General features: G+C 35.5%; 1 protein-coding gene and 1 long non-coding RNA gene across 2 annotated transcripts; one reads left to right on the top strand and one right to left on the bottom strand.

The window, feature by feature from the left end:
* Positions 1-55,668: 55,668 nt before the first annotated feature.
* GPC5 (glypican 5) lies at positions 55,669-287,183 on the bottom strand. Its single transcript, XM_085588453.1, is given in 6 exon segments — positions 55,669-105,007; positions 182,289-182,414; positions 186,564-186,697; positions 201,434-202,128; positions 278,748-278,909; positions 286,751-287,183. Coding segments are annotated over 6 exon segments (1,758 nt in total). The 3' UTR covers positions 55,669-104,799.
* On the top strand, positions 264,556-268,188 carry LOC116183400 (uncharacterized). Its single transcript, XR_014949330.1, has 3 exons — positions 264,556-266,723; positions 267,307-267,379; positions 267,951-268,188. It is a non-coding gene; the product is annotated as an uncharacterized LOC116183400 (long non-coding RNA).
* Positions 287,184-288,358: the final 1,175 nt, after the last annotated feature.

Raw genomic sequence — 288,358 nt, 5'->3', positions numbered from 1 at the left:
CAGTGGACCCAAGTGAGTGAGGAAAAGTAACAGCTGCTGTGTAAAATTCATGAAGACTAAGCTGACAGCAAAGCCAATATTGTGTAACTTCATGAAACTAGTATGCTCCTAGCAACATTTGAAAGCAAGTTAAATACAATAAAATAATTTTTAAAAATAAAATAGAAGGAAGCCTTTACTTTTGCATTAGGCATTGCTCTGTAGATAATGCAAGAGAAAAATGGTCCCATACATTCAAAAAATTGAAACATTAAAAATACATTTCTCTCTTCAGCAGCTGCATATGTACTTCTTCCTTAAATCAGAGCATTCTAAATTGATCTAGAATATGATATGACAGTAGACACCTATAAAATTTAATGCAGAACTCAGTATGAAACAAAATCCTTCAGTATTCATTTATCTCATAATGGACCATAGCGATGTTGTCTATAGAACAGTTTTTGTGGGGAGGGATTCTCTGGGGAAAAATCTTGTCATGTCCCATCTCCCCTTCCCTCTCCCCTCACAATACAAAAGATATGCAGAACCTTAATATAACTAATATAACTTATAGTCAGGAATCTCCTTACATTAGTGAGACCAAATATCAATCACAAAAGCATACCTCCAGTCCTTATCTGTGAGTTTCTTTGGCCCTATCCTATAATAAGAGATTGCCACAAAGCATACCACAGAAAAAGCATAGAAAAAACACAGAAAAAACATAGATCCAGAATCTTCTGCATTACTTACCAAGTTTTCCTTAAGGTCCGATATATACTCTTTTAGTTTTCAAAATATATCCTTCACACAAAATGCCAGTATAAACTCTAGTACATAATTTATGCCATACTTAAGTCTTACACCGAAAGTTTTCTAGCTGCTGAGATTGTGTGCCAGCACTCTCTAAAAGACAAGTGAATTCATAATGAAATTAAAACAAGGCCTTCCTGCCACACAATTTGCCCCTTGTTCTTGAGTTGTCATTTATTTTTGTGATTTCTGCATAACTATATTTCTCTGGTTATATTCATGTAGTAAGGCTGCTTTGCATAAATTGAGACTTATATATGGAGGACTGTGTTTTTAAATCCTCTTTGCCTCCAAATTATTCTTAAAATAGTTCCCATTGCCTAGTCTTGTCAAAATGCATCATGCCTGTTTTTTTCAAAAATCTTCAAGAGAATTAAGGCATCCTTGAAATATGAAAGTTGTGGAGGAGCGGACGTGTACATTACTTGAGAACAAGTTTCTTGGTGCAGAAAGAAATGGACCATTTACAATCAGAGTCTTCTCAGAAAGATTTGCTAGAACAATTCTTTAGATCCCATTGGCTCTCTGTATGTGTGGTAAGATTACAACTTTTCTCAGAAAAGCTAGATTCAAGTTCAAGTAGCTGCCTATGCTATTTCCCTGCAGCATTACTTATTCAGATGCAATCAAGTACCATGGAGAATATCATAAAATAGAAGAAGCCTTTTTTGAAATTCCTGAGAAAGCTTGGCTCATACATTTTGCAGCTGTAATATGTGCGCAAAAGTCTAATTATAGTAATCCTAATCTATTCAGCTATGTTATTAAATGTGACATATATTTTAATTGTTGACAGATGGCTTTGAACCACGTATAAATATTTATAAAGTCACACATATTCCTATAGCTAGCACACACAGAAGTTCCAGGTATATTAGTCTGTCTTTTCTGAATCCTTTTATATGCACATGCAAAACTCAGGATTTCCATTTTAATAACTATTTTATTGTTGAGGCTATCTGAAGACATAAAAGGACGATTTTCTTTTTAAAGTGAAATGAATATTGCATAATTACCAACAGTTTTGATTACTGTGTAAATCAGAGTACTTTTTCATCAGTCTATTGTATTGTGTTAGGACATGTGCTCACAGTTATTAAATATTGCCATTGTGCTGCTTATTCATAATCACCCATCTTCTCTCATCACTACAGGAAAGATATCAATAGAAACCTTAAAATCTCCACAAACAGTGCACGAAAACAGGCTCAATCCAGCACAACTGTTCATTAACGCACTAATCTAATGCATGTTCTTCTATTTAGAACTCAGAAATCCTTGTTTAAATCACATGTATTGAAAAAACGTATTAACAAAACACCCAAAACAAGTAGAAAATGGGCAACATTTAGAAGAACTAGCATCTAGCAAATACATTATCTCAGCTCTTCAGAGATGTCCAAGGGTCGGCTCAAACTAATGTATAAGGTGCAAACTGAGGGATCCCACAAGTCAGAAAAACTGCTGATGCATCTTTTCAGCTGTTAGGGTGGGACTCATTTCATGTATCTTTAGAAATCTAAGCTTAGCCATCTGTCTCTGAAGAAAGACAGGCAAGTCCACTGGATAATTCATCTCAGCCTAAAGTTATCTAAAAGATGTTCATTGAAGTAAAAAGTTAGATTCTTTGCTGATATGCGGTTTTGCAAAAAATCCCAACCCACTAATCAACTGACCTACCAAACCTCAACCAAACTAACAGCAAAAAAACTTGTGAAGGTTTACTTCCCCCCCACCCCCCCTGTAGGACATTTCTATTCAACTTAAACACCTCCAGGCTGTTTAAGTGGCACTAGTTTCCTTTTAGAGTCACTAAAGCATTTAGAGTCAATGGAAAGAAAAAAGTACCTTCAAAAGCCTGACCTCATCCCAAAATAAATCACGAAGGGATGTATGCATTACTGATTTTGGAAGGGCATTATATGGTGCTACATATTCCAAAGAAGGTTTATTTTTTGTCTGCCTGGATTCTTGCACTAAAAGCTCATCGTGGCACAAACTACTGTCCTGCATAAAATGGAGATAGGAGGAAGCCATTTAAAACAACAAAGTGAAAAATAGAAACCTTAGCAATTAACTTCAAAAGCTGTAGCCATGAAATGGTAAGATCCTAAGTCCTTTCAAGAGGGTGTGGTAATTTCTTCCTTGAAAGTCTGGTGAAGGGATAAATCAACAAGGAAGGAAAGAAAATAAACAACAGACATTTGATGTAAGTCTTCCAACTGTCTCAAAGGTACAGAAAAAAAAAAATTAAAAATTTTTGAGAGTAAATTATAAAGCTATTTGTTAAATTCATTTTCCTTACACTTAATAGAAATTTTTATGGCAAGTTTTTGTGCATTTTTAACACAGTAACAGTAAGCTTTCAGTTATTTTCTTTATATCAAAAATATTTCACACAAAATGTGCCAACAACCAAACATCAGAAATAGATGAATCAGCATTCTAAGAAAATGCAAAAATATTTTGAATTCCTTTGAAATGACCCATATTTATTGTATTTTATCTCCTCTCATACGGAGCATCTAATTGAGGAAATACTGCAAACTCCTTTTCAATGCAGATATACATTTTTCATTTTATTACAAGTATGAATTTCTACCACTAAAACTTTCATACAAAATTAAAAAAAAAAAATCATTGTTCAAGCCAAGCATAAATATCATATACTCTTTGTAAGGCACTTTGGGTGTCCTTCAATTTCTCATAATACAATTACATATGTGCATGTCCTAACTTCTCTGGAGATAATATATGACAGATGGAGTCTGAATTTTGTTTCAAATGCTAGTAAATGTTATATATTATACTTAATCTGACACAGATTTCATTATTGCAATGTGTCAATTTCTGCATAGTTTTGTAATGTAAATTAATGTAAAAACAGGAATCACTAAGAGATCAAGTATTAATGCCAAAAAAATACAGAATGCCATTGATAAAATATGAGACACAATATATAAAAAATGTTAAGTCTGAGGTTAATTTTGTAGAGTTCAGTGTTCCCATGTCTCTTTATATCTTTCAAAAATTAAATGTTAAATGTTTGTAAAAAGTTACAATCCTGGAAGTTGTTCAAGTCAAGACTTTTACATACAATCAATTGGATATGCATAGTATAAATGTTAGTAAAATACAGTTGTTTTTATCATAACAGCGCTTCAATCTACCACATGTAATGATTTTTTTTTGTTTTTTTTTTTTACTGTAGTGTTCTTTTACAGGCAAGGTCAGGATATACTGCTATATAAATTGCAAAGAAGGCAAAGCAGTTCTAATGTGAGATGGTGCACTACAGTGGAATACTGGGAGCTGCCAGATCTCATGCTCCAAGCTGGGAAAAAAATTACTCCCCTAATCATGGAATTATTTGGGCTAGGAGGGACCTTATATAGATCAGTTAGTTCCAATCCTCCTGCCATGGGCAATAACACCTTTCAACAGAGCAAGTTGCTCAGAACCCTATCCAACTTGGACTTGAACACTTCCAGGGACGGGACATCCACCCCAAGAGGCAAATGTCCCCAAGAGGACAAGATTATTTGTACAAGCACAGCCTTAGGGGAGAAGATATGGCTCAGAAATCAATCATTTACATGCCTCACTATGTGTTAAAACTCTGCCAACAGAAAAACAGATATCACTTATTTTCTTTCATATAATACCTTATTTATTAAGGTTTTCATGCAAAAAATGAGAGACTCAGGTTGAAGCCCACCACCCTGTTCACAGTGAATCCTATCCATATTTTCTTCTATTACCCTAACTTTTGTACTATAGTCTAGTTCCATTAAGAAAGACTTTCTCAGGATATTCTTACAAAAAAAGTATCAGTGAAGAATGAATTCTTAATGTTTTATGGACTCAAAGAGCTAAAGAGAAATCAGAGATTTGTAACCTCTTAGTTAAAGAACTGAAAGTTATATTAACTGAAGAATAAAGTTCTTCCTCTTTAAAGATCATGTAGCTTTGATGTAGAGACCCTCTCTCTGGAATAAGCTGAACTAGGATTCTTCAACTTGTACATCAATCATCAAACTATTATTTCAAAGGAAATAATAGATCACTGTTTAAAGATTGTACTGTTTGGAATAATTGATTAAATTATCATCTCTGCCAATATGAGGAGCACACAGTGGTTGGAGTGGAACCAAAATAAGCCTGATAGAGATGAGCCCCTGTCCCAGCCATCCCATAAAAGCCTTAACCAATGGCCCAGGGTTTATTCTCTTCCAGAGAAGGATCCCTATGGAGAAGGATCTCTATGGATCATTTCATATACTGGAGTTATTTACTAGGAAATGCAAGACACTTCTAGAATGCAGGGGAAGAGAATTTTGAGATTGTATAAAGCTTAATATGAGCATCTTAGAGACAGAACCAAAGATGGGGAAACATGAAGATCAAGGAGTTCTGAGGAGGAGCAAACATGGGAAAATAAAGGGGCAAAGAGATTAAAAGGGCCAGGCAGTTTTAAAGAGTCTCATCTGTACACTTAACTGGCTATGCTCTGTATATGACCTGCACATTCAGCTCCATCTCTAAGCGTTATTTGGGGTGAGATACTGGATAGGTCAGAGAGTCTATGAGTTGGCTACTGGAAGAGCCAGGAGGCCATTCCTGTCAATGTGTGAGGCCACCAGAGTCCAGAGGATCCCAGACTGATGGGTAGATGTTGAGTGCCTAGGGGTAGTTACAGAAAGGATCTCTAGTCTGTGTGTCTGCAGATATGGGGGGGCAAAGAGCATCTGTCCCAGAAGGAGTCAGGCTGTAAGCCTGGAGGTGGGATAGCATGCTCAAGTGACAGCAACTGGGGATATCAGATTTCACTTAGTGGACAAGATAGGTGTCCAGAGGCTAGTTATTGAAGGAATATTGTGTATGTGTGTATGTATATATACTTCATATTTATATAATGCATATATATATGTGTCTGTGTATATATATGTGTGTGTGTGTGTGTGTGTGTGTGTGTATATACACAGTATATAGATATATAGTACATACCTGTATTTTTCATTAACAGGTTTTTGTCCTCACCAGTCAGACAATTGAAGAGAATGAGGCAGTTGGTGCAATTTGTGTGTACGTGAACACTGTGCTTTCCATCTATGCTGACATATAGCCCTGTTGTGTGTTTATACACATTTGTTTATTGGGAATACATGCTCAGCCTTGGTACTAACTGAACCTGGGAACAAAATGTTGCAGTAGATTAGAAAAGCCCTAACATTAAGCATTTACATCAATGAGAGTTTTTTAATGATACCTCACTCTTGGTCCATGTGTTCAGCAATCTTTGAGAATGATTGCAAAAATGGGCTTTCCAGGACTGCTGCACAGGGAGACATCTTATTTTTGTATCTGCAATAGCAAAACTTTGTGGTTGTCACAAGTTCTTTTGAGTAAGACAATTTCACACATGCATAAAATTTCCATTTGGAAATTTTTATTTAGATTCTCATCTGCTGGGTTTTGGGTTTTTAGAGTTGTTGTTTTTCTTTTTTTTTCCAGGGTTAGAGAAGGTCTATCTACCCTTTAAGGAAGATGGACAGAATACTGAAAAATAGTAGTAATCACAGCAGATACCCCTATCTGGTCAGTAAGCTGTGCAAGTTCCACATTCTGTTAGAGCCCAGTGTATATTTTTGAAAAAAGATAGCAGTACAATGTCAACATAATTAAAGAATTACTATTCCCTGTGAGCCACATGGCCTTCCTCCTGGCTTGACCTTCATTCCACAGAGCAATACTTTCAAAGCTTGATGTTGAAATCCAGACTCAGACATATTTTTTCCTTTTTTTTTTTCCCACAAATAAGCAAAGGCTCCAGACCAGAACCTCAATAAAAACATCCATATACAAAAACTGTATTTATGAAAAGTTCATGCAAATTGTTAAAAATTGCATCATATGTCAAAGGCAGTATATTGGCTAGCTTCTGATATTCTTCATTATACTTCTATTGTTTTAAACCAGTTTTGAGATAAACCATCATTCCTGCTCTGCTATAGTATAGATGAATGCTACAGTTCCAATAGCTTATTTTTATTCCTTTAGAACACACTTTCACAGTTGCCTTCCTACTTCACAAGCCAAATCTTGACTATGCACTATTTGGTTCATATCACTAAAGCAACATAAATTAGGGTTACTATCTGGCCAAATAAGATATAGAATTAATAATGTATTTGATGTATCATTTTAAGAAGACCCATTACCTAACTAATTAAAATGTAAATGTTATCAGAGTAGATTACATATACTACACAGGTCCCAGAGACATGTTTGTGTTCTTGCCTACATTTCAGCTCTACTTATCTGAAATTAACCTTTTCATAGTTCTTTTTAATCTGAAAAATCATAGATTGAATTTTTTGTTAATGCAAATTTCCTTTTTTCCCTTGACTTGCAAAAACAGGCACAATTTGAAAGTAATATTTGTTTTGCCATATTTTACTGCATTTAAACATAAAGCCTTTACTTTCCAATATATACTCACAGAACACTGAGGATACACACTGTAAAATACACAAAAAAACCTATTCAAATACTCAGCTCCAAGAGGACAATTATGTATGTGGCAAAAAATGCAGGCTGCACTATCTCACCATATTTTGAGATAAAACATATTCTCAGTAATAATACCCATCTGCTTGCACTCTCTTGCTATTTCTATTATTTCATTGAGTCACTGTCTCTTTTACCAGATCACTTTTCTCTGATTTACAGCTTGCAAGAAGCATTAAGTCAGGACTGTTGAAATGAGGGCCAGCTATTACAGCAGATATATTTTCTATGAAGAGAATTCAGAGCAATATATGATACAAGAGAACATAATTTCATCTATATAGTTTGGACACTGAGGCCTAATTTTCAATTATTCAATTATTCTGTTTAGGGTTTTAAGTGTTTTAAGTGTTTTGTGATAATCAGCAAAAACTAATTAGACATAAAACTATAAGACATTCATTTTCAAACACTTAACTACATTGTAAATGCTAATATTAGCAGATTACATGGCATTTTGTTTGGTTGCTTCATTAAATGATTGCTAGAGAATGCTCTAAAAACAGTAACATTTGCCCACCAATACCTTCAGAATCCATAGCAGATGCTTCCTTATTGAAGGAAAGGCACAAATTATGTACATTTACTGTCAAGCACACTAGATAGACAAACAACCACTACTTACATTCAGAAAGTTGCAGAATGATGTCAGAACTGCTTTGTGTCACTAGGAAGTACAAAATATTCCTGGATATAAATGAATTAAGAGAAATGGTTCTAGAATATTAGGTCAGAATTGTAAACTATCATCACCAAAAAAAAAAAAAAAAAAGAAACCCAAAACCAAAAAAAACCCCACCAAAAATCCAAACAAACAAATAAACAAACAAACAAACAAACCCAAAGAGAACATTAAGCGAGCAAAAAAAAAAAATCCTAATAGCAGCCAAATGCATCAGTGGAATAATTCTTTCAATGGAAATAGTACTTCTTCAAGGCGAAATGCTCCAATATCTGCAAGAGTATATATTTTAATTTTATTCTGTTATTTCTATGCAGTTATCTAGCTTTAAAGTACCACAAATTTGCTTTGATAATATCTATGTGGCAAATTACTACCCTGCTATTTAGATTTTTCTTCCTGTAACATGAAGATTATAAAAATTAAGCCAAACATATTAGTGTGACACTCTACTGGAACAAAACATATAGAGAATCTTTTCTTAACCCTTGCAAACACTCTGTTGAGATACTGTTTATTCCAGGAGTCTGATTTAATAGCAGAAAAAGCTATTGAAAAGCAAAACAGAATAAAAAACAGCTGGCTGCATTCCTGCCAGACACTTTCACAGTTCATAAACCCCCAAAACACAAATGAAATACATTAACATCAAGCAATTCTTAGATTTCAATAAAAATCTTTAACTTCACAGCTGAAAAATATAGCATAATCTAATTTTTCCTGAAACTGCCTCACACTGTATTGAAAGTCTTTCTGCAAAATAATCAGCATGCTGAGAGATTCAACAACAACAAAAAAAAGTAAGTACAGGAATAATTTGCTTCTTCCAGGAAATCATGGGACAATATTAAAGACTGCAGCTTAATTCAGAGCTACTGTATTTTCTGTGCTTTGAAGACAGGCCATGTAAAGGAATTATTATATTTTTATATGAGACAGAAAGAGAAAGTATAGACAATGACAACATGTATAGAGTGTTATGGAAAGTTAATATCTCAACACTGATACTAAGCACTTGCATTATTTCCCTTTCTAAATTTAAAAGAAAACTCACCACATATTGACAAAGCTGAATTTTATCTGTAACAATGGTATATTAAGTAGTCTACACACTGAGGACTCATTTTAATGCTGGCACAAATAATAATCAGAACACTTTCAAAGACAACCAGGGAAATTAAATGCATTTTGCCGAAACAAATAAAACATGAAAATTTTGTATGACCTAGCAAAAAATGCTTGGAATAGGTATTGTCTTGATGTTTAATTCACTTTTGAGTCTAGGAATTTTCTCTCGAGTCAGGGTCTTGCAAAGTTTTACTAGTACAATTTTATTGCATTCTGAAGACTACACAAAGGCAGTGTCCATATCATTTAATAAACGAGTTGTGGCCATTGCTCAGTTCTCAGCCATAATCATCCCTACTTTCCTAAGAATGTTGCAGAATATCATCTAGAATATCCTCTAGCCTGTATCAGCTGGCAAGGGCCAGATAGTATTATTTAAATATTAATATAATAATATTTAAATCATAGTTGGTCTAAAGTGAGCACGTAGTGGTCTCCATGCAACTTCCTAGCGTGGATACAGCCATGCAATCTAGCAGATTGAATAATTTGTCTATGAATCCTTTACCATAAAAGTATTACTGACAAACAGATGACTGCGACATTCAATAGTTATCACATAGCTGTTGCAACCCAGAATTAGACTACCCAGTTTACAATCTCAAATTCATAGAAAAGGGGACATGTTAAATTTGAACAGCAACTCTACTCAAATGTTGAAACTATTTACTGCAATAATCAGTCTCATAAAGTTCTATTCCTAAAAAAAAAAAAAATTAAAAGCAAAGAACTTAATAAAAAACTTTTTTTAATCAATCAGATGACTTTATCTGGCTACTGAGGCTTGTGAATCAAACTCCAAAAGCATTAAATAGAAGTAGTCCAAAAAAGTGAAAGTTTTAAGTAGAAGAGTATAATTGTTTTAAATCTATCCTCTGTAAAAGCACATGAACGATTTCCTATGCAGAACTCAGACTAGAAGCAATTGTCAGAAATAAAAATCAATATTACAAGAATCACAGAAAGACATACATTACATTAAAAACGTTTAGAAACCTCCTCAGATAAAATTTGAATATTGAGTTATGTGAAAATTTTCATGCAAAACCTAAGGAAATACTAGAGAGTTCACTTTCACATAAGTGTTTTCTCTTTTGAATTCATTGTTTGGCTCCAGGTAGGCCACATCATAACTCAGCTTGGAATTCATGATTTATATTGTTCTCAGTGAAATATTTCCCAATCAGCTATTATTGCCTACAGGCATGAAGAAAGAGAAATCAGCAGAGTACAATGTATGTTTTGATTATTTTTTAACACTGAAGCTAAAGGCAGGACCTTTAAACCATCTGCTATATCTAAGGAAAAAGTATGGACAACTGGTGATTTTGCTACTGAAAAGATTTAGAGGAGGAACATATGTTCCAATGGCAATTTTCCCCCTGAGTGCAGAGGGAAAGAGGTAAACAACATGTAAGCTCCATAGTTACAGTTCCAGAGCTCTGCATATTCTGAAACTCATTCCAAGACATTAAGAGATTTTTTTTCTACATCTGCTGATGCTCAAGGGAGCACAGCGGACAGAGCAAGCAACCAAATTGTCTTATGATCTATGCACAGTTCAAAGTGAGCACCCAAGGATTCATACTTGTGCTGTGCTGATGACTGAACCAACTATCTGATTACTCAGACACATTCTGAATAAACACCCTGGAAACTAACCTGACCAAAAAAAAATTGCTTTAGTGTAGATACAAATTTTAAACTTAATCTCCATCTCTGCTACTTTTACTATTTCCTGGTTCATCTGCACTTTAGGAGTATCCAGTTAGAAGGCCCAGGGCACATAAAAAGCAAACAGAAAGAATCTCCCAAATGATTAAAAAATTATCTGAGAGATATGTCTATGACCTTGGCAATCCTTATTATCTGATGACAAAGAACCAAACCTTTCTGTAAGCTTTATATTGCTTTCAGCAGTCTCTGACTCTAAGGCATAGCAATTCTTTCACGAGAGTTTTTTAACTTCTGTGTCCTGAATAGTATGAGGAAGCTGTGCCAGCCCATCAGATGTGTGTGGTTTATGCATTAAAAAGCAAATACATGGGGCAACTTTTCTGGCTGTGGCATGTGACTATATGGTGGTGCCTGGTGGTGTAAAGCCTGCCTGAGGCACTGCTGAAGGTCTGCAGAGAACCAAGGAGCCAAAAGTAGCTGAATTACAGAACTACATAAACAAAGCTCTCCCTAGAGTGAATCAATCTTGAATGATGCATTGGAGAAAGATTAGGTTTTACATATGTAAAAATACATTAGTGAAAATAGCATTTACACATATATTTGCTGTGTTTTACAGTCCTCACAGAAAGAATTGATTATAAATCAGGACAATGCAGTACACATCTGAGTACAAGTCATTTAGAGGCCATCCATGTGAAAAGAAGACATCGTGAATAGCTTGTATAGACAACACAGCTGTTACTTCTTATTTAGCAAAACTGACCTGAGATGACTGTACACCCTTGTTAGGGTTTACATATGACATCAGAATTCCCTTACAGTTTCTTGCACTCAACAGGCATCATATGCAGTGCCTAAGGAAAAACATTTTTAGAAAGGATTTCTGAAAGAAAATGTAATCAGAATCCTCATTGCAAAAATTCTTGTGAAAACTTCTAAGGAATATGATACTTCCAAAATTAAGTCTTTCAGTACAATGAAAATTAATTTGGGTTATAGATTCTTGCCTGAAATACAAAGCGAGAGACACATATCTGTAGAAGTGATAGGTGGGAGGTTCTAATGGGCAACATGCCCATAATCAAAAGGGAGAGACAGGAATGTCTTCTAAGAATATTAATGCAACTATTGTGAGTGCAGGCAGAATACAAGAGAAGTAGAGCACAGATTATTACCGGGATCACATTTTCCCTAAACAGTATCTCCTAGTGCTACTGGAAGAACTCAATGGACGACTAATCTAAATGGAAAGGACTTTTCTGGTGGTCTTAATCATTTGACACTGAAGGAATAGCCATTTGAGAGGAGTCAACATAACAGAATACCATTTATGTAAAACAAACTAATATTGTATTACTTTATGGTGAAGGAAAAAAAAAAAGAAACTTTAAAAGGTAGAGGATCTGCTCTGATATAGGCTAGAATAAATGTGATGCTATATTTTAATATATTTTAATATTTTTCATTTGTCAGTAAAGATAGCCTGTTTCTGACTAACATTCTGATTTTTAACCTAGGGATATAAACGGTCTTACATTTTTCCAAATTTTACATATTGCATTTTTCCAAATACATACAGCATCTGACAACATAGATATCATTGAGTATAAACACCTTAGTAAGCTTTAGACATATGAATTATAAGCTCATGGGGACACAAATACAAGGCAAATATTTTCACAGAAGTGGCTCAGTAGGAAAATTCGTATTTGAATAGCTTTTGAGCATTTGAATTAAGAACCAAAGCTGAGTGGGAGGGATGAAGACAGATTATACCAGACACAGATGTCTTCCAGTAGTATGCCTTGAGATGCATAACCACAAAATTTGTGAGTTTACACTGAAGACTTTACCTGGTGAGAAAACTGAAAGACCAGGGAATTCCCAGAAAATTTTGGGAATTACTTCATTTGAATACTCACAATTGTCCTCATATTAATTTGTCCACCTTCAGCTTTTAAACTGAAGTTTTAAAAAAACAATAAATCTTATTGTACAATAGTCACAACTGCATTAATTAGGAGAAATGTTTTCAAGAATGTATTATTCATTTATCTCTTCAGTCACCTACATTACACAAAAAGTCTGAATTAAATGCTAGAAGAAACTAGATAAGGCTTAAATTGCTTACAATTTTTAAACAGTTAGATCCACTGGTGTTACTCTAACAAATTTCTGATTAGTCATACTAAAAAATAGTCATCTCTGATTTTCTACATGCATGTCATTATTTAACATAATGCAAAAATGAAGGAAAAAAGAATTCCTGCAGTCCCCTGAACCGGGAGACTCATGATGTTTCATGCACTCCTTTCTGCACACTTCTTCTGGATGATTCAGCTTTTTGGCTGCATGACCAAGCACACTACAAACAATTCAGAAATGTATATTCTAAGATTTATTATTCCTAAGTGTAATGCAATGCTTGAACCAGACTAAAATCTAGCACAATGGGTCAAAATATTAAAATCCTGATTTTTTGCATTCTTTGTTTTGCTGTTAGTTAGTCACTATCTTGACATACATAAGTTAAATACAGTAATTGAAAAAACAAAACCTCATTTGGGTATAAAACTTCTGCAGCTGTGTATCAACTATGGTAATATCTGTAAGGGATGACCAAAAATTCTGTACAGGATAATCTCTGATATTGGTTGTCATATTAAAAATGCAGGCAGAACATTCTGCTATCATTCAGGCTGAAGGGCTGTTTTAAGCTCAAGTCAATCTTCCAAACAAGTCTACTCCTGGATGGTGGTGCCTGACATGCAAGAAAGGAAATACAGTTATGCTTTTATTAAAATATGTCCAGCATTTAAAAATGAAAATATTTTCACTAACAAATATCTTGTCAGTAACGTTAGAGTGGTTGTTGTCAGAGGGACTAGAAATATGACTGACAGAAAGAGAGTAAACAAGAGAGTGAAAGAAAGAAGGAATGAAGGAAAGAAAGAGAAAAAAGGAAGGAAAGAAATGAGAAAGAGAGTAAAAAGCCCCACCTGCCTTTTCCCAAAACAACATGAATGTTAATTCAGATTCCACAACTAAACTTCCATTGCCTTTAATGACATAATGGGGTGCTCAGTCACAGAAAGACAGCCACATTTCTGTGTAGCACCAAGAACCCATTTACACTGAGGAAAGAAATAGCCACCTAAAACTAAAATTTTTCGTGCATTTTTTATGAAAAAGACATATGACCCAATTTCATTTTGACAGAAACCATGCAGTGAAATGGGCATCTGAGGTAAAATGCTGCCATTAAAATTCATTTGTTCTGTGAGTTTTAATTCTTAATAGAACTTGGGCCATACAGAATTTAGGTAAAAATGAAGTTGTTAATTCATGCAGAACTTAGCACAAAAGTTCTTCTTACAGTTTGAGCCCTTCACTTAAAGGAAGAAATTGCCTACCATGACGTTTGTTGTAGTTACAACATGACTGAAAGGCAAAAACCTTCCAGGCAGAAAAGGGAATAAGTCCAGAAGAAAACAGTAACTCCACAGTGTTTTTCAAAGGTTTTGATTTTAAGCAGGCTGACTACATGCCCTAATATAGAAAAACACCTTTCTACACGCTTAGTTTCTTGAATATTTCCATCAAAGTCCATGAGATAATTGATATACTTGCAGCATGATACAACCATTTGAACCTTTATACCACTGAAAAATCAGCTTGAGCAAAGAATAGCCTAAACATTATGAACCCTATTCTCAGTAACTGCAAATTCCTATTATCCCCTGAGTTTGTTTTAACTCCATAGACTTACAACCATTGATGATGTAGGGGAATATAAATTTTTTAAATGCAACTTCTTCAAAGAGGTGCAACCATTTAATCATTGTTTTATCTCTAACAAAGTGGAAAGATAATTTAGAAATTTATAAATAAGGCCTTTTTTACACAGTTATTTGTAATAATATTCTATTCATTTATAGCATATAGCGTAAATAACCTATTAAAAGTGGGATAATAAATTCTGTAAGTTTTATAATACAGTAAGATCAAGAAAAACAGTTAAGTTATTCACTTATTCACTAATAGTCATCTTACAGTTTTTCTCAAAGACCCAAAGCATTAAAGATATGAATGATGCGAAAATACAAAAATCAAATAAAAGGGATTTGAAAATTACATTATTTAAGCATTGAAATAAATTGTGTACAAAACCACCCTAGAGAATACAATCTATTCTGAATTTATTTCATTCTTATTTTGTGCTTAAATATATGATCTGGCCTCTACTGACATTTTTAAATGCTACTTTTAGAGTCATGTCATGCTTTAAATAATTCCAGTTTGAAATAATTGATTCATGAGCAGTTTATCTGATTTACTTCCCTACCAGATGGCACAGAAATGTTCTGTGTCATGAACTGTGCTACTGGATCTGGTTAAAAGACTGGATTACTTAATGCATTGCACCTGTAGTGCCTTTTAGAAATGAGAACCCTGTAAATTAGCTCAATAAATGAATTTGACATTTATCTTTCAACAATCACTGATTTTTAGACTACAAGAAAAGAAAAATAGTTCTGGATTTATGTTAGCAGCTATGGTATAATAAGTCCCCTCCTAGGTATCATGAACATATACCTTGAACAGTCTCATTTAGTGTGACCAAATACAGAAATGCAAGCAAAACCCTCATTAATGGTTTCCCCTATGGGATATGTAAACCCTGAAAAGTGAAAAATATTATGATATAATAAAAAACACATAAATAAAAAAGGGATATGTCTCAAATTCTGTATTTCAGTATTCAAATTGAAAGGAAAATTATTCTGTCATCAGTTTTTGAACCGGACCATCACAAAGTGCCATATACAACTTTCTATCAAAATCTACTTCCATTTAACACAGTAATGCTTTAAAACATTAATTACATCCAAAACTGTGAACATTTAAACTTCATATGTTTAAGCATAGAGTTAAATTCTTTCTCTTTCATTGCCTAATGCTACATAACAATTTATGAGATGAATATAGGAAACACAGAATCAGGAACTACAACTTAGAGAAAACACACCCCTTTTTCCATTCAAACCATTAAAGAACCACATATGATGATCATTTTGCTGGCATCAAGGTAAGCACACTAGAATTATGTGACTCAAGCAGGAAAAGGATGTTGCAGCCACGGAAGTGCCTTCCTGGAAAGTTGAAGAATAAACATGTGTGCAGAGTTGATTTATTATAAAACCCCTGTTGGCATCTGCCAAAAGAGAATGGCAGCAGCTTTTAAATCCAAACTGTCTCACACAGATAGTGAAAGGAAAAAAACTGACAAAGTATTTATGCCCAGAGCTGAAACTATAGTTAGGAGAGTATTCTGTCCTTTAGAAATATAATGCTATGAAAAGTGGTAAATGAGCTGATAGGAGGTATGCAAAAAATTTTCATATGAAAATTGAGTTCCATAATCATGACAAATATTATCTAGGTCAGGTGTGGTTTGCATTCTGAGCTAACTGCTATGGGCTTGAGTTTGTGGGTTTGGGGTTTTTTAAATTTTTAATCTGAGAAAAAAAAAAAGATAGCAGCAACTGCAAAGAAAAAATATTTTTTGTTGGCTCCTCACCTAGAAGTTAAGAGTGGTGAAGTAAGTAAAAAGCTGAGACAAAGGATGAACATAAAAGATGTTACCTAATATGGCAACCCATCACCTGATGCTTCCCAAAAAGGGAACCAAGTAGCAAACAGAAGCTGGAGGCAAAGAAAGCAACAGATGGAATTTATTCAGAGAGGAATTACCTTGTGAAAACCATATCAGGCATGAAGAATTGATACTTCACCTTTGAGGTTTGAAAATATCAGTCACTCTGTCTCAAATCGAGCAGGTGATTTTCCACTAAGGGAATTTACCCAGTGGTGGAGCAGCTAGAGGGCAATGTAAGGAACAGAGAGACAAGGACACAACATCTTGTAACACTGGTGACCAGACAATGAAGAAGTGACACAAGGGAAGTGAGGCCTGAGCCATCTTGTCAGATTCCCTGCTTGGCCATTTGCTGAGGAGGAGCACTGGCTGGCTCCAGGGACCAGTGACAGATTGCTGAGGAGCTTTTCGGGGAGGGGGGGGTGGAGAAAAGCTGGACTGTCACTCATCCCTTCACTACTGATGGAATGCACACAGTTTTGACAGAACAGAGAAGTAAAGAACTGAGAAGTAAAACTCTGTGAAATGGAAGTGTTAAGCATTGGAGAATGCTCTGAGGCATGTCCTCCTCTTGAAACTGCTGGAGCAACAAGAATGAGCAGTGACAGAAAGCACTGACAAAGTTATGATTATTGAATGACAGCTGCTTAACAAGGCATCCCAGCAAGGTGTTTCAGATGCTTGTTTATATGCAAAGAGGGTAGACTTTCTCCATGTCATATATATGTTTGTCTGTAAGAAATGGCTTGATGTGCTCTCTCAGCAGTTGAACATTGTAGATCTTTATTTTTTCATCACTTAGAGAATTTTGACCTATATTTTATCAGATAAGCAAGCTGAAGGGAAAAAAACTGTTTTATTTATGTTATCTTATCTCCTCAACACAGTCTGCAGACTTTTAAGGTATATTAAGACTATGTAAGACGGGAACACTTCTGATTTCCTGGACTCAAGCCATACTGCCTCTCCATCCTTGGGAATGAAAAGGGATGACATGCAATATTGACGTCATGCTACAGATGAAGGAAAACCTTTTTACAGCACATAAACACAGTCATTGCCTTAATTTTATTCTGCTTTTAGACATAGGATTCTGAATCAACGCAGGTGATGGTGCTGCTGTTTGTACACAGTAATACACTCAGACTTGTGTGGAGTTGCGTTATGTATATGTTTTATTATCCCTGTATTATGTATTGGTTTATTCCTTTGTACCCCCGTGTGCAACTTGGTTTATCCCCAGTTTTCCCGCCTTGTCCGCCCTTCCCGCCTTCCCAGTATCTATCCATCACCCTGAAAGAGGCATTTTACCCCCCCCGGGTGCCTTGTCTATCACTCGGTGCCCCTTCCCATCCATCCAGAAGCTTCTACTCAGGGCACCGGGTGATTGGGCGAGGACCTGGGGCTCCCCCCATATCTTTCCCCCATTGGACCCCACCATATCCCCCCATCCCGGAGCCACCCCCTATCCCTATCCCCATTGGTCGTTGGATACCCCTCCCTTACAGTTTATAAGCCAGTGCAAGCACCTTGTGCTCGTTCCTGTTGGCTGGCATCGTTCTAGGACATTTGGCCCCATTGGGCTACAATAAACTCGGACTTAGCCCCCAGCAGGATCCGCTCTTCATTTACCACCGCGAGGCTTGCTAGCGCTGCCCGGAACCCACGAAGGCACTCTCCAAAGCCCAGCTGGGAGCGGCGGAGGGTGCCTCCATCGCCCGCCCTCGCCCCACAAGAGCTAGCCGGGGCTGAGACAAAGGGAACCGGGGCGGGAGCGCGGCAGACTTGGTTTCAGTGGGACACACTTGTGCTTACAGCCTTCCATGTGCCATTGAACATGTATTTACTTTAACAACATACATACTTCTTCCTGCTTGAAACGGCATATATAGTCAATTTCAGTAAATAATAGTTTCCATATTTGGATTTAGTTTAGAGATCTGCCAAGCAACCATATATCAGGATTTTATTTCCAGATATTAAATCTTATTTTAAGCCTCAAATAATCCCTAAATGACTAAAAAAATGAACTGACAATATGTCTCTGATTATGCTTGATCCTTGGGGTTATTCAATGTTGTGAAGTATAGGTCAATAGAAATATAATCATGTTGATCACCATTTAAAAGATAACTAAGTCTAATTCTTAGGAAATCTAAAATGATCCATCATCCAGTTTCATAACTTTTCCTGTATCAAACTAACTAGTTTTTATTTTCTAAAATATTATTTTACTACCAGTACCTTCAAAGACATAGAGGACCAGATCTGGTCTGTTAATTCACTTTAACTATAAAACTGTCTTGTGCAACAGATAGCACTCCTGTGAATTTTAATTGATTTAGTCTGCTGTACTACCAGAAGAGTAACACCATTATACAGATAGTTTGAGCAATCAATCAGCAGTGCTCCGAGGGAGCAGAAGCTGAGCTTTGGAACCTTTCCCCAGCAGGAACACAGATTCTGAGCTCCTGAATGAAAAAAAGTTTCTTACTGCTCCCTCAAACAAAACTTACAAATAAAAATAAAATATAGAATAAAAAATGAAAATCAAACTCCATTCCAGCTGGAGGAAGCGGAGGAGAAAAAAACAGCAAATTATTCAGCGAGATTCTCTCACCTATTTTTGCTCTGAACAATATAATCAATCTCTGCATTACCATATTCACTTTACATTTTCCCATTTGACTGATTTTCAGATTGAATCACTGTCACATAAGAGCACTAGACGGAATTACTGTGTCTTTTCAGCCAGCTACTGCATTACATTTATAGTTCAATATCTGCTATTCATTTTCTTTTTCCTTTTTACATCCTTATTTTACCTTTTCTCTGACCAGTGTCATCCCTTTTCCTAATTATATTCAAGACTTTGCACATATTTGAGGATGGATTTTCATTATTTATCAGTAGTTTATCTCCTAAGTGCTCATAATGTACAAGGCAGCCTTACAGTACACTGTATATGGGAATATGTATGTAGGAGCAATAACACTCTTTGAAGTGTTTCCTTCATGCTGTGTTCCAAGTCTAACTCCCTATGTCATGTTTGCTGCATTAGTTTGTATTCAGGACATGAGCTAGATAGGGCTATTATTACCACAGTTTTTGAGAAATTCCTCTTATTTCATGAATAAAAGTTGAAACAGTTGGGCTCAGAATGGCATTTATAAAGTAACCAGCAGTTTTTTCAATCATCTGGCTTATCCTGCTTTGTTAGCAAAACTGAAAAATACAAGGATTAAATATCAGCATATCAAAAATTTCAGATGCCAAACCATGAAGCAACCAGAAAAGCTATAAAAATAAGGCTCGCTAGATTAAATAATTCTAATGCATGTTTCCAAGTTTTTTCTGTAAATTATGAGCTGACAGGAAACACTACAGTCTTCCCATGTAACACTGGTGCTCACAGCTCATGGTACTCAGAAGTTCAGAACAGTTCCTTTTCCCACACATACCGTAGACTTCATGCCCTTCACTCTCTTACTGCACTACGACCCTAAACAAGCCTCCATTTTACAGTCCCCAACTAGGAGTGTAACACCATGTCACCACCTTTTCCTACCACTCCTTCAAACTGATACCCTATCCATCCATTTAACTTCCTGACACATCCTTGTTACTGATAGCTGTAATCATGTCTGGGAATGTATGTAATCCCACGGCCAGAAGCCAGCACCTCCAGACAGTCAGTTATTACTCTGAGATTGGAGTGTCAGAGATTTAGGTTCAAGAATTCCACAGAGGCAATTGTTAATCACTGATATCTCTATTATCTAAGGGATATAGCCTGCAACTAAGGTGAGCTTCTCCACACAGGCAGTGGAATCCTATGGAACTGTTTCACATAAGAACATTTCAAGGTTTATATGCACTAGGAAGTTTGCAGGGTGGCTGAAGCATTAGCTTTTATGAAAGATTTATAAATCAGTGGTACTGTCATGGTTTTGTAATTTCCTAGAATTTCATAATCTAATCAGGATACTGTTCCTGAGAATCAAGACCTGTCCAATCCAGAATACTGAAACTAATATTTTTTAGGGAAATATATTTGTATATACGTTAGGGGAAGGAAGTGAAACTGTTCAGAGATCATGTGTGCACTACACACTAGTAACATGCCTGTGATGGTAGCGGTTTACAACTGTGACTATATTATTGATTATAATTTCATCTGGACTAAATAAGAAATAATCAAAATGTCTAGCCAATCTAATGAACTAGTGTAGTTTATTACAAGGTTTTCTCAAATAAGTTTGTTATTCAAAAAACTGCTGGAATGTAGAAGGAAGAGAAACAAAAATTATTTTGAGAAGCCACGATGCAAGCAAAATGTTTTAATTTTTTTTTAAGTTAGTTATATGGGTTGGTACTGAAATAACATTTTGTCTTGAATAAAATACAAAACCACTCCGACTAGAAAAGGTTCACAGAGCTTTGTTAGGCATTGATGCCACCTACTGGAAACCAAAAAAGGCAAAAACACCAAGTCTGAACAGTGCTCAAATACCCAAAGGAAAATCAGTGAATTGCTGCCACATATAATCACTAAACACATAAGCCTGGTGTCAAACATGTGGGCAAGCTCACTCAAAAAAAGTAAAATTATGATACTGTGTAGGTGAGAAACTAAAGAGACTGCTTGCAATTGTGCATACCAAAACAAAATCTGTCCATTCGGAACTTGGAACTCCAAGCTAAAACCCAGAAGTGCTTATAGAATTCTGAAGTTTTAAGAGGGCTTTTTGTAAAAGGGACAGTCATACAAAATATGAGACAATATGAGATATTTCCCTATAGCTTTAAGTCAAAGACAATTTCCTTGTTGAGAGTTGAAATAGACCTTCCAATTGCATTTGAATACATAACAAATTCTTTCTGTTATAACTTGAAGAATCGTGAATCTGCCAACTGTAGAATGAAATCACCATATTATATCACAACCAGAATAAGGAGGGTCTCTAGACTATCCCTAAGCAGAAATTAGATCAAAATACAATTGCCTTGAATATGATTTACTGTTTTGAAAGGGAGCTAGTATAGCCACCTAATAATATATGTTCTAAAGCAAAGAGTTTAACATTTCCACTCAGGCAATTAAAACCTTCTGTTCTTTTTTCCTCTTACAAACACAGAGCATTCTGGACATATTTACTTTGTGTCAATTCAAGGTTTCTGAGACTCCAAGACATTCCAGGCATCCTCACACTATATATTATATTATAATCCTAATATTATAGCCCAGTAATCAGTGCCATTCACAATCCACCTACAAGCATGAGAACATTTTTTAATGACAACAAAAAGGGTAAAAGTACAAATTATAATGGAAAAAAAATTATGATAGAATCACAGAGTCATAGAATCTTAAAATAAGCTGATTTGGAAGGGATCCATCAGGTTCATCAAGGCTAATCCTGGCCCTGCACAGGACACCCCAAGTCACACCATGTGCCTGAGAGCATTGTCCAAACACTTCTTGAACTCTGCCAGGCTGGTGCTAAGACCACTTTCCTGGGGAGCCTGTTCCAGTACCCAACAACACTCTTGGTGGAAGAACCATTTCCTGACATCCAACCTAAACCTCCTTTGACTCAGATTGATGCCATTTCCTTGAATCCTTTCACTGGTCACAAATTGGTATGAATCCCTCACGAGAAAACTGGGAGACTGCAATTAGGTCTCCCTTCAGTCTTCTTCAGGCTGAACAGATCAAATTATCTCTGCCATTCCTCACAGGACTTCCCCTCAAGGCCTTCACTGTCCTCATAGCCCTCCTTTGGACACTCTCTAGTAACTTAATAGTAGTAATTTTTAAATTGTGGCACCTGAAACTGCCCCCGGCACTCAAGGCAGGGCCACCCCAGTGCAGAGCAGAGCAGGACAATCCCCTCCCTTGCCTGGCTGTTGATGCTGTCCCTGATGCCCCCCAGGACACATTTGTCCCTCCTGACTGCCTCACATTTGTCTTGCCATCAACCAGGAGCCTGGGACCCTTCCCACAGTGCTGCTCTGCTGTCCCTGGTCTGTCCCTGGTCTATATACACAACCTGGGTTGGCCAAGACCAGGTGCAGAATCCAGCACTTGTCCTTTGTTAAATTCATGTGGTTGGTGATTGCTCAGCTCTCTTATTTGTTGAGGTCTCTCTGCAGGGATTCTCTGCCCTCAAGACAGTAGACAGCTCCTCCTAGTTTAGTGTTACTGGCAAAATTATTTAGTACCTCTTTAAGTCCCTCTAATCTCTTCAAGTCATTTATGAAGACGTTGAAGAGAACTGGGCTGAGGACGGAGCCCTGTGGAGCCCCACCTGTGACAGCATGCCAGCCTGATGTTACTCCATTCCCTAGAACCTTTGTGCCCAACCTGTGAGCCAGTTGCTCACCCATTGTGTAACACCCTGATTCAGCTGAGTGCTGGATATTTTGTCCATAAGGATACTGTGAGAGTATCCTTTACTGAACTCCAAAAGCATAGCTGAAGTCCAAACTATTAGGTCTACTGGGTTTCCTAAATCGAGTAACCCTGTCTTAGGATGAAATTATGTTGGACAAGCAGGACTCTCCTCCTGTGAAGCCATTTGGATCTTGGATATTCTCAAAAGAAATAACTTTGAAGTCACTGCTCTTTCTAAAATAATGTTTTCTGGTTTTGTGTATTGCACTCTTTTCAACAAAAATAAAACTTGAAAGGTCATGTTGGTTCTTAGTGCCTAGACTGCTCTAACTTACAGATGTACAAATGCAATACTCTAGATAGAAATAGAAATGGCAGAAACAAGAAAGGGCTTAGATAGTGTAACCTTGCTATATTAAGCCAACAGAAATATAGAATTATAAAGACAAAATATAGTAAAACATGACAAGAAGAAATCCTGTATCAGATACTAAGTTAATTAATACTTGAAATTGTTGTAATATTGCTCTAGAACTCAAAATTAAATAGAAGATTATATTCACTCTGTGCCAATTCCTTGCCAACATATATTCCAACCTCATGCAGAGAATTCTTGTCAGACAAGACCTTGTTTATTTGGTACATTATATATTTCAAGAAATAAAAACTTACCCCAAAGAGAACTCTTTTTCCCTTAGTCTTATAAAATTTCATCACTTTTGCAGTGCCATTGGCAAAGGTAGCAGTAAAATGCGGGTGAAGATTTTAAAATTGATAATATCCTGCTAAGCTGTAAGCACATTTAGTGGTTATGGCACAGGAAAAAAGCCTTTTGAAAGGCTGCACAAGGCAGATATATGCTGAACCCAAAGTAAAAATGTGTAAATCTGGTCCTAAAACTATGCAGGATATACTTTACAATTACTAACTGATCTCATATATGCAGTGACAGCATTCTTTTCAACATAAGAGATCATGTATCCAATTTCCATAATCTCAGCATAGTTATGGCAACTTTGAAAGGGCTTTAAAGCAAGAGCAGAGCTGAAGTCCTTTTCTCTCCAATGCTGCTTATTCCACATCAATTCTCACTGATCTCAGAAAGAATTTTAGAAATTACTACAGCAAAGCCTAGACCTATGTCTCCTGATATTTTTTCAAGTAATACAGATGAGTAGAATAGGTCTGACAAAGTACAGGTTGTACCTGAATGTAGAGGACTCTGAGGCAATAAGATCCCTGCAGTTAGGAAATCCAAGCAGACAAATACATTTGCAAAAGGAAAAGGGACAGAAAAATCTAAACAACTAAAAATATGCAACTTTTGCAGTGGAAGAAAAGTTGACCATTCTTTGCTTTCAAGCTGCAGCCACTATGCTCAAACTTGGGGCTCCTCTCCACAAGTGCTTTCATATCCTTGAATTTGTAACCAACCATATGTAAGAGTTAATGCCAAAATCATAAAAAATCTGCTACTGGGACAAAATCACTACTAAAATAATTTTAAAAATTAAGTTATTAAGATTTCACTGTGGAACTTCAAAATTAACCCCTGTGATAATTAATGAGCTGGTAATTACAGTGTTTAGGTAGAATGTGGACTTCTCTGAGATGAGCAGAACACAAACAGGAAGGTGAACAGGGGAATCCCATTAAAGGATTTGTTTTTATTGCAGTGCAAAATGAGAAATTTTAATGTTAAAAATTAACCTTGGTTATTTTTCACTGAAGTGTGGGTTACATTGATAACAACTTTGATTTTCATCTTGGAATTTTATTTTTAAATATTTCAGCCCCACTAGGTCAATATTTGCCATAGGACCACAGCATTTTGTCTGACTTCCTTTTCAGTTCCCAACAACATCCACAAAGGCTTTTTTTACTCAACCCTGCCTTGGTGTTACTTGTATATTGTTTTCACTGAGCTATGCTATTCTGACACCATGCAATTTCTAAGTCTAGCCTGCTGTCACTCTTTAATGCTTCTGCTCTGAAGAACTAGACATATGTTCAGTTATATTTAGAGCATAATTCAACAAAATATTTAAATGTATGTTTAAATCTATTGCTATGAGTTATGAACTTAGAAGATATGGGGTTTAAAGCATGTCTCAAGTTTTATACAGGCAGTATTCTTCATCTTGTATATGAAATTCTTTTTCTTTTAAATATGTATTTATCTGATCTTGTCATTCCAGTTAGCACTGTTGAAAAGAAAGTGTGTGAAGGGGAAACACTAGCTGACACTAGCTCACAGCAAAAACCTGGATTTTTTTAATCTCTAAGAAGTCAAAACACAAACACTGAATCACATTTAGTCATAAAAAGAAGGGATATATGAAGTAATTAAGTTTAAGTCTTGGTAACTATTAATTGTATTTTACTCACATCTATAGGCACCATGATTCATCTTTCATTTTGATACATATAACAAAGAAGTTGTGTCTGGTCTCATAATCTGAACAGTTTAAACCAGTTCCTATAAAAAATAATTGGAAGCATTTGTGAATTTATAGAAAACAAAGTTCTTCTCAGTGGGTTCATCTGATTTTAATAGGAATGGAGCTCTGGAAAAGACATACAGAGCCAAATTCAGAAAAGGTCTCTATGCTTCCAGAAGAATCAATGCCAGCTTGGGTAACAGGGCTGTCTACAATGCTCACAATAATAAAAATGTGTCATTGATACTAAACATGGAGATATTAATTATCAAGGTGCAGCTCATAGAGAAGATGTGCAGAGAAAAACAGGAGTGTGAAATACCACCTTTTTTTCCAGAGTTTAAGGATTCCACCACCAGGAATCAGAACCATTATTTTGGATAAGTAACCAAAGAACCCACCCACTCTTAGGCTGTGACTGATACCACATCCTATGTGTATGGTGCTCCTCAGTCTCTTGTTGGAACTGCTTTTATTGCTCAGCAAAGAATTTAATAAACAAGGTGAGTAAACACATGAAAAGCCCACTTTGCTAGCCTAGTAATTATGGCATGTGCTCTTGTTCTGAGCTCCTGCTCTGTGTACCTGCTACAAAGGCTGCGTTTTTATGCAGAGGTGTTTAAAATGAGGTTTAATCATTCCTGAAATAAAATGACAAGTTGAGTTTATGTTATGGTCCTAATGAAATACCTGCATGTTAGATTTGACACCTATAATTACAGCCCAATTCATGAATGTAGAAGAGAAATTCACCTTTATTTTGTTTACTGCTTTCAGTATTGAGCAACCTAGTCTAATGGGAGATGTCCCTGCCCATGGCAGTGGGGTTGAATGATGATCTTTAATGTGCCTTCCAACCTAAGTCACTCTGTGATTCCATGATATTACCCTATCGTTATATCTTATGAATTAAAGATTATTGAATTCTGCCACTAATCATAAAATGATAGCTAAACCTGGTTTGTCACAGACATATGTCCACCTTCACACGTTTCCTCTGCATATTTGCATTGAAATAAAACAAGATCTCACCTCCATCCTATCCTTTAAACAACCCCACAACAATTCTTCAGTTCTTCTCCAGCAGTTCCCAATTCAACAGTAATGGCAGATACTCCTGACATCTTTATCTCCTACTTGTCACAATTTAGCAGACTATCATCACAAAATCCTCCCTGAAATCCTCTCAGTTTCCCCTAGTAGCGTATTCCTCTAGTAGTACTAGCTTCCTTTCTTCATTTTTGGTACATGAGTAAATTACGTCAAAATCACTGTGATGTCCTGCTGCTGAGTGACAGCTACTCTTTTGTTAAATGTTGATGAAGAAGGCTAAAAGATTTTGGCATTGGTTATCAAGAGCATTGGCAAACATACCACCACTGCACCGGCTTTAGTTTCTCAGGAAAGGTAATTGGAATCATGGGACAAACTTGTTTATTTAAAATATTTTGTTGCATGCTGATGGGAAAGGGTTTATTATGTTATATTAAACTAAGTAAATAATGGGCAAGTATCTTTACAGTAGTAAGAAGTACCTTCCTTTTTTTTAGTTCCAGCAACAATATTTACATATCTTACATACCATAGTAAAGCATGTTGGTAATGCATACTCAGTTTCCACACTGTATGGGATGTGTACTACAGGTAATTCAATTTTAAAAGCAAAATAAAATTAACAGATTGCCTCCCTCTTGAATCCAAAGTGGTACTCAGACATGTTAGTCAAGTTAGTAATGATGCCTGCTGTTCATCTTGCAATGTGGTTTTGTGGAATTTTGAACCACATCTTTCTCTCATTTGAATAGCCAATTTCTTTAGCTGGAAATAAATTACTTTTGGAGGTATTTTAGTGAGAGAAAAAAGTTTCCAAGCATTTATCATATATAACATATATCAAGTCCATGTGAAATGCTTCAAACAGAACATTCAAGCTTGTAGCAGAGGCTTTCAATTTTACCTTTTATTCTCTGTAATAGTTACAAGCCATTTCCCCCTTCTTTTCAGCATCTGAATGGCATATTTCATTCACACATCCATTGCTTTCTGCCCAGCACAGTAATTCAGCTAAAGGAAAAAGCTTAGTATTTGAAAATGTCAGCTGCCCAAAAGATATTTAGAAGTCTGTGAATGTTAACCTTTCTAGCATTTGCTTAAAGCCATCTGAAATTAATTTTCCTTTCTGCCTTCCCATATCTGAATAAGGAAAAAAGAACTACTCTAAGATGCCTATTTAAGCAGAAACTGATACAAGGTATATGATCTCTGGGGAAAACAGGCCTCCTAATATATGTAAATAACTCCCATTCACATTACCATAACTGCAGAGGAACAGATTTTCTCCCAAGATTTTTATTCAGTAAATTAAATTCATGTTCACCTCTCTCAGTTCTTCTTACTTATTCTCATAAAAATTTATTTTTCTGATGATCTGTGCACACCTTTCTCATCAGTTCACTGTACATAAAATTAAATTAATAGAGATATAAGAGTAGCTTTCAAGAATCTTAGTGCCCAGGATATTTGTTTTAACCATTGATTGTCAATTCATCAAGTCAAGATTACTGGCAAAAACATAAATCCTGAAGAAAGCTTTGAAAATATTATCAATTCAAATAAGACTTCACTCTGTAACCACAAAACACAACAGAACTACAAAGTAAAATGCCTCAATTTGCTGGATCATCATTAATGTGAATGTGACACTGTCTATTATATGTTTGCATCCTCTCAACACAAAGTAAAATGAAACTGCAGATCTGATTAAAAAGAACACACCATGTAATCATTTCAAAGCAATACAACAGAGCTAAAATTGTTTGTAAAGAAAAAATAACGATCTTAAAATAATTTATGCTTGAAGCAAGTAACTTTCTGCTATTGATACAGTTTGTTCTCTATATCACAACAAGGTTTTTAAAAATATATTCCCAAAAATAAATAGGATATTCTTGACATTAATAGGTCCCATTTGGATAAAACAGTATGAGTGTACAGAGGCAAATCTGAGTTTTGCACTTTTTTTTCTTCCCTCTGTATTCTTGAGAAAAGTTACACTCTGTCCTGCTGATGTGTAATCAGAGCCTCCTGCAGAAAAACTACTCTGAGCCACATAAATGGAAAGTGACCATGGCAACCAGAACAAATATTAGACAACATGAGGCCACAACCAAGACTTATATAAAGCCCTACTTTTTACTTTTGAAAAACTTAGCTTCTCCTTTTTTCTTTTAAAATCACATCTGAGCACTATCTAGAATCCACACCATTCATTATTCATCCACAGTATTATCTTCCCTAACATGCTAGAGTTTGATGTCTAGCATCCCACATCCAGTGTCCTACCACACATCCATCTCCTTAACACATGACAGATATATCCCAAGCCTACAAGAGTCAGAGAGCTTCCCTTTTGCACAGCAGAGAACTTCCCTCCCTGTCAGGAATTCCCTCTATTTTTGACAGGAGGTTTGGCACAAGAGACATCTGTACCTACATGTAGGATCTTATTGTGTGCTGCTATTCTGAGAAGACCATCAATTTCAAGGCTTTAAATTAGGAATAGCAGCATTCAAGGCTCTTCCCTAGGATCCAGTACATATTTTTCAGCTTTCCAAGAACACCTGACTGGCGAGAAAATGCTCCCCACTATTGAAAACTGTCAGATGTAAGTTCCTAATTCAATATGAACCTGGTAGTAATCAAAGTATAAAAAAATGGTTCTTTATGACTCCAGACTTCTATGATTTGCATGAAACATTTCTACAGCATCAGACAGCTTTGTCTAAGCTGAACTCTTTAACTCTCATTAGGGTACTTGCACACACAATCCACAGCCAGATTCAAGAGATCTGGTTTCCTTCAGCATTTAGGTCTTCCAAAAGAGATTTATCTGCTTCCATTTTCATCAAAACCACCATTCTCTGTGTTACTAGACTGGCAGGGTGTGCTGTGAATTTTACCCTCCTGCTATTTTGAGCCATATATCCTTGTCTGGATACTTGCAATTTTCAGCCACTACTGAACCCTGTGAGGATAAAGATGGATATATACCTTCAGGCAAATTACTCGATACTGAAAGACTTCTAGGGACAGTTTAGAAACCTGCATGCCTGAAACCATGAGGGTTATCATGGTTTATTGCACCTTGCTTTATTTCTGAGAGAAGTGTGGAGAACCACACCATGCACATGAGCTCAAAATACCTCGTTCAGCTTAATAAAGACTGGGGCAACTTCTGCCATCTCCCTAGTACTCAGTAAGGGAAACAAATTAATATCCTATGAAATATATGCATGTTGAGCCCTAAGGGCTCACACCTTTCCAGAAGAGTGCCCATCCATGCAGAGAAGTGTAACTGTAGGGAGAGAAAGAGATGAACGACACTATTTTCCTGAGAAGAAAAAGACAGCACAGCACATAGTATCTAAATGCAAACTGATTTGCAGTAAACCATTCTAAAAGGATAATGTATCTTAAAATGAAGGCACTAATTAATCTGTTGTTGACTTGCAGGATCAGCCAGTCTGACTGGGAGAAAATGAAGGCAAGGGAAGGGGGAAGAAGGCACAGTCTGCCTACCTGCTCCAGACATTATACATCAGTCTGACTGCCAAAATAAGGTGATATTATCTGCCTGTCTGTCCTACCTCTGGATGCCCTGTGAAACTTCATTTATATCCAGTTGTCTACAGGCTTTGGCAGGGCTTTGGCAATGATTTTACAGTCAAAAGCCTGCCAAAAGTTGATACAGTGTATCTACTTAGATATAGCAGATAGCAATTTTCAGAGGGTTTTTTTCCCCTACACTACTAAATTTCTATAGATTTGAATTGGAATAACTTGTTCCTTGGACAGTGGCCACCAGGGCTGAGCTTTCCAGATGCTAGGAAATAGTCATGAAGCCTGGAGAAGCATTAGAATTCATCCTATAGAAATCAGTGCCTTGGTCCTTCCTGGACCTCAGTACTTGCTCCTTGCCAAGGCACTGTTGAGTAAAATTCTCCCCTGTGCCCACAATGTAGAAATTAAAGAACTAGTCCAGACTGAAGCAACGGAAGAAAACTAAATTAATTTTAGGGTGAATGACTTGAGCCCCACATCAAAAGGTAAAGCAGAAAATGATCCAACTTAGGTAATTATCTTCAAACCTTTGGACATTTAACCTGAAAATCTACAGAAAAGGTTGGTGGATAAGTCTCAACTTCAGCTAAGTCTGGCCTCACAAAGTCCCTGAGATGTAGGACTTATCAGAAAAAAAAAAAAAAAAAAAAAACATCATCAAAGCATCATCTTATGCAGCATTACGTTTCCTTCTCTGCCACATTTTGTTCTCTCCCAGTATACCAATATAGCTAGCTCTCCTGGGCACATTGCTAGCTTTATTTATTTATTTTTTTTTTTAAGTAGAGTTTCAAATGATGCTGTCAAGGAAAAATATTGTAATTCTGGTTTTGGTTATTTGCAAAGCAAATGGTATTTAATCATTGCCAGAGATTATTTGACATGACATTTTCAAAACTGAATTGTTTTATTTTTTACACTAAAACCTGACCAGTTTTAATTTCAAATATGCAAAAGCCCATGATTGAGATGGTAATTATGATCACAGAGCCTACATATTACAGTCTATTCTGCTTTATGTAATGAGAATTTATCACCCATTTCTCAGAGAAATTACATCCTCAAAGAAAAATTTTTATCTTCACCAAGATCCTCCGTATAACCTGTAAATATGAATTCAGTAAAAGTCTTACACAGACACAATATGTAAAAATTCATCCTGTCAAAATGGCTGAAGCTGTATATAGCAATGAAATGATAAATCACTTCCTTTATTCTTTACAAAGTTAACCAAACATTTACACTGAAACCTAAAAACCATTAAGAGATAGATGTATTTTTTGCTTGTTTGCATCTAGTGTCTGTAAATATACATAGTCAAAAGTAATATAGAAAGACAATATTTCAATATAATACTTACAGGTCCAAAATCATCAGTCACCTTTGCTTGAGTAAAGACATTAGCCTTTCTATGAACTGAAAACACTGAAGTTTTAAGATAGCTCTTTAAGTGCTTGCTATCTGCTCTTTACAGATAGTTGTACTAATTATATCTGTTATGATCAGCAAACTTTTAAAACTTAGTTTAGATGGGACAGTTTTGTTCTCTATTGAATAGCTTCAGGGTTTATGGCTGTTTTAATACAGCACTGGATGAAGTCTACAGGTTCAATTGTATGTGTGATACCAAGTTTATTTTCATTTTGTAACTAGTACCAGTTTTACCTTTTCCTCCAAGACTCAAAATAAGAAAGATGCAAGACACATCTGAGCTCTTGGTTTGCTCTGATGAAAAAAGGAATATCTAAAAAGCTGTGGTCCCACACTGACTCTTCCTCTCTGCTTTCAGCTGTGCATTCTACCTTTTTGTTGATTTTGCAGCTCACTGTGTGCCAACACAAATTAATTTGTCTATTCAGTAAAATGCAAGAGGAAAAAAAGTGATACTAATAGAGACCCTGTAAATCTTTGTGCTGATATGAGTATCACAAGCGCTTCAATCATCATCATCTTGCACTACTACTAAAAATTGCCATCTTGCCTCTGACATGTCTGTGACTTTCCCATTTTTTTTTTTCACACAGAGCTTGTGCAGCCAGACAGGGAGCTGAATCTGAAAATTAACTACTGCTGAAAAAAATCCTCCAAATCCTGACCCTGTTCACCACGTGGTTATTTTAACATGCCTGCGGGTGAAAAGCATCCAGCTGTGCAGGACAGGGAAGTGGGAAAACTGTCTCTTTTAGAAGCCATTTCAGTTGATAACAACTTAAAATGTGACAGCCCAATGAAAGGTGGGATAAGAGGTGTACTAGTCATAAATCTTTAACTAGTAATTAGTTAGGCTACGTATCCAGGAGGTGTAGGAAAATGTGGTTAGGATTCAGCACCTCATTGCAAGCCTAAGGAAGAGCCAAATATAAGTTTCAAGTGTGAAAATCTGTTCAGTCCATCGAAAATTATACAGTATTTAATCATTCTAAATTCACTATGATACTAATAAGCTCAAATGCAATTATTATTTTGATTACTAAATAGCAGAGATTCTTATGGGCACTGAAAAACCTCTAAGATCTACTAAAAAGATATCTGAAAGGACGGTGGCAGCCAAATGACCTTTTATCAGTTGACAGCCTTTCCTTTGAACACTGGACTGATAACAGCAGCATCAAAATGTTTAGAATACTATTATCCTTCCTGCATTTTAATGATAAAAATAGGTAACTCCAGGAATTTTTTTGGTTGTAAAATGTAACCCAAAAGCTCTGAAATCCCTCACTAAACTGATTTGTTCCAGAAATTCTCTCAAATATTTTTTCATCTGAAATACTACAAAAAATATGATTTTACATCCTTCCAAGTATACCCATTGTATGGTGAAATGTCAATCACCAGGCCTTGCTTTCAAACACTTCACACCCAGCTTCCATCTGAATTCAGTGAATGTTTTGCTGAGCAGACCAGTCCAAGAAGACAAGTCCTTAGTTAGAAACTTCTTTGAATAAGAGCTGTGTACTTGTGAAACAAACTTTAATGGAAATACAAAAACTGAATAACAGATTTAATGTGATGGGTTATGTGTGATTTGAAGATAAAGTCAGTTTACAGTGAAAATGATTTAAAAGCTGCTGAATAAAAGAACCTTGAAGAGTGTGTAGAGCTCTTTGAAAAAAATTGTTAAAATTTATGAGATTTTGTTAAAATTAATAAAATTAAGTAGTGAAAGTTTTCATCAGAACTTGCAGTACAACATAAAGCTGTATGATTTCTATCATTTAGTGACCAAAAAGGAAGACAAGCATCAGAACATGTAAGAAGTGTGTTTCCTGAATTAACAGAGACTTTCAGTCAATTATAGGATGCCTACTCCACTTCCAGAGGTTAGGGATTACGTTTTTTTGTTTTTAATGATTTAATAGTGCTACATTCATCAGAGATTTTACTTCTAATATGGGATTATGGTCCCATGTAGAGTAGAATGAATGGTCTGTGAGATCTCCTAACTTGAACATCTGTTGCAGAGTTGTGGACTAAGGGCATTAGAACTCTGTGATCCACATGACACCTTCCTAGCCTATATTTTCAAACAGAAATAATGATCACAGTTGATGGCAAAAAGATTCAATTTTTGTAATTTTAGCTATCAACAGAGAATGTAATAGAGTTCACATATTAAAGACCTCTAATGCTTTAAATGAGTACATATAGAAGAGATTTACTTGCAAATCATCATAGTTTAGGCATGATTCTCCACAATTCAATGCCCCCATGAGACTCTAAAACCATAGGAACTTTCTCTCCGTCACCTAATTTACCCTCCCCCTTCCCACTGCAGCAGGATGGAGTTGAGAACTGAAGGCACAAAAGGCAAAGATCATGGCTTGAGATAAGATCAATTTACTGGAAACCAGAAAGATAAGAAAGAAAACAGTAGCACGAAAAATACTAATGACAGAAGGTTAAAAAAAAAAACAAAAACAACAACAACAAAAAAAAAAAAAACACCCCAAAAAAACCCCAAAGAAACACACACCAAAATACCCAAAAACCCAAAACCAAAACTAAATTATTCAGATGGAAAAAACCTCCTGGTGATAGACAGTACAAGACAGCTTCCTCCACTGTTTTTCTTGGACTAGGAGGAACCACTCCTCCATAGAAGAGTTCCTTTTCCCTACCTCTGTCAATGATGTAGATAGTATAGTATAACCTCTGTGTCCTAACCATGTTCCCTCGGGCTACTGTAAAAATTGACCCTGTCCTGGGACAGGACAAAACATCTGTTCTGACTTTCAGTTTTTGTATAATATAATTGGGACACAGAAATTTGTCAAAAGAAATTAAACCAAACTTCTCCCAAGGGATTACTTTCTTCCACTTCTCACTTTTTAATTCACCTTTTACCACCACAAAGTCTTAGTGTAAAAGTTTATGAAAACACTGAACCACATATTTTGCATTATCACCTCCGGAACAGTGAAAATGAGACTGTAAGAGAGTGATGTTGAATTATTTAAATTGTAACCAAGTTTCAATCTATGTTAGTATGCAACAATTATTTTTACCATAGACTTTTTCATAATGAAAAAAATACTGCACATATTTCAGTGTTAATAAGCACAGCAATTAAAATATTATAACAGAATCATTGGGGAATCACAGTCTATTGAAGTAATTGCAGGTATTCATATCAGCTAAGCTTTATTTGGAAAACACTTTAATTTGATTGTGATATATGAAAGTGCATTACAGAAGTTAACTGATACATTTACTTATAATTAAGGTTTTTAGTTGAACCCTGATAATTTAATAGGCAGATCCTCTAGACTTCATTGAGTCTGTAGAAAAGGAAATAAAGGGATATAATCAGCATTTACAGGTGTGACTGCACATCAACACTTAACAACAGGAAAATTAGGCTAAATTGCTAAATAGTATATAGCATTTATTTGATTACTAACTATTAGTAATGAATTTTTTATTATTATTGTTTTAAATAAATTCTATTTTTGTTGTGCCAAACTTCAGACCAATATTACAACTTTTTGTTCAACAAGTAGGAAAAAAAAAAAAGAAAACCTAGCAATTGAGGATGTGACTGTTCAGGATGAAACCAGTTGCTTATAGCATAATTTGAACTGACCTCCTATAACCCATAGCCTTCAAATCTGTTCTACAATATCAGCCTATAAATATGAAAAATGTAAAATTCCTTAATCACAAAGAAGCTAAATGCAGCATGACATTATAGAGCAGCAATTGGTGTGCTGGGGGCCAGAAAGAAATGTCACAGCTAAGCTTCTGAATTCTTACTCTTGTCTCCTAACTAGCTATTTTATAACTTTACTACAGTTATGTGCTGGACTCTTGCAGGCTTCTTAGCGGTTTAAAGTTCAGTTTAGATTACCACATGCTGGTACTTGTAATTGCCACAGGCTTCACATCTGTTTTAAGAGGGAAAATAGTCAGAGACCATCATGTAGAAGGCAGTGTAGGTAAAAGCCAGCCTGTAGGATATTTCATAGGCCAGGTAAGCCTCACATTCCAGGTGTGAGTTGGAAGAAAATTTTCAGGTATTTCTATTGCAGAATTCTCCTGCCTGGTGTCTTGATTAAATTCTCTGTTTGGAAAATCAAAGCAACAACAAAAAAAAAAAATCCATGAAAAATCTGTTTGCTTGTTAGGTTACAAAACATTTTTTTGCTTTCTTTAAAAGACAGCTAACAACAAATAAGTCCTAACAAAACATTTCCCTTAAAAACAATTTGTGCAGTGAAGCAGCCATCTACAACAACCCTTTAGCTAAAGACAGCTGGGACTCAGCAGTTTTAATTAATCAATTAGCAAATATTGTATAAAAGATATTAAAGAGATATCTCAAAATTAAAAGGATTGCACTTATTTTGAGGCACAAGCTTCATATATATCCTTGACTGTTAGAGAGATTTTTCCAAGTTAGTACACTAAAGACTTAAAAACTCTTACAATGTTAAAAAATGCAAAAAATACTGCCCCATTCACTATAGAAGCTTTTTGCACAAATGAAGTCTATTTATAAGGAAGCAATCAACATAGTATATAGGAGCTTTCAGAATGAGTACAAGAAGAGAACACCAAATATCCCTGGCAAATCTTCAAATACAGAAGTCCCTCTAGAATAAATAGACTTTTAAGATATTTAATTCTGTAAACACTGAAGAAATAATTAGTCCTCATGAAGGCCATGTGCCTTTTGACTAGATAAAAAAAATACAAAGTACTGATGTAGTGCACAAAAGAGAACATCAAAATGTTGACAGCCACTAACTGGTTTTGCCATTTTACTCCAAAATAAATACTTTTGACAAACTTACAAAAACTCAATATTACATGGATTTTTAAAAATCAGACTGTGGGAATTTCAGTCCCAGTGAAAGTCAGTGGTGTCAGTGGTGTTCTTTTCAGACATTTAGATTACTTTATGGAAAACCTTCCCTTAGTGTACATATGTATCTCCTCCTATAGCTATACTTTTATGCAATTACAGATGAATGGTTTTGGCCATCATTCCATTCAACATGCTGCAGCTGTGGATCACCAGCAAAACTGTGCTTATATCCATTGTTTTAAAGAAAAAGTAAACCTCAGTTTATGAGTAAAGGGTAGAATTATAGTTTTATTTAAGATTTTCATGTTTTCAATTTACTGAAATCACCTGAAATGGAACTGAGAGTGATAAATATGCAGTCTTAATAAAAATAAAATAAATATTTTCAGGATTTGAGCTCAGTATTTTCTGCAAATGAATTAAAGCATGTTGCTGTGAACAGACCTGAAATCACCATTACCTGAAGGTAAACAATTCTGGGAAAAAAAGTGCTTCCTTCTACCCCTCTTCAACACCAGAAATAACAGTCTTTTATTTCTTTTTAATGACATTTATACAATGTGCAAGGTCCCTTTCCTGCTCTCAAAATTCGCAATTGTATTTCTTTTGGTGTAGAGTTTTATGAATTGTTGTCGTCTCTGTAAACTCAAAGACAGAATGATAGCTCTACATATCTATCTCATTGAAATGGCAATGAATCATACCAAATCTTCTAACAATGATAGTTTTGACCTCAGGCTATTCAAGTTTTCTGCAGAGACCTCTTTAACACAGCATGTTTCTTCTAGAGGCTTTGGCATATAAGTAGAACTTATAGGAAAAGCCTTTTTTTTCCTCTTAAACACTTTTTCTTAAAAGACAAAGATGTAGTAAGTAAAAAGACACACTGAAGATTTGTACATAACTGAGTGCTGTGCTTTTTTTTAAGTTCCAGCCTAGCAAAAAAAAACCCAACCAAAAAATAATAATTTTAAAAAATCAAAACAAATGAGCAAACAACCCACACACATGCACACTTATAATTACATCTGTGCCCCTTTCAAGCAGGGGCATTAAAAAGGCTTATTCTACAAAATCACATTGTGTATAATAACTATTTTTAAGAATGATAACTTACAGTCTGTGTAGTAAGTTTGATGATATTTTCAGGCTCCTTTAATCACAAACACAAGTATAATGCTTCTACAAGTATAATGTCAAAGCTTCAAGCTACCACTTTGCACTCAGTCATTGCAATAAATACCAAAGGTACAATGAGATGAAACAATGTAAGTCATATTTTTAAATTCAAATGTTTTTTCAAAGGTAGACTTTACATATCAGAACTGGAACTCTCTTATGTTACAGACATAAAAATGAAATCCATACGCTGCAAAAGTCTTGCCTCAAAGAGCATAAAATATGTGCAAGAAAAAAAATATAGGGAAAAAACCTCTACTGTCCAGATTTCAGAAATCCATTCTCAGTAACCAGCTAAACATTTACGAGAACAGGATGTGATGCAGTACTCCTGTAAGTATAGTAAAAGATCAATCATCCTCTCCTAAAGGACTGTTCCATAAAGAGCCTGAAGCATTGGTGTACTGAATTCCATGACCTATTCCTCATCAGGCATTAGACTCTCAGGATACTGTAGAGGCTGAAAATCACCAAAAACTTTCTGTGCCACAAAGAAACATTGAAGATCTATCTAAAGTGACATCTTTTTGTGGGGTCTAGGTTCTTAAGACATGACTGAATTTATGCATTTAGACTGATATACATTACATTTAGGGTCTTCAGGTCTTTGCCAATGTGAATTTCAGCATTGGTAATTCATGTTTCCTGAATTCCAAATAAGTAATCCAACCATTAAACCTTAACTTCTTACTATAAAGCCTCAGCTCTGCAAATAATAGATGCACTGATGTTGAACCTTTGATGGTCATGATTTGTTAAATAGTTGTATAATTTTGTTCTCTAACTCAATAAGCATATCTTATTAAGCAATTACCTCCCTAGAAGAGGGATTAGTTTAGGTTTTTTTAGGCAAATCCGTGGTGGAAAGTTTTAAGGAAAAAAGGCCATCTTTGTATCTTGCTGAGACATCTCATCACTTCATTAATCGAATTGGGTGAGGGAAGGCAGAGAACAAAAGGTTCATCATTAATGGTTAGATTGGTATTTTTATAATAATATTTTCCTCCCACCAGATGTATTCAAAATGAACCAGTGAGAACCACACCACAGGTGTGTAGGATCACTAAGTGAATTCAACGTGATAGACAAGCCAACTATAGAAAATTTGCAGTAGACCGCAGAGCAGGCACAAAACCCCACAACATCCCAAAACCAAGCACACAATGGAGGTGGCAATACCAGGTGATGGCTTCTATTTTGTAAAAAAATTACTATAAAATTAAAATGTTAACAACTGCATTGGGCTGAAAATACCTTCATTAGCAATCTTTCACTAGCAGCTGTATATTTTCTTGCTGTACAAGGAAAAATTGAATGAATTTTTTTCAATTTGTGTAAAAATACTACTTCATAAAATAAAGCAATGTTTAGGGATTACTCAAATTACTCTTTGTGCTGTTTACCTAATTAGTTTATCTCTTCCTCTCATAATATGTGCAAATAATTACTATATCTGAACAAACAAACAAACAAGGAAACATCAACATCCCCCTCCCCCAATTTATTATTCCATAGAATTTCTCTTAAATGCAATTTCTGGGAATAAATTTCCTATACGCTTGGAAGAAAAATCAAAATCAGTATGAATAAATTATTGAACTGTGTTGCTTTTAATTAGATAGTGATAGATCTCATTAGCAATTTTGAACTATTATTCAACTATGAAAGGAAAATAAACTCCAACAACAAACAGAAAACCAGCAGAGATTAATTCTTAACATTCAAAAGCAGAGCAAGTGTGCATTGCCAAGACCACAAAAATTTAGTTGATTCTCTCTTTCTACCTGGAAGATAAACTGATTTTTCTTCTTTCAGGTACAAGGATGTCTGGGCTTTTTAAAATTCAATGTTTACTTTTAAGACAAATCTTTCTTCAATTTTTTTTTTTTTTAATTATGGTTAAATTATGCAACTGTTCTTTGACTGAACATGTATAGGGACATAAGGCCATTTAGTATTTCTTAGTGTTATTATTAATGATTAAAATTTGTTTTTCTATGTGCAAGGAAATTTTCTTTTCAACAATACATACTAAACTGATAAAAATAATTGATAGCAAACAGTCAGAAGGGCAATTAGTTTTTATAAAATTTAATATAGGATTAGATGCACGTGGAACCTTTAAAATTCAAAAATACATCAAATTTTCCTTTAAAAACACAAAGAACCTTATCATAGTTTGAAAAATGTATTGAAAATTGGAGTAGATTAATTTGATTACCATAGAAAGGATATAGAACTTTTAAAGTATTGTGCATTTAAGTATATTATGCTAAGAAATGGCAAAATATCAAGTATTAAAATATATAGTAGTCACATATTTCTTCAGCTCTTTATCAACTAGTCAAGGCCAAACCGCTTACCATGCTGAATTCCAGATGTGTTGAAGATGGTGACTAAGCAGGTAAATTAAATGTCTAAAGTGTTGAAAAATACCAAGCAAAAAACCCAAAAAAAACCCCAAAAAACTAAGCTGCTCCTAAGTTAGTTGTGATCTATACTAGCTTGTAACACACAGAGAAGTGATGGTAGAGTAATTATGGATTACTGATTCTTGAACTCAAGCAGACAAACTGGATGATGGAATTATTAGGAAACTACTAGAAAAAAATATTGCTGAAGAATCACAGAATCATGGAAAGGTTGTGGTTAAAAGGGAGCACTGGCGTTCAGCTGGTCCATCTCTCTGCCCAAGCAGGTGATCTGGAATAGGTTTGCCAGGACCATGTGGAGACAAATCTTTAATATCTCTAAGGTTGGGAACTCTATCACCTCCTGGGTAAGCTGTGCCAGAACTTAATCATACTCACAGTACAAAAGTGTCTCCTGATTTTAAGAGAGAAACTCCTATGTCTCCCAGATGGCAGGGATTGAAACTAGAGACAACTGAGAAGTTATATTCACATTATAACAGAATTTATAATTACATGGAAATTTTGGGGTAAAATACAGTTGTTGCTCCCTGGATGGAATGCAGTTGGTATGTTCCATTAAGATCCCACACACAACCATAAGCACCTGCTAAGGGAAATGGAATGGAGGGCAGAGAAAAGTAGAAACACTGTGGCCAAGGATCTGTTGAAATCCTGGCAGAGATGGAAACTCAAAGGTAATTTGCAGCAGAGAAACTGCAAAGCACCTGTCAGCCAGTGAAGATAAGAGATGTCTTCTGTCAAATCAAAAACTGGTGAAATCGCTCTTCTCAGGTAAACTTGGTACATTTTAGCCTAGTTTTAATATTTATGCACACCTTCATCCCAAAGTTACCCACCTCCAAGGTGTGACCATACTTCAGTGGGCATGCCCCCTGTATTGATTTTGACTTTAAAAGCGAAGCAAGAGAATTTTACACCAATCAGTAACAAAGGTATGCATGACTAGAGTAAGTCAAGCTCCACCAAAAATCCAAGATATAATATAAAAGTAAGTCAAGAATAGAGGAAAAGTTATGGGAGACTTTATAGTAACTGCTGGGATCAGTCAATGCTGCTCAACCTGTCCTCTCCCCCATAGGGATTTCTACTGGATAAGAACCATATTCTGTGCATGCTGAGTACTTTTATTGGGGATTAGAGCTTGCCTGCATCTTGCTTTGAATATGTCTTTGCAGTCAGATGCTTTGACCGACAATCCTCAAACCTTAACCTGTCACACTTTTATAACAAAGAGTGTTATTCTGTACATTTTTAGTGTGAGTCCTTCAAAGGCACTGGCAGTCACCATCAATGAGTGGTATACTCGAATAAAGTGGGAAGACCTTCTGAGGGGTCATGAAGTGTGTCCCTAAGTCAAACTGCCCTCTCTTCCAAAAGGACTGTTCAGTGAAGGACCTCTGACAGACAGGTTGTACACAAGGCTCTTGGCTTTTCTGGAGAGCTGACAGACAAATTGAATATTAAGGGTCAAAGAAATCTCCCCACATAAATAGTTGAGAAGATCTCCCCTTTTTTAACATGAGAACCCTGAGTTCTTTTCACAGCTATCTGGTGTTCATGTGGCCTTCCCCCAGCATGCACTAATGTACAGGTTTTTCTCTGCCAGGTAAAGAACTATGTCTTTCCCCTTGTTAGGGCTCTGTCAGTCCATTTCTGCAGACAGTTTGGGTCCTCCAGATTGGCAGCACAAACACAGTGTGTAGAACTTGCAGTCATCATATAACTGGATAGAAAGAATGATCTTCAAGTCAGAAGGCAAATATACCATTGGCTTAAACAGTATTCACTGTATGTGGATTACACTACTCAAATGAAATCAAACTGAGTTTTGGTATCATCTCTTACACTTTGTGTTTGATTTTATACTATGGTTTTCCAGTGCTAATAATTTTGGCAAATGTTAATTCTTCGCACCAAACTCTGCAGATTGCAACAAATTTGGCAATGTAAACAATAAAAATTGCCCAATATCAACCACAGATTATCACACTAAGTCTTACAAATCATCAGGTATTTTCAAATTTAAATCATGAATACTTAGCTGCCTTCTAAATTTCAATTTTTCTGCCAAATAATTTTTCAGGTTCTTCACTGATAAAGAAAATGCTACACCGTGTACAACATTAGACCTTCTCCTGGCCTTTCTTTAGGCTTCATCTCTTTCCACAGCTGGGGATCTTCTCATTTCCCATTATATAGAAGACAGCTCGGTGTGTAAGGACAGAAAAAAGGAAGCTGGCAATGAAAGAGCATCACATGTCTGGATCATTTCTCCTAAGATGGAAAAATGGAAAATGAAAATGAACCATATTGCTCCATTTCAGCATTTTTACCTCATATTTTTTTTGTCAAAAAAATTGCATGGTTCCTAAAAGATTAGTTTCACTCTATAGGTTATCTGCTTTTTTTCCTATGAAGTGAGGTTAAAAAAAAAAATAAAGGATTATTAGGTTTCTAAGATCTGCTGTGTTTGATGACTAAAGTCATTTGAGGCCCCGATAACTTCTAGGGACAGACTGCCCAGAGTTAAAAGGGAGTGACAGCATCTGTGGCTTTTGTTTCACCTGATACAATGCATTTGTCCTCAGTCCTGCAATGTGCTTACAGCCACTCAGATTTCTGCACAGATTCATTTTCTTACACTACTGTTCCAGAGACCTGCTTCCCCTCCATAAATTTCAACCCAAACCAGGATTACTTTCTATAACTATTCCTCTGCCTCATAGTTTGCTCATTAACTTTGAAATAATTTAGCAAAACTTAAGTCTTACAAGCATGTGGAGAGGGCCTGCAATCTATTTCTGTCACATATGTAGCTCGTTGCATGAGAGGCTAAAAGTAGACATAGAGAATCTAACATTGTTAATCTGAGGTGGCTTCAAGAAAATGACAAATGGAGCTAGTTTTGTTTTCTTTTTCAGAAATAACTGTTTTGCAAAGCAACTTTATCAAGAACTGGAAAGGCAAGATAATTCAGGCTTAAGATTGACACCTTAATTGTGAATAGCAGCCTGCCAAAATGCCATAAAGACAAGTGGTGTCTGCAAATATGGGATTTAACATGTCAATTTGTTTGGATGGAGATTTGTCAGAATTAGCGATACAAGTTACAGATAATTTCTCCTTGGAAACATGTAGGAGGCAACCTAGATGAAAACATGTCTTCTTCCTATCTCCTCTGTTATCAGTGGGTTGTGCACATTCCAGATAACTCCTCATGATGCTGATTCTGTGACTAGGTAGATCTCCATCTACATTCTAGATTAATGTTTCCCTACTTCCCAATGCATCTCTAGTATATATTACACAGTACAAGATGTAATTTTTGACAATAACTTTTTCCCTGTTAAGCAGCACTTCAAAATGTCCACAGTAGCATTCAAAACTGATTAGTTGTTGCTCATGTGGTTTTTGTTTTGTTGGGGTTTTTTTTAGAAGTAAGAAAAATAAGCAGGTGAATTTGTGCTACTTTCTTATACATTTATTGAGGACATACATAATTTGTCTGAAAGTCTCATTCCATTCCTTGAAATACACAGAATGTGCTTTGGAGATGTATCAAATGCTGATAGCCACCATCTACCTCAGCCACCAAGGACAATTATAATATATAAAATCCAGGAAGTTGTCACAGACATAGTCAATGAGGAAAGAACACAGTAATGAAAAGTGCTCACATAGAGAGCAGAGGGAGAGTTTATGCTATAGGTGGTTACATAAGGCTCTGAACTGTGCCGTAGAAAAGATAACAAAACAAGCAGCAAAAGGCTCTACATGAGATCCTTTAATCCATTAGACCTGAGGTGAAGAAAGAGCTCAAGCACCCCTTACTCAAGAATGGTTAGTAAACACACTGATAAATCTCCATCAGACCCACAGATGTCAAGGAAAACTGTTAGGGAAACCAAATTACTGGGCTATTTGTCTGTGCAGTAATATAACTAAAAACCCACTGGAAAGTAATGGAATATTTTCCTTATCTTTAAACCAAATAAGAGTTTTATATCATAATAATTTGTTATTATAATCTGAAGATTATTATATTAAAAAAAAAAAAAACAAAACAAAACAGTTATGTCCAAGGAAGGTTTGGGGACTGTAAGATTCCACACTGTAAAGCATCCATTGAACAATGTGCAGTGATCAATGAGCAGAACAAAAATTTGCTCCTAGCCTTTGGCTCCTGGTATTTTGCCTCAACATACTTCAGATACCATGTAATCTCTGAGAATCTGGGAAACAGGCATCATTCAAGCCACATCTCTGACTGGTGTTTTTGAAAGAAAATATCACCAATGTACCTCAGCACCTAAATCCAGTATTGGGCATATGTAACATAATAACCTTTTCCAGCAGGGTGACTAATCTTCTAAAATATACCAAGATTCTTTTGAAGACCTTTTTTAAAGTCAAACCAAACTAATTTTTAAAAATTCAAACCAGATTTTTTTTTTTCCATTTCCTATATCTGATTTCAGTATTTTAAGTCTCAGTATCTGGACAGTTCCCTAAGGCACCTAATTTATGTTTTTGAAAAATATTGGTGCAATGCTATAAATTTACCCTCTTCTTCCAGTAGAAAAATGTGTTTGTAATATAATTCTCTTTTTTCTCCTCATAGCATGTGTTCCCATCCTTATTATATTCACACTAATTTTATGAAGGTTATCTTTAAATTCACTAACATTTTATAAACCATGATTTACATTAATTTCTTCTTTTTGTTCTTTTTATATATTTACACACAAAATTCTGCACTTGTACATACATACAGAGCATTTGAACTCAAACTTCAACATGCTGCATAGTAGCATAAAATGATCATGCCACCACAGGACAAAACAAAATAATAAGTAATCATCTATCTCATTGTGGCTAAGGTGATTGCCAGTGCTACATGGTGTTCACACATGTTCATATACTTCAAACAGCGTTAAGTCTGATCATGCTAAAATTTTTATTTCTTATTGGCTGAATCAGATTATTTTTTTAGGTGGATAAGCTTTCTTAACTGAAAAAAATGTAATTTCTTGCCACATAATACAGTTTTCTTAAATTAAAACAAATATATCTTTTCTTGATCAATTTTCATTTCACAACTTTGACTTGTGTTTCAGCATCTGAAGATAAAAGAGGGTAATCTGTGCAAGTGCTGTACTTCCATGATGAAAATATATTTCATGTATTTCTGTTGATTAAAAAAGCATATGACAAATACAAAAGAAAAAAAATTTCCACAACCTTCCAGCACTCAAAGAAGATGTAACTGCTTTAATCAACAGAAAAAGTGCTTTTCTCGGTGATTCAATGAGTGAAATAAACAGAAGAGATTTCTTTTCACTGGAGGCAAGGGTGAGGAATGACACCTTGGCTACACACTTGCATATATATCCACCTAACCAAAATGCCCCCATTTCAGATGCTGGTAGCCTTTCTCTTGGTATATTTGCTTTGCTTTTGCAGGTGAAGGAAATCATGGGGGAGATGTTTAATTGAACTCTGGTGTAGAGAACACACACAGAGAAAGCAGAATGGCTCCAGCTTTCACTTACAAATTACACAAAATCCTCAGGGATCTTTAACTAGTAGACATTTGGAGGAAATTAAATGCTAATGTGTGCAGTTGTACTTTTTACACGCACAGGCATCAAATGTATAAAGACACTAACTTCTGTTGCAGCAAATTCATAATAAATGCACAAGGTATAAGGTTAAATCTCATGAAATAAGGTAAGAGTTCAGTACCAAATCATGCACTTGCAATATAACATGAGCCTAGACATTTTCAGCCTTAAACTGTTTAAATAAATGCCAAACACTTTTTTTATGTGCAAAAATATGGCTCTACTGTAGAATTAGAGAAGGTCCTTGTTGAATACTGCAATGTGAATTATGCCCAAGAGAATACAGCAAATGATGTTCTGAGATGGCTTCAAAGCTCTTAGGCATAAGCTTTCAATACCTCTATCCAGAGAAGAAAAATGCTTTAATTTTTTTTCCATTTAGGACTTCAGCAACCCAGGAGAAAGAATATGTGCATGTAAAGGCACAAGGTAAGTGCTGGTAATAGTGGACTCATGAAAGCTCATGATCATACTCGTCTTTTCTGATTATGACAAATATGTGCATGTGCATAAAAGACAAATAGGGATATTACTATTTTTGTTTTGTTACTGCCCTAAACAGTCAGAAAGATGGTGTCTTTAGGAGAGAGCAGTGTGCAGTCAACTAAAGAAGTAATTATTTGGAAAAATAGTCTGAGAAATTATTGAAAGATTGCATAAATGGACTTTTAGAAATCAGTCAGCAGCTAATTTATGAAGAGTTGATGAATTCTATCAAATGTATGCTTTAAAAATATAAGGACAAACAATAGAATTTATAAGGGAAAGGTTGATTTTGTGGGTTTAGAGGATGCCAAAGAACAAAAAAAACAGCTGTTTCCTTAGAAACCTAAATATTGGGTTCTAGAACACCTTGCTGAGTTGCTCCTTAAGAATAAAGGGTACCTGGAAATGGGATCTGTGAGACCTAAATGTTATCTATACGTCAAAAAGGCTCATTTTGTAATTAGTGAAGAGAAATAGTTACTGTAAAGACAACTTGGATTACTAATGTTTTAGTTTATAATGCTAACAGGATGAATTGTGCCTCAAGTTCATACCAGTGCTAAGAATGGGCATTACTATATTGCTTGTCACAGTTAACATAAATTAGACCTAATTGAAAGGGTTTCTGGATGATCTTTAATTGACTCTATATGTAAGATAGAGACAATATAGAATACAGAGAGACTGTGTTTGATCCTTGTAGAAACAGTGGGATTTTTTTGGAGCTCCAAATATAAATATTACACAAAATTTATTACAATTTAAACTAGCTAGTCTTACCCAGATTCTCATACAGCTAGCTTTAAGTCAGTATACACAGATCTATGGTTTCACCTACAGAGCTGATTCAACAGCTCCCATTCAAGGTGAATATCATTCCTACTTATATTTCTTACCTATTCATCCTCTACTTTGTAGACCTGACATCACCAACCCAGAATTTCCAGAAGCAATATGGAAAAAGGTTAAGTGTCTGAAGTTCTTTTTGAATCAAGTACTTTGTAAGTATTAAAAATATTAATATAGAAACTTAGCAGCAGCCTTGTCAGAATATTGAAACAGTCTGATAAATTAGTACTTCTGGGGAAAAAAAAGTTCCAATAAATGGAACTGTAAAAGAGCATTATCTGAAAAAAAACCAACTCTCAAACCCAAAACAAACCCCTTCAATTACGAATATAAATCTCCTGCACTTGCAATGTGTTTCCATACTGGTATACAAAAACCCAAACTTCGGATAACTTTGTGTTTTTCTTCTGATTTACAAAAGTATGATTTCACTCTACTAAAGCAAAAAGGTATTCAGATTCTAATACTTTTTGTATATTTTGTCTGTAATGGAGTAGAGAGAATGTAGTAATTGAGTCTTTTTATGTTCTATGTTTAGAATTCTTAAAACTGTAATGAAGAGGAGTAATTCACTTCAGAAAAAAGAATTTAAAACTTCAAAAATAAGGAGTAGTTTTAATTTTAAAAAATCTTACTGTGTTTAATATTAAAATATTATAAAAAATTTAATTTTAACTTGTATCATCTGTATTACTTGAATTATTTTTTCATGAGATTTTGATAAAGTGATCAAATATATTGCCCAGATGAGCTTATAAAATTGCTTTTACCTCAGCAATGCCTATGGCCTAGGAAATACAGAAAAATTCTTATTGTGTTTAAAACATATTTTTCCCAGCCTCAATAGTAACTTATCAAAGTATGCAAATACTTAATAGGGATGAGTGAAAAAGATGTTGTGAGATATATATATATATATATATTATACCTACACACACACACACACATATATATTTATATATATTTTTCTATTGTTATATATTTATATTTATATTTATATTTATATTTATATTTATATTTATTTTATATTCATATTTATATTTATATTTCTTGGTACCACCCAGTAACAGATGAGGGGCAATAAGCACAAAGTGAAATTCAGTAACTTCCATCTAAGTATAAGAAGAAAACTTTTAATTGTGACAGTGATCACTGGAGTAATTTTCATTGAATCAGAGTAGAAATAAATACAGTTCAAATTTTTTATTTCTATACCTATGCATCGGAAAAATGAGGACTGTACTGACTGTGGTACAGAGAGGGAATTACAACACTTTTGACTGGCCAAAAATTGTCTTTGCCTTAGTGATGGCACATCTTTTATTCCAGCCTCCCACTCCTGCTGTTGCCAGGCTCAGTTTCTTGCAGTGCCTAGGAACAGAACCCTCAAGGCAGTCATTGTTCTTTTTGATCTTGTTTACGAATAAAACATTCAACTTCTATAAGTGTTTTGTTTTATTTTTTTTTTTAAGATAGGTTCAGCATTTGGGAATAAAATGCACTAGGAAAAGATTTCTTAGGGTTTATACTAGGTATGCTAGTAAAAATTAAGCTTTTTTCTTAACACAGATGACATGGTATGCAAAAATCAAAGCACACCAGTGAAGAAAACAAACTGCAAAGCACACCTTTTCTTTAGCTTGTATTAACATAAAGGGCCATTTTCCTTAGCAACTGCAATACTGAGGGGCAATGCTCTTTCACTGTCCACAAATCTGATAATGGTTTCACCAAACCAAATTATTAACAAGACTGAATGCATTTTAATGTTTTTTTTAAAGAATACTCTTGATGCTATCTGCAAATTACATCTCCCACTGCATTAGGCTAAGCTTCAACCCTCTCCCACCCCTAGTTTAAAAATAAAAGACCACTTTAATAAAATTAGAAGACTCACATTACTTTAATATTTAACCCTAGTACATAGTGGGAATATTGCATCTTTAATGCTCTTTATGTAATTAGCTCTTCCACAATTATGACCTTGGAAAAAGGTATCCATTTGAAGAACATCTGTGGGATTCCAAAAATCCAAAGGAAAACAGAAAAGCTTGGTACTTTTCTTTGATACCAAAGTGTCTTTTTGTTCAAAGAAAGGTATTTGTTTTCTTTAAAAGTTCCCAAATATCCCTTCTTCAGCAATATCCAAAATATTTAATTCAATACTTTTAATATTTAATATTATTACTTTAATTCTTGAGTAGTTATTCTCACACAATCATGCTGAATTGTGCCTTCATGGGAGCTAAGATCCCAGCCAGATGGCTGGGAGTTATCCAATGGCTACTTAGCAGAACAGAGACAGGATTTATGAAAAACTATTGCTCATAGTACAATGTTTATTCTTGTGAAATGTCAGTGACTTAACTGGTTTGTATCAGAAAAGTGAAATTCTTATTGCCAGTCATAGCATATATCAGTTATAGTTACAGCCATGTACTGACACCCATCATTCATTTTCTGGTCAGGCATATATGCATTTACTTTTGTTTAGGGATCTTACTTCCCCTCACTGCTTGTCAGTTACTGTAGAAAAGTCTAAAAAAATGCTGAGGCACCATGAATTTTTGGTAGTTCACATACAGTCTAATTACTTTTCAGTAACTTATGATACCAACTTGTTGCAAATGTAGCTGTACAGGGTATAAAGAGTATTTTCAAGACCTCCCATTTCAGGATTGTCTCTTTCATGAAGTCCTCAAAAAAAAAAATAAATCTAGGACTGAAGACATAGAAAAGCTTTGTGAATTATTTTTTAACTGCTAGCTCTGAAAAAAATACACATTTCTCTGGACAAAAGAATTAATATTTGACTGTAGAAGCATAGTAACTTTCTTGAGTTTGCATGCCAGAGTATGCAAAGATGAGTAATTCTATTGAAATCCATATGATTAAAATTCAGATAGGCTAAATGTACCTTTTCATCTTTGCAGGTTGCAATGTGTTTTGTAAACCAGAAGATTAAATAATAATTTTGCCTATATCTCCCCACAGAAGACCTCCACAGAGGCTGAATTGTCTTTTAGAAGAAAGAAAGGATCATTTCACTTTCTTGACTTGAAAGACAGGATAAGCATTATCTCCAGGGCAGACTTAAAACCCATAAATATGGTTCCCTAGGCTCTGAGAAAGACTAGACTGAAACCACAGTACTGTCAGTGTACATATTCTGCTCTAGGTAGTTTGAGGCACTTTAGTGTCTCTGCTGCAAATAATAGATCTTATTCTGAGCTGCCTAAGTATTCACAGAATATATATTTTGCTTTAGGTACTATGACATAAAATTTAGGAGTTGCAGCATCAGCTCAGAATTCTCCTTCCAAACCACAAGGAAATTAATCTTTGCTTTCTAAATCCTTGGTTTGATATGGCCTGTTTCATCTGAATCAAGCTCAGCATTTTCTATCTTCAGGAAATATCCCAGTCACAAAGTCATTGAGCTCTCTTTCCTTTCTGTTTGGTGTTCCCCTCCTCATCTGGAAGGGAGATTTTGATTTTCATGTTGGCTAGCTAAATTATTTAACTTCTGGGCAGCACAACTTTCTCTACTTTTCTGATCCAATGCATGTGTTTGGGGTAGATACACATACATTTACTGACATAATTTCTCATCATTCCTTGCCCCCAAAATTTATATTGAAACAAGCTCCAAAAATACATCTAAATAAATTTCTAGACAAAATTAATTTACATATCTAAAAAATTTTATAGCCTGAAAAATGTCACCCTGGATCTATCTGTGGCTATTTTTTTTTTTTTTAATGTGTAATCATTGCTGACTGGAGTTACTTTGCATGCTGTTAACTGTCAGTATAAGGAAGAAAACTATTACCGACCCTGATCTGGGGACCTAGACTGTTACTGCTTACAGGACTTTCTTTGCACAGTGCTTTGCTAACAGCTTTATCATCTAACTCAGAGATCTTGGAAAAAAACTGCTGAAGTTACACTGTTCGCTTCAGGAAAAAAAAGAGATGCTCCTCTCAGTCTTTAGAACTGCAAGAACTGGCTTTAGAACTTTAGAACTGGCCCTGACAAAAGCAGATGAACTATGGCTGAGGAAGGGCTAAGGGAAAACACAGTGAGCAGATTCTGCTTGTAGTACTGACTGAGCAGAAGGCTTTATGTATAGAGTGGTGGTGCACAGTAGATGTGCTTTTATGACTGGGGCTAACAGTTAGAATTTATGGATACAGTTGAAGTAACTTGTGGATTCAGCAAAGTATACTGACATAGAAAAAATCCTGTGCTAGTTTGTTATATATATATATATATATATATTAATTGCTTTGAATTAAAATACTGTTTTACATTTATCTAAACTACACTAGGAAAAGTGTAAAGAATAAAATGCATACTTCAAGGAAATAGTATTTTTTGGCATCTTGGCTAAGCTAGCCCTCAGCTATTATAAATACATATCTCTATTGTACTGGGGAGCCCAGAACTGGACACAGAACTCTAGGAGTGGCCTCACTTCTGGAGTAGAGGGAAAGAATCACATCCAGCATCCTGCTGATAAAATACTAATATGACCCAGGATACCACTGGGTACCAAGATACCATCTTGGAAACCAGGACACATTGCTGGCTTATGTACAATTTGTTGTCCACCAGGACCCACAGGTCCTTTTCTACCAGGCTTTCTATATGATTTCTATATTCTTTCTATGTATTCTTTCCATCTTTCATGCTGGTCCATGTTCTTGATAACTTTTTTCTTGGTGTTGTTAGAATAACTTATTTTATAAAATCTACCTAAAAAGGCATACAGCAGTAGTATTCTGAGTCCAGTGGTTTGGGCTCAACTACCTAAATTAAGTGCCCTGTACTATTTAAGAAGTCCCGGAATGTCCAAGACACACGAACTGAGATGAAAGTTATGACACAAGAGGAAAATGAAACTTGAAAGCTATTGTAGGACAAGATGGAAGCCAGAAGAAAATCTCAGTTGACACTGGATGTTTTATGCTACGTTAACCAGATCAATTCCAATGAACGACATCACTGTGAAGAACTTAAGACTTCATTTACAAGAAAATACATTAAAACCTATTTCCTCTGTTTTATACCCATTGCTATTTCTGGCCTTTCTCTTTTCCTCCCTCTGTTAATGTGCTTCATGTTGTCTAAAATGCAGTTGGTAATATTAAGAAAAAATACATTTAAAGTTTCTTACTTGTCTCATCCATTTCCCATTTTGTTTGCTATCCTGCTTTAAACTGCTTTGTTCTTCACTATTAATGGCACAATTATTATTTCAGCTAGAAACAACAATAAAAGTCGAATTCTTGCACAATATAATGTTCTCTGGTTATTGTAGTAATAATATAACCAATATGCCAATATGTATATTTCTTGTTAAAAATAATACAGCTAACCAAACTGCAGGAATGCATCACTAATCAATGGGATAAACACTCAAACAAAGTAGTAGTGATTGTCTGCTATTTGTAACTCATAGAACTTCTGCTGATATCTCAAACCCTCATGCTAGACTTCCCTTTATTTCACATGATGCACAAAGTGTTAACATGACTAGACCCTGATTTTTTTTTGCTTTGTCTTTTTCCTAATCAGCAATATTGAACAATCAATTAAATTAAATTAAAACATAACTTTATGATGCATGTCTACTTACCATTTTCTTTAAATTTTCTAATCTATAAAATAAATGTTTGCGTATGTATATGGAATGACTTGTGTTATGCAACAGTTAAATCCCAAAAAATTATTTTCATATTTTCAGAAATTTTATGTAAGAGTTTTTTAACAGCATTTTTTAGAAAAATGTGTAAATCAAAAACAGAAAGCAAGATTATGGCATGTCTTATCATTACTGAGTAGAAACCTTCTGTGTACATTTGTCCTTCTTTTTCTTATGAAGTCAAGTACTATCTGGAATAAGTAATTTTATCAACTCTCATTAAAACTGTTTGCAGACTGTTACTTGGAAATATATACATTTATCTATATTGGAAATACAATTTATCATTGGTTATGAGATCATGATTAAGTTTTTGTTCATAGTTTACTATTGATTGCCTACACTTTCCACAGCCACAACAATTTAAAATTTAATAAGTAATAATAGCAATGTCTGATTTTATCTTAGCTGTTTCTACAAAAATTATCAGGGTATTACAACTGAAAAGTACAAAAAATGTGGAATAGCAATAGCTGACTAGAATGGGGAAGATTAATTGCTACTGTGCTCTTTAAAAACCCCCTTTTTAATACTGATTCTAAATCCAACTATTCTGTAGGGCCCTTTGGCATATCAATTACCCATGCATTCCAGTACTCTGCCTTTGTGGACATCTGGTAAGAGATTTCAAGCTATCAATAGAAACAAATATTTGTTCTCCAGGATTTCTGGTGGGAAAACATGACCAGAGAAATGTGCAATGAACACTTTTACAGAGGTTGCATTCTGTTTAATCTTAATGACAAGGAGCCACCAACAACATATATCACTGATGGAAAAAATGAAGAAGCTGACAGCCATGTGGTATACATTGTCAACTGGGAAATACAAGAAATTGCTAAAGGAAACCAAATATATTCATGAAAGCTCTAAGGCCATTATTAAAGGTAGTAAGTAAGTACATGACACTGGAAACAAAATATTCTAACACAGATATGTGACTTGAATTTGACACTGATGGCCAATTCATCAATCAGTCATAATACGGCATGTCAAAACAGTATATGAATATTCCTGTATTTGGAGCAAAGCCAGGTAAAATATCTCACTGTAAGTGAAAAGAAAACCCTTCCTAGCGTATCAGTTTTCAAATGACACCTGATAAATATTTAAATGCAATTTAGATCCTGTTTTCAAAATAATAAAATTTGGGGTTTGAATTTCACTATGTTGCAAATTGAAAGTCTGTAGTAGGCAAGTCAGAATATATATGTAAGTTAATTCTGATAACTTGCACAGAAGAACATTGAAATTAAGCATCAAGGAGCAGTCTGGATGACCGGTGTTGATACTTCAATAAATGGTAGCCTACAATGCAAGGCCTGGGGAATTTGGACCAGCTAATGCTCTCCCCAGCATTTTGAAATTGGAATTGGTGGACCAAGGTAAGTATAGGTCTGTTAGTTCCACATCAATTTGATTAAAAAAAAAAAAACCAAACCAAAAAACAATGTACATCACATAAAAAAACCCCATCCAACACCAAACAAACCCAAGAAAAAAGTACATGTGATATGATCTACAAATACATAACCGATGGCAGTGAAATCATTGCAAATTTAACACAGCTCTTATATACATATGTCTTCTCAGACAAGAATGATACATATATGTATGTATTCTAATATCCACTCATGTTTATGTGTGCATGTATGATCATTTATAAGAGTGCATAATTATCACTCCAGGCAAAGAAAATTACTCATAAAATTAGATTTCCCTGGAATAAAGCACTCCAGTTTCAGAGGTATTTATTAACCAACCTACCTTCTATTTCAGCCTTGCATGGCATAATATTAAAAAGCTTACATTAAATCTTTTGTCATATTAAAATATCTGAATCATCTATTCAAACAAAAGAGTAGAATATTAAAATTTCTTATGCTGATATCTCAGTGAGGAAACTGGTTTAGCTGTCTATTGAGAGTCAGGCAAAAATTCTTATATGATAGTAAAATTGAGCTTTTTTTCTTCTTTGGGAGAGAAAGGTGTTTTGGACCTCTGTTTCCTTCCTTTGCCTATTTTCTTTCATTAAAAAAATAAGGTGCAAACATGACAAATCTACAGTTTCACCATTTGCTGCTAGAAAAACAAAACTTTAAGAGCTTTCTAGAAGCCAGACATTATTTACTTGCTAAAGAGTTAATACTGCAGCGGTTTTGGGAATTCCTTGCCCAGGACTAAGTGAAGTAGGAAGAGGAAATAAAGGATGTGCATTCAAGTGAAAACCTTCTTGATTATAATGAAGCACCTAGATAGTCTAGAGTTTGGCTAGAACTATGGGGAGTGTAGACAAAAAAGTGTGCTGAAATCATCACAAAATAAGGAGAAGGAGTATCAACTCTAGAGAAATAAATATATGCTGACTATCCAGCAGTGGCTCTCTGCGGCAAAGACTGTGCAGGAGGAAGACTCTCATTTCCCTCTCCTTAGGATTCCTCTAAATCCTAAATTAGATCTATATCCTCTTTCAGATAAATGCTGAGCTTGCTTGCTTCTCACCTTCAATATATGCCTTCCTGTAGTTTCATTCAAGTGCATACCAAATTTCTCTTTCATTTAGAACAAGTTTGACAAAAAAAGCTTCAGGGGGAAAAGTGCAGTCTAAGTAATTTATGTAGAGAACAACTGAGTGATCTTTGCCATCATATGTTTTCTCTCAGAGTAAGTTTTGGGTTCAGTTCATTTTTCTTTTTATAAAGTGAATATTTAGAAATCATAAAGCGTTGTTTCATATCTAGAATATGTGAATTAACTGAAGACAAATGTACTAATATGACATAGACCTGCAAATATGCAAATATGACAAAGACCTGCAAAAACCTGTACATTACAGAAGCTTCTTTTTTTTCCTGAAGAGCTCATGTAGAATATGGAATTTTTTTTCACAATGAACAAGTGATGAAACATCTTGTATAATGGATCAGCTTGCCTCAAAAGGAAATTGAAACATTTTTTAATAGAATTGAGAAACTGATCTGTGAAGGTCCTTTAAGAGAATACACTTACTTATAACAGCAGGACAGATAATATTTTCCATTTTCCCTTTACCACAAACAGCTATTTATAAAAGCAGAAAGGCTTGTTCATATTGTGTACATGCAGTTAGTTTTCTTTTTTTTTCTTTATTTTTAGAAAAAATGTAGATACAACTTTTACAATCTTTCATTAAATAATTGGCAAAACAATATATGACAAAGCAATATATCACATGGCACATTTTTCACAACTTCAAATTACTCTTAAATATCAATGAACTAATGTTTACTAATTACTTTGTATTCTGTGCAATTAATAATATATTCTGTGGGCAAAGAGATTTAATTATATAGTTAATTTTGAGATTTAACATGTAGTACGGAATTATTTTAGCATTCAAACATTTTGTTCATATTTGCAATTTAAAGCAGCATTCCCAGCATTATTTGACAAGATATTTGTTTTACAAACAAAAAAACCCAAACAATTATTTATTGCAACAACTGAGCTAAAAACGAGACAACTTCTATGCAAAATCTATATCTCTGGTTGCCATTTTATATGGTGTCATTGACAGACAGTGTGGGTTTTCTATTAATTAGCATCATTACAAAAGTGAAATTTGAAATAGCATTTGAAGGACTGATCTGTTTGGTGTTGTGTTCATCAGTACTCTGGGTCAAAGTAGAGACCCAAGTCTCTTAAGAATACCATATTTTGAAGAAACAGACAGGAGGTTCATTGAAGTGTTCTTCAATTTCAGATTTATAAAGAGGATAATTTAAATACTATTGACTGTATCAGTGTATTCTAATTTTTCTCCTCATAGCCTTATATGCAGAGCAATTTGGAAGATTTTCTTTGACAGACATTACTGTCAAAAGGTGATTTACAGCCAGTTTTGGCAATGTCAGTTCAGCTTTTGCATATTGTGAATGTTACCAAAAACAAAATAAAATTATACAGTTTGCTGCAGATTTCTGTATCTAAAATATTGCAATTATACAAAATCAACATAGTAGTTTCTCAAAAATTATATCAATAAAAAAGAGAGCTAAAATTATACATTCAGAAAAATTCATATTACAGTATTTTGTCACCATCAAACCATCAGATAAGAACTCAAACCCGCAAGTCTTGCTGAAAATATTTTTTCCTTTTTAAAGGCACCAAAACTTTTGTCTATGTATTTAAAACAAAATTAAAGGCATTAAAAATGAATGTACAATTTTTCATTCTTTACACATAAAGAAACCCAAAACATTATTTTCTTCCTCCCCTTTATTTTTTGTTTGTGTTTTTGTTTGTTTGTGGTGGTTTTGATTTGTTTTGTTCTGTTCTGTTCTTTTGTAAAGGGGTGGTAGAAAGCTCAGTAAAACGATGAGGAGAAAAAACATCACAGATCCATAAAAATGAGACATTTAGTAAATTATCCATACTTGTGGACAATTTCTTTATTATACTGGGTGTGGACAAAGACTAAGAGGTGGTCATGCAATAACAAATATAAATTCTCAAAGGAAGTATCATTAAGTAAATGGTCAAGATCACTGTGCTACAAGGACATACAAATCTTCATTGGCAGCTTAGGAACATTTTCCAGTACTGTTTATTGGAAAAGGGAATATGCACTTTCAATACACAGAATGTGAAAGAATTTTCAAAACCTCTACATTTTTTAAGGAAGCTTTTAATTTTTCTTGAAAAGAATATAAGCAAATGCTCAAAAATTAATAGTGGTATTGCAGACTATTAATTTGCCAGTTCCTTTATTGGTAAAAGTGAAAAATCAGCCCAATTAAGCACTGCAATATTTATGTTAAGTAATGTAATATTTTATTCACTGCACATTGTGCTCTACCCTTTTATCCACTAATTATTCCCTTTTTACATTTCAATAAGTATAGGATTTTTTAATAATGCAAATTTAACCTCAATTATTTCCCTATAAGGCAAACAGTTACACCTTTCAACTAGGCACTACTTAACCATGTCATTGCCATTTGATTTTAGGTTTACCTGACTGAGGACTCTCAGATACCCTGGGGTTTACAGTGAGTGTTGCTGGAACTGTCTCAGTTTAGAGAAACCAAGATTGATAATTTAAAAGTATCACCCTCTTCATATAGCTTTTGTGATTTTTACCAGATTCTTAAAAACTTCCAGAAAGTCCATAAATCTGATGGATTTGAAACCATTCAAGTCCACAGGAAAAAACTAACATCACTGACCTCAAATCAAACTCTGAATAAGAACAGCATGACCTTTTCCCAAAGTGCTGCTTCTAAAGTCAGCAATGTAAAAAATTCTTTTAAAAAATTAATTTAAACTATTATGCAAGCATATAACTATTATAATTACATTATTTTCTTTAAAAAATCTTACAGGAAAATAAAGAGAGTTTTTTTATAGCATCTCTTTAACCAATGCTTTCACCTTACTGAGTTTCAGTATGCTACACTTTGTTAACAGGCAGCTAGATCTTTTCCCTGTCATAGAAAATCAATAGAAAATGTGTCATCGATTTCAGGTAGAAGTGAGAAATAGCAGGGAGTCAAGTAATAAAAGGGCAGAAAAGAGATTTAAACACATTTGTTTTATTGATTATTTTTGCCTATATCTTCAAACCCATAAACAACTTGATTATAAAAGAAGGGGCCCTCAATTTCTCCTTGTGTTGGACAGAAAAACAAAGACTGCATGGAAAAAACTGCATGAGGCAATTACGAAAGGGAAAGTGAGGTGAAATTTTGAGAGAACTCTCAGGTGCATTTGAGAAATGACTATCAGTAAGTTAGTGAAAGCAACTCATGAGAAGATATATTTTCTTTATCAGCATTGCCTAACATAAATCTCTTCTGCATGAAGAATTACTGATAATATCATAGTATTTCAGTATTTCAGTATATTTAGTAATCTTAATATTAAGGAACATAACCAACTTCTTTACATAAGCTTGGATCAGTCAAAATAAATGGTTGAAGAGACACATTTTTCCAGAGTAATGTATACCTAATTTCAAGGCTTTGCCATAAAATAAAGGATTCTGTATCACAAAATGAGCTGCTAAATTTAGTGGACAAGAAAATTGCTCTGGTTTTGCTTAGAAAGGTAAGCAAAGAAATCAAACATGTCCTTAATGGCAAAAGTTGGGGTTGAAAACCTTATAATTCATACACACTTGCTGTTGTGGTGCCCAGTCACCAGTCCTGAGCTCAGCCACAATTGTACAGCTGTGTCTGCTTATGTCTGAACTAAGTCTATCCTGAACAAATGACACTAGGAAGTGTGAGAATGCAGGAGAGATTTTAAATCCACAATGTGCCATAGGAATATCTAGTCTTTCCCTGTGCTCCACAAATGGCACATAGCAAAACCTTAAGCAATAAAGACCAGAACTTCCAAAATATATGCACAGGAAGATACTCTGAATAATCCCCCTCTGGACGGTTCTCCTCAATAACGGAGACAACAGGCACTATTGCTCCACTTGTTTGCTACATTCTCACCTGCTACACCCCATGTAACCTTGCTTCCATTGTGCCATGATGTTGATACATGGTAGGGACCAGAAAAGCAAAAGTGACGTATTCCACTTGGCATGGCTGAGGGAATAAATAAGGTAGGTTTATGTTCCCATAGATTCTGAGGCTACCTGAAGGCAGCTCACTCCAGTGCTAACTTGAGCAGTGACTTCAGATTTACAGCACCCAGTGATAATTCTCCACTGTTGTAGCTGCTAGAAATTCCCTAAGCACAGCCAGATATTGCCTATATACATTCCTTTTCTGAGAAAATCAGAGGGACAAGCTGATATGAAACAGCATCACAAAATCACTAACCTGGCCCTAAGCCAAAACACAACTATTATAATTTCAGCAGTGCTTCCAGTCATTGTGTGCTCTTGTGTTACTTCACATGACTTTTGCAAAAAATTTCATCAGCCTGCCTTCATGCAACACATTTCTAGTCCCCTATCTGAACAGCTCTAAGAGTGCCAGCACAGAAATACACTCAATGTCACATGTCAGAGGAAAGAATGAAGCCTGGTGTTGTGCACACATGATGCGCACCTGTGGTGCATGATGAGCATAATTTTGTGACATAGGCTGAACAATGAGGCAATTACAACAGCCATCCTCCATTCCACAATCACCACTTCAGAAAACATTTTGTATACACAGTCATGCTGTTTGGGAAAGAACTTGCTCTCAGAAGAGATAAGAGCTGATTGATTGAATTCTCTACTGAGACTATTTTAACCAAGCATGCTTTATTACAGCTTACTGCACTTCAGTTCGTGTTTATGAGCATGCAGTGCTGAACACGCCTTGATAGACAATGATGATGTCTCTGCTTGACATGACTGTTATGATACTGTGACTTTATTTGCACATAAAAATTATTCCATTAAATTTTTTGGAGCATATTCAATTCTGAAGCAACTCAAATGGTTTCAGTAAGCAGAGACAAAATAGAGAGTTTTGCAGTCTAGTGTGATGTTAGTACAAAATTAAGTAAAAAACCTTGAAAATGGGTTGTTTTCAAGTGCTAAAATAATCTACTTGTAAAATGTAACTTGAATTTAAACTTATCTTAATTAGCAACTTCACTTTCAGTTAATTATATTTAAATCCACTTAATAGTCTGTAATAAATGTTATATTTGTAATGGATAGACTCAGCACATTAAAACAATAATTTTTTTATTAGTGCGATGAGGCCAATTTAAAAGAAAATTAATCTATGGATGGAATAAGGATTGAATTTCAATAGTCTAATATCTCAGACAAAATACACTCTTACCAAGGGCACCTCTATCAGTATGCAGCATATTATTCTACAGTACAAAGTACACTGACTTGGAGAGTCTTGTATTCTATTACTCTGGTCCCCAAACACTTGATTTGGCTTTCTATAGAATAATAACTGTCTACATTAATTGATATAAAATATAAATTAATGTAGACAGTTATTATAAGACAATACTGAAATCGCCAACCTGAGGAGTTCTTTTTGGAAACAATGGTTTTTCATTTCAAAAAGTTCCACTAGAATATGACAGCCATCTCTGGGCCTCCACATAATTCATGCCTACACTTTCAAGTAAAGCTTGTGTTTTCTATTATATCTGCAGTACAATGAACCCGAAGTTGCAATTTTGTAAGCAAAGACATTTTTAGTCTGATTTTTATGAAGGAATTAATACATTCCTTTTTTTTGGCAGATTTCCAGTCTGGAAAAATGCAAAAAATAATTCAATTCATCATTCTTGCTAATTCATGAATTCTCTCAGTAACGAGAGATTGCAAAGTTAAATAAACATTCCACATAGAAGAATCTGAATTTTTGCTACCTAGCTCTTCTCTGGAGCTAGCAGTCAGGTATTCCACCTGCTCTTAGAGTTTGTAAATAAAATTATGTTGTACTATAAATAAAATTATATATTATAAACCTTACTTAAATGTTACTGTTGCACAATCAAACAGAATTAAGGCTGCCATACTTTTCTTACTGATGAATTCTAGCCCACATTTGGTTAAGTATTTTATTTTCAAAATAAATATTACATTCATTCAGAACAAATTGGGAGCACATTGCTTGTATGAAAGAGATTATATGGGCTATTTTTATCCTAAATCACAATTTAAGTGAAGAATTCCTCCAGAACAGTGAAAATGTTGAGACTTTTTTTTTTTTCATCTTATGGCTTCAAACGCACATTTTTTCTAAGAATGCTTAAGCCTAATGCTCATGTTTAAGTATTTGGGGTGGAAGGGAAGGTACCTATATATTTTACATGTGAATCTCATCCTCCATACATTAGCATACAAACACAAATATGTATTAAGTTAGAAAAAGCATGATTCTTGTTTCTTATTGATTAACATATTCCAGGGAGGAGCTGTACAGCAATCATTTCTGATTCTGTCATTTAAATTAGTTAAAACTAACCAAGACTTTCTTGTTTCAAATGCTAATTTATTTAATGGTAAAGACTATATTATTGCTTGTTATATGCATACAAAATACTAACTAATTCCACCCTAGTCATTCTCTTTTCCATTCTTTTCTTTTAATCTTACTCATAGGTAAAGCCACCACATAGCCCACGTAATGCAATTTATCTATTCACAATAAATAGAAGTTTTACATAATTCATCTTAATTCCCATACAAATAGAGGAATAGAGGAAATTGGGACTCATTTTGAGTTCTCTCCTCTTATATTTAGCCACCTTAGTAAATAAAACATGACTACTGTTAGGGCATTGGACAACTACAAATTATCCCAAACTGATTTTATTTTTAAATTAAATTTTAATTTAATTTAATTTGTAGAGTCACATAATCACAGTTCTCCAAGAACTATCCAAATATTGTTTTGACATGCTTCCTTAGTAGTACTTACTTGGTCATTTAAAATGGGGTTGCTATAAATATTTCCATTACAGCCAATACATAAGTGTTAGGAAGAGATCAAATTACAGAGTAAAATGTTCTACCAGTTCATCACTGGGGTTTCTGCCATTTTTCTGACTTTTTTTTTCTTTGTACTTACAGTCTTTAAAGTATCAACAAGAGACACATTTCTTTCTATGCAGAACACCTACTCTATATTATAGAGAGAATATATTACTTGGATAGCAGAAAGAGAGCTAGAACATGTTCCTCCAGAATTCACTTTAAACCAGATCTTTTATGGTAGATTATCACCAGTTCTTTTCCTTATTTGATGTGTTTATGCTGTGTTCAATTAGTAACTGTTGCAGTTTGTAGGTGCTGATAAATTACAGATCACTTTTATTACTGAAGAACATAACTGAAAAAATCAATTACAAATAATCACAAGCTTTAGTTACATGTCAGACACCTTCTTATAGAAGGCAAAGTCCTTTTTTTTTCACCACTTTTACTCACATACAATTCATGTGGGTATTTTGAGGTCTCTTTCTGAATTGTGGTATTTTTGCTATAGGAAAAGGCATTGTAATTTCTGCAAAATCAAAGACCATCTCTACATGAAAAAGAAAAGATGAGCAGTAGTTACTGTGGCTCTCTCCTGAAGAGGAGATGGAGGCACCAATATTCTAACCAGATCCCATGACTTGGGAGATTTTTTGGTTAGGGCCAAGTTTAGTGCAGCTCCTTGCAGTCCCTCTGCAAGGTTTCTCAGCCTATGGAAACACACCTTTTCCTTACCACAGGCACCAATTATACTGCCAGCAGTAACCTGGATCTTATCGAGACCATCTACAGAGCTCTGGAGTGGAAAGATGTGGGCCAAGGTGTTGCTCTCCTTAAACTTCTCATTGAGGCAGGAAAGGCTTAAACAGAGATGGACTAAAGCCCCTGGTCAGCACCCAACTATGCAGTCATGTGGCAAGCAGAGCTCTGGCTTTTGTGACTATGGCACCATTTTTGAAGAAGTGTAACTGAGCAGGTATGGGTGGGATCAAAAGGAATGAAAAAGCGAAGAAGGGTGTTTTAACCTCATCTCAAGGTGCATCAAATACAGCTCAACCAGACAGTCAGAAGAGGTGGTTATGTCTCTCTATTCAACTTCGGTGCAGCATCTGGAGTTCTGGGCCCCACAACTTAAGGCCAGGTCCTTGGATGTGTCCAGAGCAGAGCAGCAAAGCTGCTGAAAGGGCTCGAAGACATGTCTCATGAAGACCAGCTCCAGACTTGCCTAGTTTGGAGAAAAAAAAAGGCTGAGAGATGATCTCATTGCTTCTTGAGGACAGAAAGTAGAGAGGGAGGTGCTCATCTCTTCTCGCTGGGATCCAGTGATAGTCATAGGCAACAAGAGGATGTGTGGGAATAGTCAAAGTTGCCTGGTTCAGATAGCTGAAGAAAGTCTCACAGTCACAATCCTTGATACTCAGGGATCACTTTTAACAACCAAGATATCTGCTAGAAGGACAATATGACGGAGTGGAAGAATCCAGGAAGCTTTTGGAATGCATGTAAGACAAATTATTGATGCAGGAAACCAATTAACTGAATGAGGGATATGTTTTGCTGGGTCTGATAATCATAAACAAGGAAAACTTTATTCAAGTGGTCAAGATAAAAGGGCAAGTTTGTCCGTGCCAACCATGAGGCCATGGAATTTAGGTTCCTGAGATCAATAAGCAAAGCAAAACAGCAGAATTTAAAATCTGGATATCAAAAGAGAAGCTTGTAGCCCCTTCAGGGGACTGTTTGATAGAATCATTGGAGAAACTGTCCCAGAAAGAAAGAAGGGAAGAGATTGCTAATCTTCAAGGACACCTTATTAGAGTACAAATCCCGTTCATTTTAATGTGTAGAGTAGTAGAATAATACTTCACATTTATTTGGTACTTGTAAGACTACACCTAGACTGCTGCACCCAGTCTTCTACTCCCCAGAACTGGCAGGACATGAATGTACTGGCTCAGCAGTCAGTTGTCCCTGGCCACCAGCATGGACAGGGAATTGGATTACATGACACTCCAGGGGAGACCAGCTCAGAGAAAGGAAGGCCCAGGAAAGGAAACCTTACTGTTTACAGCTACCTGATCAGAGGATTCAGAAGCAATGCAACCAGCCTCTTCTACAAGGTGCCTGCAGAGGCTATGGACAAAAGTTGAAACACACCAAGTTTTTATTAGATATAAAGTATTAAAATTGCTGCAAAGATGTTTAAGTACTGGCTTAGATTGCATGGAGAACTTGTGGTATCTCTGTCCTTGCAAGTACTCAAGACTCTACTAGATATTTACTCTGAGCTATGAGGTCTAACGAAACCTGCTGTGAGAAGGCAGCTGAATAAATTGACCCCTCGAGAACCCTGCCAACCCAAGTTATGGTTATGTTTTTCAATGTCTTTATGAATACATGCCTTGAAGACAGCATGGGAGTAAAAGATGAAGGATTGTTCATGTTATAAAGTTACTCAGAGTAATAAAGTCAAGGCTCAGGTGCGACAACCTGTGGAAGAACCTTATGAGTGGTTTGCCAATAAAATAACTCATGGAATTTAATACAAACAAATATAAATTCTTTCATAATGTGGAAGAAATGAATTCTAACAATATCTAGGACAAAAGAATTTGATATGATCATTACTAGTTAAGGACACTGGGCTCATGGCAGATATTTCCACCAAAACACCAAACCAAAAAATAGAATATCTCAGAAATAAAAATTGCTAGAAATTATTAAGAATATTTATAAAAAAGAAAAATCACTAAGAATTTTAGAGAACATTGTTCACTGCATCAAAATTCACAAGTTACACTCACATTTAGACCTGTGTGCAGTTTATCTCATTCTTATCTGAAAAAAAAGAGAACCACTGAAACAACAAAAGATATTTGATGACAAGTAAGAAAACAATTCTGTACTATGAGCAATTGATTAAAAGGGCATTTTTTATAAAAAAAACCTATAATGTCAGGGGAGATGATACTATAGAGATTCCAAATGTGACTGGTTTAGATATGATGGATTGGAACAGACTATTCTTCATCTTTTCAAAAGGAAGAAACAAAAACATCAAATAAGGTCAAATGAAGCCAGTTATGTAACAAGGAAAAGGGGAACTTTGTGGAATGAGGCACAGAATTGTAAACCTAATTGATATACAGTGCTGTCAATGCTACGTGGATTTTGCAGGAAAAATACAACCAGTTAGCAGAATCTAATGGTTATTGAATATGTAAAAATTACCCTGCCACTGAATGTATTAAGGAAATGCTCTTCATTAGGCATTTGTTTTAGGTAATATTGGAGATGGGGATATGGGATTTCACAAATCTTCTAGTCTGACCTGGGATAGTCATATTGAGTTTTGTGGGACAGTTCATCTGCATGTCATAATTATAGAACCACAGAACAGTTTGAATTGGAAAGGACCTCAAAGATCATCTTGTTCCAACTCCCCTGCCATGGTCAGGGACACCTTACACCACACCACGTTGCTCAGGGCCTCATTAAGCTTGGCCTTGAAAACCTCCAGAGATGGGGCATCCACAGGTTCTTTGAGAAGCATTTCAATGCCTCACCACCCTTACAGTAAAGAATTTCTTCAATTCACAATTACAACCTAAACCTACCCTCTTTCAGTTTAAGTTGATCCCAGCTTGTAAAAAGAGTCCTTTTCCAGATTTTCTGTAGCTCCCCTATAGGTACTGGAAAGCTTAAACCTCCTCTAAGGTGCATTTGACCCATATGCCACAAGACAATCAAATAATATATAAAAAAGGAAAGCACACCAGTCAAAAGCAATTACTGTATTTATTTTTCTTTTTTTTATTGCTACATAGTGAATAAGAAGGGAAAATTTCAGATATGTGCTTTGTGCTGGATCACCAAGGGATGTTTATGACATCACTGTAATTTAAAATAAAGCACTGTGGTACTCTGGTTTGATTTACTTTTAAAAACCCTACTTATTTTACAACTAAAAATTCCCCATAGTTTTAACATGGCAAGGAATAATTTTCCTGTAATACATGCAAGGATAAATAAGAGCTGACAGATGGTATAATATACAATAGAAGTTTCTATTAGGTTTATAACACGTATAACACAAACATGGTCCTTATGCTCATATATTCCCAAAGGCCTTGGTCTAGGTCTTAGTGAAATCAACAATACTATTTCCATTAAATCTGCTGCATAGCATAAGAAATTCAACTGTTTTCAAGTAATTTTATATTTTTAATTAAAAAATCAACAAAAAATTTATCACTTGTCTAGAGTATTGAGATGCATTGATTTCAATAATTTATGATCCCTCTGTGTTTATGTACTGCAGGCTGACACCACACAATTAAGCTAACTATATACATAGTTAAGAAAGCAAGAATATAGAAAAGAAATGTAGTGATATCAAAAGAAAATGGTGTTCTTCTTTTAGTTTGACTCTTTGGGCATGCATTCACTCCATGATGCTCAGAGGAAACTCAAAGCTGTGGATCAATAAAAGAACAAAGAAATTAGGTAAAGTCAACCATGGCAAAAATAATAAAGAAGACAAAAAGAAGATATAGTTTTAGTTTTTGATAAATGCTCTAGCTCTAACAATATCAATTGCCTAGAGAATTTAATCTATTAGTACCACAGATTCTATTCTTTTGAGGTTCTGTTCTAGCTAGTTAACAGTAAACGAAATTCGATTAAGCAATGAAAACTTGAAAGATTTTATGCATGACAAAATAGAGAGATGAAACTGTCTTTTCTCCTTCTATGCCAAAAGTAACCTAAGCACCACTAGGACTTAGTCTGGCTATAGCCCTAAAAGACAATAAAAAAATGTTTCTATAAATAGATTAGTAACAAAAGGGAGCGCTAAAGATAATCCCCAGCCTTCGCTGAATGTGGGGGAAAGCAGTAACAAAGGAGGAAAAGGCTGAGGTACTTAATGCCTTCTTTTGCCTCAGTCTTTAATACAAAGACCAGCTTCCCTCTGGATACCCAGCCCTCTGACCTGGAAGACAGGAATAAGAGCAGAATGAAGACCCCATAATCCAAAATAAATTATCAGTGACCTGCTGCACAATTTAGGCACACACAATTCTAGAGTCTGAATGGGATTATAGAAATATAGAATCTTTATGGTTTGAAGATATTATGTCCAACCATTGAACCTTTCATAATCTCAGACAGCGTGGGTTTACTAAAGGCAGGTCTTACTTGAATAACTTGGTCTCTATCCACTCAGTGAGGAAAGGCTGTGGATATTGTCTTTCTGTACTTTAATAAAACATGTGACACCATTTCCCACACAATTCTCCTGAAGAAACTGGAGTCATAGTGAATAGAGGTACAATCAGTTGACAGTTATAAATGGTGTTCCCCAGGGCTCAGTACTGGGGACAGCCCTGTTATTTAGCTTTGACAAGCAGATTGGAAGCACCTTCAGTAAGTTTGCAGACACTACGAAGTTGATCTCCTAGAGGACAGAAAGGCTCTGTAGAAGGTTCTGGATAGGCAGGGCAGGGTGTATGGGACAAGGGCAATGGTATGAAGTTCAACAAGGTGAAGTGTTGGGTCTTGCAGCTGGGTCACAAAAACCTCATGCAGTGCTACAGGCTGGCAGAAGAATGGTGGAAAAGCTTCATGGCAGAAGAGGACCTGGGAATACTGGTTAAGAGATGCTGAACAAGAAACAGTGTGGGCCAGGTGGTCAAGGAGGGTTAGGTCTATATCAGCAACAAAGTGGCCAGCAGGACCAAGGCAGTAATCATCCCCCTGTACTCAGCCCTGGTGATGCTGTGGCTGAGGAAACTGGAGTTGTTTAGCCTGGAGAAATTAAGGTTCAGGTGGGACTTCTACGTGTCCAGAGGTTGTACTGAGGTGGGGGTTGGTCCTTTCTCTCAGGTAAGAAAGAATAGAACAAGAAGAAATCACCTCAAGTTCAGTCAGGGGAGGTTTAGATTTGATATTAAAAATAATTTCTTCATGGAAAGGGAGATCAAGCACTGGAACAGCCTGCTCAGGGATGTAGCTGAGTTACTGTCTCTGAATGTTTTTAAAAGATATGTAGATGAGGCACTTAAGGACATCGTTTAGTGGTGGACTTGGCAGTGCAGGTTAACAGTTGAACTCTGTGATCTTAAAGGTCTTTTCTAACCTAAAGAAATCTATGATTCTATAACTGCTAGTTATGACAGAAAAAGAAAGGCTTCTTTACGATTTTTTTTTTCAAGAAAATTGCTTCCTTTTGAAAAATGAACACAGAAACAAAAAAGTAGCATATCCCAGAAAAAAAAAAAGAATAATTTATTGTTGCAAACACCTTTACAGTTTGATTATAATAAAGTCATTCTGTTGATATGCTGAATAAATAAGAAACTACAAAGAGCTGTCTTCACAAAGTGTTTGAATGGGTGACAGACACCATAAATACAGATTTTCCCTTTTATTTACCTCTTTCCTTAGTTCTTTTTCAAAAAGCAGGAGAACCATTAGGAAAATGAAATGGTTTGATCTGAGAAGTTTAACAACATGAAACTTCTAACTCTAGAATACAGCTATTGTTTTTGTTCTATTGTGCAGTTATCTGTGGATATGACAAAACTTAATGAAAAACCATTCCCTTGTAGTCAAACAGAATGAACTCCCAAGGGCATCCCTTATGTGCCATCCACATTGTGCTTTTTGATCTGATCAAATTTAATCTTTCATGCTTGCTGAATACACAGGTGGTGTCTTATAATGTTGCCTGCTCCTTGGATTTTCCATAGCTGTTTCTGAAATTTGTTTTCATGTTCTCAGTGCCCCCTGGGGCAAACACAGCTACACCTACTTTAAATTCTTTTTGAAACTTAAAGTATTTTTATAAGTATCTAAATCTTTTTATGTTTTCTCAACTTTTTTTTTTCCACACATTTTTCAAACCACCATTTTTGTGCATTTTATAGACTAACAAGAAGAACTTGGGAGACCAGTAGTTTTGAATGACACTCAATTCTAGCCCACTTATCTGAGCATTAAGTACAAGCTCATGTACTACACAGGAGAGAAACTGAATGTATGATAAAACCATGATGCCAGAGAGAAGGGAATGTTAGAAAGGTGGAATTAGTCAAAAGTGGTGGTTGAGAGTACATTTTTCTTTTTCTCACCACTAAACAAAAATAGGTCAGTGATTACAAATACAATAGCTATGAAGTAAGGGAGGGAGGAATACTAGTTTGTTTTACAAATAATACTTGAAAGTACAAAAAGTAAAACAGGAAAAACTAAAGTTTACATATTATGGTAACTATAGACAAAGGAATACTGGACTTTGAAATTGACAGAAAGAGAATTGCTAAAATTTTTTCAGAGATTCTGCCAATGTTTTGGAAAATACTGTGATAGGCTTCCAGAGGGTGGAGGGTGAAGGAACATAGGGAGGAGTGGTTTATATTTTACATTAAGCATAAAAAACAATTATAAAATATTTGGGGAAGAAAGTAACACTGAAAAATTTCAGACAGCTCTCTTTCTGATTCCCACTGCTTAGGCTTTTAGAATAACCTTTCAGGAGACCATGCCTTTTTAGTTACTGCACTTTTTAGAAAGCCCCAACTCAACAACTACAGACCTCAAAATACCTCTTGAAAACTGAGAAATCAGAAGGATTTAGCGATAGGATAATGATGGTTCTTGGATAATGAGCCAACACTGCTAAGAGACCTTGTCACATTGTGACACTAAATAACTCAGAAAAGCAGGCTAGATGTAAAAGGAAAGAAAAAAAACTTTAAAAGGCCAACTTTATTTTCTGACTCTACTATATATACAATTGCAAAAATGACAGTGGATTGAGGGTGAAACTGCCACCTCTTCAACCACAATATTTAAACCAACAGTCTATCAATTCTTTCTACTCACAAAGAAGAATGCAAAACAATCATTATTTACATGAACAGTGTGTGAGAAAACTCAGTTGAAAATGTAAATATCAGTAGGCACAGGAACTTTTAGAAGAACTTTAAAAATCTCAAAAGAAGAGGGCTACAAGAACTGAAGTGCAAGGAAAGGAAACTCCAGTAAAACAAAGATGGAGAATATCTCTTTGGATGAGTTATTTCACAGTGCATTTCTACAGTTTTAACAACCAATAGTTTTAGCATCTAAATAGCTTTGCAGTTAAAAAAAAAAAATGACCAGGCCTTTAAAAATTATCCAATTGAGCATGGAATAAATGCACCATTGTGCAACTGAAGCATACAATGCAAAAAGTAATTTAGTCATGACTTCCTGATCTCACAGTATGAAGAGTTAATCTTCATAGTAGTGCACTGCTGAACCACTTTACTAGTAAAAATTATTTTCTCCTCTAATTATCTAACTGCTTTCTCTCAGCATTATTTTTCATAAATTTCAGATTAAAGCTGAATTTCCAGATTTTCCTTCTAAAAATCATTATAAATCAGGAAAATAATTCCCAAACCATCGTCCATCTTTCTTTGCTTTAAATAGCAGGCTAAAGATGCTTAAATAGCAGGCTCTGACTGAGAGTTATCTTTTCTAAACATAACAGCTTTCTTTGTATTTCTGCATGTTTCCACACTCCTTTAAAATATTGAGCTCAGGTCTGCTTTGTAGTACTGGTCTCCTCGAGGACATATTTAAATGAAAAATAGTGTTTCCTTTCTGTACTGTACACACTTTTGTTTAACCTTTCAAGGATGGCAATAAATGTGCCTGCACTTATTGTAATCTCAAGACTACTAAATGTTTTCCAGGAGTACTGTTTGCAAAGGAATGGCCATGCTTTCTGGGGGCATGGCCCACCCACAAAACATAATTATATGCACATCTTTTTTTTTTTTTTTCTTTTTTTTGCAACAAAAAAGTGAGACACTGACCTGAATTTTTAGTTTCTTTAGTAGTACTGAAACCAGTTCATGTCAGTGCATGGTTTAGGAGTTTTCTACTACTAGCAATGAACAAAACAACCTTAGCTAGTGAAAACACTGCAATTCATTTTCACTCACAGATTATTTGTAGCAGTAATATATAAAGACATAGGTTTTAAGGTTAATGGCCTAATAATTCACCTTTTTGCAGGTTCTTAAGATTAATTTAACTCAGTACTCTTTGGAAGTGGTAGTCAGATATATTATTGCTTAGGCCACAACATCATTTTAAAAACAAAGAAACAAAAAAGAAAAAACTTAGCTGCAAATTAAAATGCAAAAAATTTCTTTGTGTTTCCTAGGGAAAGTAAAAGGAAGGAGGAGATTGAAGCAAATATTTAACCCACATCTTCCAGCTTCTTGCCACAGAACCATTCACATTCCCAGATAACAAATGAGGTTTTTTTCAAGATGCTTAATTTAAACAAAAAGATTTTGTGTGCCAGAAGCCCTGCTTGTGCTACAGCATTGAGCAAAAGATGAAAACTGACATGAGAAACCAATGTGTTCCATGGCTAAAACAATATTCTTTCTCACTCCATGAGGAAAATTCACTTATGCAAAGATTCTGATGTAGCTAAAAACGCTCGTACCACAGGCACGTATTTAAGACAGTAATCTAAACTATCATCACAGTCAGTGAAGATCCACTAAATACAGTCAATAGAGTCTACAGAGCTATTTGTGTCACTCTAAACCCAGGCACTGACATTTGATCTGCTGGCTCTCTAGCCACTATCGGTGTGCTGACAAGAGGCTCAATTCACTTGACCACAGACATTGATTTAGTGTTGTCTGAGACAGTGAAGTCTATCCTGCAGGGCCTCCAGCTGCTGCTCCTCTGACACCTGTGGGTCCCATGCCATATTTGCCAGCCACAAGCAGGTGCCTGAGATAGGCTAAGACATTTCAAGAAGTCTTTGAGCAGCAGAGCTTCCCTGTCTCCATGTGGGAACTGCGGAGGAGGTGAATTCCATGGCTGTCAGGACTTAAAGGATGTGGTTAAAATGTCTCAGCTCACTGTCAAAGAAAGTTCCCGTAAGACAAAACCACAACGGGCACAGATGTAAAAGAGGGAGGCATTCATTTCAGGCCTACACAAAGGTGAAAGGTTTGGAATTAGCACAACAGACAAAATACCACTGTGCAGACTGTGAGGAAAGCACAGATGGCAACAAGAGGAAGATGCCAGGCCTGATGAAGCATATCCAGGTAACTTATCCAGACAAAAATTCCAACCATGGCAAACTGTGAGAAAAGGAAGCAACTGCTTACACACATGCCATCCCAAGTTATGGGAATAACATACACCTCATGGGTACCTGGGATTGGACTGTATAAGAACAGTATCTCAATTAGAACACTTGTGGACCCCCACCACTGAGCAGATCAGGGTAAAGAAGAGCCAGCAGGAAGCTGCAGGAACCCATGCAGTGATGGTATCTTTTGCTCAATATCTCTCCCTTACTCATCTTTTTCTCTTCTTCCCTGCTGTCTTCCTATCTGTCTCTACCTCTTATTTATTTTTAAATAAAATCCATACTAATGGTCTCATTTGCACCTTAATTTGGGCAGAAGCATCCTTTAGAAGTTGGATCCTAACATTATTTCAGTGTATCGCATCACTTTGGCGTCACTTCCCCCCACACTTCTCCCCATTATTTAGAGCAAAAGAACAGGGGACAAAATGAAGCTCTTTCATTATCAAGTACCATCATCAAATCAGAGTTTGGGAGGTAAGGAAAAAAAACATTTATTCAGATTATAGTCACAAACAGTAGTCTATAGTATAAACTGTTTAACTAACACTATTTGATACAGCCTTAGATATCAAGGTCAGGGATACTACTCACAATATTCACACTTAGTCTGAGCATTCTTTTAGCACATTAATATTGCAATTGTGGTGCAGAAATATCAAATACAGGTGGGTGAATAAGAAGTCACAGCCATAGCCAAGACTGACACAAAGTCAATGCAAAAATTATGCATTTTTATTCCATCAAGCAAATCAGTTATTTCTACTAAATATTTGCAGTGTGATTTGGGACAGAAGTGGGATTTGAGCTATTTATATTTGGGAATTATATTATACACACTTCATGAGGCAACCATTAATCTTTTACAGCTGGGAAGCCTTGGTAAGTTAAGAACTATGTGATGGGTATAAATTAGTATGATAGCAAATTATTATTTAGAGATTTAAAAAAGGAAATTTTCAACTGCAAATTTCATAACTTTGAATGTCTAAGCTTTAAATGTATTTTGAGTATTGATTTAAAAACAGAAAAACAGGATTCAATTAGTTTACCCGAAGTTTTTGCAAAACTAGTTTTTGCAAAAAATTTGTTTTCCCAATCAATTCTGCTTTCCATACACCATTAAAATCTATTCATTATTATATTTAGCAATATCTAATATTAAACAAGTTACAATAGGCACTTAGATTATTAGAACTTAATTTCAGGAGCCTTAATATTTTTTTCAGTATTAGTATAATTTTTCTTTCACTTATTTATGAGAATGAAACCAAATGAAGTAGCCAATTTATTTTTTGTATGTTTGAGTCTTTTAATTGCTGGCTTTCTGTCTCACTTGAGGCTGCAAAATGTAATTAGAATGAATAATCAAAGTATTTGGATTTGGGGGTCCAAAATTATACTTTTTTGCAAGGGCTATATTTATCTATAAATTTTTTAAAAATGGAGCTTAGTATGTTTTTTAAAATTATTTTCTTGTTTCATCATAGAAAAGCAGGAGCAGATTTTACAAAGGATTCAGAAATTCCTTTTTTTTAAAAAATCTTAAATAGATGTCTTTCTACTCACACTAAAAAAGTTGCTATTATACTGTAGCATTAATTCTAAAAGGTTTCTGAGTGTTTATTCAGGCAAGATTGTGGTGCTCAATATTACCAAGATAAAAGAATTATGAATATGTTAAGAATGTGTTGGAGAAACTAGAAGTTTAGCATAAAGACCCTATTTACAAGCAACACATACATAAATGACATAAACATAGACACATAAATTAATAATCACATATTTTATTTTATTTATGTCATTATTTATTTTTTTACTGTTCATTTGTGCACTGTGCACTGTTACAATGGAATTTACTGGAAAAGCATCCAAGGTTTTTAGACACCTTAAGGTATGTGCAAAACTTCATCAATCATTCTTTATGCTGACTAAAAATGGATTATACAGTTTGTGATCCCTTAATCACTTCTTTCTGCACTACACATATTTGAATCAGTTTCAGCAACATTTTATGTCTTCAAAAAAAACCTGCTTTTATTTCTTATTAGCCTTTATGAACAAAAGAGGAGTAATTCTGTAGGCACCAAGGTTCCCCCTTTTGCTTCCCTTCTCCAATTTTTTTTTTTTTTTTTTTTGAGGGATGGGGGATTAGAGTGTGAAACTGTCATTAAGCTCTGCTAACTGAGCAGAACTTGTACTTGGAATGATCCTGTCTCTTGTGAAATTCTCTTTAAAATATCAGCCGAATTACTGAATTTTCAGTTCAGTGAACTGCTTATCTTAGTATTTGGACTAATGCCTACTTCCTCTACTCTACAAATTAAATGCATTACTTTCCCTTATCACAATATAAGTGGCTTCTGAATTGCCCTCTTGCATATTGACATCAGAGCTGTATCTGTAAAATTCTCAGGCATTAGTTTCCATCTTCTTCACTCATCGCTGCATTCCTTGCCAAATCACTCTGCCATAAAAAGTTTACCACACTCTTAATGTTGTTGTTTTGGGGTTTTTAATTTTTTTTTTTCCTAATTGTCATCATTTGGCTAGGCAACTTAAAACTTATGGTTAGATCCGTATCATATATTCTGAAGATGTATGTGGACAAGATATCTTGGTCTGTTTCCTCAGGGTGAGTTCCAAACCTAAAAACTTGCTTCATGGAACACAAAATTATCATTTTATCAGTTTTAATTTTTATCGGTACAACTCCAAACATTCTATGTTCTCTTTCTCAAGAGATGTGGGGTTTGGCCAAGTCCTTCTCTTTGCAACTGTGAAGAAAACAAATTGATTCAAAGAGTATGTCTTACCTATGTATTTGGTCTGACTCAATTTTTCATCCTAAAATGAACTTCCTTGTTGACCTTCACCTCAAGGATCTGCTCTCCTGTTCTCCCAGCAATTTCTCAGTTCTGTAAATTCCTGACACAGAATAGATATACCAGAAAATATCCTGGTTTCCTGGGGACATTGGCGAAGCAATGAGTGCCCTGAAGTAACGAGAATATTATAACCAATGCTTCAATGAAGATTTCATCTCTGACTGTAAGTTACCTACTACAAAGCTCCCAGCCAAGTTTTGATTGGACTTATTGGAATAATTTCTCCCTCAGGCTTCATCTATCCTTGCGCAATAGATTACCATTCCTGAATTACTGGCAATTAAAGACTGTGTGCTGGTTGCTCAGGCATTTGAATTCACAGCCTGACACTTTCATTTCCTATGCAACTGGTTTTACTTTGCCACTGGTCTACTCAAATGAAAATAGCAATCCACCATCTGGGAGTAGCTGACATGTACTTGTTTCTGACAACCTTGGCTTCATTTGGAGAGTGACTGTTGATACGAGCGTGCAGTGAGAGGACAAGAGGAAATGGTTTTAAGCTGAAAGACAGTAGGTTTAGATTAGATATTAGGAAGAAATTCTTTACTGTGAGAGGGATTGAGGCACTGGAACAGGTTGCCCAGTAATTTGTGGGTGCCCCATCCCTGCAAGTGTTTAAGGCAAGGTTGGATGGACTCTAGCAACCTAGTGTAGTGGAAGGTGTCCTTGGCCTCTTGGCCTCAGAAGCAGAGCTGAAGATAAATGATCTTTAAAGTCCAAATCAAACCATTCTCTTATTCCAGGACTTTATGATTTGGACAACTTCTGAAGAAAAACACAGCAGAAGAGATTGAGGGAATGAGTTTTTTAATTGCATGAAGAATGAGTTTGTCTGGAGTTATTTGCCACCTTCTAGAAAAATATATAGACCTTGCTTTAATTCCTTTTGTGAGGCTTTCAGCTAACTTTGCCTTATTTTACATTTTCATGGACATATTTGATTTTTCATCCTCCATTTTCTATTTTAATTTCATTTTTCATCCTTAATTTTTGTTTATCAAGGCACAAGCATATGCATTGTCTCCATGGAAATTGAATCTTATGGTTGCCACCAGTACTGTCTTTTTTGGCTACTTGGTTACCCAAACACTGTGGCTGTGTGGGGTTAAACAGTCCCTATGCAAACTAGCTCACTTACAAAGAAAACCAAGAAAATCTCTTTCAGGACATTTTCCCTCTCTAGCTTTTTCTGTCTTCTGTCTTTCAGTCTTGTTGATTTTCTCTCCTTTTTTTTTTTTTTGTGCCTTACAAATAAATGCTTAAAGCCAATTTTCTTCCCTAAGTGCCTGCCTATGTGTTTATTCTGGGAAGTGATACCAAGCTGGGGTTGAGGGCAAGGCTTCTATTGTTTCAGTTAACTAGCTCTACAGAAGGTTTTACAGCTTCTATCAAATCAGGAAAGAGGTTCATATCCAGCTTCAGTGAAGCTGGATAATATTTTCAGTAGTCATGGAATCTTTCTGATTTCTAAGCCAGTTTCCATGATGACATTGCAAATGTTAAACAAAGTAAGTTTGCTTTTATCTGCCATAAAATTTATCTTTCCCCTGACACATTTACTATAAGAAAAGCTCCTGAGTTTATGCCAGAGTAATAAAATCTTCAGTGAATGGAAACTTAAAAATAATCTTATTCTGGTACAGCTAATCAACTTACTTGCTTTGCTAGAATGTACTTAAATTAGGGGACAAAAATTGTGAGAAATCTCCACAGCTTTTCTCTAGACACAGCTAGATGATCACTCTGTCAGATTCCATTCTTTTGGTGCTTGGTTTTCTGTTACCAAAGTTTGTAATATCTTATTAAAATTTTCTTAGGGTGTAGAGATGTCTCAAGGAGCTTATTTCTTTCCACTAATGTCTAGCTTCCTGATTATCAGTTCATTTATGCTTTCCAAGGAATCATTTATATTTTTTGAGACAGTGTAATTTTTGTGCAAGCCTGACTGCTATCTCATTTGCTTGCAAAATGACAATTAATTCCTGATATGTAGCCTCTAGTGTACAGCTCATGTCAGCTGAACAATGAAATACTCATTCACTGATCTTGAAATCCGTAGGAAAATATACTAAAACTTGTATAAGGTTTAGGTAGGGGATGGTTGGTTAAGTTTTTTCTATAGAAACTAAATTAATGCTGACATATATGCACCCATATTATCTACTCCAAGGCAGTTTTTATTAATTGCATTTAAAACTATACTACTCGGTATCTGATCCTCTTGTCATTTCATTTTCTTTTGAAATTTTCCAGAAGACTGACATTTTAGACATAAAGTCCCTCTGTGCATTTCCTTTAGATGCTTGCTATAAAAAACTAGCTAGTGTCTAGAGAGATCATGTATTGGAGTTAAAAATTACTTTCAATCAAAAAATTAGACTGAGAATCTGTAAAAATGCATAGGAAACTTTCCCCAACCACTTAATCACTGATTAACAAAACTACTTAGAACAGACATTTCTATGAGAGGTTAACAAGACTTTTGCTTTGACATCAGCTGAAAGCTTGTTCAGAGAAATCTGGGATCTAAGAGAAAATCAGCTAACACATCAGATGTCTTTAAATGGATGGTGCGACTGATAAACTTTTAAGGGCTGAAGTGATGTGAAGGGTAAAAAATAATTTTTAACTGAGGAATGATATTGAGGCAGCAGATGGAGACAGCTTGAAGAAATTTTAGCATAGTACATAGGGTAAAAATATGTGAAGTAGAACACAAGTCTCAATTAAATTTACACATTTGGATCACTGGGAATAATCAAGACTTGAAAAGACAAAGGACATGACATCATTCTGCAAGCCTGAACAGAACTGTATTCCCATCCTCATACCTGCCTTAGCTTTTCTTCTAATGTATACACAGGAATTAATTTCTTTTGCCTCTAAGTTAGAACAAAGCAACCTGTTAAGTATACATATTTGTAAAAATATTTTTTCATTAAGGTAAATAAAGTCTTCATAGCACTAGTATAAGGGGTATATATAACTAGTATATATACAAGCAGTAGTATAAACACTAGTATAATTCCATTCCTGCTGAAGTAGCAGTAAATTTCAAAGGGTTTTTAATTAATGCTGTCTACATTAATGAATGTTTAACCGATGTAATACATCTATCCCTTTATCTGCAATAATGGACTCCAGTAGCAAAAAGACAAGGAAGAAAAACTATACAGTGTTAAAAGATAAGACAAGAATAACTCCAGAGCTAACATATATTATTTACCAGTCACAGGCTGCAATGCAAAGCTTAGAGGAAGAAAAATTTTGATTTGGTATTGCTGAGCTTAACATGGCTACCACAACACTCTCACTAGATTACAACTGCAGAGATTTACTTGATTCTTTGTCCAAGATTTTTACTTTAAATCTCCTAACCAGTTCAATTTTTTAGAAAGTTGAGCTCTTATGGAAACTACTTGGAAGTATACATGAAATTCACAAATATAAAATGTCAGAACATGCAAATACCCTGATCTGTCAAAACATTTGGCAGAACAAGTTTATCTATAAGATCTATCAAGCAATTGCATGAGGACAGTCTTCAAAAATGGTAAGGATGACCCAGGTAACTACGTGCCAGTCAGCTTCATCTCTATCCACATGCATGAAAGGAGGAAAACTGGAATAGTCAGTGTGGATTCACTACAGGTAAATTGTGCTTGACCAACCTAATTGCCTCTATGATGAGAAAACTACCTGTATGGATGTGGGAAGAGCAGTGGGTATTATCTGTCTTGACTTTAGCAAGGCTTTCAGCACTGTCTCTCACAATATCGTCACTTATGAACTGAGGAAGTGTGGACAGAATGGGCAGTGGACAGTGAGGTGGACTGGCTGAGTGGCAGATCCCAGAGGGTCATAATCAGTGGCACAGGATCTAGTTGGAGGCCTGTTAAAAATGGTGTCCCTCAAGATTCCATACTGGGTCCAGTATTGCTTAACTTATTGATCACTTGGATGAAAGGACAGAGGCCTCTTCAGCAAATTCTAGGATAACGTGCTGAAGATAAATGAGAGAAATGCCTGATAACCCCAGAGGACTGTTCAGAAGGACATGACAGACAGCAAACTTGGGTGGAGAAAATCCATCTGAAATTCAACAAAGACAAATGCAGAGTCCTACACCTGGGGAAGATTAACCCCATGCAACAGCACAGGCTGGAGGCTGACCTGCTGGACAGCAGCTCTGCAGAGAAGTACCTGGATGTCCTGGTGGACAACAAGCTGTTCATGAACCAGCAGTGTCCTTGTGACCAAGAAGGACAATAATGTCCTGAGGTTCATTAGGAGAAGTTTTGACAGTAGATCAAGGGACCACTCAGCCCTACTAAGGCCACATTCTGGGTTCCGTAGTACAAAAGAAACACAGAGATCCTGGAAGGGGTCCAATGATGGTTGTAATGAGCAATGGACTGGAGCATCTCTTTTACAAGGAAAGGCTGAGGGAGCTGGGCCTGTTTAGCCTTGAGAAGAGAAGTCTGAGAGGGGATCTCATCAATGTCTCAAAGTATCGGAAAGGAGGGTGTCAAGGTGGTATTTCCAGGCTCTGCTTGGTGATGCTGAGCAATACAAGAAGCAATGGGCAGAAACTGATGCACAGAAAGTTCCACCTGAATATGAGGAAGATCTTCTTTACTGTGTGGGTGACCACACATTGGAACAGAATGTCCATAGGTATTGTGGAGTCTCCTTCACTGAAGACATTCAAGAACAGTCTGGACACAATTTTGTGACATGCTCTAGGATGACCCTGCTTGAGAAGTGATGTTGGACAAGATGACCCACTGTGGTGCTTCCAACCTTACCAATTCTGTGATTCTGTGACATTAAAAGTAATAGCTGATACCATTAAATTACATATATATGTATATTTATAGGTATAGGTATATGTATATATGCATTGTCTGCATGTAAGAAATTTCTCATCTCTAGATACATGCACACAGAGTAACATCATTCCTTTCTTGCTTTCCTTGCCTCTCTTTTCAGCCAAATTGCCTCCTTTGTTTGCTTCTTTTCTTCTTTTCTTTCTTTTTTTTTATTTCTGAGGCATGTATTGTCTTCCATTTTTCCAATGATTTTTTTCTTGCTTGTCTTTCTCCCTTAAATATTTACTAGTATATATCTCATATTTAGTTTTTTCCCCCTAGACCTATTGTTGCATTTTGCCATACTTTTCATCTTCCTGTCAGTGAATATTCTGCACTTCTACTTATCTTTACTCTTTTCCAGTTCCTTTGGGGTTTTGGGGGGGTTTTTGTTTGGTTTTTTTTGTTTGTTGGTTGGTTAGTTTTTTGTTTGGGTTTTTTTGTTTCTCCTCCATTCAGCTATTTAGTTATTACTAGTCAGCTTTCCATTTGTAATATTTGTCTTTAGGTCATAGTCTACCTGTGTAGCTGTAAACTGCATGCAGCACACACGTAAGTATCACATTATAGTTTTAGGATGTGTTTCTATGCAATGCTTAAGTTACATTTCAATTTAAATATGACAGCAGTATATGTGAGTAGGCAGAAAAAAAAGTGCTTCAGCATAGCTGGGAGATGCAGTGACAAGATCTATTACTTTAATAAATGTATTTCATTCAGTTTTAAGCTTGTTTTGAAACAGGCCCCATTGTCATTCTGTTCATACTCTGCCCAATGTAGCACTTCTTGTTGATCTTAAAGACAGTCAATAAGAACTACTGCAGCATTACACAGACCTTCTCTATCTTTTGTTTTCTGCATAGATATCAATTTGTTAAACAATCTGAATCTTTGATGACTTACAAAACAGTTCAGCTAATGGTCCATGCTTTAATGCATCTTATCAGCAGCAAACATCTGCCTAAAAATGGCTATGCTTTCATGACTGTCAGGCTCTAGGGGAAATGTGAAGATAGATGTCATTTTGCTGATCAGGTTTAAAATAAGGACTGAAAGATAAAAGATTCCTGGTTCTAAGCAGCAACTCCATGTAAATAATTTACAGTCCAAAAATAATGCGCTTTTCAACACTTACAGGAAGGAATCTTCTTTCTATGTCTCTGTTATAATCATTCCTTTAGAATTCTTCCAATTAATATTCAAAGATAACCAACTTTCTATCTATAAATGAGTTGCTTATTAATAATACATAAGCTGTTCTCCTTTCTTCTGATAAGGCAGAGCACAACATGCTGCAAAGAGTATTGACAGGAAAATACATGCCTTGGAACTGTTGTGAAGCCATTTACCATCCATGAAGTAACTTACTAATAATAGTTGCCTGCTTATGAAAACTCAAATGTCAAGGTTTTAACAGGGCACTGAGATCACTGAGATCAAAAAGGATTAGTAACAAATGACCTAGAACTGGATTCTTTTTAAATATAGCTGCATAGAACAAAGTGTTCAATTTGATTTGTTCGTGCATGTGCAACACATGCAAGACTTTTCGTTTGCTGGAAAATGCAGCGGAGAAATATGACAAGCAAAAAAAACTATGTAAATACCTTATTTACTGCCTATAGATGCCAATAATAACAACAGAATAAAAAGGATGTTAACATCAGCAGACCTCTGATGAAACAGGGGAACTATGCATAAAATCAACAAAACAAAGAATATGCTGAGTTAGAAGGGACCCTTCAGGGATTGTTAAATCCAGTTCCTGGCCCTACATAGGACACCCCAAGAGTCACACCATGAAAATGTTGTCCAAGGAATGTCTTAAGTCAGGGGACAAAAGCTAAGGTTGCCCTCCAAACCCAACATCAATTTATCCAAAATATGTACAAATCAAATACAGTAACAATAACTGTAGAGCAGTGATGTACTGAATGCTGAACTACATGCTGATCATTTTGACATGTTCAGCTGTTTAATATCATGCCTGACTGCTCCTTTATGGCTTATGATTTTCTTTTGTTAAATATGACAAGTCTAAATAAATTTGAACACAAGTGAATTAAAACACTCATTTATTTACTTTGGCTAAAATCCCATATGTACAAACTGAATTCCTGGTTTTGCTATTTCTAATTCAATTATAGAAATTTATGACTATCTAAGAATTCATCTAATTGTTGCATATTTTATAATTCTACTGCACAAGCATGTGTACAGATCCTTCAGGCTCCCAAGACAGTCAGACACTATTCCACAAAGGAGGGACAAAAGTCATTATATGACTAAGACTATTTTTTTTCTTTAATTAAAAAAAAATTAAATTAAAATTTTTAATTTTTTTTTTTATAAATAGAGAAGCCATGACTTTGCTGGATAAAATAAATTTGAAATAAATTAAAATAATTTTGAAACTGGTTTATAGTAAATGTGGCATCGTATTGATCAAAGAAACTAGTATATCATAAACATTACAAAATATTTACTAGAGAATAAAAAATGATTGCACACAAATGAACAGTCTGCTTAGGCAGCATCACTAAGCCATACCAAGATCTAGTTAGTATTGTAAAAACTAAAGTTAATCAGCACAGCATTGGGATGGGAAGGAAGATATACATTACAGCATTTTCTCTATTTTATAAAATAAATCTCAGTGATTAGTTTATTTTTCTTAGGTGGTAACTGATTTCTTTTTCTTAGGAGAATCTCATAAGGAGATTCCAGGACTTCGTATTCTCCAGGACTATGGTCTTTCCTTTAAAAAGAACTAGAATTTAAATATAAATTTAATACAGTCCATCTCTATTTTTCCTTAGATTAAAAGTTTTCTACAGAAATAGGCAGGTGCAGAAATAGGAAAAAATAATTGTTCTCAAACACAGTCCTGGTTTGGCACAATTTTTCTTATATATGTTACATACATACTTATCTCTTTATAATTTCATCATAAGCCTTTCCTGTATTTCCTTTACATGTTGGAGAATGTTGACTGAAAAAATGTAGCAGTCATAATGAACAAGAAACTGTGAAAGACAAAAGAACTAGAGATACAAAAAATATAGGAGGTAGAATTTGTGTGGAAAAAAAATAAGAAAAATAATTCTTTTTTGAGAGGTAATTATTACTAAATTTTCAATCTTACATCAATATTTCTGCTAAGTCAGTACACAAAACAAAAAAAAACCCACAACCCCCCCACCAAACCGCTACTCTCCCCCCAAAAATAGATGCAAAAAGGAAAACAACAACAAAAGTATAAATCATTCATGTTTCAATTTACCAAAAAAGCACTAAGTTGCAATTTATATGGAAAATCATCTTCTTGTTTTTTTCTCAGAATTTGTCGTGTAAAAGAAAAGGATAGGAATAATGTTACTGAAGTCTCTAGATCCTGTTAATTAGTGCCTCTTAGAACCCAATAGGCCAATTGGAGGCTGGCGAGAGTAGAACGAGAGTTTCTGTAATGAAATTCAATATCTGATAGGAATTCTTCCAGGAAGTTTGGAAGGATCTTATTGTTTGACTTTGAAAGAGAGTCTTCCAAAATAAGCATGATTAACTACACTAAATTCTATGCTTTCTTTTTAAAAATATGAATTAAAAGATCTTCAAAATGTGAGTCAAGTGCTGCCTGACTTTCTTCTGCCTTGAATATGAATGTGAATGTGAACATAGTAACATACAGCTTCCTTTCAGTGGAATAAATTTCAGTGAAATACAGTAACATCTCAATATAATATTATATAATAAATATAACATAATATAATATAACATAACCATACTAAATATATTATAGGCAAGGATGTTCTATGTATTTATTTGAAAACAAAACCTTGGGTTTAGCATGCTGGAAGGAACTTCACTATAATAAGAAGCCCCAAAGTCTGTACAACTGCACAAAGTGATTTCTGAAGTTTTGATAAGGTCATTTTATCACAGTAGGGTGGTCAAACATGATTTACTTCAGGTAAGACAACTGCAAAATCTTCCCAGGGAATGAGGTATGAGGTAAAGATGAGCTAGGAATTCCTTGGGTTGACCTTCAGGCTTTTATTTTTTTCCAGTCACGATGCACCATCTCCATGATGTTCCAAAAGTGACAAAGCAACCTTGCAAGGACATCAGCCAACTTTCTTAATTCCCTTGGTTGCTGCCCCAAAGTCTGTATGCTGCTTCTGTCTTTCCTTACTTCATTCAGGATACTAATCTCCCTGATTTTACGGTGATTGCAGCCAAAGCTACTGCCAACTGACATATCCCTAGGAAGTTCCAGTTACTGAATATCTGCTCTGTCTCAGAGCCTTCATGTACAGAAGCAATAAAAATACTTTCACAAAATTAAAAGCAACTCAGCTATTGAAGTAAATGAAACTGGAAAATGTGGACAAAGTTGAAAATTAAAAAAAAACCACAAAAAATATACAGGGTCAAACCCTAAGATTTTACTAACTGTAACAATTTTTGATAAATCTCTAGCTTAAATAAATGAGAACTTTTATTTTGGTAATATATTGCATATTAAAAATAAATTCAGTTTTCATTGATTTTGAAAGTAACACTTGCAAGTATGAAGGTAATAGCTTTTTGATTGATTCAGTCAGAATGATTTAGGCTTTGTGAATAAAGGGGAAATTAATCAGTAAGGGTTGATTTAGGGCCTCTTTCATAATATGGATTTCCATTTTTGTGTGTCATTGTTCTGTTGTTAAAAACCAGATGGACTATTTGCACTGAGGTGAATGATTAAATGTCTGTAACTAGGAGTGACTGAGAAGTAAGGCCATCTTTAAAGAATTAAAGCCTTCCTGAAATTAAATGTTACAATCAAAACTAATGTAAGAAAGTCTGCAGGAAGCTATAAAGTAAACAAGCAGAAAAGAAAACATTTTCCATTTCAGACAGAGAAGCTCGGAAAAGAGAACTATTGTAGAAATTAACTTTCAGGAAGTGAAAAAATTGTTTAGGAGCAATAAAGAAATGAATTGAGGTATTTGTGATAGGCATTCAGCAAGTGAAACACTTAACTGTACACAGGACTAGTTTGACAAGAATCACCACATAAAGTTGTTCCCTATGGGTCTTCAAGTTTCTTTTTTTTTTTTTCCTATGTAGATAAATGCTATCTCAGCAAGGGCCAAAACATTATTAGACTTGCTAAGTAAAGCTGTGATTGAAATTGAGGTTATTAGATAGTGAACTGAACAAGTAGTTTTTCAGCTTTTTCTCTTAGTAAAAATAATTATTCAGGAAACGCTGAACAACAGGAGTAAATATCAGTTTTGCACCAAAATTTCTGTAAACTAATCTACTTTCATGCCATTGGACTGGCATGGACAGAACCACAAATAAAATTCCAAACAATGCTCATTTCCCATATAGAAAAAAGAAGCCCCTGTTATCTGCTACCTTCAACCAGAGGACAATTCCACCATAGCTATATTTCTCTAGCCACAAAACCAGACAGGTGATATAGGATATTTCAGTGATTATGCATAAAGATGCTTCTGTATGCATGTGTGTAAGTGTATACACTTATATAACTTGCTAAAAGGAAGAAATTGATAACCTATGCAGAAACCTATGCATAAACAGACATTAACTAGATTTTTTTTTAATGCTTGTATATATTATAATGTATTTTTGCCCATAATTATCTATGAGACAACTAGCTTAAATGAAAGAGAATATAACAGTTATGGAATAGGTTTGTATCATAAGACCTTGTAATGACTCATGAACTTATAGCTTACAAATTCATATTTCACCTGTTTCCTGGAACTGACTTAACTGATTATGATCAGCTAGTCCCTTTTAGAAATGGTTTTTTTTAAAGACAACATAGTTTAAAGAACATAGTTTTAAAAACCTAGTAAAATATTATGTCAAAATCTTGAGTAGTGATACTGTGACATCAGAGCACTTGAAAAGACAACTTGATCCTGGCAAACATCCTACACCACACTCAGAAAACATTCAGTGTATGTGTATTTTAATAAGTTCAGACACAGAGTAAAATAAGAAAGATGAATTAATATAATTACTCAGTTTGTGATGAGTGCAACAAGTATGTTCTTTGCTTTTACAGACTGCTTTATGGTTACTACAAGTTTTCCTTACTACATTCTGTTAGTAAGGTCATGATTAGGCATGGGAGGAAGCCAGTTGTTTATGTTGATTGCCGTGTTCCAGGTAGATCCATAGATAATGGTACACTCTAGTGAAACAAGATCAATATGCAGTCAGATTCTCAAGTAAGCACGAACAATGGCATGAAACTTTCTAGACAACTCTTCCCTGCTTCCTGTGTTTCAAAGAGGTAAAATTCATAAATACCAACTGTAAGAAAACTATAAGAAAAAGAAAACTTACCATAAGAAAACAACAGAAAAAGGCAAAGAGAGCCCTGTGTAGTTCTTCACACCCTGGAAGTACATATTGCTGCAGGAAATCACAAATGCAAAAAAGAAAATGGTTCCTTTTTTTCTTGAACATGGCAGGTAAATACCAAATTTATCATTATTTATATCTGGGGTCATGGATGGCCTGTTTAGAGTAGTTTTGGGTTAAAACAAGAGAATATATTCCAGATGCTTACAAAAGAAAAGGAAGAGATAGAAGTGTAAAGAGTTTACTTTTAAAAAACTTCACTATAACTGAGTTTTACGAGGCAGCACTAAAGACATTACTGTTAGAAAACACTGACTAATGGTAGAACATTCTTTTTTCTAAATGTACTGGAATACAGACGTATCACTAGCAATAAAATATATCTGATATCTTGTTAGTTTGGATACCTCCTCAGTATTCACCACCACTCGGTTTCCCATTAACAACTTCTGTAAAATGAGACATACATTTTGAGTCCTCTCAGAAAAATTATCCAAAAAACCATTAAAAATAGTGCTAAAAATAATAGAAAAATTGTGTGACAGGAATCAAATTTTCTTCTTTTTTTGAAATAGATGTACATTTTATGAAAACTTGGGAGTATAAAGTACTGAATTAATGATTTTTTCTGAATTAATACTTTAAAACAGCTTTTGATAATAGCTGTATTTTCTTACTTATTTTCTGCTGTTCATTTTACTCTACTTTTTTCTTGCTAATACAGCAACAGACTGCTTGCTGTGGTCACTGTAATAAAGGATTTTTTAAGATAGCAATTTAATTTCATTTGGCTATTTCTAGGCAAGAACTGTGCTATAAACACTTACTAATGCATTTTTTTGCCACTTCATGTCAGATAGCATATTGCAGAGACAACTGTTATACTAAACACTTCTGGAGGACACTTCTCAGTACTTTCTATTACTAGTGCATTGGATATTGGATATTTCCATTTTCTTCTGCTTGGGAGAGACAGGAGTGTGATAGACTGGAGAGCTGGAATTGCAATTTTCAGAAACAGTTTTGGAGCTTAAAAGTTGAAGATTGATCTAAATACATTTCTCTTTGAAGGCACAGTATCTATATTCACTCTTTCCCAAATATTTTTATATACATTTTGAATGAGTTACATTTTGTGTTTGAGTAGGTGTTATTTATTGTCCCAGTGTACAGATTCATTTCCAATAATACAGTACAATTAAACATGCTGCCAAGACATGCCTGTATGAAACCTATGAATTCACAGCAATACACTTCTCCAAAGTATGTATTGAAGTTACAGTCATAAAAAAAAAAAATCAAAAAAACAACAAAAAAAATTTAAAAAAAAAAATCTGCATCTGGGGAGGAATAACTCCAGGCACAAGTATAGGCTGGGGACTACATAATTGCAAAGCAGCTTGGCAGAAAAGGACCTGAGGGTACTGGTAGACACCAAGCTGAACATGAGCCAGTGATGTCCCTCTGTGGCAAAGACCACCAGTTTTCTGGGCTACTTTACAAGTGTAGCCAGCAGGTCAGGGTAGGTGATCCTGGAGAGAATCCAGGGAAGGGTCACTAAGGTAATTAAGTGACTGGACTATATTTTGTGTAACAAGAGGCTATGAGAGCTGAGGCTGTTCTGCCTAAAGATTTCATAAATGTGCATGAACACCTGAAGGGCATGAAGAACAGGGATCCTGGCTCTTTTGGATGGTGCCCAGTGGCAGCCCATGGGCACACTCTGAAACACATGAGGTTCCCCCTCAACATCAGGAAGCACTTTGTCCCTGGAAGGGTGATCACACACTGGCACAGGTTGCCTGAATTGGTTGTGGAGTCTCCATCTCAGAGGTATTCCCAAACTGTTTGGACACAGTGGCCTGGGCAACTCACTCTGGGTGGCCCTGCTTGAGCGAGGGGTTGGGCTGCTCTGCAACTCCGTGATAATTTGTCTTCAGGCTCCAATGCAGCCAGCCAGAGCTGCTCTTGGATTGTGTGTATTGCTGTGCAGTTGTAGCACTGCTTGCAGGATGGCTGTGCTATGTAAGAGCTGTTGGCTTGTAGTTTTAATTTCTCATAACTCTTCTGGAGTCTGATCTAACACTGTCTCACTAGCATCTATATGCTTACCTTAAATATGTAGTAGGGGAGAAAAATAAAGGCTTATCTTTTTTTTCTAATCAACATTGTCATCACTTCATTTACTTTATGTTAATTGAGTAATTGCTTTCCAAATTTTAATACCATCCATACCAAAATCCCCAACAAAAATTCAAATTTCAGAAAGAGAGAATTCACAACACAAGGAGATTTAGTATTCTGGAGAGTACCTCAGAATAACAAACAAACCAAAGGAAGTAGAATGAGGTGTTAGTGTAAAGCATTCTTCAGTAAACACCATATACATTTAAGCTAATTTATGACACCTAAAGAACAAAGCTTAAATTAAAATTTATGGCAAAAGAAAGCAAAACTTAACAGACAATAAATAAATAAATTTCACAAAAAAATAGGAACTTATCATTTCCCATCTTCCAGTTTTCTTGTTAAGAAAACTGTCCTTTATTGATTCCTCCTAACATGTATTATGTTGTCTCACTGAATACACTTTAAATCAAACTCCCAATAAAATCAGAAATTAAAAAGAAATGCTGAATTTGTTCTTATCAATAGACAATTAATTGCAAGAACCAGGAGATACTGTGCCTTTTCACAAATAGGTTCATAGTGAAAAACTTTAAAGAAAATACATTAATTATAATAAATTTATTATCTAATAATGACTTGTATTAAAGTTAAATTAAAAATATTATTTCTTAAGAAAAAATAGGATAAAAGAGGTGTGATTATACAGATGCATCTGAGTAATTCTTATTCCAACAGAGGTAATAATATGTGCAATCTAGTCAGCACTTAGCAAAAAAAAAAAAAAAAAAAACTAAAGAAGAAAAGGGTTTTAATTTTTTTTTTTAATTTTAGATTCAGATGTCTTCTTGAGAATGGTCTGCAAAACCAGTCATTTTATGATAATTCTATGTTAATTTTCCAAACCATTTCTTGGCAGTTGTCAGTGGCAATGGGATTTCTGAATGAAGTTTCAGCATGTTTTTTAAACAAAAATTTCATCAGCAGTTTGAATTAAAACCATAAAAAATACAAACTCTAAAAAATATTTTTTGCAAGAATAATTAACACTTATAAATGTTAAAATAATTGTGTAAATCTATGCCTAAGGAAAAAATGACACTAAATCAAAACAAAGAATACTACTAAATATTTTTTATTATAGTATTCATAATAATAATTGATTTAATTTCCAAAAGTTGAGTAACTCATAATTCATTGTCATTATATATTTTTTTCTGTAAAAGTAAATTCATTAGTAGCATTATACAAGCTTTTTTTGTTTTTAAAAAAATCCAGGTTTACATTAATCATAATACATAGAAAAATAAAATATCTGAACACCATATGTCATATGTCAATAATAGAAGTAGACACTGTAGTCAACACTTGTAATTATTATTAAACTTTCTAAAATAGGGGAGAGGAAGATATTTGATCAATTCTGATATGAATGAAAAACACACAAATAATAAATATTTAAACATATTTTTCAAAGCCTGTTTCTACTTTATTTTATCTCAAAAAAGCTTAACCAAACAATTAAGTGTTGCAAAGTATCTTAAGACCTCCAAAGGTTGTTTTTTTTTTTTCTAAGAGAGTATATCTACAAATGAAAAAAAAAAAAAAAAAAGGGGATTTTTAAGAAGTCTTTTTGCCATATCCAGATAGGAAAAATAATTGGCTTACCTGGAAATGGCATAAAAGCAAGATTAATTTTTTTCATTTTGTTTTGAAAAGAATCATGTCACTTAAAGAGTTTTATAAAAAAACATGTCTCCAATTTCACCACTTCTACAGAATAAAATGTTCACAGTCATCAGGATAGAAAATCAAAGAAATGTTCTCAAAAGACTTCCATGAAATATTTTTGATTTCGATTATTTCATATGGAAAGTTCAATGTACAGAGAAGTTCCTTATGTTTCACTTCTACATTTTTAAATTATGTAATTATGAAATTAGAGTTAGAAATATCAGTAGAGTAGAAAATTATTACAATAGATCTACAACTATTAAAGAGTCAAGCAGATATTCAATGTCAATAAAAAATTTAATATATTTTAGTAAAGTGTGTGGAGTTTGGGAATACTCTGAGCCTTTTAGTTCTACTGAGTTTACTAATAGTAGGATTATTGATCCTGTCAAGGCAATAAACTCTGAAATAAAATCACTTCATCAACTGATGCACTGATGATTAGTGCATTTCAGAAGCATTCAATAGAAAGCAAAAGATACTACTAAAGTAATTTTTGAAGTAAGTTTGCTTTTTCTCTAAGTCCCAGGAGTATCTACTTGGTTTCATTAAAAGCTCATAAAAACAACAATCCTCATTTTCTAAAAAATACTCAACATTTTTTTACATTGTTAATACTGAAAAAGCAGGTAAGAGATTTTTAATCTCTTATTTTCAAGAATTGGGCAATCATATATAGCTTTAGAACAGAACAGTTTAATATTTATAGATGGTTTGGAAATACTTAGGTATTTAAGCAACACAGAAAGAACTGAAAATATAAATTCTCACCACCATCTTTTCTTTTGGCAATATGATCCACTAAAATCAAATACAGAGTCCGAAAAGAAATTAGGAAATGTTGAATACAATACCATAGTGCAACTGGATTAATGAAATAAACAGTTCATATATTTTTCCAAAGGTTAATCAATCACACTGAAATATACTACTATACTAATACCATTATTCATTTTTTATAAAATAAGGCTTAAAAATAAAAACCTACAGAACTCGCATATAGAATTTGTAGAAAAAAAATCAAATTTCAATTTTATTTAGTTTGTTATTCAAGAAGAATATATAAACTTGAAATAGCTTTTTAAAAACCAAAACAATAAAACCAGGTACATTCCACCCTTCCCTGAGTGCATATGTCACCATATTTAAATACTGTATAGAAAATAATTGAAAATAAGATGAATGTGTGATAAAAATCTGTTTCTGGACCCACAGCTATGAAAAAAATAGTAAAACTTCTATGATTCCAAATTACTGGGAAATGTAGGTGACTCAAATTCATCTTTTGATCAGTTACCAGACTTGGGTGTTCTCATTTGCCTCCAGCTGATGTGTTTTAACTTCATAGAATTTCTGGATTGTAATGGCAAGCCTGTCCAGCAAAAGCTCTCATTTCAAATTTTGATATGTAATTCTATTTCTCTTGTGGCCCTCAATAATTTCTATATTATCAGACTTTTCTTCAGATTGCCACATCTTGTCATTTCCAAATTTGTAAAACACCACCTTTTTAAGCCAAGATCATTTAATACTGGCTTCAATGCCAACTTCAGAGGAACTATTCTAGTAAGCTTTCTGTAATCTAATAACTGCTCTTTAAACATAGATGGTGACACTTTGTTTCTTCCTATTTTTTTTTCTTTTTTAACTTAATTTCTTTACTGCGAACTCTAATCCTTATTCTTCCAACTAAGTCAAACTTAATTCATATAATATTTTAGCAACCATCTTACTGAAATACAGAAATTTTTCTATGGTATTCCTTCGAGCAAAAATTCTACAATATGATGCTTGAATGGTATCTTGAGAAGATATATACTGCTGACAAGCTATTCTATTGCTTTGTCACAGGCTCTCTGTAAACATATGTTGTCTCTTACCACATTTTTTGCTTTCTTCTTTCCTCCTCATTTTCTCCTAAATTGATTCATGGTTTTGTGGTCCATCTTTTGGTATTTGGAAGCACAAATTGAGACTTAAAATGTTTTACTTGGACTCTATCATCTAAATTTTATTTCCAGAACCTCATTCCTATTCACCCTCCTTTAGATTCCATAATAATTATCATCTTTGTTAGCTAAATAGATGAACAGAAACTCAGTTCTCTCAAAGAGGCTTTTTAGTTTTCTTGCTGAAGATTTTTGTTACTATTTATTTCTCTCTTGCCCATGAGTTTAAATCAGCATGGCTTCTCAAAATTCAGTGTAATTGAATTCACTTTCTAACACCTTTCCGTGGAGTTTCTTATTTTCTCTAAGACTATTTTTTTGCTTATCAAATCTGATTTGGATCCTCGCTTTGTTATATTATTTTTCCTTTGCTTCTTTTATACTTAAGTTTCTACAATTCAGGTATATCTTGTACTCAAAATCATTACTTTTGAAGAGTTGTTCTCATATCCCTAATATAATTATACTTCATACAGATCAGAGCTGGGTAAAAGGAATCCTCCAAACCACCCCAAACCAACTACAGAAAACTCTGAAAACAATAATAAGAAGAGCACTGAGATTTTTCTCAGTTGAGCATTCTGAAGATGGCATTTTTGCTAACATTTTGCATAATGAAAATAGATCCTGACTTAATTATGGTCATTCAAATGACTCTCAAGAAATTAGCTTACCAGGAGGTTTTAATGACATTTACGTGTCTGGGGAGCTTCTAATAGGTTTTAGAAACATACAGGATTTTTGTGGTGCAGAAAAGCAGTCAATCTTGAAAAACAGCTGCCTTAAGTCCACATAAAGAAATGCAAACAGAATTCAGTGTTGCCCACACAAACAAATTCCATATTCTTGGCCAAATATATCTAAGAAAGGTACCTCAGTTTGCACTTGGTTATACTAAAATGCCAAAATACAAAAAAATGGGACATTCTAGAGTATGATCACACCTTCTCAAGCCTGAAGTGCCTCTAGAGGTGTCTTTTTCCCTTTCCGGCAGAGAAAGCAATCTGTTTAGAGTATTTAAGATTTAAATTACTCAAGATTTGAGCCCAGGCTACAAATTTGTTTTCAGTACCAAAGTAGTGATAGATATTCATGTTACTCTGTATTTAAAAAAAAAAATACAAAAAATATCAATATACCATATTCCCATCCTTGAAGGAATATGAAGGAACTTGCATATTTCACAACCTGGATAATGAAACAGTCATATAACTTAGAAAGCAATAAACGCAAGACTTAAAAATTATCATTGTAGTGCTTGAAACTTATTGCTATTTTACATGTATTGGCAAACAAGAGAGAGATTGAGAAGAAGGGAAAAAGAGAAAGAAGTTGAGCAGAATCAAAAATAAAATAATTCTATAAAATTAAATCTTCATCTAAGCCACCTATTCCTGTAAAATATAGAAGAACAAAGGAAAAGAGTACAATCTCAGGATGCACAGATTACATTCCTTGTTGATCTATAATATCAAAATGTCTAATGCATGATTGCTTTGAAATAATCAAATGAGGGTATAGTTCTCCATGTTATGCAATTTTTAAACATTTAAAATCTTCAATTAAGTTTTTCAAAGCTGAATACGGAATCAAAAATCAAAGTAATTATGTAGGGGAAGATTTTTTAATATAAACTATTATACAAATATAACAAAAATATATAATTTAAATATTCATAGCAGATTATTTGTTCCCATATTTCAATTATAGATACTTTTTTTTTTTTTCTATTAATAATTTATTTTTAGGGGTTTTTCCTTCATGTTGAAAAACAGTTTTAGGAACAATTAGAAATTGAATTTAATAGGAAACATAAGAATGAATGAAAAGTATATGATGTTAAAACAATTTTTTTCAGTTAGAAGTTTCATTTAAAACCAGTACTTTTTCTCTTTTAGAACTTCAAATAAAGCAAATAATTGCTTTCTCAAAATTCACCCAAACTGTCTATTTTATTACTTGCTATGTTTTCATACACCATTATTTCTTGATAAAACTTGTTACACAAAATTTTCTAACTGAAGGGATTTCCTCCCAGATAGGAAGATACACATCTTTTTACTGATGTGTATGAAAACAATTTTCTTAAAACTGATGCTTTATGAGGTGACCTCTTAACATATAAGCCTCCAAGATATATCAAGTTGACTATTTTATGAGATTTTATTTTACTTACAACAAAAATACAAATGTCGCTTTGCAACACCTGCAGACTTTATATACAGTTTTCCAGCAGAAAAATACACTTAAATCTGACCAACCCAGTGGTCTGAGATTGCAAAAGGAGAAAAGTCTGTTCCTTGATTATTATGGTATTTTCTAAAAAGTATCTAAATGGATATGTCTCACACTTCACCAGCTAAATCCTAAATTTACACTCTGGTCTTAGCAGATTCCTCATACAAAACTTCCTTAAAAGGGCTGAAAGAAAATCAAACAAGTGGTTTTTGGAAGCATCTGCACAGACTGCCAGCATAAGCAATAAAAGCAGTAACAACGGCACTCTTATTACATGTAGTAACTAAAGAAATCACATTACCTTACCTGGCTGTGGTGAGACCTGTGAGTTGTGTAGATAAGATATGTAATAATTTTTGGATATGAAAGAAATATTAAGGGTACATGTAGATCTATAAAAAAAAAATCAAAAAACTCTGGAGACAACACTTAAGGTGCTGGGAGGAAAATTGAAGAAATTGAAGAGCAAACCCTCCATAGCAGCATTTACTGACATACTTTCAGAATCCCACATTCCTCCAAAAACAGAAGCAGAGGAACAGTATTAATCTAAAATTGAAGAAGAAGTTCAAGGAAAAAAATCTGATTAATTAAGAACAGTAGACACTAGAATTTAACATAATTGTTACAGAAGGAACTAATTGCAGCTGAACTGTAAAGGAACCAGATGGCTGGCACTTCAAACAAGGCTTCAAATAGGTTGTAAATAGTTCTTAAACAGAAGAATGGGGAAAAACTGACAGCTATGATAAAATATGTACTAGGTGTATAACATTGAAATGTGGCATGGAGGTACAGAGGTTTAGAGGAGGACTTCTAACGAATGAAATGATAGAGGAGAACAACAGTTGAACAGAAGGTGGAAAAGAACAGACAAAATACATTAAATTATTACAATAAATAAAAACACTTCCCAAAGTGCTTCCATGCAACTATTGAATACCATGCTCCATGATTTTGATGCTACTTGATTCTTCAAAATCTGTATGAGACTTACTTGGAAAGCAGATTGCTACATTTCTGTAAATGACAAGGGTGCAAAATTAGGAGATGAAGAAATAAAGGAATTAATGGATAGTTTTATAAACAGTAGCTTTACTGTGGTGCAGGTCTGGTAGAGAAGTTTGTATATTTTCACTAAAAAGTAATATTACTATATTTATTGACATATTATGGTGCATTTTTTTGTTTGCCCAGATCTGTGTGCTTCGATAAATTGAGCATAGACTTGAGTAAATAGTTCTGTTTCAAGGCAGAGTTAGGGCAAGGCAGCTGCATTAAGAAGCAAATTACAGTTCAAGGTAACAGAATTGGAATTTTGCAGCCTCTTTCAATCTTATCACTGTGTTTTTATCATAGTCATTCATTATTTGTAGTTTAAAATGCCTCCCTTTCATCACAATCAAGACAAAAGTTTTCACAGAGGCTATAATACACTCCTTTCCTCCATGACTAGTTAGCAGCTAACAGTAAGATGTTAACTCAGATATTTAAAACTAATTTTTTAGTTATAGTCCTGACTGAATGGGAAACAATATTCTTGCTTTTGAGCTGGGCTGTCATTGTACTAGACCGACATACCAATTGTAAACATAGAAGGTCAGATACCTGTTAAAAGAAATGTTGAATATGACAAGGAAGTATTTTATGGAACAAGATGAAAACCATGTGATCATTTGAAAGAGGAAAAGGAACTGGGGAGGGTTAGGAAGCAGAAATAAGAAGCTGACAAGGGGAAACTGGACCTGGCAAAAGAATACTTAAAGGATTATAGAAGAAAGATAGGACAGTTCTGTATTCACTGCAAATATACATCCCATTAACAGGCAGAAAATAAAGGAAAACACTTTTATCTAATATTAGCTTACATTACTTCTATCAGCAAATGCCTTTAGTCCTCACAAAATTTCATCATTTGCACAGCCTGTACTATGGGCCAGTGTACCTATGAGGAGATTTATACAGTAATCACATGTCAAGAAAACTAGATGAGGATAGTGATTACTTTTAATGATTTTGCACAACTGAAGTGACAAGCAAGTTAGAAGTTTCTAATCAAAACATTATCATACATGAAAAACTGGACTCTGCGTATTTTGTTTAGGAATTTACAGATACAGAATTGGTTTAGGGTTCTCTTTAGAGATCCAATTAATTTTTTATTGCTTGGAGGTTTTTTATCCTACAGTTTATATCAGTGCAGTGAGGCAGTCCACAGATCAAGCTGAATGATTCACTAAGAGGGGTCTCCATTTTCTCTACAAATTATGACCTACAAGGATGGAGCTTTGCAAACAAGTTAGCAAGGGTATTTGGCAGCAGAATGTTTAGATCCTCTTCAAAGCTTTCTTTGGTCTGCTCTTAAGGATGAAGTTTATCAGACACAGACAAGTGTTAAAAAGGTCAAAACACAACATTAAGGAACTGGTAAGTATGTTGGTTTTAAGTCAACAAATAAGATAATATTACTTTTAAGATGGAAGTTTTTGAAAAGTAATTTAAAGAAATTAACACATTAAAGAATTTAAATTAGACTCCACAATCTGTTTAATAAAGTATATTAAGATTGGTTTGGTTTTTAAAGACTAAATTTGAATTTTTTTTTCAAAGTAATAGCTAACTTGTCTTGTAAAGAAATAGATGAATATCTGTTAAATCAGGTTACTATCAAAGTTATTTTTTCTATCTTGACAAGTTTTCTTCTATGAATGTATTTTTTTATTATATGTTTGTTTTAGAAGGAATTTAGAATCAGCATACTTATTAGGCTTCTTTTTTTTTTTTTATGCATCAGTCAGTTAAATACAGGGCACCATATTTCTGTACTGGAAAGAAGCTAAGAAACCTACCCACAAACCTAGCACATAACCACAGCCTGCCAGGATATGTTTGTATTTCTTCTGTATTCTCTCTTGAAACAAAAACTGCTCTAAAAAATGCACAGCACAGCTTGTTTCTGACATTTCCTTTTACTTCATAGTCTTGAACAGCTTTGCTGAGACTTCATGCAAATTAAACACTTCACCTTTAGTACTGATTTTTCAACTGCTCACTGACTTACCCTCTCAAGACAAAACCAGGGTTTTGCTGAGCACAATTTGTGACCTTAAACTGTATGGTACTGTTTCAAATGCAGTTTGTGTTATCCACATGGATTTCAGACCCACAGAGTTCAAAAGCAGTTGAATGCTCTATACTGCGCTGCTGCTTTCCACAATTCCAGTACTTCCAAAGAGCAGATGAGTTCTTTAGGCAACACACACAGCCCTCACAGATAACATGAGATTTCTGTTTATAAGATTTCAGTGCAACAGATTGCTTTCCAGACGGATTTTTCTTGTGCCTACAGAACACATTGCTTATTATACAAACTGGCAAGGAGAACAAATTATGATGATGCTTGCAGCAAATGACTTGCTCTGTATTGCTCTCCACAGGTCACTGCCTCCGAGGATTTCCCAGGACTGAGACCAAAAGGAAATAGTCTGTCTCAAATAGGAAACATTCAACATGCTCAAAAAGGATGCATTACTTTTCAGGCCAGCAACAGCAAGTCTGTAACCAGCAACATTTTTCCCTTAACAGTTAACCATTGAAATGCTTCTGAAATGCATGGGAGTTTTTTAGGCGTTTTGTGTTGTTGTGGTTTTGTTTTAGATGTTGCAATTATGTATAATGACTGTTACACATATTCTAAGAAATGGTCTTATGATCACTGATGATAAAGAATCCTGTTTCCTTTATGCTGTTTTATAATTGTTGACAACATCTTTTTATGTCCACAGTATTTATGGCAGGTCTTCTCATGTGTATTACCTGGTGTTAATAGCATATGAGTTCACACAGTATAGCCATAGAGTCAATATAATCATAGAATAGTTTGGTTTGAGAGGAACCTTTAAAGGTCTTCTATTCCAACCCTCAACCCCCCAGTAGCATTCTCCTCAGCTGTGACACTTGGACTGACAAAAAGCAATGCATTCCCATCAATATATTCAGAACTGATGCTGCATTTGAACACTCTCTGTTCCTGTACACATTCCACAGCTGGCAAACCAAGGTGGGACACAGTGCTCAGCCAGCACCAGTGCACAAATGGACACCCAGCACAGCCAGCCTGCTTATTCCCTTGATATGTCAGCCTAGAGGAGCCCCTCACATGGGAATTTCCATGGCACTGAGGAGACCACTGCAAGACCATGTAAATGGCACTTACACTTTAATGGTACCTACTGTCCCATTCTTCTTTCTAGTTTTTTTTAAAGTATTTGATTGCATACAAAGTATTTTCTTTATGTTACTGAGATGTTGACAGATTATATCTGTCATTAATTAGTACTAACAGGAACAGTAAGTGGCTTCTCAATTTTTTGTTGATACTTTCCTTCCTGATGTGCTATTATTCTATCTAGTTGGTAAGCCTCTGCTCTTAAGAAGCTATCAATTAAAGTAACTATGGGAAGGCTTTATGATGTGTGTCAGTGTTCACACAGAGCCACTATTTGATTTTCACTTCTGAAAAGATTGTTGATATCCTGCTTAACTTTTGAATTTTGAAGTCCTATTTGAAAATATTTTTCCAAGTCCTATAAAAAAAATCTTTTAAAGTCCTATTTGATACTGCTCTGCATTTCTCCTCCCTTTTTACTGAACATGTTGTTCCAAGCATGTCAGTTTGAGAATATTCCTCTATCTATTACTAATGAAATAACAATATTGATTTCAGAAGTACATATTATAACAGTGTACAGTGTGGTGCTCTCTATGAGGAGCAGGTAGAGCTACCTCAGGCTCTTCCAAAATCTCAAAACTCTCCTTTCCTTATCATTGTACTTAAAAATGAGAAGGTAGAACAATAGTCCTGTTTTGCTAAAGAAAACCTAACACAAGCAATATTTACCAGCTATAACAGCAAACACTTTAGGTGCAAAATAGACTTTTGTAGATAGGATCTGCAACATAATGAATACGTCATGAGTATACTCACGTGAGTTAGTGTCACTTTCCACCTAAGTAGCTAGAGAAAGCTGTTTTATTTTCTTAGCCACTGTTCTCTTCAAAAAATGGATAAGAATTGACAGTGTCTCCATGCTGTATCAACAAATACATTTTCTCACTGTGCACTGTGCAAGGCTTTATAAGAAATGCAAGGAGAAAAATAACATAAAATCAAATATTAAGGTTTTTTTCTTTTTAAATTAGCCCATTATTAAGAGTTTTATACAAATTTGAACAGCAAACAATTTCAGAAAGCTCTGTGCAATGTATACTCTTTTCAATTCAGCATAAATCCTATTTAAAAAAGATACTTCACAAAAACAATAATTTGTTCCAAATGAACAGGACTTTGATTAGTCCTTAATAACTCTGGTAATCTAGTTAGTGAAAAACAGAGTAATCTAGGGAAAGTATTACTGGTGTTTTAATTAAATTACTGACCAGAAAGACTATGTGGCTGGTGACTGTTTCTCTCAGTTTACCCCCTAAGCATCCCATCAGTGGGAGATGCATCAGCTAAACTGCACACCCTCCTAATCACTTTTTTTTTCTGCCTTCTACCTGTAAACAATATGTAGGTTTGAGTCTTCACATAACTTTCCAAGACATAAAGTCGTCTCAGAATGTTCATGTAACTTTTAGTGTTTGACTTACAAATACCACCTTTGTGAGCAATAAAAAGGGTTTATACCTTCACTGCCATCACAGAACTGTGAAGAAAACATTTTCATTCCCAAGAGAAAAAAAAGCATCAGCAATCCTGAACTCCTTTGTGTACTTTTGAGGCTGGAAGTTGAAGTACATTTTAAACGGAGAAGCATGAACCTCAGAAAATAATTTCCCACCTAATTTCTAACTGCTTAATGTTTTTACAGGAATTCTGCCAATATTTTACATACAGTGGTAATAGTCAAGCACTTAACATATTGTTGGCACGAGCCAGCAGTCAGAGGCAGCTCTCCATAGAGGGGATAAACACAACAAATATGAAATAGACTTCTCTGTCAAGTAGGAATATCTCGATATCCCTCCATCACTAGTACTCTACTATCATGCCTTGACAAAACAAGAATTTGTTCAAGTGTTTGCTTTCAAAAAGATAGTAGCATTGCATTACTTCCAGAAATAAATAATAATAATAAAAAAGAAGCACTGCCAACAAATCACTGGGGAAAAAACTACAATCAACATATTGAGCAATTTTTACCTACAGATTTGTTCTAAATTTGGATGAAACCAATAAGTGTAAAAAAAAAAAAAAAGTAAAAACAGAATCTAAGGCAAAATAAACATTTAGATATGCATTTGTAATATGAAATATAAAAAAAAAAAATACTTCATGAGAAAGTCTTTCCTCATGCAACAAAAAATAATTAGGCAGTTTAGGACAAAACACAGCTGAAAACAGTTCTAAAACCAGTGAATGTTGAATGGCTGCTGCATAAATTGCACTGAAATTTTTCTTCTCACTTACCCGTTATTGAGAGGTACAAACTGCAGGTTACACTGTATCAACAGAAAGCATTTAAGAGGAGAAAGGGAAAGAAAAATTTAGAAAGCGAGTCTCCAAGAGCATATTACCAAAGAGTATGTCAAACTATGTATGTGTCTAACGCTGTGCTCTTGAGAATTCCCTCATTCCATGAGAAAGAATTGCATTTCAGTCACTAAAAATGTAATCAAAATGTCTAATTTCTGACATAGATACAGCTGTTGCTGTACACAAAATTGCAAGTGCCACACCTTGTTTATGAATAATTTCAAAACATGGTTCTTTTTATGAGCAGGTGAGGATTTAGGTAATATATTCCATCCCAATTTCCAATCCATACTTGAACAGCTCTTACAAAAACACATATTAACTTGACTGTGCTGTGGTACATTGATAAAAGCTTTAAAAAATGCAGATGGAAAATTTAGTTGTTAGCATGCCAAATCAGTGTCAAAACAAAGACTCATCTCACTATTTTTGCAGCCTTTTTGAGACAGGTAAATGGGCAAGTGGCAGCATGGTGAAACAGAGCACTCACCATGCAATAATAATCACAAAGAGTAAAGGAAAAATTAGACTGTCACCAGCATTTAATGTCATATTAAGTAATGGCATTTACTTCTTTAAGGAATATAAGTATCAATTCCATTAGGGACAGTTTGCAGACCTTTGCGGAGAAGATAAATATTATTTTATGCATATCAGCTAGCACTCTAGTGGTATAACAGTGCAAGATGGGATCCTCTCCAAATAAGTTCAGACATGCCTTTTACTGCACCTAGAAATTGGAAATAATTTATCCTGAGAGAAGCATTTAAATTTCCAGTATAGTCACTAATGGTAGGTGCCTCTGCAGATCTCCACAGGGAGACTTGGTCTTCCTAATTTTGACAGGCAGACATAGGAGTATCTTCTGCTATGGCAAGGTTTCCTAAAATGAGGAAGACTTTATTTAACCTGTAAATACAAGCTCCAAGCAATGTCTATTATTCAAATGTAGTATCTTTTTGAGACTATCTTCTGAAAGAAGAAACACACTAAAATGTCCAAGGTCCAATTTCCTGTAATCACAGCTCCAAAATATCATAATTACTTCATAACCTTAGTATTTGTACTTGCAGGAATGATGAATTAATCATGGTTTTAAATTATTGGGGAAGAAAGGAAAATAATTCCCATTACTATTTATGCCACATGAAACTAACTTTGCTTACCTTGATTACCTATTAGAGTGATAGTTGCAGACTGCAGTACATAAAATGATATGCACTGAACCCATAATTTTCCTACCATGAAGATAAATGAATGAAGAGTCCATAATTTAAAACTCTGGAAAGTACAAGTACAGTCTGTACAAATAAGGAGCTCTACAGAGGAAGGTGACTTTTTCAAGCCATATTCAGCACTGAATTTCTGTTCCCCTAATTGCACTTTGTTGTTGTGAATATGAACCTGTGGAGTCCAGGGCACAGATTACAGGCATTGAGGTCCAACAGAAGCAAAAACTTCTATTGATTTTTTGGTAAATCCACTATTTACAGAAAAAGGAGGATTATTGTGAGCCTCTCACAAAGGAGAACTGCCCAGAAACCACAGCCTGCTGAAAAGAGATATTGTCACTCATGCAACCAGGGGTTCATTTCAGGGGTTTAAAGTTTTTAACAGGAGACAACCTGGAAAATACAGTTTAAACATTGGGTATTTACATATTTTAAAGCTAATTCTTTGCTTGGAATTTTTATGCCTTTGTATAACCAACAGGAAAAAACGGAAGAGATACTAAGAAATCTGTCAATTTCTGTGTGCAGGGCAGAATGGTCTTGATCTGTTTTCCTAAGTTAATATTAAATGTGAGCAGAAAAGGATCTCAATAATACCTGCCCTTTTGCTATTTTCACCCTAAAGATGAATTAAAGTATATAGTTTGTAAATTATTAATTTTTAAAAACTTCATCAATATGTTTTACTTGTATTAAATTAGCTATTTAAAATTTTGAAGTTCAGTAATACAGCTTGCATAGTGTGTTAGGTTTAAGTATGACTCTGTATCTGAGGCATCGCCACTATTAAATTCCCCTTATTTTCTGCCCATTGTAAGCTTAATATGTGATATATATTTTTTCACATGACACAAGACAAAAAGGCAATCTTTTGTGTTTGAATCTCTAATTTACACTCCTCATCTTCTTTTCCCAAGCAGTAAATGGTGAAGAAGAAAGCTTTCTTGCAGCTTTTTCAGCTGAGGAAAAGCAGTTATATGTCAGGTCTCTTAAGGATTTTGATGCTCTCTTTATCCCTTGACCCTATTTTCATACACAGAGCTACAAGGAAAGAAACTATCCCACAGAAAGAAAATATACTTGGAGGTTGGTAAGCACTTTGGTATGTAAACTTTATGTCCTTTTCCCCAAGATCCACTCCAGTCTTTAGGGACAAGGGCAAGTAAGCTCTCAAAATGAAATACTTTATAATGGAAACATTCTATTCCAGTCTTTTAGGTACTCACTCAAGGAGAAAACAACACAACTTCGAGTCTCTAGAGGAAACCACACAATAAACTATATAGAGCAGTTTTAATATAAAAGGAGGAAAGCATTCCTGATAGATGGAATTTACCAAGTAGTATTTACAAAGTTTATCTTTGTATAGTATTTTGTAGTTATTAATTAAATCATGCCATCTCTTGTAGGGGAAATTGCATTGATTTTTCCCACCACTGTAGATGGCATTTTAATAAAGAAGAGAGACAAAAGCAAGATGCTGAAGCTGGAGGGATAAAAAAGATATTTCTTTTAAGAAGGAAAGAATAATGATTGCCTTTGAACTTCAGATCTAATGCCACTTCTCCTAGAAAACAACACTACTGATGGAAAAGAAATTTTTCTAGTTTTTCTTTTTTTCTTTTTTTTTATTTCAGCACTCTTTGTTTTGTTGTCAGAGGAGAGTTATTGCTCACAATTAGAGATATAAGAACCAAGAGGCTTTACCATGAAGCTATCAGTAACATTTCAACTCCAAAAACCATGTGGGAATCTGTACTTAAAAGCTGTCAAGAAGATGTAAAAACAAAATTAAAGCAAGTCCTTAGATGGATTTAAATGCACTAAGCAAGGAGAAGACATTTAATATCTCTAATTCTCTTGTTTTGGGAATGGGGTAGAGAAGGGAAGGGGTGGCAATAACAGTGAGAAGCTTCATGGCCTCCCTAAGTAGTTTCTCCTTTTACCAGTGCAGAGGAGAGGATACTAGGTTAAATGGGTCACTGACAAAAAATGCCTGTAGAACCCTGGTAGGTCACTGAGCCTTCAGATCAGAGTGAAAACTTGTATTTTTAAACTGAAATACAGAGCTGTTGGAAAAATAAATGTTGCCTTCAACAGAATTATTTTTTTGTCCTCTAGTTCTCGCTATCTGTGCATATAAATGTGGCACGTAACCAGAAGTACCTACAATCCTGTAAACTTATTACAATATGATTTTACAGAACCATATTGGAATTAACTTTCTTGTAAGCCTTAAATGTAGTAAATCACATCAGGCAGCAAACACCAACTTCTTTAGCAGGTGTGTAATTTTCATTCAAACTTCCTAGTTTTTCTATCTGCCATCTAAACAAAAAACCTCGCAGCAGTACACATTAAGAAAGAGCCCAGATTTAGTAAAGAGGGAAGAGGTAAATTATGTCTTATTGTTATGTAAGCATATGCACCCACTTGATATCCCTAAATCATCCTGTTGGTGCTTCTGTACGGTCACTGCAATGCCAAACTGTGGAACTCGCAGGTACAGATGGCCCAGCTACCAGAGCCTCACTTCCCACAATTATCTACCATACACAAACCTTTTAACTAAATCTTTTTTAATAACTAAAGCGAGACAGAGAGCAACTTGCGTTTTGCTGTGGATGTGCACTCAGCAGAAACTCGAATTAACCTTTATGGTGCACTAAATTAACACTTTCATTACTGCAGTGGTAGTTAGAACTATAATGCATCCATAGGAAAAAGCACCTTACCTGAATAACGTGCTTTAGCTTGTCAATCATTTGACTTATTACAGGATCTGTTCCCTTCACTTTTACTTCTGGATTTGCAGACTGAGCTTTGATTCCACTGCCAACCGCACGGTGCGTATAGCTAGTTTAATACAGAAACACACATAAAAATGGTGTCGTAACTTTCTCTACTCTCAGAGACTCATCTTCTAGTTTGTATTATCTCTCAAGACACCATCATACCTCTTTAATGAGATTATTTTTTTGCACATATTTTTCACAAAAAACAAATACGACAAAATATAGTTACTACATTCCTCAAAGTTTTGTTATTTATTAGCACTTTAAGTTTATTGCAAACTTTCATAAAGAAAATTATCTATATTTTGTAGCATGAAACATTCAGCCTTGTGCATGACTTTTTGTGTGTGTACAAAAAGACTGTGCTTCATTTTGATTTTGCTAAATACAACAACATGATTGCCTTAATGTGTGACATTTCAGGTTTTTAAAACAAACTCCTGATTCCGTACACACTGTATGTTCAGAAATACACCTTAAATATTTTTGTGCTTTTGTGAGTGTATGCACAAACAGAATATTTATTGAAAGATAACAGTCACATTGTGCATTAATAACTTAGCATTATATACATAAGAGTAGGCTAAAATATACTTGATATATAGATATATAAAAAGAAGTAAAAAAACAGATATAAACTGATTCAAAAAAGAAGTGCTTGAGTAAGTAGAACATTGTTTATAATACATTGAAATTCAAAATACAGTAAATAAACTAACCACCAAACAGGATTCTGTACCTTATTAAGAAGCAATTCTTCATTCAACTTACTATATTATATATAAGGCTCAAGTTATGCAAGAAAAGCTGAATATCTACCTTCTCATCACAAATACTGTACATTATGCAAATACTCTCCATATGCTATATTTTTTCAGTGTACTTTATAAGAGGATAGCTCTATATCTCTCTGTCTCAAAAGTATTTTGCCAGCTGTTATGCCATAAGGAAAAGAAAGAAACAACCTTATAAGATTTAAGAAATATCTAATTCCTGCCTGTTATATCCACATATAAGCACAGAAAACACAGCACATTCCAATTTTGCCAAATTTCTTTTATGAAAGACATTACAGGTCCTCTTAACTCTGCAGAAAAGCTTGCATATATGCTAAACAAAGAATGTAGTTCAGTAAAACAAGGTTGCCACATAACAATATTTTGTCCTTGATCTTTACTTAAATATCACTCTAAATGAGATTTAGGATATTCCTAAGGAAGTGTACACACTGACTAAATGAATGGCTCATATTCTTGAAAAGGTGTTACTCTGATTTACAGCAGACAGCTTTTTTTGCTGCCTTGTAGCAGTGGAGCCATTTGCCAGCCTGACGTGATGGGGAAAAGCTTTGTATATAGCGGTGTGCACAAAATCCACAGTCTGCCTGCTAGTCTTGGGCCATTGTTTAATGCAGCAATTTGGGCTGGGTCAACAAAACTTCTGGTAATTCTAAGTGTGAAAAAATTAGTCAAACATGAAAGCCTTCAAAAAATTTCTTTGGCAGTAATTTGTATAAAACAAAATATATAAATAAATAAGGAGTTCATTCTAGCTGAACAATGCTGCAGTGACCAGAAAAAACAACTGGTTTAACTCAACACACTAGTTTAATGCAACAGCAAAATTTCTCTTCACACCATAACACCATAAAAAATCTTGAAGGTTATGTCTATTCTTTTAATCCAGTGGTCTTGTTTTGTTTCACAGCATGAAAAATCTGTGTTCTCACTTTCTGTCACTCAGAATTCTTCAATTAACACCTTTTTTTCAAATGCTGCAAACCCGACTATTGCACATTCGTCTGTGAACAGCATAACTGTGAAAAAGAATACCCTTTCTCTTTTTTTAATTCAATGGTACTCATTTCACTAACCATGCAAGAAGAAATAAATCATGCAGAAGCTGAAAGTTCCCTAGACTACAATTTTATTAGCTTCACTCACCTGAGAATTATTTGGCAATGACTCATGACTCATTTGGCAATGACTCATTCAAGGCTATCATTTCTTTTTCAGCTATTTCTACAATGAAATCAGAAGTCTTGCACAGCTGGTATTTGCTGTAGGTCTGACTCCCTTCTTTCACATGAGAGAAAGTAGCTGGGAAAGTAATGCTGTCTTGAGAATGGACCTGATATTAGGAGTTTCAATCATGTTCTCCAACCTCTTCAGAGTCAACATTCTCTAAATTCCTCTTCAACTCTTTTCAGCTCAGAGTGGGGAAGGGTAAGAAGCTGAAGCAGAGGTGACGTGCATTGAAACAGTGACAAGGGCACACTAGTGCTCGATAATACCACATCTTTAAGTCCATTTGCATTGAACAAATATTTGGATCAAAAGGTACTGGTAGTAACAACCTTGGTATTACTTTTTCTTATTTCTTCTGAGCTGTTTAGCACCTTTCCACCATCTTTCTACTGACCTTTCTCTCACCAACAGCTCCCATGATCCTTTTCTGGGCCTACAGAAGGAATTTATTTTCCCTGCTTTCTCCTGCCTGTAGGCTTCCTTATTCTTCACAACATTTCCAAACAGAACAGTATACCCTTCCACCTAGAACCTCCACAAATATACTGACTGCCCCCAAACTCTTCAAACCCTTGTTTGTGAAAATGACACATTTTCATGTGAATGCGGAAACTGACATATTTCATCCTATTCTTCTGACATTTTTGTCCCTTACAGGCTCCAGAAGATCCCAATTAACATACAAGTTTATGTAAATAGAGATAATGTGGGTCTCATATTCAAAGAGAGAAATGGAGAGTTTCTAGCCAGGCAGAAGCCTGGGAAAGAGCTGGAGAAGAATGTTAATAATTCTTTATCTCTCTTGTTGTTCACATTGTTTATAGTTAAGTTGTATCACTGTGCATCAAGCACTTTGCACCAATGGTTTGGATTGTTTTCACTTCAGGACCAATGGAGTTGGTCCTCACGAAGCTCTGTATAAAAGAGTGGTGTATTTTGAATAAATTGGAGTCTTACTTTCAGCAGCCTTCTGAGCCAGTCTTCTCATTCCCATCCTGCCTCAACAGCGACAAGATAATATCAATCCTTATATACCAATTCTTTGGACCCAGTACTGGTATACTCACTTCACATTCCAAAGTTTTCTGATTAATCAAATTTACCAGATATTTACCATATTCCCACCTTGACTCTTAAAGGAGTTGATATTTTTCTCTTTTAAAAAATCCTTATACTTTTGAAGTGATGTGTTGTTATTCAAGCTTTGAAAATATTTTACTTCTTTGAGAGTTTTAAATTTTGTATTCCAAGATTTCAGTCTTGAAATTGATCCTCCAGGTTCTGGATGTGAGTTCTCCTCTAGGAACATACCGGGAGTAACCATCACATATAAAAAATTAAGAGCTGGATGTGCTTGGACTTGGCCAACAGTGGGTCAATCTTGGAGCAGGCTGGCATTGGCACTGCTCTGGGGAAGGCTTCTGGAATCCTGTCCCAGAAGCCACTCCTGCAGCCATCCCTGGGCTTTGTTTTTGCCAAGCAACACAAATACATTTTGGGCAAAATATTCTTCCAAATCGAATTCCATTTAAATGAATCTTAATTTTTGAAATCCAGCTGAATTGAGAACATGAGATAAACAGCCCTGCAGACCCATGGAGAGAGGAGTCTATGCTGGAGCAGGTTTGCTAGGAGGTGACCCTTGGAAGGACCCACGCTGGAGCAGCCTGTTCCTGATATACTCTACCCTGTGGAAAAGACCCAGGCTGGAGCAGTCTTTGAAGAACTGCAGCCTATAATGACCCAAGTTAGACAATTTTATGGACAGCTGACTCCCATGGGGTGGACTCTGGAAGAGTGTGAGGAGGAAGGAGTGGTGGAGACAGTGTGTAATGAATACCCAAATGTGAGCACCCTCAATGTATTGAAGTAAATGAATATATATGTTTGCGTTTTTCTTCCTAACCCATATTAAATTTGCTTTTGCTGCAAGGTGATCCAGCTTTGACCAATTGACATTAAAAACTCTCATTTAACTTTGAGTTTGTTGTAATTATATGCTCTGACAAGTCATAAGGCATACTGAAAGGCATAAGGCATTTTTCTTTCTTCAGGTGTATAATAAGGCATTGACAAAACCTTATGAAATACTGCTTTGTTGATTTTTATCATAAAAGTAAGATTATGAAAGTCAACATATTTTTGTTTAATCTACTCTGTCTTGAAATGGTATCTTTTGCCTACAAAATTATAAATTACTCATAAGTTCTTTCATACTCTACATAATTTAGTTTAATTAACAAATGTCTATAAATCTAACATCTTCAAGTATTCTAATGTAAATTAAATGATCTGTCAAAGCTAAACAGGCTATTGGGAATCTGAACATGGTACACAAAACTTCATCCCTGTAGACTCACATTTACATGCAAAATTTGTTTCCCTTTATTTAGGGGTGGGAGGAAATATAAAAATCTCAGACTCTTGGTTTGAGAGAGTTCATTCATTTTAAAGTTTTCATATGGCATTAATCACTTGCTGTTTCTCTAACCCCTAATGTACAAGTAATGGGAAAAATATTTTAAGGATCCCTACAGAGGTAGTGTGACTTAAGCAAGTGTTACTCAAATTTGAATCCTGGGGAAAAAAAAATGACAAATTTCTTGCTAGAGAAATAATAGACCCGCCATCTGTGCTCATTTCTGTACAAGCATGGTAATGTATCACATCACTTTAATAGGCAGACTTGGTCCCCAAGTACTATTCATTTTCATCAGCATTAGGAAAAAAACCCCAAGAACCAATATATTTGTATTCTATAAACATGTTTTAAAGTGATGAATAAGAAGGTGCCCATTTTCTGAGCTCAATATATGAATATTCATATAAATTGCCTATTACTCTCCATTGTATTTATGAATACAATTGGTGGGGTTTACTTTTGATTCTCTCAAGATCTTTGATAGGAGAAAATCATGCTTTATTTGCTATCACCAGTTTCTTGGTACATGCAGTTGGAAAAGCTACTAGAAGTAACAAATACAATTACAAATACAAATACAATTCTTGTATTATTCAGCCATTTTGCATGGGTGCTTCAGAAAGATCTGTACATGTATATCCTTCCACCACAAAATAATCTGTATTATCTTGTAATGACAAATAATACATCATATTTATGGTCAACAACTGATTATGATTTTCCTTTTTGAGCTACTTTTAGGCACTTTGACCACGTTACAAGTGGGAGATTAAAGTAATGGAAGGTATACTATGACAGAAAAGTTATTTTCCAGAATATCCCTAAGTGCACTGGCAGTCAAGCCTCTCCCAAGAGACTTGGTGGTATTCTACACTTCAGCAAGTTTAGCTGGTCACTCCATCCTGATGTATCTCTTTCAACTGCTACCACCACCACCTGTCACAGCTTTCTTCTGGTCACCAGTGGTGTTCCTCAGGATTGGGGTTGTCCTGTTGAACACCTTTACTGATGGTTTGGAGAAGTGGCTCTAATACAGCCTCAGTCAGCTCACAGATGACACCAAATTAGGTGGGAGTATTGGTCCGCTGGAGGGTAGGAAGGCTCCGCAGAGAGATCTGGAAAGATTCAAACAATGGACTAAGGACAATGGCATGAGGTGGAGCCAGGCCAGGTGCTGAGTCCTGCACTTGGTTTACAGCAACCTCATGCAGCACAATAGGCTCAAGGAAGCGTGGCTTGAGAATTAATCATCAGAAAAGAACCTGGACTTGAACTTGTGCTGGCTGATGCACAGCTGAACATGAACCAGTGTGTGTCCAGGTGTCCAAGCACTGATTGTCCCTCTGTACTCTGTATTGGTGAGGCCTCACCTGAAATCCTATGTTCAGTTTTGGGCAGTCACATCAAAACGACATTGAGGTACTGGAACATGTCCCAGAAAAGGCAACAAAGCTTATGAAGGGTCTCAAAAACTTCCTATAAGGAGCTGCTGGGGAAACTGTCTGGAGAAGACTTGGAGGGAACCTCATTGTTCTCTACAACTACCTGAAAGGAGGTTGCAGTGAAAGTTTCTTCTGCCATGTCTTGAGTGAAAGACAAAATGGCCTTAAGATGTGCCAAGAGAGGTTCAGATTAGATATAAAAATATCCCAAATCACTGAAAGAGTAGCTGGGCATTGGAATAAGTTGCTCAGGGAGGTGGTAGAGTCATCACCTCTGGAAGTGTTGGAGAGGAGTCTGGCTATGACACTGGGGGATATTGTTTATGGTGATAATGCTGCTACTTTGACAGTGGGACTAGATGATCTTAAAGGTCTCTTCCAACCTTGATTATGATTCTGTGTGATTCTTGTGCTTTTCAGTGCTTGGGTCAATTGCCACTATCAAGATCTACTCAGGAAGTTGTCAAGTTACAGGGTCATGAAACTGAGACAACTGTTTTGGTTGTGAAAGGCTTACACTGCCCTACATTGCCTTATCTCTGACATGCTGGTGTGTGTCAGGCAGTCACACAGCTGTAGGACACCCAGTGCAGCCAGAGCTGCTGCAGCTGTACAGACACACTGCCTGACAAAGCTCATTTTGCTAATCACTTTGTAGCACTAGAATTCACATCTTCATTTTTGATATTTCATCTCAAATGAAGTCTTAGCGCATTAGAGTAGTCTCCACCACAGTAAACAACCACAAATTCCTCATCGGGTAACAATGGAGAAGTCTCTCTCCACCCACCTGATTTTCTGCATTTGAAACCAATTTGGTGTAAATGATGCAGTGCTGGTTCTCATCCGCTTGAAGTAAGCACTGAAATGCTAGGGAACTTGTCTTAAAGTAAGTGCTTGCTTCCACCAGGTCCTTTGGGAAGATCCATAGGATGAGAATATAATGCTGAAGAGACCAAACTTTTAAAATAATATACTTATTTATCTTCCCTGTTTTCATATCCTTTAACTGCCATTGATACAGTAACCAAGGTACAACTTATGCAGAATGTTCTCTCCTTCATTAAATGGATTTTCTTATTTCTATCCTCTAGTTTTTAAAAGTAAGCCTTCATGTACCAGCCTTGTTAAGGGATTTGTTTTGTTCAGCTTCTCACATTAATTAAATTCTAAATTACTTCAGAACTTAGCTTGTTGGCACTTAACAAGTTTTGAGCAAGCACCTGTGTTTATATAGTTTCACTGTGTTTAAGAATGGTAAAATAGCACAGTGTGCCCAGTACACTTTGTTTTATTTCAGACATGGGATATGATTTTTAATAACTCAGTTTGCTTGCTTTATGATTGTTGATAATTACTGGTTTACACCTGCCGTTAGCATCTTCATTATGGCTGGGGATTTAAAAAAAATTCTGGGTAATGTTAATTGAGAAATTAACAATTACCTGAATACAAGTAAAAAATAAACATATGCAGCAACAAATGAGTAAAAGTATTCAGTGGTGTAAATTTTAATTACCAAAGATGAACAAATCAAAGAATCACTGCAATAATAAAAACCACTTGAAACTTAGACAGATGTGCTGGCTATTTTTTAGTGTTAACGTAGTTTTTTTAAGAGTAGATATTGCAAAATTAGCTTCAGAAAGTTTGTAAAAAGTATCTTACACCTAGCTATCAGAGGCAGTACTTATTCTAGGACAGATCCCACCTCCCCTAGCCCTTTTCAATACATTTAATTGATAAAAATTTCAGTAAACTAAAATATAAAACAAAATGCATTTGAATTTTTCAATGAGAATTTATTTTTAGACCTGCAATTTAGTATCTGTTTTAAAAAAACAGATTGCAGAAACACTATTTAAACATGAAGAGTGGAAAAAAATGAAGTAAAGTTGTACTACTGTTCGTGCTTCAGAAAAAAAATATGCTTGTGTAATTACTTAGACTAAAACATGTCTTCAAAAAGATAGGCATATAATTTTTTAGCCTTGACCAGACCTGCCTTGTTAAAAAAAACCAAAAAATAGCAGATCAACCTTAAGATTTTTCTACATTTGGAGACTAAGTGACATGTTTTTGAAATAGTGTTTTTAAAATAGATATTCCATTTTAACATAGCTATTTGAAACTAGGTTCACATGAATAAAACAAATAAAACTGAAATATGTATTAATAAAAGAGTCTTTCAGAGTATATATTTCAATGAATTTCCAAGTATGGCCCAGTCCTATTTTTTATTTTTAACAGTACAAAATATTTTATCATGAATAATTTCCATTATGTTCTAATCCTACAAAATATTTTTGCACTCCTCTAAAGCTCATAAATCCCAACATTCCATCACAGCCTTTGTTTGAACACTAAAATTTTTGAGAGGATTCTATATGTGGTAGGAAACCAGTTGGTCATAGTTTTAATGGTGGCTGTGTCTTCTAAAAATTAATTCTTAATAGGCGTTAAGAAGTGCTAATGATGTCCCAAAAGCTTCCTCAGGCAGACAGGTCTCCCTCTAGAGACTTTCAAAAGCATCAACTGATCTCCAGTTGCCATGCATGGCACATGTATTTAGGATTGTTTCACTATGCATCTGAAATCTTCTACAGGATGTGTCTGTTAAGTCAGATTATCCTTTTTTGCAGATAATGCATCTTCTATTAAAAACTACATTTTCTTCAGAAGAAAAAATGTAACCTACATATTAAAAATTCATTTTTTTCAAAGCTTTCTTCTAGCACAGCAAATTTTATACTGTTTCAAAAATTCCAAAACTTTTGAATAATTCTCACTCGAAAGATGCTATTGAAATTTGTCTTCTTGTCAATTAATGTTAATCACTGTAATAGCTATCTTCCTGTACCTATCCCTGCAGTATGTTGCTATTTTCTGTACAGAGACACTATTCTTATATGTGATGCAAAATGAATCCCCCAAAAAGCATTCCAAACATGTCTGTAAGGCATCTTAAAAAATAAATGTGTTCTAGTAATTGCAAGGTCTGTCGAAGAGAAAAGAAGAGCTTTGAGACAGATATTTCATATAAACTAGGTGCCTTGGGTAAGTCACATGTTTAAATTGAGAATATAAATTCTTATTACATTAGAAAATAACTAAACAGCAGACATATGCAAGTGCACTAAATCTATATAAATGAGGACAACAGTATCGCCTTCTTCTTGTAGCATTCTGGAAGTCTTCTAACAACCGTAATAATTCTACTGTACCTTCATTTAATGGAGCAAGGAAATGAGAGATATTAATTACCATAAACAAGCACATAAATGTTTATAGCAAATAGCTGGCAAAACAAAAGGAATTACCTTGGAAAAACAATTCAAGCAACTTGAAAATACAAAGCTGTCAAGCCTAATTAGTGTAAAATTGAGAAACCTGCTTCCCCTATAGGATACTAAAATATTTCTGCTTGGAAATGACAAAAGGATTGTGCAACTGTGGCATTATATAGAACATCAAACCCTGAAGACAGAAGTATGACATGCCATATTTTGTTCAACATAATGCTTCAATGCAGAGACCAAAGGGTCCTTGGGACCTGGAATGCACCTGATAATTTTGGGACTGATACCTGACACAGTCAATGTTTATCTCACAGCCTCATAAGAAGTAAACTACTACAAATTATGTCAAAAGTGCACTTTTACAATCTGTTCTTTGCTATTGAATGGTTTGGGTTTTTTTTCTGAGGTCATTTATGGAAAATTAGCACAAAATGAGAGTAAAGTTCTGGTGAAGGATTATCAAGCAGATAATTAACTTGGATATAATTATGGATAAAAGAAAAAAGGTAATTCAGCAAAAAAAGGTCACATGAAGGAATCAACCTAAGTCACTGTGCAATGATAAGAATGAAGTGCTATTTCAGCAAATTCATTGACATGAGCCACTCAATAGATTTTTTTTCTTGTTTATTCTAAAGACTTAAATCCCACATGAAAAAGCTGTTTTATACTGTCCTTCTCTGTTGTTTGAGTACACCCAGTGTTAGCAAAATATTGGTGAATTATTAATAAATAAGTGTAAATGGCCAATCCATCTCTGTGGTTCTGGACTCCTTTTGTCTTCCTAATTTATCTAAATATGGATAAATGATGATGATACACACTAGGACTCAATGACTCATATACAACAGATGACATTTTTATCTTCAATGTTTTTTGAAGCCTATGTGCTTAATACTAATTGCGGGAGGGGGCAGGATGACGGGAGGGGGTTCTCTGTTGTTTGCTGTTTTGATGTTGTTGGTTTGGTTTTTCTTCCCCCAAATAATACACTTCAGTGTACTCTGTTCTCATTTTCAATACTACCAAGTCTTGGAGAATATAACATTTTCCTGAGGAGATTCCTGAGGGTGTAATTGCCTCTTCATTCAAGCACTTTTACAACTTACTCAAGTGCAGTTACATCATATACATCTGTGTGGAAAGAAAATCAGTCAGATTACTCCACAGTTTGGATTGGAGAAAAATTTTCTCAGCAACTAGAAGTTTGTTTAGCAGTTAACCCATAACTTTGTTTCATTTCACAGCTTTATTATTCACAGCATCTTTGCTGGAAGCATTTCCATTCCCTGATTTTCAAACTACCCACACTGCCGGCTCTCAGAGCACTGTGAATAGCTCCTAAGAAGAACATATACAGAGCTATGTATCAGAAGCTCTACAGCACACTTTATTTTATGAAATAATAGAAACAAGTATTATACTATAATGCCAGTTATGTGCTAGTGTTACTTAATCTTCATGGGAAATTAAGCATTTTGTACAATGCCATATTTTAGCAATCACAGTAAAGTAACTTCTCATTTTGCAATAGTGCTTAACTAATCTTATATCAAAGACAAGTACAGTTGCCTTAACCTTTGATGCTTTTCACCCTCCATGGGAGCCATGATGGATATTTTTTAAAGTATTTCAGGACAGGTCACAAAGAATATGGACATTAAATAAAGTTGTATTCAAAGATAGTGGCATATGCATGAAGAACTTCAGTTTCAGAAGCTCTTGGTAGCAGAGTAATGAGCTGAACCTCTGAGTTACAAATTTCTGGAGAAGGCTGAAGGATATTCTGGGAAGTCACTATGCAGTTATCTGGACTGGCCTATTAAGACTTGTGTCCTTTATTTCCAATTCTGTTAGACAAAATTATATCAGTATCACAAAAGTATGTTTTATATGCACATTTTTAATATCTAACAGAATAGGAAAAATGTAAACACTATATACAAAGCATATCATGGCACAGGGGACATAATCAGGGATAAAAACACATTCAAGGATCCTTCCGTGTTGTGTGCAACATTTCAGCCCAACAGTTCTTGCATTCATGTGTCATATGGAGCCATCTTTTAATGTTTCTTTAAATAGATGAACTCACTCTTTATCTTTTGTGGGTACAGTCAATAAATACATGAGCTAAGAAAGCTGACACAGACAATGTTTAAGTTTTTAAAGATAGGGATTGTATTGGAGGTTTAAGAGCTTTATTAAACTTTTGAGTTTCTCTTTCTTCCTAAACACCCCTTCTTGTGTCTTTTTACAAATTTTACTTATCACATTCAGTTATTGCTTTCTTTTAGATAGAAATTAATGGATGTAAATACATTTATTTTCTCTTCAGTGGGAAAAGGTTCATAGGACTCCAGTGGTAAAAATATTTTAACTAAATTTTATGAAGATCATATTTCCAGGTACTTGGTTCAGTTTTGTTGTCATATGAATCACTGTAATTGTTCTTTGTTTGGCCCCATTGTGAAAAAATTACAATAAAAATGTGGCAATGACTCCCATTCAATCAAATCTTAACAAAATACAGCCTTTAGACAAATACCACAAATGTTTACCCTGAGAATGACCCCCATTAGAAGAAAAAATATTAAAAAATAATTAGCAACTGTACTTCACCTACTTAGTTATTTAAAAATTAGGCATCTACTGCCTAAGCATCTATTTCCTACAGAGTATGGAAAAAGAAAGAAAAAAGAAGGCCCACCTGTGGGAAATAAAGCAATAGTGTAGGATGAAATGACGACTTGTCCTCTCCATCAGATATGCCCCCTAGACAACCAGTCTGGAAACAATACTGAACTTTTAAATAACTAAACTCAAATTAGACTGCCTTACCCTTGGGGTACTTCTTTCTGAAGTAGTAAGCTTCCTGAAGCAAGCTTATTACTCTCTCCATTTTTCAGTTTTCCATTCTAAAGTCATTAGAATTTTCATTAACTTGTATCATGGTTAGCTCTATGAAAAGACAGGAGTTAAACATTATGATATGTCCAGCTATTTCAGTAATTGGAACTGTATACCTGAGCATCAATAAAATGTCAAAGAACTTGTCATTTTTTTCTGGAACACACAGTTCAGTGCTTTCTAGAAAACAGGACAGATAATGACAAGATTTATCTTCCCTTTTGTTTCTAAAGAAGCCCAAAGTATTTAATTTACTGAAATATTCAGAACCAGACAAATTGAAGGACAAAACTTATAAGAAACTTATGTAGATTGCAATGAAATGCTGGAAGCAAGGAAAAGAAGGGTTCCACTTTCTTCCTTTGGGATCAAAAGGAGAATAAGTCTATCATCTATTATAAATTTGGAAGCTCTGTGTGACTGCTTAGTATGCAGTCTGAAAAGAGAATCAATCTAGATAAGGCTATTCTCAGAGATTTGATTTTTAACTTCACTTGTGATATTGCCTTGGTTAGAGAAATTAATGTCAAGTAGGCAACGAGGGGTTCAAGGATAATATAAGTCAAGCAGGCTATTTTCTGTATGGGAAACACTGTCAAAGGAAGACAAGAAAGGGCAGTTGAAGTGTTGCTAAGAAATATTCTTCAGGAAAACAGTACCCTACAGCAAATATTGCATGTCTGAAAATACTAAGTGAACTCTGTGTTGCAAAAAATATACACAGTTTCTCCATATAGTTACATATTTGTATGCATAAACATGTGCATACAGCTCATTTCTGCTATGATCTACATACTAAGCCAAACTCAAGTAGCCCTGTTGTGTATCATTAAATGGTCAGAATATTTATGAAAAAATGGCTGGATTTTAAAAGCATTGTAACAGTGATAAATTTCACTGAGAGCTAAAACCACGCCTCAGTATCATGGGACTTGGGTTTCACTTGTGTCTTTATGTATTCCTTATTTAACAGTGAACAAGCAACTGGAAAATAGTTCTTCCACACTACAGCAGTGTTACAGTGACATTTTAGTCATAAGGTTTAGGTCATTGGCTGATGTCAGGAAAACTACAGACTCATTTCTTATGCAAAATCTCTGGAGGGAGAGAAAGCAGCTTTAAAAAAGGATTCACAATAACCAGCACAGTCACAAAAATGATTATGTTTCTCAAGCTAAACATCATTTCATGTTGATCAATGCACATAAATTTCAAGTCACCTTAAAAATATTTCTCTTAAGTGGGTTGTTTTTTATTAATTCTATCAATTCTGTGGAGTTTACTTCATTGTCCACTGATAGGATTAAGCATAATGATTCAAGTGATTGATGTGCCTCAGATTTATTTCATGCTGTAACACAAGAAACAGCTGGTAACAGGAACTTCTCTCTGTTGACAGAGTGTTAGTCACATCAGTTGGCCATTCACCTATAGACTAATTTGATTACAGAGAAAAGGACTGTGTTTGTTTTAAATAGTTGGGGAGGAAATGAAGGAAGATAAAAGTTCCCATATCTTTACATAAAAGTACATAGCCTTTCTTTTACACTTCCTGGATAAAATGTTGAAATGTGCATGACAGCAGGAACTAAGACATCTAATTCCTAGCAAGCCATCCTAATCACTAGGCCAGAGGCCCATGGTCATTCGTGAAACATTTTTTCAATTCATAAATCTCAAATTATTCCAAATAACCTAAAGAAATATAAGTAAGACTGACTAAAAAGTGTGTTTGTGATGCCTGCAAGGGCCTACATCCCAGTGGATTTTGAGATGAGCAGCAGCCCTGAAGCCCATGTCATTAGAAATTAACCTACTCCCTACCCTGGTAGTGTGTTTCTAACTGTTGAATTAAAGGAAGCAGAAAAATTTGCCAGTTTTATTTTGTTTAGTGTTGGTGGTTTAGTTTGGTTTGGGGCTTGGTATTTTCTAATGCATCCTAATCCATTACACATGTTCTGATAGCACTTAATAGATTGCTTACTGCATACAAAACAGCCAAATCCTTCAAACTGTGAAGCCCAAAGAGGTTGGTGGTTGAGCTGGAATTCAGCTGTTCCACAGTCCTATCCCTGGAATAGGCATTTAATAGCCAGAGATGCAACAAAACTTGGCAAGCAGTTTAAAGAGGAAGTGCCATATAAAGTCAAGCAATAAATAGATGGAGCAACATGAATAGCCATGCAAACTTCTGATATGAAGGGGGTTGTGCTTTTTTTTAATTTTAAATCAGTGCCACTGATAATTATCTCCCCTCTCTGGGAGCTAGAGCTATTGTATAAGTGGCCCTTAGTATCAACATCTTAACTCCATTCTTCAGACCGTGGGGTTTCCTCCCCAGATTTTATATTTTCCTTAGGAGACTGTAGTCTGTCAGTAAAATAACTGTTGAAACAACAGTATTTTGACCATTAAAAACCATTCATTTACAAATGAAAAATATTTTTTCTTTTTTCTTAAGCATCCTCCCTATAGCATAAGGCCTAATTTGACTGATTATACAAAAGATCCTTCACAAAGGAGCTGAAACCCTAAAATACGAATTATTAGGGAAAGTTTATCACAAGTCCTGTGAAGCACTGGAATAGGTTTGGGAAAAGTTGTGGATTTGCCATTTGGGATTTGATGCTGGCAATCCCATACTGTTATGAATCTGCTGTAAACACTCTAAAACAGCTTAGAAACAGCAACTTCACCTGAACTGCTGAGCTTTACACACAATAACACAAAATTCTAATATGCCCAATATTGTGAATACTATAGTAGCATAGTCTTTTACTTATACTTTTTTGGCCTCTTCTTACTTAATTTTGAGTATTAGGATGCACTTTTCATTAGAATACATCTTTTCAACAAACGTAGATGAAACAAAGTGAAAGTCAAGTCAAGAAAAAAAACTTGGGTCAAAGTATTCAGAACACATCCCAGAAATACACATTACTCATTATTGATCTTACTAATTTGTTTTCAGAATAGGACTGAGTCACCAAATAACACTGATTTTTTTTTTTTTTTCAACTGGCAGCATTCACAGAGAACAATATTAATGCAACCTATATTCTCTGACTTAATCAAGACAAAATCTTCTGCTCTTCATTCAAATAAATTTTCAGTTTAAGGTCCTGAAATTTCAATGCATCTATTTAAAAAGGTCTCTATCCAGTGAAAATGCAGACCTCAACTACAAACAGGATTATTTCTGTAATATCACAGTTTTGGACACCTTAGAAAATATTAAATAAAAATGTGCCACATTTTGTTATTTTATTTATTTACTAGAGTGCTTTTAAAATATGGCAGCAATATTAAAAGCCAGAAGACATAATAAGGACTTCCTAAGCAGCCTCCAATATTATCAAATGAGTGTGTTGCTCACCACAAAAGGCATGTGCCTATCTTGCCCTGGAACCCCTACTTTCTCTTGTTTTAGATGAATTTTGCCAAGTGTCATTCAAGTGTATGAATTCAAAGCCCTTGTTCAGAGCAAGAAACAGTTTCTGAGACCTTTAGACATTCTGATATAGATCTACCAGGTCAACTGTTTTTAAAAGCTTTATCAATCCTTAAAGGAGGGAAGTAGGATGGTTGTTATCAGTGACTTTAAACACTCTAATTCCCTTTGGCAAAGTTTGAAAACTAAATATACCTTTAAAACAATTATGTTGAAGAAAGAAATTGAAAAGAAGTCAGAATAAAGCACAGAAATGAACTCAGATTTCTCAGTTCTCAAGCTGTGACAATTATTCCACCACTATTCTGGAATTTCACTAGTTTATTGAAAAAGAAAAATTTAAACTACTGGTTACTGCACCATAGGAATGAAGTTTATTTTTTTTCCTCTGAAGAAAAGTAGTTGGGTAATTTTAAAACTCATACGAGATGACAGAAATCTGAATATCAACAGAAGCTTCTTTGTTTCCAGAGAAAAAGAGATACTAATTACAACAACTATTTACCAAATATTAGGTAAAAATTGGCTCTTCAATAAAATTTAGGTTTATGGGTAAGATTTTCTTCCCAGGCATGGTTATACTCAATTTGCTTTTTCACTTGGGTTTTACTTTAATTTTCTATATGTAAACAAAATCTATTGCCAAGTAAGAGGAGTGTCTTATCTTTCTTTCTTTTATCTTCTTTGAGGAACTATATATGTATATTTATTTTAAATGGATGTAATATACTCAAACCCTGGGAAAATAAATTTTTAAAAATTGTCAAGATTTTAAAAATGTTTCTCATCTGTAATATTTAATCGATTTTATATAACTATTTTTATGTAACTTATAGATATTTTTGAACTAAATTATGTTCTATATTGAATTTCAAGAATATATAATATATTTTAGTATAATTAATATAATATAATATAATATAATATAATATAATATAATATAATATAATATAATATAATATAAGTAATATATAAGATAATAAAATAATATTTTTATATAATTAACTATATATTAGGAGGAGGTTGCCAGTTTGCTCCTAAGGATAATATTAGCTTAATGAATTTAACTTCTTTTTTTTTTTCCAGTTTGTGCCTCATTCTGGTCAACTATCAATCACAGACAGTGATCAATGTATAGTACCATATCATCATAATCACTAAATCATCATAATCACTTAATTCAAGAGCTTTCATTATATTTTCTCTCCCCTGTCCAGCTGAGGAGGGGAGTGATAAGAGAAGCCTTGATGGCCATCTGTATTACAGCCAGGAACAGCCCACCACAGATCTGTGCAAAATAAATTCAAGGCATAGAAGAGGTCTGAGATGTTCTCAATTTTTTAACTTACAGATTTATCTTGCAAACAGCATGGACCATAAACTTGTCAGCACACTAAGCTAGAGGCTGATTTTCTAAACAGCTGAACTCTTTCTTGAAAGGCTTTTAGTTCATTTCACTTACATATTTCCTTTTTCTTTCATTAGAAGATCCGACAATGTCCAGAAGGACCCCTTCACTCTCTCAGCCATGTATGTGCTGTTTGAGATGCTGTCAGCTACCACAGCTGGCCAACAGCTGCTGCTTCAGACCTCAGCAAATCCCCCACGGTGTGTCTACCTGCTCCAAACAGATCATTCTTTTTAATCTGAGTATTGCAAAAAAAAACATATTACAAGCATCGTACGTTATTAAACAAAATTCAGTATTATAAGTCCTTGAAGTGCATTGGGAAAAACTTACATGCTTAGCCATAGCTGTAAACTAACACTAATATTAATATAAGCAGTGGTTTCTAACATCTATATTGAATTAGACAGGCTTTTTTTACTTACTCTTTAAATCATGACTACATTGAAATAACAATTGGACATAAATCAGACATAAATTTAGCCCTTGGATGTCTTGCTTTGTTTTTGTTGGGGTTTGAGCTTTTATATTTTGTTTTTATGTATTTGTGTAACATTCATATGAAACTCCAACTTTCAGAATTTTTCTTAAAACCTCTGGGTTTTGAGAGATTCTTCTACCCAAGCTCCAAGCTGGATAGATGCCAGCCAATCCTGACCTGAGGGATGTGAGCTCAAGCTACTTTAGTAATCCTAATAAGAGTACAGCGCTGTGCTAACAAAGATGCACAGCTTTCAGGTTGAAGTTGGCTGGCCTTTAGCCAGCTCCGAGCACACGTAAAGTGAGTGTAGGTTTGTCTGCAAAAGGCCAGGAAGATTTGCTGTGACTTGCAGTAAGCCAGATTCCCAGCACCTCCTGGAATGATGCACAGCCAGGTGTTGAATGGCAAAATCTCTGAAAGCATCTGTGGCTAAGGTTTGAATAAACATGTCATATATCAAGAGACCTTTGTTGGCATAATAAGGCTGCCAACTACACAGAAATGCAAGAAGGAAAAATTAAGTCCCAGTGAGATCTAGGAAACTAGAAAAGTCTACTTGATATCAGGATTATACATGCAGGGGTTTTTGTACCCAGAAAGAAAATGTTAACTGGGGATGAGGTGCAAAGATAAAAATAGGTAATCATTAGAAGTGTGGACCCAATATCTGGACTATTTCACACGTGGGCACTTTGGAAGCCACTAATGTTAAAATAATCACGTACTTGTACCAGACAATACCTTCAAATAAATTTGAAAAGCCACCTGTATAACTAGTATGAATGCAAATCCATAATTTCATATTTACATGATTTAAAAGTATATGTAAAATGAAAATTTTGCAGGAGATAAAATATGATAAAGGTGGTTATGAGAAGTTATATTTATACCATCATGACAACCCATTTTGTCAAGCCACATCATTTGAGAAAACAAGATTTTATATATAATCATAAATAACAGAACTTGAGAAGATTTTGTCTGTTGCTGTGTACTCTTTTTATGGAAACTAATAACTTCAAACAAAATAATGCTTATTCATAACTTCATAGTTCTGCAATGTGAAATGTGTGACATTTCACAATAATTTTAGTGACTGATAAAAAAGATGTATGCAGATATAGTTCGATTTAATGTAATCAGAATCAGTTAAGGACTTAATCAATATCAATTTTAATGATGCTGCCGCTTCCAATACATACAAAAAGGTCATTTTCCTGTTGTTATGCTGTTATATACATTTGGACAGAGGGAATTAACAGCACAAGAATTTTTGTTCTTACATAAGCAGGAAGTAAAAATTTTGAAATGTGTATTTTGCACATACCACATTTTGAAATGTGGTATGAAAGAACAGAATAAACAATCAACAACCTTTTTCTGCTTATTATAACACTTGTGGATTTTCAGTTGACTAGAACTCCTTATGTTTGGAGCAAAATTGAGTTCACACCAATCAGCTTCTTCATACTTAGCAGGCAAACAAATTGTTCCAGCAGATTTTGACTATTATTTAAGTGAATAATCCAGGAAAAGTACTAAATAAAATATGCATCTATTTCAATGCAAAGAGATATGAAAATTCCCTATGCTGCTCACACACTTCTTACAGTGTAGCATAACTTGCGATGTATCTTGTGATGTAATTCTATGATATCTTCATCATCTACCATCCACACAAATTGTTCAGCACACACACATACAGTGAACATGCCCATAACTGGGGAATGCATATTTATATTTTAATGAACAGACATATATGTCTAACAAACTAAAAAATACGGCAATTGATCAAATCCCAAAGTGGATTTTACACACCATTTCTTGGGATAGCCTGCTATAATGTACTGTTAGCAGAACAAAGTATGTAATAAACTGGTCAGAGTGATTGTAATGCAGAGGGAAAAAAGACTTGATCAGCTTTAAAAAAATTGCTTTAGCAGCTATTAGACAGTTCTCCAGTGGCAGGATATTATTTGGGGGTACACAGATTGGCCTGGGTTAATTCTGCCTAAGCAATTGTCTAAAAGCGCCAAGACTGTTTGCTCAGCTGCTGAGTCCCTCCGTAGTCAGAGGAGAGACAGGGACAAGTTAAAAGGGATCCCATGTAAGTCTGAGTCAGCTTTTGAAAAGCCTGGGTCTCTCCACTGGTGACAAACAACAGACCACCACAATGGAAGAGTGAGAGGGGGCAGGCAGGAAAGATGAGCTCAGGGAAGGAAGTAAGGAGTCACTGTAGAGAAAACTGAACCTGTATCAACACGGCAGGGACAGGAGGGTGACCTTTCTGGCAGACATCCATCGTAGCAGTGTGTCTGCAGGCTGTAAACAGTGTTCCCCATGATAATTAGGAGATAGCAGAGTTTTCTGAGCTAGCCAAACCACCATACAATGGATCATCCCAGCAAAAATTATAAAAGCTGCACAGCTAATGAAAGGAACATAAAACAGAGAAATGGGCTTGAGTTGGCTTTTACCCACATGCTCCTTCACAGCAACTGGGGACACCGGGTGTCACGACATGTTGGTGAGGATACAGGGATCAGTAATGGGATCATGTTCATGTTGTGGTTCAGCTGTATATTTCTATGCCTCTGTTATGTTTTGATATTATTTCAGACTATTGCAGTATTACTTTCTTATGAATGCCAACTATCTTCATATAAGTAAATTTGATGCTAAACATTAAGCTCTCCTTGTGTGAAATATCTAAAAACAACCAGTCAAACAGTACTGGACTCTGACACCACTGAATATAGGAGGCAGACAGTCACAGAAAGGCAGGTTTTAATTGTGATGTGATGAATAAGGGACAAATGAGACATTCAGGATTCAGGTCACTGGATTTCAAGAATCATGATGACTAATAGATTTCTGGGACTACACATAGCTGGGTTTAAACAATATAGGATAGTCATTTAGAAAAGAATAGAGCATAATTCCATTTTGAGCAGCATTTTTCCAAATGGGTGTGTCCCTGTATACTGGGTACACTGGTATTGTTGGGGAGCTTCAGATGTTCTGTGGGTGATTGCCTGTCAGCAAGCAGAAAAAAAAAAAATAGGAAAAAATCTATTTCACATCTGGGCCTTATCCTTTACAAAGTAATAGACATTTTCCAGTAGTTTTGTGAGCAAATGATGGCCAATGTACATCCTCTAGTATTTATCACATTAAAGAAAATGCACATATTCTCTATGTTATGATAAAAAAAGGGACACAGTATTATAAGAACAGGAGTTGCACTTCAGCAATCACTTCAGGCTGTCAAAATAACTGATTCTAATAGGAAGATTCAGCAGAGAAGAGAAAGTGCAACCATATATTATGTAAGGAAAAAATTCATCACAGTATCATGTAATTTACAGACCAGTGAATTGACTGGCCCAGGTTCCTGAATTTTTAATTTTATCTGCTGTCAGTATAATCACTGTAGTTCATGCCAACACCATATGTTACCTCACATAAATGCCACTCCACTTCTGTGCACTTTCAGATAATGAAGATCTAGGAGAACTCTACTCACTTGGCTGAGTCATTGTGAGGTTTAAAGAAACTTGGCTGTGTATTCATGTTTCTAAAGACTGCACTTGGTCCACGAACAGGTGTGAGTATTAGGCAGGAGAACAAATATATAAACAAAATATTCTTGCTTAAATAAATGTTTGGGAAAAAGGTGTTCAAGGACAGAGAAGTATATGTAAAAACTTTTCTAGGTAGATTTGTATTTCCAAATTAAAATATTCATAAAAGTAATTTGAAATGAGACTCATGTAAGTAAAATACTAATGACAGTATAGAAGATAATTTTATATTTTAAATTTAGAATTAAATCTAATGTATAAACTTGAAGAGCAATGGAAGCAAAGCTGATATGTATAAGAGCTCAAAAGCCAAAGACAGACATGAAAGTGAGAACAGCTATAATTTGAACTGGAAAATGGTATTAAAGGACTTAAAAAAAAAAGGTTTAATTGAGGAAAATTTTAAATATACCTTATCCAAAGTCTACAGATTTTCAGACTTAAAATCACTGTCACAATTTGTTTCAACTCATCACTTAAAGCACCTTAAATAATTCAATGCAAACTGAATCTTCGTTCTCCTATGTACAGCACAAAGCAAAAACATAGCAAGACTGAATTTGCTTAAAGAAGTTATACTAAACAATAGCAGTAAATGGGCATAGCACTGTTTTATTCCCGAACTAGAAACAGGATTTTTCTTCAATGCTGAGCAATGGAACAATTATTTAAGAGAATTAATTAACAGAGCAAGTGGCAGTTACCATCTTTCTTAAAAAAACTGGTTATCATTAGAATGTAAGGTGTGGATCTCATCCAGAAAGTGTTTGAAAAGTGTGTTGAGAAAATGCCTTTAGATAGGGCCTGTAGGGAATTTAGTGAGAAGAAAACCTAATTTAATGATCAGTGTTTGGATTTGACATGAGATAATCACATAGCTGCTTCGCTTGAAATTGCCGAAGATGATTCTGCCTGCACAGAAGCAGAACTTTTGGTTCCCTGTTAAATTTTTTGATGACTGTTGGTGTTGAGGTAGGCATTTTGATGATCACAGCTTCACATGTGCACATAAATTCTGTGGACCAGCGCCAAATTTATTAACCAACTTGTGATGCAGAAAATCTCTGGCAGAGGCAGGGAATGACTTGATTCCTGGAAGCAAAGGCAGTTCATGATTACAGACCTGATCTGGAATTAAGGGAAATGGCCAGTTTAATTCCCTGTTCTGTCACAAACTTTCTGTGACCTTCACCAAGTCCTGCTGTATACATCTATTTATGTGTAGCTATCTCCAGATTTTTTCTAAATCAATCAATGTGAACCTCTGAAGCAGCACAGTTGCATACACAGAGATCTGTGAAGCATGACACTCTGGAAGCTAATTCACTCAATTTCTCTTCCAGTAATTCCTTATCAGCCAGATTTCAGAACTGAAAATATCTAAAATAACTAAGTTACAGCAGTTATGAGATTTTTTTCAATGAAAAACCAAACAAACAAACAAAAAAAAAAAAGTAAACCATTCCATTACCTTCTTTTCTACTTTTTTCCTGCTCAACATGAACCAAGTATTTATTTAAAGACACTTCCATCACTCTGATACAGACACAATCCAGATGGTATTTCTGGTTATATTTTACTCCTTACAGAGCTGTTATTTCAATATTGTATGTTTAGAAAATGGAGAAGGAAGCTTCACTGAATCATGTGTACAGAACACTAAGTTGCTAATTCCACAGATAGCCAAGGCTCCCTTGTTTTTGGCATTACTGATGAGACTTGAGCTATGAAGTTGAAATTTGAAATTCAAACACCTTTAATAAAAAAAAAAAAACAAAGTAGGATGACTAGAATTTTGGTTTTCTCATTTCTTCAGTTCAAAGTAATGAAAATATTATATTAAATTCTGAAGAATTTTACCCAAAAAGGGTTGAAGAGGTTTCATGTGATATTACATATTTACAAAAATCAGAAACTACAAAGTGTCCTTACCAAAGGTTTCAAAATCAAAAGTATGGTTAGTGTTTGATTTCTATCCTATTGCAGCACTTGCTTTTGTTTCAGGCTCTGCAAGAGTAGGGTGACAAAGAAACTGCATGAATAAACCTGTCATTCTTTTAAGCTGTGTTTTCAGGAAAAAAAACACTTGATAGTGAAATTGGAAGACTTAAAGAAGGCCATTCATGTTACCCAGGAGAATACAAATCAATAAAGTTCATGGCTCAGAGGTTCTCATTGATTGGAACATACTGGTAGCACAGTAATTTCAAAAACCAATGCAGGGTTTGCCAACCACACCACATTTTGAGATTGTAGACAATAAAACTCTATGACCTAGAAACAGCTCTCTATGGTACAGGCCTCTGAATGACTTAATGTGCTTGACTCCAACATGGATCAGCTAAATACTGACCACTTGAAATGTATTTTATAAGATTATAATACTCATACAACATAAAATGTTTAACATAAAGAGATCCATAAAGTACTGTCGACTGAAGAGCACAGACATTTTAAAGCATAAAAGAAAACTAATATTGTAAGGAAAATTCTGCCTTATGAAAACATGCTTAAATGCCATGTAATGCCCTTTAAAAATGTACCAAACTCTTCATTCATTAGATGCTGAAGGTATTACTGGCTGTCACAGTCAATTCTAGCATGCTGCTATGCCAGTAATTAACTTCAAGTGCACAAGGGGGAAAAAAATCCACTCCTCTTGCTCAGAGACATATCTCAGTAAAATTCTCAAGCAGAAATAGCATTCTCTATCAGTTGTTGCTGTGAAAAAAACGCAGATTCTGTCTGAGCTGTATAGAAGACTATTCTGACTCATGGGACACACTGTGAATGCTATGTTCATGGTTCCAAACCACAGAAACAAACATGAAACAAATGACTATGTAGTGCATTAACTCCTGCAGAGCCAAGCAACTATAATTTAATATTTAATTGAAGTATAAACACATAATATAGATAGATATATTTATAAAAATATAACAATCTTCAGTTAGGGTTGCTTGGTAAAGAAGCAACCCTTGATCTGAGGAAGGTTATTTGTTTGATAAAATCTGTTTGGTGGTCAGGCACTCATGCCTCAATGCCTGAGTCAAAAAAAAAAACTGACCAAGAGGAGCAGCAACCCCACAATTTTATTTTTTCTTTTATATTTTTTTTTTAGTTTCAAACAAAAAAACAGGTTTTGCATGGATGGAATATTTCCCTGAACAGTTTGTCCTCAGTAATTTCACAGTAAAATCTGCATATTCCTTCCTGTTCCTCCATCAGTTTTGCCATGCCTGTAACCTATATCCACAGGAACTGCTCTGTTCTGCAGCTTACAAAGAATGGTTCCTTGCTTACCTGAGTCTAGAGAGAAGACTCTGTAAGAACCTTCAGTGTCTGGGAACAGACTTTTCAGGGAGTGCTTCTTCTTGCTTTTTATTTTTTTTTAAGTATATCTTTCAGACTGCTCCAGATAGTTCATGCTCCACCTCTGTCTCTTAAGTCATGTATCAGGTGACATAAATTGCCAGTGTCCAAACATGGATCTACTGCTGAGTGAATCTGGTTCATTTCTCACCTGCTGCCTCTGCATTCCTTGTTAGAAGCATTGGCTGCCAAGAAAGGCAGATACTCCCATGCCTTTCTAGCTTAACTTGATTTTTTTTTCCTTTCAGGTAAATTCTTCAGGATATAAAAAACTCACATTTTATGTGTTTGTGTATTTCTGCTTTCTAGTTTATTTTTTAAAAATTTATTATGCTTGTAGTAAATAAATTATATTTACATGTTATCTAAAGGACCATTAAATCCTATCCTCAGTGGTGTGCCAGAAAATCATTTGGCTTCAGGCCATGTGAACCAATATTCTGCCAGCCTTTCCCAGTCAGCTAAGCTGACTGCTTGCTAAAGAATTTTTCTTTGAAACACCTGATATGCTTTCTCTCCCCCATATGTGGGGTCCTGTCCTTTTCCCTTACTGAGTCCAAACAGTCTTCCCATCTTTCTTCTTCTCATCTTTTTTCTCCTCCTCCTAGCAGTCTCCCCCTTAGCACCTTACACACTCCAGAAGTGGAAGGCTGTATGGCACAACCAAATCTGTAAGCATAGCTGAGTTTTTCTTAGGAGCACTCAAGGACCAGCAGAGTTTGAGAAGCTCATGTATCTTCATTGTTCTGGACTGCCCCTGAGGCTGTTCTGAGTTATGTGGTTTTGGGCAGATATCTGTGTGAAATTTAAAATGGGTAAAAATTAGTACAGAATGGACACTGTGTTTCATAAAGCAATAAAGGCAAAAGCAAGAGGAAAGCCTGTACAGTATCAATTACCTATTATCCATGATTATCATCATAAGAATTGTTAAAATCCCCAAGTAGGAACAGATTTTTGGCACTACAGATTTTTGTGGTATCCTGGATGCTGTAGATAAGCTGAGTGCATGGTCTGAGCAATAAAATTCTGACATCAGAGACAAAATCCTTAGAGATTATACCAATGCTGAGACCAAGCTCATGTAAAGCCTGGATGACCTTGATGCTAAGCCAGTTCTTTTTAAAGCAGGATCTTCTGTGAGGATGATAAACCCAAGCAGAAGTGAATATCACTACAGACACTTGGACACATCTTCACAGCTCTCCCAGGTAGCAGTGTCCCAAAAAGCAAATGCTGAGAACACCTGTTTTCATTATATTTCAGTATACTCCATCAAGGTAGAAAGGCCTTACTACAATCTTCACATTCTACTGCATTATAGGCTTAAATACAAATTAAGTAAACGGAGGTTAGGTTAGAAAAAGCACCTTCACATGCAAAATCCATTTTACTACTCTGCAAAGCACTCATTTTTGCTATTAAGCCAAAAGAACAGCATATCCTACAAGCAATGAAAACTCATTTTCCAGACTTAATATGCAAAAAAAAGTAAATAGAGATTCCTCATGTTGCAAATTAATCATGAGTTGTTAAGATTTCTTTGCCCCAGATAATTATGACTTCTAATTACAGTAAGGTTTTTCATTTGCATATATCCCAGTCTTACCAAGCTAAGAACAGTTCAGATATGTTGTCAAAAAATAGGGCTAAGAACCCAGAGGATCACTGTAAAAACATGGTTTTGGATCACCTGTCTATTCAAAACATTTCTACATATGGTCATGGCTTAATGCTTCCCAATGCTCTTCTCATGCTCATGTTCTCCTTTCAAGTCCCCTCTGCAATTAGTAGTATGTTGGAGCCAGCAAGCAGGGTGTAAATCACCCCCAAACTGGTGTTTTTATGATCCCTCCTGCTGTTGTTCCTCCTCTTCCAGCTGCTTCTCCTTCTGTTATTTTGCCACTTTACAGAATAAGGGCAATAATCTGAATTTTGCAGACTCATCAGTTGACAGACATTTTTGAAAAAGAGTGCCAGCCTTTAAGAATTCTACTTTCCATAATGCTCGTTTGGTAATTTCCATGATAATTTCCAATCTGGTAGCCAGTTCAGTAGTGGACACTATGGAGGCTGATTTGGCATTGGTTTTTTGCCACTCTAAAGTCATACGAGTTACCAGAGTGTGGCAACATCATCTGTAGTTAAACTTCAAATAGGAAACACAGCAGAAAGAACTTCTAAGAATGGTACAGAAATCCAGAAACGTTTATTTTAAAATCTTGACCTTTTTTTGTCCAAGTACCACAGTGCCATCCAGTATAATTCAAAAAGCCTGTGTTACCCTCTTCACTATGCAAAAGCCACAGCTACTGAACAATCCTCTAGATCCATATTCAGGTTTGGAAGTCTCATTTGGGGAAGGAAGGTTGTCACAGTGTGCCATCCCTTCCTCATAAAGAAACAGCTTCAACAGAAGCATTAAGTATTCTTGGCTATTATTTCAACTAATAGAGCTATTTAAGGAGTAGATAATTGGTCACATCATGGATTCATCTGCTTTTCATTTCCCATGCTTGGAAGATTAACAAAATTAATCCTACTGGCAATAAAATTTTTAAGAACTGAAAAAATTCTTTGGGATATTGCCAAAACTAAAGGCAGTATCTATATCTAAAAATGTCTTATTTGCAAATCAACTCTACAGCATTTCTTTACCCAAATGATACTTACCACATGCTTTCCCTTTAGATACTCAAAAGAAATCATGTGTGCTTTCTTGGCTATGCAGGTATTTGGCTTTTGTCCCATCTTTTATTCTGCATTTAGTGATCCAGCTAAAAGGCCATCTGTTTTACAGACAAGATCATCATGAATTGTACCAGGTCAATAATGCAATTTGAAAGAATTTTTCTGGATTAACCTATATTGAATAAATTATCTTGAAATAAATTCTTTTAAATAACAAAATACAAAATTCTGTTTAAAAGGAAAAACAATGAAAGAAAAAGGATAGACCTATAATAACATTTTGTGTACTTTCTATTAAGATATGAGAACTTAAGAACACTAATTAAAATAGTTTTTTGTACTATTTTGACCCTAGTTAACAGTATTTTACTTAATGAAATTCCTTAGTTTTTAAATAAAGTATAGCAGGATATCTCTTTCAGTGGGAATATATTTCATTTCTTACTTTCATTGCCTTAACATTGCTTTCAATACATTGAAGAGAATAATTTTTATCTTTCAACACAAAAGTTTGTTATCACATCCAATTAGTCAAAACTAAATTGAATTCTCTGTACGCTGGTCGTACCTTTTTGATGTCTGAGTATCAAAAAAAGGAAATCAATATCATTACATTATATAAAGAAGGACACAGACTCCTAGTTTCATATTCATATTCTCTTCAGATGCATTTTAGAATATCACAGATTTTTTGCTTCTACCATGTCAAATTGCAAGGTGATACATAATTAGACAGGTAGGAAAAGAAACAGAAAAGAGAATATTTATATCCTGCAGGGTCAAGTTGTATTTTGAATTGTTCCTTAGCAAGGATTTGGAGTTTGCAATCTTCTCTTTATCAGACTCACAATTTTCCTCAGTTCTATTCATTTGAAAAGCCTGCAGAGACTTTTTTCAGTCTTTATAGAACAGTTGAAACTTTCCATCTTTCATCAGAAGTCTTTCATGATGCAATGACTACAATGAGGTGCAGAATTCAAAAGCTTCTTCTGTCTTTTGACCTATTCATTACATGAGATATCACAAGTGGCCTTTGGAACTCCTTCTGAATTTCTGACCACATGGGAAAGAAATATGGTCATGGAGCACAACAGTTGCTTCCTGCCTAGATGATCCATTTTTATCCCACTCCCTCAGGTTTTCTTTACATTCCTATTGTAGTTGTATGATCTCCTGAACATGTATTTTTCTTCATTATATTCTCAAGACCACATTCTGCTACTGACCTTTGCTTTGCAACTCTTTTGCATTTATCTGTTGATAAAAAATATACATTTTTTTTCAAGAAATTTCAGTCATAGTTGTAGCATCATAACTTTTATATGGATGAAAATACCTTCTGTCTAAAATATAACTCTCGCAAAGAACAGTCAAATCTGAATAAACACATGTATACAGGTATCTAAATTAAATGTCATATCAAACAAAATCCCACTCACAAGCTTTCTTATTTAGGACCATCTGGAAGATAATAAGCACACTGCTGTGTACTAAAAAAATGAAAAATAGATGACAGGAAATTTCAAACCAAGTAATCTAATACATATCTATATATTTTTAATATATTAAAATTTTTAATCAGTTCAACAAAGGATTCTATATTATGCTCATACGTAAATCTCTCATTTTCCAATTTATTAATTAAATTGCCTGTAAGTATAAATATTTCACAGCCTTGAGCAGTAACACCTCGTGCATAGTTCATGCTGTTTACCTTGATATGCCAAAGTTTACCATCTCCCATTTGTATATCATTCTCCAAAAAGTACCAGAGGTATCTGGTGGCCACCTCTGTTAAGTTTTTTGATGAAATACAAGTATACTGTTCATTAGTTCAGGGTCAAATGCTTAAGCTCATCATTAGTGATGTTCTGTAGGTCTAGTGCTGCTTGGCTCCCCACTGAGAGAAAGACACCTGGCACTGTCCCGCAGGCTCCACCAAGCTCTGTTATACACAATCAGGAGAACAAATCTCCCAACCCAAGCCCTTTGGATTACTTTTTGAAGGCTGTCAGAGGCACTTCACTTTCTGAGAAAATAAAAAAGGTGAGCACAGGTTTCTAATTTAGGCAGAATTAAACACACTGCTTAAGCATCACATCTGTGTTTCAGATGCAGAATCCAAAAGCATTTGTGCAACATTAATGAATTCCATGACATGTAAAGTAAATTCTAATGTATCCATTGAATTTTCCACTCTCATTCCAAAGTCCACTCTGCTAAATAGAACACATTTCTCTTTGCTTACTATATTTACTGTTGCAGAACCCCATCTTCACTTCTCCTGTTGCACAGCATGGTTATATGTGGTTTGCATTCAATTTATGACAAGATGCATTGAATTCTACACCTAATCTGTGATTTAAAAAGGAAAAAACCCATGCATTTTCCAACCCGGCACTAAGAATCCATTTTTATTATCAAAAGTGTAGACACAATCCTGTCAGAGAATATCTCAATTGATCTGTTTTTTTGAGAAGCTCCATCCATATTTTGTTTCAGACTACCTTAATGGATAATTCTATATGCATAACCACATTCCACAAACAGCATTCCTCCAACATTGAAAAATTGAAATATTTTTCTGTTCTTTTGCTGGCAGATGAGTTCCTTGTTGCTTATTTTTTCTTTGTAAAGTAGCCAGGGTACAAATAAAGTGTGTGTGTTCTACTTAAAAGAAGTTTAGTGTCTGCATCTACTTTAAATACCTGCAGTTATTTAATTTACAGTTGTTGTTGCCTTTATCTTCAGATGTTTGAAAACCTTCCCACAAGCCTAAAAACTGAAATTAGAAGTGCTCATCAAAATTGATAGAAGGCTTTATTCTGAGAACCAGAAAGAAGACAAAATACAGACCTTTTAATTAAAAGACTAAAATAATCTTATTTGAAATCTAACAGAAAATATTTGTGGAATGAATCTTCAGCTTTTATTTTAGATGCAGAGATTGATATATAGATTGACAATTATCTAGTATATACTCAGATATCATTAATTTTATTGGCACTTTGGAGAAAAATATTGGTATTCCTGAGTATTTCTAACTACTTAACAAGGCAGGCAATTCTGAGAAACAACAGCCTATTAAAATATGTGCTTTAAATAATGAGAGGTCACTAGAAATTTAACATTGAGTACTTTATTTTCTCTCTGTAATATTAATTAGGATATTTTTACCAGTTGAGCAGTGAACATTTTTGAAAAAAATATATTAATACTGTCCATATTATGGTGATAGTGTGGTGAAGACCAAGACAACCAAATGGACATCAGTCATGGTTTTTCTCTGAAGGAGAAAAACTTCTACCTGATCAACTCTTTCAGACCTGTATCCTCAAAAAAATATCTATTCTTTCAGGTGTGTAATTTGCTTTAACAGAATATATCATTTTTTTCCACAAACACAAATTTTGAATGATGTTTTTTACTTGTTCATCTGAGAAACTAATGATTTGTAAAATGTGGTACAGAGCACTGTGAATATCCAATTTTAATGTGACTTCTGAGTCACATAAAATGGAAGAGTTGACAAAACTATAGTCTCCTAGGAAAACCATTTAAAATTCTTATCAGTACAGCATATTCTCATTTATTTAAAACTGAAACAAGAATTTTATGGAACATTTCAGTCTGTTCTAAATTAACATATTTACTCCGTTATGATATGTGGACTGCAACTATTAACATGAATTCTGTGACTCAAGAGACACATTGCTTCTCTTCAACTGGTGTAACAAATAACTACACTTTTTACCAAACTTTGTCCTACACTGAAAAGGCCTCACAATGTAGTCCTTCTTTCAATTAAATTGAATATAAATACTTATCACTGAAAAAAGAAACAAAAATTTGTGATCCCTAGGACACAGACTTTGGAAAAACCATGCTTCAAATTACTTCAATCTTCACAAGAACAAAAAGATGCCTTCTCTCACATTAAAATGAAACAAAACCAACCAAACAAACAAAAAATAAAAGTAACTCCTGACAGATTTCAATAATCACTTGATAGGCTACAAATTGAGTTCTAACCCCATTGTTACATATTAAAATGCAGCACTGTACTACTCAATTTGGCCTTCTTGGTTCCTAAATAATGCTTTCAGCATGCTGTATAGTATATAGGGAGGTTTCTAAAAGAGAAAGACTGTCTTAAAAAACTCTTTCTGTATCAATATTAAAAATACTCATTCTATATTAATATTAAAAATCATAATGAAGAGGGAAAAGGAAAGTGAAAAGGCTTAGTTAGTGCAAGACAGTATTTAAAGGTCATATTTTAAATATCTTAAGTATGTGAAAGAAAAACAGCCACTGAACAATTAACAGGTTTTGTAGTTTTAGTTTCTCATGAAAAGATTAAACAAAAAAAAAAAAAAAAGCAAAGCTTTTACTTCCTTATGACAAGATCCCATAGTGAACCTGTTTCTCATTTATACTGAAGGCCATCTACGTTACTCACAGGGTTAAGGGGACTTTCAATGAGTGTAAATGTAATTTATATTCAACCAAAAAATGAAGAGTTGATCTCTCCCTCATCTGCAGTTCCATTCTAATGCATAATTTACATATAACTGAATCATTAATGTCAGCTAAAATAATTAATTTTTGAAATTCTACATAAACTTAGTACCAAGCTTCATTTTTAAAGATGTTGCTAGGTGGCCTTTAATTTATATGATGTACAGTAACCTTTTCCACTGGTAAATGTGCAGTTTGATCTGCCAATTAAATTAAAAAGCTGTTCGTGTCCGAGAAGGTGTTCAAAGGATGAGCGCATTTCTGATAGGAATACCATAAAGCTTCTTTTCTGTTCAAAATATAACAAAATAACTTTTCATCAGTACCTAGCATTAACACAGATTTTATTACACTTGATACTGTCCTTCAGCAAATATCACACAAGAAAAAAAAAATCCAACAGCTTGGTAATAGATCATACTAACCATATCTAATCCTCTCCACTGCACCTGAGAAACTTTTTTGGATTCTTACTACTTCATTTTGTTTCATTAAATCAATTGAGCTCTACATATGAAGACTGAGAGAAAAATTTAATTTCTTATTGGAAGATGATGATGAGTTTTAAGAATAATCACATGAACTACAGAGGTTATATGAAAAAATGCAAACATAAATACATAAACAAATGTGAATTGTGAAGTCAGTTTTGGTTGCTGACAGGCCTGAAGTTTGGTCTCCTTCATAATTACAAAACCCATCCAGGTATTTGTGGATATTCCTCATTCCCTAGAGACCTGCTGAAGAAAGACAGCAAAAGATAGAACATAAAGCTTTGTAAAAACAAAGTTAGAAGAGACGCAAAATCAGGAGTGGCACACAGCCCTGAATTTTAGCTTGGAAAGTGAACAAAGATGCCTAAAAGAAGCTGCTTGAAGACCTTTGAAAGTTTATACAGTAGTAGACTCAGTAGCTTCTCAATAGAAAATTTGCTCATTTAATCCACTTAGATACTTTTCTGTTTTACTGAGGCTTTCCATTGGCTCTATTTTCAAAACTGTGGAAAAGCATGAAAGAGCTGAAACATGTGCCATGACACTGATCCAGATCTTTTTTGTCACTTCTGCCCCAAATGTTTTTTTTTTTTAATGGCAACTTGAAGCAGAGGTAAAATCCATTATATAGTACAGATACTGCTGTGCAAATATGAACACACAAAATTTTTCTTTTTTACTAAATCATTGTGACACCATCTGCTCAGCATTATTTCCATACCGCTTGACCTATTTCCACATATCAAAGCAAAACCAGTCAGAAAACAGAAAAAAAGTCACTTGATAGTAACAGATGAAAAAAATAGGATTTGTCCTGCCATTGCTATGATAAAATTTTAACCCATCCTGAAGCCTTATTGAAACAACTGCTTAAACACAAAATTCTATTTTCTGTATTCTAAGACAGTCTATTCACTGCTAATGACAAATTCTCAGAGAGTCACACTATTCACTTTTCAGGTCCACTCATAAGTTTTTATGAGCCATACATTACTTAAGCCAGCAATACAGCAAAATGCTGGAGACAGAGGTAAAGAAAGCAGCTTAAATACATTGAACTCAAAAAGACTTCAACGAAACATGAGCAATGAAGACACCAAAAACATTTAATGTCACTTCCTCTTGCCTTCCTCTCAACCACGATGAGAGTGGAGAGCAGAACTGCTGCAGTACTAAACAGTGAATGAGATGCATGTACCCTAAATCCTACATCAAATACTCCCTGTTTTCACTCTGAGACTGCATCTCAATCTAACAGTCAAACTTTCTTGAAATACTTCCACAGGTATTATAGGAGGATGTGCCCACACTACAGTGTATTCAGGGCCCTGGCTACTCAGATCACTCAAGCCATTGACTGCAGTGTTGTGCTTACCTGGGTAACATCCCCAGGTTTCCTTTTTGATGGAGTTGGTGCATTGGCTTCTCTCACAGGATTTAATCTGGATGCAGCACAGAGACTGCCATCAGTAAGGTATTAATGTGGTCACAGAAAAAGACCAACCACAGACATATTTATAGACCTTGTATTTTTTTTTTTCAAGCAACTTGCCAGTTATGCTTTATTTAAGTAGTTTGGTATTCTGTTGTAATCAGCATATTCAGTTTTGTGATAAAATTGAACATCAGCACTAATGAATGCAAGTATCATTTGAGATGCGATGGAGTAGATGGACCTGATATAAAGGTGGAAGACTGATAAAGAGTGACCAAGCCAAAGGATGGTCTAAGAAAATTATCTTTGCAGGATGAGTGACTGGGGTAAAATTAGACAAGCCAATTCAGTAAGCCCAGTTTGAGTAGCTATGTTCATAATCTTACGGTGTCATTAGCAATCTGGAAGCTTATTTGAGAGAATTTGGAAGTACTTGGGGCATTTTCAGTGATGCTGTAAACCTACACTGCCAGTTTATAGCAAATGGGAACCAAGTCAGGTTACAACAAATTCTCTTTACTTGGCTGTGTAAATTCCTTTTACTTGGCTGTGCTGATTTGGGCTGAGGTAATTTTCTTCACCATTAATGTGCTTTGTACAGGGCTGTGTTTTGGATTTGTGCTGAAAGCAATATTGTAGATATGATTTCATTATGGCTGAGCAGTGCTTACACAGAGACAACATCTTTTCGTACTGCCATGCTGGCAAGGGAGCTGGGGGTGCATGAGAAGCTGGGAGGAGACACAGCCAGGACAGGCAACACAAACTGACCAGAGGAACATTCCAGACCATGTGACATCATGTGTAGTATATAAAGCAGGGAGAAGGAGAAGGAAAACAGGGGACATTTGAGGTGATGGTGTCTGTCTTCCCGAGTCACCATTAAGTAGGGCCCTGCTCTCCTGGAATGGCTGAACACACCCCTTGCCCATGGGAACCAGTGAATTGATTCCTTGTTTTTGCTTTGCTTGTGTGATGGCTTTTGCTCTCCCCATGAAACTGTCTTTACCTCAACTCATGAGTTCTCCTACTTTTACTCTTCCCATCCTCTCCTCAATCCTGCTGGTGAGGGAGTGAGCAAGTGGCTGCATGGGGCACGATGCTGGCTGGTGTTAAACCAAGGCATTAACTAACCCAGCTTGTTGTGTTGAGTATATTCCATAGTCTTTATTAGAAGGAAAATAAAATCTATGACTTTGGCTACTTTCCTGTGAAAACAGCCCTCTATCTGTGGATACAGAGATGAAGTATGTGATTTGAATAAAGCTGTTAAAGAGAAAGCTGAGAAAGTGCTCCATGGAAAATGTGGATGTATTGATAAATCCTCTATGAGCTTTGCAGGCTGGCAGGTGTGACTGAAGGCCCTCTTTCTCTGGAACAGTGACATTCTTAAAATCCTGAGTGTATTGAAAAATCAAGCTCCTGAACAACAGTATTTTGTAGCACAAGCAAGTTAAGACTGTGACAAAATGTAAAAGCAGAATGGAAGATAAAAAGACACACATTTTGCAATTTTTTCTTCTAATATTCTGAAACTTGTGACTGGAATACTCTTGACAGTTGCCATTATGCTAGAGTGTACACAGACATCATGTGGGGATTTTTTTCTTTAAGACTGCAGCAATCTCTGTCCCGAAATTGCTTATTACAAATTTATATAAAATAGCTGGTGTTCTGTATAAGCCACTGGGTATTTGTTGATACTACACCCAGCAGGTGTATTTACAGTACTCAAGAGAAAGTGGCATAGTATTTGTTTTTGAAAATTCTAAAGCATCTTCAAACTACAGCAGAAAAAAACCCACAAAAAAATGTCCACACTGCCTCAACTAATTGAGCAAATGTTGACTATTAAGAATTAATTTATCTTCTACTGTAAAATTATAGTAATTTATGTAAACTGTCAGGTGAGGGAAAAGGAAGAGCAGAATAAAGTTGCCCCGGATATTCTAAATAATGTTGTTCCTGTATAGAAAAAGGAATGGACACAACCTAGGTCACTTAGAACAGGTAAACCTAGGAAAGGTTATGGCTTTACTGCTTGAGGGAATTGTTTTAAAAATCACAACCTGAAACAGCAAAAAAATGTCACCTTAACCTACTCAGAATGACTGAAGCCACAGCAACTAAGTTCATGTTTAGAACTAAGTGATGCTACAAAATTGCGCATTTATTATTAAAAAGTGATAATGAAGTCCAGGTCTAAAAAGGAAATTAATTTAAAATTAAAAAAGCTGAGGAAATAAAAGCTGAAGGCACAGGAGACAGCAAAACCCAAAACTATCAGTGTTTCTTATCATGAAATGTGCATCGGTAATACTGCATTTTTGCATAATTTGATATGCCAATATCAAATATCCTGGAAATAACTTGAATGATAAATGAAAAAAATAGCTTTTCAAGAGAGTGAAGAGATTACACAGCCAAACTACTTGCAGCACAAAGCTTACTAAACATGCAGGAATGATTGTATTATTTTCCTTTTGATAGCAGAGCGCAGCTGCTCTGCTAGCAGAGGTTCAGCAGACCCCTTCTAGGTCTATGTAATTATATCTGGCTAGTTGGGGTGTGTTTAAGTTCTCTAAACATAAGAGTTTAGCTCAATTATAGATATCTACTCTTAGAATTCATCCTAAAGATGGCAATGGATTTACTAAACGTCTTTAAAAGGTTTAGTAAAAGCACATCCTCTTTATGCAGCTGAGAGCATACAGGGATCCCAGTCATCTTGCCCGTCACAGAATCATAGAAAGATTGGGGTTGGAAGGGACTTTAAATATCACCTAGGTCCAACATCCCTGCCATAGGCAGGATCAACTTCCACTCACCAGGCTGCTCAAAGCCCCATCCAATCTGTCCTTGAACACCTCAATAACAATTGATGGACCTTGCTCTGAAAGTGTTACAGGATTGCTTAAGACTCTCCAAATAATCTCATTAATATAAAAAGACTGATTATTCATTCCAGCATTTTGCAGTTTCTGGCCTCTGCTTAAGAAAAACTAGTCTGTCCATCTCATAGTTTCCATACTGTGAGATTACTTTAATATAAACTGCACATTTGTGTCTACTTTTTTAAGTCACAATTTTATATGTCCTGTGTTCAATGCCCTTAAGAGGTTAAGTGTCATGTTTCAGCCTAGTATAAAGCTTGAAAATCTTTTTTTTTTTTTTGTTGCACTGCAGGTCAAAAGTGTAGATCCTGACAGGTCACTAGTTCCCATTTGATGATAAAATATACTCTGCACTGCAGAGAAGATTTCTCATCTGCTGCTGAAAAAGATTGATGCCTGGAACCTGCTTAGGGGTAGGCAATATAGGCTCTACCTCAGCATAATCTTTGTTGTTAAAAGCTTCATTTAAAAATATTCTTCAATAATATTTTACTTGTCATAAAAAAAAAAAAAATACTTATGAGAGGGTAGAAAGAGCTTTTCTTCTCTCCTCAAATTTTATAAACATATTTGCGTATATCCTAGTTTAGAACATCAAGTCCACCTTCTGCTTTTGTAAATCAGAGCCCAGGAAGAATTTTCTATTATAACCCAACAGGAGAAAAATCAATAAATTTTGAACTTGAATGTCTCTCTGAGTGCCTGCTAGACAATGGTTATGAAAAATGCTGACTCCAACAATACAGAGGGGGTCCATGCTTATCTGCAACAAAAGAAAGAATGCACTGTTTTTCCTGTTACCTTGTATTCTATTTCAGCAGATTGCTATCCCAGATGTTAAAGCACTTGCTCAACCGTCCAGGTTGATTACTTGGTAACAGAAGACAGGAAAGAAAGATTTATCATTGCAATTAATTATTTTTGCCTTGCATATAGTACATTGATGCCATCTACAGACATGTGTAAAAGCATTCCTAAATGCATCCAATTCAGTCTATGAAGGTTATCTCTGGGATATTGCTTAATATGTTTATTTCACTGACTAAGACTGGAATACTAATAGTTTAACCACTGGAGATGAGTTCCTCTATGATTGAAATCATATAAAAGGCTCTCACCAGTTCGGCAGAAACTGAATTATGCCCTGAAACAGTTTTTATTTTTTTTATAATATCACCATCACACCACACACATACACACCCACTCTACACACACCTCCCCTTCCTCTGCAAAGCAAATTCTTTCCTCAAATTTTGCTGCACAAGACAAACTGTTCCCTTGTGTCCAGTTGATATATTTTGTTTGATTTGGACAGACTTACCTAAGTCTTATAAGAGGTAAACTGTTCTGCTACAGTTTTTCCTGAGAAATTCCAGGAAAATACTAGAGGTGTAATTCCAACAGTCAGGCACAGCCCTGCACTGCTTTTACATTCACAGATCATCCAAACCTTTGGGATGTTTGTCTTCTCCTCACTTTTCTTGATTTGGGATTAAACAAGTACAGTCCAATCTGATTTGGATTTTAGATTCTGGACTCTTTTTTTTCCCTTTCTCTTCACTTTCATTATGCTCCCTAGAGAATTCCACTATCTCACCTGTCACGAGAATTTTGTTCAAGATATACTTTGTACTGCAAAAGCTGCAACTCTCTATTTCTGCAAATATTATCCTGAATCCAGATGTAGTCACTAGTTCATTTTCAACAGCTATGCTTTATTTGCATTTCTAGTGGAATTGGCATTGAAAATGTACTGCCTCCTGTACAAGGCCTGATGAGAGAAGGAGGTTCTGAGATTATCAGAAACCTGAAAGGATGAATGTAACTGCAGTTACATTCATCCAGCTCTGAGATTGTATGTTAAATAAATTCATGTAAATACACATAACAGTCTTTATCACGCCTCATGATATGCTTTCAAAATATTTTGAAGTTCGTTATACTCACAGCCTTTTTTTTTTTTTTCCTGAATGGGTAGAAACAGGACAAAAGGAAAGCAGCACTGAGAACAGGCAGCACAGGTACAGGGAAGGCAAAGTGCCTGAGCCTCCTGGGGTCACCCCTGGCATGGTGGCTCCGGGGTCGAGGGGGGAACCAAGCGTGCTGTACAACCTACTTCAGCAAAGACTCTGAAATGGCATAATATTCTTACAGCCAAGCTGATGGATATAGTTTGGGTCAGTGGACTGTAAAGTAGTTCTAAAATTGGCTGGATCACTAATTTTAGTGAGTTGTGATCAGTAGAACAACGTTTAATTGAAAACCACTTAAATGGAGTCAGAGTTGGGGATGATACAGTTTAATGGCTTTATTAATGGCCTTAACCAATGAAGGAAACATACTTTCATCAAGTTGGTGGGTGATGCCAAATTGTGGAAGAGCAATCAATAGACAGGAATTTGGCTGCAATTCAGAGGCACCCCTAACTTGGAGAAATTGGACAGCAGGAACCCTTTAAAGTTCAAGGAAGGGAAAGGCAAAGTCCTATTCCCACACCCCTAGCTAGGCAACGCTACTGCATATCTGGTTTCTTGGTACCTACTATGAGCAGATAGGCATTACTGTGAGAACCTGTAGTATGATAGCACACATTAGACAGGACTCCTAATTTCTACATCAAATGCTAACACCAGGAGGTTAAAAACTAGAAGAATAAAAAATTTAAACCCCTAATCACTTGGACTACCCTAACTTCATGAAACACTTTGTCTCATTCTGGGTTGGGTTTTACAGTAAAAGATAGAGCTAACTCCTTCTCAAAGAAGAAATCCACATATACATACTTTGATAAGATGTCAGCTTTGTAGCTGAAAATTCTAGAAAAATACTCTTTATACATTTTGCATTGAAGACGTATGAAAATATAGAAAAAAGAAATCACTGTTTACTTTAATTTTTCTTTTAAATGAAGAGAATAGTAAGAACAAGAAAGAACTGAGCCAACACTTTGACTAGATGATTTCCTCTGAAATTTTAGGAACATCTAAAGCCAGGATAAATTTTCCATTATGTCAGACACCTCAAACAGGTAAGAGTTAGATCCTGTGTTTGACACCACTACTTGGTGCAACCCTGGTAAGTGTAAGAGCTCAGTAATTGTTTACCTAGATGCAGAAATTATGTATTTAAACACATGTATATTTGTTATTAGGAAGAACAGTATTAACCAAAATGGAGTTAACATGAAACACAAGAAAAGCAAATCATCAACTGTAAAGGGGGTAATAAAATAAAATAAAGTAACTAAAAAAAGAGAGAGTAAACAAAAGGAATAAAGGAGAGAAAGAAAGAAACAGGGATACAAAATATTGAAATGTAAAATATTCTTGGATTAAAGATGTATGAAGCTGAGAATGCATCTGAAAATAAAAGAAAAACCTTAATATATTAGTTGAGAACAATAAAATTAGACAATGGGATCACAAAGAAAGAGAAATAAAAACTGGTTAGACTGGAAGGAAAAAAAATCATTACAAAAAGTTTTTCTGCGGAAAAAATGAGTACAGTGCCAAAGTTTGGAAAGATGAATTCCACTCATGAGAATGCTGGAGTATAGCTGTAGGTTGATGAAGTGAGGATTAATACCACCAGATAGAAATATACACCAATAAATATTTCATTTTTTAAATCTCAGCAAAAATCTAAGATGAAAGGAGTAAATATACTTTTATAAACTGTAACAGGATATTACTGATCTCTCTTTAGAAAAAGAGAATTACTTAAATAGAGGGAAAAGATAAACTGAATAGTGAAAAAAATAAATGAATGTAAATGGAGGTGCTACTAACCATTAGTAAAACACAAACATGAGAAACAGGAATAAAGACTAATCAACTTTAAATAGAATTTACAAAGATTATGAAAGGAATAATATAGCACAGTTGCTGCTGACAAAAAGTGTTGATCAAAGTCACCTGCTCCAACCCTAGGTTTCTTAAGTTGGCTTCCTAAAGTGGCTGTACAGCCAAAACCTTTTTTTACATTTTTTTCTCCAAAAAGGCAGAAGGTCTATCTTGACCTGGCTGAGGAGTTAGGATCTCATTTACAGCAAGTAAAGACCAAAATGGTGACATCGTGATGTTGAATCTGTCTGGGGTGTTCACCTGCTAGCCAGGGAAATCACTTTGAGTCATCTTGGAGATCTTGAAGATCTGAATTTTAAATATAAATTTCACTTTGAACCTCTATTTAAGTTCCATTGCAATAAAAATGCAAAAGTATATTTGCCTGGAGTCATTTAGATGATGATATATCTCAATACCACCAGGAAAATTCTTATTGCCTCGGTGTTATGAACTGATAATTCCAAAGCAAAAGTTCCACTTCAACTGCTATCAAAACAAAAGTAACCCAACATTTAACAATTGAAAAACTGAAGCAAAATATGAGCAGCCTGTGTCTTTTGGATTGTGAGCAAGAGACTGGAAACAGGTTAGCAGGAATTTAAGGTATTTTAGTGTGTATATTTTGGCTATTTCAGGCTTCTGGCAACACCTGAGTTTCTTCTGTGCTGAAGACCACAACCTAGATATGGAAGTAACCACTAAACAGCCAGAGGGAGGGCTAACTGTTTGGTTCACAAAAGACAGATTAGGAGACTTGGTCATCCAGAGGGTGACCAACTTTTGTAACATTTGTAACATTTAAATATTGTTTGGAGGCAGGAAACTATTACAAATGCAGATGCAGCAAAAGAAGGAAGAGTCGACCTGGTTATTACTAAACTGAAGCTGTCTCAGCTGGATATAGAGGTCACTGCAGCATAAAGTTTATGGGAAGTTATAAATAACCTCTATAGTCTATTAAATATGGTGAAGAAAGGAATTAGGGGGAAAAAAACCCCAGGAAACTGAAGCTGAAACTCAGAATCAGATTAATGAATAGAACTAGAAATTTAAGGGTCAGCTGTATACATCTATCGCACAGTTTGCACTGAGCACCCATGTGTGAGCGACTGAAATGTTAAAGGTTAAGGACTCAAACAAACAGCCATTTGCAAAAGCAGCAGGTGCTCTGCTGAGGCCAGGTTTGCACCTCTCTACCAATGGGAAGGAGAAGAGTTTCTGGGTTTGTGGTAGCAAAACCTCTGATGTGCACAAGAACAGCCCAGATGCAGAGGGGCTGCCCTCCTGCCACCACCTGATGAGCACCACAAACCAACCTTCATTTTGCAGCAACCTGGTAAGGAAAAAGACTGATAAGAAGATGACCCGTTGGAGCTAGAGCCTGGAGCTGGAGTAGTGAGATATATATATATATATATATATATATATATATATATATATGAACAACCATCATCAGGGCTGTTTCACACTAATCCACCCCAAGGGATCTACCAATAGGAGCCTCAGTTACCCCCACCTTTGGGGGTAGGTCGCAACACCATGGCACACTACATCCAGTAAAGCTGAATTCCAAAGGTGCAAACAAAGAAGTTGAGGATTTTGTAATTGGACAAGAGAACGGATACACCAGACACACATACAGACATGTGCATTGCTTTAAAACTTTTTTTTCTTAATTCCAGAAATATGTTGGCAGGTGTAGCACAGCTCAAGTTTTTTCATTTCTTACTGTTTTTATTTTCCGTCCATTAAGAGCAATAATATTGTCTTTCTCTTATTGAAACTCTCAGAAGCAAATCAGTTAATGGATAAATGACCACCTAACAATACTTGACTGACTGCACAAGCCACAGACACTTTTAAGTTCTCAAGTGCATTTTGGTATTTGTCTGAATTGCAAACATTTACAATGTAAGACAAAAGGGCACATTTTCCATCCTCTTGCTCCCTTCCCTGATCATTCCCAAAGAATATCCAGGAACATGCCATAGGATAGCAATCATGGCATTTTCCAGCAAAGTGCAAATTACAGCAAAGCTTTTATAGATATAGCTCAGAAACTGAAGAGATGGGTTGAAAACTTCAGAAAAGGAGCTCATTATGTTAAACACACAACATCAGTTATCATGCAATTGTATTCCCTGTATCACTAACAAAAAGACAAAATGTATTTTGAGTTTTCTAATACTGACACCACAGGTGCTGTTACCACATGGTGTTGCCACATCTCAGTTTAGAACCTCATTCAGAATGCATCTGTTTAGGTTTATTCAATTTAGGATACACTTTAATCATTTGCTTTAATGAAAAAATGAGCAAACCAAACCCTAAACTCTCCAGCAAAGAGAGTGTTAGTTTGGGAGATGGAAAATTGAAGGAAAGATAATTACTTTGAAATGGTGAGTGTCCAATGCACATAGAGCCTGAATATTTCAATTCATTCTCCAGTATATGTGATCTATCTGTATTATATTAAATTGACATTTGTGTGCTGTGAACATTTCCTGACACCAAGATAAACAGGTGTGAAGCAGCCCTTGCCGATACTTGTGAGATCTCCCAGCCTTCAAAACAGGGTGATTGCAGCATATTGCTTATTGGGAACAATGCCTAGAACCTTCAAACTCCCAAATTATGCCTGGGAATTGCTTGGGGAAGTGCCAGTTGATATAAATCAAAACTCTTCCAGGGACTGTACTAATAACCTAACAGGACAGATGATATTTTTCCAATGCCCTGATACATTCCTGAGCATTAGTTATGTTATACACACATACAAAAAATAAATATGTACATAAACATACTAAAATGTATATACATTTAAAATGTATATACATGTACATAGTAAAATGGTTGCTCATGTGACCAGAAGTTCTGCTTGGCCAGGCACTCCTTATTTCACAGAAACCCTAGTGAAAAACTTGAAAAAATTATTTTGCTTAACCCATCTTCTCCTGTCAGACCCCACTGGAAACTGTCAACAGGAAAGCAGGAATGGATACCAGCTCAGCCATATTTATATTTTTTCTATTTTATATTTATAGAAGAGTCATTTCTGGATGGGGAACTAACTGGTATAGCACCTAACAATAATTTAAACTTGTTTTGTTTCTGAATTTTAAATATCAAATGAGCAATCACCGTGAATAAAAAAAAAACAAAATTATCAGCAGTCAAAGGACATGTTGGTTTCTATTAGAGTATTTAGACATAAATTATCCAGACTGTGGTCAGAATATGTAATTTTATTTTAGATCTATAAATTCACTAATGTCTTGCAACTCACTTTGCAGACTGTTCTTCTCCTCATTTTAAGCAGCACAGCTATGATGAGCAATGGGTGTAAAAGAATTCCTGTATATGTAAAAAAAAATAGCTGCCAAGGCAGTTTCACACATGTGAACTCCTTCCCTTTGAAATGATCCCTTTATTTCTGGATCTAACACACACCATAATATTTCATTAAAGGCTGCACAGTCCATCAAGTCTACACTGGGTGGAATTTCTATGGGAAGAAAAAAAGGGATGCAGTGGGAATTTTTTTAAGTTGGTCCACTGCTAATGAGTACCATCTGGCTGAAAGGGAAGCAAAAAGCTGCTGGCTTGATCAAGTTTGGTTTGTACCTGCTTTTTCTTGTGTTTTAAAAAGGGAGATACACAAATTCTACTCTGGCAATTTTTGGGAAAGGACCTTCTAAAATAAAAGATAACAAGTTTTTAAAAATACAGAAAAATAAAAGTGAACTTATTAGTCGTATCCTTAATGAGTCACTTCTCTGAGTTACCACTGTATGTGCCATATGAAAGGCAATTATTATCAATATCATTATTTCTTAAAACATAAAGATGAAGGCACTAGGGCTGCATACATCATTCTCTCAGCTTTTCAATAATGGACACAGCCCTCCTCAAAACAGTGGTATTACTCCCCCTGAATGACAAAGTGCTCTGAAGTAAGTCATGTTTGATAGCAGCATGTGGGGGGTAACCTCCATGTGATGCTTTTTAACAAGTAACTATCTAATATAATGCTACCTCTTACTGTAACCATGGACATGCCTACAGCTCGTCTATACTCAGCTGACTGAAATCCTGACAGGAATTTGGCTGTAGTGGAGTTTTCTTTTGCAGTCAGAAGCCTGACTATTCACCCAGGTTCCTGTCAGTCCAATGTGTCCTGGACTCTACAGCACTGAGTTTTAAATCAGTTCAGTATGTATGCAAACATGTCACAGAATCACAGAAAGGCTGGATTTAGAAGGGAAGTCTGGAGATCACCTAGCTCAATCCCCCTGCTAGAGCAGGGCCACCTAGAGCAGGTTGCACAGTACCCTGTGCATCCTGGCAGATTTTGATTATCCCCAGGGAAAGGAACTCCAGAACCTCAGTGGGCAGCTAGTTCCAGGGCTTTGTCACCCTTGAAGTAAAGAAACTTTTCATCATGTTCAGATGAAACTGTGTTTCAGTTTATGCCTGCTGCCCCTTGTCCTGTTGCTGAGCACCACTGAAAAGAGTCTGGCCCATATTCTTGCCCAGCCTTAGGATATTTAACATTGACAAGATTCCCTCTCAGCTGTCTGTTCTCCAGTTAAAACAGTCCTTGTATGTAATACAGGTATAGACATCTGTAACAATATTGGTGTTTCTAATCCATCCATTTCAAGAAGGCATTAAATATGTATCTGATTAAATGCTGCATACAGGAACCATCACCATTATTAGGCATCATTCCTTCCCTTTTTTTCTTCTCTTCACCTTTGCTTCCAACCTGCTGAAGAAGACTGCTAATCCAGAGAGCTTTGGGGTGGGTTTTTTTCCTTGGCTAACTCCATGCCAGCAGTAGGCTGAATCCCTGCTCTACCAGAAGCCCCTGTAACGACAGTGAAAACATATTTAAAAAATAAGGATGTTGATATTTTTGCTCCATTCTGGAGTTTCACTCCACATAATCTGGAGTGTCTGGGCTGGCAGTACGAGGTACTGCTATTGCATCACAAGACTACAGTGGCAGAAATCTTGGCAGCCTGACAAAAGATAATGACAATTTCAAAGGAGCAAGGCTCTTCTTGGAGCTGCAGAAAGTGACAGAGCTGTCAGTGGAATCATAACAGAAGCACAAACAAAAACACCACCAAGAAAAGCAACAAAACAGAAGGCCTTTTTTCTGGAGAGAACTAAGGGTGAAGGTTAAAAATACTACATATGTAATTTAAGAGGAAAAAGTCTTTCCCAATACTCAGGAGGTTTTATCTATTAAAGCAGCTACCAGAGATGGGAAAGTGATTTTTTTTTTCCTAAGGACAGAAGAAATACCTCTAACATTAAACATTTAATAACCTGTCAAGACCAAAGAGTAAACATACAAACACAGATGGCATTCTGTGTTCATGCAGTGTAAATGCCTCTTGAACTGCAAATATTTAGCTGTTCCATAGTCTGGTCTTTAAAAAGAGAGCTATATTTTCAGGGTGCAGACCCAAAGGGAGTTCTATGCCATACCTGGATATGTACTGTGTTGTACATTTAAAATTTCCTTGTACTGCTCAGAAAAAATATGCTAAAATGATACCAATTTCCATGTACATGTGGATTGCTTTGATATGACCATTTTAAAATTATTGGGAATTTAAAATTTTTTAGTATATTAACCTAAAAATTAAAGAGAAATGCTAAAGAAATAGAAGCTGTATTTTATATGTTAAGTTTCGTATAGAAAAAGCTATACTCAAACATGAGTCAAGCTTTCAATATCATGCACCACAAAAGAAAATTACAAATCACAAAGAACATAAATCCAATGCTTTCAATTCTACATATGTATGTATATTTTATACAACATTTACAAAGATACAGGAAAGAATCCAAAGGAGGAAAAATTCATTCCTGCATCGTATGCTTTGATTTGTTCTAAAATGTTGCTTCAAAAATGAATCTTTTAGTAACATCAGCTGTAGGGGCATGGGCAAGGCAAGGGTTAGAGGAGAAGTGGCCAGAGGATGACTCCAAAGCCCTTTAGGAAATCTCCCCTTCTGATATGTGGCTTAAACAATAAGCAGAAACCTTCCTGCAGCAGTCTCTCTGCAGCACCTGCCAGTGCAGCAAGAGCTCCCCCCTTTGTTTTCACAAATTTTAACCACTTTGCTCACTTCTGATACTTGAAGAAGACAGGGGGAAAAAAAAAAAAAGGAAAAAAGCAGCTTTGAGGCCCTATGAGAGAGGAAAAAAAAACCCAAGCAAATTAAAAAAAAAAAAAAAAAAAGGCCAAAAAAAAAAAAAAACCACCTCAAAAAAACAAACCCAAACTCCAAGTTCTTTATTTCAAGAGAAAATATATAACCTGAGTACTTTGGGATCTTTACAAAATCATCCACTTCAAGCTAAACTGGACTTGCTTTGACAACAAGCTGTAGTGAAGCAGTCAGACTGGGGAGAACTGCCTGCTCAGGGCAAATACTTCAGAAAGCTTCTCTAAGTCAGAATCGTTTATTCACCCCCAGATCAAACCCCAGAATCTTCTGAAAACAAATACCTGGCATCTCCTTAAAGACAGGAATTTCTCCAAGCTTTTACCATTTCAGCCAGTAATCTAGACATTGAGCTAGGGCCTCTCAGGTTGACTGGCTTCTTTATTGAAAATTTATTGAAGTTGCTAATTTTATTGAAAGTTGTTTAAAGATCTTAATTATAACCTATGAAAATCAGTAATGCACATACGCTGAAAAGCAGTAAAGATAACAAGAAAGGGCAAGCAAACCTGGAAGACCATTTAAGACATTATCTATGAAGATGATTTATTAAAAAATAATTTACTAAATTCAGTAAATAAGATAATTTACTAAAGCCTCTTAAAAAACATGACTGCATGTTTGAGTAAGAACAGTAACTGCAATTTCAGTAACTATAGCAATTAGGGCACTGTTTAAGACATTATCTATGAAGATGATTTATTAAAAAATAATTTACTAAATTCAGTAAATAAGATAATTTACTAAAGCCTCTTAAAAAACATGACTGCATGTTTGAGTAAGAACAGTAACTGCAATTTCAGTAACTATAGCAATTAGGGCACTGTTAATTCTCTTTCTCTGGACATAAACTGATGGTAATAAGGAGTATTTCTTATGGTATTCCATTACTGGTTGCTTATGGTAATGTGCTTTAATTTCAACTATAGCTGCATGAACCAGGAGGAAAGTTGAAATGTATCTTATTTTCCCAGAGAATGTTTTATCTCAGTCTTGAAAAAAAGTAGAAAGGCTGCCTATTAGCATATTATTTTTAAGGGGAAAAAATCAGAATAAAATTAAAATGCATTTGCACACACTGCAAATTAACTAATGCTTTGTCTCAATTATATGTTTGCTGTTTCAGTGGACCTGGTAGGGTCCTTCAAAGTTTCTGACTCATTTAGCTGTAGCTCCACGGTGTGGCCAATGTGAGAATATACTGAAGGAGAGAGAACTATCCAGCAATTTCCCAGTTGCTATGTGCCTTCATTCTGTTAGGTATCAACAGCTTTGTCCATAACCTCCTCTCCCAGTAGGAAAGACTACAGGATACTAATGGGTTTGATTTAATTTTTTCCCAACATTAATTTTAGGAAGCTTAACACCTTTGTTATACCCTGTAAAATGATGGCTTCCATACAAAACATCATAATGGAAAAAAAAAAGTAAATACTATTTATATAGTATTGACAAAGACAAAAGATAAGTCTGCCTAATAGAACAGCTTTGCATTTTTTAAGCAAATTCATGCTTTGATAAGACAGAAACACTATATATCTGAAACACTGTGGCCTTTATTTCTTTTTCTGCTGGAACAATCTACTAAGTGACATAAATACATTCCTTTGAATTACATGTCACTGATGATTAAATTCACTTACAATTATTTTCTTATTCTGAGTTATTTCTTTGGGATTCTTAAAGATAAAACTATTCAGATTATTTGTTGTAGTGTCTATGTGTTTGCACAAGCTTGTTTAATTTAAAGCTGGACCACAGATCCAGATCTAACATTCCCTGAGGGTGACTGGAGACAATACAGATCTGTTGTTCATTCAATACAAGTACTTATTGAAATGAACTATTAGAATAAATGCATTAAAAGTTCATTCAGTGTTAACTGCAGAAGTGATGACTATTCTGAAGGGCTAAGAATAGAATAAATTCTGTGCTACCACTGCCAAACTGATTCATTCTAACAAGGAAGATTTTAAACTGGGAAATTACAGTACAGTTAAGGTTGCCAGTTTGCATTATTCTATTCCTAGCTAAACCTTTCAGGCATTCGTAAATTGACCATAAAGATTTGCTCTGCCCTGGGGCTACTGTGATACATATATTAGGCTGACAGTCTGTTCCTAATTCAGCTTGCTATGTCTAGATAAGAAATATCACGTTATCCTGAGTCTGCTTGCAAAGTCTGACAAGGGTGTATGAAGTTAAGAATCCAATGACAAATTTTATCCTGTCTTTTCTCATATCAATTGACAACGTGCTGTAGAATTTTGCTCACCCAGTTTTGATTATCTTCATGATAACTAACACAGTAATGATAATTTATCAGAATACTTTAGAAGAATGATTTAATTTATATTCATTATACCCTCATATGGCAGCTAGGTAAGTGATGTTACCCTTTTGCAGGGAATCAGAGAAAGGCAAAGTGACTTGCAAAAGGCTGTACAATGATTTAATGCATTCTCATATGACCAAGACTTTTCTAACCATATATCCTCTCTTCTGGATTCCTGTTCCTGCCACATTTATTGATCAACCTGGTCTAGTGGGATGTGTCCCTGCCCATGGCAGCGAGGGTGGGACCTAGTTTCTCTTTAATCTCCCTTCCCATCTACACCATTCTATGATTCTGTGATTTTATGATAAAAGTCTTTGATACTAAGAATAATATTTTTACAACATATAAATGTAAGTGCACTTGTGTTGTGAAGATACCTTTTTATTCACATCTAGTTCTGTGATTAAAATTACAGTCCTCACTTAAGAGTTTCAAATGTCTCTTTTGAAGTCATGCTGGCAACATCAAATATATACTCCTTCCAATCTTCAAGCATCTGAAGTAATATTATATGAGAGAGATAGTGAGAAATAACACTGGTTTTTTTTAAGTGAGTCTGATAGTTCAGGGAAAGCTTTGGGTATTTTGGGTTTAGCTGTTATTACTAAACCCAAAAGCTGTTAGCAGGAGCATGGTAACAAATTTTCATCTCTCCTTCTGCTTTTTCTATAATTACATTGTATTGAATACCCAGAAAAACATCCAAGATCTTAAAAATATTAACTCATTATAATATGCGTCCAAACTTTTTATTTTCATTTTAAGAAGTACCTGAGAAAATGTCAGTCTTCACAAGTATGTGCTGTCTGAAAATAGACATTTCACTTCACTTTATCTGATGCCACAAAGGCTTCCTTGGCATTAAGCCTTCTTAAGAACTGTTTATCCTCTGGACTGCAGCATGGTCCTTGCTTTCTGTGGTCTGACTCCCCCACCACCCTGATTTAAAGGGGATAGTGGTCTCTCACACCTGCCTCATTTCAATGAATTTGCTTGAACACTTTAGTTATAAAAAGGTTTTTAAGAAATCTAGTATTGTTAAAAGAAAGAATTAACTATTTTTTTGAAGGAGAAGAATGTTAGAGAAGGAGAAATAGTTTTTAAAAGAAACATATTGGACATTTCTCTAGAATAAGAAAGTAAATTATACACCAGTTTTTGTTTCTGGTTTGTTTTTTTTGTTTGTTTGTTTGTTTGTTTGTTTGTTTGGGTTTTTTTGTTTTTTGTTTTTTGTTTTTTGTTTTTTTGCAATGCTTGCCAATATTATATTTAGCCAAGAGAACACACAGCTTTTCTGAGTTTCAAATTATTATTATTATCTGTGTATCTAGAGGATTTATTTATCTACAACTAGCTGCTGAAGTAATTGAAAAGAGTGTCTTAAGTTCCACTGATAATTGCAGACATATCCTTCTTAATATGCTCTCTGCTTGCATGTTTTTGAGAGCATCTTTTAGTGGCAAAGAGCATATAATTTCCTTTTATCTTCCACTGTCACTTTTTGCCTTCAAAGGCTGTGAATATACCCAGTATTATAGTCTGAATAATGAAACATTTGTTTTCATCTGAAAGCATAAAATAATATCAGTTCAGTCTCTATGCTTCAGAGACAAAGGAAAAAATCCAAGTAACTTTAACTGTATTATAGTAACATACAGTATAACATGTAAATATATTATTATAGCATAAAAACTGCTTCAGAGAAAGGAATCACCTTTAAAGCACATGGAAACTGTGGCCAAGAATCATACCAATTAAAATAAAGAGAAGGAAAAAAAAATAAATCCACATGGCTGAGTATTCTCATTAAACTCAAAGTCTGTCAATGAGTATTTATCTTTATTCTTCTGCCTGGAAGGAAGGCTGAAGAAAGACTGAGCAAAAACACCTATTTCTGTCAATGAGGCTTAGTAATCAGCTCTATCACCAGAAGTCCTCTTACTGCCAGCTGTCATTCAGATGACAGGTTATTTCAATATATCAGCAGAGGGCCAGCTGGCAGGGGGATAGAAATGACAGCCTTGCTTGAGTAGTGAAAAATATTTTCAGCAGAATTAGCAAGGCTGAGATGCTTGTATATGCCTGAGGATACAACTAAGGCCAAGGGAGGGATGCATTTGAGTAAATAGGCAGATTTATTCTCTGTCTTCTAGTGAATGTAGGGAAATATTTTTTTCCAAATAGCATAAAATATGTCACTCAAAAGTAAATTAATGTTTGATCTGTTTGACAGGTTACCTTTCCTCCCTTATGTTTATTTCCTGGTATTATTCTCCTGTCTCATACATTTAACTCTTAGAAGTTTCAGCTCAACTCTGTTTTACTGCATGACATGCAGTGATTTCTTTGGACTACCTGTTATCATTGTGATCTTTTTCCTCCCTTCTTTTAAACATCTTTAGGGTCTTATTTTCTTCTTTACTTCAGATTCTTCTCAGTCTGTAATTTGTTCCCTGTTGTGCATTCATTTGACTAACAACCCTCTCACAGGTGTAACTTTGGTTGACTTTAAAATTATCTGCTAGGGATAAAACTTGTATTTCCAGAACTTCACCACCAAAATTGGAAGGTCCTGTTTGTAGTGCTGCAGTGCAATCATAAGAAACTTGTGCTGACTTTACCAGGAACTGAATGTATCAGAAGTTGTTGAAATTCTATCTCTGATTGTTAGTACAGGCAGATGAGAACTTGACTTCTTTCTGCTAACCATTTAGAGCATTTCTTTTATTTATCTTCAGGTCTCAAAGTCTCTTTTCCATTTTTGTTTTTTTTTTTTTCAATCCTGGCTTTTTTCCATCAAATTATTCAAAAACTACTGAATCCTCCATTTTCATAGGCAGAATGTGGATTTAAAGTGATGGATTGTAAATTAATTTGACTTGGAATTAGCTGGTATTCTATATCATACTTTCTATTTTTAATTGCAATATATTAAGCAACTATTTTCACCTTTAAAAATATTTTTTTTAGAGAGGGAGTGACCTTATATAAGGGCAAATCATACAGTTATTTCTAATGCTGAGAATTACATTATCTACAGAAGAAAGTATGCCTAAATTAATGTTTCTTATCACATACATGCATGATTCCGTTTCCTATTAAGTAGATATCATCCTATCAACACAGGTTGGACCATGAAGAAATAATATGAACTTCTGAGCAAAACTCATTTGAGTATCAATAACCATTTTGGCCCCCCAACAAGATTTTAATATGCCATTGATAAATTTTTAGGCTGCCCTAAGGCACATTCTGCTACTCCATTTATTCTGTGTACCAGAACAGATGCCCACAACATTCCAAAGCAGTTTAACATTTTACTAAAAATACCATTAAGTGTTCTAATGGTATATTCTAATCTATGTCTTATGGAATGTTTTAATCTATTTTGGTATAGATTTTTGATTTTAAGATGAGATTTCAATGACAAGGGGACATTTAAAACACAGCACCACCTTTCCATTTTGAGACTGTTTAACAGACATGGGGTTTAATGTATTTTTTTTTTCTTTTTGCATAGGTTTACTTTCCTTTCTATCAGGATAGTGAAATCACTGCAAAAAAACAGGAAATTGCTCAGTCTTCAGGCATTTCTATAATGAAATTTCCACAAATCTCACTGATGATCCCTACCTTCCTTTACTGGGATGCTGACACTGAACACTCAACTGAGGAGGTTTACTTGCCATGCTTCTAATGCCATGCTGCCAGATTTTAGATAACCTAGCACAGTGCAACTTTTCTAAGAAAACTAGTGAGCTCCTTCCCTGGGTCAAGTGAAGACCTAGAAATCCCAGTGGTCACTGAAAGGCCAGCTGTGCCACATCTTCAGCCACAAAATATTCTTTGAGAATGGCTTGACTCTACGTTCTTTAACAACCTCAAGCCAGCTTGCAAATCTAAGAGCAATGCTGCTATTTTAAAAAGTGCAACTAAGCAAACTGTAGACAGAACACTTCCCTGTTTCTCATGACAGAAGAAGAGTTGAAAGTGCTACTTATACTGTGGCCTAGCAGCATTTAGTATTTGGATAGCAGAGTGACAGGTGCCGTATCAATAATACAGAATTGCTTAAAGGCGTATAAAAAGAAAAACTGATCAATGGTAAACCAGTCTTTATAATGCATGACTGCTCTATGTTATTAATAAAGGTGCTGTGGAGGTAATGCTAGTGAGAGCAGGGATGATCTCTCCCAGTTCTCTTGTGAATTGAGTGCATTGTAAGCAGAAAGGGAAAAGGGTGATTCTTCTGAGAGTACACACTGGAGAATTCCATACTGTAGCTTAGAGCACATTCATTAGCATGCTCATTACCATGCTCTTTCAGATACAAAAGAAACAATACAGGATATAGTAGGAAAATGAGAATAAATGAGCCACAAGTCATTAAATTAATTTTTAAACCTCTGGAATGAATCAATCCCTTTTCCCTCCTATGACACTTTCCTGACATCATCAAAGACTGCTCCAAATCAGAACAAACCCATCTTAAGATGTAATGTATTATTCAGGGCTGGAGTCAGGCCCAGCTTCACTGGGACAGCTGCACATCATGTGTTCAGCATCCACATTTCCCACATCTCCCACACCTGCAGTATCTTACAGAAATTAAAATTCACATGGTGGTACTCTTAAGGTTACAAGGAAAAAATAAACCAAGAAAAAAATATGACTCATAATAAAAATCAAGAATTTATACTTAGGAAAATACTCTCAGAAAAGACAGACATACAAAATTGAGTATGTTGTGAAAATAATTAGGTGTTCTGCAGCTTTTGAAAAAAAAAAAGGTCTCTGCAAATCCACAGAACAATTACATTAACCTAAGATATCTTAAATTACTGCATGGAATGTTTTTACTATATTTGGGTAAAATAGTCAGAACCACTGAAAATGTTCTTAAAATCTTCTAACAATATGTATTTCTAGAAGTTGATTGGTCATTTTCAATGATTCATGAAGGTCTAGAGCAAAAGTAATGCCACCAAACAGAGCAGATGGGCACTTTAAATGCTGAGATGACTGTCAAAAGGCTACTTCTGAAAGATGCAAACTGGTAAGAAAATTAATAGGACTTAAGTCAGTAAGGAAAGAAACTCCCTCATTTTTTAAGGTAACGCACAATTCAGCTTACACTGACTTGGCTAAATAAAAAAAGATTTAATGTAGCAAACGAGTGTTTAAATATATTCCAGGCCATTTCTTCCTATTTTTTAGGAATCTTTGAACAGGAAGAAAGAAAACAAACAGTCATTATGAAATATTATCTCACACAAATATTTTAGGAAAAGGGTAAATATTTGGTTGGTTGCATATTGTAGTTATCACTGACTGTTTAGTTATGAAAATTGCTCAACAGTCTCTGCATTTCCTGTATTTCTTTTTTCTCTGATACTCCCTGGGAAACAGTGATAAAAAGCCTACATATATTTAATTCCATGAGATGTTGACAAGTTGAATTAATTACTCAGTGTTTTCTGTAGTTTTAAAAATATGGATGTGACTCCTTGTTTCAGATGCAGCAGGCTAACTAGTTAAAACCATGAAATCACATTCAAGACAATTAAACTGGTTTTAAAAGTTGTTGCCTCTATGCAATGGTCTCCAACATAGATGCTGACTTGCTGGGCTTTATTCAAATGAATTTCCTTTCCTTTTCTTCCCCCATTCTATACAATTAGTCCATTTGTCCTTTTAATAATTTGTCTCACAGTATCTCTCATCTTTTGTTCCCCTAACTGAGCAGTAGTGAAAAATCTTTATATGCACAATTTTTCCTGCCTGGTTCAACATGATAAGAGTCTCCAGTTCTGTTTTTCCTCTAAATCTCACTCTTTAATTTTACCATACAACCTGTGCTCTGCTCAAACTCAAACAGCGCCTTTTTCTCAGCACACTTCCATCCAATGACTGGAGCCAAGCTTGACCACAGCTAATGCACAGCCAGATCATCAGACACTCACTGGGCTGCTTTAACTGGCTTGGCCTTTAATCAGGGCATGGCATCCTGTTGAGCACATCATCCTACTCCAAGGATTTTGGGAGCCAATCAGTGGTGTAGGACCATACATACAGATAGAGATATGAAACCATTCTCGTTCTCCTTGGTCCATCTGATTTGTACTATTTGTTTTCCTAAACAAATAGTTTCTGGTAAGTTAATTCAGTCATTAACTGGAGAGTTAATTAAAGATTCTTCATGTGAACATCATTTAAATAAACTTAGATGATGCCACATCCAGCTGTACTCCCTCCAAAAAACTTCAGTGAGGTGAGCCTGAATTATTACAGGTTGATATAATGACAATGTGATGTGTGCAACATCAATAGGTGACTGGGGTTTTGTGATATTGCCAGGGATGAAGAAAACAGCTGATATGGGAATCTGGGGGGGCATTTTTATTAAACTTTTTGCTCAATTGATAGGTTTAAACCATAGTTCTTACAAAAATTTATGGAACCCAGTATAGGTCACCACTCTGCATATTTCACAGTTACAAGCTTAATAATAAATAATATCTAAATAATTTACACAGAGGTATAAATGCATAAGCAGAGACTTTTATGCACAAATAATTAAATTTATACCCTTTGCTACTTCAGCTCTACATAGGAAATTGCTTCTCAGGATTTATAGACATTCCCAATATTCATATACACTTGAATATACACTTGAATAAATTGTAAAGATTGATAATTTGCAAGTATTTTTTTTTCTGCACTTTATTATTTGATATTATAATTAGTATTTCGGGGGAATAGTCAGGAAATATTAGTATGCATTGAAATTTATTTTTATCAAGATCAGGAAATAGATTCAATTGGCGTGATAAATGGAAGGAAGATAAGGAAAATTAGTTTAAAAACTGAATCTTATCATTCAATATTTGCTTGTCTGGCTTTTGTAATCAGTAATTGATAATACTGTCTAGAATGAAGAAAAACCTACAGCTTAGAATTTAAATAATAACAACAAAATATAAAGAGTAATGTAGTGCTCTATGACCCCAAAAGATCTTAAATTAATAGAAAATATGGACTAAACAAAGGATTATGAAAAGTTTAGAACCTGAAGATTTCAGACAAACAAATGTTTTAATAGGCATATTTTGAGCATATTTTAATATCTCAGTTTTTTTTGTGTAAAAACTTTTGCTCATAGTTTGACAAATCATCATCTTCAGTATTAAAAATCTCAAATATGTGATTTGGACATAATTTTCCATTGCTAGTAATTTTTCAGGTAATACTTTACTACTCTTACTGCTCTGTAAAATTCAATCCCTGCAACTACACAGAAAATACTTAGAACCCCTTCCATATGTTAATCGAATCTTCATAGAAGTTACTGCACTTAGTATTTCTTTCCCAAGAAGACTGACATTTAAATTCCATAATTTTTGTGTTTATTTTATCTGCCTTCAAAGACCCTTTATATTTTAATATTTTTTACCAACAAAAATTTGAAAACTCAAATTAATCATATGTATGTCACCTACTTACTAATAAAGATGTTGAGAAAAACTTAGGTTGCTTTCTGTGACAGCAAGAGCAAAAAGGACGATTTTAACAGAAAGAAAGAAACATTGAGCTTCCTAAAGAAAAGAATTCTAACTTGTGGATTTCTCACTTTAATCACTTCCAAGTCTCCTTCACAGTTTACAAAATATGGAGGGTATGCTTTAAAAAAAATGAATCTTGGTTTTAATTATGACAGGTCTATCAATACAATAAAGAAGGAATTATTCCTCTTGTGAATCAAACACGCATTGTAACTGACCGGCTTTTGATAATTTAATTGTATTGGAGCCCTGAAATGCATATTTAATTGACAACAAAAAGAAGACTCTTTAAAGTGCTCCAAAACTGCTTTGACAGATAGCCAAATAGGCATATTTAGAATAATATCAACCAGCCCAAAATTCAACCATGCCACAAAAATATGATTTGATAATGGAAATGTAAACATTACTTTATTGTACCCAGTCTGCCTTCATCATGTGTCTGGTATTTGTACCAGAGATTGTCATGGGTGGTTAATACAAGTACAGCAGAAGGAGTCAGAAATTGACAGAGCTCTGTATCATTACACTTCGTACTATTTACATTTTCCCCAAGATTATGTTTATGTACTTAACAGAAAGTCTTTTCCCTATCAAGTGTACTTGATCACATAATCACTGTGAGCTACCAAACACTGCAGCCATGAAAACAGGATCTTAAAATGCAACAGCAGAACACTGCTATGTATGACTTAATATTAGCTACACTGCTAAATATTAGGTACAGGTACAGGTAAGAACCTTCTGCAATGCACTCCTTTAAGCAGGTAAGGTATGTCCTGGAAGAGTTTCTTTAGTTTAGCAGAACCACACCCAGGCTAAGGGAAGGGTGGTTAATACAAGTTGGTGGCTGGTTGCTGGTTGTTTCTATACAGACACACTGTTCAAAACCAGGAATAGACATGAGTTACTGCAATTTAAAAGTCAGGTAGATGGTGGCACAAGAACAGGACACAGACTCAACATTCCACAAGCTGTGTAGCAATGTCTGAAGCTCATCTCCCAGGTATGATACCTTAAGGACCAAAAAGTAGCTTTAAAAATATTTTCTATTATTCTCAAGAGCCTTGCTTAATGGGGGAGAAAGGAAGAGAGAGTAGACTCTGGCCAGTTCACAGATCTGTTTGGACAATTGTCATGGGAGATGGTTCTGGGAAAAAAAAAATGTCCAAAAAAGATAGTTCATCTCATCCAAGCTCAAGAACAGTTCACTTTCTTGTGCAGAAAATCAAGCAGACAGGAGGCCTACATGGATGAACAAGCAGCATCTGACTACCCTCACACAGAAGAGGAAGTCTATAGGAGGTGGAAGTAGGGTCAAGGCATCAAGGGTAAATATAGAGATGGGATACAAGGATGGAAGCAAGTCAAAACCCACCTGGAGTTAAATATGGAGAGAGTTACAAAGGATAAGAAGGGAAGTTTCTACGGGAGCATTATAAGCAAAAAAAAAAAAAGCCTTAAGGAAAATGTGGGACAGAATAGAGCCCTGAGAAACCAGCGCTAGGTGACCCTGCTCTGAGCAGAGAGCCAGACTGAATGTTCTCCAGAGGCCCCTGCAACCATCTTATGACTGTATGACAATCACAGCAAACTCATCTGCTATACAGCTATAAAATCCCTGGGCCATGGCTGACTTCAAAGGACTTTGTGTCCTCTTCATCAGGAATCACAGATAGTGGAGGACTCCTGCTCACTTTTTCTTTTCGAAAGGAAATGTGAAGCAGGAACTACAATTTTTATCCTAAATTAGATAAAGGCTTTTCTGTCCTGTGCAAAAATACAAAATACAGCAAATTGCACCTTTCCTGTTGTGCATATCAAAGAACTTAGAGAAGACTTCTGCCTTTGCAGAGAGAGAATGCCCTTACCTATTAATACCATTATGGAGATACTTAATTTAATGTGGATTATTGAGTGTTGCCAGAATAAATTAGATGGACCTGAGATAGGTGACACCTCCACAAATCACCAATTTTCTCAGACATAACTATCATGATTTATCTCTGACCAGTGTTACTTCTTTCTGTAACTTTCCCATGGTAATCCTGCTGTTTTCTGTTTTTATAGCAACACTGGTCAGTATTATGGTGCCAATATCATAACAAAATGACACAAAAGAACTAACAACTAAATAGACCCCAAACTCTGTGGGTGTGCCACAGCCCAACACTGCTTTATGAACACTGTGTCCAACAGCTCTCAGCAGGAATTGGCTCTTTCCATGCCCTGCTTACCCTGGCTGGCCACACCACTCTGGCTGACCCTTCCTTTGTCCTAACAGAGTTGAAAGGACACAACTGTTTGGCATCCTGTGTTGCATGCTTTCCTCTTTCCCAACAGCACATCTCTCTTGGAATACATTCTGACTGTGATGCAGCACAGCTTCTTCACCTTTCCTTGGAGGGCTGCTATCTAATCATTTCATCCAGTAAGCACATGACATTTATTTCTGTCTACCTACCACTGCTAATTGGAGCTTTCCCTATTATTTTTTTTCAGATATTTTCTATGCTATGGCAAGGTAATTTAAAAATTTTAGTGTTATTCTCCACTCCACGAGACATTAAGGATCCTACACAAATACCCAAAACCCAGAAACTACCAATGCTGCATCATCCATTCTATTTCAAGGTGCCATTGGTCTTCCAAAGCTTAATCTGCTCTTTCTGTCAGCAAGTAATAGCTGAATTACAGATTCAAATGAGAAAAGAACACTTGTACAAAACCTATGCTAATTTTATATTAATAACAGAAAAAACTATTACAAAAAAGTTATTATCTTATAGAAAGATATTCCATTCTGACAGAAACCCCAGCTCTTACAGTCTGATTAAGTGCCTGACCTTCTTTCTTTCCCTTGAATAGGCCTTTTTATAGCTTGTTTCTAGACAGCTACACTGAGAAGGGAAGAAAAACCTGCAGTTAATCGCCTTCTTTTCTAAAGATCAGAAATGGGTCAAGTGTAACTGTCCAGTATCTGAACAAGTAGTGTTAAATAAAAAGAATTAATGTCTTTATGTTTCTGCATGTTGATGTGAAAATATATTTGAAAATTCTTCTAAAAATCAGCCATATCTATGAAATATAGCAGCATAGTTCTTTCTGTTTATCACAAGAGCCTTTATAGAAAAATAAAACTTGTCATCCCTTGGTGAAAAGCACGTGTGAAATATTTGAGTGACTATGCCACTTTTAAAGTCTCAGTCAGTCTTTGCAACAGCTTCAGCATAAATACATTTTTATCTAAACACAAACACAGGAAGAAATACAACAGTTATTGATTGCAAAAGTAATGCTGTCTGGTTACTATTTATTTTACAAATAATTCTGCCAAACAGATAGCATATTCCTCAAAAACTTTATTATCCAACACCCCAGCTTTGCAAGTACTTTTTCTGTGTGTGTGTGGTTACAGACATAAGTAGTTCCTTTGATTTCAGCAATACTTCTCTGACTGCATTTACCTTCCAAAAAGCCTTTTTCTTGTCTGAATTAAGCAGATGACAAAGTCAAGGCAAAGGAAGCCTGCAAGAAAGATGAATCAGAGGGATTTGGGCAAGGCTTCCTATGTTATCATGGAAAGGTGGCTGCTTCTCCAAAAGAGCTGCTTAGAGAAGAAGCTTAGCTCAGGGCTTCCCAATCACCTTCTTGCAGTCTGTCCAGCTCTGGCTGCTGTTTAGGAGATTAGCCTATGAAACAGCCCAAAGTCAGATGCCTAAAGCCTAGGTTAAAACCATGCTCCGCTATTCCCAGTGTTTGCAGACCAGGAACTGAAGTACATAATCCACCATGTTGTGGCAGCAATAAAATGTATTTTTCAGTTTCTAAATCCACTTCCCTGACTAAACATGTAAAGTAGCAAACTTGAAAGCTTCATCCCCAAGATATTTTAGACAGAAAAAGGTTCAGCTTTCTTTTTCTCCCAAGGCCAGGCATGCAGAGATTCCAATTTGAGGAACATTTCCTTTCAGCAAGAAAAATATTTCATAATCTGTATTTGTGGTATATTTGTACCATAATCTATATTTGTGGTAGTGATGCAGTCAAGCCCTCAAAACACTTTCTATGACTAAGTACTGAAAATCAAACTATGATATAAAAAGTTATAATGTTAGCCAATTTTAATTATTACATGTCATAGATCTGACAAATTTGCTACTTGGTCTTTAATATGCTAAATTGACACACACATAGACACATATATGGGATTTACATACCTATCTAATTAAGTTTTTGTTGATAAGTATCATGTTAGGTTTCCTTTACATACTGTGTCACATACTGGCTATACAATCTTTTTAGTCTTTTTGGAGAATACATTAATGCTTTCAGCTTACAGACTTTTCCTTTTTCCTATCCCACACATGTCAGCACACACACACACAAACACAAAGAATACATGTACATAAGACAGGGTCATTACATTTCTAAAAGAATCTATACTTGTCATTATGCAAAAAATAGTCTTAGTAGTTGCCAATTTTATCATTATTTCTCATGGCTTAAACAACTGTTGTAAACAATTATGTATTTATATTTTTTATCATTCCATAATTTTAGCCAATTGCTCATTTGTTTTGCTGACAAAAACAGTCTAAGATAAAAACTTTCTTAACATACAAAACATGTTTGCCCTCAAAATTTCAAAATTTCCAAGAGAATTAAAAAACCCCTTCTGAAAACCATTCACATCTTTGAAGACTGATAATGACTTTGAAGACTTTTCTCCTATTTTCAAAATATTTTCAAATACTGACATCTCCCCTTATAAGCATAAGCAGGCTTTAGAATCTTTAAAATTTACATTTATTTTATTAGGATGCTTGTACTGCATAGGTAAAAGAACAAAAATATTAAGGAGAAACTATTTCATCTGGATTAATTCCATTTAAAGTGTTACCTCATAAATAATGGGCTTCAGTAATCAGTTTTTAATCCAAAGAAGCAAACAATAATGATGAATTGTATTTTAAATTACTTCACTAAGCAGTATATATACTTCAAATCTGAACACATCTGTCACTTTACCCAGTCAACCATCACTTGATGATGAAACTGAAGTGTCCCTGATTGTGTACAATTTATTCAGTGTTCCAAGATTTAAGGCAATAGGATAAAATCATCCTGCAGTGTGAGGTTTTTTCCAGCTCTGAAGTAAACACCAGGGAGCTTAATCCACTGTCAGAGACATTTGTCCTTTCAAAGAGCAATGCAATCTCTAAGGCTGCAGAAATGCAAAGCAGCTGTTTCAAAACAAGATGAAGTAAGTCCATTAGCTCACTGAATCACTGTTGTGCTCGGTAGTTTTCAGTAGTAGAAGAAAATCACATCTAACCTACCAAGAGCATTCAGCCACATTTCTGTGAATCCTCTGCATTTCTTCCTTTTCTCTGTCTATCACAGAGTACAGTATCACACTGCTCATTTGATTTGTCCCCTTTGGTTTACTTTTTAGTGCTGGACCAGACAATCTTCTGATACTGCTCAATGGAATGAGAGGACTAGCACATACACTGTCCTCACACCTCCCCTTTCAAGTTCATTTTTCCTCCAAGAGTCAAAAATTTCTGTGTAATTCTGCTGAGATGATTCCTTTGTTCCAGACAACCACATTGGCAGGACTTTGAAATACATCTGCTCCTTAAGTATAATAGAAAAATAATGTCAAAACCCTATAAATCAGTAAGCACCTGTAAGATCTTGAAAATTATATGATTTCATGCCAATAACAACTTTGTTTGTAAAAACTGTAAATTTTTAACCAGTACACCTATAACAATTGCTGGTTTAGCTCCAGCTATTTCAGAAGAAATGTCTAATAGGCAAACGTTTTTCCCTTTATGTTAAAAGGATCCATTCTGCTGCAGGCATCTTTACACCCATAATACTGAACCCACACCGAGTCAATAACTGTACCCAGGGAGCAGAACAAGGAAACCTTAATAACAAGCTCAGCAAGAGATCTCAGTCATTCTGATACCCTTTTGTGCAAGACAGGCTGAGAATGCATAAGAAGCAAAAGCCACAAGTAATTTGTAGCATTTCACAGTTACATTAACACCTCTAATTGTAACTGACAGGGCAATTAAAGCTGAAAAACATCCCAACACACTGCCTTGTACATGATGATTGTCCCACTGAAACAACAGGGCATGTACTCTGTTTGGAGGAAAAGTGTTTCACTTTATTTTCCTCCATTGAAGTAGATGTCCCAGTTCATCATGCCTCATTAGAGATTTGTGTTCCTATAAACATGATTATTTCAAACAATCACAAGCCTTTTTATCAAGCACATGATTTAACAATTCCCTTCTCAATACAAGTGTCAACAAGGTTCTTTTTAAAAAAAGAATGTTAATTGTTATATAATCCATTAAAATAATGAGTCTTAGAGTAATGAACAGCCAATATAGGCTGAATACAAATATATCACACATTGAACCTCCTTTTTTTTCTTTTTCTTAATGAAATCCAGATTATTCACCTCATGTGCCTGGGTTTACCAGGTTTTGTACACTGGTTTTCCTACCAGTCTTCTTCCCTCCCACATACATGCACAGCTCCCTGTGGTGCGCCATAGCAAGATGTGTCCAATATTATCAAGTAGCTAAATTATGTAACCACAAATTTACAGATTTTTTGTTTTCTGTGAGAATTTGATGCTTAGGGCCCAATATCTACACTACAGATATCTGTGGGGGAGAAAATACTTGACTAGATTATTTTAATCCCAAAACTGAATGCCTATTAGTAGTAGTAAGGCTGTGTTAGATGCCATCTTCAGGCACACCTTACTGTTAGTTCCATCTGAAAGGAATCCTGTTTATTTGGCCCAAGACTGTTTCACAACATGAACTGAAGTAAATAGAGATGACTGAGAGATTTAAGTCAAAAGCACACTCTTGGTCCAAATTAAAATGCTGCTGTAGATGCCTCTGTATCTGATTCCTCAAGTAAAAGGATAGTAAAATGTCCATAATTTAGGAAGAATTAATCCCTCACCAGTTTCTGCACATATATTCAGGATTTAAAATGGGTGGGATTTTTTTCTAGTCTGGGAACTTTTCCCAGTCTTAACTGCTGACTGTTTATTTTTCTATTAATCATTTGTTATATACATCTGTATATCAAACATTAATAATATCCAGCCACAATTTACACACCTTTGATTGTAGAGGATACAATCTTAAAGAACATCTAAGAATAAAAATAATCTGAAGGTTGAATAATGATGTAACTAGTTCTGGAAATTAAATAAAATAGAATAATAAAATTACTGATCTTAGCAAAATACTCAAATCCATATCCAAAGTGTGACAGTGGTCATTTTAAGTGAGCAGTGGATTTCTTACCTTGCCCAACCTACACTCAAGACAGAGCATTGAAGGAAAGAAAAAAAGGACATTACACAAACCAAAACCATAATTGCCAATGTCATGGCTACATACAGGCCTTTAAGGACCTGAAAAGTGATTCCATTATAAGATGACAACAAGATATTAAGAGAACTGGAGAACTTGACATATAAAGAGAGGATGAATGAATTGTGTCTATTCAGCCTGGAAAAGACCAGACTGAGAGGGGATCTCCCCAACACAATTTATAAAAATACCTAAATTATAGGTACAGAGAAGGAGGGCATAATATTTTCACAAGAATGCACAATGAGGGAACAAGAGCTAACATGCCCAAGTTGCTTATGTAAAATGCTGTCTGGACATATGGACAGAAAAAGCAGCTGAACATCGGAATAGGCTGCTATAAAAATTAGTAAAATAGCTGCCATTGACAATGCTACTTAGCTTGCCAATGTCCTGAATATACTAATCTATGGCCTTGTCTTGCTACAGAACTTGTACCAGCAATTCCAGAGGTCCCTTCCTAATCCAAGCTTTTCTGTGCTTCTGAGACTGCACTAAAAATAGAAATTTCACACACAAGTTGAAAAAATATTATCTTTCTTCTTCCCATTAGAATCCTGCAGCAGTTTATGCATATTTTTACATTCAAAATTATAAATAACAGAATGTTTTTTTGTTTTCTTTATTCACACTGCAGACAATGAGAAAAATAGAGACAGGTTTTATATCCTCTCAAGTTTCTGCCTTACCTGCTACAACCTAGTTTCATCAGTAAAAGACTGATAAAAGGAGAATGCTAATATTAAGAAAGCTTTAAAGAAACAGAATATCTCACAAGAAGTTTTAACACCCTCCACAAGCATTTGTGGGCCCTCCCCTATCCTTCTCCCACCCTGCCCTCCTTCCCATTCTTGATAAAGTCTTTGGGGGAAGCAACTGAAAAATTGACATACCAGGTAGCAGACAAGGAGGGTTTTTTTCAGTGGAAAATATGAGGGACAATTGAAGACATTGATTTTCTGTTGTTCTTCATCTTTCTAAAGAAAGGAAGCACTCTGAGATTGTTTGCTTGGTAACTTGGCTTTTGTCACAGTAAGGGCCTACTACAGACTTCCAAAGACAAAGGATTTACCAGATATCTTTCTCCATTTCTAATTGGTCTCCTCTGGGCACTGTTGGGGTTGTGTACCAGGGCAAAGCGATGGCTTATCAGGGATTGCTTCTGATATGGAAGCCACTGGTCACTGTCTTCCATCCATATAGCTCTCTTCCTCAGAGCCCATCAGCACCCTTCCTTTTTATTCCTGCACTCTGATTCAGCCTTCTCTTCTGTCCTCCTTTTGCTAAACATTCAGAGTATCTCCTTATGATACACTACTTAAATACCAGTGGCTGCCAAAACTTGCCTATGTTAGCTTTGTACAGCAATTGAAAACACTTAGATTAAATAAGTACAGAATGAGTCAGAAAATTCAGTAATATGAAGTGAAAAACAGGTTTAGAGTTTGGGTGGTTTGTTTTTCTTTCCTCAAAGTTGTGAGCTGCTTGTTTAAACATAGCTAAAGCTAAAAGATGTTTGTGTTAAAAGAGATTTTAACAGCACATGGCAGAACTTAAAGGAAATCGCAAAGAAGATAATTTTTTTCCTAAAATATAAGGCACTATTGCAAATCACAGCTCTGATCCAGTGCCACATTGATCAGTTTTTACATTAATGTAAATGGAACTGCATTGTTGTTCCATGTTATACAGCATTACCACACCAGCAAACTCAGCAAATACGTACAGAGAAGGGGCAAACACCAGAGCAAGTGAAAACAACAAAAAGCAATCAATGTTTGCCCATAAAGACCACCCCCAAGAATTTGCTTTCCGAATAAAGGGCTGCTGTGCAGGGGGTAAGATGTGGTCACAGCATCAGCCTGCCAGAGCTCAAGGAGTGTCTGGACAACACTCAGTCACATGGTGTGATTCTTGGAGTGTCCTGCACAGGACCAGGAGCGGGACTCGGTGATCCTTGTGGGTCCCTTCCAGCTCAGGACAATCTATGATTCTATAATAAGGTTTCTCACTTTTGGGACTGTGACCAGGAGAAGTTGCAGTCTTCTCCACTGGGTGGCAACACAGGATACAGCAACAGGCAGAGCAGCTCTCCGCAGGACCACCAAAACAAGGGAGTTTTCTGCTGGTGCTGTTTCACTTTGCAACGCTGTGAACACGGTGGGGTGCGGGGGGAAGGCAGCTTTCAACACGGGTAATTGATTATGGGCTAATCAGACTTGGTGCAGTTCAACAAGTATTAATATATCCCCCTCAATTTTTTTGTTTCTTTTTGATGATAATAATGTAATGAAATGTAAACTAAAGTTATTATTAGATGTGCTAGAAACTAATGCTGACTTCTCCTAAGTGGTTTTTCACATGCATCATAGCTACAGTTCTGCAATTTTTTTATAATGAATGATATTTAAAGTAATTTGAACTAGTAGCAAGATAATGTAAGACACAAATTAGGTTAAAAAACCCCCACGAAGACTATGCCTCTGATGTCTTTAAAATACAGAATGCATTTTCTCTGAAAAAATTCCCTATGAATGTATTTTCTCTGACAAAATTCCCATAATTACAGTATGTATCTGTACTTCTTAATTGCCAGCAGACAGGTGAAAGTGAGCATTACTCTCACATCCACACAAGTTTAAATGCATAAGCTCAGAATTCTTTCAAACACACCTTATAATAAGAAAAATTAACGTAATACACTGCCTACTTATCAGGAGATGTTTTTTCTAAGACACGAGTTGTTCTGTACCTAGAGAAAGATTTTGTTCTCTTTCTATGAAATGATAATCTATTTTATTCAAGGTCTATTTAATACTTTATTCAAGGTCTATTTAATACTTTTGGAAAAACGGAGGAAAAAAAAAAAGGCAGTGTAAATCCCAAATAGTTAAAACATTTTGGGGATTGAAGCAATTATTAGAGAAAACTGCTCATCTGAACTGTATGATCTTTGTGCATATGGCTTCTCTTCATGTATTCCTGTACAATTTGTGTACACAGCCGTGACAAGAGTTTTTCTTGTCATGAGCATCTGCTGGACCGCTGTGATCCGTTCAGTGGCACTGCTGAAGCAGCTGCCACACAGCGCTCTCTGCAGAGGCACTCAGAGCCCAGAGGAACCTGAGAGGCAGCAGGGAACAGCAAATCAATGAGCTCCAGCTGGGGTCCAGAAAACTTGGGGTTTTTTTACCTTTTGGTAATACCTCAGGGTGGTACACAGTGGTGCACTTGTAATGACAGCTCCCTGAGGCACAGGGCAGAAGTGACCCATTTCTGTACTTTCCTTTTGGTACCTGTGAAATATGCTCTGAATTGTGGTGATTTTAACTGGAATAGAGCTAATTTTCTTCACAGTGGCTGGTATGGGGCCATGTTTTGGATTTGTGCTACACAGGGTTGATAATATAGAGATGTATTTGTTATTGCTGAGCAGGGCTCACACACAGTCAAGGACTTTTTTGCTTTTTGTACTGCCATGGTGGCAAGAAGTTGGGGGTGCATGGGAAGTTGGAAGGAGACACAGCCAGGACAGGGAACCCAAACTAACCAAAGGAATATTCCAGACCATAGGACATCATGGTCAGTATATAAAGATGGGGGGGAGAAGGAGGAAGCGGGGGGGTGGGGGGTGGTGTTTGGAGAGATGAAGTTTTGTCTTCCCAAGTCACTGTTAGATGTGATAGGGCCCTGCCTTCCTGGACATGGCTGAACACCTGCCTGCTCATGGAAAGCAATTAATTAATTCCTTGTTTTGCTTTTCTTTCCTTGTTTTGTTTTGCTTGTGTGTGTGACTTTTGCTTTCTCTACTAAATTGTCTTTATCTCTACCCCTGAGTTTTCTAGCTTTTACCTTTCTGATTCTCTCCCTAATCCTGCTACTGGGGTGATAAGCAAGTGGCTGTATGAAACTCAGCTGCTGGCAGGGGTTAAACCATGGCAATCTTCCCTTAGGGTGCAGATGTTTTACAATCAGACTTACATATTCTTGAGGACAAGATTCAGATGACCTAAGCTATGCAATCACTCTGCTCCACACTCCCATGTGATTACAGTGGTTAGAAACAGCCAGTCCACCAGCACTAAGTAGGATGTGTCTCCCTCCATTGTCTGCACAGACTCAAGAAGTCCAAATCAGATTCTTATGTTTGCATAGCTATAGATGTCAGCTGAATCTCACCCCAAAACATGAAGTTGTACACTCAAAATGTTGTACACTTCCTTGTACACTCAAATATGGCACTGTCAACATATGAATACAAAAGAATTAACTATATTGACTGAAACATGAGCTGAAATTATTTTCATTTTAAATTCTTCACAGGTGTCAAGGCAAATAAGCAACTTCTGGCTGTTTGATTCAATTATTTTTCACTGTAACTACATTCCTTTACGAAGCAATTAAAATTCCAGAGAGAGAGCAGAGCCTAGCTATCAGCTCTTGAACTGACTGGTAAAAAATTCTTGTTTGAAAAACTAATTCTGTCTATATTAAAATATTTATTTGAAATTAAATGATTACTGTGAATCTCTGTGACTAGTCTGTGCTGTCAAAAGGCTGAAGGGCAGTCTTCCTAAATGAGATTTTGTTGGGTTTGAGCAGAGTAAAAACCTTCCTGTACTAGAAATATATGTGGTCCAGGGCCAGTAATATTTATCTAGACATTCTTTTTCAAGACCCCCTAAGCTGGTTTATGCCACCTCTCTCCATTAGCTGCTGTCTAGCACCCCAGCACCATTCAGTGTTGTTCTTTTCAACCATTCAGAAATTGCAATGTGTTAACTTACAATGTTTAATACTTTTCGCTACAAGATGAAACATCCTTATATCAAAAACAATGTTAGGATTTTTTAATTAGATTTTATTTATTTTAAACATCTGTTCAAGGATTTCAGGAGGCACTGCTTATATACTTTTCTTCCTTAAATAGAAAAGAGTTGTTTTAATGTTCCTACTGAATAATATTAGCTTTCTGCCATGCTATCTTTGTAGATTCCAGAAATACTTAATTAAACAATAAAAAAATGCATTTTTATTAGATGTAACATAGCTTAGGCTTGTTGCTTCACCTATAACTGTTGTAGTAATGGGTGATTCAGATGTTTTAAAGACATCAGGGTATGAATAAGGCATATTAAAATAATGACTGCTGAGAACCTATTTTATACAGGAACATAAGAATCTCTCGAATATTGTCATTGTCATATTTGCAAAAACGACATAAACATACAGGTTTTTATAGCACTTTATAAGAACTGCTTTAAGAACTGTTAATAACAGTTTATAATAACTGTTTATAAGAACTGAACCTTGCTCAGAGAGATTGTGGAGTCTCCCTCACTGGAGATACTCAAGAATTGTCTGGACGCAATCCTATGCCATGTGCTCTGGGAGGACCCTACTTGAGCAGGGAGGTTGAACCAGATGTATTCCTGTGGTCCCATCCTACCTGACCCATTCTAAGATTTTGTGATTCTGTGGCTGAAGACCTAAAACTTGGAGTTCTAGATAGCATTACATCACCCACAGTGAAAACAGGCTAAGGGAACAGGGAAAATTAATCTTCTTTTCATAAACACTCTAATTCTCTCCAAATCTGTTCCCAACTTCATCTTACATTTAAACTGAAACTTTAAGAAACTATGTGAAATGAAAGGTTTGGTACCTTATTCAAGAATATGTTCCATCCTTGACCTATAGTACTGGGGAAGAATTAAACTGATGCTTTGTCTTGCGTAATTAATTTATACAGTTTAGCTCAGTGAGCTTAATACATCACTTTGACCAGAAGATCAGTACTAGCAAAAGTAGATCAACAGTATTATATGATTACATGCAGTATATAGATAAATATGGGTACCTAGTTTTCAAGTGAAATATCTGAAACACTTAGACATAGCTGCTCAGGATTAGTCTACTACCTCTAATACTTAGTCTTTAGGTTATTTTGTTTTTTGTCTCGGCATAGATGCTCTGTATTAGCTTGAGTTACTAGATATTTTAACCTTTCATAACATAAATTCTACAAGTACTTTTAGACTGATACCCTTTCAAAGGGGAGAAAAAGTCCTTCTAGAAAATTCTATCCAGCTATTTGGAAGACTAAACTAATTGTATCCTACAAGGGTCCATTTATCTCTTCAGCAAAAAAGAGGCCAAAATGCCTATTCAGATATGCAGTTTTCACACAAATACCTGGATTATGTAAAATCAAGAATAACATGAGTTTTAACATGGCAAGCTCTTATTAACAAAAGATATAAATGTGTTTAACATGAGAAAGATTCACTCCTCAGACTGAGGAAGAGAGGCTACATCTTATTACCCAGGAGTAGACTAGAATGCAACCCCTCCATCCAAGGGATTTTCTCAAATATGCATAAAGATTCCCAACAGTTGGAAGGAAGGTCTTGGTGGTAGCAGAGATATCTTGTTTATTCTGAAAGAAAGACAACTCATTGTGAGACTGAACTGGCTTTTATGCTTCTTATTTCCTTTTTCTCTCTCATAGGTATAAAAGCATGTTTTTAGGAAGAATCTGCAGTCTCCTGTTGCACGAACAGCTGCTTTGATCTGTTATAATAACTTCTGATATCTTAGGTGCTACCAGAACGTGAAAACCTTTCAGATTAGGATGTGACTATTCACATTGATGCTTGACTGGATCATAGTAAGGTTGCAGCATGGCCTATATGGTGTACCTATGTCCTTTTCACTGGGTTTTTCTTCAGTCTTTTTTCAGAGAAAGTTGTCACAGTAGCACTCATAGCAGGTAGGCATTAACTGGGTTGCCTCCTTAAATTTCTGTGTGGGATACAAGTAGCTTCAGTTTGGGTTATTCAATGAACTGATAAAAAAAAATAGCTAACATCACTGATTTCTAAATTCACAGTCTTCATTAGTGCAGCTTAATTTTCCTGAGAGCCCATATGGAGACTAGTGCTAAAAAACTTTGACCCTAGAAATGCAGTGTTACAATGGAAACAGAACAAAATAGTAATTTTAATGAATATAAGACAATCTCTGCTTCCAATAATATAATTCTAAAGGAATACAAGTAGAAACTGAGCTGCTAAAGAAGGTAAGAAACCATAACTTTTATTAAGAAGGACAAAATGATATTTTGAATACATGCTCATAGACTAACTGTTCTAAATGGCAGATTAGTTTTACTTCATTAGAGAGGATCTAATGATTATTTTGGCTACAAAAGCAGCAAGAAATACTTCATAAAACTGGAAAGAATATTTCTTTCTAGAAAAAAAAAATGAATGAACTAAGTTTTGAATGCATTAATAAAACTATATGAATACAATTTTTTATCATCTGTATTGTATAAATTACAGCAAAAATACCAATCTGTACACATAAAAATCTATAGAATATTCATCAAAATAGGATTACAAAACGAAAATTTTTCTTATATAAAGAAAAAATTTCTGCAAAGTTTCCCAATTAGACTCATAGGAAAAATTTGTGGTTTTCACATTAATCTCCCAACCAATTTCCAGATCTTTAAAGGCACCCTGCTTGAGTATCTATGTCATCTATAAAAATGTAAAAAGCAAAACCCTCAGCACAATCTCAGTTTCAAAAGCCCACTCACAGTCAGTGCAGGATGCTCAATGAAAATCTGACCTATAGATGTTAGGAGAAAAAGTCTTCAGCAGAGGTTACATAATAAGAAGGTTGAAAGGAACATCTGTAAAAGCTGCAGTGCTGAACATTATTACACTGAAGTCTCCTCTCTGGACTGCTAAAGTTGCAGAGTTTATAGAAAACTGCTGTGGGCATTACAGCAAAAGAAGACCCCATAGACAATATTTCACAACCCAAAATATTGTTTAAATAACTCATTGAGGGTACTGTATAAAATTGCCATGGCTAAAGGTGATAAATAACTCGGGTTTAGAAATATAAAGTGTTTCAGAGTATCAGTGCGTGAAACTGCAAAATATAACTAAACTTACTATTTGAAACAGAACCTGTATATCTAAGTTGAATTCAGTAAGAAGATATTTCTTTTATAAGAACTTCAATGAGGCACAAACTTTCTGTCTAGTATAATCTACTATGATTCACAGTTATTTATGCTATGCAAGGTTTATTTTTGAACTATGCATCAAAGTCTCCTGCATGAGTTTTCCTTGGTTTTAATATTAACCGTTATACAAAAAGGATACAATACATTTTTATTTTTATTGCCTCCATTCTTTCATGTTATAGAGTGTAGTAAAGTAGAATTCACCTAGAAAACCTTTAAGAGTCATCAGATCACTAATTGTGCTTCCTATTTTTCTATGATTGTGTAAAATGAAAAGCAAATACCTTCCAAAGTGAAGGTATGATGATGAAATAATTAAAACTTGGAATATTCTTTGTTACTGTTCTTTCTCATGCCTACCTTTGAATAGTCTTCTGTGACTTTAAATATGCTACAGTTTATTTAACATGGTGCTAATCATGTTTTTAATTTTAAAAGTCAATACAATTTGTAAATTATTACCAATCTAATAGAAATTAATTCACCCACTCCACTGTCAGAACCCTTCTGTTAGAGGCTTTGCTGTGCACGACAAACAAGTACAATGATTCCAGAGCAAACACTACAGAAAATGATATATTTGCTCAAGCAAACAAAGGAAAAGTGGATTATTTATTTTGAGGTTATCAACTGCAATACATACTTTGCTGGTTTTATGTAATTAAATCCATTCCATCCTGAAGCGACACAAGACCTATCTAAGCATATACCGAGACTAGATATTACCAATATTAAAGCAGGAATGACTTTTACTATTATAACTCACAGCAAAATAGGAAATAAGCCCCAAAATTATTATAAATTAAGAGATCTTATGCCAGTTCATGTCTTTGCTATGTTGACACTGAAATATGTATCATAAGCGCCTCTCAAACTGACTCAGTTCTTTGGCATCTGAAAACTTCTGGTTCTCTTCTTGTGGAAAGCTAGTGGTGTGAAGTTTTGACTTCATGGGAAGATTGAATGTTCACAGTTCAGGGTCATGCATTTACAAAAATTTGCATATTTTGAGGAAGTACAAGCTTACAGTTGTTTTTCCTCTATCATCTGTCTCCAGTCCTTGTTGGCTGCAGCTTATTGGGCAAAGCAGTAAGATCCATAATGGGATGTTCCTGCATTTTAAGTTGCTCGGGCACATCTTTTGCATAGGTGTCAAGTGGTGTCTTAGACAGCAGTTTACATTTTTCCTTGTTTTAAAAAGTGATGATTAGTCCAAATAGAAGGAAATTGAAATCAATTTATTAATTTCCCTTATATAACCATTTATCTTCTTTTGTTGGGTAAGAATGGGAACTGGTTTGTAGTACTTTTAGAATATTTAAAAACCAAAAGAGAAAATTTCCCCAGCCTAAGAGCTGTGCATTTGCTCTTATGTGCTAAGCATTTATTTGATGAGAGATGCTTATTATAATCACTTTTTAATGATTTGCTCAGCAATTAAAATCAATCATGCTGCTTAATTTCTCTTAATTTGGATACTTCAGATATGCGCTTTATATGAAACTCTTCCTTCAAAACTTGATTAGCTGTTTTTAATAATCTCATTACTCCTGAATCCTTCAACACACAAAATATTACTATTTTTTTCACTCACATCTATTTTTATTTCAGTTAAATTGCTGGTCCAAGGATATACAGTATATATTATGCTCTCTCTGTGTATTTTTAATTTATCTCTCTTCACATTCTAGCCAGGCTCTCTGGACAACCAAAGCTGTATAAATGTTAGTTAAATCTCTATGTTTGTCAAGTGGAACAATCTCAGTCTATTTACATAGCTCCCATTATTTTAGCTTTAATGTTAAGATGCCACTGAAAATTTAAACTCATATGTTTTGGTAGTGCATAACTTATTAATTTTAATTCCTCTTTTTCCATTGAATTTAATGAATCCTATAACATTAAACTCCAGCTACTTTATCATAACACTTGGCTATAGCTTTGAAAGGGAAGTTTGAATTTCAATTTCATGCTAGACCACTGCAGCCACACAACTGGGTAAGACAGGGGAGGGACTGAAGACTCCTCTGAGATGTCTTGTGCCTCAGCTGCAGTGACACAGACCTCATCAGAGTGGTCTTCCTCCCGCAAGTCCTGGCCACTACTGATCCTGCTAGACATGAATGCAGGAATGTGGGAATCCTGGTCTGAGGTTTTGATGAAAGCATGAGCCTGTACTTTGTGGAATGCTAGACCCAAAACAATTTCTAGAATTGCAGAATCAAGGGCCATATTTCCATGGCATTGTGATTTGGAAAAAAAAAAAAAAAAAAAAAAAAAGAAGGCTTACACCAAAAATGGAACAGCTGAATTGTATGAAATGTAAACTGTTAAGTAAGCTTTCATTTCAATAATACCATTTTTCATTTTCTGACCTTTTCCCATCCAGGCTTGGTAATCTCTTGGATAGCATTAGAGAAGGCAAAGGTTGTAAGACTTAACTGATATCCAATATTGCCAGTGTTAAAACCTTTGAAATGCTTCCTTCAGAAAGATGCACAAAAAAGGAAAATTAAAAACTGCAAAGTTTTTTTTCCTCATTCATCTGTCTTCTGTCTTCAGGGCTTTTTGCTACTTGCAGCTTGAAACACAGATACAGCAAGTAGTCTAAGCAATCTCCTCAGGTCCTAATACACCAGCAATACATAGTTCATTATATTGTTTTCTCATGTCAAGCCCAAATTTCAGTCATCAGCAGCAATTTATGGCCCATGTTTTTGAAACAGAAGGCAAAAACAGATAAAATCTATTTGTCTTTAACTAATTTGAACAATGTAGACCTTTCCCCATCAGTGCCAGAAACACAGGTGAGATGCACTTATGAGTTCATCAGTATTGTTATTTATTATTATATTAATGGGCAGGCAGGATATGGGGAGAAACAAAAAGAGTAAAGAGAGTGAGTGTATGGATTCTTCAGCATTTAGAGAGAAAAGCAATGATGCCTGCTCCGTTATTATTGCTTCTAAAATGTCACAGTATCCTGGCATCATGACAATAGAAGTTGAGCAACACAGGATTTAGATAATCCTAGTTTCAAAATCATAGGGCTAGAGGAGATTTTAAGAAATTATCAAATTTATCTCCACATTGCTAAGATAAATCAGCTTTTGCTGCATCATTTCTCAGTGCCTGCCTTGCCTATTCTTACAAATCCTTCTTTATGTAGATTCTAGACAATAAAACTACTTATTTTTGTCCTTGTCACCAGAAAAATCTTGCTAATGTTTAAGCAGAATATATTTTAAATGCTTGCTCTGCATCCCAGCCATTATAAAAGCAAATACTAAACACTTCTTCCTCGGTCATAACTTCTCTAATATCAATACTAACAGTAAAAAACACTTATCTTGGCCAAAGTGCAGGACAGCTTTCCCCGCTTAAGTTACAAAAGAACAAATATAAAAAAATACAATTGAACAAAGGGCATTTTGACTACATAAGAAGGCAAAATGAAGGGCTGGAAGAGGACAGATCTGACTGCCTTCATGAAGATAGTGAAACAGGAGATTGTGTACCTCAATGTATTTAGTGTACAGTCAGAGGACTTGAGATGTAGGAACCAATCTGCAGGTCTCAGCTTCATTTAATAATCTAGAGCAACTCAGGGTTTCCTGTTCTGGTTTTAGTTATTCTGTACTTCTACTATCTACATCTCAGCTCTTTCAGGAAACTGACACTGACATTTACTAACCAAATATATAAATATATATGCATTAATATATATACAATGACAAAATATTTTAGTTAAGGAAATTTTTAAGTTAAACTAATAACAAAATGTTATTCCTTACTTTTAAGATACAGTGTTTTTGTCACCCATTATATCGTTGGGTGGATCCAATATTAAATGTATTGTATGCACACACATATATATAAAAGCATATATATAGCCTATATATATATTAGCATAACTATTAAATTACTTTTAAAATTACAATTAATTTAGAAAATTTAGGGAATATTTGATTTCTTTATCAGGACCTTAATGTCTAATCAATCAAAATCAAACAGTACATTGTAATAGTATAAACAAAGTAATAGTATAACCATATAACATAATAGATACAGCATAACAGTATCATATGATAAAATAAGAAAGGTTTGAAAATATCTAATTTATTAATAGAAAGTATATAAGCAGCCACAAGTTATGACAGAAGAAACTTGATCTCAGGGAATATGTCATTATAAGACCCTCACTTATATTGTTACTGAAATATTTAGTAGTACTACTTTAAGTGAACCAGGGAATGGTCAGAAAAACAAAAGCAAGGAGGTACAGTTGAAATTAAATCTCAAATACAGTTACCTAAAGAAGGAACACAGCATCTTCAGAAGACTGTTGAAATCCCTGGACAAAGGTTGCCAGTGAGACTGTCAAGGGAGTTACAACCACTCACTGGACTTTGGTGCTGCCACAGCACAGGACTGCCCAAGAAGAAAAAGAAAAGTGGGCCTGTAGCTGTTTGATAAAAAGATGTCACTAAGTTTCCTCATGTATCAATTAATAAATGACAGCTCCTATCTAACTTTTTAGAAATTCCTAAAGGTGAATATTGCCCACTGCTCTCTCTATTTGCTGTCTCACACTTTACTACCTCTCATCACAGCCTTCTTTGATATGACTTTTGATACTACCTACTAATCCACACCACATTAACATAATGACTTTTATTACTAATAACTGCAACAAACTTTTTATTTTTTTGGTCTCTGTCATCAGGAAGGGAAGGATTTCCTGCTCAGAGAAATGTTTGTTTTGCTGATAAAAGCAATAAAGCAAAAACACAGAGATCAGTTCTAAAAATCTTTCTGTGTTATAAGCTGTGTAATACACTGACTCCGGAGACACACATCTAGGACTGTAGCAGTTTATTATCTCTTCTTTGCCACTGCTGCTGAATGATGTCTCCCAAGCTGCTGCATATATAAAAAATACATGTTTCTCTTTTAAAATGTTTTATCTTCACCTTAAGTTTTAGTTCTCTCATGGGAAACAATATATAATAAGAGCTTACTTTATACTTCACAGCCAGAGAAGGTTTTAAGCTTGAGTCTCTTACCACATACTGCATTAAAAGGAGCATTTTATAAAGACCAAGCTCAAACAAAAATCTATATTCTTTTTTGTCCAACACTTATTTTGTAAATGCCAATCCAGCTTCTTTTCCAGTTTTATGTGTTTTTTGTATGTTTAGGTGCTGTGAATTTGAAGTAAAAATGTCTGACGAACATTGGAATTCCTTTTTTCTTTTTTCTAAACAGAGATCCAGGGAGATTTTATTTACTGCGTACAGGTGAAGCCTAAGAGAAGGGAACCCACGCTTTTTTATTTTTCAAACTAATGTTGACACTGACACACGGAAACACCATACTTGACTTGAATAGAAGCTGTTTTAGCAAAATTTGTTTTACAACAGAAACAAGACAGAAGTGAGGCAGAAATTTACCTCCTTACGACATCGTCTCCGTTCCAGCAGCGGAGCCCATCGGCAGCCGCCAGCTCGCTCCCGCACAGCTGCTCCGCCAGGCCGCCGAAAAAGGCTCGGTAGGGCCGCAGGTGCCTGATAAACTCCCTGCACACGGACACCAGAAATAATTGTCAGTGTCAACCAACAACACTGAGCTGCCTTGCTGTTGTGCAGCTCTAAAACATAAGGAATGTGTTTATTCCATTACTCTCCACTGGTTCCAGTGGTATTTAAATTGATCTGTCAATAGATGAGTTTGATTATTTTAGATACGCTTCATTAGTTTACAAAGTTGATACTCCCACTGATCAAATTTTTTTTAAAAAAAGCCCCTACTTTACATATGCTCTGGAAAAGGAACTATTTCTTTCAACCTGAAATTTTCTTGCATTGTAGTAATGCATTTTGCAATGTTATAGATGGACAAATAGATGCAAAAATGCTCCAAAAAGAAGTATAGCAAATAAAAAAATAGGTGCAGATTAATAAATCTCCTGTGCAAAAATGCTCCAAAAAGAAGTATAGCAAATAAAAAAATAGGTGCAGATTAATAAATCTCCTGTTTTCCAAAACTGCTGACAAGAAGTTCCCTACCTATCTTTATAAATGCTACAAAAAATATTTTTTAAAGTTATGCAGCAACTCAAGATTCAGATAAAATGGGTTTAGTAGGTGTTCAGTATTTAGTAAAGATTTAAATAACCATCTGAAGGATTGTATCAGTTCTACAATGTGCTGTGCTGGTAAGTTATAAATTATGTATTGTTATTTTAAATAATTTTTAAAATGCCCAGAGATAATGATAAGGTTTGTACTTAATTCAAAACACATTAATTACTTTTTAGTTGGTATGTTCTTAACAGAATTGTGGTATTTAATATTAAGTGTTTGTTTATTAATTGAAAATCTCTTTCTGGGAGACCCTTTCCTACTGGGAAAAATTGAAATACTTACTCATTCTGAAATGGAACATGACACATTACTGACTTATCTATGACCTGCAGTCACACAGAAAAGCCCCACCAAATTTTATACTCATTGCTCTGTAACCCAGTTAACTTTATGTTAACTCTATTTATAGTGTCTGGAGTTGTGAAAAAATGCCAGAAATAGTATATACATTTCCCTATATTTAGTCACCATAGGACTATATGCTATAGGGAATTTAATTATTCAGTATTGTTTACTTCAAATTAAAACAAATAAAACATCAGTGATATATACAGTCCATCATTTAAAAAGCCATACGTTCTTTCATGTAATAGAGCAAATATTTTACACAAACTACAGTGGTTTTGATTTACTATGTCTATTAAATGTGATGTGAGTGCCCTACTAATTCTAAAACTGCAGCTCTGAAAAATCCCATGTAGGGTCAATTTTGACGATGCAACATATAATTGCCTATGTGCATTAGGTTTTAAATATGATTCATCCACACTCTCCTAGCCATGAATAGCCATATCTTTTATTTCTCCACACCCAAAATTGAATCCAGTGTGCACAGTGACATTGCAATTTCCCTCCAAATGCCATTGAGTGGATTGATTTTGATTTTGTCTATGCTTTATGTTTACACTCTGGCTGAAAAATAGTGTTTAGAGGGTCCTCTCAAAGGGAACAGCTGGAAGTTTTTCTGAAGAAGAAATAAAAATAAATAAATATACCTGTCATAATATGCAGTCACAAATTGCATTCTAACAGAAAGGTCATTTGGTTTACTAGTAAATACGTTCTGAGGCAAAGATAAATTTAATAGAGAAGTAATAACTGATTTCAGCCCCTGTTGATGTCTGACCAAAATAGTTAGAAGGGCAAACGGTATGAATGTCAATTTTCACATGATCATCCTCTAGACCAGATAGCATGTAATTATAGGCAGCTGACCACAAATGTGCAATTACAGTCAGTGGAAGCTGAAGATACTTTTTATCTGTTTATTTAGAAATGCTTTTTTTTTTTTTTTTTTTTCTTTTACAATTTCATCCTCTGTGCTAGAAGCTGTCTGCAGTAAGGAGAAAAAAGCATTATATACTTCCAAGTTTGTATGTTGCTATGGAAGGGTTTGTTAGATTTTTTTAAATTCATCTAACAATTTTTTGGCATCAAAAAAACAGAGAAATTGCTTTTTCTTCCTGTACCAAATAGCACCAAAAAATACCAGCTTAGGTCAAATAGGTAAAAATAATTCAGAAGTTCAGGTAGTAGCAACCCAACGTGTATGTTAAATTGTAAACATTCATCTGGACATTCTGCTGGAAAACTGAAGTACCACAGGAGGTAAATAAGGTGGAGTTAGAGAAGAGCACTTCCTTAAGAGCAGGCTGCAAGCACTTGCTAAGTCACACTTCCATGTGAGGTTCTTACAGTTGCTATGGGAATACAGAGTGAAATGTAAAGTGATTGTGCCTAATAAGGAAGGAGGTGATCCAGGAGGTGGAAACTGCAGATGGCAGCAGACAGCAAGTTGTTAAACTGGAATCTGTATCAATGGATTTCAAAATTTCTTTGCCTTCCCCTTTTTGGTGCAGAGTTTATATGCCACGAAGAGTGTCCAGAATCTCAGACAGGTGAGAGAGAAGGGAAGGGAAGGGAAGGGAAGGGAAAACAATGTTGCTTTGTGTTGCCCAATGCCTCTCATGCCCCTGAAGGTCTCTCAGGTGATCTCCCTGAGGTCAATACAGCATTCTGTGCTTTGAAACATGAAACAGTCCTGGTTTAAGTGGGATTTTTGAATATATTATTGTGTTTGCAGAGTGTTAGCAATGAGAAAATATCAAGAACTTGCATGTAACTGAGAAACATGTACCCGTGTAATGCGTATTCCCTGAAAAACATCTGTCCTGGCTAAAGTAAACTTCTGGTTTGCAAACCTTTCTGCAACCACAATGTTTTCAAAGCCCTCTATTTATATTTTGAGTTGTTTTTATTTTTTTCCCACTATTTAGTAACTGGAGGGCCTTACACTGAGAAGAATGGTTTGCCTTTGAAGCTCAGAGGCACCTTTTCTTCTCCAGAAGTGCGCAATTACCAGGAGTGAGCAATTATTCCCTGAAATTCTCTCACTTCTGTTTCCTTCTGCACTACAAAGTGAAATGAGAGGAAAAAGAGGACAGAGAAAACTTCTCTGTGTTTTAGCAAACACTACGACAGAAATGAAATTTCTGATTTTAACTTTGTACTTTATTTGCATAATGGAGCCTTCAATCTTAACTGCAACATTCCTAACGCCTTAGAGTGCTATTATGGTCATTAAAAACCTGATTAACTAGTCTAAATATAGACTGGCCTTTGAGATTCCTTCAGCTACCTAAGATATCTGCAGAAAGCTGGAAGCTACCACAGAATCAGAGAATCTACTGATTTGGAAGGGACTCACAAGGATCTTTGAGCCCAACTCCTAGCCCTCCACAGGGCCATCCTCAAGAGTCTCACCAAGTGCCTGAGAGTATATTCCAAACACTTCTGTCAGGCTTGAACTCCATGATGCAACACCTATGATATGGGACACCTGTATCCTTCTTGGCGGAAGATCAGCTGGGATACCCCAGGGTATCCCTGAGTGGCACTGGATGATTACAGACATGTGCACAGCTAAAATGACTTCTCCTTTCCACAGACTGTAATGGCAGCTCAAACACCAACCTCACAGAGTTACACAAAGTTCACCCTGCAATGCTGATATGAGTTTAAATTTAATCTCCAAGCCTCTGCAGTCACTTCAGTTAACTATATACCAGCAAAAGAGCCAGAGAAAAAAAAATCAGCAGGTTTTGCTTAAACAAGACTTTTTAGTCACAAATGCTGTTGTCTTTTTTTTTTACACCAGAAAGGTATGTAAGAAAAATAATTAATTTTTTATGTCTTATCAGCTTGTTTTATCAGTTTTTTGTAAAAAGCTACAGTTACTTTTTGTCAAATTTAGTAATGACTGCTGCTATGTAAAGTTAAATGTAATTTTAAAAATTACACACAGAACTACGACTCATATTCTATCAATGTTATCTACTCTCCTAAATACTTTAAATCACACCAAATGACTCTGGTCATATGTCCATTACTTCTGTAAACAAAATCGAGTCATGTAATTACCCTTTCCAAAATGTAACAGTAGACTGTGTTGCTAAAATGCTTCATTCTTTGCAGATTTTATTATCTAGTAATGCATGCCATTGCATTGAGCATAATCTAGTCTGTTGTAAAATTAATGGCTTACTGTATTCTTTCTTTCTGGCTGCAAAAATAATGTCTTACTTTCTTCTGTTGGTGAGTGTTTGTTCACTGTCTCTGGAGAACATCTTCAACCCTTGATTATCTTTGTTCTGATCAAAGGAGCAACCTGGAGAATGTTTAGGCTTTCTTACAGGAGGGCCACATATCTTATTCACCTAAAAGGAAAAACAGCCACAAGAAGGAAAGAACACATGTAAGCAACAATTGTTATCTATCTCTCAATTCAGTTTCACTACATTTTATCAAGAAAGACTAAGATATGAAAAGCATAATTAATTATGTATGACACTGTGTAACACCGTATCCATAATGAATGCAGCAAACATATAATTAGCCATTTTATAGTAGAAAAAAGTAGTAAAAGCATTCCTTTTTAAGGGATACCAAGTGTGTAAGAAAGTCACCATGTATTTTATTGATTGTGGTGTTTTTTTCCCATAAGGAAGTGTATTTTTATGGAGACTGTATCAGTATCCTCAGAGAATATCAGCATATTCCATTTTTTCTTTAATGTATCCCAATCACATTTTTAATATGCATTGAACTTTGTGCCTTCTTTCAGGGTTCATGAATTATTATAGCATGCTCAGCCCAGCTACACAAATATATAGTGGACAGTTAGCATGGTGGAAACTTGCATTATAACAATGAAAGACATTAAGGTAATGACCCAAGATGTAAGTTTAATGATACTGGACTACAGATGTTGAAAATATCAAGGAATTTTATGTCCAGCTTTCTGATCTAGATGTCAACAGATAAAAATTCACACAAAGTCTCATTTTCTTCTTTGTAAAATGTGATATTGAACATCTTCTATGACATAGGACATCACATTCATATCTCATCACTCTTCCTAGTCATTGAATAAAAAAAATTAGAAATATACATATATTTATTAAATAGGAGATAGTTATGATAGTTATGCTTGTAATCACATCTGACAAGATATATTAAGCAGACTGAACAGCATGCATTTATGTAAGCTGGCACTGGAGAAAAATTAATACTGTATGTGATTTATGAAAACTTGATAGTCATTAGGTAGTCAACTTTTAGAGAGAAAAAGGGAGAGAGAAGATCAATATGGCCTCTAATGCAGACATCCAATCTTGAAGCAGAAACATATTCAAAATGCTACCATGTTAAGGAAGGTGTGTATGCTACACAACAAGGATTACTGTTTCCTATTTTATATTCCCACATGTAAGCACAGAGACAGCAAATAAATCTAATTTTCAGGTCATTGCACATTTAAAGAGAGAAATGCAAGTCTTATGGACCATCTTTCCAACTAAGAGCTCCTGTAGAGGTAGTCGAGAAATACATTTAAAATTTAAAAGAGAATAAAACACGTTTCATTTTAATGAGTTTGTTGTCATGCATGTTGTATGTGGTGATAATGAAAGATTCACTGAACGCACTTGCTTAGGTCAGTGAAAAGAAGAAAGAATCAGCATTATTACTACATAAGAACTAGTGTTCACCTTATGATTTGAAATTGAAGGTAAAGTTGAAAGTGAGTAGTCCTTTTAGGTTGTGGTTCACATATCACAACACAGTCATCCAAGTTATAGTTTAGACCCCCTCCAAATGACATGCCCAAATTTACCTGCAAGACAATTATCACTGGACTTATGCCTAATGTCCTTTAAGGGATTACACTTTGAACACCATTTGAGGCGTTCATCTCAATGTTTCTTCTTAGAGACAGGGTCTCTCTGGACAGCATCTTACTACATTCCTTCTTGTCCTCAAATTCAGTTTCAAACCTCCTTCACTCTATTTCCTCCAGTAAAGCATTTCCCACATTAAAGCATATCCCACCAGCTTAACTGGACTCCCCATTTTCCCCCCTTGTCTCTACACCTTTTCGGTGCTTCACGCATCCTTACACAAATTTGCTCCTTCAGTGCCAGCCTGTGCAGCAGCTTATCACACCAGCCTCTCTATGCCAATATAATGGAGATATACCAGAGACAAACAAAATGTTTCCATCATTTTATTTGTCTCACTTTTATCATATTCTTTTATGCTGACTGATGTGACACAGGGAGCATTGTGCTTATGATCAGCTTCTATGACAAAGCAGCTGATTGTTAGAGTTGCCTCAGTTCCAGCTCCCCATACACTCTTCAGCTACTGTCTACCTTATCAAAAATAAAAATAAGTTTTAACAGAGAGTCAGAGTCAGATTCAGATGTTTGGGAAGGAGGCTCTGTCTCATGACAGGCCTGGGTCGGGTGTTTAGGGTGTTGTAGGTCTCAGGTGCCTTGTACATCTGAACTTGTCCAGGTACTTGCAGAGCCTGATTGCAGGGTGAGAGCCTGTGGGGAGAGGAGAAACAGGGTGGAGGTGGCCTGCTGGCTAATGCAGCCCCTGAGCAGATGAGCAACAGTCCTTCAGGGAATAAAAAAAAAAAAAAAAAAAAAAAAAAAAAAAAAAAAAAAAGAGCAAACAAGAGAATCCACAACTATCCATGTTTCTTGAATTTACAGTAAAGTCTCATTATATTTTGCTCTGACTAAAGTGAACAAAAAAAATCATTAATTTTTACAGTTATAGTGCCTTGGAACATGGATGATACTTGTAGTATGTGTGGTGTACATAAACAGTTCTTTCAAAATATTGTCTTACAATCTTTCTCTATTCTCTGAATCAATGTCTCAAGAAATGCATTTGAAATAGTAGGAAATTTGCATTCACTGATACATGTAAATACAAACCTCAGTTTCAAATACAAAATCTTTCTTAAAAATTAATCTTGGGTAAACTTTATATATAAAAATAGCATTAAGAAACAGTCATTATCTGAAATGTAAGTTCTTTGTAAGAACTTTTTTTTTTCCCCCAGTGTTGGAAAATCCTGAAAATTCTAACAAAAAGCATTTGCACAGCACCACATACACCTCTGCCATTCTCACAAAGATATGCATGCCAGTAATCATACTGCTGAGAACTCAGTTCTGTTAATGAGGGCAGCAGCACAAAATTCGCTCTTTAGCAGCCACTCACTTATTCAGACAGTTTCTGAAGGATGAACTACTTCAGCATTTACAATGGTCATGTCAGCATCTCTGTAACCTTTCTCATATCTGTGATATTTAAACCTCTGGGATCACTGGATTTGTATGGTGTTGGTTCTTCTTTCTGTGTCTGTACACCATGCTCCTATTGCTCACCCAGCTGAACCCAGCCTGGGGTTTTTAAACTGCTCAGTAGTGTCTGTCACTTTTATGTCATTAACTTACTCTGCAAGACAAATTTACTTTTGCCTCCCTCGCTAGCCCAGTCTTCATTATCACCTGGTTTCTTCAGTAAACTTGTGCATATGAAAATATCATGTACTCTTGTCTTGCCTTCAGGTGCCTGTTCTGTCTGTGAGCCAAATAATTTGTAACTCAAACATTCCAATATTTAATTTTCCAGCACAGGGCTGATGACAGTCTAAAAACCAAATAAATACAGTTTCCATAATAATTTGTGCTTTATATTTTTTTAATGCTTTATTTATATCTACAGGAAGAAGTATATGTTATAAGTGTAACATCACCTAGCTCTATTTCTTATGTTTTATGAAGTACAACTATAGCCATTAGCTACATTGTTTCCTAATTTTTAGTCTTTGCACTGCAAAATTAACCCTCCAATTGAGAAATCATTCAGTGCTATTATTGCCAGTCTTGAGAGATTGGAATTGTAACTTTGAGAGAAGAGCAATGTTCTTACTACTCTACTGAAGTAATAAATTACCATTTTGCAGCAATATCTGATCAGAATGTATTCCTACTGTCTTCCAGTGTCACTGGAATGGGATTTTCTCTGATTGTTTCCACAAACAGCATTTTTCTTGGCTTCAAAACCAAAAGAGTGTAAAGAATGATCCTCAAATGGGATGAAGAATAGAAAAGTGAAACAGAAAAGTCATCAGAAAACTAATTTAGTGAGATAACTCTCACTGAATTTCATGAAGAATTAAAGACTTCCACAAAATTTTAAAACAGGTAAGCCTCAGCAACTTGCTAGGACTTTTTATCTTTTTTTTTTCCATTTTTGAAACCTTCTGAAATACCCACACAGTATTTAAAAGCATAAAATGAAACTTCAGAAAATTATAAAATTCCTGATTTTCACAGTTCAGACAAACCTATTGTCATTATAGTCAGCATGCTGTTATTACGCACAATTTGTATGCCACAGTATGATGGCTGAGTTAATTAAAAGCTCTTGTAATAACCACGCAGTTAAATTGCAATTAGTGCCACACATGAACTTTATGGCACTTTGATTTTGCTTGGTGTGATTCCTTAGAATGTCTACTTATGATTACTCACAGTTTGGAAAACTGGAGCATTATAAACCTTTGCATTTAAACAGGGCTGGACAATGATGGGAGCATCACAGCAATAATGGTTGGACATCATCCTCTAAGTTCAGACACTCAGTATGAGAAATATGTCACATTCTTTGTTTCAATTTTGGTTTGCACCTTTTGCTCTTTTTCCCCACAACACAAATGTTTTTTTTCTGACCTCAGCATTTCCACCAAAATTATTTTACATCAAATGACTGAAGCAAACAATGCAAAGTCCTGTGATGCACTTCAAACTAGATTTACAAAGTCTCAATAGACTCAAGTTTTAAATGCCTGCATGGACTATGGCCACAGTGATGCCTTGAAGGTCTGTGAGACTGGATCAATCTAATTAACACCTGACACATACTCCATTTACAGGAAATCCTAGAAATATATACATACATGTATCAAAACCTTAGAGTACTTGCTAAACCTACCAAAAAAACCCATGAAAGAAACTTTTAAAATGAAGTTTCTTTCATGTTTCAGACTCCTGATTCTGATACCCAGCCAGATCTGAATAAAAGACCAAGAGGTTTTGTACCTAGAGAGGTGTCTTCTCCCGTTCCTTGATGCACAACACAGTCTAAGTGACTAGCTATGCCATAATCTGATTTTATTTAATGCATGTTTTAGGTAGTGATTATTCTGGTGGCTTTAAATTCTAGCTGTCAGATCACAAACTTGCCATATTCCTTACAGTTAAATCCGCTCAAACACTCATGAGCAAATGGACAGCTGAAATCTAACAACCCTAAAATAAAGCTAGAATGAAATATCACACTGGTTGGAAATCCATTTGTTACAAATAAAATTGTGGTTAATTTTATTTTCATTTCTAGAAATACAAAAGGAATACTTTCTTCTAGAAACAGATTTTTGATGAGTTGCCAGCATTTGCAGTACCAGATTACTAATCAAAAATACCAAAGACTTTGATCAAGGAAAATAATGCATTACACTGCTATAGTTTCCCTGGTTTGTATTATCAACTAAACCACGAGAGGGAGCATCAGTATTTCAGTATTCCCAAGCACTTCAGCAGCTTTCTATTGGGGGGTTTTAGGTGTGGTTTTTTTTTTTTTTTTCTTTTTTTTCTTGGAACAGTTGCTCATTTAATATCAAACTTCTGTTTCAAAAAAAAAAACCCTGTATTTTGATATATGAGAGGGCACACATGGCATGGGAGATTTAAGTATTTCCTATCAAGACAAAATCCAAGGTTTTGAAAACAAGGAGAGCAAGCATGAGGTAATAAACATTTGCTTTTCCTTCAGAACAGGAAAAATGCTAATATGCAATCATTAATGTGAGGAGAGACTGGTGAAGTACCAGGTTTTCAACCCAGAAAAACCATGAAGAAATTCTGTATTATTTTCTTTGCTTTCTTTCCAAATTTTGTCTTCTTTATCTGAGACTACTTGAGTCTAACAATATGTCTCAGACACTGGAAAATAAGAAAATTCTGGAGTTACAGTGGCAAATTACAAGATTCATACCTACGCTTAAGCATTTTACAGAATTTGCAGGAGAAGTCCATGACAAGTGAGGAGGAAAAGATTGTGAACAAAAGCCTAGAAAATCAGACACTTAGAATAATACCTGCTAAAATTACTAAACAATTTAGAATCCCCTGTAAGACAAATCTCAAATAGACCTGCCAGCTAATGATATTTTCTGAGAAATTTTATTCAAAACTGAAATTGAAATTTCAGGTGATACACAAAAATCTGCAGCTATAATTTTTCAAAAGAGATGGAGTTGGAAGTTGTTTCAAGCTCAAAAAGGAGAAATCCAATTCAAAGAAAACTTGTGGAATATAAGAGTTTGTCTCACACCCAAGCAGGTGGTATTGAGGAAGAAGAAATGTAAACTGCAGATGCACAGAATGCACACCCACCAGCAAGGTAGTGGTAGCCTCCTCAGGAAAAAAAAAACAAAGGATTACATGCTGGAAATAAAAGGGAAGTAATTTTCTGTGATATATAAATTGAAGTACAACTTGGAGATACTGAAGTAACAATTCCACTTGGTTTGGCACCATGCAGCACCACTGCCATGGGGAAACGCCTGATCCCTCTAAGTATTCAAGGCCAGGCTGGATTGGACCTTGAACATCTGGTCTGGTGGAAAGAGTCCCTGTCCATAGCAAGAGGGTGGAACTGGATAATCTTTAAAGTCCCTTGCAATGCAAACCATTCTGTGAGTCTACAAACAGTCAAGAGCAAGGTAAGAGACAAAAATGCAAAGAGTTTGTAAACCTGCTTTGAATAATAAGGTTTTTTTTTCATATGGTTTTGTAAAAGACTGCTGTTCAAGCTGTTGGATTTTAGGAGTCACAGTCCCCAACTTTCACAAGACTGAGACTCGTATCTTCCTCTTAATACTGCTTTTATCAAAATCAGTAATCCTGTCCAAGTTCTTGAGAACTCTGTTCTCATTTCTTATCAACGTTTAATTATCTGTGCTTTCCTTCATAATTTTGCATGTTGGGGATTGCAAAATGAAATCTAAGAGCCCATTAAATATGAGCTACTTAATATACTTTTAATTTGTGTCTTCTGGTCTTTAATTACTGAAATTGTAAATGGTTTTAATTCTGCTTCTCCATTCATGAGGGACTAACACTCAGCAAGTCTGGCAGCAAAAATAGTTTCTCCTCCTGAATGAAGCTGGAAGAAAAGATTTTTTTGTTGTTGTTTTTGTTTTTGGGTTGGTTTTTTTTGTTTTTTTTTTTTACTTTAAATGACTTAATGTCAGGGGAAATCCGAATGTTCTCAGCCAAGTTACCCTGTAGCCAGAACACAGCACTGCCACTTCAAACTCTTCAAAGGCAGTTCAACAAAAACTGCTTCTTATGAGGGGCTGCCAGCTCTCCCAATCCAAGTCTGCTTCAGTGGATGCCAAGGTGTTTCATTTATGTTCAGTGAAAACACTCCACGGTTCTCCTCCAAAAAGAAGTTATATAAAACCAGCAGTAGCCCTTTCCAAAGATCAGCTGCTTGTGAGTAGCTGGACTGATTTATTTATGCTTAGTTCAAATATACTTTATTAATCTTTATTTCTGCGTGCCCAGCAAATAGAGCTCTGACACAGACAGCTAACATTGTGCTGCCTTGTAGGACACAGGCAGAACTGTCCTTTAACTCTAGGTCTAAGATTATCCAGGATCACCTATGTAAACCAAAAGAAATTCTTTATAAATGTGACTGTCAATGAAAGCAGAACTGGGGGCCTATAACCTTTATCAGGCATGTAACTCACTTTAAATAAAAACCATATTTCAATTTACAATACATGAAGAATTAGTGAAAGCAAACCAAGTTGGTTGCATCAGCATATCTGCACAACGTATTTACACTTCATTGCAGGCTGCAATTTATGTTCCAAAATTGTGAAGAACAGAGCAGTTTTGTTAGCAAAATACTGTAACAGAAGTATGTAAGCTAACAAAATCATGTTATCTTAAATTAGCAGTCAGAACACATTATTACATTTAGCATTAGACACTGTCAATAACTCTCTCTATAATTGGAGGGTCACCTTTTCATGATAATAAGAATCAAAAAAGTCAGAAAAAAAGGAGGGGAAAACCCACTATCTAGTTAGTATTTCAGAGACACTATGTGTTTCCTCCCCATTCCAAACTGCAGCTTACAAGATCAATGTTTCTGCTTCCTGTACCTGTATATTAAGTGTTTCAATGGCTCCTCACTCTCTTCTTTGTACCTGGGAAAGCCAGTTTTCCTTTAAGACCTTTTGCAACGTACAAGACAGTCCCTTATTCGTACATACTCATATCATTTCAGGGACCAAAACAGTCCAGAAAGCTCATTTGCTTCAAACTCCCTGGATTTGCCCCAAAAAAAGTTTTTCCCTTACAAGGAGTTGGCAACAATTTAAAGGCCAACCAAGATACCAGAAGTCAGCTCAGCTCAGTACCTCGCTCTTTGTGAAGTTATTCTGTTTCACAATGGAGAACAATGGAAAACAAAAAGCAGAGAAAAAACACAGATACAGCTTACAGAAAGGATTTTTAGTGTTCTTCTTTACACTTGTTCATACCTTCTACTCAGCTTTGGGGAAGGTATAAAAAGTCCTTCTTTCTCTTTTTGCAATTTTGAAGAATCAGATTGCAGTACTTCAGTCTCTTAGAGAATCCTTCTCACCTTCAGTCCAAGTGCCCAGTAGGCATATTGAGACAAACCTGCCATTGTTCCAAAGCAGTGTTAGGTATCTATCATATCACCTAAATCCAGACCATGATGGCAGCCCAGACTGATTACTCTGCATTTGTCAGGCCTCTGACTCCCCATGCAGTCAATGCAAAGAGAAAAGCCATTGCAGATCTGTGCATTTTGCCCAAATTTTGCATAATCTTCTGTTATTAAAAAAAAAGCTAAAAAAAGGGAAGGTATATTAAAAATCCTACACTTTCCTGACATACCAGATCTCCATCTTAAAAAAGAAATGCAGCAAAATTGAACAACTTAACATGTTTCAAGTAATTTCAATTTGTGAAGCAGGTTAATTCAAAACTGATTAAATCCGAATGCATAATGCATCCATTATATACTCCTACATTATTTACTTTACTTAGATTGAACATATCTCATTTCAACCTGCACTACTTAGCATTGTTTGCCAAAGTCAGGCAGGTGTGTTGATAACTGTGGGGGGTTGGACTTGGCTAAGAGCCAAAGGCCCACCCAGCTGCTCTCTCACTCCCTCTCCTCTAAAGAAAAAGGGGAGAGAAGTAAGAAGCTTGTGGGTCAAGGTTAAGACAAGGAGATCACTCACCAATTAAAGTCATGCCCAAAACCGCCTCAGTTTAGGGAAGTCTAATTTCGCAAATTAAAAACAGATTATAATGGTGGGAAATAAAGTTCAGACTAGAAACACCCTCTTCCTATCTCTTCCCTCCTTCATCTCAATGTCAATCTCATTCCTTCATTTCCAGCTCTTCTGTTACCGCTCAGTCCCCCAGGTACTGCAGGGGGCTCGGGGACTGAAGGTTGCTGCCAGCCCATAATACTTTGTAAGTGCAACTGCAGCACATACAAGTAACTCCGCTGTAGGAGACACAGGGGAGGAATCTGAGCAATTCAGCAAATGAATTTTAAAAAAGCACTTTTCAGAACATGACACTGGATTTGAATGTCTTCTCACCAAATGTGAGAAGAGGCATAGAAAAGGATGTACCTTGAAAGTGCTACCAAAAGCTGAGATACCATATATTTTAAATTCTGAGAAGCTAAGGAACACAGCAGTTGATTTTGTTTAGACAGTCATAGTTTCATGGTTTCATGTTCTGCCATTATGAACTTGTTTCTTGATGGAAACAAGTGCTTCCAGTGCTTGCCACACATCTCCTACTGTATCATAAACCTTAAAATAAAAGACAACCAGGATATTATCAAGTGTATGTCAAGCAACGTGTACTTACTTTGTCTTTCCAATTTACACTTGAGTACAACGCCTGGATATATCAAACGAGCAGATCATAACCCTAACACCCATTTTTCCATAATGTGCACATAACTATGCATGTATTATTGCCTCTGCCAATATTCTGTGCATGATTTCAAGCCCTGTTTCTACACATTCAAAAAAAGGACAACAATTGCACTGGAAAAGAACACCAGTTTTGAGGATAACCCAGCAACATTAGGCATACAACTGCCATTCCAACACACAAAATGCTCTGAGTTGTGGTTGCCACGATTTTTATGTTAAATGCTGTAGCAGGTATCTTCTTGTTATTGGTTAAACACTGATTTCAGTCACAAAAAAGCCACAATAGGTACTTATAGTAATATACAGTGCTCTACCCATATCCTATCAACCTGGCTGTCCTATTAAGGAAGTCAAGTAGGTTAACCATTACTCCCAATCAACTTTTTTTCTATTTGTTTCAAATATAGTTTCCAGGATTAGTTACTCCATCACCTTTCCAGGGATGGAGGTAAGGCTGACTGACCTGTATTTTCCTGTATCATCCTTCTTACTCTCTTTATAGGTATCACTTTATTATAGCAATTCTGGCTGTTTATAGCTAGTCAATTCCAGCAAAAATACCCAGGACAAAAATTAAATTCTTATTTGTCAGTCAGAAGAGCTATTAAATTCTTATTTCTGCTAGCATTCTATGCCACAAGAAAGACCTTGTTTTCTTTCTAGTATTAGACAGGTGATTAAAAAAACACCAAGACAAAAGTCCCTCTTAATAGAATATAATTATGCCCATGTTTTAGAAGATACATAACTTATTCTTTCAGGATTAGACTGAAAAGAATGGACTTGAGAGCTTCCACAATTTTGGTATTTTTCTTGTCTCCAACTGTTTGGAAATCTCTTACAACACAGTGAAGACATAGCACTTTTGAAAATCCCTTTCTGAATTTTTGTAGGCTTATATTACATATAAAAACACATAGAAAAATTTTACCAAACCTGTAGTACAGATTTCTCACTTCCAAAATAAGAAAATGCCAGATTTTTGTTTTGTTTTGTTTTGGGGTTTTTTGTGGTTTTTTTGTTTGTTTGTTTGTTTTGTTTTGGAGGGGTTTTTTTTTGGTTTTTTTTTGTTTGGTTTTTTGTTTCTGAATCCCTCATTTTTATATGCATACGTATCTTTTAGTATCATGGTCACATAGTTCATTTTCCTTCAGATCCCAAAATCATCAGTGCTCAGAATATCCAATGAACAACTGATCAATATTCCTTTTCATCTCTTTTATTCAATATTAAACTCAGACACCATTGATCTTTTGGGAATCAAGAACAAAACTGGTATGCAAATTTTGCAAGGAAGATTTAACTATAAAGCCCTATGAAATTTAAGCTTTTTCTTTTCTCCTTTTCCTTTCCCCTTTTTCTTCATTTTTGACTGACCTCAGACCACTTTCCTCTTCTCTCAGGTTCTCTGTTTCTTCCACCCCAATGAACCTCTCCCTTACAGGTTACCCAATGCGTGGCAGCACAAGTCTTCGAACAGTAAAACAAAACTCTGGCTAAGAGCACAGACACTCCCTCAACCAGCTTAACTTTCAGCTGCCAGGGCAGCAGGCATGGATGGAAGCACAAGGGTGGGAACAGAGAGCTGAGGATGGTGCCAGAGCAGGACTTGGGCAATCCAGGGTGACACTGGATTAAACTTCTGTTGAATCTCACTGTAAGTGACACTGGAGTGTGTGTTCCATGGCCTGGGGCTGTGACATTAATCCTTACATAAAGGGAGTGCAAAAATGCCCTTACGCTGGGGATAGTAGGCTCTAGCCACACCAAAACTTTGTGTATCTTGCTGAAATCTCTCTTTGTCCTTCTGTCTTAACACTGACAGTGGTTTCATAATAGAAAGGGGGTGACATGAAACAATTTATTATAACTTGCAAACAGATCTCCATGGGTTTTTTGTTTGCTTGGTTTTTGGTTTGTTGTAGTGTATCGGTTTGGTTTGGGGTTTTTTACATGTATGTACGGTTTAAACGTGCCATAAAGTTCTTGTGCATTCATCAGGCTGTACAGTGCCCTCTGTGGGGATTTTCTTGGCTACACACAAGCTCAGAGACCTTCATATGACAACTCCAGCATGTGGCCAAAAAAGAAGCACAGGATAAGTCTGCAAGGTGCTCTGTATCAATGGGCACTTGTAGCTGTTATCCAGTGTGTAAGAACTACCTACACTCTTCTTCAGATTATCCTAATAATGCAGTTGTTCTTGTTTTGTATGGTGCAGCTCTCTTAAACTGCAATTACACTATATCTGCACAAGCATTCACAGAGAAGTTTAATAAAAAATTTCTGTTCCAGCTAAAAAGTATAGGGTACACTATGCACTGAGCAATAAATGGACATATATAGACTTCAGGAACAGAAGTGGCATTAAATATATGGCAATATGTAGGTGTGAAAATACAGAAATACATGAATAATTGCACAGCCCACACATCTCCACTAGATTCTGCAGAATAGCATCAAACAATGCACAGGTATTGAGATGATGAACAGGTGCTACACTTATTTGTCAGTGAGCAGAGCTGTGGGAGGCAGAATTAAAGGCGATTTTAGAACAGTAAGAAGAAAGGGAAAGACAAATTCCAGATGGACACAGAGCTGACAGTGCTCTGCTGACCCAAGCAGAAAAGGGAACAAGCTGTAAATTACTACAAAAAGAGAATTTTGTAAAAGGAAGCAATGCTATATAGACATTAGTGTTCTTTCAACACCACACAGAGCTTAGAACATTAATATACATCAGATTTAAATAGTCCTGCAAAGTGTTAGAAAAAAATCCTTTACATGTGGTTATTTACACAAACATAGCCATGAATGAATAAAAAGACTGCACAACTACATGTATCATTAAGCAGGATAATCCATAGATTGTCACATTAACACTTGCATAATTATATATGATGCTTCCAAACATTTAATTTTTTTTTCTGTTCACTTCTTTAAAACTCACAAAAAGTAATGAAATTCTCTTTTAAAACTGCAGACTGCTGTGTGCCTAAGCAAACCATTATTTGCTTGCTCGCAGAGTCACTTGCCTGTCTGCTAGAGTCACTGATGCATTAATTGCTTATCAAAACCTGAAACAGTTCATGAGTCACTCTGAAGATAAAATAAATATTAATGAGCCAATTTCAATGAAATTCCCCTCCTCTGCCTCTTAAAGCTGAAATACTATATTTATTACATGTCAGAATTAAGTCTTGACAAGTAAAACATGGGAAAATATAAAATATTCTGATTAGATCACCATGTTTCAAGGGATCATTGCATTACAGTCTTATTTCACCAAATTAGTGATCAAAGAGAGAAAGGACTGGTCAATTATAACAGAGAAATTAGGTGAGAGATGTCTAGGTCTGGTACAGTTGGAGTCAAGAATGAAGTATGTGGGTTTTGAAGTTGGGAAATGCTTCTATACACACATCACATTAAAATCACAGATTATTTTAATGCAGCATTAATTAAAACATGATCTTCGAACAAGCACAATGGCAACAAATATCATTACATAAGAAATTTTAGTATCCCTTACATTGAATGAAGGATGGGGAGAAGGAAGGCATCAAGTTTTCAGGAATATCAAATTAAAGTACCATATTTTGGATCAATGTGGAATTTTCCTAAAGCAAAAACACTAAGTGGAGGGCTCTTCACCCATTTAATTTTCTACTAAAATTCAGTGAAATATACTATTTTAGACTGTAAAAACTTCCATTTTGAAAACATGAATGTGCTGAGAGACCTTGAAGTCTGGGCCAATGAAACTTCACTGTTGAAAATCCAAGTCTAAAACTTTTCAAATTAAATGACACAGGATGAAATAGGAAACACAAGTCCTTCACTTGAACCTTACTTGCTTGTTCTAGCTTGTTCCTGAAAATGCTAGGCATAGAAGATCCCACAGAAATCAAAGGAACAACAGGATATTTCCCTAAAAGGCAATTGTAGGTCTGAAATAACTGAATATCAGTGTACCACTTTTGAGTCAAAATGTCAGTGAAAAACCGTTTTCAAAAAAAAAAAAAATGACAGCTTTTCTCAAGGAATTTGAGCAGCAGGATATTATGGCTCATGAAGCTAGCTGGTCTAAAGCAGATATAGTGGGACATTTGTAGAAATGAACCCTGCTATTCACAGATTACAGCAGGATGAAGAACCCCTTTTATCAGACTCTGGGTCTTAGTAAGAAATGAAAAAAACTCTATTTACGATATTAAGCCAAGCTTAAGCAGAGGTAATGCCAGCTACTGAACAGAAAACACTGCTTTAACTTCAGCTAATCATGTACTGAGGCAGTCTTAGAAGCGCTCCTTCACCTCAGTTTATGTCACAGCACAGGGACACCTGGACACCCTCTTTAGGCTGGACTATAAAACTAAAGGCATCTCCTCAAACCAAGCTATCCAATCCAGTACTTAATACAGAATATGCCGCTGTCAGGGAAGTCTGCATGTAAGAATAAAAAAAAAAAAAAAGTGGATTAAATATAATACAGGAAAAATTTGGATTTTGGTAGTTACCCTCATAAATTAGCATATATACTATTTTTTTTTTCACTAAAGTGTAGTTAAATAGTGTCTACTTTCTATACCAGTATCCTAAAATTCTTCACACATTCACAGCTAACAGAGATCTCACACAACTTTTTTTTTTCTCTTAAGTGTAAGAAAGAATTTATTTCATGTTACAAATGAACTGTGCTGCTTCCTCTGAAACATACCAATTTCCAAAATTATGGAAATAATATATACAAAGTCATAGGTCCTTTAAGGCAGGCCACTGGTATCTAAAATAAGGATTGTTTACATTTATCATAATGTGCATACCAGATAACAATCAACTTTCTTGTGTTCATGAAAAGTATTTTTTGTGCTCCCAGAAACTGCTTAGTCAAGTAAAGCTGATTCAGATACAAATGTGTTCCTTGCCCTAAAAATGGTCAAACAAGTAACAGCTACCAGCAATACTTTTCCTACTGTCATGTTTGCCCCAAGTGTGGATAAAATCAGCATCTCACCTGCTCAGATAATTCCGGCCCGTTGATCCGAGCCTGTTCCAGAGCGTCACGAAGAAGGGACTGGAAGTTCAGCAGCAGGTGTGCGATGCCGTGTGCTCCGCTCAGGGCTCCCGAGAGCTCCTCCAGGCACTGGAGGTACCCCTGCCAGTGGAGATCAACCTCTGCTACGCCAGCCAGGCAGCCCCGCATGATGCTGAGGCAGTAGCCCATGCAGGGCTTGCTCAGCGTCAGCCCCTGGCAGTGGGGGCACTACTGCATTCTCAGCAAAGCTCTGCTGCAGTCTCTGGAGAAGCGCAGGTGATCTGTTGTATTGATCACTTCAATCCCCAAATTCAGAGCCTGCAAGAAAGTCCGGCTGGGCAAGAGTGATCTTCCCATTTGTCCTACGGCCTTTTTGGGAACGTTGCCAAAGGGCCCGATGTCTCCTCTCGCCGCTCGGAGGCACTCCGCATATTCCAGGGAAATGTCAGCCGGACCAGGATTCATCACATGGTTGTAAACTACTGGAAACAGGGTGTCAAAAAATCTATTCACAAATTCCTCTGTGCTGACATCTGTGCCAAATAAGAAGAGCCCAACATCTGTGAAAAACTCCTGCACATGCACAGTAGCCTCAGCAGCCATGTTTCTATACTCATTGCAGAAAAGTGTGCTTGTGTAATTCTCAGCCAGTCTGATGAGCATTTCAAAGGTTTCTGCAATAAATCATCCAAACAATCAATCATTAATTTTAAAGTTAAAAAAGAAATTAGAATAAGAACATAAAACAATTACATTAGGACAACTTACATATATCCCAAATTAATTTTTGCATTAGAATTTTTGAGGAGACAAACTTCTCACAAACTACAACTGTCTATTCTATATAAGGAAGAACCTTACAAGTAATGTTACAACACAATTAATAGTCCATATTTTCTTTGCAGGTTACAGTAAACACAACCTAAAAAAAATATAAAAGGAAATAATTGTAAGCTTCATTATTAAATTACAAAATACAGCAAAGTCCTATTGTATCTATCTATGTATATAAACACATGAGCTTTCTCATCTCATGACTCATTTTGCAAGTTGCAATAAACAGCTGAATGCTCTCAGGAACTCCAAGTCATTCCTCTTACCATCCTAAATGGATGGGCAAAATTAACATTAAACAATATAAACAACTCTTCAATTCTATTAAAACTTAATAACTCTTAAATATCAGTTTTTATTTTGTGTCTTCCAGAGGAAGCAGATGTTCCAAACACACGAGAGTATGATTTTACCCAGTGCTGTTTGTTCTGTCAATTGGTATGGTCAAGAACTGTTTTCCTCAGGAACTGAGGGATAATCCCTTGCTGAACCTCCAGAACTGGATAATGAATAAAACCTGAATGGACAAACTTGCATTTCACACTTAAGGTGGTAATCCTTAAATACACCAAGTAGTATGTAATAAAGCAGTTTAAGTATATTGGAAAAATATCCTCTTCTGACTTGCTCTATGATTTGCAGGTAAGTAAAAACACCAGTTTTCAAAATAGAAAAAGAGCATTTACATTGAGGAATTCCCTAGGTCTGCCTGAGCAGGTTGCACTTTAGGGAAGGCAATGAAGCAATATATGGATCAAAAAGAAACTTGGCTTAGAGTTGAGAATAGAAACACAGAAAAACATATTACAAATATTAACCCATTTTATACACTGAATGGCTACAACTCAGTAACATTTATTTCAAGTTTTACAAGTTTTTATGTATTTTTTTCACATTCATTTTTAAGTAAGACTGTAAAAATAAAGTAAGGAAAAGCATGAAGCACAGTTAATACTGTCTAAACAGTGATGTTAAATACAGGCAGAATCAAATTGTATGAAACCATGTCAAGCAATTTCTGAAGCAATCTGAAGTCTGCTGGTCAGTCACTGAATGAAAGGTGTAATAGAAAATAAATGCTAAAAAAACCAAGACTGGCTATCACATATTTAATAAATACCTACACCTAAGTGCCTTATATTATGATAAAAAGTTTGCTTAGGTCAGTGAAAGGATTCTTGCTAACTGCAGAGATTTTGAAATGGCACGCTTTGTGAAAAGATCACATATACTTTGTATTCAGTCTCTCTTTTCTCCAATAAAAAAGAGATACATGCTTCTAAATCATAATCATTCCTCTGCTATCTATAAGTCTTAGTTTCGTATTTCACACCAGTCTAAAATTTAATTTGCTGTTCTCTTTTCTATTCTTCTAGCATTCACACAAGTAAGAAAAAAGTGTTGACAGCTTACAGTAAAGAGTCAGAAAGTGCATCCCCACTTGTGTGGTTTTTTTGGGGGTTTTTTGGGGTTTTTTATTGCTATGTCACATACACTTGTGAACCTCTCCTTAAGTGAATTTCACTATAATCATGCATAGATGCCAAATATCATAATGCCAAAGAGACAATGTCAAAAATCAAGGAGATTAATTTGTTTCAAAAGTCCTACTCCTAAAGTCAGTACCCTTCATGAAACTATGTTCCCACCAATGGAGACCTTTTCAACACAGAAAAAGCCTCTTGGGTTTATCCTGTGGGTTAACATGCAATAGTGCCAGCTGAGTACCTCTGCAGCTCCCAGCACCTCCACCAGCCTCTCACACCTCACCCCTGAGCTACAGGAGACCCGTTTCCTTCTGGAGCAGACAATGAGGCACAACAAATCAGACAGGGTACATTAAATTTATCAAGACACCCACTTTAAGGCACCTGAAGCAAGGATGAGACCTCCACCAGCTGAACAAGCAGTTCGTACATCCAGCTCCCATGGAGGCACAGGAACACAGGAAACTAAATTACAGCCCTAAATTATTACATATCTAACTATAATACATCTCATTTTTACTGGGGAAAATAAGGACTGGAAAGAACAAGCAGTCCTACTACAGAAACTTTACTTAGTCCCCTAAGAGTGTTTGATAGCATTTTTAATGGTAGATGCTATTTTTTATTTCCCTGTCCAACAGAGCATGTATATTTTGCAGGTGTTATGTCATATCTGTACGCTCTTTATAAACATTTTGCATTTAAAATGGTACTAGATGGCTGTGCTGAGACTACTGAACTATATTCTAGATATCTACTTATCACAGACTTGACACTCCTTCATATAAAATCCTGGAGCAGCCCAGAAAAGCGAAGACAAAAAAATTAAGTAAAATTGATTCTTGGTTTAGATGGCTTAAAATACTAGAATGTGAAGAATATTAAAGCTTTTTTTATTATTACTTTTCCTAGATGGAAACCATAAAGTCTGTGATCTAAAATGCCTTTTACAATCCATGGCTGCAGTATCCTATTAACAAGTGCACAAATATTACTTCAAAGAATAAGTCATGCTGCATATGGACAATCAATAGATTTTACAACCTGGTCTAAACAATAACAAATCTTTCATATTGAACTATATTGCTGGGGCCTCAGCAATCCCCAGATGAATGAGTACAATAATCAACTACATAATTTACTGACTATTTCTGCCTTTCTAAATAGAATGTGATGATACTGGCCACTTGTGTTTACAATTCTGAATCATGATGTTTAACTGTCATTTTATGATTCCTTACAGAATTTTTAAACTTGTTTTTTTTTTCTACTAGCACATTTTCTACTTTATAACCATGGCTATTTCAGAGATTTGTTTTGCTCTCAGCAAATTTGCTGACTGACAGCAAATCACACCTATCTTTACTTTCAATACTGAATACCTTATGATGGCAATCTATGTCATTTACAACACATTCTGAAACTTCAGTGACAAATCAAGTTATACCGGTTCAATACTGCAAACTGTAGCAATGTGTTTATTTTTTAAATCAATGGGCTGAGACTAACAATCAGCATTAATTACTCAGCAACATAAAAGAAGTGATGATTTTTCAATCAGTATAAACTGATACATATAAAATACATTTTAAGTATAACTATATGAGCTAGACAAGCTCTTTCTATTGTTATGATTTTTTAAATCTTCAGGGAAAGTGTCTCTTATCTCTATAATTTATGAGATTCTCATATTACTTGCTATACAATATCCTATAGATATTTTGTGCAACCCTACTATTAATAATTTCTAGTGTTTTCCACAGATGACATGTCAATTTTGTTTTTCTTTGGTGACAAAATGGTTGTTTGTACACTCCTAAATCAAATTTGAGGGTTGTCAATATTTTAACCAATTAATTATTTTAAAGAATAGTAGTATTTCTCATCCTGATTTTACTAAAAACAAAACACAAGGCTAGGAAATTTGTAGATGACAACTTGTTTTTTCAAACAAGTTGGTTTTTTAGCATTTTTTTGGGTTTTTTGGCATTTTTTCAGCTGATACTTCATACCAGTAGATATATACATCATTTTATTTTTAATAATAGTGTGTTTAACAAAGTGATTACAAGGTGATGTAAAAATAACTATCAGGGCATTGCTTTAAAGGATTTGCTCTCTTCCTTTAGCCTTTCAGTTCCTTAGAGCCATGGGTAGTTCTAAATTACAAAGAAGTTCCAAGGTATAGATTAGTCCAGTGGATAAATGGGTTTAAAATAAAAATCTGAAGTATACATGACTTGCTTATTAGAAAAATGAGAACACGCCCAGTTTTTTATTCCTGGACCTTAATGAGATTTAATGGAAATATTGCACAGAATAAAATTCTATTTAGCAAAACTGCCTTTCACAGTCCAGAGATCCAAAATTGATGAGCCTGGACTATGTGAAAGATCAGCCCATAATATATAGGAATCAATAACTAAATCCAAGCAAACCTGGAAAACATAGCAATGTTATAAATTTATTATGATTTCAAAAAATTCTATGTGAAAGTATTGCCAGCTGCCATTGATGTTCAGTGATCTTGTAAGTTTTCCTTCTGTTTATGGGTAGCACAAATAAACCAGAAGCATCATATTCCCTCTTCTAAAGATTTATAGCACAATCAAATGTACCTTGCATACATTGTCCTTCTAGATTCACAACAAATGTCTGAAGTACAAATTACAGCCAGGTAAGCAAAAGGCATTCAGAAGTTATGAAAAAAAATAGTGGAGAAGAATCCAATCACCCAGCATTACATTCATACTATCTGTGTTTAAAATACATCCGAGAACTATGAATAGGTAGGAAATTCAGTGTAGCTATTCCTATTTACAAAGTGAAAGATATAATGCAAAATCCCTGAATTGCTTACCATATCAGAAAAATGAGCTGGAAGAATCATGTCTTCAAGACATATAAATGAACTACAAAGAATGAACTTATTAGGGTTCATTATAACCTGTGAAGGTTAGATGGGAGAGAGATCAGTAGGGTAAGTGCCAGTCAAATAGATTTGAGACTCACAAAGACTGCCCCTCATTAACACATATTTCAAATTAATCCATTTCATAGACTGCAGACTCACCAATGAAGTCAGTAAGCAAACAGGTATGAGATTAAACCTGTAGCATAACCAACTTTGTGTTGCCAAAGGATAGCAATGCACCTCAAACTTTTATAGCTCAAAGTACTCATAACAAACTTTAATGTTTGCCAGATCTTCTTTGGTCTTGAATTTATTTTAGCTGTCTTTGAAAAAACCACAAACATTCAACAAACTTGAATTAGAATTGGTTGACCATTGCCTATGTTGTTCTTTGTCCAGTGGCATATTATTCATATACTTAAGGAGTTTCCTACATATCCTGTGATTTTGAGTTTGGTTTAGTCATACTGTATTTTTTTTTTTAGCTGGGGCCTGTGATGGGGCTTTTTTTTTAGCATCAGGACACAAGGAAGTTGGCATAGAACAGCTTTAGTTGGAATATTAATAGGAATTAGCAATCATACATAATTCAGGCTATAAGCATTATTTACACCAAAAAGAATTGTTGCACTTTGAAATGAAATAGCAAATTATCTCAAATCCATATGTAAGATGTGTTCTTTTTTCCTCCCAAAGAAATTTTGAGGACTCATAAGAAAATCATTCCCAAGTTAACCAATACATAGCATGTAGAGAAATGTCCAAAGCCAGGTAAGATGAATTTCACTCATTTTCGTGCTACATCTTTTCACTAGTCTGAATTGGTAAGTGTACTTCTCACTCTTGTTTTATCATCGATTCAATATCATCACACACTGTTAATTTTTGCTGACTAAACCTAACACAAACTATTTTGCAATGTAGCATTTGCTTTCTAAATCAATGTATTTAGGTGTGTTTTCTTTTCCTTCTCAATCTTCTCAGCTATGAATTTGAGAAACAGCCCTACAATGAAAAAGGTCTCAAGTTCCAGTGATTTGACACGATAATCCAAAACTTGTAATTTGCTTGGGGGATTTTTGTAGGTTTTTTTCTAGCTTTTTTTGGTGGTTTTAGGGAGGTTTTGCTGGTTTGGTTTTTTGTTTCAGTTTTAGTTTTTCAATAAAATGTTGGAATAAATTAACTTTTTATCCAGTTCTTTGGAGTTATATTAATTTTTATGACTTAATGGAAATCATCACAATTGATTCAGAAGATTCTTTTTGAACTTTTCAGTGAAACTTGCTGCTGTTGATTTTAAAATATCTAGCCTTTGAATTTGCTATTTAATATACTCCTAAGTCATAACCGGAATGTAAAGTATCTAATCTTACCTCAGCAGATCATATTTTAATAGTGAATGTCTGTCCTATGAATGAAAGAATGAATGAATAATGCAAGGTTATAATTTTATCTAGTTATAAGGAGTGATTCCACTTTTCTCTCAAAACTGTTCTTTTCTTTTCAGCCTGGTGTTACCCTTTTAATAGTGATGACTGTGGAACCATTCATCTTGTCATTTTGGAAGCAACATAAGCAGATTGTTTTCAATGGTGCCAGAAGAAATAACTAGCAATTAACAGAGCTCAACCAAACCATTTTTTCCCCCTCTTGGATTCTGCTTATGTTCTCTCTGATTTTGCACTGCTCTCCAGGCAATACTTTCCCAGAGGAAATATTTCTAAACTCTGAATAGATTGCTTACTGCCATGGAACAAAATATGCTCAGAGTTGCAAGCAGGGCACTCCAGGGAATCAGAGCTTTAAAAGTGGTATCTTATAACAAAATTGTTTGAAAATATTTTGACTTAAAATGCTGTGCATGGATTGCAAAAGAACATTAAATTGATACTGATTAAAGATAACCATTTTTACATATTTGCCATAATAAATAAGGACAGCAAGTCATCTCAGATGTATGAAAATAGTAATTTATACCAAGATGATGTTTAGATAGGAGGGCCAGAAAATTAAGAGATTAGAAGGATGAATTCATGTCACATAATTTTCAAACTATGTATACATGAGTTAAGAAGCACTTTTAAGGCATGATTCATCTCTCTGACTTTAGATGACTACTTCATGTTGAGATGAAGTGCTCACTGAAAGTGCTTGTTCCTCTCCCTTTTACTATAACGGGATGTGACACTGAAGCTCTAAGATTTTTGTAGTGAACTGGTATTAAGGGAAGTATCCTTAAATATAATTCATATACAAATAAAGAGCTGAGATGATCATGCTTCTATAAAGTGGTTTTAATGGTAGATGAAGTACAAAATTCTTATGCATTTATGCAAATCTTTTTTTCCTCTTTACACCTGTAATCTGCCTTTCTTAGAATTAAATATATGGTTGGTTCCAGGGAGCTGCCAGAGCATTATGTCTATACATGCTAACTTGATAGGAATTAATTATTAGGGAATCACAGAGAAATTACACTTGAAAAGAAAGAACAACCTTAGGAAGATTTCCATAGAGCTATGATGATGACCGACATCAGACAAAGCTTTTGTCTTTCTGTTTTAAAAGTTTACAACCTGACTTTCTATTTATTTTGTTCAATTTTCCCAGTTTTATGGTGACAATACTCACTCATCTTCAATAAGATGGGGTTTTTTTTACACAAATTTAAATGAAATATTAATCAGGATCTAGCACATGCAACACTACAGATCAGCATTTCTTGCACATCAAACAAGTAAATATATTCAATTTCTATCACTGAATATTTAATCTCACAGCTTTTTTCTAACTGTTGCTTGACATTTGATGAATTCCTACTGATATTCCTACTGAATTCCTAATAGTCTGAGGAATTCCACACTAAAAATTATCAGACCAGTCAGTCAAAGGAATTTAAGGAGATTGTTTGCTTGACATATGACTACATGTAATAGGTTTCAAAGATCCTCCAGAGAGCTTGGTAAGGGATTAGATGCATTTATTACCTTTCAATTCACTTTGCTTAACTTCAAATTACTGAGAAAAAAAAAAATTGAAAAAACATCCTTAAATCTGCATTAAAAAAAAAAATCCATTACTTTCATGGAATTATCAGGAATAATTAATTTTATGACTGCATTTATACTGTACTAAAGTTAGTTCCGTGCTCTTCTCTAAATACTGGATATCAAGAAGAAATGTCACTCTGTATAGCATGTCCCCCTGTGTAGCTCTGGAATATTGGTGATTAGTGACCTTATCACTGTTAGTGATTAGTAATATGAGCAAAATTCTGCTTAACACAGGTTATACAAAAAGCATTTTGGTCTACACCATGTATTTCAGTACCTATTTTGGCACATGCTCTAGAAAAGAATGAAGTATGCACTTCCACGTTTCAGACAGGTAAGTAAATGTAGCATTTCTCACTTGACAAGACAGAAATTCAAAGGAAGTGGATAACCAAGCAGCAAAATGTTCTCTCTCATAATTAGAAGCAGAAAATAGCACCTGTCAAAAATATAAAATTACAGTTCTCCAAACTGGTTAGGAAAAGACATACAGTTTCAGTATATAAATTTACCTAAGTTAAGTGAAATTCAGAAGATATTTGTACTCTAGGGAAATCCCAGGAAAGAGTAATTGCTTCTAAAATGACAAATGTACAGAATATTCTGTGTAGCTGCTTTTGATAACGTATTAAAATCAAATATTGATATGGACTGGAACAGTTCACTCTACTCTGATTCATCCTTCCTTATCCAGTATAAATCCTGATTTTAATACAATTGATCTCTACACTAACTAATGACACATTCTTAGAAAATAAGGATTAAATAATACATGTTAAATGATCCATACTTGCTAGTAGCTTTGGCACATAGAATGAAATAATAGAAGAATTGTTTAGGTCCCCCTGAGACCTCTTCTGTCTCTTGCAGGCCATGGAGCTCCATGCCCTCCCTCTGCTGAGGCAGCAGAACAAAGGATCTCCCATCTGTTTTTTCAGTCCAGCTCTCTGACCTCATGGCAACAGGAAAGTCAAACCCTGGATTTCTTTACTTAATCTGGATTTCTTTCTATAGTCTACACATGTTTTCAAAAAGCAAACTACTCTGAAAATTTTTTACATCCTCTTCTTAAATACCAATACATTGATACATTTTTTAATGAGATTATTATCTCACCTATTATTTTCTGGCTTTGTTTTGCATAATGACTATTAATGTTTAGTCAGAGCTCACTCAATGGACCAGGGAACAAACAATGTTAAATGGATATCAATTTCTTACTGTGAATTGCATAAATATGGGCTGCGTATGGGCTGAATATCATTAAATTAGTCTCTCAAAATTTGTATCTTAATGGTCTTTAGACTTCACCAAGTTCTTTTCAAATATGCAAAAGATCATTTGCCTTTTTAAATGATGCTTTTTTTCATTTCAGAAAGATTATGAATATAATCAGCACATTACCTACTTCCACAGTAGAGCTTTACTTGCTTTCACCCCGACTGTTTGCAGATGCTCTGCTAAGCCCTGTCCTGCAAGTGCTGCTGCAGCACTGCTGACTCACACATTCTCACAGCAGGTAATGCTTTCCAGGAAGGAGCTGGAGATATTAGCTTATGGAAATATGTGTCTCTTCTAAACTACAAGCCCACAGTATTTTCTATCCCATCATATGATTTTCCCCATCATGCAGTCGTTACAAGGGCCATGCATTTCTGGAATCACTCAAACCTGGATCATTACCTCCCCACTCCCTTTACAGTTGTGTATCCTAGATTACATAGGACTGGAAGATCTATCACTAAAAATGAAACCATGTAGAAACATAGGGCTAGAAGGCACTTGAGATGTGTTCTAATCCATCCATTAAACCCAGGGCAGGTTCAACTAGATTTATGACCTTATATTTAAACATCTTCATCAAAACTACCCTTAAAATATGCACATCAAGAGAAAAGACACGACCATTTCAGTGTTTCACCATACTCTCATCTACTTTTACCAATGAGAACAAACTATCTTCTTCTTCCTCCTCTTAGTTATTTCAGATTAGATTCTCTGCAAATGACAGTAGACATCTCTAAAGACCAAACATGTCTCCAAAGCTACCAGTAGAGAGGATGATGGCATGATTCATCTGACTTAGTTGAGATGTCCACATGGAAGTAAGATGAATCACACTGCTTTTCTCCTCTATTTATACACAGAAAGAGGGTGATTAGTTCAGAGAAACTGGGAGATTAATCTTACCACTGAAAACTGTTAAAAATCTTTTATTTTTATTAAAATTATCAATCTTCTTTTAGTCATAATGGGGGCACATTCCGCCCCTGTGTAGTTGAACTTAATTCTAAATACTATCAAAAAGAAGTCTAAATTGCCCAAATTATGCATTTAAGTGAACAAGCTGGATGTTTAGGATTCAAATTCAGCTCTGCCTGACTAGCTGCTATAAAAATGTTTTGCTGAACTAGTTCAGAATTGCATGGTTTCTCTAAGTCATGTTTACTGTGGGAAATACTAAGCTTCATACATCATTTCAACAGAACAACTGCTCAGCCAGTCCTTCTTCAGTCTTCAACTCTATCTTATTCCTGCCTCAGTGCAGAATCCACATATGTCCCCAGTTTGAATTCTAGCTCTATTTTCCAGCCTATGAAAGAGCTCTTGCTGCCTTCCCTCACTCAGAGAACATTGATTATTTCACCATTCAACACAGGGGTGAAAATGGTGTCTGTACCTGCCTAAGAACCACATCTTAAGTGTTTTTTTTCTATTCTGACTGTGAACACTTGGTAACCAATCAATTTAAAATTTACAAAAACTCTATCATCTGTCTAGTGGTAATTTAATCAAGATCATTCCCAAATTACTTATGTGAATGCCACGCTGAAGATCATAAAGAGACTTAGGAAAGCCAGTTGACTTAAGACCTGTGCTTCTCACATATCCACATTTTGGATCCATTTCCCTGCATGGAAATCAGATTAGTTTAACCCAACTTGTTACCAGTAATTCCAGTTTCATTGTTATTGTTTGGTATGTTCTTGTTTTTAGCTTCTAAATAATTCACCTTTTTATTCCCAATAATTGAAATTAGGCTAAGAAGTCTAAAATGCTCTAGTTCCTTCCTTTTCTGTTTAACAAAAAAAAAACAAACATTCACCCTTTTCAGTCTTTTGCTACATCTAGAAATCCAAAGACAAGTACTAGGACACTTCAGAATGTGTATATTCACAAAGGAAACCAATCAATGAAAACCATGTGGAAAACAATTCTGAAGTGAACATGCTTACATCTTACAAATGCTGCTCCACAGCTGTGCGCAGGGCAGGGGTCCTTTACCTGATAACAGACTGATCACCATGGGTGATAGATGGTCTTGAACAAAACTAACTGTTTCTATGGGATTCTGATAGGACATGTGGGAACATTTTGCCCTTTCCTCCTTTTTTTCATGGCTCTGTGTGAGACTCTGATTTATGCCCCTGGAGATCCTATATTGTGGTATCATCTATTAAAACACATTTTACCTCTGTAATACAAAGTAAAAGTTCATTTAGAACTTTCAATTTTGTATTGTCCAGTTCATATGTATCTTTGAATGCATGCATGTCAATACTGATGAAAGCAGTTGATATTCATTAAATAATGACAATGCCAAACTCAAAATCCTCAAGACAGCTGATAAAGATCACATCTGTTTATCACACCTGTCATGTAAGTACACAGGGTAGTGATTCATCTCAGCTGCCACTTCAGCTAAATACCAAATTCTCTTTTTCTCAACAGTAGAAACTTATGGGATGTTTAAGGTATGATTCATCTGACACATTTCAGATGTTTATGGGAAAATGAATCATGCAAAAATATTTATGTGGGCATGAATCATGACAAAAAAGTGGCATGATTCTCCATTTTGTATTGAAGGAGCTGATGGTGACAAGCTCATCAATCCACTCTATTATACCAATCATCATTAGTTTTGCTATTTCAATTCTATATCTTGGTTATTTCAGTTACATATTTACTTATAACTTCTGTATTGTTGTCTTGGAAGAGCTGTATCTGAATTCCCACTGTAGAAAATTAGATCAAACTCTGTTTGCTCCAGAGGTTTACATGTTCAGAGATAATTTTCTTGCAAGTAGATAAAATATTTTATATTATGTACCATCTAACTTCCACTGCATGAATGCAATATAGATCATAGAATAAATTTCTGGTAAAAGTAATGAACTCTTAAAAAAAATATACATCCTGTACAGACAAGGAAAAGTATGCCTCTGCAAGTTGGACGTCATGTTCCATTCTTTTTGATGTCACTTAGTTTAATGTTGACCTAGAAGTCACATGAAATAAATGTGTATGCATCTTTTATTTATGCATATTTACCACTGGACATATGTAATAACTTAGTCCCAGATTTGTTTCAGATCACTCCTACTAGTTCTTTCCAAGAATGGCTGTGTAGTTCTACAGACAGGCTTAATATAGGGACCTCTCTGAAAAAACAAACTGTGAAAAAGCTGAAAGTGTATAAGCTTCATCATTCTCCACACTCTTTCAGTATTGTTCCTTAAAGCTTCCATTCTCTTTGTAATTCTAACACCCCATAGCATATAGCAAAGTACCTTGGGTTTATTTTGGTGTGTGCAGTGCAGCCATCCTATTATTGCAGACTAAAAATATGCATTTAAAAAACACCATGTAAAATCAAGTGTGCACACACAGCCAAGCAGTACATGAAAAGGATGTTCCATCCTGCTCTAGAAAGAAGTCCTAAGTGGTGTGGCCATGAGCCACACTGTATCATTTGGCCTGCAGTCTGATATTTCTTGAGACCGACCTGTGCAGTTAGCAATGCCCATAGAGCAAATGTTCAGTTCTGGGCAATCTTCCTCCTGTAATGTTGAGGGCAGTGCTGTAGTATTTTCTTCCTCCTTCCTTTGATTTAACTTCTGAATATTGTATATAGTTTCAGAACCCCTCACAGAGCTCCCTCACCCTCTGCTAACAGAGATCAAACAGATAAAAGAGGTACAGGAGAGGAAATAAATACAAGTCGTGTTCTGTCTATTGAAAACTGGAAGTAGCATCCCTATTCTCCACCCAATGTACCAAATGCCTTTTAATTCCCTACCAAATCCAGTTTGAAAAGATCAAAAAAGAAACTATTTTCTGAACTGGCCACTTTCCTAGCAGTGACAAAGTGAACCACAGCTCTTCTCCACACTGGAGTCTATGAAGAATGGGATGGGAGAAGGAAAACCAATAGCACTGATCAGCTGTGACAATCCAAGGAGACAAAATTTTCATTTCAATTCCAATGGTATATTTCTTTTAAAAGAAAACCATGGAAATTAGTCCTACTTTAATCCTGAGGGATGAGTGATAATCCCAGCTCTTGAACACAGACTGTTACTCTGAATACACAAAAGATGTAAAACCCTTCTCCATAACCATGAAAATCAACTGTCTTTAAAGCAATAAAATACTCCCTTCTCATATCCCATGCATGCAGGAATGATTATATTTCTAAATTAGCAGAGATTATACTGTGAAAACAAGAAGGTGAAAAGCAGGGAACTTCTCAGTCTCTTGAGAAGTCTCTTATAAGTGTCCTGCTATTCTCTTCTGGGACCAGGAGTTCATATGGGTAGTTTGTGCATATTTAATATTACAGGAATGTTCTGAGAAGTGATCTCCTTCCTCTCTTTATTAGTGGGTCTTAGTGGGATGACATTTACAGAACAGATACAGGAACATCCTGTTCTTTCTTGAGACTCTTATGTATTACTCTTAGTGGTTGAAGAAGACTCCTCAAACCAGTATGACTGCTGATGGATGACTATCCTTCTTGAAGACAAGAAATTGCACTCAGAAACTGGTCATTTGAGTCAGAGCAAAAAGCAAGGAAGGCATCTCTTTCTCTTCCAGCTGGCAGATAACACAAATCAATATACTTAATATATCCTAATGCTACCCCAAAATAAAGATGCAACTAGTCACATAGTAGGAGGCTCGAAAACAGAGCATGTGTACAAGGAACAGCACTTCAGAAATGTGCTTCGGAAGCTTCAATGAGCATTACCTATGTGAAGCTGAGCAACAGAAAAAAATTTTAAACAACTATTTTTTAGATTCTCTGCCTTATTCCTATCATGAAGATTTTTCACATTTTTTTTTTCTCACCTGACATGTTGCTGCATGGTTTGGTTACCCGCGCGTAAATTAATTGGCTTTCTTTATGGCATGAACCATAATCATGGGTCATTTAGGAAGCGTGAAAAAAAAGTAGCATTGTAAGAGTCACTGTGGATCAACTGAAAATATCGGTCTTAAGATACTTTTATCTACATGAGAAACACCCATACATATTTTTTGTGGAAAAATGCACCATACCATAAACCATTCCACTGAGCAGACACAGGTCTGTGAGCACTCATATTACAGCCATATGTCTTTATAGATGGCACATATAAAAAAGGACTCAGAGGAATAATGAAAAAAGGCAAAAAAAGAATCTATAATTTTTTTTTTTTTCTATTTCAAGTAGAATGTTCCCTGCTTCTTGGGTTTTACTGGTTTTAGCTTTTCTAAATTCACAATAAATAAAACACAACTCTAAAATTGCAAAGTTCTGGCTTTATTCTCTCTTTTATCTGTTAATGCAGTTTATGCATCATTTATAACTTGCTGCTACAATCTCACTAAATCAATAGTTTTCAATAATAAATAAGTAAACAAATAAGTACGACTGTATGGCTTAGTTTATAAGGGCAGATAAGAACAATGCAGCTATATTCTTTCTTAACAGTGTTCTGGGATGGGGAAAAAATAAAGTCAATAATATTTTTATATTAATCATATTGAGACAATTATTGCCAAAATGTCATTTTTTCAAAGTTTAAAGCAGAATTCATTTCACCTTTAGCCATACAGAAGTCAAACACTTTACCTATCCTATCTACTTGGATAATCAGCAGATAATTGGACAGGCACCCCCTCATAATTTATCCCTGAGGCCAATCTGAGGTTACTGATTAATTAAAAAGATGTTTTAACTGTGCAAACCATAGTTCCCACTCAAACAATTCATCCTGATTATGGCAACCATCCGCCTTAGGATGGGATAAGTTGAACTCTGGAATTCCTACCCTTTATGAACTAGCCTGAACCTAAATAAGGCAACTGAATAGACACTCTTTTAGCTACTTTATAGTGATTAAAATTAGAGAACATTAATACAGACTCTGTAAATTGAATTGAGTTTAGTTCTAGGTGGATTTAGTACTGAGTTTACCTAGCTCATAGTTCTTCAACTGCCACAAAGATAACTTCTATTGATTAATACACTGAGGGAGGGGAGAGGAAATAAAAAAGGGAACAATATTTTAGAGGATTCTTTACTGTCTGGTAACCTTTAGGAGTTAAAATTATTTATATCTACCAGTAATATATTTGCTTTTAATGTCAATAAATGTATGTTGCTTGATATACAGGTCTGTTACCATCCATTTAACACCTGTTTTCCATTCCTACAGTAAGGATGAAGCACACTACTATTTCAATACACTTTTTCCTAAAGAATAATCTACCATATTAACATGATTATTTTTATTTATGCCATAGAAATACATATAGTCCCATAGAACAGTTCCCACAGAAAAGCAATACTGCAGTGAAAAGTCAGTACTTTGCTGACCTTAAGATACTTTTACTAGCAAACTACTATTTACAGTGAAGTCCCACTTAAAACAACTTTATGAACTAAATCTTTATTTCCAAAAATCCACCTAAAAATAAAATATTCTAAATGCCTGGATCTCCATAGACATTAAGATTCCAGATTTTTTTTTTTTCTGTGTCTGGCTGCAAGACCAGTAATTTCCTGAATTTAGGATAGAAATCCAGGTATGCAGCAATTCCCTCTTCCAGAAAATAAAGTTAATTTTCCTAAGAAGCTCTACAATCAAAACATCTAGGAGAGCAGGACATGAAAGCAGGAATCCAGTGACTGTTAAATAAGAACACTTCAATTTTTTTACGAATGGCTGTATATAAACTTGAGCCAGCTCTACAGAAAGATTTCTAATAGTATCCAAGCACGCTGAGGCGAATAAAAACCTTTTTGTACACTGATGTTCTCTGGTCTTTCTAACTTGGCTAGAATGTGAAGACAGCTCTGAGTTTTACCAACCCTTGGGGCAGCAGAGACTTCTTCAGTGCAAGATAGAGAAAATAGCTCACCTTATTGTTCAGAGTATATTTCTGATACCCACATCTATCTCGCCTTAGGAAGATTATTTATTATTTAAAAGCTAAAGTCCTAAAAAAAGTCTGAGAGTTACTTCTGAGCATCCATAACATGCAACATAATATACTGTTAACGTGCAAGTGGCACAAGGTTGTGGCATCCACCTGTGTCCCAAAGTGGCTTCCAGTACAGCATGGGTCAGAATAAATAGCCTAGTTCCACTAATGCTTCACAGATAATAGTTTTCAGACCAGAAAAGAAATTACCCAGTAACAATTTCTAAGTCCCTTTGAGAAAAACAATGCTGTGCGGGATCACCTATTTCTCTCTTATCACACAATAATAATTGATGTTTGATATCAAAGGCTAGAAGGGAGACTGAACTTACAATCTCATACTGGTCACAGTGATAAGAAGTCATTGTTTATTGATGTTACGGGCCCTTGATCTTTTTTGTTGTGCTGTACTACGTCTGATCCTTGACAGTGAAACACACAGGAAATTCATTCATGTTGTGCATTTATGGAACTCAGTGATTACTTCCTCACAGGAAGGAAAAATCCAAGCTAGTCAGAGAGATCCTGGATCAAATGCTGACAAAAAAAACCATACTGCATTTTCAAATAATGTGTTAAGTACACTTATCTGAAGGAAATCAATTGTTTGGCTTAATAGTGAGAACATTTTTGTTCTATTATTTAGAAAGGAGGAAAGAAATCTCTTTTGGATAAGAGAGTGTTAAGTTTTCAAAGATGCTTGAGTTGCAGCTTGTATTTATTTTCATGCTGAATGCATTAAGAATTATAAAATAAACATATTTAATTCCTTCAGGTAGAAAGCAAGTGCAGCTGGATTTTGTTATCTGTTCAATGTTATAGTTTAGTACACAAAATAAGACTATCAGTTCCTTGGAGGCCTCCAAGAAAAGCCAGGGCTGCTGTTACAGTATTTTGTGCTGAGATCAATCTAGCACACTCTGTGAGAACCAGAATCCAAGAGATTTTGGCATGGGGACCTCTAATTTTTGCATGCCACCACCACAGGTAAGTTAAAAAATGAAACGTTAGAAATTTAAGTGCTCCTACATATTTATGGAAAAACACTCTTTGAGCACCTTTGGGAATTTAGAAACTGCAGCACCTGTAGAGTTGGGTACCAGCTAAATGGCATGTTTTCAAATTACAGTTCTGAAGGCAGTCAGTGAATTCTCCAGCTTCTGGCATTTGCTATCAAATATGAGTTTGTCAATGAGTCATCTAAGAATATTACTGTTTGACAGAATTTGACTTCTACCTGGCATCACATGAAAGACAGCTATCAGCTGGACACATAAAGCCTATTCACTCACTTGTACCAAGAATATCTGCCAGTTTACAGGTTGATACAGAATATTATGCTTCATCAGTCTGTCACACATCACACTGCAATTAGTGTGTCAGATCTTAATGTGGGAGCCCACTGAGGTTGATGCTTAACTACCATGTTTGGTGTTTAATTGCTTCTTTAGACTTAGTTTCTTGATCTAATGTTTTAAAGATGATTTGCAGACTTAGAAGATTTGCTTTCACTGAGTGTCAAGTGCTAAAATCTGAACAAAAATTCTAGTTTTCTAACTGTGCGATAATAAATAATACAGTGTACAAATCACTTGTCAGTTATAGTTACAGCAATAGTGAACAATTAAATAGCACTTTGAAATGGTGTATTTAATTGAGTGAACAGGTTAGAATGCTTATGCTATTTAAAGATATCCAATCTAAGACCAGATCTACTAGATTCTTGGATAGGTGCTAAGAGCATAGTATTTGATAAAAAAAATTGACCAGCTTCTACATCATGCAATAATAGCTCCATTTTCGAGTAAATGTCTAGTTCTGAGCTGTGTGTGTTTCAGTAACAGAAATGCTGGCAGACTCCATAAAAAACTAATAGGTAATACACATGCCCATATGATAGGGTATTGTCCAGAATCTATTTCACAGTACTGCAATAAAGCTAAGCTATGTTAGTAGCTGTGTTCTGAGATGATGGATTGAAATTTATGTTATTTAGGACTGAGAGCTGAAGATATGGAAATAGAAGTAAAATAGTTCATATTTCCCACAATAATGTAGGGTAGTTTGCATCACTGAATAGTACTGAGAATCATGAAGACTCAAATTCCAATATCCCCAAAATTTTGAGATGCTATCTGTGAAGATCTGGGGAAGTCCTGTAATTCCACCCATTAGAAAACAGCCCTTAGATCAGCAAGTACAAGCATTAACCCAGAATTGCACTGTCCACCACTAAACCATGTACCCAAGTGCAACATCTAAATACCTTTTAGAAACCCCCAGGGATGGTAACATACCACTTCCCTGGGCAGCTTGTTACAGTGCTGGACAACCTTTTCAGTGAATAAATTTTTCATAATATAAAACCTATACCTCTTCTGGCACAACGTGAAGCCATTTCTTCTCATCCCATTCTATTATGTTGCAATGTTAAGATAATATACTTACTTGTACAGAAGGAGGCTATGAGGATTGTTTATTATTTGATCGGCATGTTTTATACATCAAGAGACATAAGTATTCTATCTACACTTATGACTAAATGAAGACAGGAAATTTGTCTGAAATACCATTAATGTTACATCTTTGTTTACATATTCCAAAAATATATAAAAGTATATGACTTGTTATATGTGACTACCATGTTTTCTCTTACTGATTGCTTGTTCTATTGTCTTCTATAACAAGGAGGAAAGAAAGGTGGGGGGTATTGCACCACTGACAAACCAGAAAGACTGAACAGATCAAGAGAATTCTTATACACATCTAAGAAATACTGCCTGGAAAATAAAATCAGATACAGTTATGATCTCTAACAAACAAACTACCTTTTGGGGAAGTAATAAAGTGAAATGCAGACTATTCATCAATATCTCTGGATGGACTGATAATAATTTGTTACACAAAACAGAAAACAAGAAGACATAGACCTTACAAAAGAAGACAGATGTACGCACACACTGAGAAAAGTGAGGGCACAAAATGTGAAACTACTAGCAAGAAACATGCAAGGTAAACAAAGAAAAAGATCAGTAAGAACATTAACTGCATGGGAAAGACAAAGGAAAGCTGGTCCATTATTCCATTATTATTAAGAGAAAAAAAGCTATCAAGTCATGGCACTAAAAGAACTTTTATGTTTAGTGCATTTACTGCTTCAGTCTTCACTAATAGAGTTAGATATAATGAGGCAGATAATGTAAATAACGTAAACATCAATGCATTTAAGATAGAAGAAAGGGAGCAGGTTAGGGAACACACCCATTAGTTAGCTGGCTTTGAATCATTCCGAAATTATGAAATTCAGGGAGTACAGAGAATTTGCTGAAGCAATTTCAGAGGCACTTCAAAAACTCATGGAGAATGAATAGAATTCTGGAAGACTGAAAAAAAACTAACAAGTCACCTATCTATCCTTGAAAAATGGAAAGTAGAAAAAGCTGGAAAATTATATGTATCAGTTAGACAAATACTCATTTCTAGAAAAAACACTGGAATATATGAGGAAACAAAAAACTGCAAGCATCAACAGAAGAGATGATGAGAAGTGAAGCAATTTTTTAAAGCAAATTTCTGTGGGGGGGAAAACAAGATTTTACTTGTTTAATAGAAAAAAAGCAAGCTTTAGTGAAGCTTCTGATACATAATGTTCTCTAAGTTCTCATAAGCTGACTTAAAATAGTCTAAATTAAGCTACTCTTAATAGCAAAACTGGTTGGTCAGATATATTCAGAGAAATGAAAATGGTTCCCTGTTAAGCAATCTACTGAGAGAGATGAAAATGGCTCCCTGATAAACAAGAATATACAAATTTGTGATTCCTGGGAATCTACTGCTGGCCAAATCAGTATTTCCTTAATAAGCAATACTGACATAGTTTTAATAAATGTGAAGTTATGAAATACAAAGGTATTACCAATCTGGAGCTAACAGTAAGCATTTTTTCTCACAGAACTAAAATTCAAAATGACCAGAACATATTGGATACATGTTCTGCAAAAACAGAATTAATTTCCCCACAGAGAAGTGAAAAATACTTCACTCAGGCAGAAGTAATCAATGGCACAAATCCAGACTCTAGAATAACTGTCTGCAAGAAATAAAACATCTGGGGACTTTCATGCACATGAAGTTGAACAGGAGTCTTCTATGCCATGCAGGAAAGGAAAAGACTGGACAACTAGTGCATTTTAAAAAAAGACAACATACCCTGTAAACATGTAAATAAATCTTTCTGCTATGGCTGGATTTAAGATGCATTACCCTGAAACATTAAGTCTGATTTTGGAACTAGAATTCCCAAAGTAACTGAATGGTCTAGAAGAAATAGAGGGGAGAATAACAAAAAGAATCATCCAAGATGATGATTTAAATATAACTTGTAATGAAGCATACAAGTAATATAAGTTAAATCCAACCTAAAACAGGAAAGGCATGATAGAAAATAACTGCAGAGAGGAACAGAAAAAAATATTCTTCATGTCTATTGTGGGTAGTGCAAGTAGTAATAAGCTTCAGCTTTGGAAAGGGAGATTAATTTAGGCATAAAGAAAAGCTTACTAGAAATGATAGCCATGGTCCAGAACAGATTGCCTTATGAAAGTGCAGAGTAAACATCAGTGAGATTTTAAAACACAAGTTAGACAAAAGCTGTTTAGTTTTGTCTTTTGTTGTTTGGAGCCTAAAACATTTTGAGAGATACTGTCTTGACATTTCCCAGACTTCATAGTTTTCTGAATTCTTGAGCTGGTTATGAATCTTGGCACCATCGTGACAAATCAGGAGAGAAGTCTGCTGTTCCCCAGGATCATGTAAAGATGGGAAAGGAGATGCTACGAGGAAATGCTGACTGTTGGTCACAAAGGCAAGAGTTGAGAAGTTGAGGTCAACAGATGACCTAGCAAATAGCCCAGCAAATACAGAACCAAGGCTCTACCTGAGCTCAGCTGTCTGATAGCCAGGATGTCTGATAAATGAACATTTCATCAAGCATAATCATAGGACAGGGAGGAGTTTGGAAGACAGATCAATACTAAAGAGGGAAAGAAAAAGTCACAAGATCTAAAGGTCAAAGACCCAAGAGAATATGGCAGGTCGGTAGAAAATGAGACCAGAAACAGGTTAACTCAAGATGGACAGTTACTGTTTTTTATGATGCAAGGTTTTTTCCTATCAGTATATTACAGTGGAATCTGTGAACTGCCACTGGTTAAGAATTTTCCAGACTTTTGCACCACCTAGTAAAATACTGAAAAGCTGTTTTCTGTAATGGAATGAAATCTCACCAAGTCAGAAGGGACAGTGTTAAAATTTTAAAGGAAAAAAAAAAAGGATTAAACACTTGTTCAGGTGACAATGAAGTGATAATATTTCTAAGTACAGGAGTATCAGTTAACTGAGTGCGAGTAACATTTGAGTAAGGAAATGAGAAAGATCTTTTGACTGTTAATGTTTGATCCTCTTTCTTACTCATGTCATTTTCATGTGAAGATAATTACAGGGGTGACTGGGGCATGTTTCACCCAGATATTTTGCTCCCTCTCCTTAATGGTTCTGTACTGCTTACCTGTCCAGAATTTCACCTGGAAAAAACAAATCTAGAGATGTTTTTTGCACATGGTTGCACCTCGAGGGGAGTACAGGAGCTGTGAGCAATAGAGCAGGGCACAGACACAGATGCTGGCAGCACGAGGCTCAGGAGGAGCTGAGCAGTGCTGCTGAGGGCCCTGGGGTGAGCACTCAGCACAGGCAGGACAGGCATTCGGAGGAATGGGAAACGCGGCGGTGTGTTAAGCAGGTTCACAAGAAATAAGGTCTCAGGACAGAATATGCTGTAGGACTCGCTGTGAATGAAGTTTGGGAAACTGTAGGTAGAGCTGGAGGTCAGACAAGATGGAATTTGGGGTGGTCTGAGAGAGGGAATTATAAAGAGTTGTGAGGCTTTAGAGCTTTAGGTTTTAGAGCTAGCTGGAGAGAGAGATTTACATGAGACTTAATGAACCTTTGCACTGAGAAGTCTTCAAGGTTCTAGTGCAGCTGCGGCAATAATTAAATTTTGGGTAGAAGAATTATGATTTGGCAAATGAAAGGCTTTGAGTCAGGACAAAAATGAGTTTTAAAAAGTTCTTCCTCCCTTTAAACATCTATAACCTGATCTTGAGGGAACACATACACAGCTCTTTTTCAAGTTGGGATAAAAGTCCTGTGCATGTTTTTACCTCCTTTCCACATTTTTTAAACTTTTAATGTTTTTTAATAGGAAATAGGATAGCTTTACTTTACACAGCATTCTGAATGCCACTCCCAGAAGGATGCCTCAATTTCAAAAGCTTAATAAATTAATCCCTGCAAGACCTTAGGAGTACAGCACAACTTCTACATATCACCCAGGAAAGCCAATTATGGCAAGTACATTGTGCATCAGAAGTTGCTAGCTGCTCTGTTTTGCATTCCAACAGCAGCAGCCAGTGTTCCATCCTGCATTTGTTACTACAGTATTGGATTGAAATTTCCCTCATTAACTAATAACATAATGCTGTTTGTTGTATCACTGTCATTTGGAACCACTTCTCAGCTGTGCTTTGTGGAATCAGTTGCATATACAAACAGTTCATTGAAGGGTGGCAACTCCTCTGCGAGGTTAGGAGTTCTGTGACTGTCCCTCTGGTGGTTTTTATCAGAAAACACCAGGCAATTATCAGAATTGTTCATGAAAGACTGCTGCAATATTTAATTAAATAACTCTACCAGAAATATTCTATTTATTACTTACAATGCATTTAAAAAAATCTCACAAGATTATATAGTCGCTCATTTGCAATTATTGTTCTATATCAGCCATTTTAAAGGAACATCTGAATTCATAAAATTGCATTTCTAGAACTTCTCTACAACAAGACATTAAGCACAGGTGATATTTTCAAACAGAATTTTCAATATCATATTTGGGGGGAGGGGTGTGTTTTATACTGGAAGATCCTTTAAATATGTATTCTCCTTTCCTCATTTCTCTGTCTCATGCAGTCATGTCCTTGATGCCAAGACATAGCAAGTATACTAACAACAAATATAACGCAATAAATTAAGAACATTGCTACCTAACTTTTTAATGCCTCAAATAATTTGATTTGCTTCAGAAGTAATATTCAAAGCATGACAAAATTAGCTCTAAAACAAACCAATTACTGAAAAACAGAATATGTATTCACCTCAAACTTTTTCATACTCATGTAATTTGATTAGCAGACAAAACATGCTCGAACAAAAAGCCATATACTGCTAGAAACAATTACTGTTACCAAGGATGCCCATAAAAAAGCATTCACACTACTTCAGTGACTTCAAAGTGCTCCTTAAGACTTCTAGGATGGGGAGAGGTAAAATGACTGGGATGATTGCTTAGGGACATGGTTTAGTAATAGACTTGGCAACTTTAGATTAACAGTTGGACTAGATGATCTTAGAAGTCTCTTCCCGCCGTAACAATTCCAAGATTCTATAATCAAAGTCAAATTACCATGAACTGGGAAAAAAAAAAACCTCAAAACCTGCACAATTTCTGAAGAAATTACTCAAGTTCCTAGGAAGAATGATTTGAGTAAGGTTTGTATACTCTAGATACTCAGATGTGAAGAGGGAGAGTCCACACAAATTACTGGAATTCTGCTGACTAAATAGACTTTGGAGTAGACAATGGAACTGCTTTTATGTTATGTATCTATCTGTATACACTGAATACTCAGCATGCACACATCACACAGAGAAATACTGTCAGAAGACCAAATTTGCTTCCAGGAATATATTTCAAAATAATTTTTAAAGTGTGAGGAGCACAAAATTGTATGCATTAAATTAGTTTTTATGATCATCAAAAGAAAAAAAAAAACATTATACATATGTATGTATGTATGTAGGTATATGTATAATAGGATTTAATCTACTGGAATGTCCTTGAGCAACATTATTACTTTACAACTGGGCTTATGGTTCTTTTACATTAAAATTCTTGTATCACAGCTGCTTTATCAATGTCATACTTACTCATTTTCTTGTGTGGCTGGCTGCAGAACTCAGAACAGCCTGACAGAGAACAACTATGAGAAAATATCCATTCACTTCCTTCTTTGCTGCCCAGCGCAAATGAAAGGAATTTATCAAATGAAAAGAAATTTAGAATCTGGGCAAATATTATTTTGAAGAAATACTTTACTATATGTATCTTTTGAATTATGAGAAACTTCTGTGATTCTTGAACTTTGTTAGTTTTTTTACATACTTGGAAAGAAAACAGATGATTAATTTAATAGAAAAGGAAAATGTAATAGCTGAAAAACTCTATTTAATTTAATGTAATATTGTTATTTTACTCCCTTTCATTCCTCTCAAACAAACAGCTTCTACAAAGAACTTTTACAACATCTGAACATATTGCTGTACACACACTCAGTGGAAAAAGAGCTTATAGCACTAATACACTGAACTAATATACTACTACTCTGATGGGCATTTCAAGTCTTATGATGTCTTTGTATATATGCTGGTTATATCAAATCTTGCATTTATATGTTATAAATACCGTCCTTGTGTGAAATTTGCGATGTAGTTCTCTTAATGAGACAACATAAAAGCTTACAGTTCTTTTCCTCAGAAAAACTCCTCTTTATCTCCAGTTAACAGATGGATCTAACATTCCTTGGGCATTGAGAGGGCAGGTGGGTCTAGGAAGTGTTGCTCTTGTTTGGCTTTCTAGATTATTTTGGAGTTAAATCTTTCTGCATTTCTCTCTTCTGTCTCAACCCGTCATTCTCTCTTTTAAAGAAAAATAGTATTTTGTTTTTCTTTTTCTCTTGGTACTTAGAGAATCATGAAGCAGTGCTTAATTCACAAAAACATTGTTTCATACAACAGAGTGTATGCAGACTTGTTTAAAGCAACATGCGTCCTACCGCCCTGCTGCTGAAGTGGGCAGCCTGATGATTGCAGGCTCAGGTTAGAAATGCGGAGAAGATCAGGTATAAAATTCAGTTGGTTGATTTGGCATCTATGTTATTCTACATTATTTACACTCCATATTGTTATTGTGTATAAATAGTTTAGATATCTATTCAGCATCTGTTCTGGAATTTTTACGATCTGTATGAACTAAATATTTTCAAGTGTCCAGCAACTACATGGACATGATAAAAAAATGTGTGACCATTCTGAGCACATTTCACAACAATGTAAAAAAATCATAGTCACTTTTTTATATCATCTTTTCATCAAAGTTTACCAGTCATGGTACAATTAATCCAAGGAAAGACAGACATCTTCAATGTAAGTGTGTATTTCAGATACAAATTCTAGATTTTGGTTTTACAGAGGCATCCAATACAGTTCCAGTGGAGTAAATTTGGACTATGGCTCATTTTTTCCACTGACTATAAAAGGACTGGGAATACTTATATTATAAACTTAAAAGATATAATGAAGAAACTTTAGATTAAGTTCCTGAACATGATTTCTTCTATTGCCTACTGTAAGGCAAATTTTCTTGTCAACACTGGGACACCTGCACTTTAGTGCCTCCAGATGTTGGAAGCCTTATAAAATACTTAGTGATGAAATGTGCTACTGTACACAAAGTCTAAAACCTGGCCTGAAGTTTCTTGAACTACAACATATCTCATTTTCCAGGGGTTGTTATGTGCAGAATAAAATTATTTTAGAGGAACTACAAGTTGAATATAAGAAAATAATATAACCCAACACAATTATGCATTTAAATCTGGATAAAATATGTAGAAGCTTTAAAAAACAGTTTATGATAGTAAAATAAATTAATTCATTCCAAATGTTACACTACAGTAGGTTATATATTTCTGCCAGATGTTTCTCTTTACACAAACTTTATTATGCCGCAAAGGGTAATTTGTTTTAATATTTTCTGAGGATAATATTTCTTTTGGAAAGCAGTGCTTCGCTAGCTCCACATTCTAATGAGAACAATTTCTTTTGATTCCTTGGTGTTACCATTCATATGTTGACTCAGTCAAAACACCAATTAGCTGTGTACATGCTGTAAGAGTGAGAATGTAAGAAAATGCTGATTAGGGTCCCAATCCTGAAAACTCTTGATTAATACCATTAACTTAGTGGAATTGTCTGCATGACTGCATGATTAGGAGTTCTAAAGACACAAAATTACTAACGACTTTAGTCCACTGGGTAGCTACTTTTTAAAGAAAAAATTTAAGCATCTCCATTGCTGAGGTTATGTCATCATTAGCTGGTTGTCTTTCCCGGCTATACTACTGTTCCGGCCCTTTTTCTCCAACATGCATTCAATATTCATTTGTCTCTTACGTCTGCTACATATTACTTAGCTAGTGCTTCAGATTTAGCATCTGAATTCTGGTATTGACAAAATTCAAATGCACATAAACAAGTGCTGTTGTATTTTCACCTATATCTCACTCTTTCAAGTTGCTACAAAAAATATAATCTAAATTATGTGGTGAAAAGTTGAAAGCTAAAAAAATAATTTTGCTTAAGAAAATAGAATTATTTAAATTTGGCTTTAGCTTGAAGGGGTTTTTACATCTTCTAGCTACTTTGGCTGACACAGATTTTCTTACGAAAAAATTAAGTCAGTATTAGATCTAGAAAGACTCAGATGTTTAAGCAAGTAAAGGAAGCCTAGTTTATCCTTCAGTGCAGAATGGGTCCCTTGACCCATGTGTTTTGTGAAGTATCTATCTGAAACTGAGATCGCAGGAAATTTATACAGCACATGTCATGCATAAACTTAGAATTGTCAATTTCTTGAATTAGCAATGCAAATAAAATGGTTTTTTTCCTCCCTGCCGAGCAATCTCTACAGGTAAAGTTCAGTTATAAAAATACATTTTGAAAATACATTACCTTTCAGTGAGTACTGTAACTCATCATGTCAATTTTAACAACTTAATTTCTAAAGATTTGCCTTCTGATGTTGATTAGCAAATTATAGTGTCCCCTGGCTCCACATCTGAATCATAAAAAAATTTAGTAGAGAACAAATTTTAGTGAACTGTGTATAAGCAGGAATGGAAATTATACGGAATAGATTCTTCAATTTTTCGTTTTAAATTACAACAACAAGCAACAAATAAAACTAATCTTCTGACTTAATGATGGTTTTTGTACACAGAAGTTCTGAGTAATATGTGGTAAGCTGTGATAAGTTAATGAAGTTTAACAGTTTTATAATAAACTCAGTAACATTATTATAAATGAGATTTTTGGTTTCACATGGAAATTGAGAACAGCTATTAATCTGAAACTTTTATTAGTTTTTCTGGGTTATTTTAGAAAAAAAAATCACTTATGTAGCTCTGAAATAATCAGCTTACCTAGTATATAAAAAAATAATTGATCTCTATTTACCATAAATGACATTTTTTATTTGGTAACAGGAATATGATTACATTAATTTTAAAAAATATTTGTTTCCAGGGACCACTGGGGTTTATGTATTTTTTATTTAGAGAAAAAAAAAAGAAAGCATGGAGTCAAAATTTCAGTTGGAAAGGGGCCTTAGGATCTTTTGAGTCCAACCATTCACCTAGCACGGCCATGTCCCCGAGTGCCACATCCACAAGTCTTCTAAATACCTACACTGACAGTGATTCTACCTCTTCCTGGGGCAGTCTCTTCCACTGTTTAACAACCCCTTCCATGCAGAAAATTTTTTCCTGATATACAATTTAAACCTCCTCTCATGCAATTTGAAGCCCTTTTCTCTCCTTCTATCATTTCTTACTTGGAAGAAGAGGCGAACAGCCACCTGGCTACTTGTTGTAGAGGGTGATAAAAGTCTTCCAGCTGTCTCCTTTTCTTCAGGCCAAACAACTCAACCTCCTTCAGCTGTTCCTCACAGGACTTGTGCTCCAGACCACTTCCACTGCCTTTCTCTGGACTTGCTCCATGTCTGGGGTGACTTTCTGATGCTGAATTGTATCCCCATTTGTTTGTTTAGCCCATAAATAAGTTTTGCGCCTTTAAAACTAGATCTGAGAGTAAAAAGAGGGAGAAGGAGAAGCGCTGGAATGTCTGCAGTGGCTGTATTCAAAACACAGAGATAAGAGCTTCATTTTTCCTTCTCATGGACTGTTTTTTCTGCAGCACGGAGAGAGGGAGAGAGCTCTCCTTTTAGTTTTTTAGCTAGCTGGGGCGGAGTAGTTCTGTGGACTGTGGCTTTTCTTTTGCTCCAAACTAATCAGCCCTGCTCTGGACTGAAAACCCAGAAAGACATGGGGAGCTCACGCCTTTGGCCCACAGGTGACTGGGACATGGCATTTTCCAGCAATGGAGGGACTGATTAAAGACTGAGCAAAACGAGCTACAACCCACAATGACCTTCTGAATTTGCCATCCCTTCAAAACAACAAGAGGTTTTATTACTTAATATTGCTTGTGAATACTTTGCTTGTTAAATAAACAGGTTTTTTTCACTTTTCTCCAAGGAAATATTTTCCTGAACCAGTATGGGGAGGGGCCGCTTGAATCTGCTTTCTAGAGGGACCCCTTTGGAAGTCTCCTCCCTAAACCAGGACACCCAGCACCTCAATGTCTTTCCTATAGTGAGGGACCCAGAACTGAACACAGGACTGGAGGTGTGGCCTCACCAGTGCTGACTACAAGGGGATAATCATCACCCTGTTCATGCTGGTCACACTATTGCTGATACAGGGCAGGATGCCATTGGCCTTCTTGGCCACCTGGGCTCTCACTGGCTCAAGTTCAACCACTGTCAAACAGCACCCACAGGTCCTTTTCTTCTGGACACCCTTTCAGGCACTCTGTCCCCAGCCCATGGTGCTGGCTGGGGTTGTGACCAATATGCAAGATCTGACACTTCACATTGCTGCACCTCAAACCACTGGCCCCAGCCCGCTGAGCCATCCTACCCCCATCCTTTTGCAGAACCTTATTAGCCCCAGCAGATCAACACTCCTGTCAAACCTGGTGTCACCTACAAACTGACTGAGGGTGCACTTAAACCCCTCATCCATACCTCTTATAAAGATATGAAGCAGGGTTGGACCCAATACTGAGCTGCGGGGAATCCCACTGATGACTGTCCATCAGCTGTGTCTAACTCCACTCACCAACAATCTCTAGGCCCAGCTACCCATTCAGAGAAAATTACACCTATCCAAGCCAAGAGTAGCCATGTTTAAAAGCAGTATGGACATCAATTGATATATTCCTTCTAATGTTACTTCTCTGTGCATTTTTAAAAACTAATTATCTCATTGCAGAAGTTAAAAAGAAAAAAGTTAACTACATTAAACACAATTGCTATTTATTTTAATTTCTGATGCCTTATGTCTATTTTGATTTTTAAATTACCATGAACATACATTGCTTAAGGTAATGACGCTAAGCTCATTAATAAAATTCAGAAGGAACTATACATGCAGCAAACTGATAGTAATCAAGAAAGGTAATAAGACCCAGGTGCCAGAAGGGTTTTCAGTCATTTGATACATATGTATAACTGTACCTAGCAAATATATCATGTTGTACTTTGAAGTGAGGTTAAGCTGGTAATATTGATGGTTTTATCAACAAGTGCACTGCGGTCAGTTTTTAAGAGCCCTTCTCACAGAATGGAAAGAAGTGAACACCCAGAAGATGAAATAAAGATGAAATAACTACAGACTGGGCAAGAGGTATGATTTCTACTTCTGCCTTTGCAATTCAAAGATGAAATATAAAGAAAATACCCATGAGTCATGCTGTAGGACTGACCCGTAAGTGACTGGCTAGTGACTGGGTCTAGTGATTTCCCCACTGTGTCATACACTAGGCTGCCTTCATGAGAAAACTAGCAGTGTATTCCTGTAAAACTTAGCACTTTAAGTATTTCTGGTAAATTCAGATATATACTTCAATTCACTGGATATTTATCATTCCTAGAAATACTTCTCAATATTTGTGTAATCTGTAAGAGACGTCCTTCAGCATTACTTTTTAGAAAACCGGTGTCCATTTCAATAAATATTTTTCAATATTTTTGAAAATATTATAGAAGTAAATGTAGATTCAAACTTTTTAAAGCACCAAACCATCTGACATAACTGTACAGATGTAAATGTCGAAAAAGAGGCACAATTCCAATAAAACTATTCTTACTCTTGGCTGTATTCGAGATTTTATTGTGAAGTTTTTTTATGGTTTTCTTTTTCCTTTTCTTTCCAAATTAACCTCTCAGATCCACTGAATTATTTATAACCTAGCATACTCAAATATAATTAAATATGTAAAATAAAAGCTGTTTAAAATAAACCCATTTGTCTTACCCTGTGCTTTTCCTAGTAGTTGAATAGGTTATTTATTACTAATTATTATTCTGTTCCATTCCAACTGTGCAGACTGAGAAATAATTGAAGAGGGGAAAAAAACCCAAAATTACGTGTATTTACACATGCAGAAAAAGACAAGCACTGCAAATATACAGTGCTAATCTATATGCAGATATGCTATACATATATATATACATACATGGATGCAGACGTAGCTTGTATCAAGGAAGAATTCCTTTGAGTGGATACAGGGTGAGTGATGCCTTCTGGTTATTTTGTACATTGTAGACTGTTAGGGCTCAGCAGACAGTTAGCAATATCCTGAATTGTATTAAAAAGGGTTAAGGACATCTACATATATCAGATCTATTCCCCTATTCCTTCCTTTTTAATCACTGACACTAATAACATTCTGGTAATCTGATTAAATAATTAAAATATCATTTTACTTAGTGCACTGAGTTTTTTTTTTGTTTTCCTACACTAACTGTTCCTACACTTCAATTTACTATTTGTTCCTAAGGATATTCTTCTCATCATTAAAGATTTAATTTAGACTAAGAGAATTCATAATGATCATTTCCCTCCTGTCCCTTTAAGCTTTTGAAGATCAGCTCCACCTTAATTTTCTTTCTTAATTCTCCAGTGCCTACATACTTTTTCTTAGTTTCTTTTTTTTTTTTTTGGGGGGGGGGGAATACATTACAGCCATAATAAACCATGTTTAAATTCACTGGGTCTATACCTGTTTTTACAGTTTGCAAATTTCTGTGTAACTTGGTTTAAGTGCAGCTGCTATTCACTAAGGCCCAGGCCACAATGCAGGCTGTAAGAAAGAAAAGCAGAGTGGCGAGTTTGCCTGATCAACCAAAGCCAGTCATCAAGCAGCCAGCCCTGCAGAGGCAGCGGCGCCTCATCAGCTGCCACTCCTCACTGCACAGCTGAAATAGTGTGCACAGGCAGATAAACACGAGCATGAGCATGATTTGAGAAGAAAAAGCACGTCACAGTCAGGTATGAATCTCAGCCTCCCAATTCAATACCTGTTTTTCACCCAGACTGCATAGCTGCCTATCTCCTGAGACTTGGAATAGATCCTGATGTGCCAACCTGATCATGCTTGCTCATTACCTTTTTTTTTCTTTTTTTTTTTTTCCCAAGATTGATTTTGGTTTTTTAAATCACTTAAGCACTTGCCTACTTAAGAGTCATTAATCATTAATTTAATCTACCTTATTTATTAATAAGCTTACTTTCTCTCTAGTCCTCCACTTTCCCTTTATATTCTCATGAGAATTATATTTACTGTAACTGCTTTTTCCCTGAATTACAAATTACCCTAAGTCCATTCAAACGTACCCCAAGAAATTACATGTAAGTAAGCAAATACCACTTGGTTTCTTTCTTGCACAGTCTCATGTTTACATATTACATAAAAGGGTGAAAAATTGCACATGATTTGTTTTCCTTCTTATTATCTACTTGATGGTCATTCAGAAAGGTACTTGCAGAAATAGCTGCAGCCTGGGTGGCTGAGAGCAGCAAACACAGATGGTTGAAGGCCTGTAAGAGACTGGAACTATAAAAACAGTAAGACAGGCTGAAATGTGACACTGAAACACAGAGTTTTGTTCACTTTTGATCAACTTTCAGTTAATGCAGTTTCTTTTTTGATCCAATTATGGATCCATTCTTCAAGCAAGCTAGAAATAAATCAGAAGAATCTTTTAACAAAAAATAAAATCACAGAATTACAGTGATTTTTAAAAACCTACCTTTACAATACCATATGTAAGTGATGAAAAGCAACATGAAATTAATGCAGATTTCAACTCTGCAGGTTTAAATGTACACTGATTACAGAAATTAAGATGTAGTTTACACAGTAGTTCTTCTTTGAAGTATATTCTTTCATCTGGAAAACTCTTGGCACTACACACACCTGAGATATAAAAACTTTTCTTCCACTTTTAAGAAATTATGAAATACTTGCAGCAGCTTACACGACAAAATCATTATTTTGTCTTTGGGAAAAACCTGCAACACTGAACTGGAAGGGCACTAAGGAGAAGTTGGCTCTCACTTTGCCCTGATAATTGCACATACCTAATGCAAAAGATTTTTGCATACTGTCATACAAACCTTGAAGAGAATGGCAAAAAAATTAACAAGAGATTTCCTGTGCAGAAAAAGGCATATAAATGTTTCACATTCGGCTTCAGAAATAACAGTTCTGTTAAAACATAATTCCACCAGACATACCAATTCTATTTCTTATGAACATGACTATCATAACATAAATTGACTGTAAACTAAATTGATTGTATTTGGCCATCTAATTGATAGATAAAGTCCAAATGATTTTAAAATTCAGAATGACGCTGTGGCATAAAATCTTGCCCTTAAATTTGGACTAGAAAGGTGACTTCAGAGAATCCAGCATTTCATAGTTAACCTCTTCTAGGCAGTGACACTTCACAAAAAAGATAGCCGAGCAACATCTATTCTAAATCCACATTAATATGTCAGAACCAGATAATGTCATTACAAAGTCTCAATAGTCCCACAGTATCCACAAGTATGCTACAAGACACAGGTTTTGTTTCAAAAGAAATAAAAAAAAGAAAAATAAAATCCAGTATTTTCATCCACCTAAAGTTACAATTACAAATTGTAATAAATTAATAATGAAGAGAGACAGGCAAGTGTTTTCTTTGTTCACAGAGTTTATGTATCATGTAAAAAATTTTACATGATGGATGGCATCAGTGCTAACTCTAATCTGTGCTTTAAGGTAAGTAGGAATACTTCCCTGCCTATGCCAATTCACTAATAATCTTTAAAAGGAAAAAAATATTGTAAAAAAAATAATTGGCTGACTCATTTGGGATTTTTTTTCTGCTGCACTTCACTAATATGCTTCACTCTAGGCCTGATTTTATTTATCATTACAACAAAATATTAATTGAACCCACCTGAGAGATTTGATACTGTCTGATTCATACAATAGTTATCTATACATTTCTTTGATGTTCTAGCATATAGATGTGAATGACCTGAGCCTTTGTTCTTTTAAAAACTAGCTTTGTAATTATCTATGTAATTATCTTATCATCACTTTTACAAAGATTATTTCACATGCTGAGCATCATTCTTACACAGACTTTGGAATGTCAAAATACTGTATTCCTGCTAGGAATTTAACCTGTTAGAGGTGAGAACTACCTAAATATATACCATTAGTCATGGATACTTCTTGGTGTGCAGAATTATTGTGCTAAGTCTTTTCTATTGAAACAAATTAGCCCCAGAGCCAGTAATGCCCTGGAGCTGCAGTGCCTTTGCAAAGGCATATGAAGATGTGAGGACTCACTGTATCCTGTGTCCTCTTGCTAGGGCTTCCAAGCCATATTTTATCTTTTACAGTGCAAGCATTAAGGACATCTTTTTGATTATCATTTACAATATCAAATTTATCTTTTATTTCATGTGATTTGTTTAAAATTTTCTTCAGAGCCATGAAATAATTTTAGTGGTAAGATACAACATTAACGTCCTACATGAAAAAAGATCACTGAAGTAACATCTCTAACCAATAAACAGGCTACTAAGGAACTATAAAACCAGGACAATGCAGCATTAAGGATGGCAATTAGACAGGGTTCAAACAGGTGTAAAGATGACACAAACCAGGTAAAACAGACACAAAAATAATAGCATGAGGGTTGAGAGATTCTCTATAGGTGCATAAAAGCAAAGACAGAATTAAGAATGTAAGCAAGAGATGAGATAGGTAGATAGAAATATTTCATTACTATTGCATATGTAGACAAAATAAGCCATACTCTTACACTTTTCCTTTGTGAAACACAAGTACAAAGCATTGTTCTTCCTAGAACAGCAAATAAAACCGCCCCAAAATAAAATGTTTCTAATGATCTGAATCATTCAAAGTTTGACTCAGGCTGATTTGCTCCCGTAACTCCAAGAAAATGCTCTTTCCAGACATCTTATGGCAGAATGTTTGCCCATACTGCAGGCTGTGCCTGTGCCAGACTCATGGGACCAAGCACCATATCTGAGTTGAAGGAACTCACACATGCCTGTAGTTGCAGCCACTACAGATTGGTCCATGACACAGTACAGGTCTCTGGACATCACACAATGAACCAAAACTATGACTGATAAATGGCTGATGACAAGTTAACAGCAAAGGAGGGATATTTTGTCACACAAACTCTCAAAATGTTACCAGTAACTGAAAACTGATTCCAGTCCTCCTTCGTATTTCTATAACAAAAACTCTGTAAAGTTTTATAAACTTTACAGTTTATAACTCTCTGAAAGAGCTAACAGTCAACTGCTTTCATGGCCACAGTACACTTCTCTTGCTTGTCAAATGCAAATTGCCTGCAACAGTCTAAATCAGTCAGTTATCTTCCAATCTAGCTATTTATACCTCGTTTAAGAATGTTTTGCTATGTATAGTTTTGTATTAACCATAAATATTCTGAATTTCTGAATTTCTGAATGCAGTTTCAGAAGGTAAACATCTGTTGTCTTGCAAATGGCAGGACTGGGCAATCATACAGGTTCCCCTGCAGTGAAACACTGCTGCATTAGGATGCAAAAAAAACACTTGACAATAAGCTCACTCTTTACAAGTTCCTGTCATCAACATTTTTTAAGTAAGACTTTTTTCTAAAAGACATAGTCACAAATCATTACTGGAAATTCTCACGGTTAACCACAATGATGTGAATTTCACTACTACCCCTGGGTAGTAGACAAAAATCTTTGCTTACTCAAGGAATTCCATGCTCAATAGAAAATCTGAAGAACAAAAGAACTAAAAAAAAAAACACCCAATGCAGTTCAAAAGGTGCACAGAAATGCTTAGGGATTCTACAACATTACAAGAATGTCTTTGCTGATCTACATGAAGCATGACAGGTATAATCCAAGCTGTGACAGGAAAGATTAGTAAAAATCCTACCACAAAGGCACACAAAACACCCAACTATGCTGCTTTTTAATATGTATGCAACAAAATTTCAAAAGAAGTAAGTGATTCAATATTGCTGGGGGGAACTTCTACTGCATCTTCTATTATATTGCATCATTCATGAAGAACATGAGGAGTGGAATTACCCTATATGTAATGAAATATAACTAATGGACTCCAGATCAAAATTCAGGAAAAGACTGCTTTTGTTCTTTCATCTGCCACTGATCACCTGTGGGAGTTAAAGGAAATAAATTTACTACTTGTTCTTTGCTTCTCTTCCTCATTTACTTACACTGTGAGCCTTTTATGATTGAGACTTTCCTTGTTATGTCTCTACACAACACTGGCAACATGGGATACCTGGAAAAATATGTACTTCAATGTGATCCTGTAGCAATTTTAGTTATAATGAGCTCTTACATTTATTTTCCACCACTGCTTACTCTTACAGCTTTAGACACTCATTTACATACCTCCTTACTTGTCCTGACAGTTTTCAGGACAGCCATACTTTAATATTCACATACCCTAAGTCAGAAGTGTCCTGAGACAAGAACACAGCCAGATGTTTCCCTCTTATACTCCTAAGTAACCTAAGGTCAAATTAAATTACACCTTCCTCCTGCCTAAAGGTCTGAAAGAACCCTCATTATTGAGTCTTCACTGCAGCTACCTACATCTCCAGCTAAGTGATGCTAGTTAGACATAATTTTGCTTTAATGCCAATATTTAACGCCAATTTCCTAGCAAGTAGGACAATTCTAATCTAATGTTCAACTTGATATAGTTTAAACACAAATACTCCATCTCAGGTGGAGGTTCTTTTTAGGGTATATGCAGCAACTGCCTGCTCCTTTTGAGAGTTTTCTGGCCACAGAAGCCACAAGGACATGAACAAGACATAGTACAGGCAGTCATGTTAAGAACAAAGTGTATCAGTGGAAAAACTGATAAGGATATGAGGAGTGTGAGAATATTTTTCCAGTTGGGAGGATAAGGAAAGGGAAACAAAATACAGAGACATAAATCCAGGCCAATTAGCATTAGCAAACAATAACCAGAAACAAACCTGGTCAGTCACACTAACTGGTAGGCTATCAAAGAACTGTACTTTTCAAGAGATGAGGATGCAAACCTGGGGGTCCTGCACTGTAGAAGTGTTTGGTTGGTGGGACTGTGCCAAGTGGTGGGTGATGAGCTGGGGAAGGGGGAGCAGGAGGAAAGAGATACAGGAGTATGCAGAAAGGGGTATAAACAAGACAATTACACTGCTAATCAGTGTTGCACAGAGGCAGTGGGGGTATTTATCCTACAACCACTGTGAATGGTGTACATATAAGAATAAACTTGAGGTACTGGGGTGAGTGAGGGGCTCAGACCTGGTGGCTGGGGTGGGACTTGGGTCACAGTCTGTGTGCCTGGTGTTGGCTCATGGGGTCGTGTTTGTGAAGGGGCCTCAGGTTCTGGCAGAGGTCTCAGACAGGCAGAGAGTCCATGCTGGTATTTAATGCAGGGTCTCTGTGGGATGAGTGCATGAGTGATGCGTGTTTGCAGCAAGCCCCCAGCTGCACCAGCAGCCTGTGGGGCAGGTAAGAGAGGTTGGAATCCAGGCAGAGGTACCAGCTGTGTAAAGGTACACCAGGGTACCTCACAAATGTCCATGCGCTTGTGAACTTGGAGAGTGCTGGGTGTGCTCCGCTGGTGGCCTCCTGAGACAGCCTGTGTCATCAACCATGTCGGTGTCCCTGGCACGTGCATGTGTCCCCTCATCCGTGCGTCCCTGTGACACAGACTCGCTTCACCAGTGGCTGAACCTGCAAACCCAACAACCCTTAGCAGCCCTAACACACATCACACTGCTTCAGACAATCCATCAACAGTCCCTCTGTCATTGGAGACAAGGGCAAAAACCCAACAACCCTTATTCCAACAGAGAGCAAGAAAAAGGAAGCCTGACTTTTAATTTGTAGCAAGGGCAGTAAGCTGAAAGGGAGAAAACTAAAATTCTCATTTACTTTCTATCCATAGATTCATGGAAAATGCCCAAGCACTCAATAGGTAGAAACCAATGTCTGCCTCTGGCCTCATGATTTCATTTCTGAAGGCTTGACAAAAAAAGCATTTTTCAGGTTATCAACAAAATAACTTTTTCCACTCAGACTGGAATGAAATTCAGCTACCGGCAAGTGGTCTTTGGAATATTCTGGCTTTTTTTTGTTTTGGCAATAGTTTAAATTTTGAATTTTTCAAGTCTCATTTACATGTTTATGTTCATCGTATATTAATTATTTCTCATTAAAATGATAAAAAATAATTTAGCAAACAAAATCAGTATTAAGTTAAAAGTTACAACAACAAAGTGGCTTTTTACCTGCTTATGATTTTCTCAGAGAAGAAATGAAAGTAGACACTTATTTTAGCATAAATTAAAAAATCAAAACATATATACATGCAAAATAAGGTTTTTAATTAATGTAAATATGTAAGATGCTCAGCACCTGAACTTCCAGATACTCCAGAAATGTCAAGAGTAAAACCATTTAAAATGGTGTCTAACAATGTATTTTTAGAACATCACCATCTGTTTCACCTTGTGTAAGGGATGTGAAAGTACATATTATGTACTGTATATTGCCATAAGCCAATTAAGGTAGGTGAACTTATCTTAGACTTAAAAATTCAAATATGAAAATGTATAATAAATATTTTTCTTCACAATCTTCAACTATGCTTTTTTCAGTTCCCTCAAAGAAAAAATGCTTTAGAAAAGAAAAATGGGGGTTTATTCAGCCTCAGGAAAAAGTCACTGAAGCTATACCATTTATCATCCTGGAAGACAGTGTATGCATTTCAGGTAACTGTGAAAATACTATTTTTTGTTCAACAATGCAGTAACTTTTAATTTGGTTCACTCTGCTTAAGATGGTGACTGGGACAAGATCAAATAAAGGAAGAGAGGTAAAAGAGAACTGAATAAGCATACCATCCTAGAGCAGCCCAGGATGGAAGGCTCTTGAAAGATCAAGTGGTTCAGCCTTTTGTGGGAAAGGGAGACTAGATCAGATTATCAAGCAACCTGTCCAATTGAATCATGAAACCCTCCAATGATAGGTACTCATCTGTAAAAAGTGCATTTACTCACTGTAAAAACTTTATTTCTTATACTGAGATGAAAATTTCCAAATGCCACTTCGAGCCATTTCCTTATGTCACCTCCATGTTGCTTTTTTATGGAGAGCCTCTGTCCTTGTTTCTGCCCTAAATTTTAAGTGCTGTGCTGGACTTCAGCTAGGGTTAAAAACACACTCATCTGATTGATAATAGATAAAAAAAAAAAAAATCAGACCTCTTACTTTTTTTTTTTGTCTTGAACAATTTTCACTCAAAAATTATTGAGAGATGCAAGATAAAGGGACTCCAACCATCCTTGCAGTCCTTACAGAGAGCTGAACACTGCCAGCACTACCAGCCGCACCTGGAAACCTCCAGTAACTATGTTCAGGTGCATTAGCTTTACTACCTGTCTTGCTTCCATCAACTCTTCCTTGAGCCTGCTAAATTCATTGACTTGGCAGGATTAAAATTTCAACAGTATTTAAATAGGGCCTTGTGTATACTGCTGCTTTGGAATGGATTTAAGGACACAGTTAAATGCTTGGCGTTCCATGCCACAGTCTCTGCAAACGCCAAGAACTACATCATTTCTGAGCTACAACCTCTTCTAAACACTTCTAAAGTCATATAAGATAACAAGTACTCCCTCATTATCTCTAGCTGTTTAGCTATTGTAACTGACATATAATAAGAGATACACAGAGAGATAGAATTTTTTGAAGAGTTTTACCTAAGCGTGAGACTGCAGAGCTCTACCAGGAAATGCTCCAAATTTGCAGCTCTCAATCACATCACTTGCCTTTTACAATCAAGACATCCACAGGACTGAGTCTAAAGAGATCCCAATATATATAGTAATAAACCCACTGTATAATTGTTGATCTTTCAAGTTTGGTTGTTTGATTCTTTTTTTGTTACTATCACTTAATACATAGAAATGACAAAAAATAGTCGCACAAATGCTCGAAAACTAGTAACAAATGTAACTCCTCTCAGTTTACCTCAATAAATCAGAAATTAAACTTATTGTTTCACCTCTTATCAAAATTATTGCTGTCCCATTAAATAGAAACCGTCATGAGAAACATAATCCATATGCTCCAGGATGGAACTCAGTTTGCATCTTTGCTCTTTGAATGCATGTACCCTGAAAATAATATCATTCCTAAGAACACCTCCCTTTCCAAACAAAATAGTGCATTCACACTGAAAACTTACCTATATGACCTATCCTGCCATGAAAAACAGCCAGATGGAAACAAAAAAGAAAAACATATTATAAGTACTTACCTCCAGTATAATCCAGACCAGGGGTGAGAGACCTTTTCTAGGATGGAAAGAAAATAAATTGAAACAGTTTATAGTCTTGACCCCAATTAACTTCTCTGTTTCTTCAGCTGGAATTAAAATAATTCCTGTGTTTCTGCCTTAATCTGGAGAAACAGGTAGTTACAGTGGGACATTTAGTTTAAAATTACCTCATATCACACAATCACAGAATGGTTGAGGTTGGAAGGGACCTCTTGAGTTCAGCAGGACTGATTTCCCCTACTCAAGCAGGGCCACCAGAGTCAGTTGTCCAAGACCATGTCCAGACGAATTTCATATTCTCCAAGGATGGACACTCCACCACTTCCCTGGGCAGCCTGTGTCAATGTTCAGCCACCCAACAAAATAAAGCATTTCCTAATTTTCAGAGGGAATCTTCTGTGTTTCAGTATGTGCCCATTGTCTCTCTTCCTGTCACTGCCACTGGAAAGAGCCTAAGCCCCTCCTCTTCACACCCTCTCTCTGGGTATTTAGAGACATGGGTAAGATCCCCTTGAGCCTTCTATTTCCAGGCTGAACAGTCTCAGCTCTCTCAGGTTTTCCTCGTATGAAAGATGCTCCTGTCTCTTAGTAGTCCTGTGGCATTTTGCTGCAGTCTCTGCAATATATCCACGTCTCCCTTGTCCTAAGTGCCCCCACTGGACACAGTACTCCAGGTCTGGCCTCATCTATGCTGAGACGAGCAGCCAAAACAGGACACTGGTCTTATTAGTAAAGAATGAGAAGAAGGAATCAAATACCTCAGTATATTGCATGTCCTTTGTCACCATGTCCACTGTTCATTCAGCAGCAGGTACAGGTTTTCCCCAGTTAGCACTTGGATGTTTATATATTCATAATCTGCTTTATTGTTGCCTTTCATTCTTCCATAGTTTCAACTTCAAGTGGGCTTTGGCTTTGCTAACTTCATCCCTCTAAGACTGGAAAGCAATTCTATGTTCCTCATGGGTCATGTGTCCATGGTTTTACATTCTGAATACTTCCTTCTTAAATCTGACTTTTGCCAGCAATTACTCTTAGCCTCTTTTTCCTATATTCATGATCAGTGGGATGGACACCTCTTAAATTTGATCCTTGAATATCACCTAGTTTGCTTGGCCCCTCTGCCCTCAGGGACCTCATCCCACAGGACTCTTTCAAGAAGATCCCTGAAGAGGTCAAAGTCTCCTCTCCTGAAGTCCAGACTTGTGATCCTGCCTTTTGCCCTGGCTCTCTCCTCTCAGGATCTTGAATTCCACTATCTCATCATGGTCACTGCAGCCAAAGTTGCCTTGTCACCCCATCCCCTATGAGCCCTTCTTTGTTCCTGAGTATGAGGTCTAGTTACACACTTCTCTATCACTCGTGTCAGGACCTGGTCATCAGTCCCCTTGAAAAATGTTCTACATTTCCTATGTCCTGCTGCACTGTCCCTCCACAGATACTGGGATGGATGACATTCCCCATGAGGAATAGGGCCTGTATGTGTGAGGTTGGTTCAGGCTCTCTGTAAAACTCATCTGTGGAGTAAAGCAGCTGCTCTCCTTTCCCTAGAATAGGCACTTCTTCAGTTACAGACTAAATTTGTGCTAGCAAGTGATTACCAGCTAAAATCCAAAAGTGCCTAATGAATTTGTCACGACACACAATGTTGAAGAGAGACAGACTGAACTGTTGCCTAGGATTGGGGAACACTGCAGGTGCCCAAGACTGAAATAAACAATTTCCAGGTGACCTGGAATTATTGAATCTTGAGGAATTAGTGAATCTTGAGGAATGTTGTGTTTCACATTCCTACTAGTAATTGTTATTGAAAAAACAAATCTGGTATTGCAGAACTTTCTGTACTGTAGCAGATTAATCTTTATTTAAAGCAACTTCAAGCATTTATACCAATGCAATGTCTCTCTGCCCCACTAGTACACTGTATTTTAAAGTCACTATTTTATTACATTTTCATAATAATCATGTTTTTTTTCAGTTTTTAAAACAAATGTTAAGACTAATTTTCTGTAAAATGTAAATAATTATGCATTTTTTGCTTGCTGAATAGTAGGAAAAATTAAAATGATAAAGTATTCCTTACTGAGAAATTAATGATGAAAATACTAGAGAATGTGCATCAGTAAAACCCTTATTCAGTAATAACAGAGAAATTTTATTTTGTTCTGCTTCCATTAAGTTATCAGGAAAGAGAATTAAATAAGGTATAATACTTTCCTTTTAAACAACTGTTAATATAAGAAGAGCTATATGAATGTAGTGGAAAAGTGCTTGACTTCTTTAACTTTTGACTTACATTTTCTTATTAAACCAATTATTCCTGCACCATCTAAATCCTTCTGAAATAATTTCCCACTGGCTGAAGCAAAAGCCACTGCAGGGAGCAAAATCAGCCAGTTTTTTAAAAGCTGCCTTCATTGAAAAGCTACACAACGTGCTAGAGAATTCAAGCAGATGTTTTCAGGTTTTAAGATTAAGGAAACTTTGTGTTAATGTTTTCCAGTGGCCTATTCACAAAAACTGATGCCCTTTAGCTTCACTGGAGCCTGAGGTCAGCAAGAATGTGATATAAAAATATTATAGTTATTAATCAACAGCAAGTACATCTATGAACTTGTAGCAAATTCTGAGAATAGGATTTGTATTGCAGTCTAATCCATTATTTTTTACAAAGCAGCATATTGAAAGGCTTTTGTCTTCATGGACTTTTGAAGTGTACTTTCTGTAACATAAAAAAAATAAATACTGTGTAATCACATGTTGCATACTGAAAAATAAGAAGTGTATAGTGCCACTAAACAATATATGGATCTGACTGAATATAACAAGAACTATCATGAAAATCTTTTAGAAGCATATATGTGAAAGCCTACAAGGAGCTGAAATTCTTTAGAGATCCTTGTAATACAGACATGACTTTTGTCTCTTACACTTAGCTTTAGGCAATGAACTGCAGATCAGTCTGAGCAACAAAAAAAGGAGAATTGTAGCTTATGCTCATTGTAAGACATTTTTACATCAGTTTGCTTGGTAATAAAATTTGTTTCTAGACAAGTTTTCAACATTTGGAAAATAAAGGAAATGTGAAGGAAAAGGCAGGAAAAAGAGTGTGAGGGATGTTGTTTTCTATGGTACAGTTGTCTGTGGAAACTAAAAGTTGTTACTTACTAAAAGGATGGCCATGAATACTAACTATTGCTCACAATAGCCAAGTGGCCAGTCCTGAAATGGATCTTTAATTTTAAATGAATTTACTTGTTTGACTTTATGATAGAAAATGAATATGAGAACTAGTTTATGTAAATCTCCTTTATGTTTTTACAGGGTTACAAAAAATAATTCAGAACATAATACGTTCCCCTCCTTTCTGAGTCTGCCTAACTTAGTGAGTCCCTATTCATGCAGCATCCTCTTTGCTCTGGAAGGTCTTTTGCTATTTAATTACAATCCACTGCATTACCTTATTTCTGAGTTTTACACTTTCCTCCTTCCTAGAAAGGCATTTCAATACTTTAGATAGCTAGGCATCCAAATCCCACCTAAAAACCCTAGGGAAGCCCCAGAAACTTCCATCATTTGCAGCAGGTACCTGCAGGGTAACAGGTATTACCTAAATTTTCTATAATAATTTTGATACCAGAAATAGGTGTCAACTCCTTGGCAAGCCAAAGGAAAATTAATGTTTCTGGAACTGGAGAATACTGGGCTTTTTCAGCTGAAGAAATAATCTAATGTATGCAGATTTAACTGTTTCTTAAAAAGCAAACAGAACACCTTCCATACATCTGAACCAACTCCTATTCACTCATAACAATCTCAAAAAAAAAATCAGGGAAATATCTTAGAAATTTTGATTTTTATCGAAGTTTAGCAAAACAGCATGTTTATAATGAAGATTAAAAACTCCATGACAAACCAATGCTATCCCAAGGTAATCACTTAAACTAATAAAAAAGACCACTATATAAACAAATACTATTACTATACTATTATTATTTTTAATTAAACAAATTTTAAAGTCATGCTTAAAATTATCATATTCATAAATAATTTATCCTAAGCCAAGTAAAATATCAAAATACAAACCAATGTACATGTTATCTTGGGCATCAAGGAAATTTTGAAGACACAGCTTAGTTTAAAATCACAGCTCAAGAGAGGCTTTACAACCCAACTGAAGGTTAAGCATTTGTACAGTCACTGAAAGTTTTGAGGCACAAAACAATGAAGCACACTTAAACTAATTTAAGCTGTATGTTGCCACCAAATGAGGATTACATCTCCATCTTTCAAATCTGTAACATTTGGCTACTTTGAAGTTTTTCTTGTTTTTCTTATTTTTTTCAGCAATCACTATGTATAAAGCAATGAGGAATAAAAACAAAAAAAGATTCTTAGGGTATTTTTTCCTTCATTTTAGTCATCTGCTATATGCAGAGCTTTTGTTTTATTTGAATTTCCTAAAACTCCCATCTTAAAAATTAGAAACCATCTGGAACAAAGAAGAAAAAGCTCAGGGGAAGGAAATGAGAGCACTAATATTTGTGTGATATTCAGTGCTTCCAGCTCCTTTTGGGTTTTTTTTTGAAAGTGGATCAAAGACCTTCCCAGATATTTTGTACAATAAATTCTTCTAACATCAAAGTACTATAAGATGTCACTGTTTTCCTCCAGTTTTTCTCTAAATGAAAAATCTTATTGGTTTCAAAGTTTGTTTTTGCTGCTCAATAATGAATTGTAGTCAGGAAAATGTGACATGAAATAGCACAAACTCACTTAATAACTTGATTTTTAATTCATTTCACAACTTTTCTCTTCTACAGGCTAAATCCTTGTAATTTTCTTTCATACTGCATTGAAAAACCTTAATTTATGATACAAATAAGATCACCAACACAAACTAAAAAATAACTTTGCTGAGTACTTCTTGCCAAGCAGTCTCAGTGTTGTCATACACACACACTTCTTAATGCAAGTTGTTTTTCTAGAGAACTTCAGGAGCCAAGTCCTAAGCCAAAGTTTTAGTGTTATTATTGCTTTTAAATAGCTGTCAGGTGAAGACAGAGTCCTTAATGTTTCTTAGATACTAAGCATGCAGTAGAGGTCTCTTTAACACCAAGAAGTACAAAACCAGGTATTTACTGATTTACTGTGACCTCAACACTAATTATGCCTAAGGGAGTCACTGTTCTGATAAATTACTATTTATCTTCTAAATAATGTGACCACAGTTTTCTGAATAACACTGGCTTTTCATAACAATGTCACACATTTGTTTGAAAGTATAAAGACAAGACCACTTACCAGTGTCCTTATCCATTTCTTTATTTGAAGATGTGTTAGCAACAGACTTTGGAAGACATGAACAGAAGAGCCACACAGTGACATGAGAGGTGATAATTCCAGTTATCTGCTGAAAAGTTAACCATATGCTATTGGTACACAATCTCTATTAAGATGACAAAATGAGGTTGCACTGCCTGAACTGTGAATTTTTGATTGCTTTAATGATTTCTTTACTTCCAACTCTAATCTTAATTGACTCCAAAGAGTAAGATTTAAACTATGGCAGCACAAATCTGCTTGAGGGAAGATGTGCAAGAGCAAGCAATCTGTTACACTGTAACTGATGCTTCAAAAATTTAAAGTAAGATGACCTCATCTCCAAAATTACAATCTTCATCTTAATTTCTCTGTTATTACAATCTGATTGTCTTTAAATGACAATCTTTAACCCATACCAATAGCGTGAATTATTGAAAACTGTGGATTCTTTGATCTCGTATCATAAAAATCTAATAAATCTAATAATTACAAACAACTTCCATAAGACGCAAATATCAGTACTAGTTAGTGCACATACTTTTTTTTTTTTTTTTTAATCTAGATATAGAGTCATGGATCATTGAAAGGTTAGGGCTGGAAGGCACCTTAAAGATCATCCAGTTCCATACTCCCCGCCATGTGCAGGGATGCCATTCACTAGATCAAGTCACTCAGGGCCACATCCAGCCTGGCCCTGAACACTTTCAAAGGTGGAGCATCCAGAACGTCTCTGTGCAACCTGATCCAGTACTGCATCACCCTCTAAGTAAAGATTTTTTTCCTAAATCTAATTTAAAACTGCCCTCCTTTAATTTAAAACCATTGCTCCTTGTTCTGTCCATTGCAGTCAACATATCTCAAGTCTGAATTAAGAAAAATAGTGAGCTGAATAGCATTTAAGTGCACAATGGTCAAATTTCACAGCTACTGCATACTCCTACTGTGCTGTTCAGATTTCCCCTCTTCACACCCTAACACAGAATCTTTCCAAAGTCCTTCAAAGAGGTGATAATTTACATCATATATACACAATAACAGATCTTCAAAATGTATTTACGTGCCAACCTCTGCCTTTATTTTATTTCAGTTAGATTTGATTCTCTCCTGTGGAACGGAAAACGGATCTCTAATAAAACAACCCAAGAGGTTATGTTCAGTTCTCTAAAGCACTGAGTGACAACAGAAGCTGTTTTAGGAGTGAATTCCATGTGAGACTGGCAGCTGTGACATGAGCCTGTAAGGCCCTTTCTGAAGGCACAGCTAGTGGTCAGACAGGGTACTGTAGAGGCCTCTAAAATAGCACTTTCTGTATTTTACTAGCAAATCTTACATAAACTCAGCTAAATCTTCTGACTCTCAGTGTCTTTTCACATACTGCTGGATGTGTAAAACCATGGTTCTCCTCTCTGTGGCAAACATACAATTATCTTTCAATCACAGCAAATCAAAGTTACTAACACAGCTACTTGCAATGATGTTCTGACAGCTTCTGCCCTCTCTGATAACTCTGCTTTTGAGCATCTTAAAGCAAGAAGAGTGCAAGAAGAAGTATTTGATTACAGGAAAAAAGCTGACTTCTATCTTAACCACTAGCAAAGAGAATGGTATCCCTTGCAGCTCCATAACATGAACTATAGTAGCAACGTGCTGTTAACTTATTTTTCTCCATTCTGACACATTTGGATATTGGTATCTTAGTGTTGTGTGCCACTTTTACCACTAGACTAATTTTAATTGAACAGAGTGGATGTTTAGGTTTTCATTCAAGAACCCCCTTCATAGCAGGTATTTGAATTGGCTCTTACTTAAGCAAAAAATACATAAACTGTGTCCATTCTTCATGGAAATTAGCTGCACACGATGAGTTTTTCATCTCACTGAGTATAATACAGTTGTTTTAAATAAAAGTGTATTAATTTAAATAGATTAAACAGGTTAAATGGATTGACCACTGCAAAGTTCTGATGATTCTGTAGGTCAAAGAAGAGTCTTTCATATATATACATGAAAACTATGAGAGACATTAAAATTCATCTGTTCTGATTTAAAAATTTTTCACCTGAACTAATTCTACTAGCCTATACTTGTAGAATCAATATGGAGAACTTGGCTGTCTAAAAAACACCATTCATCAGGTCCTAAAGTATGAAAATTTGCTCTCTAAGTGTCTCTTTCTATCTACTGACTTTCAATGTTACCTGGGCACCTAGCTCACCTAGATATAGACCTCCAAAGCTTTGATACCTAAATTTGGACAAAGTTCCAATTCCCCACAAAATGCAAAATAACCCAGACCCATTGTGAGACGTTAACCTCCCTGTGAAAGCAACACCAAAAGGGTTTATAATCACGAGTTAAGGAAGAGTATTGAGAGCCTCCAAGTAAGCTTGTAGGAAAAGGAAAATTCTGTTACAGAAATAGTAACTGAGAAAGACATTTTATTCTGCATAATTTAATGACAAGAAAATATTCAATTTTCTTAAATGAACAAAACAACACAGTGTTCATCCAAGGCTGTTACAAATTACCTCTGGGAGACATAATTTGGATCTTCCAAATATATTTGATTCTGCAGAATTTCCAAAAAGTTCAAATATATACTATTGTAATAATAATTCTTAAAAACAGAAAGATAAAGAGCTCATAAATACTATGTAGGGTAACTGGATATTGTTTCACTCATCTGGTATTGATTACAGTCAAATAATGGTTTCCTGGGAAAACAAAATGTTCTTAAGTAAGTGTAAAATCACAATTAGTTCCAAGAAGTGTGATTTTGTGGAAGATAGGTCTTCTTGGCCAGACTGCTACTTTATAATGAGATCACAAGATCTTTCAGTTCACTAAAGTAAGATGAGAACTTAAAACGTTTGAATTTATAATTAAGACAAGAGCAAGCACTTGAAGTAAAAATGAAGTAAATACCTCTCTTGGATCACTAAAATTAACCAGATTCTCTAAGATCCTGTGCTGTGAGTAACTGCATTTAATACAACAAAAGATAAAATCTTTGCTGATACAATTTGCAGATGACACAAAACTGGAGGGAATACAAATAATAGTGTGGTAAGGCCATTCAAACAGCTAAATTTGGATCTTTCTGTAATATGCAGACATTTGAACAGAGATGAAATATAGCTGCCAATTGCAGAGTTCAAAGGAATATAAAACAAGTAATGCAATATCTTTAAATAATCTGATACTGAAGGACCCGAAATATTGGCATATAGAAAGCATAATTCAAATTGCTTTTATGACAGTGCATTTATAAAGCATAACTCAGTCCTTGGGATCATATGATGTCAGAATTGATGCACCCATACATAAACCCAGTGAAACCAATATTAAAATCCTGTGCCAGCTTTTTGAGAAGAATGCAGAAAAGCTAGAAACAATTTAGAAAACAACAACATCATCAAATCAGTTCCATAATCTACACTTTACAGCAAGAGATTTAAGAAGTTCAGCCCAAATTAAGAAGTCAGGGCAATAAATGACATGATAATGTCATTAGGGTTTTATGTACATTAGTTTTTTATGCATATTAGGGTTTTATGTACATTATTACATTATAGTTTATAAGTAAACCATAGGGTTTTCCATATTTTTACAACTTCAGCTGCACATGAATAGTGACTGTGATGCCTCCTAAAATCCTCAGTTACAAGGGTCAAGGACATTTGCACTGTTGTCACAGTAACTCATTACAGACCAAGGGCACTCATTACCAGTGCAGTAACAACAGCTTATTTCTTCATATATATATACATGCAACGAATGCCAAACCTCTGAAAATGGTGGTAAAAGTACAGACTCTTCAAAAGGGCCTGCAAAAATTTTCCAGGGAAAAGCATGCCTAGGAAATATCTTACCCCAACCTGCATGGGTAAGAGATGTCTGACAGTAATTGGCTGAAAACAAGATTGAGTGAATAAAAAGCTCACACTAGGCTGCATAGTAAGCGAAATAAGGTACACCTTTTCCAGGACTGAGGACACTAATTACTGATCTAATGTACCACAAATCCTTTATAATTTGAATATTTTAATTCAAGACTGGAAATCCCCTTATAAGATATGGTAAAGATCAAAGAAACCCACACCAATGCAAAAATTACTAGGTGAAATTTGATGCCAAGTATATTGAAGTTATTAGCATTAGATTACCACTGGCTTTTAAAAGCTCCCTGTATATAGTCTTTAGATTAATAGATAGTTTAGAAATATCAAAATGTTCCCAAAATCTTTTACATATATCTGAATGCTTATACACTGTTCAAAATAATTGTATCTCAGTGCTCTCAAAAACAGACAGATGTCTGCCTGTATTTTGTATTTTTATGCTTCTTTTTTCTGCTTTAATTTGGCATAAAATTACAATAAAAATTTGGAATTTCCTAAAAATTATAAGAATGAAGCTGTAACATGAACTGAAACTCTGCTTCTTCCAAGTCAAGACTCATGTGGTGGGTAACCCAAAACGTTATCTATTCCAGCCAGACCCTGGGGCCAGGTCACCCTGCACTGGTGCCCACAGAGCATTTTTTTCCAAGACCTGACAGAAGAGCAGCAGAGTCTGGTGGGCAGCAGGAGGAGGCAGCAGCACTGACCCCCCAAACCCTGGCACCTCTCATCTGCCACTTGAGCTCCTCTGTAACCTCCCACATTCCCAAGGGAGTCTGCTGCCATCCTTTCCCTTTGTCTCCCGGAGGGCACAGACACCCACAAAGGTCACCACCTGGGAGGGAGGGTCTGATGCCACTTTCCCCATCTCCCCACACACAGCTGTCCGTGGTGGATGCCATCTTGCAAAGGGTATTTCTGCCATTCTGGGTGTCTGTCTAAGGGCAGATTGTGAGATTTGGGAATTTTGTATCTAAGAATTATTTACTGTTATTTTTTCCTGTTGCAGTTTCACTTGTTAGCAAATTGTTATTTGTTTGCTTCTATCTACTTGTATTTTGTTTCTCATTACTGGTGGAAAGGGATTGGTTAAAACAAAGGGGCAGAACTCAGTTTTGAGCGTTCCCCTTTAAATTGTTTTAAACAAAGACAGTGAGAAATTATTATTTGCAAGAAGACCACAGGACAGGGAAAAACAAATGCCACCAGAACAACCAGAAAAAACCCGACCAACCAAACAAAAAACCACCACAACAAGCAAAGCATGACAAAGTAACTTCCAAAGTAATCTCTTTCAACTTGCATTTCATATTGATAACCTATGAGAGATTTTGTGTGAATATACAAGAATAAAAATGTTTTTATGAAATATATAGATAACCTCAAACATCAATTCCAGAAATTTAACTAGCAATACAAGGAATCACATCTATCTTATATTGGCTGCATCAAAATTTTGATACTATTCACAAAGCTGACAAACAAATTGGGGGTTCAAGGCTGAGAAGTGAAACATACAATCCAGATAGTCTCTCCTGACAAGTTCCATGTTTTCTCTGCAGTGTTTCAAGCAACAGAAACCTATGCTTCAACTATTGTCATACATTAATGAGATGACAGATCAACTGGGTAGAGTACTCTTTGCAGATGACAGTAACACATCATTTCAGTATCTTGAGTACAAACAAAACAGGCAAGACATTTTAAGTCATCACTCTTTCTGCATGTAGCACTGACAGGGCTATATGCAGTGCTACATTTGACGACTAGGGCACAGTACCAGATTAAATTAATTTTATTCATACTTTTTTCCTTCAAATCTCCTTTTAAGTTAAAAAAGCAAATTTTTTTAAACATTGGCAAAATTTTATTTGCTCTATCAGCAGAGTTGGGTTCTTTTGATAGTGTGAACATATCTCATTAAAAGAACCTTCATAAGAGTCTTTTAAAGTTTAACTGTGATAATTAAGATCAATTTATTAGTACAAATATAACCTTAGGAACTTCATCCTGTTTGGTTACCTTTTTTCTAGTTGGCTAGACTGTATTTGCTGAATATTACGCTTCAATATTAATTGTGAATGATACTGAAATATTAAAACAAGTGAGTTCTGATAAAGTATTGGTATGTTACAATTATGCACTATTTCTATATCCACAACTATTACACAGGACAGTTATAAAGAAGCTAATAAACAGAAAAGCCACATTATTGAAACCTTGCAGGCTACAAAAGTACCTAATTATTTTTAAGAAGACCTAAAATATATGTTCTTGCTATTATGTACCTGGAGAACCTATTAAAGTTCCCTTATGTGAGTGCAAATACTTTCAGTTCCATCCTTTTCTTTATTTTCATTCAGAGGTCACATCCTTTAACTATAAATAAAATGTGTAACTTTATCCTACTTGAGTCATGTCCAGGGCTTCAGCTAACTTCAATGGAGAAGAGAATATGCACAAAAGAACACATTACAGTTCCTATACATGCTGAAGTTCAGAAATCTACGACTTGCTTTCTTTTTATACACACCGTAGAGGTGACAAAACCAAAAGACTTCTCACAATTCTTTCTCCTCATTCTCAGTGCAATGGAAGTTTTTTATTCTTCCAGCTCTTTGGCACAATCTGCACGGTAAATTTACCATTACAAAGATCCTACCCTCTTAAGAGCCTCAAGAATCACCTAAGTCATCATTCTGTACTGACAAATAATTAGATAATTAGAAACAGTTTAATATTTTAATATATGTTAACTGAACAAATAGAATATACCAGGCTTCCAAGAACTTACCAGAAAAAACAAGCAGATTGTTCCCCTACTTTTCTCAGCCATAACTGGTTCTTCACTTCTGAAGCAGATATAAAGTAGTGCCATTGCTAATGAACTAGTTTTTCATTAGGACTAAACTTAGTAACTTTTATGGTAGGATTCCACTGAAACTACTGAAACTCTGAGCTATGGTTTATCAAATGCTATTTCCCTAATCTTTTCTGAACAATGTCAGGCTCATCTTTGGATCAAGGATTGTTTTAAAAGCCTTTAGGAAATACAAAGCATATGATTCCTATACTTCAACAGTGATTCCTTCAAACAATAATGAACTGCTCTGCAAGCAGTTTGCTATTAAATGGCTTTGTGAAACCTTCACATTAGCTCAGCACATTCTTTTGCAAAGTCTAGGAGACTTATTCAATTGACCATCATGTTGCTTGGTAGCAGCTTGATTATTTGATTCTTACTGGGAAGATTAAAACTAGAGCATTTCATCATTGTATTCAATTTCTACCACAGCAAGTCAAGAGAGCAAAGGCAAAAAGGGTCTTTTACCTAATATTAAATTCGCATTAACACAATTCCTAATCAGCTGCAGCTTCTGATAAAAATCCCACATAAAAGCTCTTTGCTTTAGACATCACAGGCAAAAAGAAAGCTCACTTCAACACAATATTAAAACACAGCTTCATATCTTTTGTTGGTTAAAAAACAAACCAACAATTCCCAAATGACAATATTAATAGCTAAACTTTCCAAGACTTCTAATTATTATGTGCTGGTATAATAGTTTCTCATTAAAAGCAGACTATGAACAGATTGATCGAAGAGGCAAAAATGTAATTTTGAGAACTTCAAGACTACAGATATCTGTGACACTTAAGTTTCATCTGTACTAATGAACTGAACATGGCTGTGTACTTTGTCATGGAAGACAATTTGTGGGAAATGACCCAATCCCACTCTGAACCAGCATGCTGGCTTCCAGCAGTAGGCGTTCTTGAACCCTAACAACTGTAAAAGTCAACACAGGAAGTTTTTGATATTGTACTGGATGACTAACAAGCAATTATGTTCTGACATAGTTGTCAATCATAGGAATGGTCAAATCCAAAACACACGCATTTGCCCAGATACTCTACTACTGATTAATTAGTAAAAAACACAGCTTGTATTTTCATAGATGTAAAGTTCTTAGCTGGAGCTTGGCCCTTCCACAGGTCAAGAGTGACAAGCAGAAAGCCCTTAATAAAGATACAGTGCTGATGAATGCAAAGCAAATGCTTTAGCATCTTTAACTTAGACCAGAAAATATCTGAAAGCTATACAGTGCTGATGAATGCAGAGTAAATGCTTTAGCATCTTTAACTTAGACCAGAAAATATCTGAAAGTTAGATCCCTGACTGTGGAAAGGTGATTCACAGGAATGGCAGTGAGTGACTTAAGACCCCACACAAATGGGGCTAGGTGTAAACCTCTACACTGTACAATGATTTATTAAATATTGATTTAATCTTTTAGTACGGCTGGCTAAATAAGCTCTGCTGCTGTTCAACCTGAGAGTTATCTTATGTAAATGCTGGAAAATGCTGAACAGAAAATGATTTTGGAATTCCAGTCTTCTGTGGAACTTCTGTGCCTTAGTCAAAACTCTCTATTAAATATGTCTACTTGCCACAACTATTTGCTACTTAACTCTCCATAACCAAACATCAGATTCTGAAATTTGGTATTAAAGTCATTAAGTCCTGAAATGTCTCTAGTGGTGGCTGTAACAGTATACAAAACCTCCCAACTTTTTCAGGGAAGAAGCACTGCTGTATTAACTCCCTGTACTCTAGACAATAAGAAACTTAGATATTCAAATTCTTAGATTTCATTTTCAAGGAAAATCATAGTTTTTAATGTATGAAGATATAAAAATTTGTCAGCTGTGGTTACTAATAATTTTTTTATTTTGGAGACAGTGCATTATAGTTTCTAATTCTCATTTCAGAGAAATATACAGCTTAAAACATAGGAATAACCTTAAATAAAATAACAAAAATATAACAAAAGAAAACAGATCATTACTGACCGCTAAGGGAAAAAAAGTACATGTGTACTCTTACCCCAAAAAAATATTCATAGAACATACACAGGATATAGTAAGTAGGATGAAACAGAATTCCTTTAGTAAATAATACATAAGGAAGGAAGGAGAAACATATCAAAGCATAAGATTAGCAATCCAAATGCATTCTAATGTGCCGTATTAGCTTTTTTTCCCATTAATAAGCATGTACTGACCTGGGACATAATAAAAAGAAGTCATGCTTTGACAGATATTTTTACTGGACAGAACTTTGTTACTTCACAATAATATCTAGCTTAATAGCTATGAGCACCTACAACACTGCAAATCAGCATATAAATGAAAAAGAATATATCATTCACCACAACAATACTTTGAATGTTTTTAAGTGTACTTCAAAGTATATCTGTTAAAAAACACAGTAATATAGGATGTTTTTTGTAAATACACCACACAGTGCTTGGAAATCAAAAAACCTTTTTAACATGATCTATCACTGCCATGTTCTGGTTTTAAAATCTTTAGCAAAACATACAAAGTGTAAATTTTGGTAAGTGTACACAGGATTGACTTCTGTGAATTCATGAAATGATTTCTTGGTGAATAGAGCAAATTTAAAGAGAAAATTCTAAAATGCATCCTTCAAAAATTACATAAATTTTTAAATAATAAATATTTACCTTATTACTTCCTGTTATAAACATAGTTTACTCTTAAATTACTCTAAACTTTGCCAATTAGCATAGAGCAAACATAATTACACTTGAAACAAAATTAAATTTGCTTTTCAGCATAGTTCTCACAAGTGTGAAACTTAGACGAAAATATTAACACTTCCTCTCAGAGTAACATAAATTACAACTTGATTTAATTTAATTTTGTACTAGCATGGTTTGCTCCTTTCTTTTTCTAACATAACTGAAAGGGCTATGGACAAACTAGTGTACCTAAAAACAGCACACTTCTGTCTTTCTTTCATTTTTTTGCACATCTGATGATAAAATGTTTTTTCATCCTAAGACCCTCATACAAAGATTTTGGTGGAGAGTCCCTTGACTTTATGATGTGGAAAGTGATTTTTTTTTAAAGAGGAGGGAAGAAACTCTCAAACCTTTGTTTTAATGCTCCGCTCTCTGGTGGTGTAGGGGCTGAATAATTAGATTCAGCTGCTTTGCAAAGGGAAGAATTTTATGAGCTTTATAGGATATTGCGTAGATCACCAAGATGTGCAAGGTCAGTATCTGGCATGTGATCTTCCCATAAAGTCCTGCTGACAAAACTGAGCTGTCACCTTGGAATATAAATGTTTCCAAGTAACAAACTAATGGGGTTCTTCACTTATTATGTTCTGTTCTGCAATAAAAATATATAATAAAAGTGCAGACAGCATGTTCTTATATGAAGACTTCATACAATTATATAAAACTTTACAACAATTCAAGAACATATATTCTTGTTCTATTTTTTGGAAAAAACCCACAACTAAAAAAAATCAAAACCAACAAAAAGAAACAAACCAAAATCCAAGCATCTAGGGAAGCAACAATATATTAGAATTTAGAAGCACGGTCCTCTATGTTACTCACTGTAATAGCACAGCATTAGGCATTTCTGTGAAAATATCCAGGATTATCTTTGCACTTTGATGTGAAGTGTTTGTTTCTCGAAAGTGTTCTGCAGTGCACTGATAACTCCTAAACTGTTTGATGCAAGGCTGGTTTCATGAGTTGTCCTTAATGAATTCCCTTAGGGTAGCTACAACCTATGCTACCATATTAAAACAGACTAACTTCTTTTAAAAAAAGAAGGTTGAAATTGCAAATATGTCCGTAAATAAAAGGGTATTTTACACTCAGAAATCTAGGACATTTGAAATTTCAATGGTTTCTCCATCTTTTATATTAACAGACTTTCAGTTGTAGATTTCTCAGAAAAATCATAGTACTTGAGTCAGTACAAAGGTATGAAAAACGGTTTCTCACAGTTCTAGATTACATATTAGTACTTCACCACACTTTTATTGAATGGGGATAGCAGCCAGCTTTATGGAACAGGAGTATCCTGAAAATCACTGAAAACTATTGCAGTGGATTTCTAACTGAAAACTAAGTGAACAGAGATATCAACAACAGTTTGCAGTTCTTGATTGATTTAGCTCTTCAAACTCTTCTTGATTAAAGGAAAACAAGGTTTTCCTTTATTCTGATTCAACACCTGAAAATCCGCATAATTTTTTATACAAAATTCATATTACAGCTACAATCTGTCACTCACACCATTCTCATTTCTCCACAATGTTTTCTGGAAAGCTACACTATTTCTCTCTCAAAAGCTATTTGGTCACACTGTCATGAGTTTCAGAAACCCTATCAGTCTAGATTCATTCTCACAGCAACTGGAAAATACTGCAACAAATGTAACTTGTTACACCTCATTAAGCACATTTTTATTAACATTCAGCACCAGTTCTATCTTCTGTTGTATATAGGAACATGCACAGTATCTCTTCTAATACCTATTAACCTATAAACGATAGGAAAAACTTTGATGAATTTTGAGGTAACAAGTCCCAGCTGCCAATGTTCTATCAACATCTTCAAGTACTTTGACTATGTAAACTGTACTATCATCTCAAGAAAAAATATTTTAAAAAATATAATGAAGAATTTGAAAATGTTTTAATTAGTCCTCTGTGAAAACAACAGACATGATCCTCAAGCAAAAAAATTTTGAGCTAACGCATACTTGGTTTAATAATTATGGGCTGCACAGAACTGAAAAAAGAAATCTGCTGAAAACACTGATGGCTCTATCTTAAAGGGAAGATCTAAGGCAAATAGTTGGGATTTGTGTGTATGATAGTAAGAAAACTTAGCAACTGCCAACACTTGCAGTCAAAGTCAACAAAATACATACATGCAGGATAGATGTGTAACCAAGTCTAAGTCAGACTTTCTTGCACATACATGGGATATATATGTACAGGATGTAACAATCAATTATTCTTTCCTACTGTATGGCTTTAGTAACTTTTAGTTATTCTCAAAAATTTCTGTTAACTGAGATATGAACTGAATCTCCATAGAGAGCCAAATCACAGTCATTTTGAACATATGTAGTATTTCAGAAGACAGAAAAATATGCCAAATGCCAGGGAAACATTTCTTTTAGTTGTTAGCGAGTGTTCATTAATCTTTGTAAAGATAAATAGTCTATGGTTATGAATACTTCAAGAATTTTCTCCAAAGGAAAACACATACATATACAATCTAAGGTATCATCCTTACAAAACTTTTTTGCATGTGTTAATATGACTCCTGGGATACAAACATTTAGGTTACTATAAATAATCTAAAAATTTACAATAAATTTTAAAAACCCACATACAGGCGTAAAAAAATCCCAAACAACTGTGTTGCCAGAGATACTAATTAGCTTATGATCCAAATTGTTTCTAAATCATCTTGCATATGACAAACAAATACAGAATATCAAAAACTCCAGAAGGAAATGACCATGAGAATGTTTAAAAGGCAAATATGACTCTGTTTATACAACATTCTCCTTAGAGATTTAAGCTGTCAGAAGATAAAGGGATCTAGCAAGACTGCAATGAAAAGAAAGATTATATTTTCCCTAAGGAATTAGAAAAGCTTTGTAAATTAATAAATAGAAGACATTAATATGCCCCTATAAAAGAAAGGCTTCTTAATTTACTATGGTGAATGAAAAAGTGCCTTTTATTCACACTGTTAAAGGGAAGATGAGCAATAGTTGAGGGCAAAGGCTATACACTTTCAATAAAACGAAGTGGAAATGAATGGGAATTAGATTAATATATTAGATGCAGATAGAGTAAATTCTTTAGAAAAAAACTTGCAATAAGGATCTAAAAAGGAGTGGTTTTGGCATTACCATGCAAGACCAATAGATACATAATTGTTCACAGAGACATCACTCAGTCATTGAATATATCAGAATTCAGTGTACTAAATTTGCAGAAGTAAATTATCAATAAATACACTGCAAATATTAAGAAAGATCTGTGAGAAATGATTGTTTGATCATTATTAAAAAATAAAGAGGATGAGAGGATAGTTCCCTGATTTAATCCTCCATGACATAAAAATTGGACTTCCAGTATGGACAGGCCAAGGGGTTTAGTCTACTGTCCTACCCTGTCTTCTGTGACCTGACAGGTACTCTTGGCCACCATCCACCACACAGCCTGAAGAGCATCATATCCCTTCTGTCATTCCTGTGCTCACCTGTTTGCCACTCTTGAGTCTCCTTGTCTGCACCCAATCTCCTCTCACACAACCCATCTCTATCTTTTCCCATTTGGTTGCCTGTTTTGCCACATTCATACTCAAATTCAGAGCATGTGATACCATTATCAAGTAGTTGTAACTGTTATGTCCTGCCAGCCTGGCAAGACTCTGCTCCACAATGATCTTCAATGCTCCATTCCCACTACCTGTGACATTCAGCCATTTCTCCCATAACTCCTATTAACTACCTAAGAAATCCAGCCATTTCTTATTTGCAATTTCTTTCACACACTGTCATTCCTCACAAACACCTATTTCTCATGTCATTTTGAGAAGTCTCTAACAACCTGTTTGATTATTCCAATGTCAGAAAAGGGAACACTCATGTTCCCATAGCCCTAAGGGTCCATTCTACTTCTCTCCCTGGACTGAACACAAGTAAGGCCACTGTGTTTAACCTCACAAATGACATGACTAGAATTGGGAGGAATTAATCTGAATGGAAGGACATGTCTACACAGAACTCTAAGCAATCTAAACCTGCAGTAATCTAAGCTTGCTTTGCCTAGAGACTTGAGCCCACATACATACCATATGACTGGGTTTCTATCTAAAAGTTGTTCAACTGCCTGTACAGCCTCTCAGTACGGCAGCCTTTCCCTGCACTTTGTCCATATTTTGAAATTCTTGGCTTCCAGATTGATTTCTCCCTCATCTGTATACCCCTCACATGAAAAGTAAACACGCAACAGTGTTGCTTTACCTTTCAGCTAACACATTCGCTGAACATTTCAGGAATATGGACATAAAAATTTCTTTTATACATCAGAGACGCCAGAATTTGTTGTTACATATTTTCAGTCTAAGAAGTCCTGAAGAATATCCATGTTCTTCTCCTCACCTGATGTGGGATATGGAGGCCTTCCTTGTTTCTCACATACACTAAGAAATAAAAGGTACCATTTTTCTGGTAATTTTTTTTTCCAAGATGTTGGAAATGATGGGAAAAATCCCAGGAAATTCTCCTCATTCTCTTGGCAATGAAAGAAGATGGCTGGATTTCAAGTGCACTTCATTTCTCATGTCAGGAAGGGATGATGGGAAATTCTGCCCCGATTAGCTGTGAAAGGATTCTCATCCTATCACTGTATCTTGTATTCATCCTGACTGTACAAGGCTTACAACCAAATCTTTCCTAAACCCCTAGATTCTCTGTATTTTCAGGGGGCTTAATGCTTCTTAATTATAGAAAAAAAAAGCAGTTTATTGGACTTCTGATAACTTTACCTGCTTTAACTTAGATGGGTTGAGTTTTCAACTTCCTATCTTTAACTTTTTATTAGCGTCAGCACTATGCATATTTTCAGGAGCAGAGTAAACAAACATTATCTGTACACCACAGGTACTGCTCCTTACAAGTTCTCCAAAAGCGCCACTGAGCAGCAGATGAAAGCTTTAAGTCTTTAGGACAGTAACACCATTAGATGACACTGTGGAGGAAAAAATGCCAGTCACCTCTAATCAGACTTGGCTTATCGCATAAGGAAAAGCTGCAGTGTAAGATATGGTAACAAATATCATGGGCAAGTTTAGGAAAAATCACAATACAAATAGGTACTATTAAGAATGCAGAAGTAGTACACAGAAATTTTAACCTCTGTATACAGTGCTGTGGTGATTTGCATACATAACTGATACATAATTTCCATCAGTAAAACTATCTCACAATTAGGTAAGATGTTTTACAGTAAGTACTTAGTGGGTTGATTAGCATAGTGAAACAATTATTGAGAATGATGTAATTGCATTCATATGGACAAAATGCCGATATTAAAGAGCTGTTTAGCAGAAAAGATGTTCATTTGCAGTGTGATTAACTACTGAATCAAATTATCAGAGAAAACAATGGCACCGTATCTTCCTCCTTACAGCTTCAAAACAAAACTGGATACCTCTCTGGAAAATAGTTTTAGCAAAATTTTACTTATGAAACTCAATGGAGATGTAAAAACAATTTTGACTAGATGATCAACTGATACATATTAGTGAGATATTTTACTGAAGTATGGAAAGGGCTTCAACTGTCAAAAACTACAAGTAAGGAATTACATTAACAGATCTGTGGAAGAATAATATACTTTTCTTCAAGTGCAGCTGGTGAAGTGATAGTGATTCTCCTAAATTTACCCCTGGTAATCAGAAAGTACAAACCAGCCACACATCACAGAGTTATGAGTTAATACTGCAACAGGGCAAGACACCAAGCTGACACAGGAAATATCATCATGTGTCTTAGAAACAGTAGTGGGCACGAGAGGAATACCTCAGCCTTGCAGGCTTGACTTCATTTAGCACATCTGTCCTTTCCAATTCACAGTCCAGAACCTGTACATTAAAATTACAACTGAATTAACACCTGCAGGTGTTACATCAGAAAATGGAAATTTGCTTCCTTGAGCTTATTACATTTAATCCATCAAGTAATATTTTTAATGTTGTTTTTTTCTTATGTTCATTCATTTGCTAGATATGTATTTTAATGCACACAATTTTAAAACAACAAGAGATTCTGTGTATTTTAAACTATTATAGGAATAGTTTGTGATTTAAAGGACAGTTTCAAAATCAATTTCTGCACACTACACATACAAAAAGGTTAGTATTCTGGATTCAACTTTTTTAATTTTTAACTTTTTAAAAGTCAGCTAACTGACTAGGGGAAAAAAAACTTCAACAGATGTAAACAACAGAATGCATCCGTTTAGGTGTGATGGTGAATAACTGGAAAAGTAAAGCATGAAGTAACTGCAAGAGACCAGATTGCTCTGACCTAACAAAAAATATTTAAGGGAATATTTTAAAATACATCAACCACAAAATACAGTAAGAAGAAACAAATGTGTCATGCACTCTATCAATCATACTCATTGCCATAGTGTATAAGCAATTCTAAGAAAATTATATTAATGGCAAGATACCTTTTCCTCCCCAGCTGATAGCTCAATTACAGACCTATACAGAGAACCAGAAAGCTCTAATAGAGCTTTTTCATGTCTATCTAATAGATACAGATGAAAAATGTACTAGCATCACTCAATCTTCCACTTTCCATGTACTCTTGAAGTTCTTCATAAAGCTCAGCATGTTCAGATATAAAAAACTCAGAGATGACCTCGTATTAAACTGGGGTTAAGTGCCTTAATGAAAACCAAAGCCACTTCAGACCCTGTACCTGGAGATCAGGTCAGCTTTGAGTGGCCTGTACCACCTTTGAAGCACAGATTCGACCCACCAAGTTGCTGGTGAACCTTATGCCATCAGCACCTAATTTTCATTTCCTTTTTCAAGAGTGTATGAGGGTGTGTCAGTTGCAGCACCTTCCATAGCATGTAACAGAATATAATGCGTCCTGACAATAATGTCTGAGGTCCCCGCAGGATAAATACAGGCAAATGTATCACAATTTCATCCAAACAGCTGTTACACTGCGCTACAACTGGGTTCCTCATGTCCAGGGAGGGTGCAGCTGCTGCCACCAGGCATGGGAATAAATGAGATGGATCTTCATTTCAGAAAGCTCAAGAATCCATTTATTACCCCCAGGGAGGAGGGGCGGGATGGAGAGGAAAGACCAGGCAAAGGCAGAGTCATGGGGTTTGTATACGGTATCGCAGGGGTGGAGTTAGGGTTCGGGTCAAGGGAGGAGATATTAGCAACACAAAATGGGTAAGATCAAATTCCTGTCTTTTAGGAACAGGGGCACTCCACAAATGGCATTTAGGGGTTTGTCTCTGTAATGAACATTTTAGCAAGCACAACATGGAACAAGTCAAACACTATCTGAGAAAACACTAAAGCTCAGGCAACATGAATGAATAATAGTTTCAATCTTCCTCCCAGGCAATGGCTATTTATACAGATGCACCTCAAATTAAAGCTAGGAAACATGAATATGAGCCCAAGATCTTAGACTTGTCACCCTGAGTGAGCATAAGTAGGTGCTGAAGGCATGGCCGTGGTGTGATGTCCCACCTCTGTGACCATATGTTAGCAAGTGTGAGTTCCCCCTCTCTCATGGAAGTCTACCCCTATGCTTATTTAATCATAAAATGAAAATGTAGTAACTATTTCAGATCATAATGCAAAAAATGTTTATACTTAACATAGATCAGTTCCAAGCTTATTTTGTCCAAAAATCTCCAGAAAATGACTGGAGTATACGTGAAGCAAGTTGGATGGGAAAGACTTAAAAAAAAAAAAGGGAAAAAAAAAGAATCAATGGTATTTGAGCTAATTTCTAAATAAATATTACTTATGGATTAATTGAGATTTTGCTGGTCATACACAAGAGTAAGGAAATGTATTCCTTCTTCTTTTGATTAATAACTTTTTTCTGCATTATTAATTATCACCTTAAATATTAATATTTTCAAGAAATGACATCTCTATTTAAGCTGAGACAGATGCTAAACCTCAAAACTGTATTTTCTTCAGATGGATACAACTTAAAGGATAGAATATTTTAAATTAAATATTATTTATATCTTCCATCACTGTAACTTCAATGCACCTTAACATCTATTCCCAGATTGAGTTCTGCTGAATTTCAGAGATCAATTCAGAAATTCTACACTAACTTGTAGATCTAATTTGTGTCGTTGTCCCATTTTGTACTAGAATTGTTTGTCAATTGTCTTGAAAGAAGTTTGTGTATTAATTAAATACTACTATATTTTTCGTCTGCACTGTATAGAACTCATGCAAAAAAATTAAAAAAAAATCTGTATGAAGTAGAACAGTTCTGATACATTTACCTAATTATAAATAATCAACAGGAATTATACTATACTACAGACAAACTACATAAACCTTTTAATTAAATAACACGTTTTAGCATTAGTTACACAAAGCACTGGAAGTTACAAGACTGCTCTACTGCTTCCCTTCCCTGAACTTAGAGCCCATTTGATTTACAGTAAAACAGATGGGGTTAATAACTACATCAGGATGAATGAGAGTACCTACTCTAGTAAGAAAGAAAGACTACAAAAACAGAATTTATGGCAAACATGTAATCATAGCTGCCTTTTAATTATAAGCACTGGAGGTAGCTCAAAAGGACCATGACTTAGGCTATGGTTTCACAAGTCTCTGGCTGCAGTACCAGACAGACACACAACTGTTTGTGCAGCTGCTCCATGAAGCAGATCAGGGAAAGTATCCAACTTAAACACAGTACAGCAGGAAAAATTACCCAGTTTTAGTTTCCCACTGTACTTCACTAAGAAGCCACAAAAGTGTTTGGGCTACTACAAAGTGCAGAGGATAGCACATACTGCCAAACAGGCAGCAAGGAAGGAACATGAATAACTTAGAAGTTCATACAGAGGCTAAAATTAAATACAGAGAAAAATAAGAAAGAGCTTTAGAAATGCCCATGATGAAAACTGGCACTTAACTGAGAAACTGCCAGACACAGGTATCCCATTCTGTTTGAAGAGAATACTATTGCTTGGCATAAATGTTTCTGATACAAATCAATGAGAATTAAGTGATGTCCAATATACAACTGGTTCACAAGCCTTGGAATAAATTTTATCCTTCTAGTACCACAGATACTTAAAAGATTAGGAGGTGTTCAAGCATAGAATATGAAAATAAAAGCCACGCATTAAAAACTCATACCGACTTTAGTTCAGGAACCAACATTAAATAAGGAAATCAGGATTACATGGCACCCCATAAATCCAATAGAGAGAAGCAGATTCTTAACTGAATCCACTGAACTTCTATTTGCACAAGAAGCACAAAATGCTTAAAGATAATGAATGTGCTTTTTAATACTCAAATTCATAATGGCAACCCAATTCCTACGAAATCGATGTGACTTGATACCTCATTTGACATTGTCTAACTTCAAGGAGCAACTGAGGCACTGAGGTGGGAGATCAAGAAGCAGGCTAATTTTCCTCTGCAAGTACCTTTCTCCCACTGTTGACTACAAAAGAACTCAGGAAAACTAGGTTCCTAACTTAGTTGTTCAAATTACGTGGAACAAAACCAGATTTTGGTATATTTGTGTATTTAACCTAGCTGCTCAAATGCACTTCACTTAAGTACAGACAGAAGGAGTCTCATAGCTCTAGGCTTTTTCTCTTGCTAATAAAGATACCTCCATGAGTCATGACTGGTGCATGTCACTGTCCCTCCTCTCGACAGCCTACACTGAGGGCTAAACTGCCCAATTTAGGTTCAAACTTTCAGCAGACTTTCTAAAACTAAGTATGAGCAAACAACAGTAAGAAATAGGTACCTTTCAATGGCAAATTCAGGTGCTGTGTCTTGGCAAAGTCTTTCAGCAGATCCTCAACAGATGAATTAATTATCTCAGTGACTTCACCACCCAGCTGTCTTAACTCAAAGCCAAATCAGCATGCTATGAAACTGATCTCCCCGAGTTGTACTTTTCACTCGCCACCTCTCAGATGAAAAATATAAATCCTGAACTTCAAGGTCTTCACACAGTCAGTGTGTGAATGGGAGAGTAGGAAAAACACCTATCCTTTCTTTAAGAATCTGTCAAAAAAAAAAAATATAACCTGAACACATTAGTGTATGTTGCAAAACATCTTGATTTTACTCTACCAGAAAATATAACATAAATCAAAAATTGATGAATTACTGTGCTTGTAGGTTCTGAGCTACAGTATAGAAAACATTTAGTTATAAAATGTTTTTTTAAACTACTTTCCTTCAAACTGATACTGCAGTCATTAAACACAAAGAATTTAAACTTTTGAAGCAAATGTAACCACAATGCTTTTCTTTATTCCCCTGGAAAGAGAAGTATTAGAGTAACTATATATATAAACTATTACATGCAATCCTTCATGGTTATTCTTAAGAGAGCTTTAAGTGAAAATTTTATAAAGAACAGAACACTGGTTTTCACTTTCATGTATTTCTAAGTGTGAAGGAAAGGGTCAAAGGCAAGAGTAGAATTTCTCACAATACTTTCCTTGTGAATAACAGCTGAGAAGTCTGGAAAGCAAACTAATTGCTTAACTTTCACATTATCAACAAAGCTGTCTTTTGACAGCACAGTTAAAATCTCCATCATCTGTTATGTTTGATCAAGTTAGTTTTGACTGAAGTACTCACACGGTCTGAAAAGAGAGCTCTTTATTTTCTTAAAGGGTTTCAGAGACACCTAAGAAAATGCTGCTTCTTTTGACTTCTAAGACTTTCTGGGAAAGGATGCAAGTAACTGTAAGTACCACCATCAGAAGAATCTAAATTATTAAACAAATGGTGTCTAGTTAGAAAAAAAGTACATTGAAACAATGATTGTTATCAGGTTATTTTGGGTTTCTGCCACCTTCTCCTATATTATTATGGGAACAGAAGTAAGTTAGAAGGTTTTCTGGAGAAACAACTTAAACTTTGAATTATACATGCTATCTTCAGAATATCTTTCTTACTTCATTTTCCTAGAAGATTAAATAGAGCTTTCTTGATCTTCAGAATTTTCCTTTTTAAGTTTTCAGGAAAATGCTGCAATGCTGTTCTCACACTGTATGAGGTTTTACATTTTCAGGTGTGACAATTTAAAAACTATCACTTGTTCTGAATTCTCAGCATAAACAGTGAGAAGATGCCAAGGCTGGACTTCTGTGGCACAGAAGTTACTTTCATGCAAATGAGCCAAGTTAGGGCACTGCTCCTACTGCAGCTGCAGCTTCTAGCTGTACTGTGTTTCACAGAAATTTAAAGCTGGATAATGCAGAGAAGAGGAATCATAATTTCCTAAAAAAAACCCAAACATTTTTTTTTTCTTTAGGTTACATGAGGAGAGTGGTGTCCTCGATTGAGAAGAAGAAAAGAAACTTTCTGGATTCCCTGCAAAAAGTAGTTGATTTATTCTTAATATTGCCTTTGATTTTCACCTTACTTTCTGATACTTACCATCATTTTACGTTGTGATCTTCTCAAGAAAGCACTGTTGGATTTAGTTATGTACTGGACAGGTGAAGGAACTAAGACTGTAAAGTGCTAAAGAAATAAATTAAAAAGACACACCTATTGACCCATTTTCTCTTCTTTCTGCTTAATGTCCTAATTTTATACTTCTTTTATTATTTCTCTAAAGATTGGCTTTTTAGGATTTATCCATCTCAGATTTTGTATTTGGTTTCTTTAATCCACTCCTGTGATGAGTACACAGACATAAGCTAATGCTCAGATATTTTCTGAGAAGATCTTTGACATGGATGATTTAATTATTTTTGTCACTAGTATAAGTGCTTTTGATTGGTTTTATAAGAGGGGTTGAGTTTTAAGAAAATACGCAAAAGGCTTGCACTTTTGTGCATCTTACAAAATCATTTTGACAGTATGCTTCTGTTCCAGTTGCATTAGGAACCATAGTAACTGCAGGGAGGGAAGCTGAGTACCAAAGAAGTATTTCAGCTAGTGAAGCAAACCTGTAGCTAGAAGAAAAACCAGACCTATGATCATGATTTTTTTTCACCCTATTACCTTGTCTATTCGGTATTTTAACTCAAAAAGTGGGGTGTTCCTGAAAAGCAGCAATTTCATTGCAATTTTTAAAATCTTTCCCTAGGCTCTTGTGACTCTTTCTGTAGCAGTGACATTGTCTAGGGTTTCAATATAACTTAGACCCTTACTTTCAGAATATACATATCTCTTATATGCAGTATGTACATAAGATGTAAGCATGTAAGCAAAAAGGAGTAATCATTGGAGTTACTTGACTCCATTTAAAAAAGACATATTTGATCTCATTTCCTTTGAACATGATGGGACTAAATGCCCTGACCTGACATGTAGACACTTCATTGTTAACTTCAACATTCTGAAAGAGTGAACTTGTATCTTTTGCCCCGAATACAGACTTTTACTTTTCTCAAGGTTTTGCAGGATATCCTCTGTGGGATCAGCACCTTGCTGCAGTGTTTGGCCTGGAGGACAGAAATGACACCCTAAGACAGCTAAAACAGCACTAGAGAGATGCCTGTTCTGCAGCTGAATCAAGCCCTTAATCTCATCCCAATGACCTACTGTTCACACCTTGCCTCTGGGAGGGTCACACTGAATTATGCCATTAAACCATTTTGTTCTTAGGCAGTTAACCTTTTTTTCTCTTCATGGTGCCCTTCTAACTTCTCACTATTTCATCTTTCATGCTCTGGGCTAGTTTGTACCACAGTAACAGCACTGAAAGAGGAAGTAAAATCAAAGTTCTTTAAACCAAAGAGGTCATTAATCTGCCTCACAGTAAGGACTAAGTGCAGTGAGTGGAGGAAGAGCTATCTTTAAATCCTAAATTATAATAAGTACTCAAAAAACATTGTCTTTAAAAGAGAACAGCAGGTTTATAATCCCCAGGTGTAAAAAAAAAAAAATTTATTAAAAAAAGCCAGCTTAATAAACCATTAAATATAAAACAGAATTATTAAATGAATAGCTACATCTTTCCCATGGGAGCAATCACTACAAAAGGTTCCTTAAATATTAGCTTCTACCTAATAACACAATAAAGAAAAAGACCTTGCATAAAACAAATTACAGATTCTAATCCTCTACTCTGAAGGAAACCCTTAAATTAGATAGCTATTTCAATTTATCTTCAAAACAACAATAGTAAGTAATGAAGAATCAAGTCTCTCATGGGACTGATCAAAATTGAATTTGCAGTTTCCTGTACTATGCTGACAATCATTTACAATAAAATCGGAATGAGAAAAGGAAATTGTCTGTGGGACCACTGAGCCAGGTAATAGCTTCAGTATAACATGGTCAAACAGCTGAAATCAAATTAAAATGTACATAGAATTTTAACATGGTTGAACTAGGTCTTACTTTGCTTATAGGATTCTGGCTTACAACTTTTAAGTAACAGATCTGGAGTGAAAAAAACTACTCCTGGTGAAAATCAGGCATTTTACGTTAGCAGCAATCTGTTTAAAATAACATGACATTAAAATTGTGTTAGGGAAAACAAAGAAAATTAGCTTGTAAACTATTTTAGTTTGAAACTGTTATGACATAATGGAAACACAAAGGAAAACCATTTTATAACTTTTACTTTCTAGTCCTTCTCTGTACATCTATAAACATTGTAAATTATAACTACATTATCCCATTTTACAAAACTCAGAAGACCTCATAGGCACAACATAAATAACAAGGAATACTTCAAATATTTAATTATTTTCAGATGCCTAACAATAAATAAATATATTTATATATCCATAATGTGTTTTACACAAGTATGGAACAAGGATTGGTAGGCTGCAGTTTAAAAATAACACATCAACTCAATTTGAAAGAACTTTTCTCAGCAAACCTGGCCCTGCAGAACATATTTTCTATACTTTGCACAAGTTTATTTCCACAAGCAGCCAGACCATGGCTATCACAGTGGAAGCAGTGGAGGGAAATGTCCACTGGAATTTAGACATGTATCTCCTCATTCTTAAGAGAAGTTAGTTAATATTCTCCCAATCAGCAAATAATTCCCTTTTTTAAAAGTCTGGTGACCTTAGAGGAGTCACTGAAAAATGCAATAAAATAGATGAGATTTGGACACTGGAAGTATATCCAGCCCAGAGCTCCTACGTATCTTGAAAAAACTTGTTCTAAACTGTTTCAGGCCTGTGAGTGCAGACTGTATTTATAAATTATACAAATAATTAAAAATACTCACTGGAGCAGTACCCTTGCTTTGTGGCACACAAGTACCCTAACTACCAAACTACAAGGTTAATTTTTCATTTTGCTTCTGTCACAGTGGATATTAATTAGGTATACAGACCAAGACAACTGGAACAGGGAAGAGTTACACACTGCGAAATAAACAGCCCAGAAAAGAGCCAACTCTCCTCAGTAAATTCTGCTGTATTTTTAGGCATTACTGAAAACCCCTATATAAATGGCTACTGTACAGGTACTGAATGGCTAGGCAGCTGATCTATTGCACATCTGTAGCATGCTGCATGCTACATTCTGACCTGCAATGCATATGCGTTTCAAATGCACTGAAATAGTGAAAACAAAATGTTCTCTTCCAGAACTCAAGGATCAGCAAATTTCTATCATGGCACTCCTCTAGTCTGCACAGACCTATGTTCAAGCCTTTAATATAAGATGAAATTTGTAGCTTTATTAAAAATGGATATTACTTGTATCAACAGATCTTTTAAGAATCAAAGTACAGCTACTTACACTTGCTCATGACGTGTTTTATATAAGTTGTTTCATTACCACTGTTAAAATCACTGTCTCCTACTTTGTTACATGACACACATACCTTTCTGCTTAATTCAAGAAAAACAGAAAGTAGATATTCACTTCTTATTTTGCACGTAAGCAAATTGCCCGTGATAAGAGTGAACAATAGATTTACAATATATCTCTTCTTGCACATTTCTACCTCTCCAGCAGAAGGGAAGCAGTGAGCCACAATAAAAGCAATCACCTCCAAGCAACTGATAGGATGGAAATTCAAGTGTGAGCTTAGTGCTCAATAACCTGCTTTTGCTCCCAAACTTTAATCACAGGCTTGCACTGGCAGATAGGGGGGCTGTAAGATTTCAGAGAGTAGGGGAACTTCTGAGGGCTCTTACTTCGATGTGTAGAACAGACTCACTGGGGCACAGCTTCAGACACACCTCAGTGTAGGTATCTACGTGCATGAAATTTAGCTAAGTGTCCGAGCTGTCATTGCAGCTAATGGTGACACTGGGCTCAGCTCAGCTATCTAAGCATAGGTTTCCAGTGACATTTGGCACGTCCTGAGGTCCACAATGACAACCTTCAGTTTTTGTCTCCACAGGAGCAAAATTCTCCTCCCAGGTTTATGTGTACAATACAGTCCTTTTTTGCATATTACCTGACTTAATTATCTCTTTACTATACTTCCACCTACTTCAAGTACAGGTAGAACTTTTTTACAGGAAAGCCAGTCCTTGGTTTTCTACATTTTCTAATAATGCATTTCAATGTTTCATTAATTCTAATTTGAAGCATTTATATCCTCCCTTACTTTTCCTTTCTGCTGTTTTGACACAATGGTTTTATAATTTAAAAAGTCACTTAAAATGCAGTCTGATTTATTCACTCTAGATGTAAATATACCTATCTTTAAAAATTCCATGCAAGACCAGATAACGTCAGGTTTATGTCTGTTGGGAAACCAAACTGGGTTTACCTCTCAAAAGGTAAATGCAGTAATGCAGTAAAACTCTCCTTTGAAATGCAGTACCTGATTCCACTTCTAAGAAGTATGTCAGGTACACAAAGACACAATTTGAAAACTAAAAAAGGTTTAAAATAAAGACTATCTGTACTGTAAAAACTGCACAATTCTTTGAATTTCCCATGTATAATATGTAGTTCATAATAGTAAAGTATCTGTTGAAGTGACAGTGTGCAGATCTGTTAGTTCTATACACTATAGTTCCACTGTAGAACTAATAATGAAAAAATTGTATCAAGTTATGAACGAATTCGTGTTCTTTTAATACTGATATATAATATTATAAATTTAAACCCATTCTGCAAGAGTCTTTATGATTGAAGTATCCACCCCATTATGTTAAAGAACTGTGTAATCTTGGAGAGAGGTTAATCAACAAATCCTTTTTGCTAGAGCATAACACCCACAGATTAATCTTAAAACTAGTTAAAACATTCAAATCATTTAGCCTTTCTATGTAAATCACATTTTAAACCTAAGGCCAAGAAAAGTCTGTTGAGTAGTCCAGTCTAACTTTACAACTAATTCTTGGCAACTGTCTTCTTGTCCAGCTTGTTTCTAAGACATAGAATTCCCAAAATTGTTACCCAAAAGCATTTTAATGTTGTCATTGGAAAATATTTGCTAATATCAGGTCGGTATTTTCTATACTGCAGTATGACACCAGTGGGGCTTTATCTACTATAAAGGAGTACAGATAAGCACTTTTCTATGTGTAGTTTTTTCTCTATGTAGATTTCAGAGCATACGTTTTCTCTCTTCTTTCCAATTGGTCTGTGTCTTTCAAGTACACTACCCAAAACTGAACAATGTTCTTCAGTTTACCAATTCAAAACAGACGTTTCAATTCACAATGTCTTCTTTCTGTTTAAGAATCTTAAAATTGTTGCCTGCCTGACAGCAGTATGAAACTGCTGACTTTTGTCATCTTTTGATCTACCATTATTCACAGAACTTCTCCTACAGAACAAATCCATTGCACGATATCCCCCATACTATTATGTCTTCAACTGCTCCTCCCCAGCTAAATGGAGCACTTTGTATTTGCTGCTATTGAACAACAATTTTTTCACACTTTTGACTCCATTGTGTCAGGACTATTTTGAATTCTGTCTTTCAACAAGACTTGCTAACTTTTTGGGTTTTTCATTTTTCTTAACACAGAATAAAAATACTAAGTGAAAACTTCCATGTGTATTTGAAAGACTTGGAAATCTAAAAGGCTGCAGGCAATTCTACCTTTGAAATAATATTAAACATTCATTCAAAACCATCAATTTTATACTACCTTCTCTGCTGGAGTTCAGTCTTTCAAACTCCTGCATTTTGTCAGCTATTACCTTCCCAAAGTTCTCAGAATAAGGAGGAAGCAGGCATCCATTAAAATACAAATTTTCTATGACCACTGCTCCTAAGGGAATGATACTTTAAATTTGTACCTCACTTCCTTTTTCAAATGCATAAGAACTACATATAGCATAAAAAACTCTAAATTAGCATATGTCTATGCTGATCACTGTGTTACAGAAACATAAACCAAAATAGTAGTTATCTGGGTACTAACAAAAATATGAAAAAAAAATGTTAGTACTCACCAAGTATGAGACTGAACAGTGCACCTTAATTGTAACTCAGACACTATTGTAACTAGGACAAATAATTGATGGTAAGTGAACAGGCTGAGACTAGAACACAGGAGCATAAATGCACACTTGAAACGAACAATTTAAGGAAAGACAGATGTGGCGAAAACTGTTACAGAAGCCCATTAAATCCCTGTGCATGTATAGGTACATACATATACCCCAGGAGTGCCTACAGGCACAACACACATATATGCAAGTAAGTATCTAAAGATAAGAATGAGATAGAGTAAAACCAAACTCCTTTGGAATGATAAAAGACTTGCTTGCAATATAGAAGTAAAACTCAGGATTAATAATGAAATTTTAGGTATTAATTTAAATCTCTACATTTCTGCACTTACAGCAGTCCCTTAGTGCTGTGTTTTACGTATATACAGACATACCGGGTCCAAATCTAAGTTATATTAGCATAATGTTTATCCTGCTTTTTTATTATAAAGCACTCAAAATACTATATGAATAGATGATTGCTGAAGTTAATAAAGTCTGTATAACAGCTTTGTTCCTTAGACCAATCAGTGGGTATAATTATTCTTCTGGGCTATTAAAATTCCCTACTTTTTCAGTCCAGAGGGGAGCATGATCATAGTTGTGAGGAAGGGCTGCAGAGCAATTGAGAAAGAGGAATATAGCCCTGGTGAACCACAGATATTTTTGAGACTCTTATCCCTCAATATAACAGAGTGACAAATGGAGTCTCTCAACCTGTCCTCATTTTTGTATTTTAACAGAATCCTTAAGTTTCATTTAATTAAAAGAAGTGGGATTCACCAGTATTTAGATTTAGGGTTATTTATATCACACTTAAAATATAAAGGATTATGGAGATGCAAAAGAAGAAGATGTTAAACATCAAAGCAGTTTGCATTGCAAATGATCTGACAGGCAACATATCATTCAAAACCATGAGAGATACAGCAGCTCTAGCTAGAAGTTTTCTGATCTTCAAATCATTCTTCAGAAAACTTCACAAGTGGAAAGCAATTGAATTAGTGCCAGAGCACATTTAGTTTCACAAAGATTAGGAGAAATTCCGTTATGTCTTACGGCTTACCAGAGAAAGAGCTCAGAAGATTTCAACCCATTTTCTAGTTCATACAAGTTACTTTAGCTACTAAAACTTTTTCCTATTTTAATGTAATAATTGTACTGTGATCTCAAACAATATGATGCAACAATTTGACTTCATTTAATTCTGCTCTAGGATAATGTGGAAATTGATCTACTCTGTAGCAATAATTTAATAGAAAAACATGAAAATTCATCAAGAAAGCCTGAGTCAATACACTTCAGAACTTACATGGCAAAGGTAGTAAATTTTTCCTACACAGTGGAAATGTCAGGTAATGCTCTAAAGAGTGCAGCTTATAACCTACTGCATACAGACAAGATCTCTGTTTCAGTGACAGGCAGCCCCATTCAGAAATGATTGATGCTTCCATATTTATAAAAACTATGCTACAGTACTAGAATTGCCAAATACAGTAGCACAAAGAAAAGTTAATTTGCTTTAGACTCCACAACTAAATTCTAATCTCTGAATTTCCCTTTCAACCAGACAAGCTGTTACCTTGTTCTATGTCATACATGGCCACTTTTTAAAGGGTTACAAGCTCTCTTGTGGAAAAATAGTGAAGTGACTCGAGATCTGTTGCACAGCACATCATCCTATAGCAGATCACCAGATTCTTAGATGCCTATACAATTCCTCTCAAAATTTTAGAAATTGTAGGGATTTCTTTTTTTCTCTACATGAAAACCAGCACTGCAATGTGACTACACTGTAAGCCTGTTAGCACTTGTTAATCTTTTGATAATAGGTATAGACAAAGGTCAGGGTAAACTTTGAGTAACATCTAAGAACTGTACAAAGTGAGTGTGTACATATTGAGATATGTCTATGGCATGCAATTAAGATTTAAAAAGGATTTGGGTTTACGGTTACTAGAATGGAGATGTTATAGCAATCCCTGTACAGCAGCAACAATCACCTCCTAAATACTAAGATAAGAAATACTAAAACTCAGAAATGTGCAATATTATCCTATGAAAATTACTGTCTTGAAACAAAATTATCATACAACTTAAGTTCTCTAGTCACCTTTCCCAAGGGAAAAATTATTTATTGCTCTCCATAATGTATCTCCCACTTACCAGATTAATATCTATCTTATTTAACTTCATTGCCACCCATCCTTCTGTTCCCTTACTGGCCCTCAAAGTTATTAAAAGAGAAATAGATTCAAAACAAAAAAGAAAATTAACATTCTGAAACACCCTGAACCATAAGGAAAAAACTAACAGTGCTCAGTAGGACCCAGTACACAAGTGGAGCAATTGCACCACATAGCTTGACCTAAGAGGCATGGAATTTTTGCAAAATTTGGAAATTGCCAATAGTTCCTGTACTGTCAGGAAGCAGCACTTACCCTAATACAGAACCACAGAAGTTTCACAAACATTAGAAGGTGACAAAGAAATGTCAATATATATAGATTAATTTACTCTTATATAAAGACACATGCACACACATAACAAATTAATAGACAGATAGGCAGACAGCTGCCTCATTTCACCAACACGGTCACCATAAAGTCCCTTGTAGTTAGACACCCTGAAGACTTAGCATCTCTAGACTGTATTTAATGCTGAATGAAAACACACCTCTGAAGACCTGCAGAGTCAGATACGGATCATTTATTTTAGCTGTCTACTTCTCTCTACTGAATATGTAAGAAACTGAGACAAAATTAGCTATTTGTTCTGCTGGAATCTAGTCCACCCCTTTAAGACCCACCTCAGCATACTTTATGAAGAGGCAGGTGACACCAGTGACAAAATTCATGACATCTGCTCCCTTCTCTACACACCCAACATTCCCCTTCACGCTTTCTGAATGACTCCTGAGACGTCTGTCCAGTTGCCGAAGTATCAGAAGAGATAATCACACTCCTAGCTGCCCAGCCCAGCCTCATCTAAACATAAAGGAATGCCTAAACATTTAGTGGTAAGATAGGCACCCTGTCATAATATAATTCAGATTGCAAAGGACTTAAAGACGTGTCCAGCCCAAAGTCCTGCTCAAAGCAGGGTCAAAAATTTAATTCAGATAGAATGTCTTAGTATGTACCTAGAATTCCAAGCTGAAAAAACATCAGCAGTATCTCATTATTGTTTCTGAATCTGACATCACTTAGCTTTAATTTTAGTTAGCTGTGGTAGCAATTCCTCAAAATTTAGTGGCATATTCATACCATGTTTTTCCACAAATAATTATTTCAAGGTTAAAAAAGGTTTTAAATCCAAGTAATCCATGCAATATTCTCTCTGTTATGCTTCTTTACATAAAAGGAAAACAAAGACAAAACTAGTAAAGACTAAAGCATGTACTTTGAAAATACATGAAATGTGTAAGATAAAAGAGATTTCCCTTTAAGCATATGCTTTTAAAAGTATTTGTTTAAATGCAAATGATGGACCAAAGTTAACATATTATAAAATGTAGCAAACTCTAGGTTAACTTATATGGTACCAAGAAAAAGATAATACACAGAACTTGAAAGGAAGAACAAAGGCAGAAAAGAGAGTAAAAGATTTCTCTGTACATTTTATCAATGATTCCCTGATTGTAACACCCTCTGACAGCTGTGTTAGGCAGGCCAAGTGGCAAAACTCCTAAAAGGTGGAGAGCAACTCAAAACTCCAGCTTGCTTTTAGCATTAGAAAGCCTAAATTTAAAAAAAAAAAAAAAAAAAAAAAAAAAAAAAAAAGACTACAAAGTCTTTAGGACTACAAAGTCAACTTTGCATTTCAGGATCCCATTCAGCTAATTATTTCAGGATCACAGGTTAAAAACAAGAGTTGCCAGAAGGACAACTTCCCAAGCCTGTATGAAGTTAAAACGTTATCCATTCTAATGAAGTGGTCATAAAGGTTAATAAGTACATATTAACAGACAAATGACAAGACTTTAGGGCTTTGTCCTCAACACACGTAAACTCTATCTCCTTCCATCACGTACAACCTCATACCTCTACTATTTTCATATCTTCTCAGCTCCTTAACCAATTTCTGCATTAACATATGCCCAATTAAATCAAAAAGAAATGAATAGTATATGAAGAGTTATCACAAAAAGGAAACCCCACCACCAGTCCAAATAACTATTATTTATTGGGTAACCTCCTGTTGTTTATTAAAACAACTATCACTCAATGTGCAATTTTTTTCAATTACATTTAGAAGCTCAAAAGTCTGAAAAACTAGATCTGAAAAAAGAACCTCAAAATCTCAAAAATAAACTACCCAAGAATGTCTACAAGAAAAAGACAAAGAATATAGTGGATGGAAACAGTGATGTAACAAAAATCTCTCTTTCATAGTACTCCAGGCACTAATTTTGCATTTTAGTATGACTCCAGTAAAAGCAGTTAAAGAGAAATGTGAAGTTACAGGTTTACAATTAAAATCAAAGTGTCTTACTAGAATGATGTCTTACTTTTTCTCAAATAAAATTTTTTAAAGGCCACAAATTCCAAAAGCAATGCAGTTTTCTAATCACCTGCATGATTTAGTAGTCCTCATTTGAAAGCATAAAAGCAAAGGAGGAAGCTAAAAATTAACATATAACCTTTATTACGTCATAAATAATCAAATATGAAAATCAAGAAAAGTATTAACAAGTTTGGAAACAAAAAGCAGAAAGCTTTACCTTGAAAAGCAGCTGCATTATGAGATATTAAAAATTTTAATGTAGCACTTGATGTTTGAAGCACTTGCTGTATATCTTGCTTTGCTGCAATCTGATACCTTTCTTCCATCTTTTTGGTACAGCACGTTGGATTTTTCGAAGTACAAACCTGGAGATCAACACCTAAGGAAAAGGCAGTATTACTGATTAACAAAAAACAGAAGTTCGCAAAACACAAACACCTAGAAAACAGCTACGGTTTGTGGTTTTTTTTACATGGGTATTGACACATAGAAGAAACACCAAAAGCTTTAAAACATTTGGTCTTATTCAACAGAAGGGGATACTAATTAAAATTCTGTGCGAATAGTACACTTATTACAGTTAATTAAAGTCATATAATACAATTTCCCTGACAATGTAATCTTGTTCCAGCTGTGAATATTGCTAAACAATGTTGGTAAAATATGTTGACTATGCACTGTACATCACGTTACAGGTGGCAGATGTCCCACTCCTAGAAACACTCAAAATCTGCTTAGATGAGGCTCTGGGCAACCTGATCTAGTTGAAGATGTCCCTGCTCATTGCAGACCAGATGACCTTTAGAAGTCCCTTCCAACACAAATTGCTCTGTGATTCTATGATCCGCTAGAATACTGAACTGCTGGAGCAGCTCACAGCTGGCACTCTTGTGCTTCTGTCAATCTCGGACTACAAAAAAGTCTAACTACTTCCAAACATTACAAACACACCAGTGGAAAGCCCACTCCTGACAGGTGCATAATGAACACATTTATATTAACTTCTACATGGAGCAGCCCTAACTTCTAGTCTAATCTCCCTGCATCCTTCTCTAATGTCAAACACTCCCACGAATCTGTGACACCAACTACCTACTTCCCTAATAGATTTGAGACACTTCTACAAAGGAGTATTTGTTTTTAATTTCAGGCAGGCTGAAATTCCAGAGGGAAAATTCAGTACTTTTATAACTTTACAACTGGAGCATAGTAAAGCATAAAAAGCATCATTCACCTTCCTTGTTATCATGTGGCATTCAAAATATTTTTTCTTTTTTAATACTGTATCTAAACAATGCTTTCTAATATAAAGAATAAACATATCATGAAAGAAAAAATATGAGACTTTAAATTATATCAATATAAAACTTAACAGTCCAATCCAAATTGTGCTCTCAAATATGTTATTTCACTGACAGGTATGACAAGATTTCAGGGAAACATAGTGAGAAACTTGTTTTTATCTGCATGACCTTTCAACTTCTACATTTTAGTTATTAACAAATAATATACAGGGTAACTGCTCACATGCGGTTCCCTCTGTATGCAGGCACAGGCATGAATAATACTTGTCTAATATTGAAATGAGGTAAAAATTAGGTCTATTAAAATCTTATTAATATTTTAAATAATTGTTAGGCACAGCTTAGCTTTCAAACCTTTGCCACTTGTAAAGCAGAAGTATAGATATACAGATATACTTGTAAAGCAGAAGATCACTGCTACAGAAGCTAATTTGAAACTTTATCTAGTCTTTATGGACTTGAGTACAGCTTCAAAAAGACACAATTTCAGCAAAACTCTAAAATAATAATGAATATTTGTATATGGCTTCAGCTGGCTCTTCAGTATTATTTTATTCCCTTGATTGTATGAAAAGTATTTTTTAAGCAGCATCTTTTGAACACAGATCTCATTCCCAATCCTAAGTGAATTTTGTTTTATAGTTTTAAGACTGCTAATCATGTACATATGAAGTACATTTTATTGACCTACTTTTGTTCCAGCTCATTAAACACAGCTGCTTTCACTGCCCAGGAAAAAGTAACCAAATACAACATACAAAGAACCCAACTGACTAAAAATTAAATTATTGCTCAAAACCCACAGAGTGGTTTTCCATTTGTTTTTTTAGAGATCTACAGAACAAGGAAGAGCTTATAGATAATGTTTCAGAAGACACATAAACCAGAACATGAAACAGGTCTTTCCATTTACGTACAAGCAATATTAAAAAAACACACAATTATTTTCTGAGTTTTTACATCTAAAGAACTTTCCATCTTCCACAAGAATTGTTTTATCAATAACCAATTTTGAAATTAGAGGCAGAAAACACTTTCTACTCCAAAAAGGCATATTGGCTCTTTTCAGTACCAAATTCTGATGGCTCTACACTGTGATCCACTTTGAGACAAGATCAAAAGACAGCTAGAACTGAAATAGCTTAGCCTGTAATAAAAATATATTGAAGCAAGCAGTTATGGTATTAGAACTGAAAGCAATCTCGATGAGTCTAGGAAAGACAGTTTGGGAAGAAAAACATAATTGTTCCAAGGTGCAAGTTTACCTATCTGCAACTGATTTCAAACTTTTATTCATGATCTCAGCTGTACAAATCTATATTTTCAGTGTCCTGAGATAAACAAACGCTGACAGGATGAGGACATTAACTGCCAGGAAGAGCAAATGCCAGATCTGTGGTAAATATCTGTCAGTTTATTTCAACTTTCAAGAGATCACATGCTGGGTCTGAAAAATCCCAAAACAGACTTAGGATCGTCATGACAAACAATCTTTCAAAAACCAGCACTGAAATGCCATATGGCTTGGAAGCAATTGTCAAATCAGTGGTTTATTTCAAAATGGATTTGGAACCTGCTTCAGACCCATGCTTATCCTTTAATATTTATTAACTTATTTTTGTTACAATCACCACTCCAGACTTAGCATTACTTGCTATTACTATGATTGTAAAGTACTTCAGCTTTTCTCAGTAAAAGAGAAGCCTCAAGCACCTGTAACTGTCAATGCTGTTAACTATCATCCCACTTCTGTGGCTCTATTCAGCAGGTGTCAGTATTTCTCTCACCTGCACTTCAAGAGATGGCGTATTCTATATACTGCTTTCAAAGGGCACTCCAGACAACACTGTAGAACAAGTTTGGCTCCTTCCTTATACACTCCAAGCTCATCTTCCTGCCTACTAAGAAGCATGCCAGCAAGGTGAAGCCTTCAACACACTCATGCTACAGTGCACAGAACAAAACATGCTATCCTGTCCAAAAGCCCTCCTGTTTTTGAGACTGCTTGAACTTCAGGGCAGGGGAACTAACAGTGTCTTGACATCACAAAAGCATAATATTGGCTCCCAAGAAGATTCAAGAGAAAATCCTATGGAGTGAGGACAGTCCATTCCTTCCACAGGACACCAGCCTTAAGCAATGTAGACATAACCCTGGTCTGTTCCACTTGACATGAGAGTCAGGAGGCAGTCCTCTGTCTTCTACTGAGCAGCACCACCTTTCAGGCCAACCCAGCCAGATCAAGACTACTGAGCACTGATGACTTCCTAAAGAAGCTGAAAGATTGGACATTGAGATAGGGGAACTGCTATATAGCTGAGCCCACTTTTTTGTTGATTTTAATCTCAAAATACTGTTGATTTTTTTTCACAGTGATCATTTTGTGGATCCAGGGGTGAAATGTTCACACACATAAAATTATGCTGCTGGCAACAGTCCTTACAAAAACAGATGTGATATAATGAACATCAGTAACTGATTTGACAGAGCAATTAACTTTCTTTCTCTGACTAAATCATATTCCAGAGCTCTGAATGTCTATTAGACAAATAGAGTAATTAGAAGTGTCCCTGCCTCCATACAACAAAAGAAAAAAAAAAAATTAATTTGACTTGAGGTAGAACCAAAATCCAAATTACTGTAATGTAAATTATACTAGAAACCCAAATTAAATTTCAGATATGATCTTAGAATTGCATTAAAGTAACCTGCTGGATTTTAAACTGACTTCTATTGTTACTTTAAGGGGAGTTAGCAAGAATATTTAACTTGAATTAACAATACTACCACAGACCAACTTTTTCTGACATTATCTCATCCTTCCAGCATGGTCTTTCTCATTTATTCAATTTAATATTCATAATGGTTCTCTACCAAAAAGCCCTTACAGTAAAATTTATACTAATCACAGTCTTCACTCTCTTTTATGCTTCTTGTTCTCATAATTGCAGACATCATCTCCCAGTGTTTGCTAAAAAGAAGCCTAGATTAATCCCTGGAAAAAAAGAAACCAACTCAAAACCAAAAAAAACAAACAAACAGAAACAAACTGCCGAGAAAAAATATCTCCAGCACTTTTTTCCCCCCACTTAATTGGGAATTGTTTGATTCTACAGTAATAGTAAATGTAACATTTTCCAATAAGCCACAGAATTCAGCTTTTCAGTGCAAACAGAAGCCTGAACATTTTTTTACTGATGTACCTACCAGAGGGTAGGCATGAGTGAATGGTTTACCAGCCATCCTATTCTGCTACTGCTAAAATTGTATTATAGAATGGTCTGGGTTGGAAAGACCTTACAGAATATATAGTTCCAACCCTCCAAGAAGGGCAGGGACATATTTCATTAGACGAGGTTTTTCAGAGCCCCATCATGCCTGGCCTTGAACACTTCCAGGGACTGAGGATCCACAACTTCTCTATTCTAGGTATTCTGAGAAAAAGAAATCAGAAAATAAATATTATTTGCAACAGAGATAACAAGAACAGCCCAGAGCGCTCATTTAATCTGTCTGAAAAAAAAGAGCTGCTGAAATTAGCTAAAAGCTCTAGATTTACTAGCATATAGGGTAAAAAAGTAGAAATCTTCAAGAAATCTTAGGTTACAATACCAGAAAGGATATAAAATACCTTGAACATAGGAAATAAAAATATGTTAAAAAGTATTTTGCAGACAACAATTTCTTTTTTTAATAATCCAAGTCATATTGATCCACAAAAATAAAATAACTCCAGACCTAACCTTTGAGCACTTTTTATTTAGTTCTTCATACAGCAAAAAAAGTGGTTTTTAAGATTTTTAATTACTGAGGTTACTCTGTATAGTCCCTCCAAAAATGTACTTGTAGCACAGAACCAGACAGGAAAAAAACAAAGTATTTTTGCAACTAACACTTAAAATCAGCATGAATACAATAAATGCTCCAATATAACATGTGATGGGACTGAGCATAAGTTTGTACTATAGCTCCCAAATCACATTTACAAAAGACCGAGAACAGTTAGTCAAATGTCTTGATTGCTAGGGGTAGCAATAAGTACCTTGGGATTGGAAAAAAAAAATATATATATATCTTGATTATTAGTTTCCATTTTCAACACTATTATATCCTGTCCTATGTGGATGATAACACAAACTCAAATTCATAGTTTTCATATCCTTCAAGATCATCTTTGTGTTTATGTCATTTCTGCATAGGATGACAGAAGTATTTTTTTCTCCCTTAAAGATACACAATCTTTATACAATTGCTGCAAAACTAATTATATAAAATAATGTATTGGGTTTTGAGCTAAAATATATTCAAAATACAGACACATGACCATCTCCAGAACTAGAATTTGCATGATCTACTGAAATAAGGCTGCTGTTTTTATTCCTACCAAGAAGAGGAAAGAATATACATTTAACAAAAACAAGGCAAATATAAACCCTGTAATTTTATTTACTTCCACTGCATACAAAACCATACATCAACCAGCATTCCTGCTGTACCTCAGCTGCTGACCACACTCTACCCCAAAGAGACTGCTTAGGACATTTAAATGAAAGTGTTCTTAAACAAGTTGTGTCTAAGGTACCACTAAAATAAAGACATAGAGGCAATGCAGTAGAGGTATTTATGCAGCTTATTCTGAAGCCAACACTAACATTTGATAATGGAGTAGCTCCAAGATTCCACAAGCGGCACTAGCTGTCCGCTGTGGTTGCCCTGAGGAGCACCTGAGATGCCAAAGATATCCCACCCACTGCACACTGCACTACCAGAAAGATGTAAGTTTCCCAGAGTTATTACATCTCTCAGCCCCATTGGGAAGATGATGGAAGCCTTAGGAAAATTAAAATGCTGCTAGATGCCCACATTTCAGCACCAAAATTAAAGCTTGTAAAGGCAGCAAGCTCGGACACCTATTTTCATAAGTGGACACCTACAAGAAATGCATGTGTTTTACAGGTACATGTGTGCGTCATGTACACAAACACATTTCTTCTGTCATCAGAAAACGTTTCAAAATATTTTTACATCCTGCCTCAGAAGAAGGCTTAATACAGAAGATCAGTAGGAAAAACTGACATTTCTCTTCACATTACACTTTGAGCCTACTAATACCTTTAATCACACCTAAACCTTCTAAAATACTCGTTTAATCCCCGTTTTCTTGTCATTGCACTTCTGGACAGATTTTACTGCTTGCAATTATTTGTTTAATGATATCTAAGATCAATGCTACTCAGAACAAGAACTCTGGCAGCCCACAGCAATGTAATTCCTTCAAAGAGTGAAAAGCTGCTGACCATACGGCTGTACCACACCTCCTACTGCCCACTGTTTGCAAGGGCAGTGTCAGAGAAAGGAATTATTTTATACATTCTTACAATTCAAACATGGCTTTTCCTACGAGCAGGAAATGCAGAAAAGTCAAAATGAAAAGAAGAAAGTGAGTGGTGGTATAAAAATATTATAGGAGAAAGGAGGAAATTGAAGGAACAGAGAAGAAGAAACATATATAAGGTACTATAGTTCATTTCTTTTGAGTCAACATATTTCCTCCCTATCCCTAGTACACAAATGAATGGTAATCAAAAACAGTAACAGAGAAAGCACAAAATTTACACTAGGCTACAGAATGAGAAAAACATAGATAAAGTGATACCATATCATTCATACTGAGATTATTCACACAAATAATCAGCACAGAAAAACTGAATCACCGACAGGACTGTAACACAGATTTCACTTTCCAAACACCTCCATTTGCACAGTACTTGTCTCATATCAGGCTTTCCAATTGAAACATTTATTTTCTTTTTATCAAAGGCAATTATAAAATCTTTAGGTTAGGACAATACAAGAAGACAATCATGCATGTTGATAAATATACTGGTAATAAATATAGTACTCCAATTTGTAAACTACACACTCCAATATTGACTGTTAAGCATTACACATTTAAAGCCAGAGTTATTAAAAGCTCTATTTTGGAGGGATTCCTTTAAAATAAACCTAGTACACCTTATCTCAACTTGCAGAGTTAATAAAAATGACACAAATTATCTTTTTAAAAAAATGAAGTTAGTTATTGATATTTTGAAGTGAGGGGGACATTAACTCATCTTTTGTTGCATTTTCTGTCTAAAAAGCACTGACTCACATTTACTAGTTAACTTGTCAAACAAAAATGAACACACTTTACAGATGGGCAAAAAAAAAAAAGTTGTTTTCTCATCTTATATTGCTGATCACTGAAATACTTGCACTTTAATCCTCTAAGTTCAACTGAGGTTCTCACAAACCTGGAACCAAAACGTTAAACATAAAAACCTACACCTTACTATGTCATTCAGCTTTGCACCGTCATTCAGCATCTACTTAAAAAAAAAAAAAAATCACCGCTGATACAAATGCTAGCTATACTGAAATTGCCATGAAGACTCTCCTTTCCCGGGAATTTTATTCCATTACATTCCAGTGACAGGTAGATATCGAGCAGGGAAAATGCGCAGCCCGAGCACTTGCAGCGGTGTCAGTAATTCTCGTTTCCCAGCAGTGACTCCAGCAGCCCCAGCGCAGTTCGGCGGCTGTCCCCAGCCTCCAGGTTGGCGCTGCCACCGATGTACCTGTGCCTGCCAGGGCCGGCTGGAACCAGGGTGACCCCGGCTGAAGCGCAGCTCTGCTGAAGCGCGGTACGGGTCGAAGTGGGCGGGCACAAGGGCGCTTCAGGCAGGTATCGGCGTGCTCCAGCTCGAGAAGGGAGTCTTCTCTCTTAAGTAAGGGGGCAGAGCGGGGGACCCGATGTGCCCGTGGGGCCCAGCCCCGCCGCCAGCATCACCCACCCATCGCCGCCGGCGGCACCGAATTCAAGCCGGCGGCCCCGCCGCTCCCGGCGCCTCCTGCCCCGCCGGCTCTGCCTTACCTGCCCGCGGGAGCTCCGGGACGCCGCCGAGCGGGCCGAGCCGCCGCAGCTGGAAAACTTTCCGGACCGCCTCGCAGCTCGGCGGCGGCTCCGCACCCTCCGAGGCGGCGGCCAGCAGCAGGACGGCGAGGGTCGGGATGCCGAGGCGGAAGCTCTTCCCCCCATGGCCCGCGACCGCCGCCAGCCGCCGCAGGGACGCGGCCGAGGCGCCCCGAGCCGCCGCCGCGGGGCAGGCACCGCCCGCCGCCCCCGCCGGGAGCCGCCCCCGGCCCGGCCCGGCCCCGCCCGAGGAGCGGCCCCACGCCCCGGGCGGCAGCGGGAGGCGCTGCCCGCGCCCGTGTCGGGGCTGGGGACGAGAGGAAACACCCCCGCCCCACCACGTGTACCCGGGAGTGCGGGCTGCGGAGGAGAAACCCAAAGGCGGTGCTGGCATTGTAGGGGAACAATTTTAACCCAAAAACACGAAAAAAAAAAGTATACCGCTTTGGGGAACTGCTAGAAACAGGCTTAACACTGTCAGTAAGGTACGCCGTTCAGTTTGGCTTGAAATGCCAAACTTGATTTTCTGCAAACAGAAGTTTCCAAGAATTTGGCAGTCTTCAGAGCATCTTCAAAATTTTCAGTTTGAGGCAAACGTGACATGGAACCATTTTACAAACTCCTGTCCTGTAAGGTGAAGTCCGATGGGAGCTCTTAGAGGAGACAAGGAAGCAGATGGGAAGCATCCGGTTATCTTTAGAACAGCTTTCTTGATGCCAAAATCAAGAATTTTCTCCGTGCACAAATTTTAAATGTCACACCTTACCCCTGACAGGCACAAATTTTTCTTAGTGTGCTTTGAAGCTGCAAGTGTTCATTCAGCACTGTAAAACATAAGGCTTTCAATTTAAAAGAAATCTTTTATCCCTGTCAGCAATTTCAACACAAGACTGCAAAACCAGTTCTAAGTGTGGATTATTCCACACTTCCATTTTAATGCTGTTAACAAAATTAATAAAATTATTAAAATTAATTTCTTAATTAATTTAATAAAATTATTAAAATTTGCACTAGATATTAACCACTACTGAGCAAAACAATAAAACAATGTCATTATCCAGTCTACTGAATGACAGCTCATAAGAAAGGGAGAGGACTAGTATTTCTGAATCATCCATACTCCTGGTCCTGGCAACTTCCTTCTGTCAGCAGGCTCCAACATAGATTATATGAAATGTCCTTTAACAAAATTTGTTGTACTTTTCTTATACATTGATGTATAAAGAGTGTACACAGAGGACAGGTTACAATCTTCTTGATAAAGCACACTACAACAAAAGACATTTTAAAATCCAAGGAAAATAAAGGGGAAAGGGACAGAAAAAACCAGTGAATCCTACTAAAACAAAAACAAAAACATTTTTATTTAAAGTCAATAAATTTAAACAAAATGCAATGTCTTGTAAGGAAGCTGGTAGTAGGCAGTGAACCGCTTTTCATTCAGGAAAATAGTCTTTTTTAAAATATTGAAAAATACCACTGGGGAAAACAATCTGAACATGGGAGCCAGAGAACATAGGATCTTATTCAGCAACTTGAAGATGGTAGAGCAAATTCTGAAAATAATGA

The sequence above is a fragment of the Lonchura striata genome, chromosome 1 (genome assembly GCF_050655825.1).
Source record: "Lonchura striata isolate lonStrDom1 chromosome 1, ASM5065582v1, whole genome shotgun sequence".
In the NCBI taxonomy this organism is placed as follows: domain Eukaryota; kingdom Metazoa; phylum Chordata; class Aves; order Passeriformes; family Estrildidae; genus Lonchura; species Lonchura striata.
This window is presented reverse-complemented; position numbering and strand designations above follow the sequence as displayed.